The sequence below is a fragment of the Lynx rufus genome, unplaced genomic scaffold, assembly GCF_022079265.1.
Source record: "Lynx rufus isolate CCGP_SWC_20201006 ecotype Redwood Valley unplaced genomic scaffold, mLynRuf1.p SCAF_6, whole genome shotgun sequence".
In the NCBI taxonomy this organism is placed as follows: domain Eukaryota; kingdom Metazoa; phylum Chordata; class Mammalia; order Carnivora; family Felidae; genus Lynx; species Lynx rufus.
The window spans coordinates 10,947,628-11,210,301 of NW_025814878.1; the positions used below are offsets into that span (position 1 = coordinate 10,947,628).

The window sequence follows — 262,674 nt, forward strand, 5'->3', positions numbered from 1 at the left end:
AGCAGACTGGAACTTTAAAAAATATTTTCACTGTCCTCTTTATACTGTTTAAAGGAATCACTTCTATTAAGAAACAATGGAATGCTAAAGTATTTTAGCGATTATGAATACTAAAGATTAAACATTTCTTATCTCTGGCACATACATAAACTCAGCTCTCTTAAAAAGAAAGCTCTTATACCTAGTTAAAATTCATTTTTGCTTTCTGCCCCTATCAATGCTCCCTTAAATTCCACTCCTGTTGGGGCACCTGGGGGGCTCACTCGGTTGAGTGTCCGCCTCTTGATTTCAGCTTGGGTCATGATCCCAGGGTTATGGGATCGAGCCCCACACTGGGCTCCGTGTTGAGCAGGAGCCTGCTTGTGCTTCTCTCTCTCTCTCTCTCTCTCTCCCTGTTCCTCTCCCACTTGTGCACGTGTGTGCATGCTCTCTCTCAAAATACATAAACACTTAAAAATTTTTTCACTCACAAAAGTATAAAATCCAACAGTAATGCTTGGCATGGCATTTGTCTATAGCAATCAGGTGGCACTTGGTCCTAGCGTATTTATAAACTGTCCCCTCAAGCCAGATTGCAAACTCCTTGAGAGTAAGGGCTTTTTTACATATGGTAGGAATTTACATATAATAAAATGTTGGCAATCGCTATGAAGGATACAGACTAGTGGTTAAGAATCAATCTAAAATCCGGGGCGCCTGGGTGGCGCAGTCGGTTAAGCGTCCGACTTCAGCCAGGTCACGATCTCGCGGTCCGTGAGTTCGAGCCCCGCGTCAGGCTCTGGGCTGATGGCTCGGAGCCTGGAGCCTGTTTCCGATTCTGTGTCTCCCTCTCTCTCTGCCCCTCCCCCGTTCATGCTCTGTCTCTCTCTGTCCCAAAAATAAATAAACGTTGAAAAAAAAAAAAAAGAATCAATCTAAAATCCTAAAAGGATACCGGACCTTTGAAACTACCTCAAACGACACGGAGTCCTGCCCCAAAAGGGCTCGTGGACTGGATCCAGAAGCGAGGCCAACACCAGCAAACCAGCAGGGAACTAAAACTCACAAGTTTTAACTGCCAACTAACGCTAGTTTCCTGTGTGGGATCTTACCCAAGAGACACTAGTGAAAAAACATGTATGTGTGTATATTTTTTTAAAACCACTTTTACACAAGTAAAGCTTAAGACTTTAAGAAGTGGGGGAGAGGTGCCACACACGCTAAGGATCAACTTGCCAGAATCAGACTCACTTGCACGCCGGGGGGGGGGGGGTGGCGGGCGGGGGGGGTTCTTTTGCTGAGAGTACTAGCTGTGCTAGATACACAGCTTGTATTTTCTCAAGTTCTAGAACTCCTGGAAAAACAAAGATCTTTTTATAAAAGGTATAAGATGACAATATGTAAACAAGATCCCAAAGCGCTACGGCCTTCTTAGAAACTCATTTTTACAGTCATCATATTAATACATATCTATTTCTTTTGAGAGAGCGAGAGTGAGTCGGGGAGGGGCAGAGAGGGAGAGGGAGACAGAATCCCAAGCAGGCTGCGCGCTGTCAGTGCAGAGCCCGATGGAGAGCTTGAACCCACGAAGCGTGAGATCACGACCTGAGCCGAAGTCAAGAGTCGGCTGCTTAACTGACGGAGCCACCCAGGTGCCCCAGGAAATGTTTACAGATGAGATGGGTTTTGTCACATTCATCCTTGACCTTCCTTCACGCACTCAGTCAGCATTTACTGTTCATCTGCAAGAGGGCAAGCCCCGTGTTAGGCAAAGAAGAATGATGAGGTGTGGTCCTGGTCCGCTGGAAACAGTCAGTCTAGCAACGTACCGCTGGAGGTAACTGTTCACCCACGCTACTCAGACGTCGTAAAGCGGAGCATCAGAGAAACCACTTTCTCTCCGTGATCTCTCTCAGTCAGCACTTTGTATCTGGTGGACATGTGGTTCTTTCCCGGGGATTCAAACACCACCAAGGCCTCTTTTACTTTTAACTTTATTTGGCAAAGCAGCTGCATAAACTGTTCAGTGACTAGGACCCAGCTTACACAGCATGTTAAATCCATATACGTTATCAGCAGCGAATCGGAAACAGAAAAAACAATACTGAGCTACAAGTCTCCTATAATTTTAAAGAGGGAAAGTACTATGTCAGTTATGTCCAATCCGAACAGCTAAGTGTTTTAAAGGACATCACCTGCCATCTTCGTAAGTTTTAATATTTACAAATGCTTAGTTTTAAGGTGACAAAGCAGCTGATTGTATCTACAACATGCTATTCTATGACACCACATCAAAAGCTTTAAAAAGGGAGCTCATCTCTATTTTCTTAGTGGCATCTAACAGACATCCAAAAACCAAGAATCCTAACTTGTGAATGGTGGTGTTATCTGATGTACAAAAGGAATCTGATAAATTAATATTGAAACAGAATTAAGTGTCTAAAAGAAAAACCACTCCTCAGAATCAATTCACAAACTAAGTTTTCCATTTGACAGAACCTCGTCTTTTAATATTTTAAAGGAAAGTGTGGGTGTGTTGAATTAATAAATCCACAAATTTATACTTTGCATCGCTCCTCTACCAATTCGGCTTCCGTGCCTCTTTGAAGAATTAGAAACCCTACAAAACCACACATTTTCATGCTGAAAATAATAGTGTAACAAAGTCCAAAACAAGCTGTGATGCTGTTGGTTTTCAAAAAGCTTTGAGAACTGAGATGAGCAATCCACTGTAATATTATATACTGGTCAAGCTGATGGCGCTTTTACAGTTCGTCCCTGGGGGTGAAAAAGAGAAATATGTCAGTAGGAGTTACGTACTATAACTTTCTGGTAGTTCAGATACAATTATTACATAAGTACAAATACACCAATCCCCAAGCATTAAAAAGGAAGGCAAAAAAAAAAAAAAGCAAAGCAAACAGTCCCAAAGCAAAGATGGGAGTCAGCCATCCACACATCCCTCATGCTGCTCTGCAATGAAACGTGAAACCTCAAGGCCCTGAATTCTTTATTTTTTACTTCTTAAAGATAACTTTCTTCCTTTAAGAGCAAAAATTCAGAGAAACTCTAACTTCTCCATCTAGGAGCTTGCTAACACTGTTGATTAGAAAATGATGATGAGTATTTAGAGTTCAAATCATTTTTTATAGTTACATTTACAAAACTGGGCAAGAATTTGGTCTTTTGTTTAGAGTATCTGTTAGCAAGTGCTGCGTAGGTCCATCTCAACCCAAACTCTTTGGAAGAAAAAGCATCATCTGGAGGTGTGCTGTCTCTGTCAGCTGATTTCAGAAGGCAGCTTCATCAGCTCCAAAAGAAACCAGTCGCTCAGCCAGGCACAGCACCTTCCCAGCAACTGCCAGCGACAGGAAGGAAGGAATACAAATGCAGCCTAAAATAAATGGTATGGTATATAAATTACGCCTCAATAGAGCTGTTAAAGGTGGAAAAATAAAGCTATCAAAAAAGCCAAAAAAACTTCAGAGTAGAGGGCAATCTGAGTGACAAAAACATCGCTAAATACACAAGAATTTTAGGGGTAAAGAAGTATGACGTTCGCAACTAAATCTCAAGTGATCTCAAGAAAAAATAGGATATATATGCATACATAAATAGAGAAGAGGGGGTGAGAAAGTGAATGTATAAAAACGTTAACCATTGGTAACTCTGGATGTAGAGATTCAGAAACTCTTCCTACTATTCTTACAATTAATCTGTAATAAAAATTAAAAAGTCTTTAAAAAGTTGTTAAAATCAATGTGAAGGGAAGGTAAGTAAAGAGCTAAAGTTTCCCAGGTATGTGGTGAATTAAGGGACTATCAGACAATATGCTTTCTTTTAAAACTAAATTTTGTAAATTGTGTGAGAAATTATTTTAAAAATTACATCTCCCATAAACTGCCTTTGTCATAGAGTACTGGATTATCTGTTAAATGATAAATGATCATTTCTGGTCCCTTTTAATATATTCTTCTAAATAATGTAAATACTAGAATTCTCATAGAACAGCTTTTACTTAAATTCATGCAAGCATTAAAATATTTAAACTGCAAAGATTTCATACTTGCAAAACGCTCTTTTCATAAATTCACTTAACTCTTTTTAAAATGTAAACTGAAGATACTACTGTCTTTGCAAAATAATTTACTGTATTTGATTTACCTGTTGCAAGGCATTAAGGACATTGTAAACATATATCCTTATTGCCAACAACATAGCACAACATTTCCAAATGTCCTCTTCAATTAAAAATTGTTTTAAAAAAGAAAAGGATAAAAACTCTCAACAAACTAGGTATAGAGGAAACGTACCTCAACATAATAAAGGCCATATATGACAAGCCCACAGCTAACATCATACTCAACGGTGAAAAGCTGAAAGCTTTTCCTCTAAGATCAGGAACAAGACAAGGATGCCCACTCTCGCCACTTTTATTCAACATAGCACTGGAAATCCTAGCCAGAGCAATTAGGCAAGAAAAAGAAATAAAAGGCATCAAAATCGGAAAGAAAGAAGTAAAACTGTCTTTTTGCAGACAACATATTATATATAGAACACCCTAAAACCACCACCAAAAAAAAAAAAAAATCAAAACTAATAAACCAATTCAATGAAGTTTCAGGAAACAAAATCAATATACAAAAATCAGTTGTGTTCCTATATACCAATAATGAACTATCAGAAAGAGAAATTAAAACAGTCCCATTTATAATTGTATCAAAAAGAATAAAATATCTAAAATAAATTTAAACATGGTGAAAGATCTGGACACTGAAAAGTATAAGACATTAATGAAAGACATCGAAGAAGACACAATGCTCGTGGATTGGAAGAATTAATACCGTTAAATATCCATACTACCAAAGCAGTCTACTGATTCAGTGCAATCCACATCAAAATCCCAACAGCATTTTTCACAGAAATAGAACAGCCCTAAAATTTGTATAGAACCACAAAAATCCCCAAATAGCCAAAGCAATCTTTAGAAAGAAGAACAAAGCTGGAGGTATTACACTTTCTGATTTCAAACTATATTACAAAGCTAGAGTAATCAAAACAGTATGATATTACCATAAAAGAGACACATGAGTCAATGGAACAGAACAGAGAACCCAGAAATAAACCCACACATATATGGTCAACTAATTAAGGAGCCAAGAAAATACAATGGGGAAAAGATAGTGTCTTTAGTAAATGGTGCTGGGAAAACCAGACAGCCACATGCAAAAGAATGAAACTGGCCCATCTTACACCACACACAAAAAAATCAACTCCAAACGGATTAAAGACTTGAATGTAAGACCTGAAACCATAAAACTAAACTTAATGTGGTAATCATTTTGTAGTATATACATATATCAGATCGCTATGTTGTACATGTAAAAGTAATGTAATGCTATGTCAATCATATCTCAATAAAACTGGGAAAAAAAATCGTATTGTAGAACAACTAACAATGTGGGACAATACTGATACCACTTTATTTAATAAAAAAGATTATAAAATTATACTATATGAACTCATAATTACAAAAGAGCTATATACAGAACTATGGATAAGAGTAAAAAAAATGTGTATATATATATGTACATATCTACCAAAATGTTGATAATGTTTATCTCTAGGTTCTGACACTGTGGGTAATTTTTATTTCATTCTTTGTACTTCTAAAAATTTTTACATGGCACATGCATTATACTTTGGTAGTCAGAAACAGTATTACTAAAAACAAATAGAAGGAACTGTATAGCACTAAAAAGAAAAAAAAGGAAAAGGAAAAGAAATTAAGTTTATAAACCTGAATTTTAACATTTAGGGCACCAAAGAAAACCAAAAATTTGCTGTCAGTGCATGTATAACCTTGTCACATCCTATTACTCCAAAATCTATATAAGTTTCAAGCTTTTATTTTTCCACTTAATGTTCCAAATTCTACATAAATATCTTTTTTTTTTTTTTTAATTTTTTTTTTTTCAACGTTTATTTATTTTTGGGACAGAGAGAGACAGAGCATGAACGGGGGAGGGGCAGAGAGAGAGGGAGACACAGAATCGGAAACAGGCTCCAGGCTCCGAGCCATCAGCCCAGAGCCTGATGCGGGGCTCGAACCCACGGACCGCGAGATCGTGACCTGGCTGAAGTCGGACGCTTAACCGACTGCACCACCCAGGCGCCCCCATAAATATCTTTCTTTAGCTGACTTACACATGTAGATCATTTATAATAAAAAGCATTATGTCCTGGGATGCCTAGTTGGCTCAGTTGGTTACGCATCCAACTCTTGATTTCAACTCAAGTCATGATCTCCCAGTTTGTGAAATCAAGCCCTACATCAGGTTCTGTGTTGACAGTGTGGAGCCACTTAGGATTCTCTCTCTCCCTCTCTCTCTGCCCCTCCCTCGCTCACTCTCTCTCAAAATAAATAAACTTTAAAAATAAAGTATTATGTCCTAATTTCTAGAAAGGCTCTTTAAAATGGTTATATATGTGCTAAACATGTTCATTAGGTTAATAATTATATATATTATTATGTAATATAGAACTATACTTAATTTATTAGGTTAATAACTCTAACCTACTAACATTTGGTATTGTATATTCTTTATTGTATATTGTATATTCTTTACATTTATCTAACAAATGTAAAGATGTACTACCAGGAAACAATAATCAAAATCCATGAGTGTTTTCTAATTAATGGGTTTTCTGAGGTAATACAGTAGATTGTACAAAGCTTTATGAGAGACGTAAAAAGAATTCCAAAAGCAACAAAACACATCCCTGCCTTTAAGGGTACAAAATACTGTATGTATTTTGTATGTACAGCATTAATGCTGTAATGTCTGTCAAGGAATTTAAAAGGGACAATATGGGACGATACGGAACACAGGGTCAACCGGATACCCTAGGAACTACACTGTCGGCCTTAGAAATGCCCAAACGACATTCTCGCGGTCCGTGAGTTCGAGCCCCGCGTCAGGCTCTGGGCTGATGGCTCAGAGCCTGGAGCCTGCTTCCGATTCTGTGTCTCCCTCTCTCTCTGCCCCTCCCCCGTTCATGCTCTGTCTCTCTCTGTCCCAAAAATAAATAAATAAAAAAAAAAAAAAAAAAAAAAAAAAGAAATGCCCAAACGATTCATAACATGTTTTTCACTTTACGATGACATGGATAAACAAAGTGCTGATAGAATGAGAATCCTGACACATTCCTCAGCGTCACAAACCAGAGATGAACTTATTCCATTGACTCCTGTGGCTCTTAAAAATAAAAATAAAACTTACCAGATGATTAACAAAATATTGATCTCTACATATATAAAATGAATACACTTATGTTAAAGGAACCCAAATTTAAAAAGTATGAAGAGCTCATGAAACAGCTGATACAACTATTACACATCCACGTCATGAACATACTACCACAGGTTCTAGGTCTATGGCCCCTACGTCTGGCATCGTCTCATCACTCCACCAAAACTAGAAATGACCTCCCTTCCAAGCATAAGGAAACAGAAGTCTACACGCAGGCTTGGGGCTTTATGTGGCATGAGAACGCAGCATGCCCACCACCACTGCTCTTGTTTTCCCACATAGTTTCTATCGAAGGTCCCCAGCAAAGACTGCACCTCACCCTCACAGAGCACTGCAATCGGCTCTGGATTCCTCAGGAAGAGGAGGACGGAAAGCTGGTGGGAAACAAGAGAAGGTTCGGAAGAAAGCATGGGGATGAGTTGTTAATCTGGAAGAAGATCCAAAAGAACAGAGATCACCTCACCTGGCAATAAAACGGAGGAGGAGCTTTTTAGATGGTAATTCCCAAATGTGGGATGAACACTCAGAAAATGGCAAGCGACTCTTTTTAGCCACATTCTGTCCTTACTACCACTGCCTTAATTCAGGCCACCAGCATTTCACCCCTAGCTTGCTACAACCACATTCTGTTTCAGACTCTAGCTCTGTCCCTTTCCAATCTACTCTCTACGCCACAGCCAGGGTCATCTTTCTGAAATGTAATTCTGATCACCTCACAGTCTGGCTTCAACACTTCAATTGCTCTCCTAAACACACTACACTCTAACTGGTTGTTTGTCTTCTTTAGATTTGTTTGGATCTCCCACATGACTAGAAGTCCCAAGAGAATGGTCGGTTTCACGTTCACAGCTGTGTATCCATGGCCCTAGTACAGTCCCTGGCAATGCTGTCCCTGCTCTCAGTGGGTTCCAGTCAAACTGCTTCCTCCCCCTATGGCCCAGCATGGTTAGGTCCCCGGTCCCTGGGTATGTCAAGACCCTTCACTATTCCCATAACCTTGCCTGTATTTCTTTGATTCGTCCTTTCACTAAAATCACTTTAAAATCCCTAGCTGAGCATACTTTCTGTTTTCTGCCTCGATCCTGCTGGAGAGTTTAAGAATACAAATAGAAACGGTGGATTGATGGTCTCTTTTGATTTTCAGTTAACTGTTGTTTTACCCTTTCAAACATCTTATTTTCTAGTAATCTGTTTCAGCACAAATTTTTTTCAATGTGGCAGTTGTTTTTTTTTCCAATGCTGTTTTCAGCATTCACCTTCACATTCTATAAACCTATACTCTTGAAAGATTTACAATTAAGTAACTGATTGTCTTTGTAAAACTACACCTTGGGGGGCACCTGGCTGGCTCAGTTGGTAGGGCATGCGACTCCTGATCTCAGGGTCAGGAGTTCAAGCCCCACATTGGGCACAGAACTTACTTAAAAACAAAAACAAAATCAAACTACATCTTTGGATGTAGGAAAAACGTGTCTGGACAAACAACATTTACAACAGAAAGAATTAAGAAGTCTTTCTAGTACAACTAGAGAAATGCCTCCAGTGATACATACATGTAAAATTGCTCAATCTTTTAAAAAGTTGAAGACCGAAAAGAAAAACAGACATATATATATATCTAAATATTTGGTAACTGACTAAATATTTGTCCATAAATTTAAAAGTTATTCTAACTTTAATATAAATAGTTTAGTTTTATAAAGGGTAAATATAGGTGTTGTGGAAACCTAGAGTTTATATGACCTGGGAAGCGGGAAGAACCTCTTCATGAAGGAAAAAATAAGAGGACTAAAAACAAGACTGCCCAGAAAACTGGGAGGACCAGGAGAGACCCTAAGCACGTGAAGGCCCTGAAGCTTAAGTGTCACGAGCTTCATGCTAAACCCACCTCCGCTTATTATAGAAACAAAATACCTTTTTGTAATTCCTTCATCATCAAATTGACAGTAGAATGTTCAATACTAACATTTATTGTGTGTAAAAGAAAAAATTTAAATTATTAATGAAAATCTGAACTCTTACTTGGTAGCAAATGTCAGTGAGCTCAGTGATATGTTTGCCCCTTGTGTATAGCAGCAAAATCATACTGTTATGTAACAAGATAACGATCCTAGAAGCAAAGTCGAGGAAGGCTGTAATTAGTTGTTAAAAACTGTATGATTTTAACTGGCAAGACTCATAGCTTTTTAATTTCTTTTTTTAAAGCAGTGGCCGTGCTCCAGGTTAAAATTCAAAGAAAAGAGCTATATCCATATTAAGTGAAGAATGAAATGCAATTCCTAGTAAGACATCCCAGAAATGGCCAGAGTTTAAAGAAAAACTCAGTTTTGAACAAACGGAGTTAGATGACCATTTTTGCAATCAAACGTTTATTCAAAAAGTGTCTTTCCACTTTCCATAAAACAAGATTGAGGTCTATTAAACTTACAATCACCATTTTACTCACTAAAAAAATAAAAATAATTCTCTAAAAATAAGTACCCCTGTCAAATAAAAAAAGAATCCTAAAACAAGGAAACTGTAAAGCCTTTCTTATTTAGACATTTAATTTTAAATAGTCTTAGCTAGTGTCACTCTTACTTATCGATTTCACTCCTTCCCACTGGAGGACGTGGGGAGGGGAAGGGAGAAGAAGGAGAGAGGAAGAAGAGAAACCTGGGCTTCAAACAAAATATTCAGATTATGCAGAGACACAAAACACAAGTAGGCATTATAAGGAGCCATGCTGTACTGAAGATGATGCCGCATGCTGTTGGCCCTTTGGGTGGGTTTGTGAGACCTGGGCACTCCCTTTGAGCTTAGAGAATCCCCCCACCTCCCCAGGAACTCAGAGTGGCTTTAAAATGCACTGGCCAGTTCTATAGACTGGGAGAAGTTTATCCCTTATAGTGGCTCTGAAACAGTAGCTGAATGTAAAACAGGCACAGGTTGTCAGACAGAATGTCAATGAACCTGACTGAAAGAGAGAAAGCAAGCTGAGAGGAACAATGTCCTCTCTGGGATTCTGACACCTTTGAAAACTGGGACAAGAGTATCTTTTCCCTTCTTTCTCTTTACGACTATGGTACAACAGGGGGGTGGAAGGGGCAGGAAATGATGGCCCCTTCTCTTCAGACCAAAGCCTTTGTTTCCATGATCATACAGCAGTTACAAAAACGATCTGTGAATATAGAAAATTAATGGCTGATAATAAATTATCCTTAGAAAGTTCTGAACAGTGGCTAAAAGCCTCTTTGGAAAAATAAAAAAATTAAAAAACCAAGAGAAAGGAAAAAAACCCACCTTCGTGCCAACCAAGTCTCACCCCCCTTTCCCAAAGATATGAGTTAAACCAAAAGAAGGGCACACTCATGCGCAGTTTGTCTAGACTTTTAATGTAGTGAATTTCTGATGTTAGAATGGAGAAGCATAAAGGTGACAACCAAAAAAGCAGCCTTGTGGTCTAATGTCTTAGAATCCACACCCTTCACCTTGCGTGTGTGGAAGAAGAAAGAGCAGAAGATAAAATCACTTCCACCTGGCCCACTGCTTCTCTTTATCTGTTAAAGGCACGTAGATCACTCCCATCAGGGGCTTCATCTTGACACTGCCGTCCTGCAGCTTGTCGTACTGCTCCAGCATCTGGTTGCCACCTGCGGGGCCGACCGGCAGTATCAACCTCCCACCAGGCTTTAACTGGTCTATCAGCTAAAAGAAAAAGACACGCCAAGTTACCGATTTTACGTTAAGACTCACTTTACTACACTATAAACAACTTCCCGCGTCCGTGGGCAGAAAGCAGAAATGTGCTTTATTTAGTACATACATACTTCGACTGTTAAACTTATTACTCAGTTACCCATCGACCTCCTCTACTAAACTACCAGTTCTCTGATGACAGGGACTGTGATCTTATCCATCTCTGTGCCCTTTGGCATCTAACATAGGACGCAGTACATCTGCAGGGCTCACAATGTTCAAGCTGAACCGCGTAAGCAGAACCATCCTCTCTTGGGAAGATCAAAGGCAAAGTAGGAAATTTCAGTGCCTGTTTTGAATCTTTGTGGTCTGGAGTGGGGAAGGAAGCGGGCAGTGCAGAAAATCAGCAAGGAATTCCTATTCTGACACTGCAGAATTTAGGGCATCATGGAGCTGAAAACAAGGAGACCTCGGTTTTACGACTGAATTTAGGGTTACTGGCACCATGACAAAGGAAGGTAGGGCTGGAGTTCCTGAAGCATTAGAATGAGGACACCTTGTCAATGAAAAACCAAGAGTACTCAGTGAAAGCCCTTTTGGTCAGAAAACATTTAAACCCTATGTTACCATTTGAATGTAGCCTTCAAATGACCAGTAATCAAACACGGTAAGGAAGAAACTTTACTTTGGATAGTATCATCTCTCTCCTGGACCAGATGTCCTACCTCTGAGATCTCGTGGCTTCCTCTTTTTGATTTTTCCTACTGTCTCTCTCTTCCCTCATTTTTTGATATTATTAAAGTGATTCCTCTAGAAGTATTCTGTGAAACAGTGCACAGAATATTTTAAGAGAGAGAATGAGATCTTCAAGTCCAAAACGACCTTTATTTTACATATTTGACAATACGTGAGTATAGAATTCAAGGCTGGAAGTCATTTTCAGTTTAGATTTGTGATGGTTTGTTCTTCTGACTTGTTGATTCTTTTAAGCTCATTTATTTATTTTGAGGGAGAGAGAGCGCAGCATGTGCCTGTGCATAGAGTAGGGGCAAAGAGGGAGACAGAATCCCAAGCAGGCTCCATGCTAGTGTAGAGCCTGACACGGGGCTTGGAGCCGACCTCAAGAGTCAGACACTCAATGGACTGAGCCACACAAGTGCCCCTGACTTGATTCTAATGCTGCTGTTCTGCAGTCTGATACCTTTCTGATTACCAATCGTTAACAGATTATGTTCTATCTGGAAGCTTTTAGAATATCCCTGATATTCTAGCATTTCACGGTGATATTACGGTTCCTTTTTTCCTCTCTTTTTTTTTAAAGTTTATTTTTTTTAAACTTCTTTTTTTATGTTTATTTTTGAGAATGAGAGACAGAGACAGAGCATGAGCAGTGGAGGGGCTGAGAGACAGGGAGACACAGAATCTGAAGCAAGCTCTAGGCTCTGAGCTGTCAGCACAGAGCCCAATGTGGGGCTTGAACTCACGAAGGGTGAGATCATTACCTGGGCCAAAGTCAGACACTTAACTGAGACCCCCAGGTTCCCCTAAAGTTTATTTTGAGAGAGACAGCAAGCAGGGGAGGGGCAGAGAGAGAGGGAGAAAGAGAGAATCCCAAGCAGGCTCTGCACTGTGAGAGCAGAGCCCGATGCGGGGTTCCAACCCACGAACCACAAGATCATGACCTGAGCCAAAACGAAGAGGTGGATGCTCAACCAACTGAGCCACTCAGGCACCCCTCCCTTTAAAAAAAAAAAAAATCATCATACTGGGCACTCAACAGATCTTTTCAAACTATAGAATACTGTCCTTCAATTCTCGGAAATTTTCTTACTTAAGGCTTCACACTAATTGTTCCTCATACAGAAATTTCAAGCAGCAGCCCCTTTTTTCAAACCCATGCTTCATCTGTGATTTCCAAGGTCCTGATGCCTCCAATTTCTAAGCCCTTGCAAAGTTCTGCAGAGTAGGGGCACCTGGGTGGCTGAGTCAGTTAAGTGTCCAACTTCGGCTCAGGTCATGATTTCACTGTGTGAGTTCGAGCCCCATGTCAGGCTTTACGCTGACAGTTTGGAGCCTGGAGCCTGCTTTGGATTCTCTGTGTGTGTGTATGTCTCTCTCTCTGCCCTTCCCCTGCTTGTGTGCTCTCTCTCTCTCTCAAAAATAAATAAAACTTAAAAAAAAAAGATAAAAAGCTCTGCAGAGCAAGCTGCTTCAGCAATGATTCCCTCTGCAGTCTCTTTAGTTCAACTTCCTCCGCCCTCCTGACTCAGTTATTACTCCATCTGCTTTCTATCTGCACATGCCACCGGGCTCAGGAGTGCAGGTGCAATCTCCTAGGTGATAACGAAATATGGACTTTGTGTTTCTGTTTCTTGTTTCTCCAGTTGTTTTGGGGTGATATACAAGAAAAGGCATAAACGTCTTTTCTGTTATCTTGAAACTGGAAAGCCCCTCCCTTCAGAATGTCTCTCTTTAATCTCATATATAAAAACCCCTATAACGCTTCCCAGTGCTACTGCAAACATTTAATTCCTATTGAGCTAAAGCCATAAACGCCCTTGGAGATCATCTCTGGGTCTTAGTGGGGAAGATAAGCCCTGTGTTTAAATACAGTTCTATTTCACATTTTAATTGTTCTTATTAGGCTGCCTTATAAATAAATAAATAAATACCTATGGATCATGTGTCCACATGTGACCATTCATTGAACTATTCATTTATGACATGTACATCTTTCTACAGCATATATATATTTTTAATTTTAAATAAACTCTATGCCACACATGGGGATCAAACTCATGACCCTGAGATCAAGATTCGCATGCTCTACTCACTGAGACAGTCAGGCATCTCCTCTACAGCATATTAGTCCTTCAACTAAAGTGTGTTAGGGGGCGCCCAGGGCCACCTGGGTGGCTCAGTCGGTTAAGCGTCCGACTTCAGCTCGGGTCATGATCTTACATTTCTTGACTTCAAGCCCCGTGTCGGGCTCTGCACTGACAGCTCAGAGCCAGGAGCCTGCTCTGGATTCTGTGTCTCCCCCTCTCTCTGCCTTTCCCTGTTCATGCTTTGTTTCTCTCACAAATAAATACACATTTTAAAAAAAAGTGTTAAGGGGTGCCTGGTGGCTCAGTTGGTTGGGCATCCAACTCTTGATTTCAGCTCAGGTCATGATCCCAGGGTTGTGGGATCAAGCCCTGCATCAGACTCCACGCTGAGCATGGAGCCTGCTTAAGATTATCTCTCTCTCCCTCTGCGCTTCTGCCCCTCTTCCGCACTCACGTTCTCCCTGTCTCTAAAATTAAAAAAAAGACAGGGGCGCCTGGGTGGCTCAGTCGGTTGGGCGTCCGACTTCGGCTCAGGTCATGATCTCACGGTTTGTAAGTTCGAGCCCCGCATCGGGCTCTGTGCTGACAGCTCGGAGCTCGGAGCCTGGAGCTTGCTTCCGATTCCGTGTCTCCTTCTATCTCTGCCCCTCCCCCACTTGTGCTCTGTCTCTCTCTGTCTCTCAAAAATAAATAAATGTAAATAATAAAAAAAATTTTTTTAATTAAAAAAAGGTAAAAAATTAAAAATACAATGTGTTAAAACGACTGGTTTAGTTGGTTTTTTTTTTTTAACAAGTAATACGGCCAGAGAAATTAAGTGATTTTCCCAAAGTCATTCAGCAGCCAATAAAGCAGCAAGTCAATGACCAGAACAAGTTCCTTAACTTTCAGCTTCTCATGAACTCCTCTACACATATAGAAAGGAACTTTTCCAGACTGGGGAGTGGCTGAGACTGGGCAGAAGAGGTAGTGTCACTCTCAGCCCCTAGTCATCTAGTCCAGACCTGTGGAAAACTCAGACTCCACAGAAGCCTAAGATCTCAGTGAACTTAATCAAGGATTATTAAGGGATGACATAAGTTTATCAGTCTTACTAAAATAAAAAAACAATTTTGTACTTAAATTATGTAGTATACAATACTGGAATACCCTTCCCTCTCGTCGCAACTATGCAAACCCTACTGTTCTTTAAGATTCAGTTGCAACTCCATTCATGCATGTAGTTTCATTGATAACTCCAGGCAAAAATGTTCTCCCTCCCTTGAACTCTTACAGTACAGATTTTCTTCTGGCATCAACATATATTACATGTTAATGATAATGCTATCATATCATTAATTTTCCTGTTATATGTAGGACACTTGTTTTCCAGAATATAAGTTTTGTGAGGTAAAATGTATGACAAATACTTCCTGGTCTCACCCATGCATCCAACAATCTTGCATATTCTGGTATTTAATAAAATACCAAGTGATTATCAGATTATGAACTCCAGATGGATTTTCCTAATTCTATTGGTATACTAGTTCTTAGATGGATAAAACACTGCTTCAAACAAGGTAGCTACAAACTGTGATTTAGTAATCTTCAAGTCATTTACACAACTCTTTGCATACGAAAAAAACCCTGCATACTAAGTATAATGAAAATGCATGACATAAAAGTCTAAATATGTTTTGAACATCATCTAGAAGTCATTTCTCTATAAATCTTTTATAGCTTTAGTTGACTGAAGCACAAAGACACAGGGGAAAAAACCCAACTCACTGCCTGGGGCACAACTGGGGCTGCAGCTCCTACATGAATAGCATCATAAGGGGCTTCTTCGGCATATCCCATTCTTCCATCTCCCACTGAAAGAAAAGAAATTATGCTTTAAAAATCTGTTTGGACAGAACTACCCAGTGGGAAGAATTATAGGAGGTTTAAAACAGAGCAAGAGAGATTTTTAATAAATGATGCTGGGACAACTGGATATTCATATGGAAAAAATATATACTTGAACCTCTACCTCTTACATACACAAAAATCAATGTCAGAAAGATCAAAGACCTAAATGTGAAAAGGTAAAATGATAATGCTTCTGAGAAATAACATAGGGGCATATCTTCATGATTTTAGAGTAGTCTTTTTTTTTTTCTTTTTTTTTTTTTTTATTTATTTTTGGGACAGAGAGAGACAGAGCATGAACGGGGGAGGGGCAGAGAGAGAGGGAGACACAGAATCGGAAACAGGCTCCAGGCTCCGAGCCATCAGCCCAGAGCCTGACGCGGGGCTCGAACTCACGGACCGCGAGATCGTGACCTGGCTGAAGTCGGACGCTTAACCGACTGTGCCACCCAGGCGCCCCTGTTTTAGAGTAGTCTTAAAGAGGACACAGAAGAAGCTGGTAAGTCTGATACATTAAAATTAAGTACTTCTATTAATCAAGAAAGTACCAATACAAGTGAAAAGGCATGCCATGGGAGAAGAGGTTTACAATATGAATAAATAGATAAAGGGCTAATCTATAGAAGTCCTACAAATCAAAGAGAAATATGAACAACTCAATATCTGAAAAAGACATTTCACAAAGGAGGAAATCCGAATGGTCAAACAAATGAAACAGTGTTCAACCTCACTGGTTAAGAGGAAAATACAAAATAAAACCACAAAGAGACACTGCTCTATACTAAGTGGGTAAAAAGAAAACTGACAGTATCAAGTGTTGGTAAGACACCGAGCACTAGCAACTCTGACACATTGCTGATGGGAATGTAAACTGGTTCAATCACTTTAAAAAAGTTTTGCAGTATCTATGGTTCCCTATGAACTTGCAGTAATACTCTACATAAATAAATGCTTGTATTATGAGTGCACATATACATTTGGAACTTTATACACATATGTTCACAGCAGCTTTCTAATTCCCCAAGTTAGAAACAACCCAAAATGTCCATCTATGGTAGAATAAACAAATTTTGATAATGGTCTTACAGTGGAATATTATACAGCAATAAAAATTAACTATATGATAAGATGGATGAATCTTACAAATATAACATTGAATGAAAGAAGTCACTCATCATAGACTATATACTATATGGTTCCGTTTATCTAAAGTTCAAAATTAAATTGAACATTGTCTATGGAGGTGCAATTAGGTAGTAAATGCATAAAAGTAATGATGCTGGTTACCATTAAGGAGAAAGGAAAGTCTTCCGTGGAGGGAAAAGCAAGCAGAGGACATGTAAGCCACCAATAATGTTCCCTTTCTTGATCACTGTGATTAATTACACAGGTATTTGCTAAGCTTCACATTTATGCTTTATGCGTGTTTTGATGTTAGTTATATCTCACAACAGTACAAAGTGTTCACATGGAAATATGTCCACTGTACACTGCTGAATGGAAAAGAGCAAACTACAGGACAGAATATATGAGTCAATTAAAAAAAAAAACATGTAGGGGCACCCGGGTGGCTCAGTCGGTTGAGCGTCCGACTTTGGCTCAGGTCATGATCTCACCGTTCGTGGGTTCGAGCCCCATGTCGGGCTCTGTGCTGACAGCTCAGAGACTGGAGCCTGCTTTGCATTCTGTGTCTCCCTCTCTCTATGCTCCTCCCCTGCTCACACCCTGTCTCTCTCTCAAGAATAAAGAAAGATTAGGGGTGCCTGGGTGGCTCAGTCGGTTGAGCGTCCGACTTCGGCTCAGGTCATGATCTCGCAGTCTGTGAGTTCAAGCCTCGCGTCGGGCTCTGTGCTGACAGCTCAGAGCCTGGAGCCTGCTTCGGATTCTGTGTCCCCCTCTCTCTCTGCCCCTCCCCCACTCATGCTCTGTCTCTCTCTGTCTCAGAAATAAATAAACATTTAAAAAAAAAAAGAATAAAGAAAGATTAAAAAAAAAGTGTGTATATGTATATTTATTCACACATATAGTTATGTCTAGAAAACTTAAGAGGGAAAAGGAGGGGGTTTCTTTTTTATCTTACACATTTCTGCACTTTAAATTTTTCATAATGGGCACTTGATACTTTGCTATTACTTCTTAAAAAGCAATGAAGAAAGAACTCATTTTCTGAAACAGCTGACAGTCATATCAGCATCACAATTAACAGTAACTGTTTTCCTTACTTAGTACTTTAAAGCGAATGTTAAAAAAAAAAGGCAAAAATTAGCTTGAATACTACTTAGCTTGCATGGGATCTTCTGAAAATAAAAATTCTCTGGAGAGGAAATTTCGACAGTTTTCTGATACTCACCAACCAGCTGCACTCTCCCTGAAGACAAAAGCATCGGATCATCCTTTCTGACATTATTTATTGAGTCGTCTACTAGCTCTTTAATGTGGTCAATTCCGATGACTTTTCCGGTAGATCCAACCTAGAAATGAGGGAGTAATTCAATAGCTCACTGGCCTAAATTTGTCTTTCTGAAGTGTCACTAAAGTGTTTCCTCAGCTAAAATCATATTCTGCAATGTGAAATGAAGACAAAAGGTTCAAGCCTCCAATTGTATGGTTATTCAGAATACTATAAAATATTTACGAAATACAACTTTCTCAGCTTTAACTCCCAAATGGATAAATGTATTTCAGTAGTTAAGCTAGAATAAATTACAAAAACTTGCAATACTAAAAACAAACAAACAAACAAAAAACCTTCTTTCTTCAATTTCTGATTTTTAAAGCCCAAACCCTGAAGACTTAACTGCCAATATTAAATGATAGTTGGTACAATCATTTTTAATTTAAATTTCATCTAAAAGTGTGGCTTTAGGGGTGCCTGGCTCAGTCAGTTAAGCATCTGACTCTTGATTTCAGCTCAGGTCATGATCCCAGGGTTGTGGGACTGAGACCCACATTGGGCTCCACTGAGCATGGAGCCTGCTTAAGATTTCCCCTCCCGCCCCTCTCCCCTGCTCGCGTGCTCTCTATAAATAAATACATACATAAATACATAAATAAACAAATACATACATAAATACACGAGGGCACCTATGTGGCTCAGTTGGTTAAACATCCAGCTCTTAGTTTTGACTCAGGTCATAAATCTCACAGATCATGAGTTTGAGCCCACCATCAGGCTCTGCATTGACAGCATGGAGCCTGCCTGGGATCCTTTCTCTCTCCCTCTCTCTGTCCCTTTCCTGCTGGTTCTTTCCCTCTCAAAATAAATTTAAAAATTAATAAATACATAAATAAATAAAAAAATAAAAAGTAAAGATGTCACTCTAAATATTAAAATGTTACATAAAAAATTCTATAGGGATTTCTGTACCTGATTCTACTGCCATATGTAGAAAATATAAAATACATAAAAATATTAAAGGCCCTAAATATAAATTATAAAATAACACAATAAAGACTCTGAAGTCAGAGTAACTGGGTTCACATGTAAGTTTCATCACTTATTTACAACTATACAATCTTGGCCAAGTTACTCTATGAATCAGGCTCCTCAGCTGTAAAATGAGGAAAAGGGGACATACCTCCTAAGTGATGTGAGAATTAAAAGCACTTAGAACACTAATTAGCACATAATAAATGTGTGAAAAACATTAAATTCACTTTAAAAAAAGATTATTCAGAAATCTAACGTTTTTTAAAAAGTGAATTTTTCTCTGAAACATAAATACGTCAAGTATCGAGAACACCACTAATTAAATACTAAGCTTTGAAAAAAAAAAAAATCCTGATATTCCGTTAGTGATGACTTAGCTTCTACAAAACAAGTGAAACAACTGGAAAAAAAAAAAAAACAAACCTGATTCCTTATTATGTAACAGGTACTATTATGGATGGATATGTCAGTGAAAAAAAAAATCAAATGAAATTCCCACCTCCCTGGAGCTCACATGCTAGTGGTCTGGTCTGCCAATTACATATTTACAACAAGTTAAGTAGATTCTGGTCCAAGACGCATCATCCATAAATCCCAACTTAACTAAACCAGAATCTTCCTATCTGGCCGCAAGGGACAAGACTTCATAATCAAATTGATTTGATTATCTGAGCACAGATAAACCTTTACTCAAGATGCCTGAATAGGCCTCCAGACTTATACTCTGGAGAGTATAACACACATTTTTCTAAGAGCACTTGCTCCACCCTCTTTCTAATAACCTTGTAGGAGTGTCTGGAAATCAGACTCTCTATTCTATTTTCTGCCAGCTGAGAATCCGGAAGAACACAGTTTGGGAGCTACTGGTTGCCATCTTGTGATCACAAGGGAGGAGCCTGACTGAAGCCAACATTTGGAGGAAAGCAAAGCCAAACCCAGAACCAGAGAGAAACCCACTGTCAATAACAACATCTGATCTTCTTTTGAATCCAGCCACACGAAGAGCCAGATACACTCTAGATGTTTCCATTATATAAACCAAGTAAATTCTTTTACCTCTGCCAGTGTGGACTGAATCTTGTTACTTCCAACAACAAGAAAATCCTAAGTGATACATGTTCCAACTGCTATTTTAATAGGATTTAAAAAAAAACCCTCAAAAACTGCTAGTAAAGAAATTTACAGCCAAATATATAATATGCTTCTGCTGGAGCCAGAATGAAAAATAAAGGTCTTACCATACGTGCAAAACATGCAGTAAGGATTCCACTTCCAGATCCTACATCAAGAGCTTTAGCTCCTTCATGTAATTGATCAAATAGAAGTTCTAGTGCATATGCATGCTGCCAAAAGAAAACAAAGCAAATATTCATCTGTTTTTCAAGACTCTATAAAGTATATATACCATGGCATATAAATAAAAGTTGCCAACTTCCTGCCGATTTTTCTAGTATTGTCGTCTACCAAGATAATGAAAACATGACATACTATATACTTTTATAGTGAAGTCTCCACCCCACCCCTGTCCCCAACCTTCCCCATCCTTGTCCAGTTTCACTCCCTAAAGGCAACCAATGATGTCAGTTTCTTGTGCTTCCTGCCAAACATATCCATTCTATGTATATACAAGCAAATATGTTATCTATATTTTTCATTTATTGTATCTTGAAGAACCTTTCTTATCAATACTTAAATAGCCTGTTCATTCTTTTTTATGGCTCAGGAGTCTATTCTTATATGAATGTATTATAATAACAAAAATCCTCCCCCAAAAATCCCTAATGAGAGATATTTAAGTTGGCTCCAATCTTCTATAACAAAAGAGACAGAATAATCTTAAAAGTTATATGTGTAGGAGCTCCTGGGTAGCTCAGTCTGTTGAGCGTCCAACTCTTGATTACAGCCCAGGTCATGATCCCAGGGTTGTGGAATCAAGCCCCATGTTGGGCTCTGCACTGAACGTGGAACCTGCTTAAGATTCTGTCTCTCTCCCGGGGTGCTTGGGTGGCTCAGTCGGTTAGGCGTCCGACCTCAGCTCAGGTCATGATCTTGCAGTTTGTGGGTTTGAGCCTCACATCAGGCTCTGTGCTGACAGCTCAGAGCCTGGAGCCTGCTTCAGATTCTGTGTCTCCCTCTTTTTCTGCCCTTCCCCTGATTGCACGCTCGCTCGCTCTCTCTCTCTCTCTCAAAAATAAACATTAAAAAAATTTTTTTTAAAAGAAAGATTCTCTCTCTCCCTCTGTCCCTCTCCCCTGCTTATGCACGGTCTCGCTCTAAAATAAAATTTTAAAACGGGTATATATGTAGGGTAATATAATCATCTTTATAAAAACCTTATAAAGTATATCTGTAGGATAAATTCTTAGAATTGAGGGGGTCAAAGGATATATATTTTTATGTTTATAGTATATATAAATTATTAATCAAATAAAGTCATATTGCTTATGCTTTGGGCCAAACCAAGAAATAAAGCCTTCCCTACTCCATCCTCTTTATAAACTTACATTTCAGTGCTTTTCTAAAATATGAAGTTAGAACTAATAAATGTTAAAAAAAAAACAATAAATGTTATTTCAAAAGCTGTCCTTAAATACCTACTTACGTTCATTATTAAAAATCATCAGGTTCAGTATCAATAAACATTACTAGATCTTGGTTGGTAAAAATACATATACATGAATCCATAGTGATAATAAGAAAATACATAACCTCTATATATATATAAATAGGAGATTAAGGGGAAATTGTTCCCAATCAATTCATATTGATGAAATGATGAACTTAGGAAATTGCCATTTGGCAACCACTTCAGTAATAACTGATTCAGCAAAAATAAATGGATGCTAAAACTTGTAGATTATCATTTGAGGAATAACAGAAGATTTACATAATCTCAAAGTGTTTACCCAAAACACTTACTAATTACAAAAATGAAAACTGTCACTTTACAGTGGAATTCAAGTTTCTCAGTGGAGAAACCTGGCTGACACTACCTTAGTCAGATGATCAAAATTAACATCACCAATAATGGGACACATTGACATCATATGGCATCTGTTAAAATACATCCCTTCTAGGATATTCCAGGCAAAAATGCATAACCCATATCTGATCATGAGGAAACAGGAGACAAACCCAAATTGAGGAACAATCTAGAAAAAACTGGCCTATATTCACAAAATTTTCAAGACCATAAAAGAAGACTGAGGTACTGTTCCAGATTAAAGAAAACTAAGAAGACATGACAACTGAATGAAACTCCAGCTCTGTAATTGTATTTTCCTGTAAAGGACATAACCAGAACAACTGATAAAATTTAAGTAAGGTCTGTCAACTGGCTAAAAGTGTTGTATTAATGTTTATTTCCTGATTTTGATACTGTGATTATTGAGAATGTCCTATTTTTTGAAGGTAAAGAGCATTCTATCCCCAAATTATTCCCAAAGAGTTCATTAAAAAGAAAATACATATGGGGTGCCTGGGTGGCGCAGTCGGTTAAGCGTCCGACTTCAGCCAGGTCACGATCTCGCGGTCCGGGAGTTCGAGCCCCGCGTCAGGCTCTGGGCTGATGGCTCAGAGCCTGGAGCCTGTTTCCGATTCTGTGTCTCCCTCTCTCTCTGCCCCTCCCCCGTTCATGCTCTGTCTCTCTCTCTGTCCCAAAAATAAATAAACGTTGAAAAAAAATAAAAAAAAAAAATTAAAAAAAATAAAAAATAAAAAAAAATACATATATTTCATGTATATACATATATATGAGAAAGACAAAGAGAAAGAATAAATGATAAAGAAAATGTAGTAAAAGGTTAACATTAGGGGAAGATGGGTAAAAAGTACATGGGAATTACTTGACTATTCTTACAACTTTTCTGTAAGTCTGAAATTCTGTTAAAAGCTAAAAATTTTTTAAGCATCAGAAACAGGTAATGTTCAAAATGGAACAGACTGGAAACTCCCTATTTAGAAAACTAATTTACATGACCAAAGCCAGAATACTGGTTACACCAAGGTTAGAAGCTAAGGAACTGGCATGAGGGAACCTGCTAGGACATAGGAAACGTACTGATCTTCATCTGGGTGCTGGTTACACATACACATATGTGAACACTCATCAAGCTACACACAAGATTTGTGTACTTTAGTCGATGTGTGTAATAGCTCAACAAAAAGTTCCTGAAAAGACTATTCCAGTCACTAAAAGTGAATGATCAGACATCATGTCCCTCCTAATGTGATGCAATGGAAAGAACCATTAGGCAGTGTTCTTGAAAAGACAAAAAAAAAAAAAAAAAAAAAAAGGCTGGGGTAGGGGGGACAAGTTAAGTATTACCAGGAAACAATCTTAACCAAGTTTAGAATATGGGAAATTCTACAGGACAAATAGATGAGTTTTTGTCAGTAAATAAGTGGGATTTAAAAAAAGAAAGGAGACTTTTAAAATTAAAAGAGACTAAGAAGACTGAAAAAGACTAAAAAGATGTAACGTCTGGACCTTGTTTGGATCCTGATTTAAGCAAATCAACCATAAAAGAACTTCTTGGAAACACCTGGTAAAGTTTGAACATGGACTGGTTTTAAGACAACATAACATACTAAGTAAGGAACAACATGATATATAATATTGTAGTTAATTTTTTTTTTAATGTTTACTTTTTGAGAGAGAGAGAGGGGGGCAGACTGCAAGCGGGGGAGGGGCAGACAGACAGGGAGAGACAGAATCGGAAGCAGACTCCAGGCTTTGAACTGTCAGCACAGAGCCCAACGTGGGGCACAAGCCCACGGACTGTGAGATCATGACCTGAGCCCAAGTCGGATGCTTAACCAACTGAGCCACCCAGGCGCCCCTGTAGTTGTGTTTTCAAAGTCATCAGATTTACATTTAAGTACTAATGAGGGGTGAACAATATTATGTTTGAGATTTGTTTTTAAATAGTTCAGCAAGAGGAAGACAAAATAAAAATAAAACAAGATTAACAAATTTGGGGTAATTATTAAAGGTGATTATGGCTACATGAGGGTTCATTATAGTATTCTATTTATTTATGTGGTGTTGGAAACTTTCCATATTAAAAAGTTAAAAACGAAAAAGTTAAGGCTACTATTCCACAACTAACATAAAATGGGGAAAAGGCCTTTAACAGATACAGCCACACACAATCCAATGGTTTTCAAACAGTGTTCCAGAAAGTCATTAATATTCCACAGAACCCCTTGAGAGGTAACACACAAATGTACACTGAGGGAGGGGTGTGTTTTGGGAAAAGAGTGATAGAGAACTAACTTTACCAATCTTTCATATAGATTGCTTCGCAAAAGAGGCTCTTGTCTAAAGAGTGAAAAACATTGGTACCATGAAAAAGGTCTGGACTAAACATCGGAAGTAGCTTTCATAATATTCATATAACAATCAGTTATGAGGTTTAATAATTTCTATTAATAATACGATAACAAGTATCACACTATAGGAACTTGGAAGTAACCAAAGAAACAAAATAACTTCCCTAATACTTGTCTTTCTGGATCCAGAAATCAACGGACAAGAAGGGACTTCTTTAAGGTGTCAATTCCCAGTTTATATGCAGTACTGTGGTATCTTAATTCCAAAACAAACCCAGGAATATTTTTTCAGCAGTATGTCTATACAAGATTTGCTTTCATAAAAGGGGAGCATGCTGAGTTATTGTCAAGGCCTTCAATCACAATTATTAGCATTTTTCATGCTTTTATCACCCTAGCTAGTATTTTTCTGGATAACCCATGTTTATCACTAAATCCAAAATTAACAGTTTTTTAAAAGCTTTTTTTTTTTTAATTTTTTTTTTCAACATTTATTTATTTTTGGGACAGAGAGAGACAGAGCATGAACGGGGGAGGGGCAGAGAGAGAGGGAGACACAGAATCGGAAACAGGCTCCAGGCTCTGACCCATCAGCCCAGAGCCCGACGCGGGGCTCGAACTCCCGGACCGCGAGATCGTGACCTGGCTGAAGTCGGACGCTTAACCGACTGCACCACCCAGGCGCCCCTTAAAAGCTTTTTTAATTTAAGTGTCTGACTTCGGCTCAGGTTATGATCTCACAGTGGGTGAGTTCAAGCCTTGTGTCTGGCTCTGTGATGACAGCTTGGGGCCTGGAGCCTGCTTCAGATTCTGTGTCTCCTTCTCTCTCTGCCCCTCCCCAATTCATGCTGTCTCTTTCTCAAAAATAAATAAACACAGAGGCGCTTGGGTGGCTCAGTCGGTTAAGCATCCGACTTTTGGCTCAGGTCATGATCTCACTGTTCGGGAGTTTGAGCCCCACGTCGGGCTCTGTGCTCACAGCTAAGAGTCTGGAGCCTGTTTCAGATTCTGTGTCTTCCTCTCTCTCTGCCCTTCCCCTGTTTGTGCTCTGTCTCGCTCTCTCTCAAACATTAAAAAACAAATAAGTAAACATTAAAAATTTTAAGTTTTTTTAGAATTATGGAAAATTTCAAACCCACAAATACAATGAATACACATTTTCCCTCATATGCAGTCACCAACTGTTTATGTATTGTGCCATACTGTTTTACCATACCATCTGAAAATAGGCTGTACACATTATGATACTTCACAGCAAAATACTTCAGCACGCATATGCCAAAAAAAACTAAGACATCTCCCTTTGCAACCACATCACCATTACCACACTCGTGAAAATCATCAATTTAGTATCATCATCCAACATACACACTGTACTTAAATTTCCTCAACTGTCCCCAAAATGTCCTTTATAGCTGTTTTTACCCCAATCCATTCAAGGATTATGCATTGTATTTGTCAATATAAAATATTCTCCCTTCAGTTCTCCTCCACCTACCACTTTTCTGTTCTTCAGAATACTGACTACTGGGGCACCTGGGTGGCTCAGTCAGTTAAGGGTCCTACCCTTGATCCGGGCTCAAGTTCTGATCTCACAGTTCATGAGTTCGAGCCCCATGTTGGGCTCTGTGCTGACAGCATGGAGCCTGTTGGGGATTCTCTCTCCCTTTCTCTTTGCCCCTCCCCTGCTCTCTGTCTCTCTCTCAAAATAAATAAATAAGCTTAAAAAAAAAACAAAACTGAGCCACCCAGGCACCCCCTCTAAATTGTTTTAGATTAACTGACAATCTCTGCCCAATTTAATTGTTATATTGATGATTACAATATAGTGATTTATTTACTTATTTTTTAAATATATATTTTTTAACATTTATTTATTTTGAGAGACTGACAGTGCATGCAAGCAGGGGAGGGGCAGAGAGAGAGGGGGAGAGAGAATCCCAAACAGGCCCCACACTGTTAGTGCAGGCCTGACGTGGGGCTCAAACTCACGAACCATGAGATCATGGCCTGAGCTGAAATCAAGAGTCAGATGCTTAGCCAACTAAGCCACCCAGATGCCCCCAAAATAGTGATTTTTTTTTAATTTTATTATTCCCTCCATATGTATTAATTGGCATTCTTCTGTTTTTCATTTTGTCTTACTTTTTTGTTTTTAATCTCTATGAACTCATGGATTTTTGTTTCTGATTTACTATGTTAAAATACATTATCTTCATTATGTATCATTTTCCAATTCTCAAATTATCTCCAATTGGCCTCTGGGAGTCTCTTCAAACCTGCTCCTATGTCCTTTCAACATCACCCATCAACCTGTGAGTACTTCCTTATTTCCCAATATTCAGTCACTTCTCCAGGGAACTCTAGTCTCATTTAGTGAGAAATGATATTTAGGATTCAATATCTGCATGCTAAGTGTGCTCACTGCTACTGGGATGCCATTTTAACAGGTTGCTTTTAATCTCTTGCCCAATGCATATATTACATTTTCAATTACGCCTTTAGAAAATATTCTAGGGTTGTAGTTACTTCCAAGTCTGTGATTTTAAAGTTCATTAAATAGAGATGTCAACAGAGAGCAAAGAGTTGCTCCTCGCTTTCCGTTTCTCTTTCAATACTTCTGAGATCTATACAATAAATGATATAAGATCACAAATGTTTGTTCATATTACAATGTTTGTTCATATGTATAATTAATATTATTTTATTCTACTCACATCCTGGTTCCACAAGCATCAAAGGACACTGTATTATTACTGCTTGCACACACATACATACATAGAGAGCTACTGCGTGACTATACACATACACATGAATACACACATTTTCCTTACTAAGAGACATAGGTAAGGAAATGTAAGTGATTAAAAATGAATCCTTTTTTTTAATACAAGCTATGACATGGATGAACCTTGAGGACATTACACTAAGTGAAATAAACCAGTCATAAAAAAACAAATATTTTATGATTCCACTTATGAGGTATCTAGACTAGTCAAATTCTTAGAGATAGATAATAGAATGGTGGTCGCCCGGGGCTGGGGAGACCAGGAAATGGGAAATTACTGTTGAATGGTATAGAGTTTTAGTTTTGCAAGATGAAAAGAGTTCTAGAGATTAGTTACACGACAGTATCAATGTATTTAACACTGCTGAACTATATGCTTAAAAAATGGTTAAGGGGCACCTGAGTGGCTCAGTTGGTTGAGCATCTCACTCCTGACTTTGATTCAGGTCATGATCTCACAGTCGTGAGGTCAAGCCCTACCTCAGCCCCTGTGCTAAGTATGGAGGCCTGCTTGGGATTCTCTCCTTCTCTCGCTCTGCCTCTCCACTGGTCATGCGTGCATGTGCTCTCTCTCTCTCAAAAAATAAACATTAAAAAAAAAATGATTAAGATGTTAAGTTTTATGTTATACGCATTATACCACAATAAATATTATTTTAAATGCAGCCTTTTCTTAAAAGACAGCTCAACTAAGAAATGGAAAAGGATATGAATAGACATTTCTGCAAAGACCTACAAATGGTCAATAAGCACATGAAAAGATGCTCAACATCATTATCATTAGGGTTAATGCAACTCAAAACCACAATGACATACCACTTCACAGCTACTAGGATGGATAAAAGAAAGAAAGCACACAATAGCAAGTGTTGACAAGAAAGTGCAGAAACTGAAACCCCCATTTGTACGTTGCTGGTAGCAATGTAAGACAGTGCAGCCATTTGGAAAACAGTTGACCATTCTTCAAAATGTTAAATCTAGAATCACCATATGATCTACCAATTCCACTCCTAAGAATTGAAAATACATGCACACACAAAAACTTGTACATTAATGTTCATAGTAGCATTAATCACAGTAGCTAGAAAGTGGGAACAACCCAAATGTCTATCAACTGACAAAAAAGCAAAGTGTGGTATATTCATACAATGGAATATTATTCAGCAATAAAAAGAAATGAAGTAGTGATTCATGCTACAATACAAACCTTGAAAATGCAAATATAAAAAGCCAGTTGTGAAATGCTATATATCGTATTATTCCATTTATGCAAAATGTCCGGGAGAGACAGAAATAAAAAGCACATTAGTAGTTACCAGGACTTTGGCAGATGAGGGATGGGAATTGACTGTGAATGGGTACAGCATTACTTTTTGAGCTGCGGAAAATGTTCTGAAATTAGATAGTGGTGATGTTTGAACAACTCTGAATAGACTAAAATCCATAACTTTAAAGGGGTGAATTTTACAGTAGGTGAATTGTAGCTTACTAAAGTTGTTATTTTTTTTGTCGAAAAATGCATCCTTCGCCATGGAGTTTCTGCCATGTTTTCTTTGGCAGTGAACTGGATACTCAGCACCAAGCTTCAGGGGAAAAGAAAAATTCATGCAGTATTTCCTTTGATATAGGAAGACACACCCCTCCAGTCAATTTCCCAGACATGCAGGATACCAATTCTCCAAAATAACTTTGAGAATTAAATGAATGCTTCTACATAAATCTTTTGCTGTAAGTAGTACTTCAAACTGCCTGCAGGAATCTTAGGACTACACTTGCTTTAAATCATTCATTTCTTTGAATAGTTAATGCATAAAAAAACCCATTCCTATTCCATGAAGGGAAAAAAACCAAACAAACAAAAAAAACAAAGAAGGGGGAGCCTGGCTGGCTGTCAGAGAAGCGACTCTTAATCCTGGGGTTGGGAGTATGAGCTTTGGGTATAGAGACAACTTAAGTAAATAAATAAACTTTAAAAAAAAGGGAAGAAGAAAACAAAAAGAAACTGATAATATACAGAGTGCAGAGTGAAAAGTAGATCTCCCTTTCACCCTCCAATCATCTAATTCTGACCTTAGAAGAACTCATTTTTAGTTTTCATGCCTATAGGAAGACATATGTATATATGTATAGGTGCAGACTTGATTTTTGCGTATTACAAAATACTGTAAACACTCTTACATACTCTTCTTTTATACTTAATGTTTGCTGAACATCTTGCCATACTGGTCCTACAGAGACTCCTCATTTAACAGCTTCACAATATTTCACTGTATAATTATTAACCACTGACTATTAATGGGCTATTCGTGATCACTGTTATTTTTTTTTTGCTATTATAAATAATGCAGAATGAACATTGTTAGTAACTTTGTACCTATAAAAATATACTGTATTATTCAAGGATAAATATCTTGAAATAAAACTGAAGAGTGTAGGCCACCTGGGTAGCTCAGTCAGTTAAGTGGTCAACTTCGGCTCAGGTCATGATCTCACCGTTCATGAGTTAGAACCCCGTGTCAGGCCCTGTACTGATGGCTCAGAGCCTGGAACCTACTTCAGATTCTGTATGTCCCTCTCTCTCGGTCCCTCCCCTGCTCACACTCTGCCTCTCTCTCTCTCTCTCTCAAAAATAAATAAACATTAAAAAAATTTTTTTTTTAAAACTGAAGAGTGTAAGGTACATTTATTTCACATTTTATAGATTTGCCAAATTGCTTTCCAACACTACCAATGTACTCTCTCAACAAAAAAGTATATTGTATATTAACTGTCAGTTTCCCCTTTCCAGTACAAAGTATTAAGCTCTTTGATCTCTGACAATCTGTTCATGAAAAATGGTACTTTACTACAACACTAATGTGTAATTTATTAAGTAATATAAATGAAAATGACATCTTTTCATTGGTTTAAGTGCTAATGTCATCTGTATTTCTTCTATGAACTATCATTCTTGTACTTTACCTATTGAATACTTCCCTCAGTTTTTCTTTTAATTTTGCTTGTAACATTTTTTTCTCTGCAGAAATCCCAATTTTTAAAAAAAATTTTTTTAATGTTTTTTTGGAGAGAGAACGTGAGTGGGAGAGGGGCAGAGAGAGAGAGAGAGAGAGAGAGAGAGAGAGAGACAGACAGAATCCGAAGCAGGTTCCAGGCTCTGAGCTGTCAGCACAGAGCCCAACACGGGGCTCGAACTCAGACTGCAAGATTGTGACCCGAGCCGAAGTTGGATGCTTAGCCGACTGAACCACCCAGGCACCCTAGAAATCCCAATTTTTTATGTTGCAAAATATATCAGGCCTCTTTGTCTTTTGTCATGCTTTATTTTTGTTTTACTTTATTATTATTATTTTTTAATTTATATCCAAGTTAGTTAGCATATAGTGCAACAATGATTTCAGGAGTAGATTCCTTAATGCCCCTTACCCATTTAGCCCATTCCCCCTCCCACAACCCCTCCAGCAACCCTCTGTTTGTTCTCCATATTTAAGAGTCTCTTATGTTTTGTCCCCCTCCCTGTTTTTCTATTATTTTTGCTTCCCTTCCCTTGAATTCATCTGTTATGTGTCTTAAAGTCCTCATACGAGTGAAGTCATATGGTATTTGTCTTTCTCTGACTAATTTCACTTAGCATAATACCCTCTGGTTCCATCCACATAGTTGCAATTATTTTTATTTTTTAATGTTTATTTATTTTTGAGACAGGGAGGGAGAGAGAGACAGAGCATGAGTAGGGAAGGGGCAGAGAAAGGGAGACAGAATCTGAAGCAGGCTCCAGGCTCTAAGCTGTCAGCACAGAGCCCAACACGGGGGTCGAACCCATGAACCATGAGATCATGCCCTCAGCCAAAGTTGGACACAATCGAGCCACCCAGGTGCCCCTTGTAATGTTTTAAAAAGTCATTTGTATTTAATGCTTATAAGTAATAATTTTCCTATATTTTCTTCTAGTATAATTACCAATTCATCATATATATGACTTTATTTTGGTACAAAGAGGTCTTTACATTTAAATAAGAGTTTCTGCAACCCCAAATACTTTCAGAGAATCAGAAAAGCTATTGTTTTTCTCTCCAAAAACCAATAGAGGACTCATTCAAATAACTGACATTTAAAACCCAAGAAAATTCCCAACAGATTGAAAGTGCTAGATAACTTAAGATAGGTCTTTCTCAAAGTTACAAATTTTCATAGCTGCTATGCTTGACCAACCCCTAATGGATTTTCCAAATAAAATATTTCAAATAATATTCAACTTGAGATTTTATGATATGTCCATTATATCATTTAAAATACTCTCTCCCTAATTCACTCATCACTAAATAACCTTTTATATCCAATTTTTACATGATTAGATACCAATGACAACCAACAAAAACTTTAATGACAGTTTCTACCAAGAAGGCTTCCTTCTATAGATCATGGATTAATAAAAGAGGCTCATTACCAACCGACATAACTCATAGATGATAAAATTTAACTTTCCTTAAACCTTTTTTACTGAAAAAAACCCATCTTAGTGGAAAACTGTGATCCATTTGTGCCCGAATGACCAAAGTTAACTTACCATATGTGGAGCACTGATTGTTGCTTGGAAACCTGCAAAAGAAGAAGAGAACTACTGACACATTCGATGCAAAAACATACCAGATACTCCATGTAACTCCTTTCCTCACATCCACAAATTCTTTGTCATAAAATATTTTTTGTTTTTACGATCTCAAGAAAATAAAACTTTTATTTTGCATTTTAGAGTAGTGTCAAGCAGCAGTTAAAATAGAAAATACAATCATGCCAAAGGCTGATGTGCTCTTCTAGTACAACACTCCCACTATTTCTGAACATTTCTTCTCCCATATAGTTAGCTGAAAAAGTAAGTTGAGTTGGTAACTTTATGGCTTGTTTTCCTCTCCAGATTTATGAAAAGAAAACAAACTTCCATATACAATAGGTATGCAAAATCTTTGCAAAATTAAGTGGCTTCATACTTCTGACAATTTATTGAACTAACTGGCACTCCAAGTAGATTAAGAGACTAACACCTACTTCAATTGCTCTATATACTAACACCTGATGGTAATTCACAATCTTTTCGTAGTGTTTAGCTTTCAAGTTTTTTCTTCTGGTGCTGCTTTCTCAAAACTTATTTACCTGCTTCTGCATCTGAAGCAATTTTCACTGAGCGGTGGTAGCAGGTGCCTTCGGGGTTCAGAAGCTCCCCAGGATCTTCTCTGCTGACTGTTATAGTGCTTTGAAAGAAGAAAGTATGGCGGCTGGCCGACAGGATCCCGAGGCACTTCTAAGCCTCAAAGGCGCCCACTGCCAAGGCTCAGCAGTTCAGCAAAAACTGCTTCAGGAGAAGGAGTTAAATAAAGACCTTTCTGAAATCAAGCACAAACCAAAAGATTCAGGGCAAGTGAAGCAGAGAAATCAATAACTACTTTATTACACTTACTTCCTTTAATATTGATTTAAAAAACTGATACTAATGTGAAAAACCACCTCAGTCAACATTGAGGCCCTAAAGAGCACTCAGCTTAAACTTAAATTTTCATTAAAAGTATGTTTTATGAAGAATGTTTAAAATATTGTTTATATATATTATATACAGTTTGAGAAGACAGAAAACATACTTCATATACATAACATCATCTTATTGAAATGGTTATGTTTGGGATTATGAAACTTCCTGAGGCATAAAATTCAAATTAGCAAGGTAATAATATCTGTGTCTCAAACTAGTTTTACTTAACAAAAATTATACAGTTAATGAGTAAAAATGTGACAATTTCAGAAATCCAGAAGCTCACCTATTGATTGTGGAGAATCCATATAAGGGTTACATTTTGCATAGTGGGAGCGGTCTGTGGCCAGCATTACTTCAAACACTTTATCTGTTTTGATGATTCCATTTTCTGAAACGAATGAGGCAAACATTTTAAGCTGGGAGTGAGATGATGAGATGATTAGCTATATTTTAGAATAATTACTCTGGTTGCACTGTAGAGACTGGATTGGAAGAGAGCAAGAATGGCAGTTGTTGCAATGACCCAGGTAAACACAACCTGGTCCTCAGTGAGGACAGTTAGGATGAAGAAAAGTAGGATTTGAGTTATATTTAATAGGTAATGTATACTTAACTAACTAGCTTTGAAGGAAGAACGGGGATAATGGCTGAAATGCTGATGTCATACACTGACTTGAGAAATCCTACAGAAGGAGCAGAGTTAAGGAGAAAAGGGTAACTTACTTATTCAGTTAATGGCTAAAGAGCATACAGGTGGAGATACGCAGCAGTCCACGGAACACGTGGATCTGGAGTTCAGGAAAGAGATCTAGGGCGGTGATAAAGATTTCTAGTTATACAGATGGTAACTAAAGCAATGGAAGTGAAATAAGTGGCCAGGAAAGAATACACAGGAAGAAAAAAGCGAACACTGAAGAGATGTGCAAAGGAAGCAGAACCTTCAGAGATTATGACAAAGAGCAGTCACAAGGGTGGATGAAAATCAAGTAGATAAACTGTTACAAAGCCCAAGCGAAAAGAAATTTTTCAAGAAGGAAAGCAGGGTGAGTAATGATTATATATGGGTCCCCCAACTACTCATTCTTTGAGATTAAATATAATACGTTAACTTTGAATAACCTTCATGGTACCATGTTGTTATTCAGTAAAGCCCTTATTAACTCACTCAATAAGTTTATTGACTAATACATACCAGACAAAATGGTATATGCTTAGGATTATACAAATAAACAAGATAGCATATTCCTGTCCTCACAGATCTAAAAACTGTAAGATTAAATGTATGAACTTGACTTTAACATTCAAGAAATAAAATTTTTTAACCAAAATATGCTTTGCTGAATTTGGCTACGTTATGAATGACTATTTTAAAATGAGACTTTAGTGGCACCTGGGTGGCACAGTCGGTTAAGCTTCCAACTTCAGCTCAGGTCAGGACCTCATGGTTCATGAGTTCAAGTCCTGCGTTTTGGGCTCTGTGCTGACAGCTCAGAGCCTGGAGCCTGCTTCAGATTTTGTGTCTCCCTCTCTCGCTGCCCCTCCCTTGCTCGTGCTCTGTCTCTCTCTGTCTCAAAAATAAACAAACATTTAAAAATTTTCTTTGAAAAATGAGACTTTAGTGGGGTGCCTGGCTGGCTCAGTTGAGAGAGGATGTGACTTGGGGCACCTGGGTGGCTCAGTCGGTTGAGCCTCTGACTCTTGATTTCGGCTCAGGTCATGATCTCACAGTTTGTGAGATCGAGCCCCACATCACGCTCCACGCTGATAGTGCAACCCCTGCTTGGGATTCTCTCTCTTCCTCTTTCTGCCCCTCCCCTGAAAGCGTGTGTGTGTGTGTGCACACTCTCACTCTTTCTCTCTCTCAAAATAAATGAATAAACTTTAAAAAAAAGGAAAAACATGTGACTCTTGATCTCAGGGTTGTGAGTTCAAGCCCCACGCTGGGTGTGGAGATTACTTATATAAATAAACTTAAAAAAAATAAGACTTCAGTAAAAGCATCATGAGAAGTTTCAAATATTTATGCAAACTTATTTAATTTATTCATTAACTGTGGAGTGTCCAGGTTCTAGAGGGTAATGGCAGTTACCAGAACCTGAATCTCTTCACATAGTCACTCAAAAAATCCTCAACCTAAGATCATGAAGGGGCATATATAAAACCACACATGACCCATGCCTTCATATTACTAGAAGGCAGAGAATATTCAGACTTCGAATTACCTATAAAATAAACACTAAATTCCAACAAAGTTCCTCCCATTGCTGTAAGCCTGTGGGTACAGAAAACCAGGGTAGGGATGGGATGAGGTTAAAAGACTCCAAGAGAAAAAGGAGAAGCAGGGGATACAGATGAAGCACACACAAAATCATTCCCCTCAAAAGGAGTAACAGCACTAAGTACTAAAATACGGAACATAGGCTGGGACTTGGATCTTCACAGCACTGGCTATAAGAAAGGAACTTAAAAGACGGTGAGATGACAAAGATGCCAAGACCATTCAATGATGAAAGATCAGTCATTTTCAACAAACAGTGCTGGGACAACTGGATAACCACATGTAAAAGAATGAAACTCAAACTTTACTTCATATCATATATAAAAATTAACTCAAAATGGATCAAAGACCTAAATATATGAGCTAATACCATAAAACTCATAGAAGATAATATTGAGGTAAATCTTCATGACCTTGGATTTGGCAATGGATTCACAGATAGAATACCAAAAGCACAAGCAACAAGAGAAAACAATAGAAATTGGATTTCATCAAAATTAAAAGTTTCTGTGCCTTAAGGATGCTATCAAGAAAGTGAAAGGGGCGCCTGGGTGGCGCAGTCGGTTAAGCGTCCGACTTCAGCCAGGTCACGATCTCGCGGTCCGTGAGTTCGAGCCCCGTGTCAGGCTCTGGGCTGATGGCTCAGAGCCTGGAGCCTGGTTCCGATTCTGTGTCTCCCTCTCTCTCTGCCCCTCCCCCGTTCATGCTCTGTCTCTCTCTGTCCCAAAATAAATAAAAAAAAAAAAAAAAAAAAGAAAGTGAAAAATAACTCATAGAATGGGAGAAAATATTTGCAAATCATGTATCTGGGAAGGGACTTATATTTAGAATATATAAAGAACTCTTACAATTCAATGTAAAGAGACAAAATGTGCAAAGAATCTGAATAGACATTTCTCCAAAGGTATACAAGTGGCCAATAGGTACATGAAAAGATGCTGCTCAGGGACATGCAAATTAAAACCACAATGAGACACCACTTCATAGCCCCTACAATGGCTACAATCAAAAAGGCAGATGATAAATACTGGCAAGGACTTATGCACGGCAGGTGGAAATGTAAAACGGTGCTGCCACCTCAGAAAATGGCAGTTCCCCAAATGGTTAAAGGTAAGAGTTACCACAGGACCCAGCAATTCTATTCCTATATGTATACCCAAGAGAAATGAAAATATATGTTCACATGGAAACTTGTACACAAATGTGCATAGGAGCATTATTCATAATAGCCCAATGTGGTAATAACCCATATGTCCACCAATGAATGAGTACACAAAATGTGGTATATCCATACAATAAAGTATTATTAAACCATAAAAGTACTGACTCCTGCTACCACATAATACGAACCTTGAAAACACTGTGCTAAGTGAAAGAAACCAGTAGCAAAACACCAGATACTGTATGGTTCTATTTAAGGGGCGCCTGGGTGGCTCAGTCGGTTAAGCGTCCGACTTCAGCTCAGGTCACGATCTCACGGTCCATGAGTTCGAGCCCCGCGTCGGGCTCTGGGCTGATGGCCCAGAGCCTGGAGCCTGGTTCCGATTCTGTGTCTCCCTCTCTCTCTGCTCCTCCCCCGTTCATGCTCTGTCTCTCTCTGTCTCAAAAATAAATAAACGTTAAAAAAAATTAAATGGGACTAGAGGTGGCAACCATGAGAAGTTCTACTTCTGGGGGAGAATCAAATAAAAAGGGAAAGGATGGTGCCTCTTAGTGCAGCAAAAAGGGAAAAGATAATTAAGGATATTACAGAAACAAAAGAGCAACAAGATGTGCTGACTCCTCCCCTTTTCCCAACACTACTCCCAACACATCATCGTCCATTAAAGAAACTGCAAGTCAGAGGCACCTGGGTGGCTCAGTTGGTGAAGTGTCCGACTTCGGCTCAGGTCATGATCTTATAGTTCGTGGGTTCGAGCCCCATGTCCAGCTCTGTGCTGACAGCCCAGATCCTGGAGCCTGCTTCAAATTCTGTGTCTCCCTCACTCTCTGCCCTTCCCCTGCTCTCACTCACTCTGTCTGTCTCTCAAAAGTAAACATTAAAAAAATTTAAAAAAAAAGAAACTGCAAGTCACAATACTGAAAAGAGGCGCTGTTGAATTGTGTCCACAAAATGTTTAAAAATAGGAAAACGAAAAAACTCAACTCCATCCAAAGATACTGTAAAAAGAAAACAAAATACAAATAAAAACATTCCGGCTGATTAAACAGAAACAATAATTTTAAAACTACATTCAAAGAAAACCTAGCAGAAAGTAAGTAAAAATATTACCAGGCCAATTTCATGACATTTACTAATAAAACTATCAGACTTTATTTGAAGAATTTTTTAAATGTCTATTTATTTATTTATTTACTTACTTACTTAACTTACTTACTTACTTACTTTGGTGTAGCTTTTTCTTTCTTTTTTTTTTTTTTTACAATTATTTATTTTTGAGAGACAGAGCACAAGTTGGGGAGGGGCTGAGAGAGGAAGGAGACACAGAATCCGAAGCAGGCTCCAGGCTCTAAGCCATCAGCAGAGCCCGATGCAGGGCTCGAACCCACAAACCGCGAGATCATGACCTGAGCCGAAGTTGGACGCTCAACCAACTGAGCCACCCAGGCGCCCCTCTTTCTTTTTTATACATACGTAATTTGTTGTCAAATTGGCTTCCATACAACACCCAGTGCTCATCCCAACAGGTGCCTCCCTCAATGCCCACCACCCACTTTCCCTTCTCCCCCACTCCTCATCAACCTTCAGTTTGTTCTCTGTATTTAAGAGTCTCTTATGGTTTGCCTCCCTCCCTCTCTGTCTGTAACTTCTCCCCCACTTCCCCTTTCCCCCCGTGGTCTTCTGTTACATTTCTCAAGATTCACATATGAGTGAAAATATATGGTATCTGTCTTTCTCTGACTCATTTCACTTAGCATAATACCCCCCAGTTCCATCCACGTTGTTGCAAATGGCCAGATTTCATTCTTTCTCATTGCCAAGTAGTATCCCATTGTATATATAAACCACATCTTCTTTACCCATTCATCAGCTGATGGACATTTAGGCTCTTTCCATAATTTGGTTATTGTTGAAAGCACTGCTATAAACATTGGGGTACATGTGCCTCTATGCATCAGCACTCCTATATCCCTTGGGTAAATTCCTAGCAATGCTATTGCTGGGTCATAGGGTAATTCTATTTTTAATTTTTTGAGGAACCTCCACACTGTTTCCCAGGGCGGCTGCACCAGTTTGCATTCCCACCAACGGTGCAAGAGGGTCCTGCTTCTCCACATCCTCACCAGCATCTATAGTCTCCTGATTTGCTCATTTTAGCCACTCTGACTGGTGTGAGGTGGTATCTCAGTGTGGCTTTGATTTGTATTTCCCTGATGATGAGTGACGGTGAGCATCGTTTCATGTGTCTGTTGGTAATCTGGATGTCTTCTTTGGAAAAGTATCTATTCATGTCTTCTGCCCATTTCTTCACTGGATTATTTGTTTTTCAGGTGTGGAGTTTGGTGAGTTATTTATAGATTTTGGGTACTAGCCCTTTATCCGATATGTCATTTGGAAATATCTCTTCCCATTCCATTGGTTGCCTTTTAGTTTTGTTGATTGTTTCCTTTGCAGTGCAGAAGCTTTTTATCTTGATGAGGTCCCAATAATTCATTTTTACTTTTAATTCCCTTGCCTTTGGAGATATGTCAAGTAAGAAATTCCTGTGGCTGAGGTCAAAGAGGTTGTTGCAAACTATCAGAGTTTAAAGGCAAGGAAAAAAAACCCTCAGAGCCTCAAGGCAAAAAAATCAAGTTATGTAATAAGGATAAAAAAAAAAAAATTGGGCAACCGTCAGATTTCCTAAGAGCAAAATTCAGAGCAAAAAAGGAATAAAGCAACATTTTCAAGAAATTCAAGAAAAGAAAGTACAAATCAACAATTTAAAAAAGCAAATTACTGGGTACCTGGCTGGCTCAGTCCATACAGCATGCGACTCTGGGTCATGAGTTTGAGAGTTCAAGCCCCACATAGTGGGTAGAGTTTATGTAAAAAAAAATTTTTTAAACCCACAAAACAACAAGAACAGCAAACTACTGATACATTCAACAACATAAAGTTCAAAAGCATTAATGTCAGTGAAAGAAGCCATATATACTGTATGACTGTACAGTATACAGTATACTGTATAGATTGTACACTATATGACAATTTATATCAAATTCTAGAAAAGTCAAAATCATGGTGGCACAAGGCTGATCTGTGAGTGCTAGAGGTTAGGGGTAAAGGAGATTGATTGCTAGGCAACATGAGAAACTCTGTGGGTAAAAGAAATGTTCTAGATTGTAGATCAGCAAATTTACATAAAGGTCAAAATAGTAAATATTTGAGGCTCTGCAGGCCGAATAGTCTCTGCTGCAACAACTCAGCTCTGTCAATGTAGTGTGGGAACAACACAAACAATACCAAATACAGGGAATGGCTGTGTTAAGTAATATAAGTCTTTATTTCTAAAAACAGACACCAGACCAGATTGGGCTTCTGAGCTGTGGTTTGCTAATCCCTATTCTACATCATTAGGGTGTTGGTTACACAATTATATTTGTCAAACTTTTCAAACTGTATTTTTTTTTTTAGGATTTTATTTAAGTATGCTCCATGCCCAACATGGGGCTCAAACTCACAACCTCGAGATCAAGTGTTGCATGCTCCACCCACAGGGCAAGCCAGGTGCCCGTCAGATTGTAATCTTAAAATTAGTTGATTTATACCTCAATAAAGATGTTTTTTTAAGTGTAAACCAAAGATTTTATACCCAAATTGTCCTTCAAATATCAAGTTTAAAGAAAAGATGTTTTGAATGTGCCAGAATTCTGGGAATGTCAGACAAGCCCTTCTGAGATATCTTCCAGAGGATATGCTTCGTCTAACCAAGAGATAACCAGGGATACCTCATCAAAGGACACATAACCAACTGTAAAGCAAAGACTAAAACAGGGGTAGAGACATGGGTGGAATAATACATAAATGTCATATGGTTCTGACAAAGTAAAAAAAAAAATGCATCTGTAAACAATGAGAGGAGAAAAAAGGGGTAAAGTAGAATTAGATCATTGACTGTTATGTAGGTAATAGGGGGAATCAAAGGATACCATTTAATACTGACTGACCAGATAGCAAATAGAAAAGGTAGTTTAAAGACACTGCAAAAGGTATAAACACAAACCTTCCAAATAACAAAAGAATATACTTAAAAATTAGCAAACAAAGCACATGAAATAGAAAAACATTGTAAAGGGGTGCCCAGGTGGCTCAGTCAGTTAAGCATCTGACTTTGACTCAGGTCATGATCTCACAGTTTGTGAGTTTGAGCCCCACGTCGGGCTCTGTTCTGACAGCTCAGAGCCTGGAGCCTGGTTCGGATTCTGTGTTTCATTCTCTCTCTGCCCCTACCCCACTTGTGCTCTGTCTCTCTCTGTCTCTCAAAAATAAATAAATGTAAAAAAATTAAAAAAAAAAAAAAAAGAAAAACATTGCAAATAGTCCTAGACTGGCAAAGACAAACTTATTTGGTCTTTTCATTTTAAAATATAATAAATTTTGGATATGGGTGCCTGGGTGGCTCAGTTGATTAAGTCCGACTTTGGCTTGGGTCATGATCTCATGGCTTGAGGGTTCAATCCCTAGTCGGGCTCTGTGCTGACAGCTCAGAGCCTGGAGCCTGCTTCAGATTCTGTGTCTCCCTCTCTCTCTGCTCCTCCCCCTCCCTTGCACCCTGTCTCTCTCACTCTCTCAAATATAAATAAAACATTAAAAACATTTTTAAATAAAATAAAGTATTATAAATTTTGAGTAAATTAACCCCCATGGGAAATATTATTTCTACACAAATAACTTTAAGCAAGCTACCTGTGAAATTTATTAAAATAAAATAGTGAAATAAATAAAACAGTGAAAGCATTTTCAAAACAATTTTAAATCACAATAAGACTTATTATTTACTAAACATAACCCTGTGCCAGACAAAATCCTACCCATATTATATACACTACCCCTGTTAAGGTATGAACTTGTGAACTACAAATAGTCTTATGCCATCTCTAACAATCTTATAAAGTAAGCACTATTGGGGTGCCTGGGTGGCTCAGTAAGTTGAGTGTCTGACTTTGGCTCAGGTCATGGTCTTACAGCTAGTGAGTTCAAGCCCTGCATCAGACTCTGTACTGACAGCTCGGAGCCTGGAGCCTGCTTTGGATTCTGTGTCTCCCTCTCTCTCTGCCCCTCCCCTGCTTGTGCTCTGTCTCTCTCTCTCTCTCTCTCTCAAAAATAAATAAATATTTTTTTAAAAAGTAAGCACTATTATTACTCCATTTTACAGATGATAAAATTGAGTTTAGAGACTAAGTTGTCTAAGACCTCAGAGCAAATCAGATGTAGGGCCATTCAAATTGAGATGTTACATTCCTACTAACCACTTGACTTCCACTAACATATTCAAATAGCTTAATGACTTCTAATTCATTTCCCAAAATGATTCTTTTTTTTTAATGTTATTTATTTATTTTGAGAGAGCGAGAGAGGCAGAGAAAGAGGGACAGGGAGAGGGAGAGAGAGAACCCAAAGCAGGCTCCATGCTCAGCGCAGAGCCTGATGTGGGGCTCGATCCCATGACCATGAGATCATGACATGAGCTGAAATCAAGAGTCAGACACTTAACTGACTGAGCCACCCAGGCGCCCCCCAAAATAACTGAGTGGTTCTTTTGTCTTGAACTCAATTCAAATTCTAGAGAGACGATTCACAGACTCTCAAGGTTACATGGGGTCTTAGGATCCCTAAAGTCTAACTTCTTCATAAATTGGCATCATGATTACTATTTGAAGATTTCCACATTCAAATCACTCTATTATATTTCCCTGTATTAATATGAAATCTCCCTCTTTATAACTTACTTACAGGAACCCTTAGTACTGCTCTCTTAAGCCACAAAAGAAATACTGAATTTTCTATCCAGCCAACATTTTTCATTCATCTGAAGACATATGACCACTTATCATATCTTTAAGATACAAGCCTTATCTTTCTCAGATTTAGCAGCTTCATTCAATGTCTCCAATATTCATCAGTTTTTAAAACCATCATCATATTCACTTATTCATTCTTTGGATGGATACTTAAAAGTGTGATATCTAAAATCAAACATATTGTTCCAGGCACATTCTAAAAACCAAAGTGAACAGACTACTTCCCTTAAGCTAGGTAATACACTTCTATCAAACTCACATGAGTTTCTTTGGCTACTTTCTTACTCTATGTAGGCATATGGAATTTACTAAAAACTCTAAATGGTCTTTGTTGTTGTTGTTAAAATGTTTATGTATTTATTTTTGAAACAGAGAGAGAGAAAGATGGAGACAGAGGCAGAGATAGAATACCAAGCAGGCTCCACTCTGTCAGTGCAGAACCCAATGCAGGGCTTGATCTCAAGAACTGTGAGACCATGGCCTAAGCCGAAATGGAGAGTCAGATGCTTAACCAGCTAAGCCACCCAGGTGCCCCTCTAAATGGTTTCTTATTTTTTTTTAATTTTTTTAAGTTTATTTATTTGAGAGAGACAGAGTCAGTATGAGAAGGGGAAGGACAGAGAGAGAGGGAGAGTGAATCCCAAGCAGGCTCCACACCATCAGCACAGAGCCTGACGTGGGGCCCCAAGCCCATGAACCTGGAGATCATGACCTGGGCTGAAACTGAGAGTTGGACGCTTAACCAACTGAGCCACCCAGGTACCCCTCTAAATGGTTTTTAAAAGCATGTCACTATTTATTAAAAAGATGAACACATCAAGTCTCAGTATCAATCCTTATTATGCCATTATTGGGTAGTTTCCAAAATTTTCACAATATTCTTTTTATTTTTGCCCCAAATTCCATATTTTGAAAGATGCCTAAACCAAGCTACATTTACTAAGTTATTAAGTCATTTTACCATTTTTGGTAATCTGACATGTATAACTGCCAGCACCCTGAACTGTTTTTAGCAAACAGTAAAATAATTTAATGTTTCACTTTTCGTGGATAGCCCAATTATGAGTAAATGTGTAATTACCATCAGGCTTGCTGAAATAGTGAACAGCTCTATAACCACCCATACCCAATCTTCCTGCACCCTAGGGACCAAGAACCTTAATTAAATAATTATAATAATGGCTAGTGTTGGTCCAAATACGCAATTGATCCAAATAAGAAGGTTCAAAACGGAGAATGTAGTAGAATCCAAGCCATAAACCAAGTAATAAAAAAACTTAAAGAGATTAGAGCCATGTTGAGAAGGTATCTGTTTCTCTTTTTTTTTTTCTTAAAAACATCTTTTTTTTTAATGTTTATTTATTTATTTTTGAGAGAGAGAGAGAGAGCAAGCAGGAGAGGGTCAGGCAGAGAGGGAGACAGAATTCCAAGCAGGCCCACGTGGTCAGCACAGAGCCCAACATGGGGCTTGAGCTCAGGAACTGTGAGATCATGACCTGAGCTGAAATCAAGGGTCAGATGCTTAACTGACTGAGATACCCATGCGCCCCTCTGTTTCTCTTCTTAACTTCAGGGGTGGAGAAGGGTGCAGAGGGAAATAAGTTCCGGGAAAAAAAAAAAAAAAGATATGAAAGAAAACTAAAATGTGACAGGATTTAAAGCAATTGATGTAATACAAAACAAGGAAAAATATCTGACTATTCCTCTACAATAGTAGGAGGGATCTGTGATACTGAAACAGAAGGCAGCGAATAAACGCACAGCAGACTACATAACTCAGCCATGAGTTATCATCACTGGTGACTACTGATTTTCAACACTTAAAAATCAACAAAATACAGGAGTACCTGAGTGGCTCAGTCGGTTGAGTGTCTGACTTTGGCTCAGGTCATGATCTTGCAGTTTGTGAGCTCAAGCCCCACGTTGGGCTCACTGCTGTCAGTGCAGAGCCTGTTTCGGATCCTCTGTCTCCCTCTCTCTCTGCCTCTCCCCCACTCACTCTCTCTCTCAAAAATAAATAAATTGAAAACATTAAAAAAACAACAATGTACAGAAAATTTATTTACTGCTCAGAACAAAATGCAAACTATCAATTTTGACAATGTAAAAGACCCACTAATAAGTTGTAAAATGAGAGGAAGAGCTCCCTGGTATTCTTTCTTACAAAGTTACCAGAGGTAGTGTTAGTTTATGAATTATTGAACAAGAAATTGAGGTTAAAGTATATTACTTAAAGTTACAAAGGTAACCACAAAAAAGGAAGCAAAAATTATGATGGGGGAGGAATAGGTGTAAATACTCATCCAACTTGGCAGGAGGTCAACAGATAATGTCCAAAATTGATAAATAAGAAATGACAGTTTAACCACATGATTTAAAGACATGAAGGTAACTAACAGAAGAACCAAAAAAACATAGTTAAAAGTGGTTCCCAGGGTGCCTGAATGGCTCACTCAGTTAAGCATCCCACTCTTGAACTCAGCTCAGGGCTTGATCTCTGGGTCATGAGTTCAAGCCCTGCGTTGGGCTTTACACTGTTCGTGGAGCCCACTAAAAACAAAACAACACAAGTGGTTCCGTCTAAGCAATGAGTCTAGGGGTGGGGAGGAATAGGGCCAAGCAATCGTTTTTTTTCACTAAAAGCCCTTCTGTATAATTTTATCTTTTAACCATGTACATATTACTTGACTAAAAATTAATCTTAATTCTCCCAACCCTTTATCACAGATGGTTTGTATTTATATACATACATATATATATATATATATATATATATACACACAATACACACACATACATAAATATACTCTCCAATTAGCAAGATCTAAGATGTAGTGAGAGAGTCCTTTTCCTTCACAGTGGTAGAATTTTAACGGAATGCATTACCTAGCTTCTCTATAGTTACCTATAATCTTACAATTAAGCTCTTGTCAATGGAACATACCAGAAATTATGTATGCAACTTCCAGATCATCCCCTTAAAAAGGAATGGGGGTTTTTCTCTTTCCTCAATCTTCACCCCACTGGCTGGAATATGGAAATGATGGAGGTAAATAAACTATCTTCAATCTTTCAGATGAGGGAAAGACTTTAGGAAGCACAAGAGAGATCCTTGTGCTCTACACTATGGAACCACCATATTAGCTCTGAATTACTTAGTTGTTACAGGATAGAGAAACTTTGATTATGTTAAGCCATTGTTATTTTGGTCTTTGTTATAGCAGCTGAACAGGTACCCTCAGGCACACAGTATATGAAGAGGAAAATGAAATCAGCCTGAAGAACAGAACTGGAGTTGGAGCATGGGAATAGTTAGTTGTATAAGGCCCTAAAGAGGCCGCAAAGCTAAGCAAAAGGTGTTTAATACATCAAGCAACAGGAGCCTGGGAAGGCAAGCAACTTAACAGAAATCGGTATATTAGGAAAATCAGTATAATGTGTAGAACAGAGCTGAGGGAAGGGAAAGGGAAAGTGTGACAACCTATCAGACACTTGGAGGTCTATCACTCCAAGCGTGAACTAAGGACCTAGATTGGGAAAGTATCAATGAAACTACAGTGGAAGCAAACCAAGAAAGGCATCTGGAAGAACTGTTCAGTTAATGTGGTAACGGTCTAAAAGAATCAATGACTACTTCAAGATTCGTGACCTGGGAGAATAGAAGAATGGAAGCAATCCTGGTAGAAATGAAAAAGAAGAGAGTCTGTGTTGATATGAAGCACTGAACACACCAGGAAGAATGCCCCGATGCAGAGCTCGAACTCACAAAGTGTGAGATCATGACCTGAGCCAAAGTCACACACTTAACCGACTGAGCCACCCGGGTGCACCTGTTTCCTACTGAGAATTAGACATGATATGAGATAAGCAGAGCTTGAGACACTCTGGGTATAGAAAGTCTGAAAGATATTAGTTTCTGTTTTTATTTTATTTTGTATTTTATTCTATTTTATTGTTTTATTTTATTTTATTTTTAGAGAGAGAGAATGCAAGAGAAGAAGCGGGGCAGAGGAAGAGGGAGAATCTTAAGCAGGCTCCATGCTCAACATGGAGCCCGACATTGGGCTGAATCTCATGTCCCTGGGATCATGACCTGAGCTGAAATCAAGAGTCAGATGCGCAACCGACTGAGCCACCCAGGTGCCCCTGAAAGAGATTAGTTTTAAATTCACACTATAATTAAAGAAGAATTTCATGTGACGTCAAGTTACAATAAAGCATATCATCTAAGTACCAGAGATTATTTCAAAATACATCTTTCTTGGTGTGCCTGGGTAGCTCAGTCAGTTAAGTGTCCAAGTTTGGCTCAGACAATGACCTCACGGTTAATGGGTTCAAGCCTGGAGTCAGGCTCTTTGTTGGCAGCTCAGAGCCTGAAGACTACTTTGGATTCTGTGTCTCCTCTCTCTGCCTCTCCCCTGCTTGCACTCTCTCTCTCTCAAAAGTAAATGAACGTTAAAAAAATTTTTTTTCTAAATACATCTTTCTCGCTAGAGTTGTCGAATCACTATGTTGTACAGTTGAAACTAATGTAGCACTCTGTCAGATAATTAATAAAGAAAAAATCATCTTGGGGTGCCTGGGTGGCTCAGTTGGTTGAGTGTTTGACTTCAGCTTAGGTTATGATCTCGTGGTTTTGAGTTCAAGCCCCATATCAGGTTCATTGTTATCAGTGCAGAGCCCACTTTGGAAACTCTGTCCCCCTCTCTCTTTGCCCTTCCTCCACTCGCTCACCCTCTCCCTCTCTCTCAAAAACAAATAAACATTAAAAAATTTTTAAAAACCCACATCTTAAAAAAAATTAATAAATACCCACATCTTTCCTTGAACTATCACTCCTAGTAGATATATAAAGCTAACTATTTGTCTTGACACTATTTCTTTTTCTTTTCTTAAAGTTTATTTGGAGAGTGAGAGAGAGAGGGTGCGAAACAGAGATAGAGGGAGAGAGAGAATCCCAAGCAGACTGCGCTGTCAGCACAGAGCCCAATGCGGGGCTCAATCTCACAACCATGAGATCAAGACCTGAGCCAAAATCAAGAGTTGGGTGCTCAACAGACTGAGCCATCCAGGCGACCCAGTTTTGACACTATTTCTTAAAGCAGCATGTTCCCTGGACTCCTCACATTTGACAAACTAAAATGTTATACACAACTCTAAAATACAGGTAACCAAATGTTAACTTCTGTGGCTCTCTCCTAACACACACATACACAAACCCCACAGTTGATTTTATGAAATCGATGACATGTTTAAAATTACAGAATCTTGGGGCACCTGGATGGCTCAGTTGGTTAAGCGTCTGACTCTTGATCTCAGCTCAGGTCATGATTTCATGGTTTGTGAGATCAAAACCCTCTTAGGGCTCTGCACTGACAACATGGAGTCTGTTTGGGATTCTCTCTCCCTCTCTCTCTGCCCCTCCCCTGTGTATTCTCTCTTTCTTGCTCTCTCTCTCCCTCTCCCCCCAAAATAAATAAACATTAAAAAATAAAATTACAGGGGCGCCTGGGTGGCTCAGTCAGTTGAGCGTCCAACTTCAGCTAAGGTCATGATCTCGTCATCCATGGGTTTGGGCCCTGCGTCGGGCTCTGTGCTGACAGCTCAGAGCCTGGAGCCTGTTTCGGATTCTGTGTCTCCCTCTCTCTCTGCCCCTTCCCCCGCTCACGCTCTGTCTCTGAAAAATGAATAAACCTTAAAAAAAAAATTAGAAATAAATAAATAAATACAATTACAGAATGCTGGATTTGGAAGGGTCCGTGGAAGTCTAGCACACAGTCAAAGCTGATGACATGTCTCTTCTACAACATCCCTTACAGAAAACGGTCATTCTTTGCTTCAACATATCCAGTGACAAAAAACATTATTTTTCAAAGCCAACTCTTCAATTGTTGGGATAGCATTGTGAATACTTCCTTATAATGAGCCAAAATCTGCCTCCCAGTTGTCCTGGTTTGACCCTCTACTACATGACATTTCCTCAAATATTTAAACACGATTGCTCTCTTAAGCTTTCTCATTGCTAAATCAAACAACCTCAATCCCATCGAATCACCATATAAAATGCCGACACTCTCATCATCTTGATCACCGTTGTCTGAATATCTTGTTTTTTAACTGCTACTCTTAAAGCATGAGGGTCAAAGCTAAACGTAATACTAATAAAAATATGTGGAACAGCACAATGGACCCAAGACCACATTAAATAGAATGTAATAGACAATACATCCAGATCTAGTGCTGCCCAACAGAACTTACAATGATGGAAATGTTCTGTCTGCACTAACAGGCAGCTTGTAACCTCATGTGGATATTTATTTAAGAGAGAGAGAGAGAGTGAGAGAGAGTGAGAGCATGCACACAAGTTGGGGAGGTGGCAGAGGGAGAGACAGAATCTCAAGCAGGCTCCACACTCAGTGTAGAGCCCGACACAGGGCTTGATCCCACGACCCTGGGATCATGACTTGAGCCAAATCAAGAGGCAGATGCTCAACCAACTAAGCCACCCAGGCACCTCTTCTTTCTTCTTTCTTTTCTTTCTTTCTTTCTTTCTTTCTTTCTTTCTTTCTTTCTTTCTTTCTTTCCTTCCTTCCTTCCTTCCTTCCTTCCTTCCTTCCTTCCTTCTAAAGTCTCATGTGGCTACTGAGTTCTTGAAATATGGTTAGTGTGACTAAGAAACTGAATTTTTAATTTCATTTAATTTTAAATGATTTAAATTTAAGTAGACACCATATTAAAGGCCCCCTCATCGTATAAATTAAATCTGATTCAATGTACTGTAAGTTTACTTCTTAGTATGTACCCATAAAACTGACCTGAAACAAGTCAAATAAGGAGGTATGTTCTGGATTCTAAACGAGGCCCCAATTTCTGAAAATAATCCCTGAGGATTTTATTAGCTGGTTATATTTGGCCCATGAACACACATGATAAAATTATTGGAATATTCTCTTTCCCACTAGTTATGCTACTAGTCCTAAGAACTGACACTCTAAATACAAAAAATAATTCCAATTTGTTTGCAGAAATAAATAAGGATACAAAAACCACAAATCATCATAATTTTTATTCAAATGCCTACTCAAAGTCTCCACTGAAATGTGTTATAAGCATCTCAAACACAACATCCCCCAAACTAAACTCCTGCTCTCCCCCACCTCCTTGCATGCCTCCTCCCCACCACTTCAAAGTCCCTGCTGCTCACTCGCTTATTATTTCCAACTCAGAAAATGGCAGATCATTCCAGCTGCTCAGGCCCAAAACCTTGCTATCATATCCTTGATTCAGTCTTTCTCCCACACCCCTAATCCAAATCTACCACATGCAATTTTCTCTGCCTGGAATGCCTGTCCCGCAGCTCTATCTACCTAGCTAGAATTTCTTCCCCTCCACCAACTCTTTGTTCAAATGACACCTTGGTGAGGCCTTCTCCCCTACGACTGCAAATCTAGCACCCCACACTCCTCAGCCTCCTTCCCTACTCTGTCATTTATAATGTGACATACCAGCTATTTCACTTGTCTGCTCCCATTACAAGTAATCTACAAGAGACAATATTTGTTGAGTGCTACATCCCTAGAGTTTGGCATACAGAAGAGAGTTAAATATCGGTTGGCTGAATGACAAATTCTATGTGGTATAGTATATGAGAAATGACACAAAGATGCAAAGTAAAAATAACTGATATATTAGGGCAGTGGATTGAAATTTTTTAACAAATAAAAATAGGTCAAAACAAAACAAAACACATTGTTTTAAGTGGCCATGACTTGAAATGTTCCCAATAAAAGTAGAAAATAAATTCTAATATAAACATTACTTAAATTGTCACATTTTCTGGATTAAGCAGGCTCACAGTTATTTTAATTTGTTTCAAGAGCACATTATTAGCCCATAATTATAAAATAGCTATATTCTTTATTTCCATAAACCAGCACTAACACGGCCGCCACTAGCCACATGTGGGCTATTTAAGTTAAATAACACAAAAATTTAGTTCCTCAGCTGTGTTAACCACATTTCAAATGCTGAATGCCACATGTGGCTGATGACTACCATATTAAATTGCACAGATACAGACATTACAGACAGCTCTTTGGGCAGGATTGCTATAGACTTCTTTTCTAAAACTTTATTCTAAAGTGTAAAACTGATTCAGCTGAAACATTGGCAGTGTTTAACCTCATAATTTCCAATTCTTTGTCAGTGATTTTTTTTAATTATAAGTTTTTTTTAATGTTTATTTAATTTTGAGATAGAGAGTGAGTGCAAGGTAGCAGAGGAGAGACAAAGAGAGAGGGAGACAGAGAACCTGAAGCAGGCTCCCCCCAACATGATTGCAAAGCCTGATGTGGGGCTTGAACTCCCGAACCATGAGAGATCATGACCTGAGCCAAAGTCAGACACTCAACCAACTGAGCCACCCAGGCGCCCCTCTGTGTCAGTGATTCTTAAAGTGTGGTCTCAGACCAGTAGCAGCATTACTTAGGAACTCGTTAAAAATACCAATTATTGGGGGTGCTTGGCTAGCTCAGTTGGTGGAGCATGTGACTCTTGATCTCAGAGTTGTGAGTCTGAACCCCACACTGGATATGGAGCCAGCCTAAAAAGAATAAAAAAAAAAAAAAAAGAAAAAGAAAAATTCTTGGACCACAGCAATCTGTGTTTCAACAAGCTCTCCAAGTGATCTAGGAGATTCTGAAGCATGCTCAAGTTTTAACCATTCTAAGTTACTCAGGAGTGGTTGTCTGGGTGCCTGCCTGGCTCAGTCGGTGGAGCATGCGATTCTTGATCTTGGGGGTTGTGAGTTCAAAGCCCCACGTTAGGTGTAGAGATTACTCAAAAAAAAATCTTGTTTGTTTTAATGTTTATTTTGAGAGAGAATGTGTGCATGAGTGGGGAGGGGCAGAGAGAGAGAGAGAGAGAGAGAGAGAGAGAGAAGGGGAATCCCAAGCAGGCTCCTCACTGTCGGCACAGAGTCCAACATGGGGCTCAATCCCACAAACTCTGAGATCATGACCTGAGCCAAAATCAAGAGTTGGATGCTTAAGCAACTGAGCTACCCAGGCACCCCAAAAATAAAATCTTAAAAAAAATAGTGATTTTCATCATAACATAAGCTATGAAATATAAAATATACCATTACATTCTACAATATTCTATAAATGATGTATCAACTATGAAATCATACACAATCATAGTTATAGTACGACATCTTATAAAAGGAAAACTAAGTAAATATTTTTAATAAACTATAATAATACTGAAATTTTTTTAAATGTTTTATATATTTTTGAGAGAGAGAATACAAGCAGGGGGAGGGACAGAGAAAGAGAGACAGAAGATCTGAAGCAGGCTCTGCACTGAGAGCAGCAAGCCCCATGCCCATCTTGAATTCACAAACTGTGACATCATGACCTGAGCCGAAGTCAGACGCTCAACCGATTGAAGTCATCCAGGCACCCCGATAAACTGTAATAATATTAAAACTAAAACAATCATGGGGCACCTGGGTGGCTCAGTCGTTTGAACATCCGACTCTTGATTTCTGCTCAGGTCATGATCTCACAGTTCACGAGATTGAGCCCTGAGTCAGGCTCTGAGCTCACAGGGCAGAGCCTACTTAGAATTTCTCTCTCCCTCTCTCTTTCTACACTCTCACTCTCTCTCTCTCAAAATAAACAAACATTAAAAAAAAAACCTAAAGCAATCGTGAACTTCATTGCTTTAAAAAGATACATAACTGTAATTTGCTTCCTCTTCCAATTTGAAGATCCTTTTTCACTTCAACATCAATATAATAATACTTTTCTTTAAGTTTTTAATTTTAATTCCAGTATAGTTAACAAATAGCGTTATATTACTTTCAAGTATATAATATAGTGATTCAACAACATAACCACACTTTAATCTTTTTCTAAAGATTCAAGTAGAAGCCTTTAAGTTATTAGAATAAACAGTGTAATAACCCAGAAAAGAAAGTTTTCAAATTTTGTGCTAATTGAAATTCTCACATAAGAAAATATTACTTTTATAATAAACTAACAAATAAAAATGAAACCAGGTATCTCGGTGGCTCAGTAGATTAAGTGTCCTATTCTCGATTTCAGCTCATGTCTTACATGTCTTACAGTTGTGAGACTGAACCCCAAGCCAGGCTCTGTCCTGACAACATGGAGCCTACTTGGCATTCTCTCTCCTTCTCTCTGCCCCTCCCCCGTGCACTCTCTCTCTCAAAGTAAATAAATGAACATTTAAATAAAAATGAAACCTATTAGCTAGAACTCTGCAAGTAGTTGAAACTGACATTGCACAAGTGTTACGGGAGGAAAAACAATTTGAGTACTCAAACTTCCTCTTATGAATCATAGATAGAAGACTAAATATCTGCAATATCAACATCCATGTATGTTAAATATTTTTTAAATGTTTCTTTATTTCTGAGAGAGAGAGAGAGAGAGAGAGCACGAGTCAGGGTAGGGCAGGGAGAGGGAGAGGGAGAGGGAGAGGGAGAGGGAGAGGGAGAGGGAGAGGGAGAGAGGGAGAGTGAGAATCCCTGGGGATTCTTCTGCGCTGTCAGCACAGAGCCTGAGGCAGGGCTCAGTCCCATGAACTGTGAAATGATGACCTGGGCAGAAACCAAGAGTCCAGTACTTAACTGACTGAGCCATCCAGGTGCTCCTTAAATATTTATTATTAAATTTTCTGATAGAAAAATATCCTTAGAAATTTCAGCTAGGAATAAGAGAATACAATAAAATGATTATAAAACCACTGGGGAAAGAGGTAGGCTTGACTTCCCACACATATGGCCCAAAAAGGAGAGACTTTAAGAGCCTGATTACCAATTTCTGCCACAGCTGAGTGTCTATTGTGCCAACCTACCAGTGGAACATTATTTAATCATAATTTGTGCATAGAATGTTTTGGGTGTGTGCACTGCAACGGCAGGCACTACCCCATTTCAAGAAATTTTATCTAAAAACTTGCAACGTATTGAGCTTATGTGTAATCCATAGGAACCTAAATCACACTTCAAAATACTGCCTCAGCATATAATGTCCACTCCAATAAAATATCCTTCCATAAAGTGAACGCTGGCGATGCTTGACAGAATTGGGAAATCTAAACATTCTTCGTTGCTAAATACAAAGGATATAATTTCAAAATGTTAAAATACTGTAAAAAACAAAAAGTCAAATGACTAATAGTAACCATGTGCCAGACAAGAATATTTATTTTTGTCACTCATCTTGGTATTCCAAGCACAGATCCAAGCATATAAGGTATATTTAATTGCATTTACGAAAAAAGGAAAGGGTATTGAGTTGAGAGAATTCGAAGATATTAAAAAAAAAAAAAAAAAAGTCCCAGCCCTCAAGGAAGTTACAAATCGAATTAGGAAACATGACAAACATTAAAAAAGCTAAATAACATAAGACAAAAATACCACGTGGCAGGATACGATTATTTGCAAAGTTGGTGGCAAATGGTGCTATAAATTCTGATCGCAGTGAGTATTATGGACTGCGGTCCTTCTGGTCTTCCAACCAGACAGCGACACTGTATTTCGATTTAAAAAAAGAAAGTGACACAGCACTCACATCCCACCCTAAAATCATCATAAGAGGAAGGCATACAATAACTAAAGAGAATGACATGAAAAAATTTCCACACAAAGCTTTTACAAAGCCTTGGTAGCCTTGAAAAACAAAGTCAGAACATTCCACACATACAATCCTTCGCTGGACCAGGACCTCTAATAGCTCCTGAAATACAAGTCTGTCAGGAACAGCATCCTCTGATTATTTCTTCCTCCGCCCCCCCCCCCCCCACGAAGATATCCACTGGACAGCCGCCCCAGAAATTTCTCCCAGCATCCGCAATGACAATACTCTCATCTTTCCCTCCCTCCCCTTGCCTGTATCAGAGGGTGGCATCTCCCTCCAGAGGAAAAAACGGAGGGCGGGGGAGTCAGTGTGGGAGAGAATGCTCGCAGCGAGGTCGATTATTGAGGAGGAGGAAGGCGAGAAGATGCGGGGGTCGAGGGTGGGGTCCCCTCAGATGCAGCCCTGCCTCCAGGCCCCGCCAACATCTCCCCACCCCAAGGGCACGCCCCTCGCCCTCCAGACCCGGACGAACAGGCGGCTGACTCGAGTGACAGCCCCACCACCTGTGCCGCGACCCCTCCCCCAGGCCCGCGGGGAGACGCCTGCTCCTGCCCCACCAAGAGCAGCCCGTGGCTTTCTTTTCCCTTCGCGTCCACGTCGCCGATGAGTGACAGGTCCTGAGGGAGGCGATCGCCAGCGCATGCCGTTCGAGGCTGCTGGTGCAACCCTGCGCCGAACCCTCCAGCCGGTACCGGGCTGGAGATGGGGGGGGGGGGCGGGGGGAGGACAAACAGAGCGTTCCGGACGGCCCGGGGGGACCCAGTCCAGGCCTAGCCTGGCCCAGTTGCCCCACATCGGGCGGGGGTGGCACTTACTGCGGAGATTGTGGATTAGCTCCGAGTGGCTGGCGCCGCCGGATTTCCAGGCCATCGCTAAGCACACCCGGAGCAGGTACAGAACCACCTTCAACGCGGCGACGGTGCCCAGCAGTTTCCCCAAGAGTGAGACCACCTCCCACACGGTCACCGCCCCGCTCGCGTCCCCGCTGTAGCCTCCGCTCTGACTGCTGTCGCCGCCGGTGCCGCCACTGCGCGCTCCCGGCATCCCCCGCGGCACGCATGCGCTCTGTGACGCCGCGCGGCCTCGGGTGCGGCGGGGTGGGGCCGGAGGCAAGGGTGGCCTCGTGCCCCGCCGCCTGTGCCGGTGGCTGCTGCGGCTGCTGCGGACGGGCTGGGAGCCCAGGCTGAGTCAGCACCGCCGCCGCCGCCGCCGCCGCCGCCGCTGCAGCTGCAGCTGCTGCTGCGTGCCCCCTTCCTGAGGCCTCGGCCAGCGCACAGGCAATTTGCTGAGTTCGCCTTGCGGTTAGGCGGGGTGGGCCCCGAAGCGGTTGGTCGCGTGCCTGGCTACGGTCCTGGTCACTCAGCGCCGCGGCACGACGGCGAGACTGATTCGTGCCGCCGCGTCTGCTCGATCTGGTTACGATCTGGTTACGATCTAGTTACGCCGCTGCCGGTAGCTCCGTAGTCGCAGCTGAGTCAGCTGTTGCGAGCGGCGGGTCTGCTCCTATAGCTGTCCAGATTGTTAGACGGTGGGCTTCCTTGGTCCTGTCTCACCCAACCCAGTTGTGTAATATTTAGGTCGGTTAGAACCCGAACTCCGTATCGTGGAGCCTGAATAATCTTAGTAGAACCAGAGGGCGAAGGCCCTCTCTCAACCGAGTACTCGAGCCTCTGGCTTTGTGACAAGTACATCAGTGTTCGTTTAGCAGAGACTTTGGGACCCTGGTTTGTTCTCAATTCTAAACCACAAAATCTGAGTGGGAGGAACACCAAGACTGGGGTGGGTGGAGCGTAGGGAGTGCTTTGCTCCTGAAAACAATGCAATCGGTTAAAAATACCACAGTATCTTATGGAGAATGTGTTATTCTCCCAACACAAGTGCATTTTCAGCTGATTAATCCCCACAGATTCCAACGTTAGACTGGACACCAGCTTTATCGCTATCAGCCCTGTAAGACAATGAGTGAGAAGCTGACAGGGAACATTGCCTATCACATCCAACTTGCTGACTCCTAATCAGAACTGAGACTGACAGAATCCAGTCATCATTTAGTCCGATAAACGTTTAAGAAAGGAAACGAAGTGATGTCAAGACCTCTACGCTACTGCATGAGCAGCAATTTTCAAATTCCAATTCTCACCAGATTTTGTTAAATGTAACACTCAGCCTACTCCTCCTCCTAAATATACTTGTACATTACCTGTTTTCTGGGACTCTGTGACCATAAATGAAACCACACTCAGAAAGGTGTTCTTTTTGAGTCGGACGCAGTGCCTACTGTGCTAAGGAGGTATCTTAGTGTTCTTTAATATTAGAAATAAAATTGTCAGTTTGGGACTTTAATAATTTTCTATGTCATCTCTCTGAAGTTTCCTAATGTTTTTCTACTTAAAAGAACAAAACCAGGGGCGCCTGGGTGGCTCCGTCGGTTAAGCGTCCCACTTCGTCTCAGGTCATGATCTCGCGGTCCATGGGTTCGAGCCCCGCGTCGGGCTCTGTGCTGACAGCTCAGAGCCTGGAGCCTGTTTCAGATTCTGTGTCTCCCTCTTTCTCTGACCCTCCCCTGTTCATGCTCACTCTCTCTCTCTCTCTCTGTCTCAAAAATAAATAAATGTTAAAAAAGAACAAAACCAGTCTACTCTCAACAAGAGCTTGATAACTCTCTCTAAAGCTGACCTAGACAGATTGCATCTACACGCGCTGCTTCCATAAGCTGTGGCTGTGAAATAGGATGACCAATATCAAAAACAAGATATCGTGGCCCCTTTTTAAGAAACAACTACCACAGTTATGGATGTAATATAAAGGAGATTTTTAAAAAATCAGTGATACCTCTTGTATGCAATATGATTTACATTCTAATTGGGGAGATCTACATTTAAAGAAAACAAGCAGCAGAGGGGAACCTATAAGTACTATTACCGGTCTAGATATCGAGTGCTATGTTTATTTAGACCCGTCGTGGGCTGGAGTAATCAGGATAAGATAGGGGAAGGAACTGGTTCTTGAAGGATGGCCAGGATTCCAAGAAGTAGAGAGAATAAAAGGATATTATAAGTAATCAGAAAGAAGCACGAAGGAACCTAAGAGACTGATTCCTAGGCTGTCGAGGGACAGATAAAACTTATTAATTACATAAGTGAATTGAGAAAGGTTACACAGCTAGGCAATGGGCATCAAAACTAGAATTGGAGTTTTTAGAATTCCAACTCTAGGCTCTGATAGTGGGTATTAACAACTTTGAAGCAGAGTATTTGAGGGACTACCAGTAAGTTTGTAGAGTAATGTACGTACTTCCAAGAGAATTGGGGGATTTTCAAGCTTTTCTATGGGTCCTGGAATGCAAACCATAATGCTTAGGTGTGGCTACTAGGTGGTTTCTCCTGCGTTGATTTTGTTTTGTTTTTGCTCTCAAATTTGCTTTTTAAAAAAATGTTTTAAAAATGTTTATTTTTGAGAGAGAGACACACACACAGCATGAGAGGGGAAGAGGCGGAGAAAGAGGGAGACACAGAATCTGAAGCAAGCTCCAGCCTCTGAGCTGTCAGCACAGAGCCTGATGCAGGATAGAACTCACAAACCCTGAGATCACGAGCTGAGCTGCAGTTGGACGCTTAACAGAGCCACCCAAGCGCCCCTTAAATTTGCTTTATATTGCACAGTTATTGCACAAGCGCACTGTTTTAGTGTTCCTATACTGACTGGACTCTGTTCAGAGCCATACTGATTAGATTCTGTTCAGAGCCATATTGGTGAGGAAGGGCGCCCCAATTTCCTTCCACTTTGGGTTTGGTGGTTACCACACTCCCATGGAAGAGAATTGGCTCTCCGCAGCCACCGTCCGTTTGGTAACGTCCGATCCAATCAGGACTCCGCGGGAAGGGGCGGGACTGAGAGGCGCGCGCGGTGCTTCTTGCTGTATCTGCTGTGGTTGCTTTTGGCATGGAGGAAATTTATGCTAAGTTTGTGTCTCAGAAAATCAGCAAAACCCGGTGGCGACCGGTACCTCCGGGGAGCCTGCAGACCGCCGAGACCTTCGCTACGGGCTCTTGGGACAATGAGGTACCTCCATTCCCGGGCAGGAAGTTCCTCCCTCCTCCGTCTCTCCTGGAACCGCGCCGTCCGCGTTCAGCGCGCGAACTCTCGCCTTCTAGCTTCTCTCCTCCCTCCCCCGAGTTCGTGTCTGAGGCTCGGTTGTCCGGTACCTCAGCCATCGATGGTGTGCTTGAGCCTCGAATCTCTTGTGTTTTAAAGTATCACCTTACCATTTGTCTGAGATGCTTTTAAAGCAAGGTTGCTTGAAAGCAATACAAATTTTAATTTTCGAGAGTTTGACGTTTATTTCATCTCAAGGGAAAACTTTATGCTTTACAGGAAAATTATGTTTCTCTGTGGTCTATTGGAGATTTTGGGAACGTTGACTCTGATGGAGGATTTGAAGGAGAACATCAGTTATTGTGTGATATCAAACACCACGGTGATGTCATGGATTTACAAGTAAGTCTTTGTAATATCGAAAAGCTAACTTTTAAAAAACTGAGAGTAATTAGATATCTAAAGGACCTTAAAGTTTGTCTAGTTTCATTCCGGCTTTACAGGAAACTGAGTTCTCTATAGGTTATGATTTGCCAACGTTGTATAGCCACTTAATAGCAGAATCAGAACTGGGGAAGGGGGTGCAGATTTCATCTCAGTTTTCGTTTTAATCTTGATTTGTTTAATTAGTTGTCCATCTATTTTGGGAACTTTACATAAGTAAAGTAATTTTCATCACATGTTTGTGAATCAAGTGTTCTTTGTCACTAAGTGACAAATACTGTGCAAGGCACTTTGTATGGTTTTGCTTTTTGAATTCTTATCACAACCCCCTAAGTGGAGATTACTTCTTCCATTTTAAAGGTGTACCAAGGCTTAGAGAACTTAACTTGGCCAGTGTCTCAAAGCCAGTAAAGTAGAGGGAATGGAATTAGTAAGTTTTCAAATCCTGATTTGTAGGACTTCAAACTCCCTGCATTTTCTTCTATAGAAAGCTACCTGACTCTGAGAATGATTATTTTCTAAACCTGTCTGGTAGCAGTCCAAAATTAAATCAGTTATAGGCAAAGGAGTTTAGGGGGAAAATTTGTTATTTATTCTTCATGAAAATCCTCTTGTTTGAATAGTGATTTTTACTTTCAGACCCATCATCACATTTTATTTGTTTAGCATTTATAGGCTCGTTGCATTTTAAAATTGTTATGCTAGTAATTGGGTTAACCAAATGGGCTTCCTCCTTATCAATATTTCTGAATCTATAACAAGCAGGAATTTTCTATTTAGTTTTTTGACCAGGAAAGAATTGTAGCTGCTTCATCAACAGGATGCGTAACAGTTTTCCTTCACCATCCTAATAACCAGGTAAAGAATTTTTGCTTGAAAACTGAATTTGTATTTTAATTATTTTTAGAAGGGCCTAAACAGGACTGTATTTAATAATGACACAAATAAGTTTCATACTCCCAAAATATGGAGTGGGGAGGTATCATATTACCTGTGTTTTAGTAGGCTAAGTCTAGAACCAGGTTTGTGTCAGCCTTTACTGAAATTGGTTATCTTTAAATTCTGTTAGTCCTGACCTATCAGTATATTATTCTGGCAAGTAATTTTCCTATATTTTTCTCTTTTAAGTTGCTATTCTGATCTGTCAAAGAAAGAAAGAGCACCTTCTAGCTCAGGTATCATGAGAACAGGAACAGCTACTTTGCTTCTGTGAATAGAACCTTGGTTTTAATTGGAGAGGATAGACTATAGGAAGACTTGACATTTTTTTCAATGCCTTGTATATTAAAAGTCTGAATACTGACCTTCAGAGCATAATGGTAGGGCAGTCCTTTAAAATAGTCCCATGTGGGGGCACCTGGGTGGCTCAGTTGGTTAAGCATCCGACTCTTGGTTTCATCTCAGATCATGATCTCATGGTTTGTGGATTTGAGGCCTGCATTGAGCTCTTCATTGACAGCGTGGAGCCTGCTTGGGATCCTCTCTCTCTCTCTCTCTCTCTCTCTCTCTCTCTCTCCCCTCCCCTCCCCTCCCCTCCCCTCCCCTCCCTCCCCCTCCCCCTCTGCCCTCCCTCACTTGCTCTTCTGTCTCTCTCTAAAAATAAATAAACTTTTAAATAAATACATAAATAAGATAAAATAGCCCCATATCTAGTAATGGTTTTAAGTTGCTGGAAGAGAGTGTTTAGATTTTCAGGTTAATAGAGGTCATTTTCCAAATAGGCACGCTTAGTAAATATAAGACCCAGATCTTTTTAAGTAGTTTTCTTAGTGAGGTCACTTAGAAAATGTTATAGAGGTTTATTTCTCAGATGTTGGCTAATTCCCTTAAGAATTTAGAGTTGCTTTTGAGCACATAACTCTCTGGGGTGTCTGTCTGACTCAGTAGAGCATGTGACTCTTGACCTTGGGAGTGTAGGTTCAAGCCCCACATTAGGTATAGAGATTACTTTAAAAAAATAAAATCTTTTAAAAAAATGACATAACTAAAACCATATATTTAATTTGAGATATTTGAGATACAGTAAAACTTTGGTTTGTGAGCGTAATTCGTTTTGGAAACATAGTTGTAGTCCAAAGCACTTGTGTATCAAAGCAGATTTCCCCATAAGAAATAATGGAAACTGAGATGATTCATTCCACAACCCAAAAATACATAAAAATGATTACAATACTGTAATATAATACAAAATAATAAAGTTAATACAAAATATAAAGAAAAATAAATGAACCTGCACTTACCTTTGAAAACCTTTGTGGCTGGTGTGAGGGAGACAAGAGAGAGGAGCGTTATTGTGTAGGATAACTTTCACTTTCACTAACAGAATCACTGCTATCTGTTGGCTCAATGAAATCTTTTTCTTTTTGTGCAACTTTAACAAGAAACCTATTCAATGATGTAGAATGAAGCAAAGCATTCCTAAGCTTACTCTTGTATGAAAAAGCAAAGGACTGTCCATAGATGCTTTGAAGTGACAAAAAATACCCTAGTGCCAGTTTGTGGGCACCTTCCAGCATTCTGAAAAATCACTGATTTTCTGCCAAACACCATGGCCTGAAACCAAGCATTTGAGCACAGAAGACAATCACCCACAATCCTGCCCCTCAGGCACGCGTGCAAGAGAGAAGAACCGTTGGCTTAGTTGTGATCATGGGACGTTTGGCGTCCTGTATTACTCGTATTGCAAGACAACACTCGTTTATCAAGTTAAAATTTATTAGAAATGTTTGTCATGTGGAACACTCACAGAACACAGAACAAGTTACTACTTACCCAAGGTTCTACTGTATTATTGAGTAGCATTCTTTTTTTTTTTTTTTTTTTTAATTTTTTTTCAACGTTTATTTATTTTTGGGACAGAGAGAGACAGAGCATGAACGGGGGAGGGGCAGAGAGAGAGGGAGACACAGAACCAGAAACAGGCTCCAGGCTCTGAGCCATCAGCCCAGAGCCCGACGCGGGGCTCGAACTCACGGACCGCGAGATCGTGACCTGGCTGAAGTCGGACGCTTAACCGACTGCGCCACCCAGGCGCCCCAGTAGCATTCTTTTTTAATCTAACCCAGTGTACACAGAGCTTTGATGAAAGTAGTTTCTAAGCTTTAGTACTCAGAAATACAAAGGAAAAAGGAGAAAATTACTTTTTCTAGAAGGGCGTGAGACAGAATTTTAAAATAGTCTTTATTCAGGGGAAAGTGCTAGTTTTTAGGGCTTTGCTTTGATTAATCATATTCCCACTTCTGACACCTAGACTCTGTCAGTCAGCCAGCAGTGGACCACAGCTCACTACCACACAGGTCCGGGCAGTCCTTCCCGTAGCAGTGCACCATGCACGGGTATTGTGTGCGACAACCCAGAAATTGTCACAGTTGGAGAAGATGGTCGAATAAATCTCTTCAGAGCTGATCACAAGGAGGCTGTAAGAACCATAGGTAAGAAAAATCCTATTTTGGGGTGCCTGGGTGGCTCAGTCAGTTAAGTGTCTGACTTCAGCTCAGGTCATGATCTCACAGTTTGTGAGTTGCCCTGTGTCGGGCTCTGTGCTGACAAGTCAGAGCCTGGAGCCTGCTTTGGATTCTGCGTTTCCCCCTCTCTTTACCCCTCCCGTGCTCATGCTCTGTCTCTCCCTGTCTCTCAATAATAAATAAACTTTTAAGTTTTTAATAAGTTATTATTAAAATGTATTTTAATATATTAATTGTTAATTATAGTATATTAAGCAACTACCATGTGCTAAGTAAACAATGCTGTGTTTGAAGGATGTAAAAATGTACAAAGATTTTTTTTTTTTTTTTACATTTTTGTTAATAACTTATTTGTTTTAATTTATATCCAAGTTAGCATATAGTGCAACAATGATTTCAGGAGTAGATTCCTTAATGCCCCACACCTGTTTAGCCTATCCACCCTCCCACACCCCTCCAGCAACCCTCTGTTTGTTCTATTATATTTAAGAGTCTCTTATGTTTTGTCCCCCTCCCTGTTTTTATATTATTTTTGCTTCCCTTCCCTATGTTCATCTGTTTTGTGTCTTAAAGTCCTCATATGAGTGAAGTCATATTATATTTGTCTTTCTCTAACTAAATTCACTTAGCATTATACTCTCTATTTGCATCCACGTTGTTACAGATGGCAAGATTTCATTCTTTTTGATTGGCGAGTAATACTTCATTGTATATACGGGCACCTGGGTGGCTCAGTCGGTTAAGCGTCCGACTTCAGCTCAGGTCACGATCTCGCAGTCCGTGGGGCTGAGCCCCGCTTCGGGCTCTGGGCTGATGGCTCAGAGCCTGGAGCCTGCTTCCAATTCTGTGTCTCCCTCTCTCTCTGCCCCTCCCCCGTTCATGCTCTGTCTCTCTCTGTCTCAAAAATAAATGAACATTTAAAAAAAAAAATTTTTTTTTTTTTTTTTAAATACTCCATTGTATATATATACCACATCTTCTTTATCCATTCATCCATAGATGGACATTTGGGCTCTTTCCATACTTTCGCTATTGTTGATAGTGCTGCTATAAACGTTGGGGTACATGTGCCCCTTTGAAACAGCACACCTGTATCCCTTGGATAAAAAAGTAAGATCTCTTTACAAGATGATAGGTCGATAAGGCACATATGAATGAGTGACTACAAAGGAAAAATAAACTTTTGGTTTTTTGTTTTGTTTGGTTTGGTTTGGCTGGAGGGGATTACCAAGTAAAGACTTGAGGAGCAAGTGGCAATTAATTTAAACTAGGTTCTAAGCCACAAATATTACTGAAAGATGGCACACCAGACAAAGGGAATAATGTGGGAACAGGATAAGTCCATTGAGAGAATGACAAAAAGTGTAGTTTAGCCCAACTTTAGATACAACTATAGGAGAGGTGACACATGAAAAAATGCTCCACATCACTCATCATCAGGGAAATACAAATCAAAACCACAGCGAGATACCACCTCACACCTGAATTCACAAGAAACGTGAATTGGGACCGGGTTGTGAAGTCTAATGTGCAGCTGCAGAGGTTACATTTTGTTAGGTGGACACCTAGAGAGCCATTGAAACTTTTTGAGCAAGGGGATGTTATCCTCCCTGTCATGCTTTAGAAGGATTATTCTAGTACAGTAATTCTCAACTATGCTTCACGTAGACTTGCCTGATGAGAGTTTCAACAACCCACCACCCGAGACCTGAATCAGAACTTCCGTGGACTGAACCCATGAATCAGTTGTGTTGCTTATTATTCTTTTGAGTTCTGAGGTATACTCATTTAACTGTTAAGGACGATTGCCTGGAGTTTGGAGGAGTATCACAAAAGTGTATGCTACATTATGTGATATAAACTTAAACACTCTGGGAAAAGGAAAAGGACCGGTATACCAGTCTGGAAGGACTTCATGGAGAAGAGAGTTGATGAAACAAAAGATGAATTTATTTATTTTTTTTTTTTAAGATTCTATCTCTACACCCAGCATGGGGCTTAAACTTATAACCTTGAGATCAAGAGTTGCACGCTCTACCAAGTGAGCCAGCCAGGTGCCCCTAAAGATGAACAGATTTGAGATGAGTCAGCCAGATGACACAAGTTCAGAATGAGCTCTATAGGAAGCCCTGAGGTTTGGAGTTGCTGGCTTAGCCACTAGTGGAAGGTATAAAATTGGATAGAGAGGAACTTGAAATTTTTCTCAGCAATGGAGGGTAATAATAATCTAAAGTGGAATAGAGAAATATGTCAAAATTCAGCCCTTTATGCAGAAAACAGATGTTTTATGAGTGATACCATTTTTCTATCAAAGGAGAGTCTATTTTAATGTATATATTACTGTTTCTTTTTACTATAGAAATTAAACTGATTCATTTAAAAGTTCACTTGTAATAGTTCAATTAATAGAAGGAATGTGATTTAAGATTTTCCTGGAAAAAAAGGACTTCTTAACAGGCACTACTGTTTTCTTAATTTGTAGACAACGCAGATAGCAGTACGCTCCATGCTGTAACCTTCCTTCGAACTCCTGAGATTCTTACAGTAAATTCAATTGGGCAGTTAAAAATATGGGATTTCAGAAAACAAGGAAATGAGCCTTCTCAGATACTATCACTGTAAGTTTTCATTTGTAATTTCAGTAGTGTAATACATAGTTAACGTTTGATTGTTTATAGCAACTGACTTTAAGTTTTTTTAGTGTTTATTTTTGAGAGAGAGAGAGACAGAGAGAGAGAGCGAGCATGATCCGGCGAGGGGCAGAGAGAGGAAGACACAAAATCCCAAGCAGGCTCCAGGCTCTGAGCTTTCAGCACAGAACCTGACATGGGGTCCAAAATCACACACTGTGAGATCATGTCCTGAGCTGAAGTCAGATGCTTAACCGACTGAGCACCCAGGTGCCCCATAGCAACTGATTTTAAACAATATTGTATTTAATTGCATTTGAAGAGAGAATGATCACTAATTAAATTTGATAAAGCAAGTATAATTTGATGGGCTTGGGATTCCTGTGCTGCATTTAGTAAATGTTTTTGTATTGATTCAGAGCCTTTATCTCTTTGAAGTTTGTATCATTTAATGGGGAATTTATTTTTGCTCAATAATTGATGCTACTGATAGTAACTATAAAAAAAAATACAATCCAAGATATTTTTTTCTGAGCAAAAATCCCTTATGTGTGCTATTTTCTCTAAGAATATAGAATGTGTTGGGGCACCTGGGTAGCTCAGTCGGTTCCGGTCATGATCTTGCAGTTCATGAGTTTGAGCCCCGCATGGGGCTCTCTGCTGACCGCTCAGAGCCTGGAGCCTCTTTCAGATTCTGCCTGTCCCTCTCTCTCTGCCCCTCTCCCACTCATGCTCTGTCTCTCTCTCAAAAATAAATAAACATTAAAAAAAAAAAGAATAGTCAAACCATAAGAGACTCTTAGATACAGAGTACAAACTGAGGATTGATGGGGGGCAGGGGGAGAGAGGAAAATGGGTGATGGGCATTGAGGAGGGCACTTGTTGGGATGAGCACTGGTTGTTGTATATAAGCGATGAACCATAGGAATCCACCCCCCAAACCAAGAGCACCCTGTACACACTGTATGTTAGTCAATTTGACAATAGATTATATTTAAAAAATAAATAAAAATGTCTGAAAAAATAAAATGCACTTTTCATTTTAAAAAATTAGAAAAGAGGAATATAGAATGTGTCAAACTGAAAAAGTAATTGTATAAACAAAATATTAAATAAGGTAGAAGTAAACACTGTGCTGTTTAGTTGACACATAATGTTTCTAAAATGCCAAGAAATGGAAATATGTTTGCACATCTTACCATCAGATGATCTTGCTCCTTATGTCTCCAAATTGTAGAGAGAATAAATTACTTTGGCCTTTAATTCCCTCCCAGAGTTCTAGTATTTGGAAACATATTTAATGCACTCAATTTTTGGACACAATTTAAGTTCAACCAGTGGCTCAGGCCACAGAGGCCATCATTTAGTTACTAGAGGGAAACATGTTTTCATGGATTGTGCAAAGATAAATTCTACTTGACAGCATGTTTGATGTCATTGTATCTCCCACAAAAGGACTGGTGACCGAGTGCCCCTCCACTGTGTTGATAGACATCCCAACCAGCAGCATGTGGTAGCCACCGGTGGCCAGGATGGAATGCTGAGTATTTGGGATGTTAGACAAGGTACTATGCCTGTGTCTCTGCTGAAAGCTCACGAAGCTGAAAGTAAGTGCTATGGAGATGCACAAGTTTTTGTTGGTACTAATGTAGGCAGCTTTCTGTAACGATACATATGGATCATTTTACGTTGTAGCTTTTGGCTGCATTGTATAAATGTAATAATTAATCACTTTTCATTTGACGTTTAGGTACTTCAACATATGTTTTCAATATTATATCCAAAACCACAGTGATTATTCTTACATGTTCATCTTTATGCCCTTATTTTCTTTGGATAATTCTTTAGAAGTAGAATCAATGACCCAAAATGTTTGCATAATTTTAAAGTTGCAATACATGTTATCAAACTGTTATACATAAAGGTAATACCAGTTTATATTGCCATACTCATACAGTTTATATTACCTGTGAGAGGATGCCCTTTTCCCATGCAAATGTAGGCCATCATTATTAATATTTGCTAATCTGTGTGTTCTTCAATTTTTTGTTGTACCTGTTTTGTTTTTTAAAAAGAGCGGTAGATAGAGGATCTTGTCTTTTTTTTGTTGTTCATCTTTTGATTTTGGTGGGGAGTTGACTGCATAGAAATTTTTTGTTTTATCACCATCTTTGATACCATGACTGGGTTATAGTTTTAAATTCTGACTTGAGAGGTTTATATTAAGCCCTACTTGAGTAAAAGTACAAAAGAACAAACACACCAATATTGCAACTTCTCAGTTTAAGTATCACATTATTACCTTGGAAAGATAAATGACTTTTAAGTTTATATTCAAGAAGCAAATAAAAGGATAGAATTATTTTGCCTCTTCTAATTATAACCATGCCCAGGAAAGAAAAAAGAAATAAAAAGAAATAGGTTATGTCCTCACAGAATCTGATGTTGACTAAGCCAGTGGTAGTAAAATTACAGACTTTCAGATCTCTTCTTCGAGCCCCTTTTTAACTGCCAGACTGCATTGCTGAGCAATATACAGAAATGTAGTAGATTGTGATGTATTCTTTTGATTCACCCTGACTCTTGGCTAGAAATGAAATATGATGTTAGTATAGAGGTTTGTTTTCTATTTTGAAAATAAATATTTAAGAATCTAGGTTTGTACATTCTGCTTCTGGCTCTACAGGCTGTTTCGTTTCACTATGTCTTAATGAAACAGTATCAATGTATTTTACATAGGAATTTGCCCAGAACATGCTCTCCTGAAGAAGGTGAGCTTTTTATGTTCTGTGGCATGATGCTTAATTGTGGTAATGGTCAGAATGAGAATTGCTAGGTTGCAAGTATGTGCCTTATAATAACTTTATATGCTATGCCCTGGGCACCTTCTATGCTGTCTCTTTAAGCTTCTAATCCAGAATCCCTGAACTCTTGTTCACACTACCCATTTTATCTGCACACTGCAGATAATTTCCTAAGGCGTCCTGGCCAGTCATTGGCTCCCATTTGTCTTTTGACACGGGAAGTTCTCTTAAAGTTTTAGAACTTGAGGGGTCCTAAATCCCAAATTGGCTTCTTAATAGCCCTCCATCTGAAACTGAGTCCAGATTCTGGGAATATTGCTAGGTTTTAGTTTGCTAGGAGCTAGTTGCTATTTCTGTGATATATACCAGAATTATCCGGAATCCTGACATGAAGCAAAGTTGAAATTCATTTGCATATTGCTTTTATGGTCTTCTCTCAGTCTTCCCAGTAATAGAACCTTCATATGTTAATGACACAAGCATTAAAAATAAGAGAACTTACAATTAAAATACTTTTAGAATTCTCCCATTGTCATACTTTTCCATAAAAAGATGTAATAGGTTGGGGCACCTGGGTGACTCTGTTAAGTGTCCAACTCATGATTTCAGTTCAGGTCATGATCTGGAGGTCTGTGGGATCAAAGACCCACATTGGGCTCTGCGCTGACAGTGAGAAGCCTGCTTGGGATTCTCTCTCTTCCTTGCTCTCTGCTGCTCCCTGAGATGTGTGTGCTCACTCTCTCTCTCTCTCAAGATAAATAAACGTTAAAAAAATGTAATAGGTCAAATGGTTAGCCTTTATTTTCATTCATTTGCTGGCCCAATACACAAGTAGATTTACTTGGCTTCTTTATCCTATCTACATGTTATAGCCATTTGGAGAATTATATTGTGTCTTTTCTTTAATTCTCAAGCCTTTGATTTTTATCACACACTTGGGGGTTGAAGGTATGTGGTGGAGTTAATGGAAGATGATGCATAGAGACCGGGTTTTAAAGTTTGTTCAACCAATCTGCACAGGAATTAGCTTCTTGGTTCTTATCTTTTAGTGTGGGAAGTTCACTTTCACCCATCCAACCCAGATCATCTATTTACTTGTTCTGAGGATGGATCCCTCTGGCATTGGGATGCCTCCACAGATGTACCTGAAAAATCATCACTGTTTAACCAAGGTAAAGGGTTTAATGAAGATTCTTGTGTGTAATTTTGTTATAGTTTCAAATACCATATTAGAAGTTCTCAGATTTTTGACGTTAAAGGATGACAGAATGTTTCCATTCTTCTGCTTCAGGGTAAATTCTAGTATCAGGGCTTGAAATCTGTCAGCTGCTTACTGCTGTACTGCTGATGACCACAAATGCCAGAAACTGGCTAACTTCGCACAGCCAGAGGTTTTCATGCTACATTTCTGAGACTGTCCATTAAATAATCAACAGAAAGACAGTCAAAATCTGCCTTGCCTAACGACTTCAAATCTGATATCCATATTGTCCCATGGAAATGCAAGCAGTTAATATCACTGAATGTGCATTTGGTCAAAAATGGTGATGTGTAATAATGGATTTATCACTCTGTTATTCTGAGAATAAAGTTTAAATCCTAGCCTTTTAACAATATCCGTAGAATTTCAGATGTTTACTAATACAAAATTGGTCTTGAAAGTTGTTTTCCCCTTCTCTTTTCTTTTCTCACAGGAGGAAGAAGTAGCACTTTTTTGTCTCACAGCATTAGTAACCAGGCTAATGTTCACCAGTCTCTTATAAGCTCCTGGCTCAGCACTGATCCTGCAAAAGACCGTATTGAAATCACAAGCTTGCTTCCCAGCAGGACTTTGTCTGTAAACAGTTTGGATGTTTTAGGTCCTTGTCTTGTTTGTGGAACTGATGCAGAAGCAATTTATGTTACTAGACAACTTTTTTCATGAAAATACTGTAGTTACATGATTTCAGGTAAAGCATATAGTTAGCCTTTTGAATTACCACTTCTATGCATATTTTTATGATTGGAAAATGTGAAATTGGCAGAGGAAGCTTCAGTCACCTATTGTTGATGTTGATGACCAGCGTTGGTTTTTGTCAGTTGAATGTTCCCCTCATAGTCGTAGAGTCTGATAGATGACTGGTGAGAAGAGAATTGGAACATGTAGAAGAATATTAGAGGGATCCTTTTGCTGATGTAGACACTGCCTTCAAACAGGCCGTTCTGGACAGCTCGTGGACCCAGCTCTTCATCTTTGATGTTGTGAGACTTAATATTCTCAAACCACCAACAGGTTCCTGTCCTTTTTATTGACAGTGTGAGGGATATGCCCCTCCCTGGTGGCACTAGCCAATGTTGATGTTTATCCTTTATATTGTAGATATTTTCTTCAGCCCTTCCACATTTTCTTTCCTTAATAAGTTTAATAAACTTCTTCATAAAGAATTGAATAGAACAAAAATGACAATTTTTTTGTAGTGTTCACATTTTTTTAAAGGAAAGTGTTATGACAGGTTAGAGTAGGTTTGAACAGAACTATATCAACTGCTTGGACCCAGCTTCATTTTTCTTGAAAAAAGTACATTTTTCCTAAGGATTTTTACTTTTGTTTAGTTTTACAACGTTGTTCAAAATTGCCAAACCGGACATTGTGCAATAAAACAGAATTTGACATTGATAAGTGATCCAACTTCCAAACTGAAATTTGAAGATCACGTGTATAAGACTAGTATGATGATGTGATAAGAGTAAAGATGTCTTTACTCTTTTGATGTCTTTGTCCTTATCTACAGTGCTAACGATGACCTAACTTGTAGTGTTTTCTTTTGTTTGTTTTGAGTATAGTTGACAAAATGTTCCATTAGTTTCAGGTTAATATGTAGTGCCTAAAGACGATTTAGTAACTTTGTCTTTTCAAAGTTTGTTAAATTAAATGTGTTATTGAACATCAAGACCTTAATGACAAATCACTGCTATTAAGCTCTTGGAGCATGTATTCATTTCCTTTATTTATAATTCCAGTGGTAGTAATTATGGTAAAGTTTTGTTTTTCTGTCCTAATAAATATTTTCAATTTTTTAATGCCACCTTACCTCAGGGCTTTTGGTTTGGGGTTTTTTGTCAACATTTTTAAATGGAATACATAAATGTAATCCGCTTTTTTATATATATTTGTCTCAAAAATATTTGATATAATTAGTAACTTGAATTGCAAAGAATCAGAAGAAAATGTTGCCATAGGAATTTTTAATGTTTATAGTTTTATTTCTGAGACTAATTTTTAAGATTTTCTGTCATTACAGAAGTAATTCATTACAGGAAAAAAAGGCAAGAGAAAATTGTAAGTGCTTATAATGTTAAACAGAGACAATTCATAGTCTTTTCATTCCCTTTTCCATCCATCAATGTGTGTGTAATTTGTTAAAAATGAAATATATCATGTTATATTTATCGAAATACATTCCCCAGCAGTAATCACATGGTTTCCATAATAACAACAGAGCTATTAATTTTCTGTTGACTATTTCCCTTTATGTAAATATCTTGCTGCAGCGCAGATCTCAGTGTCCCTTTCTTTACCCTCCGGGCATTCTCCCATCCAGCAGGCTACCACCCGTGCTCTGAGTGGGCCCTGAGTTGATATCCCTCTTGGAGGACTAGCTCCTGGGCCCACATTTTTCATGCACAGTGAGTGGTAAGCTTGCTGTGCCTTTGCTTTCCTCTGCATTATAGGCTGCTAAAAAGTTGAAAGGATTCATGTATGTTGCTAGTACCATTCTCTTGTTTCCAGCAGCAATATATGCAATTTCCCTAGATTGTTATAGTAAATAATTGATGGAGGGAGCCAGATGTGTAGGCTTAGAACACTAGCTTGGGCTGGAAACAAGTTTCAAGGTTGAATCTTTGCTTTGTTTTAAGAGTATTTGTAACCATGAGTAAAAGAAAGTATATTTGAACAGTGATACATTTCCTATCAACTGAGGGGTTCTCAGATTTAATAAGAAACATAAGCTTTATGTAGTATAAATAAAAACCCTAATTTATAAATTTGTTCATTGTCACTGCCTGTATTCACGAAACTATCAAATAGTTTCTTTTGAAGGCTGCAGGATCTCAGAGGTGGAAGGTACCTTGGAGAGCATCTCTAACCTAAATTTAACTGTCACTTTCAGAGCATTCGTAACAAATTATCATCCAGCCTGCCCTTGACAATATACTGTGATAAAGTTTCCTATTTCCCAATGCAGTCTCTCCTCACTTGGACAGCTCTTATTGATGTAGCCTTATGGCAGGGTTTTAGTGTATGGATGGAATAGAAAACAATCCTGTAAAAAAAACAAGGTAAGAGTCATGTTATTGTGGGTTAATGAAACAATCATGTGATCCTACTGTGAGATAGCCAATCACCAATCAATTTACTGAATTTGCATCATGTTGGGGTGCTTTAGTATAAGGTTTCACTAAATAAATTCATTTTCATATACTTAACTGAAACTTGGCTTTCGTTTGTCTTCCTGGGAGCCACAAAAAAATGTAATCTTTCATCAGATATGCAGGTATTCAGAACTACGTACCCTAGCTTGTTGGGGTAAACTTTTTTAATCTCTTCAATGGTTTCTAATGGGCAAAGCATTTCTTCCCAGTATTTCTTGTCCTTGGCTAAATCCTAACCCTTCCAAACTCCTTTTTGATGTCATATTCTCAAGAAAGCCTTCCCTGGCCTCAGACAAAAATCATACTCTGCTTTAAGAGCCTGTGCTGTGTTTGCAGCTGTATTAGCAGCCAGTGTCTATTGGACCACGTGCTCGAGAACAGGGCATGTTGTATTAACAGCGTTTAATACAATGTCTGATCCATGGCAAACACGGAATCGGTGCAGAGTGAGCTGAACTAACCTCACGATCGTGTTTTCCTTTGGAAAAAATACTTCCATTTGCCAAAGACCATCATTAAAGTGTCACTTGCAAAATGAATACTTTCCCGGGTGGTGTCTCCCTTGCTCAGAGTCCGACAGAAATCTTAACCATCCTGGTTCTTGGTACAGTATTCCTTTGTAATGCTGTCTTGGCTTATTTTCACTATTCTGACGTTTGTTCAGTTAGACTGCTGACTAGTTGAACTTAAACCGTTAGCCTTTTTTTAAAATTTTTTTTTTTTCAACGTTTATTTTTTTGGGACAGAGAGAGACGGAGCATGAACGGGGGAAGGGCAGAGAGAGAGGGAGACACAGAATCGGAAACAGGCTCCAGGCTCTGAGCCATCAGCCCAGAGCCTGACGTGGGGCTCAAACTCGCGGACCGCGAGATCGTGACCTGGCTGAAGTCGGACGCTTAACCGACTGCGCCACCCAGGCGCCCCCCCGTTAGCCTTTTTTACATGTCTATTATACTATGCTTCCCCTATTCTTGAATTAATGTCGATGACTTTGATCCTTACTAGAGGTCAATCCCTGTTCTACAAAGACAAATCTTATTTCCATAGAGGAAAGAACTAACAATCTCTTTTGAATGTTTTCAGCAGAAGCTGATGATTTCCAGAGTTGCTTGTAATGTTCTACAGTCTCCCCCATTGGTTAGGAGATAGGATAAATGTACTGAAGTGCATAGGCCTACTCCTTGAGTCCTCCCAATTATCAGTGACACGTGAATCATTGCTATTTGGCTACAGTTACTGAAATCTTTATAAGCCAACCTAATTTACTGACATTCAGCCCCATTTATTTATCTTGTTTCACAAAGTTGCTGTGGAGAAACATAGCTATCCCATCAAAAATGCTGCAAAGTTGAAAAATTCCTTTTCCTTTGTAACACTGCTATTTCATAGTATTGTGGAAACATCCTTTTAGTAATCCGTTCTAGAATCTTGTCCATGAAGAATACCAAGTTCATTAGCGTATAGTTCATATCAAGGCTTCATTTAAGCTTATGGTAACAATATGATACCTAGCCCAGACTAGTTATAGCAATGCTCTAGTTTTACAGATAAGAAACCTGGGGATGTCTGAAGCAAGTATCCAAACTATTGACAAGCAAGTATTCAAACTATTTCATCAGTATCTTCTGAACCACCATGTTAAGTGGCAGTGTACAAAACTACCAGCTACACTATCTTAGCATCAAAACAATTCCAACATTTTGCTGTATTAGGTGTACAAGGAGTGAAAAAACCACAGGGTGGGGGTGAGCAGGGAGAAGTAGAATGACTAAACTACAGCTGATTAGGTAAAAATTTTTAATTAAAAGTAAACTTATGTTCGGGGCTCCTGGGTGGCTCAATCAGTTAAGCATCCGACTTGAGCTCAGGTCATGATCTCATGGTTTGTGGGTTCAAGCCCTGCATAAGGCTCTCTGCTGTCCGTGCAGAGCCCACTTCAGATCCTCTCATCCTCTCTCTCTGCCCCTCCCCTGCTTGCACTCTCAAAAATAAACATTTAAAAAATTATTTAAATAAAGTAAAAAAGATAAACTAATGTTCAGTTCTAAACTGTCATAACTAGACTTTGGGGGTCAGTAGCTGACAACAGACTAGCCTAACACAGACATCAGAAATGCATCAGCTGTTCAAGCCCCATGTGGGACTCTGTGCTGACAGCTCAGAGCCTGGAGCCTGCTTCAGATTCTGTCTCCCTCTTTCTCCCCCTCCCCCACTTGTGCTCTGTCTCTCTCCCTCTCTCAAAAATGAATACACGTGGAAAAAAGTAGAAATGCATTAGCTGTCAAAAAATTTTTGTGCAGGCCACGGACATAAGAAGCTAAACTGTAATTAATACTAAACTGGTGGGGCGCTTGGGTGGCTCAGTTGGTTAAGCGTCCCACTTCAGCTCAGGTCGTGAACTCACAGTTCATGGGTTTGAGCCCCAGGTCGGGCTCTGTGCTGACAGCTCAGAGCCTGGAGCCTGCTTCGGATTCTGTGCCTCCCTCTCTCTCTACCCCTCCCCTACTCATGCTCTGTCCCTCTCAAAAATAAATAAACACAAAAATTTTTTTAACTGTAAAATAATAGCTGCAATTCGTAAAAACACAGATTTTACACCTTCATAGTACAGAATGAATGAACTTAAATTTTAAAATTTCTTAGCAAGAGATGTCCTACAAGCAATGATACTCCAGCAGCAATAAGCACACAGAGAACCCAGATTTGGTTTCTAATACCATTCTCCAGGTGTAGGAGCAAGGACTCCTTGGAGGGACAGGAATCTATAAGGTAGCTTAAAACATCTTGTACTGTCAGAAAGTAAGGAAATTCTGGGGCACCTGTTGGCTCAGTCAGTTGAGCATCAAATTCTTGATTTCCACCCAGTCATGATCCCACAGCTGTGGGATCTGGCCTTGAGTCAAGCTCCGTGCTGAGCATGGAGCCCGCTTAGGATTCTCTCTCTTCTCTCTACCCCTCCCCAGCTCATGCTCTCTCTGTCTCTCTCAAAATAAATAAACTTTTTTCTTTTTAAGTAAGGAAGTTCTTTTAAGAAACACTTGTAAAAGCCTGTAATGATGGCAGAAGGAGGGTATGTCAAAGGGACATAGAAGCCAATTCAACCGGAAGAGCTCCCAATAGCCAAAGCTGGAACAATTTGATCAACAAAATAAATAAAATACTCAAACCATAAAATAAGTATTCATGACTCCATATTGACATGAATGTTTTAAAAAAATGAGTGAAGAGACCAATCTTCTCAGACTTCAAACTAATTTATGTGGATTCTCTGCTGGGAAAGAAGTAGAATGCAATTCTCCATCTCTTGAGTGTGGGCAGCTCATAGCCTAGAGCCTTCCCCTAAGACTGAGTTTCGGGAGGGCTTATGCCCTCAGGGCCACATTGCTCTTTAGACTTCTTCCTTGTTTGCTGCCCCTGATCCTGCAATCACCCGAGCATGAAAATTGGCCCCTACCTCTGTTGATGAAAACAAAATGAAACCCCAAATCCTCATTTCCATGAAGCATTGAGAAGTCCAGTAGGCTGTAGCTGGACCAAGGGTTTTTCATCACAATACAAAGCCCTTCAAATGAATGGTAGGTATTGCCATTTAGAGACTTGCCACAACCTTAGTATTTCCCTGCTTTTTCACCTCCACCCCCACCTTTCAGCCGTTTTTTTCATCTTGTGGATTGCTTCTTCTTTCCTAATCATCTCTCCTTTCCCTCCTCTTCTCTCCCCACTACTTCACTGGAATTAAATCTCCTAGTCCAGATAGAGCACTTCACTGAGCCCCTTGAATTATCTAGGAAACTTCCCCAAAACAGTAGTTTATGGAGATACTCGCCTTTAGGCTTACAACTGAAGAGCTTTTGGGCACCTGGGTGGACCAGTCAGTTAAACCTCCGACTTCAGCTCAGGTCACGATCCACAGTTTGTGGGGTCAGGCCCTGTGTTGCACTCTGTGCTGATAGCTCAGAGCTTGGAACCTGCTTTGGATTCTGTCTGTCCCTCTCTCGGCCTCTCCCTCGCTTGTGCACATGCTGTCTCTCTCTCAAAAATAAATAAGCTTTTTTTTTTTTTTTTTTTTAAATTGAAGAGCTTAAGTGAAGAAGTTCCCTGGATGAGTGACAAAGGTGACAAGACTTGGGAGGCAGTATGCTTTTTCAGATATATAATCCTGAAAAGGACAAGAAGTCCTGTGAACATATCAGATTCATTTAAATTTTTTTTAACGTTTACTTTTTGAGAGACAGAGCATGAGCAGGGGAGGAGCAGGCAGAGAGGGAGACAGAATCCAAAGCAGGCTCCAGGCTCCGAGCTGTCAGCATAGAGCCCAAGTGGGGCTCAAACTCACAACTATGAGATCATGACCTGAGACAAAGTCAGACACTTAACTGACTGAGCCCCGCCCCCCAGGTACCCCAACATTCATGGAAGTTTGAGGTTGAAAGGATCCCCAAAGCTTACTTAGTCTTGCAGGTGAAGAAAGTAAGACCTGGGGCTATTATGTGACCCACTTTGGGTCATGCCCTGTATCTTTTACAAACTCTGTGCTTGTAGATTTTTTTTTTTTTAAGATTATTTATTTTGAAAGAAAGAGCATGTGCATGCAAGCAGGGGAGGGGCAGAGAGAGAGAGAGAGAATCCCAAACTCAGGCATGTGGGGCTCAAACCACAGACCATGAGATCATAGCCTGAGCTGAAATCAAGAGTTGGATGCTTAATCCAGGTGCCCCAAGTGCTTGTAGATTTTCAACAAAGTGCTCTTGGAATGGAATCTTTTCCTTTTTTTTTTTTTTTTTTTTTTAGTTTATTTATTTTGAGAGAAAGAGAGAGAGCACGAGTGTGAGCAGAGGAGGGGCAGAGTGAGAATCCCAAGTCAGCTCGGAGCTGTCAGCACAGTCTGATGCCGGGCTGGATCCACCAACCCCTGAGTCTGACACTTAACCAACTGAGTCACCAAGTTGCCCTGGAATCTTTCCTTTTTTTTTTTTTTTTTAATTAATGTTTCTATTTATTTTTGAAGCTCTCGAGAGAGAGAGAGACAGAGTATGAGTGTGGGAGGAACAGAGAGAGAGAGGGAGACACAGAATCCGAAGCAGGCTCCAGGCTCTAAGCTGTCAGCACAGAGCCTGATGTGGGGCTCGAACCCACGAACTGTGATTTCATGACCTGAGCGGAAGTCAGACGCCTAACCGACTGAGCCACCAGGCGCCCCTGGAATCCTTTCTTTTAACATTAGTTTTCACATTTGAACTTTAGGATACAGTGGCCAGTAACTAATTTAACATCAGAAAAATAAGTCTTTAATCCTAAGACAATTTTAATAGTCTCTAGTAGAAAAATGAAAGATGTTGAGGGATGCCTGGCGGGATCAGTCAGTGGAGTCTGCAACTCTTCCAGGGTTGTGAGTTTCAGGCCCATATTGGGTGTAGAGATTACTTCAAAAATAAAATCTTAGATGTTTGCAAATATTAACCATATATTTTCTAGAGGCAGATTTGACAAAAGCACTCTTTACAAAGGGTAGATCGTACCTTGAGACATCACAGACCCAATGATCTCATCCCAAATTTCCAATTCAACAAGAAATAAAAACCTCTTCTCGCAGTCACGTTATCCCAATCCTAACAATAATGACTTTTCTCATCCCCTGATTCGGTTGACAGGTTAAAAATCTCCAAACTCTATTACTCTGCGTGGGTTCAACAATATATTAATCTGATTCAGCAAATACTTAAACACGGATTGACTCGGGGAAAGAGTGCTAAGCAAAAATCAATCTATTTCAAAGCCTCTAGAAATCCCAATCTCTAGTGCCCACCCACAGCGAGGTTTCAGGGCAACTCATTGCTGCTTCCTTCTGAGAATTAAACTTCTGGAGATGCGCGTCTTGATTCTGGATCCGTGCACAGCAAGAGCTCAACTGGAAAAGAGAGACTGAAATAAATGAGCGGACTTCGGAGAGGACAAGCCTGATCCCACGAGCCAGGGAGAGTCACCGGGCCAGCGCCAGGCGGGGGCGACGCGGGGAGACGCTCGCCAGCACGCTGAAGAGAGGACGACCGGCGGAGGGCGGGAGGCCGCAGGCGGCGCGCTGGCTGCTGGCGGCGGGGCGGACTGAAGCCCCCAGTCCTCGGCCCCCGCGCAAGCGACGCCGGGAAATGCCCACATCCGGGAAACCTGCGGCGGAGTGCGGCGGCGGCGACACCACCGAGTGGAAGGCAAAATGGCGGCGGCGGCGGTGGACTGGTGCTGAGGGGAGAGCCAGGTCCCCGCGACCCCCGCGACGGGCCGCGCTGGCCCGAGGCAGCCCCCCGGCGTCTGTCCCCGCCCTGCACCACCAGGGATATTTGGGGTCCCTGGGACGGGCTCCGGCCGCCTGGGCGCCAGCCCTCGGGCCCGTGGCCGCTGTCCAGGAGCCTCGCTTTCCCCTGCAGGTAGGTCTGGGGCTGGCGTAGCGGGTGGGGCGCACTCCTTCCTCCCGAGCCCGAGTTGGCGGGGCGGTGGCCGCCGGGGCCCACGCCCAGTCCTGCTGGCGGGGGTCCAGGGGCCGCTGCGGACGAGCGGGCCGGCCCGGCCCGGTGCGGGCCTGACTTGGCTGGTTGCATGGACCCGAGCTGAGCCCTGCCCTGGGGAAGCGAGGGTTGGCCGCGCCCGGGGCTGGCGGAAGAGCCGCAGGCACTGCGGCCTTGGAAGTGCAGGTTAGGTTGGGGAGAGCCTGATTTGCTGGAGGCCTTAGGCGGACTGTCTCCCACTTCCCCCCCTATCCCCAGCACGGACTGGTCAGTGTTTAGGAAGGAAGGAAAGTGAAAGGTGGTTCTGAAACAAAATTGCAGTGGAAGAGCTGCGGTTCTTTGCATCCCAGAGGGACTCGATCCTGGATATACCTTGAAGAAAGCCCGGGAATTTCTGTCTCCAGTCCACTGTAATGTTAGTTTGCTGTTCGTAGTTGGAAGGGGTAGGAGGGATGGAGAGATCTTTATGGAGTAGGAATGTGTGCATAAATAAAATGAAGGAAAGAAAATACAAGGAACGCTATTTGTTGTAACTTCAAAAAGAACTTGGAGCGCGAAGAATGGCTCTCAGGTGATTTGAATTAACCCCTTTCTCTGACTTTGCCGGTTGAAAGTTTTCCAGGGGGTCAGAGTTTAATGTTTGTCGACCCATATGGTAATATGACTAAAAATATATATTATTTTGTAGATGTTATTCCTAAAGCTGGTGAGACATAAGTAAACAAATATAGTCTCACACACAACTATGGTGTCATTCACCCGGAATCATGAAGCTTGTCAGGCCTTTATGGATTATTTATTTAAGAGTAAAATTCTTTATCAGATTTCCTTCAGGAGGAAGAAAAGGCAGGGCATTATAATTGGAATGAATGTTCTCTGCTAAGATAGTTACATTTGTGATTTAAGTAAGGTTATTTCTTTCCTTTAATAAGCTGATAGGTAAAATGAGCTAGTTGATTCCCTTAAGGCAGTGGAGGAATTTGACTGATTTCACACTAAAAGAAGTAGCATTGTGTTCCTCTGATCAGCTGCTACTGCAAGAAACTAGATCAAGGCCCTAGCTGGGGAAGGCGCATTCTTTCTATGCCTGACTATTCATTGACTACCCCCTGCCACTTTCCAAAAGCAAATAAAACATGCTTTTACTTTTTTTTTTTTTTTGTATGATCTGTGTTTTCTTCTGTAGGTTGCGTTTTTGTTTTTAATGCTAGTCCTTGTTATTCTATATAAATATAGCCTTGGAACAGATCCAACTATGGTTATTTAGTTTTCATTCTAGATGTTGTATTTAGATTAGTGGCTTTTTGTAGACCATAAAGTTATGTAGTCATTGAACAACACTTTTATCAAGTAGAAATGGCAGTCATTTTTCAGCATAAGATAAAATATAGTGATAGTTTTCACTTTTGATCAGCTAATTTATAGAATGCAAAGTGAAGAAAATGTCTTCAGTATAAGAGAATCTTAAGTATTGCTGTCTAAACAACTGAGACTATATGCTGCTAAGAAAGAAAGAGTACATATTACTGTTGCTATTGTCAGAACTGACTCTGTCAAAGCATTGAGACAGGCCATCTTTTTTATAAACCTAATTCAACCCAAGGTAACACTTTGAAATCTTATTATGTAATGGTACCTGGTTTTTCCCTAAGTTGGACAAAATATCAACAATATTTGTTTGGGTTTGCTGACATTTAGATGAAGATCTAAAGTTTCAAAGAAATGGAGGTTTTGTCTGTTCACTCTAGCTGATTTAAATGTTCCTTAAAAGAATGAGTGAGTCATGATCCCTGCCCTTAGGAAACTCAAGATGCAGGTTCTGATGAAAAGAGCTCTGAGACAGTTCAGGATGTGTGGATTCCATTTCTAGCGTGACCTCCAGCTGGCTGCATGAACTTAGGCCAGTTTATCTCTCTGGATGCATTTCCTTACCTGGAGTATATATGTTGAGATATATATTTTTATATATATTGTATTCTATTCTGTGTGATATTCTCTGTGAATCTGTGATCTAATAGGAAAAATAAGACAAGTACAGGACTAGGACAAAAACATGTTTTATTTGACCATGCAAAGTTCAGAGAAGGATAAGAAATGGGCAGTTTAATGAAATCTTTGTGAAGAAGTCATTTGGTACCTTAAAGGTTGGGTATAATTTCAACAAGAAGAAATATGGCAGGGGCTCTCCCAAGAAGAATAAACAGTGTAAGTAAGGACATGAAAGTAGGAAAGCACAGGGGACAAATTACCTGCTCTCAGGTAATTTGGCTTGTTTAGAGTATGATATGCTGGGGAGAGTCTAGGTAAGACAGTGGAAAGAGAGAAGATAACCGACATTTATTGAGTTGGGAATTTATTCTAAACATTTAACATGCACAGTTGACCTTTGAACAATACAGATTTGAAGTATGTGGGTCCACTTACACACAGATTTTTTTTCAACAAATTATATTGGAAAACTTTTTGGAGATTTGCAACAATTTGAAAAAACTCACAGATGAACTTTATAACCTAGAAATACTGAAAAAAACTAAGAAAAAGCTAGGTAAGAATACAGAGTATAATACTTATACAAAATAAGTGTTAATTGTGTTTACATTATTAGGCATCTGGTCAACAGTAGGCTATTAGTAGTTAAGTCTGGGGGGAGTCAAAAGTTATATTCAGATTTTAGACTGCATAGGGGGTTGCTGCACCTAACCCCCTGTGTTGTTCAAGGGTCAACTGTATTAAACTGTATTTTGAGCATTACATAGTGCTCAAAATAATTCTATTAGGACCATTATTGCCCACATTTGAAGATGCAGAAACTGAGACATGGCTTGCCAAGATCACACAGTTCGTGGTAGAACTGGGATTTGTACCCTGCGGTTTGACTCCAATTGTCTTTTTTTTCCTTTCCTTTTTTTTTTTTTTTTTTTTTTTTTTAGAAAGAGAGTAGTAGAGTGGGAGTGGGGAGGGGCTGAGGGGGGCAGCGAGGGAGGGAGGGAGGGAGGGAGGGAGGGAGGTAGAGAGAGAGAGAGAGAGAGAGAGAGAGAGAGAGAGAGAGAATCCCAAGCAGGCTCCACACTCAGCACCAAGCTTGATGTAGAGCTTGATCCCAGGACTGTGGGATCACGACATGAGCTGAACTCGAGTCTGACACTCAACCCACTAAGCCTCCCAGGCACCCCTCCATTGCTTTTTAATCACTAAGTTAAAGGAATCATTGAAGTTCTGGGGTAAGGAATTGACATGATCAGAACTATTTATTAGAGAGATTAATCTGGCACCAGTGTAACATGAGTTAGTGGTAAGCTATTTTGCCTTGAAGAGTTCTTTTAAAAGTTCTCTTTACCAGGGCACCTGGGTAGCTCAGTCAGTTAAGTGTCCAACTCTTGATTTCAGCTCAGGTCATGATCTCACAGTGTGTGAGTTTGAGCTCCTCATTGGGCTTTGCACTATCAGAACTTGGGATTCTCGCTCTCTCCCTCTCTCTCTGCCCCTCCCTCACTCACACTTTTTCTCTCTCTCAAAATAAATAAACTTAAAAAAATTCTCTTTACCAGGGGCGCTTGGGTGGCTCAGTCGGTTAAGCGTCCGACTTCGACTCAGGTCCTGATCTCACGGTTTGTGAGTTTGAGCCCTACATCAGGCTCTGTGCTGACGGCTCAGAGCCTGGAGCCTGCTTCGGTTTCTGTGTCTCCTTCTCTCTCTGCCCCTCCCCCAACTTGTGCTCTGTCTCTCTCTGTCTCTCAAAAATAAATAAATGTAAAAAAAATTTTTTTTTTAAATTCTCTTTACCGATTATTAATCTGAATTTTCACATTTGCTATTAGCAAAGATTACTAAGATTTGTTAATGCCAGTGTTGACCATACCTTGTTTGGAAGAATTGTAAATTAATATACCTTTGTGGAAGACAATTTGACACTGTCAGGATTTTATTTTATTTTTTGGCATATCTTTTCCTTTATTTTTTTTCCTTTTTAAAAAATTTTATTTCAGGGGCGCCTGGGTGGCTCATTCGGTTAAGCGTCCAACTCTGGATTTTGGCTCAGGTCATGATTTCATGGTTAGTGGGTTCAAGCCCCTGCATCCAGCTCTGTGCTGACAGTGCAGAGGCTGCTTGGGATTCTCTCTCTTCCTCTCTGCCCTTCCTCTACTCATGTGCGCGTGCATACGTGCTCTCTCTCCCTCTCTCAAATAAACTTAAAAAAATTTTAATTTTCAACTCCAGTATCATTAACATACGGTGTTATGTTATAGATATACAATATAGTGATTCAACAATGCCATACATCACCCAGTGCTCATCACAGCAAGTGCACTCCTTAATCCCCGTTGCTTGTTTTACCCACCTCCCCTCTGGTAACTATCAGTTTGTTTTCTCTGGTTAAGAGTCTGTTTCTTGGTTTGTCTCACCCTTTTTTTGTTCCTTTTGCTTGTTTGTTTTAGTTTCTTAAATTCCACATATAAGTGAAATATGGTATTTGTCTTTCTCTGGTGGACTTATTTCACTTAGCATTATACTGTCTAGCTACATTCATGTCCTTTTAAATTCAAGATTTCATTCTTTTTTATGGCTGTATAATATTCCTGTGTGTGTGTATGTGTATGTGTGTATACACACACATACACATACACACACACATATGAACCACATCTTTATCGATGCATCTATTGATGGACAGTTGATGGACACTTGGGGCTGCTTCCAATTTGGCTATTGTAAATAATACTACTATAAACATAGGAGTGCATGTATCCCTTTGAATTAGTGTTTTTATATTTCTGAGGTAAATACCCAGTGGTGCATTTACTTGATCTAAGGGTAGTTCTATTTTTAACTTTTTGAGGAACTGTTCTCTAGAGTAGCTGCACCAGTTTGCATTCCCACCAACAGTGCAGGAGGGTTCCTTTTTCTCCACATCCTTGCCAACACTTGTTGTTAATTATATTTTTGGTTTTAGTATGTATGTATGTATGTATGTATTTATTTATGAGAGTGTGTGTGGAGGAAGGACAGAGGGAGGAGAAAATCTTAAGCAGGCTCCATGCCCAGTGCAGAGCCCAACTTGGGGCTTGATCTCACAAATGTGAGATCGTGACCTGAGCTGAAAGCAAGAGTCGGACACTTAGCCAACTGAGGCACCCAGGCACCCCCAAATGTCAGGACTTTAAATACCTGCATCCCTTGAAGATATGTGGGTTTAGTTCCCAAACCACTGCAATAAAACAAATATTACAGTAAAATGAGCCACATGAACTTTTTGGTTTTCCAGTACATATAAATCATGTTTATGTTATATTGTAGCCTACTGATAATGCAGTAGCATTATGTCTGCAAAGACAATGTACATACCTTAATTTAAAAATACATTATTGCAATGGGGGGTGGGAGGGAGGGGAGGGTGGGTGATGAGTATTGAGGAGGGCACCTGTTGGGATGAGCACTGGGTGTTGTATGGAAACCAATTTGACAATAAATTTCATATATTAAAAAAAAATACATTATTGCTAAAAAGTGCTGACCATCATCTGAGCTTTTAGCAAGTCCTCATCTTTCTGCTGGTGGAAGGTCTTACCTTGATGTTGATGGCTGCTGACCAGGGTGGCAGTTGCTGAAGGCTGGGGTGGCTGCGGCAATTTCTTACAATAAGAAAATAGTGAAGTTTGCTGTACCAATTGACTCCTCCTTTCATAAACAATTTCTCTGTAGCATGTGAAGCTGTTTGATAGCACTTTATCCATTGTAGAACTTCTTTCAGTAGTGGAGCCAATCCTCAAAGCTTGCCACTGCTTTCTCAACTAAGAAACTCAGTTTCTAAATCCTTTCTTGTTATTTCAATAATCTTCCTAGCATTTTTACCAGCAGTAGATTCCATCTCAAGAAACTATTTTCCTTGCTTATCCATAAGAAGCCACCCCTTATCCATTAAAGTTTTATCATGAGATTGTAGCCATTCAGTCACATCTTCAGGCTTCACTTTTTTTTTTTTTTAAGTTTATTTGGGGGCAGGGGGCGGAGAGAGAACACGGGGGAGGGGCAGAGAGAGAATCCCAAGCAGGCTCTAGCACTGCCCACGCAGAGCCCAACCCAACATGGGGCTCAAACCCATGAACCGTGAGCTCATGACCTGAGTTGAAACCAGGAGTCAGATGCTCAACCGACTGAGCCACCCTTGTGCCCCTTCAGGCTCCTCTTCTAATTCTAGTTCTCTTGATATTTCCACCACATCTATAGTTAACTTCCTCCACCGAAGTCTTGAACCTCTCACAATCATCCCTAAGTGTTGGAATCAACTTCTTCCATACTCCTGTTAAGGTTGTTATTTTGAGCTCTTTACATGCATTATGAATGTTCTTAATGACATCTAGAACGGTAAATCATTTCCAGAAGGTTTTCAATGTATTTTGTCTGGATCTGTCAGAGGAATCACTGTTTGTGGCAGCTATAGCCTTACTTGAAAGTTGAAATGACTCCTTGACCACGGGCTGCAGAATGGATGTTGTGTTAGCAGGCACAAAAATAAGATAAATCTCATTGTACGTCTCCATCGGAGCTCTTGGGTGACCAGATACATTGTCAGTGTACAGTAATATTTTGAAAGGAATCTTTTTTTCTGAGCAGTAGGTCTCAGCAATGGGCTTAAAACATTCAGTAAACCATATTGTGAACAGATGTTCTGTCATCAGGGCTTTGTTTTTCCATTTATAGAGCAGGGGCAGAGTAGATTTAGCATAATTAAGGGCCCTAGGACTTTTGGAATAGTAAATGAACATTGGCCTCACCTTAAAGTCACCAGCTGCATTGGCCTCTAACAAGACAGTCAGCCTGTTTTTTGAACTTTGAAGCCAGGCATTGACTTCTCTCTAGCTATGAAAGGCCTAGATGGCATCTTCTTCCAATAGAAAGTTGTTTCATCTCCAGTGCAAATCTGTTGTTCGGTGTAGCCACTTTGATTATCTTAGCTAGATTCTCTGGATCACTTGATGCGCTTTCTACATCAGTACTTGCTGCCTTACCTTGCACTTTGATGTTATGGAGATGGCTTCTTTCCTTAAACGTCATGAACCTACCTCTGCTAGCTTCAAACTTGTCTTCTGCACCTTCCTTACCTCTCAGCCTTCACAGAATTGAAGACACTTCGGGCCTCGCTCTGGATTAGGCTTTGGCTTAAAATATTGTGACTGGTTTGGTCTGCTGTACAGACCACCAAAACTTTTCTACATATTCAGCAATAAGGGTATTTCGCTTTCTTATCATTCATGCAGTCACTGCAGTAGCACTTTTATTTATTTTTTAAATTTATTTTAAAGATTTTTATTTTTAAGTAATCTCTATACCCGATGTGGGGCTTGAGCTTACAACCCTGAGATCAAGAGTCACATGCTTCTACCAACTGAGCCAGCCAGCTGCCCTTGGAGTAGCACTTTTCATTTCCTTTAAAAACTTTTTTTTTGCGTTCACAACTTAGCTAACTGTTTGGTGCAAGAGGCCTGGCTTTTGGCCTGTCAGCTTTTGACATGACTACCTCACTAAGCTTAATCATTTTTAGCTTTTTTTTTTTTTTTAAGTTTATTTATTTATTTGGGGAGAGAGCACAAGCAGGGGAGGGGCGGAGAGAGATAGAGAGGGAGAGCGAAAATTCCAAGAAGGCTCCAGGCTGTCAGCACAGAGCACAGTGTGGGGCTCAGGCTCACAAACCGTGAGATCATGACCTGAGCTGACGTTGGATGCTTAACCAACTGATCCATCCAGGCACCCTAGTCATTTTTAGCTTATGATTTAAAGCTAAATCCTTTCACTTGAACACTTAGAAGCCATTATAGGGTTATTAACTCACCTGATATCAATATTTTTGTGTCTCAGGCAACAGGGATGCCTGAGGAGATGGGGGAATGGCTGGTCGGTGGAGCTGTCAGAACCCCTGCAACATTTGTCAAGTTTGCTGTCTTCTATGGGTGTGGTTCATGGTGCACTGAATCAGTTACAGTAATAACATCAGAGATCACTGATCACAGATCACCATAACAAGTATAATAATAACGAAAGGTTTTAAAATATTGTAAGAATTACCAAAGTATAGCACAGAGACATGAAGTGAGCAAATGCTGTTGGAAAAATGGTGACAATAGACTTGTTCAAGGCAAGGTTGCCAGAAACCTTCAATTTGTTAAAAAAAAAAAAAAAAAATGAAGCATCTGTGAAGCACAGTAAAGTGAAGCCAAATAAAACTAGATATGCCTGTATGCATTCTCTTTGATGCAGTAACTCCAGTTCTGGGAATTTATCTCAAGGGAAATGCTTAACTGGGGCATTAACTGGGGCTTAACTGGGGAAATGCTTAACTAGGTGGCTCAGTCAGTTAAGCATCCACCTTCAGCTCAGGTCATGATCTCAAGGTTGGTGGGTTCCAGCCCTGCATGAGGCTCTGTGCTGACAGCAAAGAGCCTGGAACCTGCTTCAGATTCTGTGTCTCCCTCTCTGTCTTCACCCCTCCCTGCTTGTGCTCACTCTCTCTCAAAAATAAACGTTTTTTTAAAAAATGGAAATGCTTACTAGTGTTTGCACAACAGTTTTTATTGTCACATTTTTATGAACTAATTTAATATTTACAAGGAATATGTTATATACATGTAAGCTATGATCATAAAAGAGGAACATTCATGAACTCCCCACCAATCCTCAGAAGTAGAATTTTACCAATAATACTCAAGTTATCATTGTTTGAAATGTTATAATAGAAAAAATTGGAAAGAACCTAAATGCCCATGAGTAGGGGATAGATAAATTATAGTACATCTACATGAAGTAATTCAATATATAATTATGAAAAAGGATGAGGTTGAATTGTCATATTTTTTGTTTCAAGAAATTCTAAACAGTAAGTCAAAAGTCATCTGTTTAGTAACAGTATTTCAGGGAAAGGAAAATAAACATAGGGGTTTTTGTTTGTTTGTTTGTTTTTTGGGGGAGGGAGGGACAGGGAAAGAGGGAGAACCCCAAGCGGGCTCTTCACTGCCAACACAGAGCTCAAACAGAGCCCACTCAGAGCCCACATGGGGCCCGAACTCATGAAACCATGAGATCATGACCTGAACCAAAATCAAGAGTTGGTCACTCAGCTGACTGAGCCACCCAGGTGCCCTACGTAGTTTTTGTTTTTGTAATTAATTTTTTCAATAGTATTTCTTAAAAAAATTTTTTTTTTCATAAGTAATCTCTGTGCCCATTGTGGTGCTCAAACTTACAACCCCAAGATAAAAGTCACATGTTCCACCGACTGAGGCAGCTAGGTGCCCTTAAACATAGTTTTTATTAACCTTCAGCAGCATACATTTATCCTGTCAATTGTATACCCTTTTTTTTTTTTTTTTTTTTTTGGTCATGATGAAGTTTGAATCTCAGCCTTCTTCACATTCAGAATCTAGGATTCTTCTGAATTTCTTGGGGCTTGGGGATAGTTAACACATAACATGGTGACATGCTGCTTTTATTGTTTTTATGATTTTGTGGCATGTTGACAAATTCTGAGGTTTTGTCTTTTCTTTTTGCTTAAACTATTTTTTTTTCTTAGTTGAGTGAGTTACTGCTGGAAATAAAACATCTTCTGATAACTCAAAAGGCTTTGAAAGTTCATGTTTGAGTGTTTGTACTTGAATCTCTTTGACAATTTTGTGATCTCATCTAAATTTGACAATTGTTTATATCTTTAATTGCATTGCCTGTTGGGTAACAATTCCTGAATACATAATGCTACGTCATAGTGGAATCTTTTTGAAGACATTTTGACCATTAATTAAGGGTACAGATTCAACCATATGTGGTGCTGCCAATGAAAATAACACAGTGGAAGTGACGAGGAAATTTCACCTTTTATTTATGATCAGGTTAGCTATGTGGACTGTCTGCTGTTCTAGAACTTCTCTGCTTTGGAGCTGACAGAATTTCTTTAAATATATATATATTTAATGTTTATTTATTTTTGAGAGAGACAGAGCTCCAGTAGGGGAGGGGCAGAGAGAGAGGGAGACAAAGAACTCGAAGCAAGCTCCAGGCTCTGCACTGTCAGCACAGCCTGATGTGGGGCTCAGACTCACAAACTGTGACATCATGACCTGAGCCGGAGTTGGATGGTTAACCGATGGAGCCACCCAGGTGAGCCCCAGAATTTCTTTAAATATTGACTTTAAGGAGTGCCTGGCTGGCTCAGTCAGTAGAGTGTGCAACTCTTGATCTTAGGGTTGTAAGTTTGAGCCCCATGTTGAGTGTAGAGATTACTTTAAAATCTTATAAAGAAATATAGAAAGACTGTAAGATATATTCAACTTCAGAAATATCAGAATATGGAAAAGCATGTCTTTTAGAATCAAGAAAATATTGTACTTACTGTAAGATGTTCGTTGTATTACGTAATTCTTTTGCTAGTATATTGTGTCCTAAGCACCAGTAGCTAGATTCATAGACCCTGTGGTCGGTATGTCCAGTAATGTCCTCTTTGGGTCCAAATATGGTTTCTTTTGCTCCAGAGACCTGTTCAGTTACCTTTGCTTTCACTCTTTGCCCTTCTCTCCGTCCCTCTCTCACTGATTTACTCACCACAGTACACAGTAGTATGACACGGAGCCGTAATAAACGCTACTGTTAGAAAAGGAGAAGAATAGGAAATAGCAATTGCTGATCTATAATAATTTTGAAATCTCTGTAGGCGGGTCTTGTGAAAGCAACCTGCCTTGGAAGTAGGGGAGATTCCTTGATTGGGCCTTAATTCAATTATATGGAAAGAACTCCCTCATTCATTGTTCTCTATGACTCTTGGCCATTGTACTCCAAGAACCTCCTTGGAATTCTTTTTTCATTATTATCCTTGGCCTCATGAAGTGTGAGCTTTGGGGGAATGAATAGTCCCTCTTTGGAAAGTGCAAATCTTTCTCATCTAGTTTCCGGTTTGTGGGAATTGGGAACCCAAGGGGTTTAAATTGTGAATAGTGAAAGACTATTTTTAGTCTGAGCCTGAGTGGTTTATATAAAAACAAAAACAAACTTTAACAAAAACAGTTTCCTCAAAGTTATAAGCCTCTGATGTGTTTAGTTCCAGTCAATTCCATGTGTCCGTAACCAAAGTTCACATGTGTTAGTAACCTCATTCAAAGATTTGAGAGCTCCCATTTCTCTTCTCAGTTGGTTAAAGGGGAGGCCATCCCGTTCATGTGATTTTATTTTTTATTTTTTATTTTTATTTTTTTATTTTATTTTATTTTTTTACCACTGAAGTACTTTAGTCAGCTGAGAGATTCCAGTGGGCCTCTGTACTCAGCCTTTTAGTCCCATCTCTTCTTGTTTGGGGCCTAGAAGCAAGCTGCTTTCCAGCCCTGCAAGACTTTAGTTTCTAAACTCTTTCTATTCCTTCCTATTTCTGCTTGCAAATCAGCTGCTTCTTTTCTCATTTATAATACTTTGCCAAATAGCCAGTAGCAGCCAAAGTGCACTTCTAAGATTCTCTTTTTCAGACTCTGTATGGAACTGTAAATTTAGTAGACTCTGTCACCTTACACGTTATAACAGCAACAACTTTATCAAATATTTTGCCGCTGTAAAACATGGTTCTTCATTTTTCCAGCCTCCAGTATCACTTTCTTTGAAGCCCTCAGCCTGACTACTAAGTCAGTACTCTATTAGGTATTTGTTATAATAGCACCTCACTTATAGGTACCAATTTCTCTATTAGGAGAATGAGAGACTAAATATACAGATAGACAATGGCCAGATCATATATGAAAATAGAACTGTGACCCAGAGCCTCAGTAGCAGTAGGCCCAAACAGCCAGGTCTCGGTCAGTAACTGCCACCTTCTGACGCAGAACTTACCAGAGAAAGACATATATCCACCAACCGATTACATAGGATGTCCTGCTTCAGGTTAGCTGGCCTCCAGCTTCCTTGTGGCAACAGCCGACAACCAGAGCATACCTGAAGTCTTCCTTTTTATTCAGTTTAAAGCTTTTCTACTCCCCTGCCTGCCTTTGAGTCTCTGCCAAAGAGACTGTGGCTGACTCCCTTGCTATGGCAAGCTCTTAATAGACTCTGGTTGCTTTAGGTGGTCTTTATTTCCACAATAATCTTAGGTGGTTTTGTGGTAAAATCGCAAAATATCAATGAGGTAACACAACAGATTCCTATTTTGCTCACACAGACCCCAGTGGAGTTCAGTAGGAAGCTTAAGTGGTGGCTTAGGGACCCACATTCACTGCATATTGTGAAGCTGCCATCTCAAAAAGTGACCAGTATCGTCACTGAAGTGGAAAGAGAGAGATGGAGAAGAACTGGCTTTTAACTGCCTCAGCCCGGAATTGACACATTAGTTACATCCACTCACAGGGCTTTGACCAGAACTAATTTGGGAAGTAGAGGGCAGTATGTGAAAATAGACTCTGGCACAAAGATTTGTCAACAGCAGTTGGATAAAGATCTGCCACATTTCCTCCTTTCCATCATTAGGGAAAATCAGATGGTATGGATTACCTGACTTCCGACTTAATGAATGTTTAAATGTAATGTTTGTGTTATTTTTTCCCTGAAAAGAAAATGTTGAAATGATGATGTTAAAAAAAAAAACAAAGAAGAAAAGAAATGATGTTGTTGCATGGTATTAATGGCTTCTTTTTTTTTTTTTTCTTTTTCTTTTTTTTTTTTAAAGAGAGAGCGCTCTAGGGGCGGACAGGGCAGGGGGAGAGGGAGAGAAAGAGAGAATCTTAAGCAGCCTCCACACTCAGCATGGAGCCTGACGCAGGGCTTATCCCATGACCTGGGATCATGACCTGAGCCAAAATCAAGAGTCAGACACTCAACCAGCAGAGCCACCCAAGTGCCCCAAATGGTTCCTTTAAAGAAATCCTTTGTGTTCTTGGTGTGGTTTGTATATGAGTAAGAGTAATTTGCAGCAGAACCATTGCAAGATCCAGAGCATTTCTGTTTCAGAAAATTTCAAGCATACACAAAAGTAAGGAGGATAGTATAACTCTCATGTGCCCCTCAGCCAGCTACAACAGTTACCCGGTGCTTTGTCTCATCCGTGTTTCCATGCAGTTCACCACAAAACCGAATTATATTGAAATAAATTGCAGACATCATATTTTATTCGTAAGTATTACAACATGTAGATGAAAGAGATAAAGCATAAACCAATTTTTTATTTATTTTAACTTAAAAACACATTATTACACATATACCAGAACTCAGTTATTTCTGTGACCATTGTATACTCAGATGTTAGCAGTGTTACAAATTACATTATTCAAGTACAGAGATACAGAATATAGGATTAGAATGATTCTGGTCCAGCATTTTCTTTCTTTCTTTCTTTTTTTCTTAACGTTTATTCATTTTTGAGAGACAGAGTGTGAGCAGGGGAGGGGCAGAGAGAGAGGGAGACACAGAATCCAAAGCAGGCTCCAGGCTCTGAGCTGTCAGCACGGAGTCCGATGTGGGGCTCGAGCTCACAGACTGGGTGATCATGACCTGAGCTAAAGTTGGATGCTGAACCAACTTAGCCACCCAAGTGCCCCTGGCCCAGCATATTCTAAAATGTATTCCATAGGAATGAATCTCATGAAATGCTCTGAGGGAAAAAACGTGCTTTGGTCAGATAAGTTTGGACAACACCTTCTCTTATAAATTAACATATTATGTAAAAGAATGATGTCATGTTTTGTGATCCCATTTGACTAATAGTAGTATTATGTTATATGCAGTATTTTAATTTTTTTAAACATTTATTCACTATTGAGAGACAGAGAGAGCATGAGCATGGGAGGGGCAGAGAGAGGGGGAGACACAGAATCTGAAGCAGGCTCCAGGCTCCAAGCTGTCAGCACAGAGCCCGATGTGGGGCTCAAACCTACAGACCGTGAGATCATGACCTGAGCCGAAGTTGGACACCCAACCGACTGAGCCACCCAGGTGCCCCAAGTATATGCAGTATTTAAGAACACTTTTTTTAAAGATTTTAAAGTAATCTTTAGCCCCAACATGAGGTTCAAACCCACAACCCTGAGATCAAGAGTGGACGTTCCACTGACTGAGCCAGCCAGTCACCCTTAAAAAAATGTTTTTAATTGAAGTAGAGTTGATGCTCTGCTACATTAGTTTCAGGTATACAGTTTGGACAACTAGATGTTATGCTTTGCTTACCACTGTGTAGCTACCATCTGTCACCATACAATAACACTGACTATATTCTCTATACTGTACCTTTCATCTTCGTGGCTGACATATTCTATAACTGAAAGCCTATACCTCCCAGCCTATGTCTCCTTCATCCATTTTGCCCATTCTCCACCCCCACCCCTCTGACAACTGTTAGTTTGTTCTCTGTATTTATGAGGGTTTTGGGGGGTTTTGTTCACTTGTTTTTTTCAGATTCTACATACTGTCTTTCTCTGACTTATTTCACTTAGCATAATACTCTTCAGGTCCATCCATGTTGTCACAGATGGCAAGTTTTCATTTTTTTTTTTTTTAATGGCTGAGTAATATTACATTGTGTATATAGACTACATCGTCCTTATCCATTCATCTGTCATTGAACATCTAGGTTGTTTCCATATCTTGGCTACTATAAATAATGCAATAAACATAGGGGTACATATATCTTTTTGAGTTAGTGTTTTCATTTTCTTTGGGTAAATACTCAGTAATGAAATTACTGGATTATATGGTATTTGCATTCCATATTGTTTTCCACTGTGGCTGCACCAATTTACATTCTCACCAGCATGCACAAGGACTCCTCTTTTCCAACATACTCATCGATATTTGTTATTTCTTGTCTTTTGATTCTAGCCATTCTGACAGGTATGACTTGATATCTTACTGTGGTTTTGATTTGCATTTCCCTAATTATGAAGGATGTTGAACATCTTTTCATGTATCTTTTGGCCCCATGTAGTATTAATAGTGGTTGTATTAGTTTCCTGAGGCTTATAGCAAATTACTACAACGTTGATGGCTTAAAAACACACACACACACACACACACACACACACACACACACACACATTTATTCTCTCACAGTTCTAGAGGCTAGAAATCCAAAATCAGTATCACTGGCCCAAAATCAAGGTGTTGACAAGGCTGTTCTCCTTCCAGAGGCTCTAGGAGAAAAGCCGTTCCTTGCCACTTTGACTGCCAACATTCCTTGGCTTCTGGCCATACCAATCCACCTCTGTCCCCATGGTCACATTACCTCTTTCCCTTCTGTTTGTATCAGATCTCCCCTTCCCTTTCAGAACACTTATAATTGTGCATACTGCTTACCTGAATAATCTATAATAATCTTTCCATCTCAGAATCCTTAATGACATCTGCAAAGTCCCTTTTTCCAAATAAGATAACATTTAAAGATTCTAGGGATTAGGAACTAGATATCTTTTAGGGTGCCATTATTCAGCCTACTATAGTGATTCTTATATTGAGAGAGGTGAATTATGAGGGACTTCTACTTTACACAATTCTATAATATTTAAATTTTTCAGTAAGGATGCATCTTTGTATAATTAGAAAAAAACTGATTATAGATTTTTAAGAGTAAAAGGAAAGGATAAGTCACTGGCGTTTATTAGCTCAACAGGTATTTTTGCAGTGCCGCTATCGTTTACCAAGTTTTGTGTTAGCAATGGAAGCAAATACTGTATATTGACAGGAGCAAATTATGGTTGTTTTTGTTTTTTGGGTTTTTTGTTTTTTGTTTTTGTTTTTTTTTTCTTTATCAAGGAGAATGATTTTGGAAAGAGTTGAAACCCAAAATAAGTGAGGTATTAAAGGAATGCTTAGATGCTATGAATGAAATGTAACCCAATTATTGAGCGAAGTGACACATGACATTGCGCAACTGCTATTGTTTTTTTTTTTGAAGTTTTAAAAAATCTTTACTTATTTTTGAAAAGAGAGAGAGCACGTGAGTGGGAGAGGAACAGAGAGGGAGACACAGAATCTGAAGCAGGCTCTAGGCTCTGGAGCTGTCAGCACAGAGCCCAACGTGGGGCTTGAACTCACAATCCGTGAGATCACGACCTGAGCCGAAGTCAGACGCTTAACTGACTGAGCCACCCAGGCGCCCCTGCACAACTGCCATTGTTAATCCTTGATTGCGGAGAAATGATGGGTTCCGGAACTAGGAGTGGAAAATACGTTCGCTTTCAGAAAGGGTGAAAAGGGGAATTCCGCAGATTTTAGACTGGTGAGCTAAATGTGAAACCTAGAAAAATTTCATTAGTAAGCTATTAATATTTTGGGAATGCTTAGGAAAAAAAAGTACACATTAGGGACCAGCTTTCTTCATAAGAGCACAAGATGTGTCAGTCTTTCATTTATGAAGTAATTATCAGTAGATTGGGTTACGTTGTAGAGAATATGTGTAATTTTCAGCAACAAAATGACAGGTTTTGTTTTTACAAAATGGAGAAATGTGGGCTGCTTGTCAAGTAGAATTGGATCGATCATAACTAATTAAGAACTGTATCACAAAAGTACTGATTGTTGAGGTGAAGTCATCAGGAAACTGTGCTTTGATGGTCTACTTCAGGACTTCATCTTTTTTCAGGCCTGCTGCAAACATTCGTGCATGGGCATATATAATGAATATACGTAAGTGTAATTTTTAAAAATAAAGTGTTTAACAGCTCTAAGATATAATTTATATACCATAAAATTTACTCATTTAAAGTATACAATTCAGTGGTTGTATATTTACAGAGCAATACAACTATCATCGTCTTATTTTTTTATTTGATTTGATTTTTATTTTTTAACGCTTATTTATTTTTGAGAGAGAGAACGAGAGCGAGCGAGCACGAGTGGGGAAAAGGCAGAGAGAGCGGAAGACACAGAATCAGAATCCAAAGCAGACTGCAGCTCTGAGTTGTCAGCACAGAGCCCGACATGGGGCTTGAACCCACGGACTGTGAGATCATGACCTGAGTCGAAGTCCGACACTTAACCGACTGAGCCACCGAGGTGCCCCTAAAGTTGATTTTTTTTAATGTGTATTTATTTATTTTTGGGAGAGGGAGTGCGGGGAGAGAGGGAGACAGAGAATCTGAAGCAGACTCCACACTGTCAGTGCAGAGCCCAATGCAGGGCTCCAACTCATAAACCATGAGATCATGACCGGAGCTAAAGTCAGAAGCTTAATCGATCAAGCCGCCCAGGCACCCCCATAATCTAATTTTAAAATGGCTTTGTTTTATGTATAGTTTTGAAACTTGCCCTTTTTGCTTAAGAATATATTATGGGTGTCTGTTCTTGTCAGTACATTTAGACAGAATTGCATCATTCTTTTTACCAGATACCCCGTCACATATCGATGTGCTATGACTTGCTCCAGCAGTTGCTGATGAGCATCGGGATTGATAGCATGTTTTGCCGTTATAGATGGTGTTGCAAGGAACACGCTTCATCTTCGAACACTTGTGTTCCTTTAGTTGTATTGCATTTTTCCTAATCCTTATTCAAGCCTTAACTTAAACCATGTTACTCCAACCATTTTATGCCTCAGGAGACAGTTTTTGAGAGAAGTAAATGCATGAGTTCACGTTGCCAAAGTTAACAGAACAGGTGCTTGAATAATTTTTTTTGTTTTTCCATTACTCTTCTCACCTCTGGGATTTTGACAAGCTAGAGTATATCCAGAAGAACATGGCTAGAATTAGAGAACATTTAAAGGAATTGGGGATGTTTAGAAGACACCTGTTTATTGCTCATTTGTCAATGTGTACATTCATTGTATGTCACTCGCTGTGTGTCAGGCAGGCTCTGATTATCAGTGGTGAACAGACTGGTTATGAGGCAAATAAGGTCTTCTATTCTCAGGAGATAAACAATTAACTAAACAAGTAAAACAATTTTAGATAGTAATAAGTACTATTAAGAAAATAGGATAATTAGGTTACCAGAAAAAGGGTGGGTGAAAAGGTGACATAGGGTTGAGCCCTAAATGACTAGAAGGATGTGTCTGTATCTGTCTGTAGAGCTTTTTGTGTAACGTGAATGGTGATTACATTTATAAGAATGGAAATGGGGTACCCAGCTGGCTTGGTGTAGCATGTGACTCTTGATCTTGGGATTGTAAATTCGAGCCCCATTTTGGGTGTAGAGATTACTTAAAAATATATAAGAATAGAAATAGGCTCCTAATATGTGATAATCAGCAATGTTTCACATCCCAGTGGTACCACTTACAAACTGTTTTAGCCAAACTCTCTGAACCTCAGTTTCCTCATATACAAAGTAAAGATGGTAAACCTGCTTCAGAGGGTGTTAGGATGATGGTTAAGTAAGGATGTAGGCAGAGGTGTTTAGCACCACCAGCCCATTACAGGCTCTAGTATGCGCTGAGTGGGATTTCATGATGTTCCACAAAAGAAAATATCTCTAACACTTGATGCACGTCACAAGTGGAATGGCTTTCTTGCATTAGTGATTTCCCTCTCAGTGAGGACATTTAAGTAGACTTTAGATGACTGTTCTTCCAGTGTGTTTTAGAAGACATTCAGCCTTAAGTGAGGAATAAGACAAATTGTCCATGGAGGTCCTTTCCCCTATCCTATCGCTAATAATCTTACTGTCTCTAGAGTCCCAGTCCACAGTTTGGGAAATACACCTAAGTATCTGTTTTTGAAGTGTAAAGGTATCTTTTGGACTACTGGCTTAAAACCTTTTTTAAAGCAACAATAGTACCCTTTCTTCTAAAGAAATCTTATACTTGAAGTCTAATTTGTAAAATCTAGAATCATAGCTGCAAGGTGAAGTTGATGAGAGGTTGTCCATTGTATTATTCTCTTAGTAATCCCTTATATCTGTATATACTTTTTTTTAATGTTGATTTTTGAGAGAGAGAGAGAGAGAGAGACTGAGGCAGAGCATGAGCGGGAGAGGGGCAGTGAGAGAGGGAGACACAGAATCCAAAAAGCAGGCTCCAGGCTCTGAGCTATCAGCATAGAGCCCAATGTGCGGCTCGAACTCGTGAATCATGAGATCATGAGCTGAAGGTGGCCACTTAATTGACTGAGCCACCGAGATGCCCCATTTGTATATACTTTATATGCTTACTAAGCACACTTTTTTTTTTTTAAGTTTTTAATTTATTTAAGTACTCTCTACACCAAACATGGGGCTCAAATTCAGTGACCCTGAGATCAACAGTCACATGCTCTTCCAACTGAGCCAGCCAGGCACCCCAGCTAAGCACTCTTAAAATTACATTTTATCACCACAACCAGTACTTGAGGTGATTTTATAGATTAAGAAATAGGCACAAAGGTTAACTAACTTGTTGCATCCGTCCTTAATGGAGCCAGAATTATAACACAGGTCTCTAACTACTAAATCAGTGTTTTCCCCCCAAATACATGGTACTGCTTTATTAATCATTTTATACCTTTTATTTATTTTTCTTTTATAGGGTTAATTATTTCGATTGTAAAGAATTTCATCATTCCTGGCGACTTCTGCTAAGGATCTTTTTCAGTTTTGCTCAAGAGAAAGCTCTGAATCTATCAAGTAGCTCTTAAAGAAGTCCTTTGTGTGGGTTATAAATATAGATGTTTTCATGAAGAGGAGTGAAAAGCCAGAAGGATATAGACAAATGAGGCCTAAGACCTTTCCTGCCAGTAACTACTCTGGCAGTAGCCGGCAAATGTTGCAAGAAATTCGGGAATCCCTTAGGAATTTATCCAAACCATCAGATGCTGCTAAAGCTGAGCATAACATAAGTAAAATGTCAACTGAAGATCCTCGACAAGTTAGAAATCCACCCAAATTTGGGACCCATCATAAAGCCTTACTGGAAATTCGAAACTCTCTACAACCGTTTGCAAATGAAACAAGTCGGAGTACTTCAGAAGTTAATCCACAAATGCTTCAAGATTTGCAAGCTGCTGGATTTGATGAGGTAGGAATTTTTAAAAAGAAAAGAAAGAATTTTTCTTATCTTACACTACTACCTAACACTTTTTAGGTGATCTTCTGGCAAAATAATTCCTTTGAGACAATTTAACCATGTATACGAATTTGTATACTCTGTCAGCAAAGAATGTTGTTTACAATTCCATTAATTAGCAAAACAAAATCAAATAACTATTTCTTTAGTTTTCTCTGTGGTTTCTGGGACTTAAAAGGTCAAGTCATGAAGTCAGAATGTAAGTGCTGTTGAAGAAAGCCACAGGGGAAGACAGAGTAGGTAGGGACTTCTCTGCCTGCAGTAGGAGCTTTGGGGAGCTGTGTAGAAATGACAGCTCGAAACATTTGAAGTTAAAGTTTGTACTACAGAGGAAGAAGTATAATAGGGTTTCATTAAGCAGCGATGTTCACATCACATTCAGGCCCACATTCACAAAACTAAAAATTTACATGTTGCTCAATCTGCTGGAATTTAGAAGTTTTATTTTGTTTTGTTCTATTTCATTTTTTATTTTTTAATTTACATCCAAGTTAGTTAGCATATAGTGCAATAATGATTTCCGGAGTAGATTCCAGGGTTTAATCCCCTATGTATAATACCCAGTGCTCATCCCAACAAGTGTCTCCCTCAGTGCCCCTTACCCATTCAGTCATGCCTCTACCCTCAACCCCTCCAGCAACCCTCAGTTTGATATTTATATTTAAGAGTCTTTTATGTTTTGTCCCCCTCCCTGTTTTTATATTATTTTTGATTTCCCTTCCCTTATGTTCATCTGTTTTGTATCTTAAATTCCACATATGAATGAAGTCATACGATATTTGTCTTTCTCTGACTAATTTCACTTAGCATAATACCCTCTAGTTCTATCCACGTTGTTGCAAATGGCAAGATTCCGTTCTTTTTGATTGCCGAGTAATGCTCTATTGTATATCTACGTGCCACATCTTCTCTATCCACTCATCTGTTGATGGACATTTGGGCTCTTTCCATACTTTGGCTATTATCGATGGTGCTGCTATAAACATTGGGGTGCATGTGCGCTTTCAAAACAGCACACTTGTATCCCTTGGATAAATAGTAGTGCAATTGCTGGGTCATAGGGTAGTTCTATTTTTAGCTTTTTTTTTTTTTTTTATATGAAGTTTATTGACAAATTGGTTTCCATACAACACCCAGTGCTCATCCCAAAAGGTGCCCTCCTCAATACCCATCACCCACCCGCCCCTCCCTCCCACCCCCCATCAACCCTCAGTTTGTTCTCAGTTTTTAACAGTCTCTTATGCTTTGGCTCTCTCCCACTCTAACGTCCTTTTTTTTTTTTTTTTTCCTTCCCCTCCCCCATGGGTTCCTGTTAAGTTTCTCAGGATCCACATAAGAGTGAAACCATATGGTATCTGTCTTTCTCTGTATGGCTTATTTCACTTAGCATCACACTCTCCAGTTCCATCCACGTTGCTACAAAAGGCCATATTTCATTTTTTCTCATTGCCACGTAGTATTCCATTGTGTATATAAACCACAATTTCTTTATCCATTCATCAGTTGATGGACATTTAGGCTCTTTCCATAATTTGGCTATTGTTGAGAGTGCTGCTATGAACATTGGGGTACAAGTGCCCCTATGCATCAGTACTCCTGTATCCCTTGGGTAGATTCCTAGCAGTGCTATTGCTGGGTCATAGGGTAGGTCTATTTTTAATTTTCTGAGGAACCTCCACACTGCTTTCCAGAGCGGCTGCACCAATTTGCATTCCCACCAACAGTGCAAGAGGGTTCCCGTTTCTCCACATCCTCGCCAGCATCTATAGTCTCCTGATTTGTTCATTTTGGCCACTCTGACTGGCGTGAGGTGATACCTGAGTGTGGTTTTGATTTGTATTTCCCTGATAAGGAGCGACGCTGAACATCTTTTCATGTGCCTGTTGGCCATCTGGATGTCTTCTTTAGAGAAGTGTCTATTCATGTTTTCTGCCCATTTCTTCACTGGGTTATTTGTTTTTCGGGTGTGGAGTTTGGTGAGCTCTTTATAGATTTTAGATACTAGCCCTTTGTCCGATATGTCATTTGCAAATATCTTTTCCCATTCCGTTGGTTGCCTTTTAGTTTTGTTGGTTGTTTCCTTTGCTGTGCAGAAGCTTTTTATCTTCATAAGGTCCCAGTAATTCACTTTTGCTTTTAATTCCCTTGCCTTTGGGGATGTGTCGAGTAAGAGATTGCTACGGCTGAGGTCAGAGAGGTCTTTTCCTGCTTTCTCCTCTAAGGTTCTGATGGTTTCCTGTCTCACATTTAGGTCCTTTATCCATTTTGAGTTTATTTTTGTAAATGGTGTGAGAAAGTGGTCTAGTTTCAACCTTCTGCATGTTGCTGTCCAGTTCTCCCAGCACCATTTGTTAAAGAGGCTGTCTTTTTTCCATTGGATGTTCTTTCCTGCTTTGTCAAAGATGAGTTGGCCATATGTTTGTGGGTCTAGTTCTGGGGTTTCTATTCTATTCCATTGGTCTGTGTGTCTGTTTTTGTGCCATATTTTTAGCTTTTTGAGGAATATTCATACTGTTTTCCAGAGTGGCTGCACCAGTTTGCATTCCCACCAGCAGTGCAAAAGAGATCCTCTTCCTCTGCATCCTTGCCAGCATCTGGTGTTTCTTGTGTTGTTAATTTATTTTTATTATTTCTAAAAAAGTTTTTAATGTTTATTTATTTTTGAGAGAGACAGAGTGTGAGTGGGGGAGGGGCAGAGAGAGAGAGAGAGAGAGAGAGAGAGACAGACAGACAGACAGACAGAATCCAAAGCAGGCTCCAGGCTCTGAGCTGTCAGCACAGAGCCCGACAGGAAACTCCAACCTGTGGACTGTGAGATCATGACCTGAGTCGAAGTTGGATGCTTAACCAACTGAGCCACCCAGGTGCCCCTCTTGTGTTTTTTTGTTTTTTTTTAATTTTTTTTAATGTTTATTTATTTTTGAGACAGAGACAGAGCATGATCGGGGGGAGGGTCAGAGAGAGAGGGAGACACAGAATGGGAAGCAGGCTCCAGGCTCTGAGCTGTCAGCACAGAGACCAACATGGGGCTTGAACTCACAAACTGTGGGATCATGACCTGAGCCAAAGTCGGAAGCTCAACCAACTGAGCCACCCAGGCGCCCCAGAATTGTGTGTTGTCAATTTTAGCCATTCTGACTGGTGTGAGGTTGTATCTCATTGTGGTTTTGATTTGTATTTCCCTGATGATGAGTGATGTTGAGCATTTTTTTTATGTATCTGTTAGCCATCTGGATGGCTTCTTTGGAAAAGTGTCTATTCATGTCTCTTGCCCATTTCTTCACGAGATTATTTGTTTTTTTGGGTGTTGAGTTTCATAAGTTCTTTATAGATTTTGGATACTAACGCTTTATCTGATACGTCATTTGCAAATACCTTTCCCATTGCATCCGTTGCCTTTTACTTTTGTTGATTGTTTCCTTTGCTGTGCAGAAACTTTTTATCTTGATGAGGTCCCAAGAGTTCATTTTTGCTTTTGTTTCCCTTGCCTCTGGAGACGTGTTAAGAAGTTGCTACAGCTGATGTCAGAAAGGTTTTTGTCTGCTTTCTACTCTAGGATTTTGATGGCTTCCTGTCTTACATTTAGGTCTTTCATCCATTTTGAGTTTATTTTTGTGTATGGTGTAAGAAAGTGGTCCAGGTTCGTTTTCTGCATGTCGCTGTCCAATTTTCCCAACACCACTTGCTGAAGAGACTGTCTTTATTCCATTGAATATTCTTTGTTGCTTTGTCAAAGATTAGTTGGCCATACGTTTGTGGGTCCATTTCTGGGTTCTCTATTCTGTTCCATTGATCTAAGTGTCTGTTTTTGTGCCAGTACCATACTGTCTTGATGATTACAGCTTTGTAATACGTCTTAAAGTCCGGGATTGTGATGCCTGCAGCTTTGGTTTTCTTTTTCAGGATTGCTTTGGGTATTCAGGGTCTTTTGTGGTTCCATACAAATTTTTGGATTGTTTGTTCTGGCTCTGTGAAGAATGCTGGTGTTACTTTGATAGGGATAGCATCGAATATACAGATTGCTTTGGGTAATGTTGATATTTTAATAATATTTGTTTTTCCTATCCAGGAGCATGGAATATTTTTCTTTTTTTGTGTGTGTCTTCAGTTTCTTTCATAAGCTTTCTATAGTTTTCAATGTATAGATTTTTCACCCCTTTGGTTAGGTTTATCCGTAGAAATTGTATAGTTTTTGGTGCAATTGTAAAGGGATCGATTCCTTGATTTCTCTTTCTGCTTCTTCATTATTGGTGTATAGAAATGCAACCAATTTCTGTACGTTGATTTTATATTCTGTGACTTTGCTGAATTCACAGATCAGTTCTAGCAGTTTTTTGGTGGAATCTTTTGGGTTTCCCATATAGAGTATCATGTCGTCTGTGAAGAGTGAAAGTTTGACTTCCTTTTTGCCTATTTGGATGCCTTTTATTCCTTTTTGTTGTCTGATTGCTGAGGTGAGCACTTCCCAATACTATGTTGAATAACAGTTGCAAGAGTGGACATCCCTGTCGTGTTCCTGATCTTAGGGGGAAAGCTCTCATTTTTTCCCCATTGAGGATGATATTAATGGTGGGTCTTTCATATATGGCTTTTATGATCTCGAGGTATGATCCTTCCATCCCTACTTTCTTGAGGATTTTTATCAAGAAAGGATGCTGTATTTTGTCAGATGGTTTCTCTGCATCTGTTGAGAGGATCATGTGGTTCTTGTCCTTTCTTTTATTGATGTGATATATCACATTGATTGTTTTGTGGATATTGAACCAGCCCTGCATCCCAGGTATATATCCCACTTGGTTGTGGTGAATAATTTTTTTAATGTATTGTTGGATCCCATTAGCTAGTATCTTGTCAAGGATTTTGCATACATGTTCATCAGGGAAACTGGTGTGTGGTTCTCCTTTTTAGTGTGTCTTTGTCTGGTTTTGGAATCAAGGTAATGCTAGCTTCATAGACAGTTTGGAAGTTTTCCTTCCATTTCTATTTTTTGGAACAGCTTAAGAGAATAGGTGTTAAACTCTTCTTTAAATGTTTGGTAGGATTTCCCTGGAAAGCCATCTGGCTTTGAATTCTTATTTTTTGGGAAAGTTTTGATTACTAATTCTATTTCTTAATGGGTTATGGGTCTGTTCAAATTTTCTATTTCTTCCTGTTTCGGTTTTGGTAGTTTATATGTTTCTAGGAATTTGTCCATTTCTTCCAGATTGCCCATTTTATTGGCATATACTTGCTCATAATATTCTCTTACTATTGTTTGTATTTCTGCAGTGTTGGTTGTGATCTCTCCTCTTTTATTCTTGATTTTATTTATTTGGGTCCTTTCCCTTTTTGATCAAACTGGCTGGGGGAGTTATCAATTTTGTTAATTCTTTCAAAGAACCAGCTCCTGTTTCATTGATTTGTTCTATTTTTTTGATTTAGATAGCATTGATTTCTGCTCTAATCTTTATTATTTCCTGTCTTCTGCTGGTTTGGGGTTTTATTTGCTGTTCTTTTTCTAGCTCTTTAAGGTATAAGGTTAGGTTGTGTATCTGAGACCTTTCTTCTTATTTAGGAAGGGTTGGATTGCTATATACTTCCCTCTTGTGACCACCTTTGCTGTGTCTCAGAGCTTTGGGCTGTGGTATTATCATTTTCATTGGCTTCCATATACTTTTTTATTTCCTCTTTAACTTCTTGGTTAACCCATTCATTCTTCAGTAGGATGTTCTTTAGTCTCCAAGTATTTGTGTCTTTCCAAATTTTTTCTTGTAGTTGATTTCGAGTTTCATAGCGTTGTGGTCTGAAAATATGCACAGTATGAACACTTGGGGCGCCTGGGTGGCTCAGTCGGTTGAGCGTCTGGCTTCAGCTCGGGTCATGATCTCCCGGTCTGTGAGTTCGAGCCCTGCATTGGGCTGTGTGCTGACAGCTCAGAGCCTGGAGCCTGCTTCGGATTCTGTGTCCCCCCTCTCTCTCTCTGCCCCTCCCCCCACTCATGCTCTGTCTCTATCTCAGTAATAAACATTGAAAATATGCACGGTATGATATCGATCTTTTTGTACTAGTTGAGGGCTGATTTGTGTCCCAGTATGTGATCTAATCTGGAGAATGATCCATGTGCACTTGAGAAGAATGTGTATTCTACTGCTTTAGGATGAAATGTTCTGAATATATCTGTTAAGACCATCCGGTCCAGTGTGTCCTTCAAAGCCGTTGTTTCCTTCTCGATGTTCTGCTTAGATGATCTTGTCCACCGTAAGTGGGATGTTGAAGTTCCCTACTGTTACGGTATTATTGTCAATGAGTTTCTTTATGTTTGTGATTAATTGATTTATGTATTTGTGTGCTTCCAGCTGGGGACATAAATGTTTACAATTGCTAGGTCATCTTGGGGGATAGACCCCTTAATTATGATAAAATACCCTTCATCTCTTGTTACAGTCTTTATTTTTTTTTTTATTTTTTTAAATTTTGTTTTTAATGTTTATTTATTTTTGAAGGTGAGAGAGAGAGTGTGAGCGTGGGAGGAGCAGAGAGAGAGGGAGACACAGAATCTGAAGCAGGCCCCAGGCTCTGAGCTGTCAGCACAAAGCCTGACGTGGGGCTTGAACTCACAAACCGTGAGATCATGACCTGAACCGAAGTCGGACACTCAATCGACTGAGCCAGCCAGGCGCCCCACGGAATTTATTTTAAAATCTAGATTGTCTCATAGAAGTATGGCTACTCTGGCTTTCTTTTGGCAACCATTAGCATGATAGATGGTTCTCTATCCCTTTACTTTCAATCTGATGGTGTCTTTAGGTCTAAAATGGGTCTCTTGTAAATAGCATATAGATGGATCTTGTTTTCTCCTCCATTCTGTTGCCCTATGTCTTTTGATTGGAGCATTTAGTCCATTGACATTTAGGGTGAGTACTGAAAGATACGCATTTATTGCCATTGTGTTGCCTATATAGTTGGGAGTTTCTGGTGATGTTCTCTGGTCCTTTCTAGTCTTTGTTGCTTTTGGTTTTGTTTTGTTTCATCTTTTCTCCCCTTCAGGGAGTCCCCCCCTTAAAATTTCTTGCAGGGCTGGTTTGGTGGTCAGGAACTCCTTTAGTTTTTGTTTGTCTGGGAAACTCTTTATCTCTCCTTCTATTTTGTTTTTGTTTTTTTTTTTTTTTTAATTTTTTTTTAACATTTATTTCTGAGAGAGAGAGACAGACAGAGCATGAATGAAGGAGGGTCAGAGAGAGAGGGAGACACAGAATCCGAAACAGGCTCCAGGCTCTGAGTGGTCAGCACAGAGCCCGACGCGGGGCTCGAACTCATGGACCGCGAGATCATGACCTGAGCCGAAGTCGGAGGCCTAACCGACTGAGCCACCCAGGCGCCCCTCTCTCCTTCTATTTTGAATGATAGCCTTGCTGGATAAAGAATTCTTGGCTGCATATTTTTCTAATTCAGCACAATGTATCCTGCCACTCCTTTCTGTGGACAGGTCTGCTGTGATAGATCTGTCTTCCCCTGTAGGTTAAGGACTTTTTGCCTCTTTCATGATTCGTTACTTGTCTGTCTGTTTTGTGAATTTGACTACGATATGTCTTGTTGATGGTCAGTTTTTATTGAATCTAATGGGAGTTCTCTGTGCTTCCTAGATTTTGATGTCTGTCTCTTTCCCCAGGTTAGGAAAGTTTTCTGCTATGATTTGCTCACATAAACCTTCTACCCCTTTTTCTCTCTCTTCATCTTCTGGGACCCCTGTGATTGGGATGCTGTTCCTTTTTAATGAATCACTGAGTTCTCTTCTAAGTTTTACTTTAATGAAATTTCAGTTCATGTAAATTAGGCCAAGTCTTTAATATTTACCTTTAGAATTCATATGTGTATATATATATATATATATGCTATGAAAAACATACATATATGTATATATATACACACACACATACATACATATACATATACATATATATTTTGTTTCGGTTATTAACAAAATTTATTTTGCATGATTACATACTTTCTGTGAATATTTTAGGTGGCAGAAATCATTTTGGATACAAATTGCCCGTGGAAAATGTAAATGTGAATGAGCAAGTATTATGTTTTCCTTAAAGTTACAGTAACTTTTTTTACTGATTATAAAAGTACCTATTCCTGTCAAAAATTTAAAAATGTAAAGAAGAAACAAAAATTATTTTTAGCTCCACTACATAAAGATAATTACCTTTCAAATTCTTTCTATTGTTAATATTGGTAACATTTTCAGATATCTCTAATGTTCAGAACTTAAGTATGCATTATAGTAAAGAATTTTAAAAGGGAGATTCCACTTAAACCATGGAGAAAAAAGATGAATCTTTCTGGCCTATTCTGTTCATCCATTTGTTAATATTATTTACTATCATTTTTATGCTTACGGGTTCTAAAAATACTAAATTTGTACCTGAAAATAGAGAGAGAGGAGGAGAGGACCTGTGATGTTTTCCTGGTTAGTAGTTGGAGAATTAAGGAAATGGCTCACATGGAGTTTCTCCAGAGTACTCTTTCCCTAATCCCTTAGCCAGAAGGCAATCGTTGACCTTATTCTTTCCCTTTATATATTGCTAGGAAAGGAGCATTTAGAAAGTCACATGGCTATAAAGACTCTTAAGTAGTAATGAGTTATGTCAGAGAAGTCACCTTAGTAGCTATGTATTTCTTACTGTGTGTGAACTATTCAGTCAGCAGAATGAGTCATATCGAACATGGTCTATTCCTTTAAGGAACTTAAAAATTCTTTCTGTAATGTAAACTGTTTTCAGAAATCTAAAGCATTAGTTAATGCTCTATTTTTTTTTTTTAGTGTAATTGGCATATAGTGTTAATAGTTTCAAGTACGTAACATGTTGATTTGACAATTCTATACATTATGCATTGCGTACTGTGGTAAGTGTAGTCACCATCTGTCTTCATACGATGTTATTAGAATATTATTGAGTATATTCCTATGCTGTACTTTTCCTCTTCATGATTTACTTATTTTATAACTGGAAGTGTGTACCTCTTGTACCTCTTTATCTATTTTGCTCATCCCCTTACCCACCTCCTCTCCAGCAACCACCAATTCTCTGTATTTAAGAGTCTGTTGTTTTTTTTTTTTCTTTATTCATTTGTTTCTTAGATTCCACATATAAGTGAAATCATATGGTATTAAGTCTTTCTTTGACTTAACTTCATTTAGGTCAATAGCCTATTCTTTGTTGGCAATAATAACAATCATTACTTTACATTAACAAAGATATGTTAGCTTTATTACCACCACACGCTTCAAAATGGTCACCTTATTGACATTAATAATCCCTTAAGCAAAGTTGCTTTACTAAAAGCATTTAGGCATTTGTCAATCCTCATTTGTCCAAATAATGAAGTTAGAGTAGTATTTATCTCCATGGTGATATAGAGAATATGGTATGGCAATTTTTTTCTGCTGCCTCCTTGAAATCACTCATTCTGATAGCTTCTCTTTATATTGAAGAATTTGTTTAAGTTTCTAACTTGGTGCTTTAAAATTTTTGTCCAGTTTTCACCTCACTATTTTATCATTTCATAAATCCTATCTGTTCCTTTACACCAGGTTCAAAGCTGTTGCAATTTTTTGAGAGTATGTTTCTAGTGGTCTTTAAGATTAAAACCTCAGGGTCGCCTGAGTGGCTCAGTCAGTAAAGGTCCGACCGGCTCAGGTCAAGATCTCACGGTTTGTGAGTTCAAGTCTGCTGTCAGCACAGAGCCTGTTTCGGATGCCCTGTCTCCCTCTCTCTCAGCCCCTTCCCCACTCTTTCTCATATAATTAAAATTTTTTAAAAATCTCAAATATTTTGAGATTAAGTTCTTTGTAGGAATAAATGTTAAACAGGATTGATGCATTCTTGGAGCACGTAAATCTATAATTAATGGGGTGTATTTTTGCTTCTAAGCATGAAAAAAACCATAGTAATGTGGACACAATGTTTCCTATCACATGAAACTTCTATTCCAAAGTTACTGATATGAGAGTGCTGTTTTTCACACTGGTACTAACACTCCACTTTTGGAACTTTGGTCAATACTGTTAACAGATGTAAAAAATATTTTGACATATAGCAATAACTTTTCAAAAGTAAAAGCCAGCATAATAATCACCAGCTAAAATTCTAGTGTAATTAACAAGAATATGGTTCCCACAATATTGAAAAAGGATGTTGGGTGCCAGTTTTTCTTACCAAGTGAGATGACACTGCTGTGGGAGAGTAGCATGAATATAGTTCATTTGGCCTAACCAGTTTTATTTATTTATCTTTCTTTTCTTGTATTTATTTATATTTTTAAAAATATAATTTATTGTCAAATTGGGTCCCATACAACACCCAGTGCTCATCCCAACAAGTGCCCTCCTCAGTGCCCATCACCCACTTTCCCCTCTCCCCCACCCCCCATCAACCCTCAGTTTGTTCTCAGTATTTAAGAGTCTTATGGTTTGCCTCCCTCCCTCTCTTTTTTTTTCCCTCTTCTCCTCCCCCATGGTCTTCTGTTAAGTTTCTCAGGATCCACATAAGAGTGAAAACATATGGTATCTGTCTTTCTCTGCCTGACTTATTTCACTTAGCATAACACTCTCCAGTTCCATCCCCATTGCTACAAATGGCCAGATTTCATTCTTTCTCATTGCCAAGTAGTATTCCAATGTATATATAAACCACAACTTCTTTATCCATTCATCAGTTGGTGGATTTATTTTTCTTTGCAAATTTTTATTTAAACTCTAATTAGTTAACATACAGTGCAATGTTGTTGGTTTCAGGGGTAGAATTCAGGGATTCATTACTTAAATGCAACACCCAGTGCTCATCCTAACAAGTGCCCTCCTTCATCACCCATCTAGTCTATGCCCCACCCATCTCCCTCCATCAATCCTCGGGTTTGTTCTCTGTCTTTAAGAGTCTCTTATGGGGGGGGGGGAGAGTCTCTTATGGTTTGTTTCCTTCTCTCTCTCTTTTTTTCTCCCCTCCCATATGTTTATCTGTTTTGTTTCTAAAATTCTATGTATGAGTGAAATCATATGGTATTTGTCTTTCTCTGACTGACTTATTTTGCCTGGCATAATATACTCTAGTTCCATCCATGTGCTTGCAAATGGCAAGATTTCATTCTTTTTGGTGGCTGAGTAATATTCTGTTGTATACATATACCACATCTTCTTTATCCATTCATCAGTTGGTGGACATTTGGGCCCTCTCCATAGTTTGACTGTTGTTGATAATTCTGCTATAAACATTGGGGTGCATTTTGAATCTGTATTTTTGTATCCTTTGTGTAAATATCTAGTAGTGCAATTCCTGGATCATAAGGTAATTCTATTTTTAACTTAAACTTTCATACTGTTTTTCTTCCTTTTTTTTTTTTTAATTTTTTTTTTTCTTTAACGTTTTATTTATTTTTGAGACAGAGAGAGACAGAGCATGAACAGGGGAGGGGCAGAGAGAGAGGGAGACACAGAATTGGAAGCAGGCTCCAGGCTCTGAGCCATCAGCCCAGAGCCCGACGCGGGGCTCTAACTCAGGGACCGTGAGATCATGACCTGAGCCGAAGTCGGCCGCTTAACCGACTGAGCCACCCAGGCGCCCCTCTTCCTTTCTTTTTAATGTTTATTTATTTTGAGAGCGAGTGAGCAGGGGAGGGGCAGAGAGAGAGGGAGACAGAATCTGAAGCAGGCTTCAGGCTTTGAGCTGTCAGCACACAGCCCAATGTGGGGCTCAAACTTATGGACTGCAAGATCATGACCTGAGCCAAAGTCCGACGCTTAACCGACTGAGCCACCCAGGCGTCCCTAAGAATTCCCATACTGTTCTCTAGAGTAACTGCCCCAGTTGCATTGCCGCTAACAATGCAAGAGGGTTCCTCTTTCTCCACATCCATACCAACACCTGTTGTTTCTTGTGTTGTTAATATTAGCCATTGTGATAGGTGTGAGGTGGTATCTCATTGTGGTTTTGATTTGTATTTCCCTGATGATGAACTATTGAGCATTGTTTCATGTTTCTGTTAGCTATCTGGATGTCTTCTTTGGAAAAGTGGCTATTCATGTCTTTTGCCCATTTCTTCACTGGATTATTTGTGTTTTTTTTGGGCGTTGAGTTGATCTAGATTGTGGATACTAACCCTTTATCAGATACGTCATTTGTAAATATCTTCTCCCCTTCTGTGGGCTGCCTTTTAGTTTTGTTGATTGTTTCCTTTGCTGTGCAGAAACCTTTTATCTTGATGAAGTCCCTATAGTTCATATTGACTTTTATATCCCTTGCCTCTGGCAATGGCAACATGTCTAGTAAGAAGTCGCTCCAGCAGAGGTCAAAGAGGTTGCTGCCTGTGCTAAGATTTTTATGGTTTCCTGGCTCACATTTAGGTCTTTCATCCATTTTGAATCTATTTTTGTGTATGGCTTAGCTAGAAGTTAAGCACTCCCTGCTGATTTTTAATTTGGGGTGATTTGTATTAAAGTTGTACACAAAGTGAAACTTATTAATTCTTTTGTGTCTCACTACAAAATTGCAGAAGTCTGTTTGGCATAAAATGTGATCACACTGTAACTTTTGTATCAGTTAAGGATTGAGTTTGGTTGCTTTTAACAAAAATCCAAATAGTAATGATTTAAACAAAATAGTGACTCAGTTTATATAGCTAGTATTGGTTCAGTCTCTTGAAGATGTCAGAACATAGGATTCTTAAGAGTTTCTTGAATTTTCCTTGTTGGTGGCATCATGCTCTAGCACAGATGTCGTATCTATTATCTACAAAACAGGATACAGGAAGTACCATTACCTAAAATCAGGGATAGCAACACTCTTCCACAAATCCTTGTTTTTGTTTCATTGTCAGAATTGTCACGTGGCCACTGTAGCTATAAGGAAGACTTCGTCCAACAAAATCAGTAACTTTTTCCAAGAAAGGGAAAATGGATCTTGAGTAGGCAGCAAGTCTCTGCCACAACCTTTTTTTTGGTTGGTCTCACCCTAGTCGTTTCATTAGGAGGGTTGTCTGTCAGCAGTCTGTTCACCCATTAGCCTTACTAAGCCATTTCTCACTTTAAAATATTGTTTGAAATACTAGCTCCTCTATGACAAGTAAATATGTGCCTCCCTCTTGAAAAAAGCCTGTCCATATATTTTCTGCATGTTAGTGTATAATTTAGGTTTACATACAAAGGGCAAGGAGCAGGGCAGGAGGACAACCCATATCTGATCTCCAGTCCCTGTGCTTATGTGCTTTTACAGGTTTTCTTCTTTTTTTTTTTTTTTAAATTTCTTTTTTTAACATTTATTTATTTTTGAGACAGCATGAACGGGGGAGGGGGAGAGAGAGAGGGAGACAGAATCGGAAGCAGGCTCCAGGCTCTGGGCCATCAGCCCAGAGCCTGACGTGGGGCTCGAACTCACGGACCGCAAGATCGTGACCTGAGCTGAAGTCGGACGCCAACCGACTGAGCCACCTAGGCGCCCCTTCTTTTTTTTTTTAAATGTTATATTTTTAATGTTTATTCATTTTTGAAAGACAGAGACCGAGCACAGTGGGGGTGGGGCAGAGAGAGAGGGGGACACAGAATCTGAAACAGGCTCCAGGCTCTGAGCTGTCAGCACAGAGCCTGATGTGGGGCTCGAACCCACAATATCATGACCTGAGCTGAAGTCGGATGCTTTAACTGACTGAACCACCCCCCTAGGTGCCCTTCTTTTTTTTTTTTTTTTTTTTTAATGTTTAGTTATCTTTGAGAGAGAAAGAGCACGAGCAAGGGAGGGGTAGAGAATCCAAAGCAGGCTCTGCGCTGACAGCAGCTAGCCTGATGTGGGGCTCGAACTCACCAACTGTGAGTTTATGACCTGAACCAAAGTTGGATGTTCAACAACTGAGCTACCCAGGCACCCTACGTGTTTTCTTATTTAGTCCTCCCATCAACACTGTGAGTGTATTGCAGATGAAGAAATTGAGCTTTGAAATGTTTAATAATTTTCCAAAGTTGATACAGTTCTAAAGTGGGCCACGCAATCACTGGAATGTATTTTTGCTTCTAATCATAAAAAACAAAAGCATAGTAATGTGAGGCTGCTGGAACGCAAACTCACTTGTTTAGTTCCAAACTCTCTGCTTTTTCATCATACCATACAGCTTCCTAAAGTCTTCATCACATAATTATATGCAGTCTAAGTGTTTTTCCTACCATTTGTTCTAGATATATGTCCTTGTAAATAAGGTTTGCTAAAAATGGAAGCTCTAAGGATAGAAGCAAAAACTATATAGCTCTTTTACTAGTAAAGACAGTGACAGAAGTGATTACTAAAATACTTTAATGATACAAAAGAGTGGCTTCCAGTATTTTGTTTGATACATTTTTAACAATCTGACAGTCTTCTTTGTGTAAGGATGAAATTAAGAATGGGAAATAATCAGTTATGTTACTGTGATTGCCCCAGAAATTTTAATATGTTACATAAAGGTGAAAATATTAAACATGTGAAAGATTTGAATATTTATTTTCTTTTTTACTTTGAGATTGTATGGGTGTTTGTAGTAGTTTTACAAACAGGACATTCATATGGTTTGGGGCCCTGTTATTCCTAATTATGAATTTCTCTGGTGGAGTTCATAGTGCTCTTTGCCTCTTAATTAATTATCAGATTCAAACGTTGTGTCTTTTTTTTTAAACTTCATACCAGGATATGGTTATACAAGCTCTTCAGAAAACTAACAACAGAAGTATAGAGGCAGCAATTGAATTCATTAGTAAAATGAGTTACCAAGATCCTCGCCGGGAACAGATGGCTGCAGCAGCTGCCAGACCTCTCAATGCCAGCTTGAAACCAGGTGATTAATCAGACATTCTTTTTCTCATTTCTTAATAGTATTATTTTAGAATCATTTCAGTGTATCAACTCTCGGGGCACCTGGGTGGCTCATTTGGTTGATTGTCCAGCTTTGGCTCAGGTCATGATCTTGCAGTTGGTGAGCTCAACCCCACATCAGGCTTGCTGCTGTCAGTGCAGAGCCCACTTCACATCCTCTGTCCCCCTCTCTCACTGCCCCTCCCCAGATTGTTAGCATATTACAGAGGAAGAGAAACAACCATTTTGCTTTAATGAGAACAAACAGGCTTAGGTGATGTAGGGAAGATAAGGAGTTCCTTTCTGATGCCTTCAGCTTTCTCTGAAGTATAAAATCAGGTCATTTGTCTGGAGTGGTGTGTGAGGAATGGGACAGGTGATTTGAGGAGACTCAGAACAGGGGAGAGTTGTAGTGGAGACCAAAAGAATCAGTAGAATTTCCTGACAGTGCTAAAGCCATTTGATGATGCTGATTGTTGAATTTATCGTGGAATCAATCTGCACTTTGCTCCACCTTTTCTGGCAGGTGTGAGAAAAAAGTGGGTAACTGGAATCATCTGTGAGTAGAGTTCTAAACAGGTACAAATAAGATCGATAAAGGGAGTTCAGAATGTTGATAAAAGTGTAATTTATAATTTAAATTCTTAATCAGAGCATATTCCTCCTCTACCTTTAGTGGCGTTTCATTCCTTCCAGACACCTCTTGATGGCCTTGATGTTCTCAGACTTTATCCAGTACCCCACTTCCCTTCATTTGCTTCTCTCCAGTCATACTGGGTTTCTTTTTGTTCTTGGAAAATACCAACCTCCCAGTTTAGGACTTTTGCCTACTCTTAATTCATCTGCTTGGTGGAGCCTTTTCTGTTCTGAATGTCATCCCTTTCTGTCCTGTTACTCTCTATCATTTGACACCATTTATGGTTCCTTCATTGGATTTATCAATACACAGATATTACCTTGTTCATTTATTTTTTGTTTATTTATTTATTTTGAGAGAGACAGAGACAGTGTGAGTGGGGAAGGGGCAGAGGGAGACACTGCCAGCTCAGAGCCTGTTGTGGGGCTTGAACTCACAAAACTGTGAGATCATGACCTGAGCTGAAACCAAGAGTCAGAAGCTTAACTGACTCAGCCACCCAGGCACCCCTACTTTGTTTATTTATTTGTTTGTTATCATTGTCAGTCTTCTCCCCCGAGAATGGAAGTTCCATGGGGCCAGGGATATTATTTGTTCACCACTGTACTTAGATTAATTAGATGCTCAATAAAAATTTAATGAATGAATAGAAATGAGAAGAGAAAAGGGAATACAGAGGAAAGTAAGAAGTAGTGGGCCATGGATTTAAATTAGATAAAGTGGGGGTGCCTGGGTGGCTCATTCAGTTAAGTGTCCAACTTTGGCTCAGGTCATGATCTCACAGTTCATAGGTTTGAGCCCTGGATAGGGCTCTCTGATGTCAGCACAGAGCCCACTTCAGATCCTGTCTTTCAACTCTCACATGCACAAAAATAAATAAACTTAAAAAAATAATAAAAACAAAATAGCTAAAGTGTATCACAAAGAAAGCAGACGATTAATGAAGTAGGGATTAATATGGAGGTCTTAATGGGGTTGAAGAATGCTTGTAGTAGTAGTTAAATAGGAAAGGAGAGTTGTGGTCCAAGAGTATAAACCTCAAAGAAGTGATTTTAAAAAAAGCAGATATGGATGATATCAAAATTAGAAATGTTATCTTAGGAATGATAGTTGAGGTAGAGTCGAGGGGAGGAGACCAAGGAACTGAGAGGTGAGGGTGATGGATGGTCCGTCCTTGTGGATGCTGAAGTTACAGAATGATGGCAGGGCTTAGGGTAGACCAGGTGTCAAAACTGTGGGTGAATGAGGATGAACAAGTAGGAGTTCGTTAAGTGAGAGGAATGAACATGGCCGCCCAGATAGCATGAGCGTCCAAAGAGTGTGAAGGAATAATAAGAGGTAGAATCCCATCTTTAGCTCAGTTCATTTTTTAAAGAAAACCTGTTAATTGCAAAGGACCGAAAAGAAAGTAATGTCAGCAGAAGATAACCAACTTTAAGGAGGTGGTGGGAAAGCTTGGGGCAGAGGTTATGATATAGGAGCATTTGTTGGAGGGCAATAGTGGGAGGGTTTGGGAAGTGGGAGAACACAGAGAGCTTTATGGGAGGTGCAGAACAGAGATGGCAGTGTACTTGAAGGTTGCGGAGACTTCTGATTTAACTGGTAAAAGCCGGTGGAGTGAATACATGTTGTCTTTAGCCTCAGCTGACTCTCTGAGGAAGGTGTGACTGAGCTTGGAGGCCAGAGGACTTGCCTAGGTTGCCCAGAGTGATGATTTTCCTCAAGTCATAGACCCAGTATGCTGCCCAGTCTAGCTGAAATAGACCGTTACACTGTACATTTTTTTTAATGTTTATTTTGAGAAAGAGAGAGAGTGGGGGAGGGGAAAAGAGAGAGGGAGAGAGAGAATCACAAACAGGCTCCTTGCTGTCAGCATGGAACCTGATGTGGGGTTTGATCCCACGAACTGTGAGATCATGACCTGAGCCCAAATCCAGAGCCAGAGGCTTAACCCACTGAGCCACCAGGTGCCCCTAAACTGTACATTCTGAACATTTACCTTATTTTTCTCATATGTGTTATTAAATATATTTTCTCCTTGGGGCGCCTGGGTGGCACAGTCGGTTAAGCGTCCGACTTCAGCCAGGTCACGATCTCGCGGTCCGGGAGTTCGAGCCCCGCGTCGGGCTCTGGGCTGATGGCTCAGAGCCTGGAGCCCGTTTCCGATTCTGTGTCTCCCTCTCTCTCTGCCCCTCCCCCGTTCATGCTCTGTCTCTCTCTGTCCCAAAAAAAATAAATAAACGTTGAAAAAAAAAGCCAAATATATTTTCTCCCAAGATGATATTGACCTTTCAGATTTGTAGATGTTTCTTATTTTGTTTTGAATGTTGTTAAATGTTTTATGTATTTAGATCTGTCAGTCTTTACTGTATGTTCTCTATCCTTGTCCTACCTGGGAAGACCTTCCCAAGAGGTACAAAAGAGGTACCCCAATATTACTGGATGTTCACTTGTTTTTTTCTTAGTGCTTGTATGGTTTCATCTTTACACTGAAATACTTAATCTTTCTGTAATGTATTATTTCTATATATTGAATTTTATACAAATGTATTTTATATATTTTTAAATGTATTAAAGATCTTTTCCAAGTATCCAGACTATTTTAAAAACTTCATTTGGGGGCCGGGTATGAGTATCATATATTTTCTTGCCTATTTCATTTATTTGGAAATTTTAGTAAAGAGAAACTCTGTAAAATCTATATTTAGTGTTCAGCTAGTTACCCCCTGGTGTCTTAGAAATATATTAAAAGTAGTTGTATCTATTAAAATTTTAAATGGACAAAACTTTGGCTCAATAATGCCACTTCTGATAATTTATCTACCTAACATATATATGAAATGATATCTGCACAAAATTTTTCGATGCTTTTTTTTTTTTTTTTTTTTTTTGTATAGCAAAAGACTAGAAACAACCTTCATATTCTTCAGTAGGAAAACTGATTAAATACATTTGGGTATATCCATACAGTGAAACACTGTGGTGACATTTTTTAAAAGTAAGAAAACATTTTATATACAGAATCTTCAACATTTTAAGAAGAAGAGTAGGCATAATAATATAAATAGGAAGTATGCTATTTACTTGTGTATCCCTAAAATATCTTACTAATGATAATGGTTACCTTCAAGAAAGGAAGCTGGTTGGCTAAGGGACAGACGTGGGTATTCTTTTGTACTTCTAGAATTTTTAGCCATGAAAATGTATTACCTAGTCAAAATAAGTAAAATTTGAAAGGTAAAATAATACTACTGTACTAAACTTTGATTTTTATAATTCTTGAAAGAGAGTTACCATTTAGCTGGTCAGAATTCCAAACTTAATTTTTTAAAAATAAGATGTTAAAAACCTGCTTTTTTTTCTCTCTCTGTTTTATGACCATAGGGAGTGTGCAACAACCAGTTAACCGCAAACAAAGCTGGAAAGGTTCCAAAGAATCCTTAGTTCCTCAGAGACATGGCCCACCACTAGGAGAAAGCGTGGCCTATCGTTCTGAAAGTCCCAACTCGCAGACAGATGTAGGAAGACCTTTGTCAGGATCTGGTATAACAGCATTTGCTCAAGCCCACCCAAGCAACGGACAGAGGGTGAACCCCCCACCACCTCCTCAAGTAAGGAGTGTCACTCCTCCCCCACCTCCCAGAGGCCAGACTCCCCCTCCAAGAGGTACAACTCCACCTCCTCCCTCGTGGGAACCAAACTCTCAAACAAAGCGCTATTCCGGAAACATGGAATATGTAATCTCCCGAATCTCTCCAGTTCCACCTGGAGCCTGGCAGGAGGGCTATCCTCCACCGCCTCTGAACACGTCCCCAATGAATCCTCCTAATCAGGGACAGAGAGGCATTAGTTCTGTTCCTGTTGGCAGACAACCTATCATCATGCAGAGTTCCAACAAATTTAACTTTCCACCAGGAAGACCTGGAATTCAGAATGGTAGCGGTCAGACTGATTTTATGATACACCAAAATGTCCCTGCTGGCACTGTGAATCGGCAGCCGCCCCCTCCGTATCCTCTGACCCCAACTAATGGACAGAGCTCTTCTGCTTTACAAACAGGGGGATCTGCTGCCCCTTCATCATATACAAATGGAAATATTCCCCAATCTATGATGGTGCCAAACAGAAACAGTCATAACATGGAACTTTATAACATTAATGCACCTGGACTGCAAACAACGTGGCCTCAGTCATCTTCTGCTCCAGCCCAGTCATCCCCAAGCAGTGGGCATGAAATCCCCACATGGCAACCTAACATACCAGTGAGGTCAAATTCCTTTAATAACCCATTAGGAAATAGAACAAGTCATTCTGCTAATTCTCAGCCCTCAGCTACAACAGTCACTGCAATTACACCAGCTCCTATTCAACAGCCTGTGAAAAGTATACGTGTATTAAAACCAGAGCTACAGACTGCGTTAGCACCTACACACCCTTCTTGGATACCCCAGCCAATTCAAACGGTTCAACCTAGTCCTTTTTCTGAGGGTACCACTTCAAATATGACTGTTATGCCTCCTGTTGCTGAGGCTCCAAATTATCAAGGCCCACCTCCACCTTACCCAAAACATCTGCTACACCAAAACCCATCTGTTCCCCCATATGAATCAATCAGTAAATCTAGCAAAGAGGATCAGCCCAGCTTGCCCAAGGAAGATGAGAGTGAAAAAAGTTACGAAAATGTGGATGGTGGGGATAAAGAAAAGAAACAGATTACAACTTCACCCATCACTGTTAGGAAAAACAAGAAAGATGAAGAGCGAAGGGAATCTCGTATTCAAAGTTACTCTCCTCAGGCGTTTAAATTCTTTATGGAGCAACATGTAGAAAATGTACTCAAATCTCATCAGCAACGGCTACATCGGAAAAAACAGTTAGAGAATGAAATGATGCGGGTAAAACCTTTTAAAATGCAGATTTTTATACTTGATCATCTGTTTGCTTAGTGTTTATTTTTAAATATCAGTCCAGTGTTTTTTCCTTCTTTTTATAGCTAAGTACATTATCAATTATTTAAAGTCAGTAAACGTTAACGTACTTTTGATTATACCATTTTATTTTAGTATTTCAAAATTTACTCCATTTCCTGTAATAAAGTTCTAATAAATTAAGAAAAATATACTTTATGGAGTGCTATTTAGGTGTACATAATCCCTTTTTATGGAAATAGCAAAGGTTCTTTTCTTTTCTTTCTTTCTTTTTTTTTTTTTTTTTGCAAAGGTTATTTTCTAAGTTGTATACATTTTCTTACAACTGTTTAAACTAGCTAGAAATATCTGGGTACATCTCTTGATATGAAACTTTTTTTTTTTTTTTTTTTTTTACTTATAGTAGTTTTGGGACCTTATTCGTCAGGTTTATTCATTTGGTTGGTCTTATTAAAAAGTATCAAAGACTTATCTCTTCAGTTATTTCCTCATCTAATTTCATTTTTTTTATAATGTACTAGAAAAATATGCTGAAATTATTAAACCACTAAAAGGGAGATCAAGAATAAGTGCTCACTCATTTTAAATTAGTCTGTTGTGATTCTACGTACATATCTTCACTGGATATTATGGTGATACTATCATTGTTACTATTTTTGTCACATTTTACAGTTCAAACAAATTTAACTTTCACTCAGAATCCAAGAGGCTTAAATTTGTGATGAAACTTCCTCACATAATTTGAGGGCCATTCTTTTAAATTTAATTTTTTTTAATGTTTTATTTATTTTTGAGAGAGAGACAGAGTGCGAGTAGAGAAGGGGCAGAGAGAGAGGGAGACACAGAATCCCAAGCAGGCTCCAGGCTCTGAGCTGTTAGCACAGAGCCTGACGCCCGCACTCAAACCCACAAACCGTGAGATCATGACTTGAGCCAGTCAGACGCTTAACCAACTGAGCCACCCAGGCGTCACGAGAGCCATTCTTTTAAAATGATTTGTCCAAATCTGATTTCACAGTATTGTTATTCCTGCTATAAATTGAATTTTCTTAGATGAGAAACACCATGATAATCTGTATGACCCATCCATATTTTAGCTCTTAGGATTTCTTACTAAAGTCTGTCTGTATGTATTTTCTTAGTTTATTTTTCCTTTTTCCTCTTCACTTTCACTAATAGCTGATTTAAACTTTTATGGTGTTGGAAGCTTTGCTGACTTCTGTAGCCTCCATTACTGTGTAGGCAAGTAAGATTTTAAGAGAAACAGTTCTACACTAAGTCTGGCATGCCACCCTTCTTAAAAGATACTGCATGCAAATGTGCACACCCTAACAGAAGCATGAGGTTGCTATATTCTAATTAGGCTTGCATTTCTAGAATTAGACTCTACTTCTTACATTCCTATTCTATTTTAACCCTTAAATTAGTTTCTTATTAAACTAGCCAAAAATAAACTTCCTTCTAAATCCAGGTAGTCCATGTCTACTCAGAAGTTGGCTTTTGTTTTTAATCTGTTTTTTGGTGTCTTCATAAGTCACATTGACTGTTCTTTGAAATGTTCCAAAATACCGAAAGGATACCTTGTAATCAAACAAGTTGTCCTTTTTAAATATGGTAGGAGAAACCTTTTGCATTTTGTGTTAGTGGTGGCTGTGCACCCTACCTACCCTTCCTCTAGTGCCTGAGAAAAATAAAAGAAAGATGGGCTGTGAATGAGTGGTTAAGTTAGAGAAGACATTCTTTTGTTCTTAATACATCAGTTTTTTAGAATAAATGAATCTGGAGGGAAGAATTTCTTTTCATGAAAGAAAAGAGGAAGAATATTTTAATTGTAGGCATTCCACAAGAGAAGCATATATAATAAAGGTAGTCTGATCACATAATTTGGGGTGAATATGCATGGGGAGATGGATGAGGATGCATGTTAACAGATGTTTGGTTGTTGCACATTGGGAACTTTGTTGGGGTGCATTAGAAAACAGTAGGAAGCTGACCGTTGGTATCATCTTGCTCTCCACGGCAGAATCTGCATAAAAACTCACCTTTGTATATCCTGTTAACTATCCCTTAAGCTGCACTTGTGTTAATTAATTTTCTCTGAAGTATATTCTAGATTTCTAACATGCTTCGTTAAAAATTATTATGCATTTAACCTTTAAATATATGCCTGAATTTTTCCAAACTATTTTTTAATATTTGGTATAGAAGCTAATTCCTCATTTAACCTTTAGTTTATTTGCCTAGGTTGGACTATCTCAAGATGCCCAGGATCAAATGAGAAAGATGCTTTGCCAAAAGGAGTCTAATTATATCCGTCTTAAGAGGGCTAAAATGGACAAGTCTATGTTTGTGAAGATAAAGACACTAGGAATAGGAGCATTTGGTGAAGTCTGTCTAGCAAGAAAAGTAGATACTAAGGCTTTGTACGCAACAAAAACTCTTCGAAAGAAAGATGTTCTGCTTCGAAATCAAGTCGCTCATGTTAAAGCTGAGAGAGATATCCTGGCCGAAGCTGACAATGAATGGGTAGTTCGTCTATATTATTCATTCCAAGATAAGGACAATTTATACTTTGTAATGGACTATATTCCTGGGGGTGATATGATGAGCCTATTAATTAGAATGGGCATCTTTCCAGAAAATCTGGCACGATTCTACATAGCAGAACTTACCTGTGCCGTTGAAAGTGTTCATAAAATGGGTTTTATTCATAGAGATATTAAACCTGATAATATTTTGATTGATCGTGATGGTCATATTAAATTGACTGACTTCGGCCTCTGCACTGGCTTCAGATGGACACATGATTCTAAGTACTATCAGAGTGGTGAGTAAAACCATAAAATTTGTACATATTAATATGACTTGTAAATGTAATAAGATATAAGGTATTCTCACTGGATGGAAGCCATAAGTCCTGGTTTCAGTCTTGACTATTGGATAAATGTGAGTGAATCCTTTAGACACCAAGACTTATAAAATGAAAGAATGTGTTAGATTATTTCTAAATATCATTATTTAGAAATAAATAATGAGAAAAATCCCAAGCAGGTTCCATGCTCAGTGGGACCTCACAATTGAGCTGAAATCAAGAGTCAGACACTTAACCAACTGAGCCACCCAGGCGTCCCCCAAAATTTTTAAATGAAGCCCATACCCACCATTCAGCTTAAAAACTAGATTGTCAGTGCTTCTGAAGCCCTTAAAGGATTGCTTCCCCTTTTTCTTCCACAGAAGTAACCGTTATTTCAGAACTTCGTAATCACTGTTCTTTACTTTTCTCTATACTTTTCCCAATGTTTATAACCCTAAACAATGTTATTTTATTTTGCCTACTCTTGAACTTTATTCAGTGTAATCATTCTATATGTATTCTTCTATGTTCACTTCTTTTATGTATTTGAGGTTGATCTGTGTTATTGCATATGACATGTATTTTCACTACTATTTAGGATTCCGTGGTATGACTATTATACAACTTACTTAACCTTAAACACTCTATGTACATGATTTTGTTCAATCTCACATCACTGTGAGGCAGGATAAAGAAACTGAGGCTTAGTTAGATGAAGCAATTTGCCCAAGGTCAGACAGAAAAGAAGTGTAGGGGCTAGGCTTTGAACCCAGGTTTGTCTGATTACAGGGCCCATGTTATTTCTACTACACCACACTGCTCACCAAGATCTCTTCAAAGCGCTAATGGAAGTGTAAGTCGATCTAACAATTCTTGAATACTTATTGTGACCAGGTTCTTTACATATATTCTAATTTAAGGGTCACAGCAATCTTTTCAGGTAAGTATTAGCCTCCTGTGTTTCTGTGAAGCCAAGTAGATTGACAGTAAGTGGATAGAACTGAGACACTTGAACCTGTCTCCTCAGAGTCACCCTAAATATTTGGGGTTCTTCTTAAAAATATGATTCGTGGGCTCTATTCCAGTCTTCTGATTTAAAATCTTCACTGGAGGGGAGAAATTGTACTTTATTTTTTTAAAGTTTGCTTTTTATTTTTTTACTTTTTTGAGTAGGCTCCACGCCCAGTGTGGGGCTTGAATTCGTGACCCTGAGATCAAGAGTTGTATGCTCTACTGACTGAGCCAGCCAGGCACCCTGCCTAGATGATTATTACAGTCAGTTTAAATATGAGCTGTATTTTTCTAGGTGATTTCATCCAGTCATGGCTTTAAATGCCATTTCATTCCAGTGACTTCAAAATCTCTCTCTCTAGAAATTGCCCCTCCCGTTCACGTGTGTGTCTAATAGGCCTTTTAAACTTCACATTGCCAATAAACAACTCTCAATTTCTCCCCCTCCAGTCTTCCCCATGTTAGTAAATTGCACTACCACCACCCACTTAGTTATCCTTGATTCTTTTTTCCCCGCGCCGTCTACATCTAATCCATCAATAAATCCTGTTTATTCCACCTCTAAAAGTACCCTTGATCTGTTCACTTTTCTACATCTCCACTGTTACTGTCAGGGTAGCCTCTGAACTGGTCACTCCTCACGCTTGTCCTCCCTACAGTTGGTGCTCTACATGGCAGTTAGTGTTTTCTTTTTGAAACATAGATCTTGTCGTTCTCTTCAAACTCTCTGGTATCTTCCCACTGCATTTGCAGTAAAAGGCAAACCACTTCTTTTACTTATTAAATCCAGGTGCACCAGCTCCCACTCCTATTGTCCACCATTCTCTCCTAATTTACCAGCCCCACTGGTCTTCTCTCTTGTTACTGTTGTTTCTCTGTGGAATGTCTTGCCCTTGTTTTCAAATGGTTGAGTCCCTCTGGTTTTTACAAATGTCACCTCAGTTCGTCTTCCTGAGCCACCCTAGTGGCTATATATATATATCGATATATCTATCTATCTATCTATCTATATATCTATATATCTGTTTGTTGTGTTTGTCCAATACAGAGAAGCTACCCGAAAGAAGATCCCTGTCTTATTTGTCGTTGTCATTTATTGAATGAACAAACACTGATCTCATTTGTTTGAAACTTTGTTCAGAATAGTAAGGGGAAGCAGTCTGCATAACAAATTCCTGATCCTATGAACTCATGACTTTAATTATCATCATTTAGCATTGAGTAAATTACTGAAACTTACACTAATTTTTCTTAGAGTAACACTTGTCCTATTAGTATCTCGGAGCACAGGCTGTAGTTAGTAATAAACACCATCAGTGATATGGCATACATTGTGTCTTATTTTGTCTCAAGGGAAGAGTACTGTTAACTCTAAACCATGATGTCAAAAGATTAAACAGTCTTTAGGCTCACTCTTGTTCTTGTTGCTTTTATTTATTTATTTATTATTTACGTACTTACTACATAGGTGACCATCCACGGCAAGATAGTATGGATTTCAGTAATGAATGGGGTGACCCTTCTAACTGTCGATGTGGAGATAGATTGAAGCCATTGGAGCGGAGAGCTGCACGCCAACACCAGCGGTGTCTTGCACATTCGTTGGTTGGGACACCCAATTATATTGCACCTGAAGTGTTGTTACGAACAGGTAAAAACATTAGTTTTGTGATAATCTCAGTAGGCCTTTAGACGAGCTGAAATTTACATTAATTAACATGTGGCTTATTTTTCAGGTTTATAATAAAAATATTAATTATATAGCATTTTGGTGATTTAATATTTTGATTGTATTCTGAGCACTTTTTAAAAAGTTTCTGAATAACTATAACTTTGGTATCTTATTTTAGGCTATACACAGTTATGTGATTGGTGGAGTGTTGGTGTAATTCTTTTTGAAATGTTGGTGGGTCAACCTCCTTTCTTGGCACAAACACCATTAGAAACACAAATGAAGGTAAGAGATAGCATCTATACCAAAGACTTGTCAAGAGTCCCTGTATCATAGACTTTTAGCAATCCTTTATTTAGAACATCTTATTCTGGAATTTAAGAATGAATTTGTAAGGTGGGGCACGTGGGTGCTTAGTTGGTTGAGCATCTGACTCTTGATTTTGGCCCAGGTCATGATCCCAGGGTCATTAGATCGAGCCCTGCATCAGGCTCCGCACTGAGCATGGAGCTTGCTTGAGATTCTCTCTCTCCCCTTCCCTCTCTCTTTCTCAAACAACAACAACAAAACCTGATTAAAAAAAAAAAAAAAGAATGAACTTGTAAGGAGGCGCCTGGCTGGCTCAGTCAGTAGAGTGACTCTTGATCTTGGGGTCATGAGTTCGAGCCCCACCTTGGGGGTAGAGTTTACTTTAAAAAAAAAAAAAAAGAATGAATTGGTAAGGTTAGAGGAAGTCACTGAAATTCCAGGAGTGAACTCTAGTGTCTGTCAGCCAACTGTCATCACACTGTTAGATCCTCTGTCACTCATGTGCTTATATACTCATTCCATTCTCGTGGAAGTCTTTAGTACTATGTGCAGATTTATTCTAATTTACTTTTTGTCACCTTCTGGCTCCTGGCTTTGTTTCCTTCCATGCATAGTCTACCCTCAAACAACAAACAAATATCTGTATCTCCTCTTGAAATTATCTCTGGCACTTAAATGAGAAGCTGCCCACAATTTTGGTCATAAACAGTCCCATTAAAAACCCTTCAGTGGTTCCCATGTCCATGGATTAAAGTCCAAATTTATACTCCCTTCCCTGTTCATACCATTCCCTCTGTCTGGAATGTTCTTCTTTCTTTCTTTCCCATCTTCCACAACTCTCCCTACTTTCTTAAACCTGCTTAACTCCTGAACTAACTCATTCTTAATCATTCTTAAGATATCTCTTCTATGATGTTCCCCCTGAGTTGTAACTACTTCTTTAGTTGCATTTAATATATTTAAAACTTCTTGGGGTGCCTGGGTGGCTCAGTCAGTTAAGCGTCCGACTTGAGCTCAGGTCATGATCTCGTGGTTTGTGAGTTTGAGCCCCAGGTCAGGCTCTGTGCTGACAGCTCATATTCTGTGTTTCTGTCTCTCTCTGCCCCTCCCCTGCTTACTCTCTTTCTCTGTTTCTCTCTTTCTCTCAAATATAAATAAACATTAAAGGGCGCCTGGGTGGCTCAGTCGGTTGGGCGGCTGACTTCGGCTCAGGTCAAGATCTCACGGTCCGTGAGTTCGAGCCCCGCGTCGGGCTCTGTGCTGGAGCCTATTTCAGATTCTGTGTCTCCCTCTCTCTGACCCTCCCCCGTTCATGCTCTGTCTCTCTCTGTCTCAAAAATAAATGAACGTTAAATAAACATTAAAATTTTTTTTTTAATATATTTAAAACTTCCTTTAAAATTTCTTTTAAGTATAGGTGTGTTGATAATGCATTCTCTTAGGTTTGATTCAAATTAGTTTGTCTGAAAGTGTCTTTATTTCCTCTTCATTTTAATATATATGTATATGAAAGTATATGCATATATATATATAGATGTGTGTGTGTGCGCGCGCGTGTGTGCAGGCGCGTGTGAAAAACTGAATGCTTTCTCCTCAAAATCAAGAACATAGCAAAGATGTGTGTTTTTACCAGTCTTATTAGACATAGTTCTAGAAATCTTAGCCAGGGTAATACAACGACAAAAGAAATAAAAGGCATACAGATTAGAAAGAAATAAAAACTTAGCCTATTCAGAGATGACAACATAACTTTCTATATAGAAAATCCAGGGAATTTATGAAAAAACTCATAGAAATAATAAGTGAGTTTAGCAAGGTTGTAGACTTATAAGGGTAATACATAAAAATCTATTGTATTTCTATATTTAAGCAATAAATGACCAGAAACTGAAATTTAAAAGCAGTCCCATTCAGGGGTGCGTGGGTGGCTTGGTCAGTTAAGCATCTGACTTCAGCTGAAGTCATGATCTCATGGTTCATGGATTTGAGCCCTGTGTCGGGCTCTGTGCTGACAGTTCAGAGCCTGGAGCCTACTTCAGATTCTGTATCTCTCGCTCTCTCTCTGCCCCTTCCCTGCTTGTGCTTGCTCTCATTCTCCCCACCTCTCTCAAAAATAAATAAACATTAAAAAAATAAAAGCAGTACCATTCATAGAAGTTTCCTCCAATTGAAATATACAGGGGGGTGGTGCCTGGGTGGCTCAGTCAGTTAAGCGTCTGACTTCGGCTCAGGTCACGATTTCATGACTTGTAAGTTCAAGCCCCACATTGGGGCTCTGTGCTGACAGCTTGGATCCTGGAGCCTGCTTGGGATTCTGTCTCTGTCTCTCTGCCCTTCCTCTACTCATACACTGTCTGTCTCTCTCAAATATAAATAAACATTAAAAAAAAAGAAATACGCAGGTATAAATCTAATAAAACATGAAGATCTCTATGCCGAAAGCTACAAACTCTGATGAAAGAAATCAAGAAAGATCTTCATAAATGGAGACATGTACCATATCCCATGTCGATAGATTGGAGGACTCAACATAGCAAAGCTATCACTTATCTCCAAATTAATCTATAGATTTGATTCCATCCTAATTTTTGTAGGTACAGATGAGCCAATTCTAAAATGTATATGGGTAGGGCGCCTGGGTGGCTCAGTTGGTTAAGCATCTGTCTCTTGGTTTCGGCTCAGGTCATGATCTCATGGTTTGTGAGTTCGAGCACTGCATTGGCCTCTGCACTGGTGGTATGGAGCCTGCTTGGGATTTTCTGTCTCCCTCTCTCTACCACTCCCCTGCTTTCTCGCATGCACATGTGTGCACGCTCTCACTATAAACAAACAAACAAACATTTAAAAGTAAATAAGTAAAATGTATATGGGTGAACAGAGGAACTAGAATAATGAAAACAATGTTTTAAAAGAAGAACAGAGAGGAATCAACCACTTTTAAGAATTACTGTGAAGTTACAGTAATCTAGACGGGGTGATATTGGCAAAAGGACACAAACATAGATCAATGGAACAAGATACAGAATAGAGAAATAGAACCACACAAATATGTCCATTTGATCTTTGACAAAGGTGCAAATGGACAAAAAATAGTATTTCAACAAATGTAGGATAATTGGTCGGCCATATTCAGAAAGTACTGAAACTTAATGTAAACTTCATCCCTACACAAAGATTAACTCAAAATGGTTCATCGATCCAGAGATAAAATATAAATACTATACTACTATAATACTTTTATAATACTATAAAATCTTTATGGCCTAGGGTTAGGGGAAGAGTTCTTAGAAATGATACCAAAATCATGATCTATAAAAGAAAAAGTTGAGAAACTGGAATTCATCAAAACTTAACACTTTCAGTATACAAAAGACACAGTTAAGACAATGAAGACAAGATTCAGCTTGGGGGGAGACATTTGCAGACACATTTCCCACAAAGGGCTTGTATCTAGACCATAAAAAGAACTTTTGAAACTCAATAGTAAAAAATATTTCTTGATTACCTACTACATTTCTTCCGTTCTTCCCTCTCTTCCCTTCCTCCCTCCCTCTCTCCCTCTCTCCCTCATTCTGGTTTATTCAAAGTCAGAATAAATATTTATTGAACGTCTATTAACGATGTGCCAGGCAACTTGCCAAGCACTAAGCAATACAAAGACAAAACATGATCTATAGCCTTATGGAATTTTATCTGTGGTAGAAGGACATAGACAGAACAGGTTCCACGAAGTCTGTACTATGATACCAGTAAACACATGGAACGGGACAGCGCAATGGAAATTGTCATTTCTGCCATAGGTAGAAGAGCTTAACAGGGGAGCTAAAACTTACAGTGAGTCTTAAAGTATGAGTATAAGTTGCCTGGGGCGGAGGGAATGGGAGGAAAGGTTATTTCCCATCAGCGATTCATTCATTATTAAAGGTAAGGAAGGCAGAATACTGTGCAATTTATTTTTAAAGATAAAAATAGGTAAGACTTTGGTATAAAACTTGGAGGACATTTTTTTCTTATTTACCTCTTCCCTCCTAATTTCTAAAAAATCCTCTTTAAAGGTTATCAACTGGCAAACATCTCTTCACATTCCACCTCAAGCTAAACTGAGTCCTGAAGCCTCTGATCTTATTATTAAACTTTGCCGAGGACCAGAAGATCGCTTAGGCAAGAATGGAGCTGATGAAATAAAAGCTCATCCATTTTTTAAAACAATTGATTTCTCCAGTGACCTGAGACAGCAATCTGCTTCATACATTCCTAAAATCACACACCCAACAGATACATCAAATTTTGATCCTGTTGATCCTGATAAGTTATGGAGTGATGATAATGAGGAAGAAAATGTAAACGACACTCTCAACGGATGGTATAAAAATGGAAAGCACCCTGAACATGCTTTCTATGAATTTACCTTTCGGAGGTTCTTTGATGACAATGGCTACCCATATAATTATCCAAAGCCTATTGAATATGAATATATTAATTCACAAGGCTCAGAGCAACAGTCAGATGAAGATGATCAACACACAGGCTCAGAGATCAAAAATCGTGATCTAGTGTATGTTTAACACACTAGGAAATGTAATGAGGATTTGCAAAAAGACCTGAAACGCAGAGTTTTTTGAGGCTCCGAGAGTAAAATTATGCAAATGTGACAGAGCTATGTATGAGTGCTCTGTGTACAATATTTTATGTTCCTAAATTATGGAAAATCTTTTTTAAATGTTAATTTATTCCAGCCTTTTTAATCAGTAATTTAGAAAAAAAAATTGTTATAAAGAAAATAAATTATGAACTGAATATTATAGTCAGTTCTTGGTACTTAAAGTACTTAAAAATAAAAAAAAATAGTGCTTTGTTTAAAGGAGAAACCTGGTATCTATTTGTACATACACTAAATAATTTTAAAAGACAAGAATATTTGAAATTTTTTTGAAAGACAGTTTTAGTTTTATCTTGCTTTAACCAAATATGAAATGTACCCCACATTTACAGATTTTTTTTTTTTTTTTTTTTTTTTTACCCCATATCCTGGTTTTTGGTACAAAATAAGCTATAGAAATTAAGCCATTATGGTGATGAGTGTTCTTAGGCTAATCTGATAATTTACATCTTGTAATTAAGAAATACAGGGTTGAAACAGTATGCTCATCAGAAGAAAAAATACTGCATTTTCTCTTTCTTATTTTTCCCCTCTGTGGAATATTTACTCTTCTAGCATTTATTTCTCAAGAATTACTGACTTTAAAAGAAGCAAAGCACTACCATTTTTCTTTCTATACTGGTATTTTTAATGCTGCTTCTAGTTTTAAAAGGGAAAAAAGATGCCATAAGTCAAAATTTACAATACCGGATGCTAAGATCTTTCATATTTTTACTTCGATTTTTTTTTTTAAGTTTCTACCATCCTAAGCAGAAAGATTATTTTCAGTTTCATAAGAAACTTTAAGTAGAAAAATTATTTGTGGGTATTCACTAGAAAAGTACTTTTTCTGCATAGTGACAGTTTTGATTATGTCATCAGTAATGTTACATGTTTCCTCTTTCAGAACAGTGCTGTATATACAAGTTGTTATTGGCAAAGGAAATCTGGCTATTTGGCAGTATTTTACCTATGGGCAGAAAAAATTATTTAACTCTTAAGGTGTCTGTTAGTAATTAGAAAAAGTTATATAGTGGTCTTAGTAGAAAATTCAAATCCTCCTGACTTAATTTAAGGTTAAATAATACGTTTTTCAGCATGCCTATTATATATATATATACATATATATATATATAATGTTTAGGTTTTTTTTTTTTTTTTTTTTTTTTCAACGTTTATTTATTTTGGGGACAGAGAGAGACAGAGCATGAACGGGGGAGGGGCAGAGAGAGAGGGAGACACAGAATCGGAAACAGGCTCCAGGCTCTGAGCCATCAGCCCAGAGCCCGACGCGGGGCTCGAACTCACGGACCGCGAGATCGTGACCTGGCTGAAGTCGGACGCTTAACCGACTGCGCCACCCAGGCGCCCCTATAATGTTTAGGTTTTAAGGAACACTTGTGGTTTCATACCAAAATACATTTAGCTTATTTTTTAGGAAGGGGAAAAGGGCTCTATTCTGACATTAGTAAAATTTGTATTTTAGTTCCTTTCCTTTAAGCTCCTCTGATAGGGAATTGTTTTATCAAAATTGTATATGTGTAGATAAGAAGAGGCGTAATTTTAGTGATTTTCAAACCGATGGAAACAAGCTAGTGGAAATCCTATATGTAAGTGAAAGTAAAGGCAAAGCTGTTCCAGTTGAATTGGGGAGGGCAAAGAAGATTCATTAGTTCGCACTTGCACCTTTCCATAGGTGGCTGTCTCAGAGCTCAGCTTGTAAACCACTGCATACCCCACTGTGTGTAGTGGTGGGTCTTTGGGGTTCGTTGGGTTTTTTGAGAGTCTGATGAAAGTTGCGGACTCTTTTCCCAGAAAATTGCACATTAACACACACACATATAATGCTGCGTGCAGTCTTAGGGATTCTGGACATGTTGAAAACTGTCACAAACTTGGTTAAGGACCTCTGTCCTGTAAGAACACTGATACACTAAACTCAGAACTTTGCTTTAAATTTACTGGTTAGTACTCAGATTAGCATATCTTGTATAAACACTGATAATTTGTGATGGAAAAATTCTGTACATGTGATAACGTATCCCTAGGAATGCCTTTCTCTCGCTGGTACGGAACTAAGGCATTTTAAACATACACTTGAGGGCATTGAAATACATGTTTGGCTTGTTACAGGCTTGATATGGAAATATTTCTGAAGGACTTCTAATCATTAGAGAATTGTAAGAAAAGGCACTATACTGAGTTGGCAGTCTTCACTTCATGGAACATTTGATTAGTCGTATAAAATCCTGTGCAAAACAAAATAGTTCAAGAATTTTTAGCTCACTACTCAAATTTTAAGATATCCCTCTGGCTCTTTGGCTTTTCTCAGTCAGATTTATTGAAATTTCCACTTGGTTGTTTTACTTCTGGATTGTGGTACAATGCCGTAAGAACCAACTTTGTTACCTTCATGTTCTAGGAAAACTAGGGTGCTGTCTCCTCCCCATTTCTCCCCACAAAATCTGTGTTGACACTACAAATTGTGTGTTCTTTTAAAATTTCCTCTGACGATATGAGCTTTCTGTGTTTATCTAAAGCAAGCCTTTAGTGTCTGCAGTTCTAACAGTTTGGATATACTTATTAGCTCTCCTATTCCCAAACTATATCTGGTTCTTCTAGCATAGAATCTGGTGCTTCCTGACCAAAAATAGGAGAACAACATAAAAAATCTATATGCTTTCAATTGAAATAGAGTGAAAACATTGGTTATACGTGTTTTCTTTTTAAAATCATTTTCCCACTCATTTGAAAACTTGCTGTCTTTCTTATACTTACCCCCTTTTTATGTATATTAATAGTATTTATAAAATGTGTTCTATAATTATGTAACTGTAGATACTATTATGTATTGTCCAGTGACATCCTAAGGCAGGCCCTATTGCTGTATCTTTTCTACCTTATTTGTAATAGGAACCATAGAATGTATGACTAAGAAGTCACTTTGAGATTGACTTTTTAAAAAAGTTATTACCTTCTGCTGTTGCAAAGTGCAAAACTGTGAGTGGAAATGTTTTATTCTGACTTAATAATATGTTAGAAATTAGAGAATACAGTGGGAGGATTTTTAGATATTGCTGCTGCTGTTACCTAAGGTACTTTAGAAATTTTTTCTTTAATATACAAAAAATAAACAAAAATCCCTTTGGTATTTAAAGTGAAACATTTATTTAGCCTGTTTGTTTTAATCTAAAGCAAAAAGTAATTTGAGTCAACATATTGGTATGTTTGTAAAGCGCCTTAATATATCCCTTTGTGGAAGGCACTATACCACAGTTTACTTTTATATTGTATTGTGTATATAAGTATTTTGTATTAAAATTGAATCAATACAGTACTACAGTTTTATAAAATAATGCTTTGTTAGGAAAAGGAATTACAGCTTTGCAATATAACTAAATTGTTTTGCATACTTCTGAATGTAATAGATATGAATAATCAGCCTGTGTTTTTAATGACTGTATTTGTATTTTCCCAATCATTTTCTCTAGTGTAACATTTGCTGGGATAATAATAAAAAAAGAATTCAGATCTTTCAATTACGTGTGGAAAGCTGATTTTTAAGCCATCTATGTAGTTTGATTTTAATCTTTATTAGAGAAAATTTGTGGTTAAAACTTTGATGTTTTGGAATTAAAATATATATAATGATAATACCTAGTTAGGTTAAGGCAAACTGAATAAAGTAACCCAGTAAAATGTTTTCATTTTGCCCAACATAAGTACAATATATATTTCGTATTGAAGGCTTCCTTTAGATCAGCACAGATTTAAACTTTTCTAATTATTAAACTCCTCATTTAGTATCATTTGAGTCCACTTAAAAATTTTTTAAATATGTAGTTGACTAATGTCTTTTCCTTTATTTGCAGTCCTTTATCACATGATTGCCTACCAGAGAAAATACATATATTGATATTATAATTCTAATACATATATTGATATTATGTATAAATCAACTTTCTACAGATGAACACATTTTTAGTTTTATTTATCCTTTTTCAAGCATTACCATCACTCTTAGTGTCCTTTATCCTCATGTTTGCACTTCTTTATAAAATTGTATTTGGTCTACATGAGGCTGTTGTATAGTTGATGTAAGTTGCATTATTCCTATGATTCATTATACTACATTGTAGACCCTTGTTTGGTATGCTTGTGACTCTACTTTGTTATGCCAAAGCCAAACACACAAAAATTGTGTCTGTTTATGTGTGTGAAGGGTAGAGAAGAGATATCAAATTTATGTCTGAAATATATGCAGTTATTGTTCTCTTTAATATCTAATCTCTCCTTCTTCCTACTTAGAAGATCCAGAGATCTGAAACATACTGCTGGATTCAGAATCTGGGTGGAACTTTGAGTTGTTTCCCCTGGAGAGGGGTTAAATTTTTCTGTATTGGAGAAAGGGGTTCTCATGAGAACTTAGCTCTCACAGTGGTCGACTCATGACACATGCCGCTCTCGTTCCCCCACATCCATTCTGTCATGCTGTCTTTTACGAATAGAGCCCCCATCCCTGTCCAATTTTGACTGTCCTAAGCGACCACATGTTTTTCATATTCCCTTGTAATGAGGTGTGGCCACGTGATTGGCCCTTGGGATATGAGCATATGTGATACTTAAAGTTCATACACTTAAAGTTGATACTGCTTGCCCTCCACTTGCTTTTCCCCTTTTCCCACAGTATGGAACAGGGACAGACTGGTGACTGTTGATCATGAGAGCTAGGAAAACACCTTGGTGGTGGATCAACAAAATGAATAGAACCTGGTTACCTGAGACACTGTGTGATGTGGGGCTGTATGTCCATCCTGGACTGAGATGTTAGAGAAAAGGAATGACCAAGTAAGCTCCCACTGGATTGACTTCATCTCATATAATGACTTTAAACTCGGAGGAAAATCCAAAAACATCCACCTGAAGATACTGCGTGGAACCAAGAGCAGGCAGATTCTGGATCGAAGACAACCCTTGGCAGAGAGGAGTGGCACTCGAGGGGTATCTAATTTTCAAGATACATCGCTTGAGAAAGGCCCAAATCTCTAGCTGAATCATTAGCCACACATCTGTGAGGAAGAATCCAAGAACAAAAGGACTAAACTGGTATTTGAGGTGCTGCCCAACAGAAAGTGGATCAAATCTAATTTCCTGCTTAACAACCACCACCCAAACAAACACCACCTCCAGAGATACATCACAGATTTGAAACAGGGGATATATAACACAACATATCCAATATCCAGGATACACTTCAAAATTACCTGACCTACAAAGAAATACAAAAAAATATGACCTAGTCTCAAAAGAAAACAAACAGTGGAGGTCAACTCTAAGATCCTATTCTAACGTCTGGAAGTGGCAAAGACAGTACAATGGCTCTTATAACTATGCACAATAATCTAAAGAAAAGTACTCTCATAACAAATATAAAGATAGGAAATCCCAACAAGAAAATGGAAGCTATAAAATAACCAAAAGAGGGGCGCCTGTGTGGCTCAGTTGGTTAGGTGTCCGACTTTGGCTCAGGTCATGATCTCAGTTTGTGGATTCAGGCCCCACATCAGGCTCTGGGCTGACAGCTCAGAGCATGGAGCCTGCTTCGGATTCTGTGTCTTTCTCTCTCTCTGTCCCTCCCCCACTTGTGCTCGGTCTCTCTCTCAAAAATAAATATTAAAAAAAAAATAACAAAAAGAGACTGTCCTTTGATTGAAGACATAAACTAGCAGAATATGAGAAAGCTCATGAGAGGGCCAATAAATTGCATTATTTCATTGCATGTATGATAAAAAAAAGCTGTCTGGAAGGTAATTAATGAGTTGGATATTATTGATTGTCTCTGGGGATGAGACCTGGATTTCTAGGGTGGCAAGAATAGGAGGAAGACTTCTCATTATATAATCTTTTGTATTATTTTTGAGTTTTAACCGTATAAATACAAAGACATAAAGTGGAAATAAAAAAAATCTAAGTTCAAGTGAGGGACCTGGGCATAGACAAAGGAAGATTCACTTTCACCGAAATGAGAGGCAAAAAACAAAGGGCAGTGTGAAGTAGAGACATGTGTACATTGGAGGGTAAAAGTACTGGAATTGGGTTTAGCTGCATATAAAATGCAAACCATCACTGCTTACAAATACAACATCCGAGCTGGCAGTCCACACTTCGTGTGTTCAATTCCGCCACCTCCATCATAGGGCTTCTATCCTAAAGGTTACTTATGTCAGCACTTGGCTGCTTATACATACTGTCTCCCATCTTTCCCCTGTTCTAATCTGATAAAAAGAGGGGATGGTTACAGGGAATAAGGGGGAGTTTCAGGGCCCCTCCCTTTAAGGTGCCTTCCTCCAAGTTGTACATAACACTTGTACTGGCCAGAAGTTAGATCTGTGGCCACACCTAGCTGCGTAAGAGTCTGGAAATGTGGTTCTTATTCCAGATGGCCCAATTTCGTCAAGTTGGTTCTGTTACTAAGTAAGGAAAATGAGTATTTGGTGGCTGGATGGCATTCTCTGCCTCAGGGAGCAAGTTGAGGGAATTTCGACCTAATTAATAGCTTCTATCTTCTCTGAGGGTGGAGACGTAGTGATTTCCTGAGATGACAGAAATGGGTAGGTAGCTGGCTTGAGGAAAGTGGTGAAAGTTTGAAATAACTAATGTCAAGAGTAACAGAGAGAATGGAGGTGAAACATGAAGAAAAATATGCTTCAGGTGGGTTGGAAGTTACAAAGTTGTGCATCAATATTCATGGTGGTGTGATTTTCTTTTTTCCCCCTGTAGCATTCAGCAGTCTGGAGTAGCAGGACTGTGATGGAAGGGTGCATATAATAAAGTGGGTTTTTTTTTTTTAATGTTTTTAAGTTTATTTATTTATTTTGAGAGAGAGAGAGCACAAGCAGGGGAGGGGCAGAGAGAGGAAGAGACAGAATCCCAAGCAGTCTCTGCACCATTAGTGCAGAGCCCGATGCGGGGCCTGAACCCACGAACTGTGAGATCATGACCTGGGCCGCGATCAAGAGTCGGATGCTTAACCGACTGCACCACCCAGGCACCCCTATAATAAAATTAATGAACAACACTAGGGATCTGCCCCAGTTGGTTACTGCAAATATTTTAACAGAATATAGAAATTCAGTATTCTTACTCATGGGTAGAATTTTCTCTGGGGGCCTGGGTGGCTCAGTTGGTTGAGCATCTGACTTCAGCTCAGGTCACGATCTCATGGTTTGTGGGTTCAAGTCCTGCCTCGGGGTCTGAGCTGACATCTCAGAGCCTTGAGCCTGCTTTGGATTCTGTGTCTCCCTCCCCCCCCCCCCCGCCCATCCCCTGCTTTTATGCTCTCTCTGTCAAAAATAAACATTAAAAAAAAAGAGAATGTTCTCATATATATATATATATATATATACTCTGTATCCTAAGAGATGGCTCAAATTTTTGAAGTATGCGAAAAAGGACTGCCAGATGCAATCGACCAGGTGAGTACAATTAATAAAGTGGTCTGAAAAGTCCTTTTAGATTTCTCTGATGAAATGGAAATTGTTTTAAATTTAAATTTAAGAAATAAAACAGTAAGTAATAAAAATTTAAATTAAAAAATGATTTAATGTATTTATTTCTTCTAGAACTTTCTCTCTGTGTAATTCCACATGTCACCACACCTCTTGCAAGTCTCCCAATCTTCTTCCTCCCCTCCAAACCTTCCTACTCACAGCTGCCAAATTAATCTCCCTATTTGCTATATAACTTATGCCTTCATTTGAAAACTTGTATGGCTCCATTTTTCCTATTGAATATTTATTATTATCACTCATTATTATTATATGAGTGATAATAATAAATAATTTTCTGAGTCCCAGTTTGGACACAATCACTTTAGAAGGCTGGTGGTTGTAGGAGCCACCCTTGTAAAAGAAGAAATGTCTAGTGTAGTCATGACTGTGGAACACACATTCTCTTTTTCTTCTTCAGAGCACACTGCAGAGTTGCACAGTCCCATCCCTTTGAAGTCAGGCTTGGTCACATGACTTGCTCTGGCCAATGAGATGTGGGCAGAAGTAGCAGGTGTCATATCCAGACAAGTTGTGCAGATTATCTCATTTTTCCCCCCTACTGCCAAGGGTCCTAGTGCCTGCATCCACTCTGCTATGAACATAGAGAGTAAATGAGAAAAAAAAAAAAATCGTGTTAAAAGGAGCACAAGTTTATAGCCCCTTTGGTAAACTCAGAGTTCTATTATAACTCCAGGGAAACTTCAGGGGCACCTGGGTGGCTCAGTCGGTTAAGCATCTTACTTCGACTCGGGACATGATCTCACGGCTTGTGAGTTCGAGCCCCATGTTGGGCTCTCTGCTGACAGCTCGGAGCCTGGGGCCTACTTCGGATTCTGTCTCTGTCTCTCTGCCCCTCCTCTGCTCACACACTTGTCTTTCTCTCAAATATAAATAAACATTTAAAAATATTTTAAATTAAAAAAAATAACTCCAGGGAAACTTCAGAATTATTAATCTAGCCACATTTAGTGTCATCTGTTCTCAAATTGTTTTTTCCAAGCTATAACTAACTCCTCTTGTTGATTTCTCAATATAATTTTTGAGGCAGTTAATTTTTTTGACATTTTGCTGCCTGAAGGAGAGTGAGTCCTCAAAGGACGGTGCTTTCAAGCACATTTTTTTTTTTAATTTTTTCTTTCAACGTTTATTTATTTTTGGGACAGAGAGAGACAGAGCATGAACGGGGGATGGGCAGAGAGAGAGGGAGACACAGAATCAGAAACAGGCTCCAGGCTCTGAGCCATCAGCCCAGAGCCGACGCGGGGCTCGAACTCACGGACCGCGAGATCATGACCTGGCTGAAGTCAGACGCTTAACCGACTGCGCCACCCAGGCGCCCCCCCCCCCTTTTTTTTTTTTTTAACTTTCAGATTCTCCAGCCTTTTCGATCATCTAGATAGCCCAAAAAGCCAGTTTATCCTGGAATGAAACACTTTTTTTGGTGTAAGGGAAAATGTTTATACTACCATTTAAAAGAACAAATCCTGTCGTTTGAAACCTCTGATTTAGCGGCTACTACAGCTTAGCCTCGTCTTCCCTAACTAGTACAACTAGTGAAGAAATGGAACTAGTGAATGTAAGCCACTCTGGAGGTTTATTTATTTATTTTTTTACTTTAAAAATCAACTGAAGCGCCTGGGTAGCTCAGTTGATTAAGCGTCTGACCTTGGCTCAGGTCATGATCTCAAGGTTTGTTGAGTTTAAGCCCCATGTCAGGCTCTGCGCTGGCAATGTGGAGCCCGCTTCAGGTTCTCTGTCTCCCTCTCTCTCTGCCCCTCCCCTGCTTGCACGCTCTTTCTCTCTCTCTCAAAAAAAAAAATAAAATAAACATTAAAAAAAAATAACTTCATTGAGATATGATTTATGCACAATAAAATACATCCATTTTGGGGTGCTTGATTGGCTCAGTCGTTGGGGCATAAACTGATCCCAGGGGATCTTCCTGGGCATGGAGCTTACTTAAAAAATAAAATAAAACACATCCATTTTGTGTGTATTCTTTGATGAAGTTTAATAAATATATACATCTGTGTAACCAATACCCTAACATTTTCATCACCTCAAAACATTTCCTTATGCCTCCATGAAGTCTAATCCTTTTCCATCCCTCCTCCCAGCCTCAGGCAAACACTGATCAGCTTTTTATTACTATAGATTAGTCTTGCCTGTTCTAGAATTTCATATAAACAGAATCATATAATATGTATTCATTTTGTTTTGAGGGTTTTTAATTTTTTTTAATGTTTATTTATTTTGGAGACAGAGAGAGAGCAGAAGTGGGGCAGAGAGAGAGGGAGACACAGAATGGGAAGCAGGCTCCGGGCTCTGAGCTGTCAGCACAGAGCCCCGTGTGAAGCTTGAACTCACGAACCATGAGATCATGACCTGAGCCGAAGTGGGACGCTCAACGGACTGAGCCACCCAGGCGCCCCTGTTTTGAGAAGTTTTCAAAGTACAAATGGGCTTTCTAATTCACCATACATTTGCATACATAAAAGATGAAGGTTGATTCATCCTAACTAGGGTAATTAATATGTACCTCCCCTAATTTTTTTTTTTTTTCTTAAGATATACTAGTTATAGTTTCCGGTGCTTCATTACAATGGAGTTCCTAGCCACCATAGCAAAACTATTATTTTCTACTTAGGTAAGACTTTTAGCTCTAGTTTTTTTGTTTTGTTTTGTTTTGATCCATCAATGCCTACAACAATGTCAATAGCATAGTAGTTGCTCAATAAATATTTGTGGACTAAATGGACATATTTTCCTTGAATTGCCTTTATATAAATCTGTGTTAAATTACTGCAATGATTTAAGATTAGAATTTTAATTCCCATGCACTCCTACAGGAAAACGTTATCTAGGGCCTCATTCCACCTTAGGTGGAGGGAGAAGATGGCGATAAAGACTGGACGAAGCACGGCCAATAGCACTGTCGAGTACGTATCTATAAATTGTGAAACATTATAGTATTGTGTGTTGTCTGGTTGTATTAAAACGATGACCAAAAAAAAAAAATTGTTCTTCAAAGAAAATAAAATTCCACTAGCAGCAGGTCCGAATATCTTTCTTTACCGATTCCCTATTTTATTCATCTTATGCCGTGACAGGCGCCTCCAGTGGAATTCTGCGTATTTGGTTCTAAAACTGGCTTTGTCACAAACAAATCATTTGGCCCTTGACACTCACCTGTAAAATGACACTCTGACTTCCTATCCTCTGAGGAGTGTGAAGAAAACCAAATGGGAGGAAAAAGGAGGAAGAACTTCGAAAAAAATACCGAGGTAGGATACGTGCTACGGTTACAACCTTTCCAACCCTCACTTCCCTCCACCCTGACGGCCTCCACGAGGCGGCGCTCACTGCGCAGGCGCGCCCCCGCCTGCCCTGCCCAGGCCCCGGCCGGCGCCCGGCGCCCGGCGCGCGCACGCTGCCCGGCGTCCTCGCTCCCGGGGCGTCGCCCCGCGTGCGCCGGAGTTGACGAGGCCACCCCCAGCACCGGAAGTGACCCTGGCGGGTTTGCCTTCAAATTCTCGGCGAGGTGAAGCAGCGCCGGGGCTTGTGACGGTTGAACCCAGCAGTGCTGGGTCCGTGAACGGGGCAGAGGGGTTAGGACTGGGCTGGGCCCTGCTTCCTTGCCGCCTCGAGCCACGCACGGCCCTTCCCCTCCGCCTGGCGGTGGGCGGTTTCCCGAGGAGCCTCGGCAGGCACAGGTGAGTGTTCCCTCTCTTGGTGCCCTGGGATCCCCGACTCCCGTGGCCAGCTCGGCGAGGGATTAGGGGCGGACAATGGGAGCCCTCTGCGCATCCCGCTGTGAGCCTGCCCTTGCCTGCGCCGAGGTCTTTCTTAGGTCCTTGATGTTGTCGCTGACACCTGTGGCTCAGGTGACGGTTCCCCTGCCTGAGGAATCCTGTCCAGCCGAGGACTTTGGGGGGCTCTTGGCGATCGCATTTCTAGGCCTGTGTCATTAGAGACGTCTCTGGCCGGAAAAACACGTCTTTCTTTATTTCTTCGCTTTTTTGAGCGGATTTCTCCTGAATCCATCCACGCCCCCGTCCCCAAACCCTCACCCCTGAAAAACCTCGAAAGCCTTGACATTGGGATGCAGCTTCTTTTCTTACATTTTATTGGATTGGTGTGATAGCGTTGAGGATTTTCTTTCTTATTTATTCTGGAGCCAGGCGTGCTCTGGGAGGCTTTTGGCCCTTTTAGAGTTGGAACTTTAGAAAATGTATCCCTCTAAACATCGTTTCATATGGCATATTCTACGGTGACGGAGTTAGAGATAAACGTGGACCCTTAAGTGCCTTACAGTGAATAGTCTCAGCCCTTATTTAATAAAAAAATAACTTTTTCTTTTAACTGCCAAGTGCCATTTTTATATCAGTTACTAAATTCCAGCAGCACAATGTTGCATCTTTCTCTCTTCAAAGCATTCACTTATGTGTTGCTCTTTGAAATCAGACCTTTGGTTATTGCTGGAAACATTCCTTCTGTTTTAGAATGTGTGCGATAGATCTTTGCCACAATGATAGAACACCCCGGTGGCAAGAAAGATTCTTGTAAAGTTCAGAGGCCTAAATGTCTCATTGTGCAGCCCTATTGTCTTTTCCAAAGGAGATGATATCTGTAATCAGTAAATTCTCACACAGAAATAGTGGCAGAACTCTTTATTTTGTATTGCTATTAACTTGTGGCCTGTATCGTGCCTTAAAAAAAAAGGGGGGGGGGAGTGCTGATCAATTTCCGACATTCCTAGACTGTGGAAAGCTATGCACAGCCCTTCCATGGCATTGGTTATTGGAGAATCTTTTACATTTTACAGATTCAATAGTAGGCATATTATACAACAGATTCTGCATAATATTTTGATACTGGTGTCATTGTTCTGACAAATACTAAGAATTAGAGAATTTTGTAGAATTTACTGTACTAACATTGTTGAATTTCCCTTTACAACAGTGGTTTGGGTTCTTTTTAGCTACTGACTGGTTAAAAAGGTAGTGTATCAAATCAATATGGTCAGTGTTGATAACATGCTAAATAGATTTTGCTTGTGGTGTTTATTGGCACAATTTGAATATAGCTTTTAAATTACATTTTAATTGTTATATTCACTGATTTATTTTTGTTTTATTCAGGGGAAACTGAGAGAAAGTTTACCAAATATATATATGTGTATTATTTTTTCCTGAGCAGTTTTTTTTTTCTTTTGGCACTCTTTTGATAACTTTCTCATGCTTCTTGAGCATTAATCATATGATTATAAAGGTAAGAAAAATGCATGCCATGCTGTAATTGGTCATGGGTCACTCATTTATTGTATTTTTTCATAATCATTAATGACTGACTGTAAATCAGTATTATGGTTGTTTTTATATCCCAGAGATGAACATTCTGAACGTTGCTTAATAGTGTGTTGTCACTTTTAGAGTTACACACACTTGATTTATTGAAATGCCTTCAAGAAAATGTGTGATTGAGGTTCATTTGTTTTTATTTTAGGACATCAGTTTTACAGATAAATATTTTTAACATTGATGTTGATTTTTTTAGCCTGAGCTTAATAATATGTTATGCTTGTTTCTTTTTCGTAAGTAAAGAATAACACCTAGGATAGATCAAATGATGTCCCTTCTTCTAAACATCAAGGTTTTAAAAGTTTAATTCTTATTTTTTTAAGTTTATTTATTTTTGAGAGACAGAGCACAAGCGGGGGACAGGCAGAGAGAGAGCAGGAGAGAGAGAATCCCAAGCAGGCTCTGTGCTGTCAGTGCAGAGCCTGATGCAGGGCCTGAACCCACAAACCGTGAGATCATGGCCTGAGCTGAAAACAAGAGTTGGGCACTTAACTGACTGAGCCACCCAGGCGCCCAGGTTTAATTCTTATTTTTGTCTTCTGTGCGATTCCTTGCAATAGGGTAGGTGCTCTGTAAATATTTCTTGAATGACTGACCTATGCACATTACAGTAAAAACTGCACTTATTAGTGGAGCCCAGTCTAACTCCTTAAAATTGAGTTGATATGGTCTCGTTTTTTTAGGTGTGGAGTAGGGAGGTCCCCATGTTGTTGTTTTGGGAGAGAGTAGGAATCTTAGAACTCAGATGTTTGCATATGTTCCTATTCTTTGTGTGTGTGTGTGTGTGTGTGTGTGTGTGTGTGTATTATATTTTATTTTTTATTTTTTAAAATTTACATCCAAATTAACTAGCATATAACGCAACAATGATTTCAGGAGTAGATTCCTTAGTGCCCCTTACCCATTTAGCCCATCCCCCCTCCCATAACCCCTTCAGCAACCCTCAGTTTGTTCTCCATATTTGTGAGTCTCTTATGTTTTGTCCCCCTCCCTGTTTTTATATTATTTTTGTTTCCCTTCCCTTATGTTCACCTGTTTTGTCTCTTAAAGTCCTCATATGAATGAAGTCATATGATTTTTGCCTTTCTCTGACTAATTTCACTTAGCATAATAGCCTCCAGTTCCATCCACATAGTTGCAAATGGCAAGATTTCATTCTTCTTGATTGCCGAGTAATACTCCGTTGTATTTATATACCACATCTTCATTCATCCTTCGATGGACATTTGGGCTCTTTCCATACTTTGGCTATTGTCGATGGTGCTGCTATAAACATGGGGGTGCATGTGTCCCTTCGAAACAGCACACCTGTAATCCCATGGATAAATGCCTAGTAGTGCAATTGCTGGGTCATAGGGTAGCTCTGTTTTTAGTTTTTTGAGGAACCTCCACACTGTTTTCCAGAGTGGCTGCACCAGCTTGCATTCCCACCAACAATGCAAAAGAGATCCTCTTTCTCCGCATCCTCGCCAACATCTGTTGTTGCCTGAGTTATTAATGTTAACCATTCTGATAGGTGTAAGGTGGTATCTCATTGTGGTTTTGATTTGTATTTCCCTGATGATAAGTGATGTGGAGCATTTTTTCATGCGTCAGTTGGCCATCTGAATGTCTTCTTTGGTGAAGTGTCTATTCATGTCTTTTGCCCATTTCTTTTTTTTTTAATTTTTTTTAATGTTTTATTTATTTCTGAGACAGAGAGGGACAGAGCATGAGCAGGGGAGGGGCAGAGAGAGAGGGAGACACAGAATCCGAAACAGGCTGCAGGCTCTGAGCTGTCAGCACAGAGCCTGATGCGGGGCTTGAACTCACAGAGATCATTACCTGAGCTGAAGTCGGACGCTCTACCGACTGAGCCACCCAGGTGCCCCTGCCCATATCTTCACTGGATCTGTTGCCTATTCTTTTTCCGTCTCTTTGATAACTTCTTTCCCCTAATCCTGAAGGAGAAAATAATAGTCTAAGTCTCTTTGTGGAGATACCACCCCACAGCAAATATTAAGTTTGTTAGAAATTTTGCTGTAATATTTTTTTATTATTTAAAAGTTTTGACTCTGGGGGTGCCTAGGTGATTCAGTTGAGTGTCCGACTCTTGATCTTGGCTCAGGTCATGATCTCACAGTTCATGGGTTCAAGCTCCAAGTCGGGCTCTGTGCCAACAGTGTGGAGCCTGCTTGAGATTCTCTCTGTCTCCCTCTCTCTCTCAAAATAAAGAAATAAACTTTAAAAATAAAATAAAGTAAAAATTTTGACTCTGTTACTTGAATTAAAATTTCATGTTGCATCTTACTTCGTTTAGATAAATTGATTTAGTCATCAGCTAAAATAAATGCACAAGCCATGTAAGCAAAAGGTTGGTTCTTAACCAACCAAAAGGTTGATTGATGCCTAAAGTAGGCATCACCTATGGTTATTTTTCTCTTTGATAATGTCTCATCATGAATCTGACTTTCTGGAAAGTCTGATTATTTTTATTTAAGGAAATTTTTTTTTTAAGTTTATTTATTTATTCTGAGAGAGAAAGGAGCATGCAGGAGGAGCAGAGAGACAGGGAGAGAGAGAATCTCAAGCAGGCTCCACACTGTCAGCACAGAGTGAACGAACTGAGAGATCATGACCTGAGCCCAAAGTCAGAGTTGGATGCTTAACTGACTGAGCCACCCAGCTGCCCTGTAGACAATCTCATTTTTATAAGTGTTCTATTAATTGAACCAGTGGATAGTCTTTACTGTTCATGGTGGTTAAAATTTGGTCAATAGGCTTTTCTCCAAATATATTAATTTCTTCAAAAATTGCCAGATATTGGGGTGCCTGGGTGGCACAGTTGGTTAAGCATCCGACTTCAGCTCAGGTCTTGATCTCAAGGTCTGTGGATTAGAGCCCTACAGGCTGACAGCTCAGAGCCTGGAACCTGTGTCTCCCTCTCTCTCTGCCCCTTTCCTGCTCGTGCTCTGTCTCTCTCTCAACAATAAATAAACTTAAAAAAATATTTTTTAATTGCCAGATATTGTGCTAGGTAGACCTCATTTCTGTACTTCTGCAGGGTAGTTTTAGAAATGATAAGGTTATATTCTTGGACATTTGAGAATCTCATAAATTTGCAGTGTTGATATTCATTTGAGAAAGCTTTCTTAGAGACTACTGGACGAATAGGAAAATTTATTTTTGTCTCACATTTAATCAACTAAGGACATTTTTTTAATGTTTATTGATTTTTTTAAATATTTATTTTTGAGAGAGAAATAGAACACAAGTGGGGGCGGGGCAGAGAGAGAGAGGGAGACACAGAATCTGAAGCAGGCTCCAGGCTCCGAGCTGTCAGCACAGAGACTGATGTGGGGCTCAAACCCATGAACTGTGAGATCATGACCTGAGCTGAAGTCGGAAGCTTAACCTACTGAGCCACCCAGGTGCCCCTGTTTGTTTATTTTTAAGAGAGAGAGTGCAAGCGGGGGAAGGGCAGAGAGAGAGGGAGGGACAGAGGATCCAAACTGGACTGTGTGCGGATAGCATTACGAGTCTGATGCAGAGCTTGAACTCACAAACCGTGAGATCACCATCTGAGCCAAAGTCGGATGCTCAACCAATTGAGCCACACAGGCGCCCCTGATATTATTTTCAGTAAACACATTGTTTCTTTGATAATCAAGAATTTTTCAGGTCATTTTTAATATGGCCTTGGATTGACTTTTACATTTGTTTGTTAGAAAATGCCAATTCATTGGATGCTAAGGAATTTTATCTGACTGGAAGTACTCATAACACAGAACCTTCAATGAAGGCCTGGAGTGAATTCTACGAGGTTTGGGATTTTGAATCATGGCCCTCAAAACAAAAAGTAGGGGGAGGCACCTATGTATAAGTAACAACTTGATTTAGAATTTGTTTTTTAGTAGGAGGACATGAAGAAAGATGTGGAGGGGGTCAGTTAAGGAAAAGACATAGAGGCTTGGCACCCAACTCCTCTAGAGCCACTGTTGACTGCCAGCGCCTGGCCCCAGCTCTACTCTTCTAACATCGTTTCCCAGACTAGGTGTCACCGTAGGGCATTTATAGCTTCAGGGTAGGAGCCATCACACAGTTCTGGTCAGGAAGAGTTGAGGACCAAGGAATGTGAGAGTGCTGAGGGTCGGGAACTGGACAAAGATAAGAAATCTTAGTGGTTATAACAAAAACCTGGCAGTATGCGTTCCTTCAAAGATTGATTATCTGCTGTGTGCCAGACATGACTCTGGGTGCTGGGGATCGGTCAGTAAGTAACAGAGCCATGGTCTCTGGGCGTGGAGCTTTTATCAAGATGAAATATTTACAGTGGTCATGATTCCATGGAATCACTATTTAGGTCATGGAATTTTTTGTCTTTTGGACCTCAGATGCTCCGTCTTGAGTTAGTTCATAGCTGTATCTCTTCATAACAAATTACTCCAAAACTTAGTCCCTTGAAACAACAAACTTATCTCACAGTTTCTTTGGTTAGGCTGTGGGCATGGCTTAGCTGGGTGCTTGTGCTTCAGAGTCTTTCCCAGGCTGTAATGAAGGTAGCAGTCATGGCTGCAATCAGCTCAAGACTCAACTGAGGAAGGATTGGCTTCCAGGCTCCCTTACATGGTGATGGCAGGATTCAGCTCCTCACTGGCTGTTGGCCTGGGGTCCCCCTCAGTTCTTTGCCACGTGAGCCTCTGCACAGGACAGCTTAGAGCTGCCAGCAAGAGGCTGTGAGCAAGATGGAAGTCACAGTCAAATCTCAGAGGTGACATTCCATAATTTTTGCTTATTCTGTCTATTAACAAGCTCATATTCAAGGGAAGGTGATTACACAAGGGCAGGGATACCAGGGGGCATCTTAGAGGCTATATGTTCATACAAGGCTCTTCTTTTGTAGTGTGTATTATTTGTTTTTTCCTTAGCCTTCATCTTCTTTCTCCACTTATATTCTGTATCTTATCCTCCAAAGATACTCTAATATATTTAATATGTGTTTTTCGATGTGTATATATCCCTGACAAAAGAGTGTTTTATATAGTATATATATTTTGAATTTACAAAATGCTATTGTGATCTAAATCTTGTTCTGTGTCTGGGTTTTATTTCACCCAACCCTGTATTTCAATGATCTATGCATGTTGCTATTTTTAAATTTTGTCAATTGCTTCCTCTTCTACATGGTATTCCATAGTATGCATCCACCACATTTTCTTACCCATTTCTCTAGCAGGGAATAGGTTGATTGCCTCCAACTCCTTGATTTCTCAAATAATTCTGTCATTAACATCCTAAAACAAGTCTCTGGATCTGCGGGTGAGACTTCCTCTGGAATATTTAGAGAAGAGTGGGATTTCTGGGTTGTAGTATATTTGCATATGTAATTTCTCTAAGTACTGCCAGATTGCTCTCCAAAATGACTATACCAGTTTATGTCTACACATTATATGTGAGGGTTTCTTTTTTCCCAAATCCTTGCCAGTACTTAGTATTATTAGATTTACCATTTTGTTTTTAAATCTGGTGAATGTAAAAGGGGTTTCTGATTACTTTCATTTGCATTCATCTGTTAATAGTATCTGTACTTGTAGCCATTTGGATTTTCCCTTCCATGAATTGTCCTTTATTCTCTTTACTTTTTTCGTATGAAGTCCTTTTGTCCATTAGAATGAGGAATTATCAGAATGGATTTTCTTTTGTTGAGAGCAAGAGAAAGAGACAGGGAGAGAGAGCATGCATGGAGGAGGAGGAGGGGCAGAGGGAAAGGGAGAGAGAATCTTAAGCAGGCACCAGCCACTTCCAGTACAGAGTCCAACACAGGGCTTAGATCATGACCTGAGCCAAAATCAGTCAACATTAACTGACTTGAGCCACCCAATTGCCCCAAGGATGGATTTTCTGATCTTAAATTACCTTTGCTTTCCTGCGATAAATCTTTTTTTTTTTTTTTAAGGTTTATTTACTTAAGTAATCTCTACACCCAACAGGGGGCTCAAACTCACGACCCCAAGGTCAGGAGTTACATGCTCTTCCAGTTGAGCCAGCCAGGTGCCCCCTGGGATAATTCTTGATCAGAGATAGTGTGTGTTTTGAAACATTGTTAGCTCTTATTTTTGTTCATAAGCAAAATGGGCTTTATATTGTTCGTATTCAATTTTGAAATTGAGGTGAGCCCAGCCTCCTAAAAGAGTTGGTCAGTTTTTCCGTTGTTTTCTCAGTCAACTTTTATGTGATTAGAATTACCTTCTATTTAGAAGGTAGTTGTAAAACCCACCTATAAAAAATCCTCTGGGCCTGAAGCTTTTTAAAGGTAGAGGTCTCTCATTAAAACTTCATTTTTGGGGCGCCTGGGTGGCTCAGTCGGTTAAGCGTCCGACTTCGGCTCAGGTCATGATCTCACGGTTTGTGAGTTTGAGCCTCGCGTTGGGCTCTGTGCTGTCAGCTCGGAGCCTGGAGCCTGCTTTGGATTCTGTGTCTTCTTCTCTCTCTGCTCCTCCCCTACTTGTGTTCTGTCTCTGTCTGTCTCTCAAAAAATAAATAAATAAATAAATGTAAAAAAAATTTTTTTAATTTCATTTTCTAGTAAATAAGAGAAGAAACTTTTTTTTTTAATTTTTTTTCAATGTTTATTTATTTTTGGGACAGAGAGAGACAGAGCATGAACGGGGGAGGGGCAGAGAGAGAGAGGGAGACACAGAATCGGAAACAGGCTCCAGGCTCCGAGCCATCAGCCCAGAGCCCGGCGCGGGGCTCGAACTCACGGACCGCGAGATCGTGACCTGGCTGAAGTCGGACGCTTAACCGACTGCGCCACCCAGGCGCCCCGAGAAGAAACATTTTTAAAGGAGAAAAAAATTATTTTCTTTCAACTCAAGACTGTCTAGTTATTTCCTCTTTTTCATTTTGTATTTTATTTATTTGCATGTTCTTTTTTCTTTTCCTTTAATCAGACTTGCCAAGATTTGCTTCTCAGTTTTTTAATGACTCATATTTTGCTTTTTTTAAAAAGTCTTTTCCAGTGTTTTGGGATTTTCTTCCTCTCCTTTCCTCTCCCCTCCCCTCCCCTCTCCTCTCTTCCACTCTCCTCTCGTCTTTGTTTTTATTTAAATTTGGCCCTTTATCTTCTCCCTTCGTGTACTTTTTGTTCTGCTCTGTTAGTCTTTATCTAGCTTCTTGAATTGATGGCTTAGCCCAATTATGTTTACTTTCTTGGGGGGGGGGGCGGTGTTCTGAGTCTCTGCTGTCTTATTCAACCACCTTCATCATTTCCTGATGTCCCAGTTGTGTGCTGTCCCAGTCCTGCCAGTAGGGATTCTGAGCCTGGAAACTGATATTCCTAAGAACTGTCTTTCTTAGTTGTTACCATCTAACCTAAACTGAATGGAAGTGTGGCAGCAAGAGACCACTCACAGAGCTGTCATGTTGACCTCTGTTTTTATCAGTTCCCCAGTCTATCCAGGCCTAGGTTTGCCATGATGTCTCCATCCAGCTGCTCTTCTGACCTATAGCAGTAAGTGTGGGTAGGGTCAGCAAGGATGGCCCAGGAGAATAGACCTCAGAAAGGCACAGATAGAAAAATCTAACCTGGCCCTATTTCCCTCCAAGCTGCCTTGTACCTCCCCACACAGTGGGACCGAAATCACCATCTGGTATTTCAGTGTTTTTTCAGAATTTTGTATTCAGTTCTAGGATCCATCAACCTTCTACAAAGTAACTGTGGCTCTTCTAGAATTGGTTTTCAGGAAGGGGGCCAGTTGCTGTCTTGGCTTCTTAGTTTGCCCCCTACTTAGGAATTGAACCTCATACTGAGATTAAAGATGTTTGGGTTTGGGGCGCCTGGGTGGCGCAGTCGGTTAAGCGTCCGACTTCAGCCAGGTCACGATCTCGCGGTCCGGGAGTTCGAGCCCCGCGTCAGGCTCTGGGCTGATGGCTCAGAGCCTGGAGCCTGTTTCCGATTCTGTGTCTCCCTCTCTCTCTGCCCCTCCCCCGTTCATGCTCTGTCTCTCTCTGTCCCAAAAATAAATAAACGTTGAAAAAAAAAAATTAAAAAAAAAAAAAGATGTTTGGGTTTAAAGATCCTAATAAGGGGTGCCTGGATGGCTCAGTCGGTTAATGTCCTACTCTTGATTTCGGCTCAGGTTATAATCTCATGGTTTGGGAGTTTGAGCCCTGCATCCGGCTCTGCACTGACCGTTTGGAGCCTGCTTGGGATTCTCTTCTCCTCTCTCTGTCCCACCTTCTTTCTCTCTCTCTCTCTCTCTCTCTCACACACACACACACACACACACACACACACACACACACACAAAAAGTCTAGTGGCACCTGGGTGGCTCACTTAACCAACCAACTTCAGCTTAGGTCATGATCTCGCGGTTCATGAGTTTGAGCCCCGCATCGGGCTCTGGGCTGACAGCTGGAGCCTGGAACCTGCTTCGGATTCTGTGTGTCCCTCTCTCTGTGCCCTTTCCCTACTTGTGTTCTGTATCTCCTCTCTCTCTCTCTCAAAAATAAATAAACATTTAAAAAAACTTAAAATAAAAAAGTCTATAAAAAAGTAAAGATTCTAGTAAATAATACATGAGATGTATTAAGCCTAACTGGGTGGAGGTGCAGCAGCTGCGCCTTTATTTATTTATTTAACTTTTTTTTTTTTTTGAGAGTGCGTGCAGGCGCATGGGGGATGGGCAGAGAGAGAGGGAGACCGAGGATCCCACGCAGGCTCCGTACTGAGAGCAGAAAGCCCTGTGTGCGGCTCGAACTCACGAACTGTGAGATCATGACCTGAGCGGAAGTCAGATGCTTAACTGACTGAGCACCTGGGTGCCCCCGCAGTTGTGCCTTTTGCTGGTTAGAGAATGCGAACTGCCAAAGACTGGCCGAGAATGGAAGCCTGAGGCTCTTGGTGTGATTTTGACAACCCTGCGTCTCCACTGAGGTGATCCCATCTCCCTGTAATCTCTGTCCTAGGGAGCAAGTGTCCTCCCTTTTCTGCTCTGCTATAGATAGCAGTGCTGGTTTTTAACTTTTCTGTCTGGCAATATTTCCTGTTAATCTTGCTTTATACAGTCCTCTAATTCCGGCTGTGTGGGTTTGATTACCTTCTCTTGTCTATTTGGCAGGAAATCTTTCTAGTCCTGTGTGTAATGTAGTGTTTGTTAGATATTCCTGGTTGGTCTGCCATCATTCTCCTTGCTCTGCACACTAGCTAAACAGTCTGCACTAAATTAAACTCAAGAATTTTGCTTGGCATGCTTTTTCACAAAACCTCATCCCCGATTAGAGAATTTAAATAATAACACAAGAGCCATAGTGGTCTCTATCAGACTTAAGCTCTGTTGCGTCACTTGACCCATAGGTGGGGTGGGGTGGGGAAGGGAGGGGTCAAAACCACAATTTTAGGAAGCCTCTGGCTAGATTAGGCTAGCTAGAGAGGGCCCCACATTGAAGTCATCTCTGTTCATCTGTGAGACACAGCTGTTTGAGTAGCCCACTGACAAAAGGAGTCAGAAAAAAATCATCTCGTTTCCTTCACACATCTGTCTCTTTTCAGCTTTCCTGTATTTTCTAGTTCCACAGCCTTGGAACTTCATTCATTTGAACTCAGAGCAGTTCTTTCACCGTGCGTTTCAAATTTCTTTTTATTTTGAGAGTCACTACCCTAACTTACTTTGAACTACACCATGCTATGTATAGTTAGTAACAGCAATTATTGTCAACATCAATGAAGCTGACATTTACCGAGCGCCTACTTCTGATGCTTTATAGCCACATCCATATATCCATATCCTACTAATAGAGAGACTGTGATAGAGATAGTTTTAGGGAAGATGCAGGGAAGGTTGACATCCTATTATTTGCCAAGTAGTATGCTAGATACTTTAAATAGTCATTTATTCCTTATAGTGCACGTCTTGGGAAGTAGTACTATCTCAGTTGTACATATTGAAAAACTGAAGCTTAGAAACGTTAAAGGATTTGACCAAGGTGTCAGAATTAGAATTCTAACCAAGATTGTTCTAACTTCAAAACACATGTTTTCAAACCACCTTCCAAAACTGTCTGACATTGTGCACTTGCTCTGCACTTGTTCAGTAACACTTGCGTGTCGTGCACTGAGGATAGTCTCACATCTTTCAGATATAAATCCTGCTCTCCAAGTAAAGATAAGACATATATCAGTATCTGTAATTCAGAGTAGGCACATGTCTTGCTATGAAAGGTCCCAGTAAAGTGCCAGGGGGCATTAGAAGGCGGAGAGTTTATTGCAAACTGAGAAGTTCAGAGGGCAGACAGACTGGAAGAACTGCCCTCTGAGCTGGGCTTTGACACATCAGGGTTCGTTTCCCCAAGGGAACCTAGAAACTTCTTTGAAGGAGTGGAAATGGCACGAGCAAATACAGAGATGGACAGCGCAGTGTGCGTGATTGTGAGCATGTTGACAGAGCCCTGGAAAGTATACTTGAAAGAAACTCTGTGTTGCAACTTATTTTTCAGAGACCTGTGAAAATTTTTCTTTTCTTTTCTTTTTTTTAGCTTACAATTGAGCATGAGTCTTCTCATGATTAGTGAGAATGTAAAATTGGCTCGTGAATATGCATTGCTGGGGAACTATGACTCTGCCATGGTCTATTACCAGGGAGTTCTTGACCAGATGAACAAGTATCTGTATTCAGTCAAAGATACCTATCTCCAGCAGAAATGGCAACAGGTGAGAATCGTGGCTGCTGTATGTTTTAATGGTGTAAGTACTCAGAAGAGAAGACGTGGAGGTTGTCAGGGCTTTTTGCAGTTATACATGAAGAGTGATTTGTTACATGGATTTGTATACAATGTTACTTGAATTTTTTTTTTTTATATTAGTAATAGTCTACATTCACCATCATCGGTATTATGAGTTCTCAGTTATAGTTGTTGGAATCTAATAGATGAAAGAAATAATTTTGACCTTTTTTTCTAAATCACATTTTTTACCTTTTACGTGGTAAAATTAGAATGGACTTTATTAAGCCATTGTTGAAACTACAGATGGCACCCGCATCTCATGGGTACCGTACTTTCTGTAGACTGTTAGGAAGCAGACTATATTTGAATCCCATTTGAGGAATGTTAGTCACTGAGGACCAATAGAAATTTACAGGTGGAAAGTGTAGAAGTTATAAGTCCACTTGAAGGTGGCATTTCTAACAAGGTTCAACTTTATCACAGAGGAAAACAATATGACAGAATTTAATAGTCTTTTTGAGCTGGTCTTCTCGGTTGAATATTTCCCTCAGATTCTACTAAACTGCTTCTTTGATAGTATTCCATACTTGTCCTTAATTTCTTTAAAAGAGAGAAGTATCCTACCTCTTTGAACTTAAACCTTTTCCCCTAAATCTGTCTGCATGTCCCTTACATTACCAGAAGAGGGAAATAGTTTATTTCATAGAGTCTTAAGTTTGTCACTGAAAGATTTTTGTTCTGTAGGCTGGAGACTTTTATTTTAGAAGTCTGAGCCTTTTTTTTGTAAAGATACTAAATCATTTAGCTTTGTTTTTTAAAAGACTTTTTTATTTTTATGTAATCTCTACATCCAACATGGGCTCAAACTCACAGCCCTGAAATCGAGAGTCACACGCTCTACCAACTGAGCCAGCCTGGCACCCCTCGTTTAGTTTTAACACAAAACATCACCAACTTTATTTCAATATTTTGTGTATGTTGGTTTTAAATTGAGTCAGCAATGCTTAAAACAATCTTGGTTGTGTGTGAATTAGGCCATTTTCATCTGAAGCCATATTTTTCAAACTGTGGGTTGCAGTCCGTGAATGAGTTATGAAATTAGTGCATTCTCATCACCATTTTGAGAGTCAGTCACATACCATGAAAACCATTAGAGAATCAACTTAGAAAAGTATTATTCAAACTTTCCAAAAAGAAAGTTCTAGCTATCGTCAATTTGTTATGTAATTTGAATATGAATCATAAGTCAGGAACGTGGCTTAATTATTCAGAATATTTAATTCATTTTGTCTTGCAATTGAAAACAAAAACTTAATCGTTCTTAAAATTTTGACAGAATATTTGGGTGTGATTTACAGTATAGCTGATGTCAAAATGGAGGTTTGAATCTGTAATAAATGGCCCTAGTTTAATCTTGGCAGTGAATTATCAGTTACAGATATAAAGAGTCATATTCTCCGTTGAAACCAGGTTTGGCAGGAAATAAATGTGGAAGCTAAGCATGTTAAAGATATCATGAAGACACTGGAGAGCTTTAAACTAGACCACACTCCACTGAAAGCTGCCCAACACGAGCTTCCAGCATCCGAGGGGGAGGTCTGGTCCCTGCCTGTACCTGTTGAACGAAGGTAAGTAGACACCTTTTAAGAAACAAATTAGCATAGGAAACTGACAACATTGGTCACATCTAGGAGGACTAGGTGGCAGGGAGACAGGAACAGGAGAGCATTTTTTACTGAATGCCTTTTATAGCGCTTATACTATGGGTCATCTAACTATGACCTATATGACCTATATCAATAAATTGAACTTAGGTGGAAATAAGCCGAAAACATGCTTTTGTGAATGAGCTTATAATAGTGGAGACATTATCTGAGGGAAGGAGCATGGGGCTGAGAACTGAAATATCTGGGCTCTCATTCTATCTTTTCCACTTTCTGTAGTTTTGGGAAAAGCATGTAACCTTTTCTAGGCCTCTAATTTTTCTTATGTAAAGTGAGGAAGTTAGATTAAAACAGTGGTTCTCAAATAGGCTATCACAGAATACTTCTATTCATCAAAATTGCTAAAATGAGAAATGGGCTTTTTAAAAAAAATAGTTTAATAAATTTTTTAAAGTTTATTTATTTATTTTGAGAGAGAGAGAGAGAGAGAGAGAGAGAGAAAGAAAATCCCGAGCAAGCTCCACACTGTCAGTACAGAGCCTGACTCAGGGCTTGAGCTCGTGAACCGTGAGATCATGATCTGAGCCAAAATCAAGAGTCAGATGCTTCACCGACTGAGCCACCCCGAAAAATGAGTTGTTTTTTTTTAAGATTAATTTTGAGAGAGAGTGCAAGCGGGGAGGCGCAGAGAGAGAAGGGACAGAAGATCCAAAGGGGGCTCCGTGCTGACAACAGTGAGCCCAATGCAGGGCTCAAACTCACAAACCATGAGATCGTGACCTGAGCCGAAGTTGGACACTCAATCTACTGAGCCACCCAGGTGCCCCAAAATGGGCTTTTTGATTCACAGAAAATAAATAAATAAATAAATAAATAAATAAATAAATAAATAAATAAATAAATAAAATGTTCTCTATTTTAGGTTTCTCTTTGACATTTTCCCCCCAGGTTCCTATTACCTGTAGCTGGCCAATATCACTTTAGTGGTGATATTTCCGGAATGCTCTACACAGCCATTTGTGCTTAGTTTCACTGCACATTTTTTAATGGCTATCACTTGTCTGTTTCACTGACATAATAGATTTCCTAGTTTGTATTGTGGGTTTAAATATGCAAATATAGCATTCTGTGAAGAACACCAACTTGCAGATTCTTTGCCTCCTAATCAGTTTGAGAACCTTGCACTAAGACATTGCTCAGATGTTTTTCAGTTTCACGTTGTCATTGTAACTCTCAATTCTTGATTGTATTTTACAATAGGTGTTAGATATTGAGTGCTCACGTGTCCTAACCACTATTAGAGACTACACATGTTATTTCATTTATTCACAGTTAGCCTTTCAAATAAGCCATGTTCTTTTTTTTGTATTTTTTTTTTTTAATTTTTTTTTTTTTTCCAATGTTTATTTATTTTTGGGACAGAGAGAGACAGAGCATGAACGGGGGAGGGGCAGAGAGAGAGGGAGACACAGAATCGGAAACAGGCTCCAGGCTCTGAGCCATCAGCCCAGAGCCCGACGCGGGGCTCGAACTCACAGAGCGCGAGATCGTGACCTGGCTGAAGTCGGACGCTTAACCGACTGCGCCACCCAGGCGCCCCTTTTTTTTGTATTTTAGATAAGATAGCTTGAAGTACAGTGCAGTTAGATAACTTTTTCCCATTATCACAAAGCTAATAATTGGTGGAGCTAGAGTTTGAACCCAGATATATTTGATTACAAAGCTGGAATTCTCTGCCATACCACTTATTCTCAAACTCTAGTATACCTAAGATCTATTGGGAAACTCATTAAAATGTAGATGCTGGGTGTTCACTCCTGAGAGTCTGATAAAATACGGGCATACCTAGGAGATAGTTGTGAGTTCAACAAAGTCACATAAATATTTTGGTTTCCCAGTGCATATAAAAGTTATGTTTACTACTATACTGTAATCTGTTAAATGTGCAATAGCATTATGTCTTAAAAAAACAATGTACATACCTTAATTGAAAAATACTTTATTGCTGAGGTGCCTGGGTGGCTCAGTTGGTTAAGCATCTGACTCTTGGTTTTGGCTTAGGTCATGAACTCGCAGTTTGTGAGTTCAAGCCCCGCACGGGGCTCTGCAGAGCCTGCTTGGGATTCTCTCTCTCTCTCTCTCTCTCTCTCTCTCTCTCTCTCTCTTCTTGTGTCTCTCTCTCTCTGCCCATTCCACATGCTGTCCCTCTCTAAATAAATAAATACACTTAAAAAAATAGAATAAAAATATTCTGTTGCTAAAAAATGGTAACCGTTATCTGAGCTTTCAACAAGTTATAATCTCCGACCACAGATCACCATAACAAATCTAATAATAATGAGAAAGTTTAAAACATTACAAGAATCACCAAAATGTGACACAGAGACACAAAATGAGCAAATGCTGTAGGAAAAATGGCACCAACGGACTTGATAGGTTGCCACAAACTGCAGTTTGTAAAAACACGTCCAACATCTGTGAAGCACAATGAAGTGAAGCACAATACAACCAAGGAGGCCTGTGGATGACAGGTGGAGCTTCGGAGTCTGCCAGGGATTCTCATACTAGTGGTCCATGGGTCACACTGTGAGAAGCACATGCCACAATGCTCCCTTTCCACTTTATGATCAGCTAATGGGTACCGCCACTTTAATTTTCCTCTGCTCCAGGTAAAAGTACTAATATTGTGTTATTGACTCATAACTTTTTATTTAATTTTTTTTTTAATGTTTATTTATTTTTGACACAGAGAGAGACAGATCATGAACAGGGGAGGGTCAGAGAGAGGGAGACACAGAATCCAAAACAGGCTCCAGGTTCTGAGCTGTCAGCACAGAGCCCAACGCGGGGCTCGAACTCACGGACCACAAGATCATGACCTGAGCCGAAGTCGGCTGCTTAACCGACTGAGCCACCCAGGCGCCCCAACTCACTTTTTAATATTTACTAAATTTTTCCTTTGCTCATAAGCACTTATTTGTACTATTTTTTCTGTTATATTTTGGTTTTAAAGGGTTATGTATAATCTACATAGTTAACCATGTTCTTATTGGTTGTTTTCCCCTTTTTGTTATTATAAAGTCAGTATTTGTGGGTGAATCTTTTTCTACATTTATGATTACCTTTTTCTTAATTTCAGTAGAACAAATCATAGCTAAGTCAAGTTGCGTTTTTATTTTTTCTTGCCTAGAAATATGTTTTACTTCTATTTACTTTCTTTTTTCTTTCCTTTTTCTGGAGAATCATCATTTGGCCCATGTATTATTAGTCTGTTCGTGTTGCCATAACAAATTACCCCAGACTGGATGACTTAACAGAAATTTATTTCTTTATTTTTCACAGTTCTGAAGGCTAAAAAGTCCAAGATCAAAGTGCTAGCTAGTTTGGTTCCTGGTGAAGACTCTTCCTAAGCAGACAGCTGCTTTCTCTCTGTGCTTACATGGCAGAGGGAATGAGAAAACTCTGTGTCTCTTAGAAGGACACAGTCCTCACATCAAGGCTTTATTTAACTTTTTTTTTTTTAAAGTAGGCTTAACGCCCAGTGTGGGGCTTGAACTCACAACCCTGAGATCAAGAGTCAACATGCTTTACTGAATGAGCCAGCCAGGCACCCCCAACTGTAATTAATCCTGTACCCTAAATGGTTTCATTGGGAGTGAGGGATTTAACATAATGAAGTGGGGGAGGGCACATTCAGTCCATAACAGCCCTGTAACTCATCTCTCAGTCATTGGTAAGAACTTTCCAATGAATACATGTGCCCAGTGAAAATTTAGTTGATTTCAGTGTTTTGTTTTTTTTATTTTGAGAGAGAGCATGAGTTGGGGAGAGGGACAGAGAGAGAAAGAGAGAGAGAGAAAGAAGCAGGCTTCATGCGCAGTACGGAGCCCAATGTGGGGCTTGATCCCACAACCCTGGGATCACGACTTGAGCCAAAATCAAGAGTTGGACTCTCAACCAGCTAAGCAACTCAGACACACCCCCCTTTATTTATTTATTTTTAATTAAAAAAAAATTTTTTTTTAATGTTTATTTCTGAGACAGAGCATGAGTGGGGGAGGGGCAGAGAGAGAGGGAGACAGAATCCGAAGCAGGCTCCAGGCTCTGAGCCATCAGCCCAGAGCCTGATGTGGGGCTCGAACTCACAGACCGTGAGATCATGACCTGAGCCGAAGTCGGTTGCTCAACTGACTGAGCCACCCAGGTGCCCCATATTTTTAATTTTTTTTAATGTTTATTTTATTTTTGAGAGAGAGAGAACATGAGCAGGGGAGGAGCAGAGAGAGCACAGACAAATCATAGCAGGCTGAATCTGAAGCAGGCTCCAGGCTTTGAGCTGTCAGCACAGAGCCTGACGCGGGGCTCGAACTCATGAAGCGTGAGATCATGATCTGAGCCGAAGTCGGACGCTCAACCGACTGAGCCACCCAGGCGCCCTGTAAATTTCTCTTCTTTGACGTTATTTGCTGCATCTTTGTTTCTTCCTGTAGTTTATTTTATTTGCTCCCTCAACTGACTGTCCTTCAAACCTATTTTTTGTTAGCCTTCATTTGTACTTATGCTTAAGAGAGCTTGTTCTTTCTTGAACTCTGTTGGTGATTCTTGTCATCAGCTAGATTTTAGTCCATTTAAGAACAGATTCAGTTGATCCAGTTCTCTCTTCTATGGTTGTATGCAGAAATGTTGACACAAGGAGGTTCACTGAGCCTTTTATTTTTTTTTTATTTTTTATTTTTTTAATTTTTTTTTAACGTTTTATTTATTTTTGAGACAGAGAGAGACAGAGCATGAACGGGGGAGGGGCAGAGAGAGAGGGAGACACAGAATCGGAAGCAGGCTCCAGGCTCCGAGCCATCAGCCCAGAGCCCGACACGGGGCTCGAACCCACGGACCGCGAGATCGTGACCTGAGCCGAAGTCGGACGCTCAACTGACTGAGCCACCCAGGCGCCCCCACTGAGTCTTTTAGAGCAAAGATTAGAAATAGCTTCAAAGCTATAAATGTGATTTTGTTTTTAATATTTTTTAAAAGTCAGTTAATAGAGCCGCCTGGGTGGCTCAGTTGGTTGAGCATCCAGCTCTTGATTTTGGCTCAGGTCGTGATCCCATGGTTGTGGAATTGAGCTCCGTGTGGCGCCTGCATAAGATTTTCTCTCTCCCTCTACCCCTCTCCCTAACTCATGCACTCTTTCTTTCTAAAAAATAAAAAATAGGGGCACCTGGGTGGCTCAGTTGGTTAAGTGTCTGGCTCTTGATTTGGGCTCAGGTCACAATCTCACAGTTCGTGGGATTGAGCCCAGCATCGGTCTCTGTGCTGACAGCATGGGGCCTGCTTGGGATTCTCTGTCTCCCACTCTCTGTGCCTTTCCTTAGTCTCTCTCTCTCTCTCTCTCTCTCTCTCTCTCTGTCTCCCTCCCTCCCTCCCTCCAAATAAATACACTTTAAAAAATAAAATATAATTTAAAACCTTTTAAAGCTAGCTAGTATCCCTCAAATATCTTCTTATCTCACAATAAAACCCAAAGTCTTCATCATATCCTTCAATAGCACATGAGTCTTGTTTCCCTACCTCTAGGACCTCAGTTCTTACAAGTGTCTTTCTCTGCGAACAGGTCACACACACAGATGTTTCAGTTCTTTGCATTTGCCTTTTCTTCAGCTCAGATGTTTATGACTTGTTCTTCATTTCCTTCGGGTCTCGACTTAAATGTCACCTCAGGAAGGTCTCTGAGCAGATCTCCTACCTGAAATTCCACTGCACCCCAATCATAGCCCCTACCCTTCTTTATTTTTCTTGATAGCACTTAGCATCATCTGACGTACTGTTCATATCTTCATTGATGCCCCTTCTCCACACACATATACATACGTGTACGTAAGTCTATAAGAGTAAATGTTTTATTAAACTTATGTAAATGCTTTATCCCTAATGCATAGAGTAGTGCCTATCAATAGTAATAGTTCAGTAAATTGTATTTTGGATGAAAGAATAGCTAGCAGTAAGAAGTGGATAAAATGTGGTACACTTTATACGTAATTGCCATCTAGTCATTAAAAGCCATTTATGAGGTGATGATACAGGAAATGCCTTATGATATGAGGAGAGAAAATACGAGTGCATGTGTGTACATTGGTTCCTATTTTGTTTAAATGAAAGGCAACTATAAGAAGGTAAACTAATATGTTAAGTGGCTAACTTCGAATAATGGGGTTACAGGTGACCTTTATTCTTTATAGTTGATTATATCTCAGTTTTCTGTTTTATATTATTTTTCTAGTAAGGGAGAAATATATGTTTTAAAGAAATATCTCCACTTGGCCATCCAGGTGTCTAAATCCAAAATTGAACCCCCATCATTCCTTCCACATTGGTTTGGCTTTTTTATCCTGTCAAATCCTCATTCTCAATTTTCCGTGTCTAGGAGTATCCAAGTACATCTCTTGGACTCTTCTTGCTTACTGCCTTAAGCTAGGCCCTCGCCTCACGCCTCAATAACACTTGTAACCTGCCCATATCTCCCTGCTTTCTGTTTCGTTTATCAGCGTATCTTATACAGCACTAGACTTGTCATTCTAAAACCTTATCAGCAGCATTTAGCTAAGAGCCAAGCCTCTTGAACTGGTATTCAGATTTCCTACTTACTGAACCACCTTCTCTGTTCAGTATCATCTCTGAATGCTCACCATTGTTTTTATGGTTAGTGTCTTTAGAATCCTTTACCTAAATTATGCTCATTTAAAAAAAAATTTTTTTTAATGTTTTATTTATTTTTGAGACAGAGAGAGACAGAGCATGAGTAGGGGAGGGGTAGAGAGAGAGGGAGACACAGAATCCGAAACAGGCTCCAGGCTCTGAGCTGTCAGCACAGAGCCCGATGTGGGACTCGAACTCACAAACCGCAAGATCATGACCTGAGCCGAAGTCTGACGCTTTACTGTCTGAGCCACCCAGGCACCCCGCTTATGCTCATTTTGATATCTTTCCTTTTCTACACTGATTTTCTTATCTGCAGTTATACCCTTGTGTTTAGTTCATCTCCTGTGTTTCCAGGCCCAGTTTATTTTCGGTCTTCTTGAGGTCATTGATAGCACTAGATCTCTTTTACACTTTCTGGTATGCTTGCCTAGCTTTACGCATCTCTTACCTTTACTTGAGGTATTTGAGGATCGGCCTCTCTTACCTTTTCTATTGCTCATTTTAATGGCCCCAACCAAGTGTAGGACCCTGAGAAATATTTGAGAGGTATGAATCCTGCCTCAGAAATAAAGGTGACATAAGGCAACGTATGTGAATGTAAAACACTATACATCAGTTCTTGTAACTGTCCGTAGCAAAATGGTGAAATTTTATTAATTAAAATATAAGAACTATGATATATTCTAAATCAAATAGTGTCAACATAGGGCACACAGGTGGGTGGCTTGGTTGGTTAAGTGTACAACTCTTGATTTCGGCTCAGGTCATGATCTCACAGTTTGTGGGATGGAGCCCTCTATCGGGCTCTGCACTGTCAGCGCAGAGCCTGTTTGGGATTCTCTCTCTCTCTCTCTCTCTCTCTCTCTCTCTCTCTCTCTGCCCCTCCCCCAACTTGTACTTGTGCACACATGCACTTGCTCGTGCTCTATCTCAGGGAAAAAAATAGTGTCAACTTGCACATGTACCAGTGGATAAATGTGAATTCTGTACCTGCTGTGTTCGGTTCTTTTTATAAAACTCTTCCTTGATTGCTGTCTTGTCAGTTTCCAAAGAATCAGACTAATTTTTCATTAGTACATCAGTACTCGATGTACACTAGTTATTTCCTCTCAAAGGAGAGGTGATGATCACTTCTGTTATTTTTACCATATAACCATACTGCAGTCTGTTCTTCTCGTTAAATCTGTGCCAGATTTATACGTTAAATCTTAGATTTCAGTGACTTAAATTTATTCAGTCCTGTCTTGTATTCCGTTATTGCCTTGGTTTCGTTAGTTCATAAACTTTAACTTACACATGATAATGCGTCCATGTATATTTGGACTACCTCCAGGAGTTCATTATGATTTTCATGATCTTGCGTCTAATTAGGCCCTCGCCAGGACCTAGAAAACGCCAGTCTCCTCAGTACGGTGACCCTAAGCCACACAGTAATCGACCAAATACAACTGCCAGAGTTCACCGTTCATCTGCACACAGTCTGCACAACGACAGAGGGAAAGCTGTTCGTTGTCGGGAAAAGAAAGAGCAAAATAAAGGAAGAGAGGAAAAGGTAACTGTTACTGATTTTCATAAATTAAATATTTATTAACTTAAAAATGAAGACACTATAAATTTTGATAATTGTTAGTGGTTGAAACCACCAGACTGTATAACAAAACCTTAGTCATATTCCACCTAGGATTTTCCCCACTCACTATTAAACAGATATTTTGGGGTATTTGTTGTATCTTTATATCTTGATATAATTTAAGACTTGGAAACAAGTTGCAAGCATGGTGTAAGGAATTTCCATATATTCTTTACCCAATTTTAGCAAATATTTTGCCCCTTTTGCTTTATCATCTACTTTCTATATACTTTTTTTTTTTTCTGAAGCATTATGAGTAAGTTGTAGATATCATGCCCTTTTACCCTTAAATACTTTATAGTGTATTTCCTAAGTACTTGGACATTCTTTTCCATAAACACAATCTGTTGTCACAAGCCATATATTTTACATTGATCCATAGACCCTCATAAAATTCAGCCAGTTATCCCAGTAATGGCGTCAAGAGCTCATCTAGCCTCGTGCAGCAAGAGAGCACACACTGCATTTGGCTGTCCTGTTTCCTTAGTCTCGTTGCTGTGAAAATGTTCTCGGCTTGCTCTTTTTGTTCTTGCTGTTTTGGGCCTGGCATTTTTGAAGAGTGCAGGCCAGTTATTTTGTAGAGTGCCTCTCTGTTTGGGCTCTTCTGATGTTTCCTTGTGATTAGATTAAGGTTATACATTTTGGGCAGGAATACCATTGAAGGGAAGTTTTGTTCTTTGCAGTGTATTATGTAAAGAGGTACAGGATGTTTATTTGTCCTGTGACTTGAGATAAATTGGAGTGCTTTGTTAGGGTGGTGTCTGCCTGGGCTCTCCACTGCGAAGTTGTTCTTTCTCCCTTTATAATAATTTGGGGGGAGACACCTTGAGACTATGTCAATATCCTATTTCTCATCACCATTTCATTTACTTGTTTTAGCATCCAGTGATCCTTGCCTAAATCAGTTATTCCTATGACAGTTGAAAAATCATGGTTTTCTAATACAGCAAAACCTTGGTTTGCAAGCATAATTTGTTCTGGAAACATACTTGTAATCCAAAGCACTTACATATATCAAAGCAAATTTCCCCATAAGAAATAATGGAAACTCAGATGATTCGTTCCAAAACCCAAAAATATTCATATAAAAATGATTACAATACTCTCATATAATACAGAATAATAAAGAAAATACAATATATAAAGAAGAATAAGTAAATTAACCTGCACTTAGCTTTGAAAACTTTCGTGGCTGGTGTGAGGGAGATGAGACAGAGGAGGGTTATTGTGTAGGATGACTTTGACTATCACTAACGGAATCACTGCTGTCTATTAGCTCAATAGAATCTTTTTCTGCACGGAGGCCATTGTATATGCTTGCACAGATGTTGACTACAGTACTCTATTAATAAACTCTTGTCATATACTGTATTTAACATAACTGGAACTAAGGCAGGAGAAGAAAGGGTCTATATCTCAGGCAGCCTGACCTAGAAGGAAGCAAAACATTCCTAAGCTTACTCTCGTATGAAAAAGCAAAGACTGTCCATAGGTGCTTTGAAGTGACAAAAATATACTAGTGCCAGTTGTGGGCACCTTCCAGCGTTCTGAAAAATCACTGATTTCTGCCAAACACCACAGCCTGAGACCAGGGATCTGAGCATGGGAGACTATCACCCACAATTCCGCAGAGAGAGAGAGAGAGGGAGAGAGAGAGGAACCATTGGCTCACTTGTGATCTTGTGATGTTCAGCATCACATACTACTTGCAGTGCAAGACATAACTTGTGTATCAAGTTAAAATTTATTAGAAATGTTTGCTCATCTTGTGGCACTAGCAAAACAAGTTACTCGCAATCCAAGGGTTTACTGTAATTAGATGCTGAATGGTGGTAGTAACTAGTGACTAAAAAGAACAGACTTCTGGGCAGCTGCGTGCCTCAGTTGGTTGAGTGTCTGATTTCCGTTCTGGTCATGATCTCGGTTTTGTGAGTTCAAGCCCCATCTTGAGCTCTGCACTGGCCCTGCGGAGCCTGCTTGGGATTCTCTCTCTCTGCGTTTCCCCTGCTTGCAGTCTCTCTGTCTCAAAATAAATAAATAAACTTAAAAAAATAAATAGAAAGAACAGACTTCTTAGAAGAAGAGGATGATGGTAGTCAGAAAACTTCATGGAATAAAACCATTAAGCCATAAAAGGTGAATAGACTTTTATCCTATTTAAAATCTTTTATTACATATTCATTTTAGAAAATCAGAAAATAGAATAAGTAAAAACCCCTCAAACTCACATTCGTACTCTTCCTGAGATCTGTTAATCCCATGGAATATCCTTTTCCATATACATGACTTTTTTTTTTTTTTTTTTTTGCCAAAAGTGGAATCATAAAGTAAGCTGTTCTTTTCAGCAGCCAGTATATTCTGACAATCTTTCTATATTGAGCTGGTCTGTTCTAAATAGTAGCTGTACAGATGACTAGAGGAAAGGAAATAACAAGCACAGACACGTGCTCTTTAGTGCATTTTTTTTTTGATTTTTTAAAAAATGTTTATTTTTGAGAGGTGGGGGAGGGACAGAGAGAGAGGGAGACACAGAGTCCAAAGCAGGCTCTAGGCCCCCAGCTCTTAGCACAGAACCTGACTTGGGGCTTGAACCCATGGACTGTGAGTGAGCTCGTGACCTGAGCTGAAGTTGTACACTTAACCAACTGAGCCACCCAGGCGCCCCACAGTGTTTCTCTTCAGGTCTTTTGCCTGTTGTCAAAATGGGTTGTCCTTCTACCGTTGGGGTTTGAGAGTTCTTTATTATTATTTTATTATTATTTTTAATTTACATCCAAATTAGCATATAATGGTTTCAGGAGTAGAATCCAGTGGTTCATCCCCTACATAGAACACCCAGTGCTCATCCTAGCAGGTGCCCTCCTTAATGCCCTTTGCCCATTTAATCCATCCCCCACCCACACTCCCTCCAGCAACCCTGAGTTGTCTATTTTTAAGAGTCTCTTATGTTTTGTCCCCCCACCCCGTTTTTATATTATTTTTGCTTCCCTTCCCTTATGTTCATCTGTTTTGTGTCTTAAATTCCACATATGAGTGAAGTCCTATGATATTTGTCTTTCTCTGACTAATTTGGCTTAGGATAATATACTCTAATTTTATTCTCGGTGTTGCAAATGGCAGGTTTTCATTCTTTTTGATTGCTGACTAATACTCCATTGTATATATATACCACATCTTCTGTATCCATTCATCTGTCGCTGGACATTTGGGCTCTTTCCATACTCTGGCTGTTGTCGATAGCGCTGCTATAAACATGGGGTTGCATGTGCCCTTTCAAAACAGCACACCTGTATCCCTTGGATAAATACCTAGTAGTGCAATTGCTGGGTTGTAGAGTAGTTCTATTTTTAATTTTTTGAGGAACCTCCATACTGTTTTCTAGAGTGACTGCACCAGTTTGCATTCCCACCAGCAGTGCAAAAGAGATCCTCTTTCTCCGCATCCTCGCCAACATCTGTTGTTGCCTGAGTTGTTAATGTTCGCCATTCTGACAGGTGTGAGGTGGTATCTCGTTGTGGTTTTGATTTGTATTTCCTTGATGATGAGTGATGTTAAGCATTTTTTCATGTGTCAGTTGGCCATCTGGATGTCTTCTTTGGAAAAGTGTCATGTCTTTTGCCCATTTCTTCACTGGGTTATTTGTTTTTTGGATGTTTGTTAAGTTCTTTATAGATTTTGGATATTAACCCTTATCTAATATGTCATTTGCAAATATCTTCTCCCATATTGGTAGCCTTTTAGTTTTGCTGTGAGAGTCCCTTATATATTCTGGGTACTAGCCCTTTGTCAGATAGATACGTGTTCTGCAACTATTTTCTTTCATTGTGAAACTTGTCTGTTCGTTGTTTTAAATGGATCTTTTACAAGGCAAAATATTTTAATTTTGGTGAAGTCCAGTATTCCAATTTGTAAATTGTACTTCTGGTATTGAGTTTTTAACTCTTTGCCTAGCCCTAGATCCTAAATATTTTCTATATTTTTCCTAAAAGTTTTATAAATTTATGTTTTACATTTAAACTCATGATTGGGGCGCCTGGGTGGCGCAGTCGGTTAAGCGTCCGACTTCAGCCAGGTCACGATCTCACAGTCCGTGAGTTCGAGCCCCGCGTCAGGCTCTGGGCTGATGGCTCAGAGCCTGGAGCCTGTTTCCGATTCTGTGTCTCCCTCTCTTTCTGCCCCTCCCCCGTTCATGCTTTGTCTCTCTCTGTCCCAAAAATAAATAAACGTTGAAAAAAAAAAAATTAAAAAAAAAAAATAAACTCATGATCTGTTGTGAGTTGATTTTTGTGTAAGGCTTATGTTGAGGTTCAGTTATTATACATGTGCAATTTCTCCAGCACCATTTGTTGGAAAGGCTATATTTTACTGAATTGCTTTTATGCCTTTTTTTAAAAAATGAGTTGGGCATATTTGTGTGCCTTTAGTTCTGGGTTCTCTGTTGTGTTTCACTGATACATGTACCTGCCTCTCAACCAGTACTACCCAGTCTTGGTTACTAGAGCTGTCTAATAAGTCTTCAAATTGGGTAGACTGATTCATCCCATTTCATTCTTTCTTTTCAAAATTGTTTTAGCTATTCTCGTTCCTTTCTTTTTCCGTATAAATTTTAGAATCTTTTTTTTTTTAATTTTATTTTTTATTTTTAAAAATTTACATCCAAATTAGTTAGCATATAGTGAAACACTGATTTCAGGAGTGGATTCCTTAGTGCCCCTTACCCATTTAGCCCATCCCCCCTCCTACAATCCCTCCTGTAACCCCCAGTTCTCCATATTTATGAGTCTCTTCTGTTTTGTCCCCCTCCCTGTTTTTATATTATTTTTGTTTCCCTTCCCTTATGTTCATCTGTTTTGTCTCTTAAAGTCCTCATATGAATGAAGTCATATGATTTTTGTCTTTCTCTGACTGACTAATTTCACTTAGCATAATACCCTCCAGTTCCATCCACGTAGTTGCAAATGGCAAGATTTCATTCTCTTTGATTGCCGAGTAATACTCCATTGTATATATATATGTACCACATCTTCTTTATCCATTCATCCTTCGATGGACATGTGGGCTCTTTCCATACTTTGGCTATTGTTGATAGTGCTGCTATAAACATGGGGGTGCATGTGTCCCTTTGAAACAGCACACCTGTATCCCGTGGATAAACACCTAGTAGTGCACTTGCTGGGTCGTAGGGTAGTTCTATTAGTTTTTTGAGGAACCTCCATACTGTTTTCCAGAGTAGCTGCACCAGCTTGCATTCCCATAGAATCAGCTTTTCTACATCTACAAAGACTCTTGCTGAGGTTTTGATTCATGAGGTTTTGAATCATGTTAAATCTGTATATCAGTTTGTGGAAAGTTGACCTCTTTATTATATCAAGTCTTTCAGTCCATGAACATGTTATTTATCTACTTTTATTTAGAGTTTTTATTTCTTTCATCAGCATTGTATAGTTTTCAGAATACAAGTCTTGCAGATGTCCTGTTAGATTTTACATTTGTTTCACTTTTTTTAAGTGATTGTAAGTGGTATTGTATTTCTAATTTCAGTGTCTACCTATTCATTGCTAGTACTGTATATGGAAACAGAATTGACTTTCCAAAAAAATATATATTTTAATGGTGGTTTTAATATAATGTAACATAGGGGTGCCTGGGTGGCTCAGTTGGTTCATCATTTGTGGGTTCAAGCCCCCCATCAGGCTCTGTGCTGACAGCTCAGAGTCTGGAATCCACTTCAGATTCTGTGTCTCCCTCTCTTTCTGCCCCTCCCCTGCTTGCACTCTGTGTGTGTGTGTGTGTGTCTCAAAAATAAATCTAAACATTTAAAAAATTTTTTTAAAAATATGAAGTAACATAAAGTTTACCATTTTAGCATATATATACACATACACACACACACACTCACACACACACATATATATACATATATATATATATATATTTTTTTTTTTTTTTTTTTTTTTGAGAGAGAGAGAGAGAGAGCTGGGGAGGAGCAGAGGGAGAGAATCTTAAGCAGGCTCCACACTTAGCATGGAGCCTGACATGGGGCTCAATCTCACAACCCTGAGATCATGACCTGAGCCAAAATCAAGAGGCGGACCCTTAACTGACTAAGCCACCCAGGCTCCCCCCATTTTAACCATTTTTAAGTGTGCAGTTTAGTGAAGTTAAGTACTTTTATATTGTTGTACCATCACCACCATCCATCACGGAACATTTTCAATTTTGCAAAACTGAAACTCTACCCATTAAATAAATAAATAAATAGCTCCCTGAAAAGGAAAACCCTGTCTTCTGCCTACTCCCTGCTCACAGAACACTTCTGAATTCCAAGTGTGTAGGGTTCCCCACACCAACCAACTTGCCAACACCAGCTGCATATCCTGTAACTTAAGTTTGACACTTCTCTACCTGGAGTTAGCATCAGATCTCACAGGTGAGGGCTCAGTCCCACAAGATTGCTTCCACATCAGTACCACTTGCAAGTCAGGATGTCACCTGTGTTTCTGATCAACTGGTATAAATCAGAGGCTACCATGACTCCCTCCTTGGTTCAGTAATTTGCTAGAGCAGCTAACTGAACTCAGGAATAACAGTTTATACCGGGCTACCAGTTTATTACAAAGGATACAACTCAGGTACAGCCAGATGGAAGAGTAGCATAGGGCAAGGTATATGGGAGCTTCTGTGCCTTCTCCAGGCATGCCACGTTTCTAGCACCTTCACGTGTTCACAAACTGGAAGGTCTCCGAACCACATCCTTTTGGGTTATTATGGAGACTTCATTATGTGGTCCTGATTGATTAAATCATTGGCTATCGGTGATTAATTGAACCTTCAGCCCCCTCCCCTTGCCAGAGGTTGGTGGGGTGGGGCTGAAGTTCCAACACTTTAATCACCTGTTTGGTTCCCTTGGCAACAGCCCTATCCTGTGGTTATCTAGGGGCTTTCCAAAACGTAAGGTGTTAGCATAAGCGCATGCATGGTGCAAAGGGGCCTGTTAAGAATAACAAAGGACACCTCTTCATCTTTACTGCTCTGGAGCAATTTTAGGAGCTGGGAACAAACACTAAATATTATAGCAAAAGATCTTCCCATAGTTCTTACCACTTAAGAAACTACAAGCGTTGTAGGAACTGTGTGCCAGGAATGGGAGTTAGACTGAATATATACTTAATACAAATCATAGTATCACACTCCCTAATCCTCCCTTCCTCAGTCCCTGGCAACCATTATTTTACTTTCTGTCTCTATGAATTTGATTGCTTTAAGTACCACATATGAGTGGAATTGTACAGTATTTGCCTTTTCTGTTAGCTTATTCTACTTAGTATAAGGTCTGTCAGAATTTCACCAACTCCATTGGTGTTTATCCAATCATCCATCAATGGACACTGGGTTGCTTCCACCTTTTAGCTATTGTGAATAATGCTTCCATGTCATTGGTGTATAAAAATCTCTTTGAGACCCTGTTTTCAAGTCTTTTGGAGATATATGGATATATATATATATCCATCTAGAAGTGGAATTGAGTCATGTATAATTCTGTTTTTAATTTTTCAAGGCATCACCAAACTTCCACAGTGGTTGCACCATTTTTACATCTCCGTCAATAATGCACACAGGTTCCAATTTCTCCACATTTTTGCCAACACTTGTTATTTTCTGTGTTTTTTTGCTTTTACAAATTTTTATAATAGCCATCATGATGGTATGAACTGGTATCTCATTGAGGTTTTGATTTGCATTTCTCTAGTGATGAAATTGACTTGTGATGATATTTGTCTTGTGTCCTGCCACCTTGCTGAAGTCATTTATTAATTTTAGGAGAATTTTTGTAGCGTCCTTACCATTTTCTGAGTAGACATCATGTCATTTGCAAATAGAACATTTTTGTTTCTTTCTTTTGGATTTAGATGCTTTTATTCCTTTTCTTGCTCTGTTACTTTGGCTGAAACTTTTAGCGCTATGTTGAATAAGTGTGATGAAAGTGGACATTCTAGCTTGTTTTCAGTTTTAGGGGGAAGCCATTCAGTGTTTCTTTATTAAACAAAACATTAATGCTAGGTTTGTTGTGCATGCTCCTTACCATGTTGAAGAAGTTCCTCTTTAATCCTGTTTTTCTGAGAGTTTTTATTCTGGATGGATGTTGAGTTATGCCAGATGCTTTTTTAGCATCTATTGTATGATGCTATAGTTTTCCTTCTTTAGTGTGTTAATATATAGATTACGTATGTGTGTGTGTGTGTGTGTGTGTGTGTGTGTATTATGTATTGAACTAGCCTTGCATCTCTGGAATAAACATCAGTTGGTTATAGTATACAATTCTTTTTTCTTGCTGGATTCCTCCTTTTTTTTATTTTTTTAATGTTTTTATTTATTTTTGAGACAGAGAAAGACAGAGCATGAGCAGGGGAGGGGCAGAGAGAGAGGGAGACACAGAATCCAAAGCAGGCTCCAGGCTCTGAGTTGTCAGCACAGAGCCTGATGCGGGGCTCAAAGTCACCAACAGCGAGATCATGACTGAGCTGAAGTCAGACGCTTAACCGACTGAGCCACCTAGGCGCCCTTATTTTTTTTTTTAATTTAATTTTTTTAGTAATCTCTACGCCCAGTGTGGGGCTTAAACTCACAACCCTGAGATCAAGGGTTGCATGCTCTTCTGACCAAACCAGCCAGGTGCCCCGACCTTCTCCTCTTTTAAATGCACAATACCTTCCTTGAATTTTTTATGTTAGTATCAGATATTGAATATGTATATTGTGAGACATACTTTTTTATACCATCTAGTGTAAGACTTTTGAATATTATAAATATTGGCTAAGTGGATACATTAATACTTTTAGATCCCACCACTAAGAAATCATGTTACGGGCTAACCAATGTTAATGAGACAGGTTAGGAATTCTGGTACAAGGCCAAGTAAATATTTACCATAGTTCAGAGCTTCGTACATTTTCTTGCCTTATATAAAATTCATGAGTATCTCTAATTTTTTACAGCACCTCGTAGGACAAAGAGAATACCCATCCATTAGTGAAGAAGTTAGGTTCAGACCACTTTGCCATGTCCTAACAGCACATGTTGGACACAGCTCAGTTTCTCAGACTTTGGAGGCAGAGTAGACATTTCACTGTCATTCCTCTTTCACCTTGATTTTCCCACTATTCCTTTTATCACAGAAACTGCCAGAAACGCAGCTTCACAAAAATGTGACGTTATTGAAAGGAGTGTAGTAGTTTTAATGTAGAAACAGAACTACCTGGAACTGGTAGTTCAGCCAGTGTTCAACAGATTCTGCTGGGTTTCCCTCAAAAATGTAAAATATCCTGCAGTGCTCTTTGAGTTTGCCATTGTGCCCTGCAGTACTTTCGTACACGGCTTACGAGCTGTGACCCTAAGGACTGTGGGCACAGAGCACAGGAGGGGATCCCACCTAGGGATGGAGGCGTCTCTTGGAGTGGGGTGGGAACTGTGGAAAGGGATGTTTTAGGAGCATTGGTGGGGGCCGAGTAGGTGGTTAAGAGTGAGCTGTAATCTTAGCTACAGAAACTGTCTGCCTTTAACCTTATGTCCCCTAAAGCTTTGAGATAAATGTCACACATATCTGATATTCGCTAGTAACCACAGTTCATCTCAGTATTGATTTCTTGATTCTTGCCAGTTCGTATACATAATATTTTTGTTTCACTTGAGCACTTTTGTCATACTTTTTATGTAAAAGTAAAAGTTGAATATGAAACTCTGATAACTCTGATGTTGGTGTAGAAGGATGACTTAATAGTCTTTGATTCTCTCCTTATCACTTGTACTATTATATTAGCTCTTTAAAAAAATATCACTGGAGTCCAGTCTTTGTGTCTGACTCACAGAAACAAAATGTAATTGTTGAGGCAATCAGAAGCTCCTGTTTTTTTTTTTCTCCCAATGTAGAACAAATCACCTGCTGCAGTTACAGAACCAGAGACAAGTAAATTTGATAGTACTGGATATGATAAGGACTTAGTAGAAGCTTTGGAAAGAGATATAATTTCTCAGAATCCCAATGTTCGATGGTAAGTTATATCACAACAAGATAATGGGATAATGCTTTAGGAAAAGAAAACGGAACCAGTGTGGGCATGCGCTGAAGATTAGTCCTTGGGGATGGACCCAGAGTACATGTAGTGTGAACCCAGCACTTGGTTCAGGCTGTATCAAGTGTCTGTCTGAAACTATTTGATTTGATTTGATTATAACAAATGATAAATAAGTTTATATTAAATAAGAAAATCTTCCGTACAGAACGGGAAGAAGATCCCAGAAATTTCCATCTTCTTTTTGGGACATCCTCCAGTGGTGAAATGGCAATGACTCTTATTGCATGTGTGTTGCTTGTTTTGGTTTTTACACAAGCTCTGTGCCCAAGTAGGGCTTGAACTTAACGACCCCGAGATCAAGAGTCTCGTGTTCTACGGACTGAGCCTTCCAGGAGCCCCATGTTGCTTGTTACCTATAGGTTTATCCCATGGGTGTTTCTTTTATTTTCCCTGATTTCTAGTAATGGCTCTGAACTTGTTTAATATTACACTGAATCAAAGAAGTATCATTGTTGCACTGAGTTCTAAAAGCTCCCTTAATGATTTTTAGGGATGGCTTTGGGGATGTTTTACAAATGTTTTTTGGTATTTGAGATTTATACAGTGAGCATTTATTTTCATGGAAATGCCACGTGTAGCAGCAGTAGAGTTTTCTAGTGGTTGGAGATGACTTCGTGGCGGTCTGTCTGATACTCTTTATCTCTGGGGTCTACCTCTCAGGAGGGTTGGAGGCAAAGCGGCAATATTGCAGCCTGGCTCTGCTCTATGCCCTTTTTATTCTTTATGTTTGCTTGTTTGTTTTTAACGGGCTCGTTGTTTCTAAGTCACGGAGTTTATGGAATGAGCATCACAAGAGCAGGAATGTAAAATGAGACACCTGATCTAAGATCTAAGTGGGCCCACAGACCTGTGTTCTGCTTCACCGGGTGGACAGTCTTTCCTGCCAGGAACTCGAGAGTGAGCTTGTGCTGCACGTCCGCCGGTCGGTGTGGCGGGCCTCGTCACGGTGTGCTGCGGGAGGGTGGGCACTGTGTGGGCGCTGTGAGCCCGTGCGCCTCCAGCGGCTCTCGGGGACGACTACGTAGAGCTAAATGTGGAACATAAGAGCTTGTTGATAAAATCTCTCCTCTTTCAGGGACGATATTGCTGATTTAGTGGAAGCTAAAAAGTTGCTCAAGGAAGCTGTGGTGTTACCTATGTGGATGCCAGAATTCTTTAAGGGCATCAGGAGACCATGGAAAGTAAGTTTGTTATTGTTATGGCACTGACAGCGTGAAGGGCGTGTATTGCTGTGGAAAACTCGTATTTATCTTATTCAGGGAAGTGAGGCGAGAAAGAATAGGTAAGAAAAGCTTTCAATTAGAAGGTATGTCATTCAGAATTTTGTTTAGACCAAAGCTCTTGCAAGGTTCCCAGAATAAGAAATAGGTACAGTGTGACCTTTGGAAAGTTGATTTCGAGTGAGCGTGTATTAGCCTATGAACAAGTTGCCTAATGCAGAAACGCTGTTTTATGTAAGATGCTACACTTGTATCCTCTACTTCTTGCGTTTGTCTTTAAGAGATGGAGACATCTGTATCGAGTAGGTGCTTTTTTTAAAAAGTCATGCGCTCTCTGAAAAGACAGTGAAAAAACCTTTCTTGGATTTGGAAAATGTGCTGATGGCTAACTGCACTTATGAAGAATTCTTGAAATATGAAATGATAAGCAAGCTACAAAGTTCTAGACCTACTTTGAGTACAGCTGTGTAACAAAAAAACTAATTTGTTCAACCAAAAGACTAGGAGGAAATATGTCCAAATAATATTAGTATTTGTGTTAGAGTGTGATTATTATAGTATCAATAATATTGATTATATTTTTCTCATTTCTGAGTTCCAGATTTTTACTAATGTAGTTACCTTTTATAATGAGAAAAGTAAATTTGTGCTAAGGTATCCTTTTGTTTATGTTTTATTTGTCTTAATATTATGTATTAGTTGCAAATTCGTAGTAATGGAATTCTTATGAATTAGAACAGTGGCAGGTAAATCTCTCACTTATGTTCTTGTCTCCGCAACAGGGAGTGTTGATGGTTGGGCCACCCGGCACAGGAAAGACCCTCCTTGCTAAAGCAGTAGCTACGGAATGCAAGACAACATTCTTCAATGTGTCCTCATCCACTCTGACTTCCAAGTACAGAGGAGAGTCCGAGAAGCTTGTCCGTCTTCTGTTCGAAATGGTGAACGTTTGAGCCAACTCTAAAGATTCTTTACCTCTAAAAGGGGAGAAAGTGAGCCGTAACTATCTCCAGTGTGTAGAACAGTGAGGCAAGGTGATGTGCCCAGAGTGGGATTCCCGTGCCTTCGAAGCTAGAATCCTTTAATCACATGAGTAAATCGATTTTTTCCGTGTCTCCTTTCCTCTAGAGGAAGAGCCATCTCTGATGGCTTATGGGCATGCTCACATTATGGGATCTGCATTACTAACCTGCTATAAGAGTTTGAAATTACTCTGTTTTCTAAATCAGTAGGCTTAGGTATAATATGGTAAATGCACTGTCATAACAGTAATGCAGAATGGTGAAAATCAAGTAGTTATGGAACTTAGATCACCTCCAGTCTATTAACTAGATAGTAAATACCTTGCGTTTAATGCCCCAGTCTTTGGATTGTTACTTCTTTGCTTGTTACTTTGAGTTTCTTTTTTCCTTCTTCCACCCCCACTAATCTGAATATCAGAAGGAATATAATTCAACAAATTCTGGTAGAGTGTTTAGATTGAATTCAACAGCTTTTTAGACTTCAGACTCTAAGCTTCACTGATGATTTCAGTCTTGCCTCATTTAAGAAATTGTGTGGTTTAGGGGTGCCTGGCTGGCTCAGTTGGTTAAGTGTCCAACTTCGGCTCAGGGCATGATCTCGCAGTTCGTGAGTTTGAGCCCCGTGTTGGGCTCTGTGTTGACAGCTCAGAGCCTAGAGCCTGATTCGGATTCTGTGTCTCCCTCTCTCTCCACCCCACCCCTGCTTGTGCTCTTTCTGTCTGTCTGTCTCTCTCTCTCTCTCTCTCAAAAATAACGTTAAAAAAAAATCATGTAGTTACATGTATTAGAACAGAGTTACACTTATAGAGAATGGCTAGCATTCTTAACTCTAAAGACTCCATCATGGATGAAGTCTTAGATGGCTATGTTAATGACGCTAGATCTTACTTCCTTAGGCTCAGAATAAAAACAAGCAAACGAAAACCCTTATATAATTTCAGGTTATCCATGTCTTTTTAAAAAAAATGTTTTTAATGTTTATTTTTGAGAGAGCGAGTGAGCATGAGCAGGGGAGGGGTAGGGAGAGGGGGACACACAGAATCTGAAGCAGGCCCCAGGTTCCAAGCTGTCAGCACAAAGCCCGATGCGGGGCTTGAACTCATGGACCACGAGATCATGACCTGGGCCAAAGTCAGATACTCAACCAGCTGAGCCACCCAGGTGCCCCAGGTTATCCATTTTCTGTAAAGTCTTCTGTTTCAATTCCTATTTTGTCCTTCAGGTTCGATAACTTACAAGGCAGGATGCAAATTCTAACAGGTTCTTCTTAATAGCTTATCAATAATTTATGCCACTAGAGGAATCTAGTGGAGAACCTCTTAGATCATTTATTTGCTTCAGGGGAAAGAAAATTCTACTGTCAGGATTCCAGAATAACTAGGCTTTTTAAAAATGTTAGCTAAGTAGAGTGAATGGCGAAGTAGGGCGTCTTTAGAGCCAGGTGGCCTGGGTTCAGACCCCTCCTCTCTCGCTTTCCGAGCTGGTAACTGTGGGCAGAGTCCTTTCTTGATCCTCAGTTGCTTTATAAAAAGAGGACCATTCGACAGGAGTTACTTCTGTGAAACAAGCTAATGCATATAAATTGTCTAATACAGAGCCTGACTCACAAGGGCAAATAGAAATTAGCTGTTCTGTTTAAGAATTATTTGATATATTTTCTAATGGAGGGTTTATATTTGAGAAAACTGACCATTTTCTTCTGTGTGGAAGCCTGTTTCAAAGTATTAATTTACATTATTTTTTATAGTGAGGTTTATGAAGGTGTATCAAACAGCTTATTTTTTACTGGCTTCCCTGGTGTTTACCATCTCTAAGTAAATGCCTGCTTATCTGGAATGTGCCGCTTTGAGTTGCCTGCTTAGGTAGGGGCTTAATCACAAGCCAGTGCCTACAGTTTGGAGCTTCTGCCTTTGCGACTTTTGATTAGAGCTCAGATTTAAAACTAGCTTAGTTGTTTTGTTTGTTTGTTTTTTTTTCTGTTCACCATATGGGCTCTCTTATGGAGTAAAGTGATACTGCCTCTCATATCTTGTTTTGACTGCTCTATAGAGGACTTGCCTCTCCCTGAGGGCCCACCCCTGTCCCCCAGAAATCTCTCAAAGCAAACACGCCTCAAGGCTTGTATTTTAAATAATGTCACATAAATATAAGTGTATACAGGAGTTTTCTCATGACATGGTAACAAACACATACAAAAACTTAATGGTATAATTTTTGTTGCATTGTCAAGAACTTTCATTTTCAAGTGTCAGAAACTTACTCGAATGAGTTTAAAAGAATAATATACTGGGTCATGTAACTAGGAATTTTTGGAGGTTATGTTTTAGATTTTTAGACCTACCAAGATCTAGCAATTCAGATGTTTTTGGGAATGTCTCTCTGACCTTTGCCTCTATTTTCCTGTGGGTTGGCTTTGATTTGGGGCAGTCCTCAGTGGTGGTGAAGATAGCTATCAGAGCCTTAAGCCTTGTGTTTATTGTCTTTAAGGTAATCCCAGAGGAATTAGGCCTCGTCTCTCAGTTCTTCCAGCAGAATTCCAGGGATTAATGTTTGGCCTGTTTTGAGTCGCATGCCCGTGCTTCAATCCATCATTTTGGTTAGAGAATTGGGAGTGATCTGATTGGCCAGGCCTGAATGATGCCCCTGTAACTTCAAAAGAGTTGGCCTCTCTTGAAGTAGTGGAACAAGAACGTAAAAGGATGGTTAATGAATGAAAAGGTGGACTTCTGTTACCAGAAGGGACGCTGTGCAGGCCAAAACATTTGAATCTTTCTGTAATATTTTCCATGTCATCCAAAGCCAATTTACATGTGCCTTGTAGCCTCTGCTTTAAGTCAGACCATTCTGCAGACCCTGAATAGTTGGGAAGAATCTACTAGGTTTTTTCTTCGTATGGCAACAAGTAGGTTGAAATTTAATTTTTGTTAGTGTAGGCTCTGTTGACAGGTGGTTTCTTGATAGAATTTCAATTGAGAATATTTTTTGGGTGCTTTTTTTTTTTTCTTGTTTTCTCCTCTATTTTTTTTCCTATTATTTGAAAAGAGTACAAAAATTTTTGTACGTACTACCTAAAATCAAATCAGGACACCTTATTAAAAATTATACAGGGCGCCTGGGTGGCTCAGTCAGTGGAGCGTCTGACTCTTGATTTCGACTCAGGTCATGATCCCTGAGTTCCTGATTTGAGCCCCACATCAGGCTCTGTGCTGACAGCGTGGGGCCTGCTTGGAATTCTCTCTCCCTCTGCCTCTGCCCTTCCCCCACTCTTATTCTCTCTCCCTCTCTCTCGAAATAAATAAACTTAAAAAAAAATTAGATTGTTCCTGTGGAGGGAACTGATGACTTAGAATTCAGATTTTCAACTAAAAGAGAAAATGAGATTTAAAAATGTAAGGATTTTCCCGGTGGACAGACTAAAACTGAATCCATACTTTGGAGGCACAGTGCTTCCAAAACAGTGAATTGCCTCTTAGAGGATGCTAGATTATATATAATTCATGGTCCAAGAGAATTGTAGACCCAGTATAATTGCGTGTTCAAGTCCATAATGTTCACTTGCCATTGCAGACTTTTATTTTTCGAAAAACCTTTGAAAAGTGCTGTTGGTTCACTAAGCCGTGTTTTGAGAAATCTTTGCCATCATTTAGCTTCAAACCCTCCTGTCCATTGATTCTGTAAGTTTGGATACTTCATTTAAAAATGATTAATAATGAACTTCTTTAGTTACTGTAATAAATGTATTGTCAAATGAAAAATGGCAATTTAATGAGGATTTCTTAGAGGGAATCTATGTGATTTTATTTAAGGTAATGGTTGTCTGTAACCAGTTTTTTCTAGAACTTGAGAACACATACAAATATCTGTAAATGTTTTCCGGCCATTGTCGTCCTTATTGTTGCAGCATACAAGGTAATTCTGTATGTGTGTCACTCGTGAGTAAATATATATTGCCAGCTCAAGTACTTAGTGTCACGAAAAAAGCCATGTAAGATTTAAGTATATGGTAAGCTTATGTTAGACGCGATCTCTCAGCTGTTCCCGGTTATCCTCTCCCCCCAGAATTAGGACGAGACAGATGCGTTGTGGCTCTTCTCCTGATTGCTCTGGATTATTTTTAAATGAAATAAAAACCTGGTGTTACATGGTTTCTTTATTTAGGCTCGATTTTACTCCCCGGCTACCATATTTATCGATGAGATCGATTCCATTTGTAGTCGCAGAGGGACTTCAGAAGAGCACGAGGCAAGCAGGAGGGTGAAAGCAGAGCTGCTGGTTCAGATGGATGGTATGTGTGCGTCTGCGCACGGACTGAGCTCTGCTCCTGGCGCTAAGCCACGCGCTCCAGACGACCCGAGAGGGCTGGCAGTAGGTCCTGGAGGTTGACGGTATACTGGGTACACTGACTGTGGGGACATGCCAGAAATAACGGCGATTCACAGAGCCTCGTGGGATATGCTCGGATTTCTTATTGTTAGCAATGAAATTGAAATAAGTGCAAATAACTTTGCCTCAGGGATACGGATGCTTTGAAAAATTGTAGAAATTGGTATACAGTTAAGCTGAGCTGGTCTTTTGATTAAATCTATTTTGAGGTGTTTTTTTTTCTTTTTTGCACACTAAAACTTAAGTTTTCTTGGGCCCCAAATTCATCTATGTACCAATTAGCTTAAGAAGTCGTAGGGAGGCTTAACAATTACACTACCTTGTAATTGAGTACCAAATATGAGATGATCTTTAAGTAGTTGAGCTTTAGTTTGTATACTGACTTAGTGTCTTTTTACATTCTCCTCACCCTTTTTCGTAGGTGTTGGGGGTGCTTCTGAAAATGATGACCCTTCCAAGATGGTTATGGTTCTGGCAGCTACTAACTTTCCCTGGGATATTGATGAGGCATTAAGACGACGTCTTGAGAAAAGAATCTATATTCCATTACCATCAGGTATCCTCATTTGAATCTTGTCAGAAAGCTCATGTTAACTGTTAGGTAGTTTTGCTTAGAGATTTTAAAATCTGGAATTAATTGACTTTCCTTTAAGGAGACACTTGTAGGATGTCTTTGCTTGTATTAACTGGTTTGGCTCTATCTAGAACCTGAAAGCCTCGATGCCAGGAAATTTTAAATAGCAAGGAGTGTCTCTTAAATTTTTAAGCAAATGAGCTCTAAGAATTGGAAAACCAACTTCTTATACAAAGTAGACTTGATTATGTTTATGTTGAAGGCTTAACATTTAAAAATTTGTTTCCATCATTAGCAAAAGGCAGGGAGGAGCTGTTACGAATAAGTCTACGTGAGCTGGAATTGGCTGATGATGTTGACCTTGCAAGTATAGCAGAAAATATGGAAGGTTATTCGGGTGCGGACATTACCAACGTGTGCAGGTATGAATTATTTTCAAAGCATAGGTTTTTGTGGGTATTAACTTCTGTTAGGAAGCTTTTACGCTGAATTAATAAGATAGGTGAAGAATAAAGACCTATATTACAGTTTCTAGTCAGAGACACAAGTTTTGGTATTAAGTTCGTGGTAAGGTGCTGGTAAGAATTTGAGTGTTTTGCATGTCACTGAACAGTGTGGTGCATTTGAAAACGACAAGTTTGAGAATGTGGTATTAGAACAACTGGTGTAATATAGAAAATCAGCAATTCTCGGATTAAAAAAATGTTGCTGTGCCTTTTGCATGTACTTTTTTGTAAGAAATAGAACTGTGGAACTGATTGGGCATACTCAAGGAGAGTACGATCTCACTTTCAGGGCAAGTGTCCCGAATATGATAGGAACAGCAGTGAAAAAGAAACAAATCTCTAATCCAGTTGATTCAAGTAGGTTTTGTCCTGATCCAAGTATTGGTTCATATGTTTATCAGCAAGGTACTCATTGTAAAGTAAGCTCCCCACGCAGGTTGTTGTGAGGATTAGTGAAAACTAATGTGTGTCTGTGAAGCAGCTGTGTTTTATTTTACAGTGTACTTAAAAGGAAAAAATAAATATCTATATATACTTGTTTTTAATGTTTATTAAGGTTATTTACTTTTGAGAGAGAGAGCGTGTGAGAGGTTGGTAGGGGAGGGGCAGAGAGAGAGGAAGACGGAATCCCCAGCAGGCCTCTTGGCATAAATGGTGGCTGTTATCCAAGGTGAAACTTGGTGAAAGCAGAGGTCCTTAAATCTGAAGTTTCTTCTTTAAAAACAAAACCATAAAAACCCCAAAAACAAACAAAACTAATACAGAAAGGAAAAGAGAAACACCTTGATTTGATCATTTAGTTTTTCTTACCCAGGTAGAAAATATTTTTCAGCTAACAGGTTCTCTCTTCTCTGATGTTTATTTTATCGGCCACTTAGAAAGAAATTCAATTGCTAGCGTCATTGTTAATGCCCTTTTACTTTTCCTCGGGCTTCCTGCTCAGTATCATTCATTTAAACTAATATCCTTCTTTTCATCTTGGAAGATTTAACTGCTAAAAAACAACTCAGAACAAGCCTTGTATCTGATACAAGATTCTGTGCAATACTACATATGTCTAGTATGGATAATAACAGAGTGGTAACACATACTGAAAAAGTTTTCTTTCCCCAGGTTTATATTCAATCAAAATAACACTGTGTGTGTTTTAATTTAAAAACTAGGGATGCATCCTTGATGGCAATGAGAAGGCGTATTGAAGGTTTGACCCCAGAAGAAATCAGAAATCTTTCAAAAGAGGAAATGCACATGCCTACCACTATGGAGGATTTTGAAATGGCTTTAAAAAAAGTTTCTAAGTCAGTTTCTGCTGCAGATATTGAAAGATACGAGAAATGGATATTTGAGTTTGGATCATGCTAAATTCTCACATGTAAACTGTGAGAAACCTGCCTTAAGTGTTTGAATAATAATTAAATGTAGTATTTCATTGCACCGAGTGCTATATTTTTTTAAACTTTCATAATGGTAAGATTTTAAAAACGATTCTGAATAAAGGCAGTTTTTTAAAGCTGCAAGCAAATTTGTTTTATTTTAGTATTACCCCATTTCTCTTTCACTGAGCACGTATGTTGCAGCACAAATGTGATTCTTAGCTTGGAAAGCGTCTTTCTACGCACTTCTGTGCACAGCGTCTTCTCTTCCCCTGTGCGTCTGCCGTTCCTTCTAAGGAGTAAGACTGGCTGTAGCACCCTGGGTGCCAGCGGATAACTGGAAATTCCCTAACATTTTTACACAAGTGGCCAGTGACGCATGAACCACGCCTAGTGCGCCTTCCTGCTTGCCGTTCCAGTGGTTTCCCTCCTCTTCCTGGGAGAGTTTTAAAGCCCCTTCGTTTTACAATGCACTTAAAAGGAAAAAAATATGTATCTGTATATACTTGCTTTTAATGTATTTTTAAAATTTTTTTGTTTATTTATTTTGATAGAGACAGAGCACAAGTTGGGGAGGGGCAGAGAGAGAAGGAGACACAGAACCTGAAGCAGGCTCCAGGCTCTGCGCTGTCAGCACAGAGCCCAATGCGGGGCCCGAACTCACAAACCACGAGATCATGACTTGAGCCGAAGTCAGACGCCCAACTGACCGAGCCACCCTGGTGCCCCTTGCTTTTAATGTTTTTAAGTTTATTTACTTTTGAGAGAGACAGTGTGTGAGAGGGGGGTAGGGTAGGGGCAGAGAGAGAGGAAAACAGAATCCCCAGCAGGCTCCGCACTGTCACTGCAGGGCCCGACACAAGGCTCCATCCCACAAACCGTGAGACCATGACCTGAGCAGAAATCAAGAGTTGGACGCTTAACCACCTGAGCCACCCAGGCGCCCCGTGTACACTCTTGCTTGACTTTATTCTGCCTACCTATGAGCTGCCCTGTAGGCAAGTAAATTCTCGTAAGCTTACGCTGCTCACTGTACCCTAAAAAATGACTCATTAACCCATTCACTCATGGATACTGTGCATAATTAAAATAACAGTTAATGGGGGCACTTGGGTGGCTCAGTGGCTCTTGGTTTTGGCTCAGACCATGATGTCGCAGTTGGCAGGACTGAGCCCCGAGCTGGGCTCTGTGTTGGTGGCACGGAGCCTGCTTGGGATTGTCTCTCTCCCTCTCTCTCTCTTTCTTTCAAAATAAACGCTTTTTTTTTTTAAAGTAACAGTTAATGGTGCAACTATAAGTTAATAAATGAAACAAAAATTAATGGCATACAATCTTACCTAAGATACTCATTTAAGATTACTTTTTTAAAATGTTTATTTATTTTGAGAGAGACAGACAGACAGAAGGGGATGGGCAGAGAGAGAGAGAATCCCAAGCAGGCCCCTAGCTGCCAGTGCAGAGCCGGATGCAGGGCTTGAACTCACGAACCATGAGATCGTGACCTGAGCCAAAATCAGGAGTGGGACGCAAAACCAACTGAGCCACCCAGACACCCCAAGGATTACTCTGTAGAAGACAACTTATTGTATCATCTCAACCATAGAAAACAGAGCCTCAAAGAGACTGAGTGCTGCGGTGCCTGGGTGGATCATTCGGTTAGGGGTCCGACTTCAGCTCAGGTCATGATCTCGCAGTTTGTGAGTTCAAGCCCTGCATCGGGCTCTGTGCTGACAGCTCAGAGCCTGGAGCCTGCTTCGGATTCTGTGTCTCCCTCTCTCTCTCTGCCCCTTCCCCGCTTGTGCTCTCTCTCTCTCTCTCTCAAAAATAAATAAAAAAAAAAAAAGACTGTCACACCATGGTCCCAGGTGTCACTGGTAAGGAGGCAAGGCAGGAGAGGGCTCTGCTAACTGCAAAGCCTACACTCTCCAATTGGCCACATAGCCTCCTACATTGTTCTCCTTAACTAGAGTCTATAAGCATCATGCTTAATGGATGCACTGGAGGTAGAGCTGGTAATTTCTAGCAACTCTGAGGAAGGACATAAAGAGTTACTATAAGCTGGGTGACTTTAGGATCAAACTAAATTTAAATTGCATGCTATCACTTATTCTTCTATAACATGGAGAAAGTGTATTTCACAGGGCTGTTAGTCCTTATTAAAACCAGCTAGGCAAAAATGAAACCTCACTCCTTCACTCTGCCACCTGTCATCTTTCCCCCACACATACGTATCTATTTAGCCTAAATCTAAGGTGGTTTTATTTTTTACCCCCTCTTCCCTAAGGTGGTTTTAAAAGCCAGTCACTACTTTCTTGAACAAAGTGTTTAAAATCATGGGTTGCAATAAAAGATAATAAAACACAATAGAAAACATCGAGCACATGGAGTAAAGGTATTATATATATCCTAGACATTATAAAATAGATGTCAATATGAGAGAAGTTTTTTTAAAAAGAGACCAAACACTGTTGAAGGGTAAACGGCACTAAGGACGACAAGAGCAAGGGCTCTAATTCCAGGATACTGATGGACTCATTAATGGACTTGAGCCTTGGTCTCAGCCAGTGTGTGAAAGGAGCTCTTACAAAGAAGTAATTCTTGCCCGGGAGGTGTTTTTATACCAAAACTCTATACTGTTTTCCTCAAAAAAAAGTTTATTTTAGAGTGAGAACATGTCACTACGATTTTTAAATCCTTGTGCATTCAAGGTTTAAGTAGTCTTGGTACAGGATACAGTCAAATCATGATACACTTCAGTGATTTTATACTGAGTCACATACTTAATATAAAGGCACATTTTACTGAATAAAAAAATAAGTGTTAAATCTTGAGCTTTTAAATTAGAATTTCATAAAGTGCTTTTCATAAAGTCTCATATATTATAGTAATTAAGTGGATATAATTTCCTTTACAAAGGCACCTTGAAAAGTATTGGCACATGGCATTTCGTCTTGCTCCCTTTTTTTTTTTTGTAATTTGGAAGTTTCTTCACGTCTTCTCTTCCACTTCATTTAGGTTTTTCTTAACAATTCATCATCTGAATAGCCAGCCCTGTTATAGACTAAGGTGAACTTTAACTTGTCACTTTAAAGGTCAAGTTTTAGGCAGTTTTAGGAGTTCAGCAATTTCCCTGGTGTATAAACTGATTCTTAATGATTTAAAGAAAATTCTATTCAAGTGGCAAATTTAGAGCCAAAAGACTAATTCAGAGTCCGCGATTTGATTTAAACACATGTTTTATCTTCAGGGTTTTTTGCTCTTTTCTCAGTATCATCTGGAAATAAGTTGATAGCTGTCACAGGTATAACATTTGCTTTATCCAATTGAAGAATTCCTCTGAAATATAAAAATCAAAATTAAACATTTCCCCGTCTACAGTTTGGTAGTAAGAAAGGCCTACTTTAAGGTTATAATGAAATATATATCCTGGGGTTAAGTGCTTTTGCTTCATTTTACTTAGTTTATAATAGTAGGACAAGCTCTGAGTCCAAAGTTTGCTTTAACCAAACTGAGCGAACAGAAGGTGTAAGAGGAAGTTCCTTACTTACACTGTAAGTAGGGAAAGGACTGGGTAAGTACAGATCTCCAAGGCAGACAGAAGCCCAGATTTGCACAAGTTGGTCTAAAAGACCAGGCCCAAGCAGCTTTCTAACTGGTACTCACCACTGGGATGCAACCTTAGATAGATAGATAGATAGATAGATATTTATTTTTTACTGTTTATTTGTTTCTGAAGGAGAGACAGACAGAGTGTGAGTGGGGGAGGGGCAGAGAGAGAGGGAGACACAGAATCCGAAGCAGGCTCCAGGCTCCGAGGCGTCAGCACAGAGCCCAGCGCAGGGCTTGAACTCACAAACTGCAAGATCATGACCTGAGCCGAAGTCGGACGCTCAACTGACTGAGCCACCCAGGCGCCCTGCAACCTTAGATATTTAGACAGCATTTTCCCTTTTTTCCCCAAAGTACCTGACCAGGGAGGAGATCTCTGGATTGTATCCAAGACCTCTTTTGCAAGTTCAGTGTTATCCTAATTGAGATGGCAACTGAAGTTAGTTATTTATGGAACTCCTCAAGCTGATTCTAAAAGTTCACGAGGGAGAAACTGCAAGAATAGTTGTAACAATTTTTTTAAAAAGAACAATGGGGGGAAGAGACGGTTGCTGGTTTTATTTTTTTTTTATTTATTTATTTTTTAACATTTATTTATTCTTGAGACAGAGAGAGAGCATGAACGGGGGAGGGGCAGAGAGAGAGGGAGACACAGAATCGGAAGCAGGCTCCAGGCTCTGAGCCATCAGCCCAGAGCCTGACGCGGGGCTCGAACTCACAGACCGTGAGTTCGTGACCCGGGCTGAAGTCGGACGCTCAACCGACTGAGCCACCCAGGCGCCCCTGTTGCTGGTTTTATTAATGCAGTATAGGAATCAGAACTCTGCCGCTGGCACAGTGCTTGACAAAGCAGGAGAAATAAGGCTAATATGTGCAGGAATTTAGTTCATAATAAGGTAACATTCCGATTCAGTGGGCAAATTACAGCTGGAACAGTAGCCTCTCTGGAAAACAAAAAATCAGAATTCTGGCCTCATCTATACACAAGTGCTGGTAAAAAGAGTTTGAAGATGACACTTAAATAATTTTAAGAAGGGAAAAGGTCTACTTAAGAAAAATTTAAAACCCTTAAAAGCCACAAAGGACTTTGCTCTAACCCCAAACTTAAACTTTTTTCTTTTTCTTTTTTTTCTAAGGAGGCTTTACACCCAGGGCAGAGCCCGATCGGGCTTCAGCTCACGACCCCAAGATTAAGACCTGAGCTGAGATCAAGAATCAGACACTTAACTGACTGAGCCACCCAGGAGCCCCCAAATTTAAAATTCTTGTATGATACTAGAATTGAGAGCAAAATTGCAGTCTGGGATTAAAAAAAAAAAAAAATGGAAAAGATACTATGTGTGTATAACAAACAAAGGAGCTCCAATATACTAATGATTACAAAAGGCAACACAACTGAAAAATGGACAAAGGCTATGAACAGGCATGTCACAGGAGAAAGAGCCAGCCAGCTGTCACAGAGATGCTAGACTCGGCCAGACCTGGGCTCGCAAGGATGCTAGTAAGAAGAAAATGTGAATTAATTAAAATGAGATTATATTTTTGTCCCCAGTGGCAAAAACAAAACATTGCTGTCAAGTGTTGGCAAGATATTAAATACATACATTCTTTGACCCAGTAAATTCACTTTGAGGAATCTATTCTACATTCAATACACACGTGCAAAGAGATGTATGTACATTTAAGATGTACACTAGGGCGTTACTGGAAATAACATGAACTTGGAAGTTCCTGGAGGGTCTAGTGGAGGAATGGTTAAGTTATGGCATATCCACACTGTAAAACACTGTGCAGCCATAAGGAGAATCAAGAAGCATATCTAAGTGTGGACAGGAAAAGACCTTAAGCCCACGTTCCCAGATGCAAAGGGAATCCTGGGGCGGCACTGCAGGCTATTACAAAGTTTCACGATTTCATTTTGAGGGAGTTCACAGTTCCAACATTAGATTGTACTACACTGTCCTTTCAATGCTGTCAGATCTTTGCCCAGTTGGATTTTGGCAGTTATTATGATAAAAAACAAATACTGTACAAAAGCTAGTGTTGAACAGGAAATAGGGTGGCAGTGTCCAGTCTAAGAGTTTTGTGCAGCGTCCTATAGGCGCATACATCCCATTTGAAAATGTAAGTTAAGAATTACATACATGCACATGTGTGTATGTAAATTAAGAATTAAATAAAAATTTTTAGAGTTTTCTTCTGGCCTAGACAGGGGCACCGGGAAAAGTTACTGGCACACTAAGAGTGCTATGTAATAAGAAAGTTTAGGAACCTCTGTCTAGGAGAATAAACAATTATAATTACCTTAGCATATGTTTACATCAATACACAGAATTTGGATAAAAGATGCACAGTGATTCCCCCTAGTTACAAGAATTAAAGAACAGGGAAAAGCAGAGGTATTTTAACTGCTCTCTGTATTTCTGCATTGATGAAATCTTTTACTACTAGAAACTACCTTAGTACAACTGCCATTGATAAAAAGTCCACTTCAGGGGTGCCTGGGCGGCTCAGTCAGTTGAGTGTCTCCTTGGTTTTGGCTCAGGAAATGATCTCACATTGGTGAGTTCGAGCCCCATGTCAGGCTCTGTGATGACAGTGCAGAGTGTGCTTGGGATTCTCTCTCTCTCTCCAAATAAATAAACTTAAAAAAAAACCCAATATACTGCAAATCTGGTTTTTAATTTACATTTTGTCTTTCCCACAGAGAAGCCCATAACAAAACATTCGGTAAAAGAACAATAAAAAAAAACCCTGCAACACAGTTTTCTATGCAGGTTTGCGTAATAAAATTCAAAAAAAGTCCTGAGGTTCCTGGCAGTCAAAGGAAATAGAAAGAAACTACTAAGTTCCAGAATTTTCAGTTTTAGAAAGAAATGGGAAATGTGAATTCTTCAGGGGAAACCAAACGAAAAGGTGGGAGGGGTACTAATATTTCTTTACTCTGCAGGCACTTTGCTTGCAATACGGCCTTTTAGCAACCCTCTTAAGGGAGGCATTAGTTCAATGTTACACATAAAGAAATGGTAGCTTTGAAGACCTTAACGACAAGCAAGTGGAGAAGTGAATGTTTAAATTGGGTCTTTTTTTCTGTAAATCCTATGGGCTTTCCAACATAGTACAATATAATTTAAGCCAAAAATTGTGGTCATCTCTAGTCTACTGAGATTGACTTCCACTAAGACGACTAAAATGACTCTTTAACTTATTTTTCTTTCTTTCTTTTTTTTATTTAAGTAAACTCTCCCCCCCAACGTGGGGCTCCAACTCACCTCAAAATCAAGAGTTGCATGCTCCAACCGACTGAGCCAGCCAGGAGACCCTGACTGTTTAACTTGTAAAACTGCTAACAACAAATTCACTTTTAAATTTATAAAATAATTTCTTAAGGTTAAAAAAATCAAGCTGTACAGAAAGGGAAGAAGTGAAAGTCAGTCTCTCTGCCCCTGCTCTCATTCCCACTCACTAGAGATCACTTTGTCATCCCAGAAATGTTCTATGCACTTATATACATATAAACATAATACTTCTGTTTTACCCAAATGAAATCATACTGTTACGCAATGTTTTTCCCCACCTAATAGATTTTGGACTTTTCGCATCTCAGCTGCACAGAATCCCATTGTGCGTGTAAACCAGTAGTTAGTTTAGCCCCCGCAGGTAAACGGTTCGGAGCTTTCCTCTTCTGCTTTCTGTTGCAAGCAGTGCCGCACCAAATACCTTGCTAGTCTTCTAAAATCCACATCGTTTTAGATTGATACTTTGAGGTAGAAAGCACATAGTGAGGCCCGCATTTCATTTGTTCACCGAACACTGCATTTCCCATTAGGATACAGGTTTCCTTTCTCTCCCAGACTAAGTCCTTAGGGAGTAGCTGTCTTATTCACGTCTGAATCCCCAAGACCAGTGTCTTGTTCACAACAGATATCCAATAAGCGTCTTAATTTTGCTACAGTTGGAAGACGAGCTAAAAAAAGCCGACATTATTTTCCCTCCCACCTGTCTTATAGCCATCCATATATTTATATTTTCTACTTTAAAAAACAGTAAGTAATACAACTTGCTTTTTAATTAGTAAAAATACTAATGTTGTTTCAAAATAAGAAATACTTACTTGTATTCACAAACTGGGAAAAGCACCTTTAAGATGGTTATTACCACAGCTGCTCCTAGAATTCCAACCACCATGACGTTCAGAAACATAAAAAACACTGGAAAAACACTGCTCCAGAATCTACACAGATCTTTTCTGAACTTCTCCATCCACTGACACATCACCTAAAAAAGAAGTTTTGATTAGATAAGCCAAGTATCATCTGATCTCTATGAAACTTTAAAAATTATGTTCCAGTTTAGGGTGATGATAAAATTCTGTATTTTGATTGTGATGCTGGTTATATGGACATCTACTTTTATCAAAACTTATTTAACTGTATGTTTTTTTTTTTTTTAAATTTTTTTTTTTTTCAACGTTTATTTATTTTTGGGACAGAGAGAGACAGAGCATGAATGGGGGAGGGGCAGAGAGAGAGGGAGACACAGAATCGGAAACAGGCTCCAGGCTCCGAGCCATCAGCCCAGAGCCTGACGCGGGGCTCGAACTCACGGACCGCGAGATCGTGACCTGGCTGAAGTCGGACGCCTAACCGACTGCGCCACCCAGGCGCCCCTTTTCTTAATTTTTTTTAACATTTATTCATTTTTGAGACAGAGAGAGACAGAGCATGAATGGGGGAGGGTCAGAGAGAGGGAGACACAGAATCTGAAACAGGCTCCAGGCTCTGAGCTGTCAGCGCAGAGCCCGACGCGGGGCTCGAACTCACGGACCGTGAGATCATGACCTGAGCCAAAGTCAGCCGCTTAACCGACTGAGCCACCCAGGCGCCCCTAACTGTATGTTTTAAATGGGTGCATTTTATTTTAAAAAGTATCTTGGTAAAGTTGTTTACAGTTTTAAAAATTATGTTCTAGTAATATGGCACAGGAATGTTATTTTATTATTCTTTACAATTGTTTATACTATTGTATATAAATTCAGTGTAAGTAATTGCTAAATGGTAAGAGGTTTGGTTAGTCTATGCAAAACAGACCAGAGGCAAAGATGTGTTCCTAATACTTGGAGAACAAGAGCAGGAAGAAAGACAAACATGTCAGTAGTCTTTGGCCCACGTGGGGAGTTCACCGTGCACAAAAACACAGTGACTCTGCTTAGAGTCAGAGTCGACACCAACGTGTGCGTGGATGGTGCGGGCTGCCTCGCTCTGAGGAAGGCAGGTACACAGGGTCAGGGTGCTGGCATGCGGGCAGCAAAAAGTGACCTGACTTTCCCAGCAACCCCAAATAAGCAACCTCAACCTTCAGCGGAAACTTCAAAGAAGTCTCTGGAATCCTTTGAGACTAACAACAGACCTTGCTCACTTAAGTAGAAATTATTTTGACTAAGACACCTAGTTCACACATCTGGAGAAGTCCAGATACTCGGTCTGAACCGTGCGTACATTCCCAGGCAGTTGTATAATGTCATCGGTAATACAGGAATACTTAATAGGTACAAATACACACTTGTGTTTGTACCCAGTTTATCTAATCTTGGTTAACAACTGCATGGTTCTACAGATTAAAGGAGGTGCCCCATTGTACAGATACAGCGGGGTTAGAGAAACCAGGAACTTGTCCAAGATCACACAACTCGTCAGCAGCAGAACCAAGATTCAGACCTATGCCACCTGATTCCTGGAGGACACTCTGAACCAAGTGTGCTCGGTCACCGTTCAAGATCCTGAGGGCACCACGCGTGTGCGTGCGTACGTGCGCGTGAGGTGGCAGTCACAGAATAAATGAGAATATGGGAATGACTCTGGATGTGAAAACTCCCCCCCAAAGTGAAATCCAATGACTTCATAATCATGTAACTATATTGTTAAATGAAACTTAAAACAGGAATACCAAAAAATAAAATAACCATAAGCCCCTTATTAACAATGTTTCATACTTCCAATCCTCATGGTTTCCACCTCCTTTGCAAGGCTGTTTTCTTCCAAAAATGCTTGTAATATAAAGAGAACCCCAAATACCTACCTTATACGTAGACGGAGGCTCTGCCCTGAGAGGAGTTTCAGGTAACTTGCCCGGTAAAGCATCTTCATCTACGGTGGTTTCCACATTCCTGATAAGATACTGGCTGGTGGTCTGCAATGAACTAACACTTTCTACTGAGGAGGAAGAGCCAAGTTACCAAAACGCTAGGTGCATGCTGGTGTCTCTCCTACTAGTTCTAACATTACTATTTCAAAAATATGTAGGACACTAAGAGTATGTATTTTGCCTTGGGAGAAAAAAAAAATGACACTTGAATGTTCTGATTTAAATGCTGGACAGGAGCCATAAACTAAAACAGTTATAAGGAGCTATGCTAGTTACGATTCTATTATGCAGAAGGTCAAATCTCCAAAAAGTTCCATGTTTCAATGGGAAGAATGAATACTTCTTTCTCTAAATGAACCTAAACAGTATTCTTTTTTTAAAAAATGTTTATTTATTTTGAGAGAGTGAGAGTGAGCGCACAAGTGGAAGAGGGACAGAGAGAGAGAGAGAGGGAAAGAGAATCCCAAGCAGGCTCCATGCTGTCAATGCAGAGGTCAACATGGTGTTCGAACTCACAAACTGTGAGATCATGACCTGAGCCAAAACCAAGAGTCGGATGCTTAACCAACTGAGCCACCCAGGTGCCCCATAACCAATTTTCTTATTGTGTATTTTGTGATGACTGCCCAGAGTAGGAGTAGATAATTACCACAAAGTGTCGCTAAGCAGTCATCACTGATCACTTTTTTTTTTCATCACTTTCTATTAAGACCCAAGATAGATTCCAACGTTCTTAAAGGGACATAAAACATTTCTGAAAGAAGCCTCCTTCCAAACATATTAACTACAATTCAAAAGCTACCCACTAAAAAATTAATTTCCTTAATGCTTTAAGTAACAGTCTTTTAAAGTACCTTTTTTGGAGAGGTTAGGAAGGGTAAATAAAATGTCACTGTCTCGGGAAAGAGAATACAGCATGCTTTCCTCCAAAGGTAGCGTATAGCTTGAATGTCTGAGTATTCCCTGGTTCTTAACTAAAATATCAATTTCAGTAACATCCTTTTGTTGAGCCTATGAAAGAAAACATAAACAGTTACTCTTCATTTTAAATAATGGCACAACCCCGTAAGCATCTAAAGCTAACTTTTCCTCCTTGATCTCTTTAACTAAAAAGCTTACCCTGTTCACAATCCCTCTGTATTCCCCTCACTTTCAGGCATTTAATTAGCAGCTTTAATCTGAGCGAGCACTCAGAATTACAACCTTGCTCCCCATTGTGTTTCATTTACTTAGACTTAGCCAGAGGAAAAGGCAGCAGAGCCATGAACCAAATTCAATCTTTTCATTTACTTTTCTGTTTACTAATGTTTATAATATCTTAAAGTGACATAAATATGTACAAATATGTTCAGTTTGTTAAAAAAAATTAATACTTCAGATGCTGAACAAATGCTAAACCAAGTAAAAGAAACTTCTAAACGATTTGCTACAGGCAACATTAGGGTACTATTCTTCCTTCTCAAGTCAGATATAAGTAATAAAATAATGGAACACAGGTATAATACCTAGCACAAATCTTTACAATTTAATTCCCAATTAAGAATCGGACTGTCTTACTTGTTTTCCATCGATCTCTACTACCTCTTCTTGAATGACAATTAGTTGCAAACTGGAACCAGACGTCATAGGCCACTCATGAACTAAAATCCTTACACTGACAATTCCAAAATATTCTTTTTCCTCCAAATTTTCCAGATTTTCATTCTTCACTATATAAAAAAAAGTAGTCACAGCTTTGAACAAAAATGCCACCAAACCTGTTACTGAATTTGATTATTTTGATGACATTTACGGGGAACAGGACAGTTGGATAACCGTTTCTTTGCCTTTCTTCATCTCCGACTTCACTGATGTTATGGAATTTATGAAAACAAAGACAACTTGGCAAATCCTCACCATGTTTACAGTCATTGGAAAAGGGAAAAGTGCTTGGTGGTCTTTAGACCACTACACTAGCAACATCACTCCTATTCTTTTACAGAGTTTGTCAAGGAGGAATGAATAAGACGTAACTACTTACAAAGCAGGTCAGAAGACACAGCCAATCCCATGTTTTAGTAAGGGAAGTATATCCATTCATCCATTCACTCATTCACAAAACCCAGGGATATAAGGGGCCTAAAGCAGTAAAGACACTGAGTTTTTTTCTCAATTCTTTCTCCAGTAAGTGACCTGTTGCTACCGGAAAGGGCAGGAATTGGGAGGAGGATGGGAAAGCCCTGTAATTACTCTCCACCCGTGGACGATGGGGTAGGATTAGCTACTGGCTATACTCCCCTCTAGCTAAGAGCCCCCCAGCCCACACCAGTGGAGGGGTGGTGTGACCACTGCAGCTGGTCTACAGAACCAGCAGATATCCTATTAAGGCAGAAAACACTACAGAAAATGATAAATCCATATAAATCTATGAAACTAGTGCAAAAGGAGCACTGAGTTGTTCAACTGTCGGTCCCTCAAATGTTACTGTATGAGGACTGTTAGACAAAAAAGGAACCAAGATGGATATTCTACATGCAAACCCAGCTGTTTAAATTGATTCAGTGCCTGTACAGGGCTATTCCCTTTATCTGGAATGTTCTCTACTATTCCCTCTCTCCTCATCCGTTTTTAATAAACTCCTACTTAGGTAGTTCTAGCTACTATATCCCTACATTGCTGAGTTCGTGCCTGTTTTTTTCTTTTTACTTTTTTTAATGTTTATTTTTGAGAGAAAGAGTGCATGTACATGTGTGCACCTGCGGGGCGAGGGGCATAGAGAGAGGGAGACTGAGAATCCAAAGCAGGCTCTGCACCATCAGCACTGAGCCCGATGCGAGGCTCAGACTCACAAACCATGAGATCATGACCTGAGCCAAAGTCAGACGCTCAACCAACTGAGCCCCCCAAGTGCCCCTCATGCCTTTTTTTTCTTTTTTTTTTAAAGCACTAACTTTCTTGCAGTGTAGCTCTTAGCTTATCAGCCTGTCTCCTTGACTAGGCAACGTTCCTTGACAGAATGCATTAAGTTTATTGTTCTATGGCTTTTGTTCAGTAGTGATTCCATCCAGAGTTATAAATACATAATTTAAAATAAATATGCCATCATAAGTTATCAATACTGTTCAGACACCTGGTCAAGTGGTTCTAAATCCTAACTCTGCATCAGAATCAACTAGAAAACAGTACAGACGCCAGAGCCTCTCCCCAATCTCAACACATCAAAATCTCTGGAAGGCACAGACTAACATTTCTAACTTTTTAAATAGCTACAGACATTTCCATTGAGAACCAAGTGACCTAACCTTTTAGTTCAGCCCAAGTGTTCACAAAACTGGTCCTCCTAGACTTTGCTGTTTCTGTGAATAAACTCACCCTTCTCCAAACCAGCAAAGACAAAAGTTACCAGGTTACATTTGATTTCTTCACCCTCATTCCCTGCGTCCAGTTAGTTGCTTCTTTCAGGCCATTCCGGGTCCAGATTCTCTTATATTTGTCCTTTCCATCCCTCCCTCCCTACCCAACCAATATGTAGTTCATGAACTACTTACTGTTATAATAGTTACTGAACTACTTGCTTCTTTAATCTCTCCCCCCTTAAACCATTCACACAACGGTGCCAGATTAATCTGCTATAACAGAGTTTTGATTACGCAGCCTCCTTGCTCAAATGCCTTCAGTGGCAACCTGTGACTTTTTTGGTAGTTCTCTGAATGTCCTTCTTCAGGCTCCTTATGGGGGCACTCGCTGCTCCCCCTCTCTCTGGTCTGCCTATCCTCCCTCGTATCCTCTAAGGCTCCTAACTGTAAAACTTCCCCGCTCTTGTGGTCCGTCTCAGTGTTTTCCCTGTTTGCCCATCGGTCTTGCTCACAAAACAGTAGGCTCCCTGTCAGCGTATCTGTACATCCAAAGGCTGGCGCTCTAGGGCACAAGAGATTCAATGGATGAGAAAATGCGGTCTTATAAATACATCAGAGTGGTGATTCTTCAGTCCCCAGTCTGGTAACTCTGCTGCAGGATAAAATTAAATTAAAAACAACAAAAGCCCTTGATATTCTGACTTTCCCTACCGTGGTAGGCAGCTTCCAAAAACGGCTCTTACTGACCCTTGACCCTGATAATTCACGTCCTTGTGTAATTCCCTCTTGCTAAGTGTGGGCTGGACCTAGTGACCTGTTTCTAACAGACAGAACACAGTAAAAGTGATGGAATGGCACATCTATGGTTGGATTATAAAGGCTGGGACTTCTTTCTTGCTAGTACTCTCTTGCTGACAGTCTCCCTTGTCCTCTCACCGATAAAGCCAGCCGCCATGTTGCGAGATGCCCTACAGAGGTCCACGTGTCAAGGGAATGAGGGAGCCCTCCAGCCAACCTCTTGTGAGGAACTGAGGCCTCAGTGTGACAATTCACAAGAACTAAGTCCTGTCAACACCCGGGAGGAGCTAGCAAGCAGATCTTCCCCAGTGGAACCCTGAGAGGACTGCGTCTTTAGGACAAAGCCAGAGGTCCCAGCTAAGCCAGGCTCGGATTCCTGACTTACAGGAACCATGAGATGATACTGTCACTAGCTACTAAGTTGAGGATTAAATTGTTACACAGCGATAACCAATACACCTACCAAAGAAGAATTATTTTTAAAATTTAAGGAAAGAAGACTTTTGGTTGAGGCTGTATTTAATGTTTTGAAGATTCTTACAACTGATAAGATGGGCATTTACTGCAGCTATCAACAAAACTCAGTGCAATGACTGGATGACCAGGAAGGTGGCTACAACACAGACAGCAGCCAGGTCACACTCCATAGCAAATTCAGTAACGGATATAACATCAACAGAATGATTATATAAGCCAGCGATAGCACTTCTTTTCCTAGCTATGAGGAATTAGCTTGTTGTTCACCAACTTTCTCACTGAGAGCTACTAGAAAAGATGTAACAACAACCACAAAAAAGAACACAAGGGGCACCTGGGTGGCTCAGTCAACCGAGTGAGCGTCTGACTTTGGCTCAGATCATGACCTCATGATTCATGAGTTGGAGCCCCACATCGGGCTCACTGCTGTCAGCGTGGAGCACGCTTCGGGTCCTCTGTCCCCACCCTCCCTCCGCCTCTCCCCAACTCATGTGTGCGCACTCTCTCTCTCAAAAATAAAGAAACGTTAAAAAATAAAATAAAATAAACGCATACATCTACACTCAAAACCCAAATCTGTCCAGAGGCACCAGAGAGCTTTTAAAAAGACGGCCAGCACCCCCACAAGGCATTTGCTGATTGCCCAGCTGAACAGGTAGAGAAGCTGGAAAGCTCAGTAGAAAGCAATGACAGAGAAGTAAAGAGGCAGACGTCGGCAGTCTCACATAGAGGGGCATAAAATAAAGACTGTGGCTACAAAGGTATCCAGGACTTGTGACAAGATCTTAGAGAGAAGGGAGGCCCAGAAGTAAGCCAACATTCTGTGCAGTTTTCCCCACTGAAGCGTTTGCTGATTAGTAAGTCAGGCTTGGTTGAGAAACTGAGCACATACCTAAGACACTGAGAAGTTAAGCAGAACTTCTGACAGGCTCCTGACAGTAGGGAGTTTGGGACCCACAAAAGAAGGGCCCTCAGAAACACCCCAAGTTCTCACTTGGGACCTATGATGAGCTACATGTGAGGAGTAACAGTTAATGAGGAATAGACTAAGCCTTGCAAAGATGGGAATCCAGCCTTCAAACAGTCTAATCCTCGATTTAAAAATTAAGGTCCTCTGCCTCTTATTATCATGACTGCCAGGGGTTAAAGTAAATCCTCTTTGGAGTAAAATAATATTATCCAGAGCCTTTATAGCTTTTCCTACACAGTATCAAAAACAACAACACATATCGGAGAAGCAGCAAGAGGAAAAAAACTGGTATCTAGAGGGCTCAGTCAGTGAAGCATCCCACTCTCGATTTCAGCGCCAGTCATGGTCTCACAGTTTGTGAGATGGAGTCCTGTATTGCACGCAGCCCACTTGGGAGGATTCTCTGTCTCCCTCTCTCTCTGCCCTCCCCTGCTGGCGCACTCTCTCTCAAAATAAATAAATAAACCTTTAAAAGAAAAAGAGCGGGGGGGGGGGGCGGGGAATAAACAGATCCAGAGGGGCTCAAGAAGTTAGACTGAGCAGATGTGAACTTCAAAGTTACTGAAAGTAGGGGTGCCTGGCTGGCTCAGTCGGTAGAGCATGCAACACCTGATCCCGGGGTTGTGTTAGAGCCCCACACTGGGCGTAAGAGACTACTTAAAAAAAAATAATAAAGAAATAAAGTTACTGAAAGTAATAGGTTCAAGAAAAGCTATGGTAAAATGGAGAATTTCACCAGACCAGTCTAAGCTATTACAATAAAAATTAAAATTAAAATTAAAAAAAAGAGGTGGCCCCATATCCGGGGCCCACGTGGGAGATGCAGAAGAAGGAAGGAAGGAAGGATGGAAGGAAGGAAGAAGGTAGAAAGGAAGGAAGGAAATAAATGGAAATCCTAGAGGTAAAGTTTAGTAAACAAAATTAATTACACAGAGCTGACGAATTTGTGTGCGAGGAGGATGAAAAGAAAAAAACGAGAGAGAAAAAAAGTGTAAAATATATATGGAACCTTGTGAAAGTTTCACACATATGTGTAAATAAGAAGCAAGAAGAGAATAAAAAAGAGGATGCAGAAGTAGCACTCGTTGAAAAGATAACGGCCAAAAAATTTTCCCAAACTGACAAAAGATATCAAGTCACAGATTAAAGGTCTGCACACCTGGGCACATCACGGTAAGACTACTGAAAACCAAAGGCTCAGAAAAAAATACCAAGGACAACGACAGAAAAGACCCATATTATCCACAACAGAGCAATGAGCCGGACACGGACTCAACAGAAACTACAGAAGTAAGAAGACCATGAAATCAGTCTTTAAAACACTAACTTATGAAGAACTAACCTATATTTCCATATCCAGTAAAAAGATCCTCTTAAAATGAAGGCAAAGTAAAGATGTTTTCAAACAATAGCTCACATCATTCACTGCTAACAACTCTGTGTTAAGGGGATTTCCTAATCCCCTCCTGAGGGGAATTTTTTAGGCAAGAGGAAAGTGACCTCAGAGAGGAACACAGATAAGGAATGAAGAGCGATGGAAAAGGTAACCATTAAGGTAAAAATAAATGAGTACTGGACTCCACAAAATAATAAGAACAGTTATGCTGCATAATTATGGGTGTGCTGTATAATATTAGGGCTTAAGAACACAAAGAGTTGGAGCTCCTGGGTGGCTCAGTCAGTTGAGCATCTGACACTTGATTTTGGCTCAGGCCATGATCCCACGGTCACAGGATCAAGCCCCCGTGTCGGGCTCTTTGCTCAGCCTGGAGCCTGTTTAAGATTCTCTCTTTCTCTCCCTCTGCCCCTCTTCCCCACTTCTCTAAAATTAAAAAAAAAAAGAAAAGAAAAAAAAAGAAAAGAACACAAAGAGTTAAAATGTATGACAATAACAACACAAAATCAATCAGAAAGGGAATAAATGGAGTTTATGTGTGCTAAGGTTCTTGTATTGTTTGGGAAGTGATAAAAATACTAGTTAGTTGATTTCAAGGGTAACCATTAAAAGAATAGTAAAATAACATAAAAACCAATAAGAAAGAGGGAAATGATGAAACAAAAAATAAATAACCTGGAAGAGGACATAAGGAGAAGAAAAAGGAACAAAAAACAGGTAGGACACAAATAGGAAACAAGTAATTAAGATGAAAGATTTAAATCCAAATATATTCGTTATTACATTAATGTAAATAAAATCCCAATTAAAAGACAAATTGACAGACTGATTTAAAAAAAAAAACAATATATGCTGCTTATAAGAGATTCACCTTAATTACAAGGACCCAGAAAGACTGAAAGAAAATGGAAAGATACCACACAACAATCCACCTCCCTCCTACCCACCAGGCCAAAAAGCAATTGTTGTTAAAATAATAGAGGTACTGCTGATTTTAAAGCAAAAATGTCACTAGAGATAAAGAACATATTATAATGATAAAAAAGTCAATCTAAAGAAAGACATAACAGTTCTAAATCTGTATGAATTTAGTAATACTGTGCCAAAATATAGAAAAGCAATAATTAACAAAGCTGAGACAACAAAGCTACATAGTGGAGATTTAACATACCATTCTCAGTAAATGACAGAACAAGCGAACAAACAAAAAACTCAGCAATTCCACAACAGATTGAACAATATGAATAGCCAAATTTTACCTGACATATATAGATCACATCCAAGTAATTATGTACTGTACTTCCTTTTTTTTTTTTAATGTTGTAACGTTTATTTATTTTTGAGAGAGACAGAAAAGCGTGTGTGCAAGCAGGAGAGGTGCAGAGAGGGGGGACAGAGGATGTGAAGTGGGCTCCTGCAGTGAGCCTGACGGAGAGTTCAAACTCATGAACCATGAGATCACGACTGAGTCGAAGCTGGACGCTTAACCGACTGAGCCACCCCAGGTGCCCCGATGTACTTTCTTTTAAAGGACACATGGACATCACCATTTACTAACACTGACCATCTGCCGAGCCACAAAGCAAGTCTCTAATTTCAAAGGGTTAAAATTATACACAGCAGAGGGGTGCCTGGGTGGCTTAGTTGACTGAGGCTCTTGATTTTGGCTCAGATCATGATCTCAGGATTTGTGAGATCGACCCCACATTGGGCTCCATGCTGAGTGTGGAGCCTGCTTGGAGTTCTCGCTCTTCCTCTCCTTCTGCGCTGCTCGCACATACACACACACTCTCTTTCTCTCTCTAAAAATAAATAAATAAACATTAAAAAAAATTATACACAGTATGCCTCTAATGATAGAGGTGGAAACAGTAAAAACAAAAGTTCCAAAATGTTTGGAAATTAAGTACTATAACTTCTAAATGGACCACAGGACAAGGGGATATCACAACAAATAATTTGAAAACACTACGAATTGCACAAAGTACATGATAAATCAAGTGCAGAATACAATTGTTTAGAGAAAAATTTACTGCTCTAAATGCATATATTAAAACAGGTAGTAATGCTATCCATATTTCTCATATTCTTTATTTCCTTCAAACACTATGGTACAATGTGACATATTTGCTTGTCTTTGAACAACTCAAGATTTCAAAAGGTTAAAAAGAAAAATGTTATCTGGACTTAAGGGCAGAAGAAACAGAAAAGGAAAGCATCAGACCAACAACATTATTTTTCTCTTTACTTTTTATATCTGTGATAAGCACTCCTCCAAGATTTTGCCTCTTACTTGTAAATCTCCACTTATGAATTTCCTGCACATCCTTACATGGATATCAACCTACCAGAAATGCAGCTCCAATCAATGCCCACCTCACGAAAAAGAAATGTGAATATGCCAAGAATAACCAATATAAAGTAGGATTTGAATTTTAAACACATTAGTATTACTATATACTCCAATAATGACATATATTATTAATTTAAAATGGAAATACGTCAAAGAACTGTGTTTCACAAATCTAATATTACTAAAAGCAGAGCAATTATGGAAATAATTTAGTAGTACTCACCTATCCAAGTCTGACAGCTTATTCGGGTTACACCACTATTGACAGGCAAGTCATTTACATATACCTGTCCACTCTCGTAGGTTATGTTAAGAATAACCTTAAAATAAAGCAGCATATACATTAATTCCAATTGTTTATAAATGATGACAAAATCTTCATGTAAAAAATACATGATCTAACTGAACTAGATGTGTAGGCAAAAATAACATAGGCTGCCTAATACTTAGCTAAGTGACATATTAAAATCATAATCAAAAGGAGACAAACCTGTTCTGTAGATACAGCCCCATCATCTTTCAGGGTAGTTACATTAATTCTGAGGCTGTCCTGCAAAATATATATATATAAATTGGATAGGTGAAATTGCACTTCACAGAATGGGAATAACTCAGTTCTTTTTCTTTTCCCTTCAATTACATTTATTGTATGATCACTTATAACATCGACATTTTGTAAAACCCAGCATTTTTCACAGGACTTTTTGTGCCCTTATTCACAATTCCAACTTTTCATAATCTGTATTTATTCCACTTAACTATGAAATATATCACATTTAACAGCCTATAACATGCAAATGTAAAGTTTAAAAGATTAACACTCATATCCCTACCACCTAGGTTAAAAACTAGAATACTGTCCACACCTTAGAAGTCACCCCCTTTCTACCACGTTCCCTTATCCTCAGAAGGAATCCCTGGCTTGTCTTCCATATTAATCTCTCTCTCTCTCTCTCTTTTTTTTTTTTTTAGAGAGAGAATGAGAGGGAGAGTGAGCTCACGAGAGGTGGGGGAGGAGGGCAGAGGGGGACAGAGAATCTCCGCGCTGAACATGGTGCCTGACATAGGGCTCCATGACCTGAGCAGAAATCAAGAGTACTACTGAGCCACCCAGGTGCCTCTTTTGCTTTTCTTTATAGTTTTACTGTCTCTCTCTCTCTAAACAACATATTGTTTAGTTTCACCTGTTTCTGAGCTTTATGTAAGTGGAACAATTTTATATGTATTCTTCTGGAACTTCTCTTATTTACAACTGTTGATGCATGCAGCTGTGGACATTTATTTACAGTACTGCATAAAAAGCCCATCAAATGATTACCAATTTACTTATTTGTTCTACTATCAATGGACATTTGAATTGTTTCCAACTTTTTTATTTGCATAAACAAAACTGCTCTAACTCTTCTTAAATGTGTCCCCTAGTGCTCATGGACAAGTATGTACTGTGCAAAATCAGTTTTAGTACCTCTCAAGGCATGCTCAAAAGCAGTTATTCAAGTATTTGCTTCTTTACTTTCATTTTTTTAATATTTTAATTTTTTATGTTTTTACTTATTTCTGAGAGAGACAGAGTGCAAGCGGGGGAGGGGCAGAGAGAGAGGGAAACACAGAATCCAAAGCAGGCTCCAGGCCCCAAGCTGTCAGCACAGAGCCCAACATGGGGCTCGAACTCACGAACTGTGACATCATGACCTGAGTCTAAGACGCTTAACTGACTGAGCCACCCAAGTGCCCCAAGTTTATTTATTTTTTAAAGTTTATTTGTTTTGAGAGAGAGAGAGACAGAGAGAGAGAGAGAGAGAGCGCGCGCGAGCAGAGAGAGAGGGAGAGAGAATCCCAAGCAGGCTCTGCATCATCAGTGCAGAGCCTGATACGGGGCTTGAACTCACTAACTGCAAGATCACGACCTGAGCCGAAATCGAAAGTCAGATGCTCAACTGACTGAGCCACCCAGGTGCCCCAAATATTTAAGTTTATTAACGACATGCTTTCTATAGAGAAGAAAGCAGTATTTTAAGAAATATTCACCAATACTCAAAGGAATTGCAAGTTGTCATTTGTAAAACAAATCCTTCCCCTAATTTTTTTCACAGATAGATGCTGTTATTCTAGAATAAAAAATATTTTTCATGGGGTATTCTTAACTTTGAAAATTGTTCATAAACAAAATAATATACAAGTGAATCTCTTGGCACTGTGACTGCTTCCAATACTTTATATATCTCCAACAAATGAGAGAATAAAACTGAAATGACTGTATGAGGTTGAGGTGATTCGACTCAAAGAACAGGGTTCTAACATGTAAAGCCTATACCGTACATTTAGGCTCACTCTGGTATACCTGCCAACTTATATTGGGGCATATGAAACTTCAGAACGAGCCTGGCTTTCTCCTGGCCCACCCTTATCTAGAACTAAGCATGAGCTAGAACCAATACATTCATCTTTAGAACAAACCAACACTCAGTAAGTCATCAAACTGGTGGTATATTTTTTGGCGTCCTAATTCCAGCCAAGAATTCTTTTCAAAATAGAGGATCCGTTGATTATGGACTATTGTTTCTTCTAACAGCCCAGAGAAAACCCTCCAATGATGGTATTCTAAGAAACCTTTTTATAGCTTCTGCCTTTCAGCAGTGAACATACACTGTATTACTAGTAATTTACTGCACTTACATATATCACCTGCCTAGCAAAATCTGGGGTTTGTAAAAGACAACTAACAGATACTATCATGCTGTATGTTGCAGAGAACCAAAGTCAATTAAGCTTTTTGGTCTTCCTGAATGATCTCATTTCAGAAGAGATTCTAATCCCTTACTACCTCCTGGGCCCAAGTTTAGAGATAGGTCATATTTCTTGCTCTTCCTGAGAGCCTCTAACTGAACTGGAAGTTCAAGCTTGTGAATCAAGGTGGTGGATGCTTAAAAAGTGGGTGGCAGAACTGAAGTTTCTACCCACCCATTTTCAATTCTTCCTCTAATTCCTTCACTCACAACATGCCCAGCTGGTACACAATGGCATCCTAAGGACATCCTAAGGCTTAAAATAAATGAATTAATTCTGAGGGAAATACATGAAATAAATATTTACACATATAAGAAAATAAGTGCAGGGGCGCCTGGGTGGCTCAGGCAGTTGGGCGTCCAACTTTGGCTCAGCTCAGGTCATGATCTCACAGTTCATGAGTTTGAGCCCTGTGTCGGCTCTGACGCTAACAGCTTGGAGCCTGGAGCCTGCTTCGGATTCTGTCTTCCTCTCTCTCTGCCCCTTCCCCGCTCACACTTTCTCTGTCTCAAAAATAAACGTTAAAAAAAATTTTTTTTTTAAAAGTGTCCTCTGGATGCCTCTCTTTGGTGACTAAGTTATTTTAACATTAGAAGAACGTACTATAAAAATTTGTATTATTTTACAACCTGGGTAGCCTCAACTTCCAACAACTCACATGTAAACAAAACAGAACATGCTTATAATCCGGTAGATCTGAGCCACTGAAGGGCTATAGAGAGAATTTTCCTCACTTCAATCAGTTTTCTTACATTCAGATCAGGTTGGCTACAAAAATGAATAGATGAGCAGATATGTCATAAAGCAAATCGAGGGAGGCCTGGGTGGCTCAGTAGGTTAAGCACGGGACTCTTGATTTCAGCTCAGGTCATGATCTCACAGTTTGTGGGACTGAGACCCGCGACGGGCAGTGCCCTAACAGGGCAGATCCCGCTTGGGATTGTCTCCCTCTCTCTCTGCCTCTCCTCCGCACGCACATGCTCTTTCTCTTGCAAAATAAACAAACATTAAAAAAAATAATAAAGTAAGTATAGTGAAACATTAATAGCAGTCTAAGTTTGCACTATTCAATATGGTACCCACTAACCACATGTGGCTGTTTACATTTAAATTAACTAAAAGTTTTAAAACTCAGTTCCTCAATCATCCTGGTCAGCCACATTTCAAACGCTCATTAACAGTAGTCTTGTGACTACTGTAATGCAGAGAGCAGAGAAACGCCATCACTATACAGTGGTCTACGGGACTGCACTTATCTAACGTGGTGACCACTGTAAAATTCTTTCAAATGTTCTGTGCATTTGAAAATTTTCACAATGCAATGTTGAAGAAGTTAGATCAAGAGGCTTCAGCTTCCCATATAAACATTTCCAAGGAATGAGATTCTCCCTGTCGCTGCTCAGCATTCTTTCATCTGTGAAATTCTGAGTATAGATCTGGACTTTCCAAAAGTGGAAGGCGGGCATAAAAAGGAAGAACTGAAATGATGAATTCACTAAGCCCACAGTGCAGTGTACTTTCAGCTCGCAGTCAAAATGCATTTTTCTCGAACTATAGGGACTTAAATGTCTTTTGGGTTTACAAGTGATTATGATGAATCTTTAAAATTTGGAAAATAATGTATTACTGGCACTTTAGGAATCATTTCATTTGTACTTGGTCTCTTGGTGCTTGCCAATCACATTCACATTTTGACCAGCTGCAACTGTGGTCCACATACAATTTCAAATACAAGTGGTTCTTAGGGCTTGCATTGTTGTGGCTTCTTGAAAGGCCCCAGCAGAACTGAAACTGAGATATGCTCTTTATTTTTGTTCCCAGGGAGAGTAATGTCATTAAAAAAATTTTTTTAAAAAGTGACGTTTATGGTGTAAGTCACCCGTGGATGTGGAGTATTCAAGTCCCGACCAGTAAGAAAAGGCATACCTATATTCTTTCTTTTCATTTAGGGATAACTCGCATTTCAAAATCTTCAAACTTTTCCCAACCATACATGCAATCGATGAATGGCAAATACTGCTTTAATTCAGCAGGACTCCCCGGCAAAAACGGAAGAACCAGCCACCCTCTAGTACAAGGATGCCGCGGTTCTCCAACTTTTAGCTGGCCTCAGGTTCACCTGGAGGGCTTGCTGACTTAAACTGTTGGGCCTCACCCCCAGAGCATCGGATTAGTGCGTTTCCAGCAGTTTCCCAGGGGATGCTGGTGCGGCCGGTCCTGCCACGCTCAAAGATCCACTCCTCCTAACACCCACCAAAGGGACGACGTCAGGTTAAGAGTCGGGTCTTCAGCCCTTCTCCTCCCGCCCCGTCGAATCGGCGTAGGCGCACCCAGGGGCCCTGCCCGCCGGGGGAAGGCAGTCCTTCCCGCCGGGGCAGACAGGTGGCCTGGAATCGTTCCTGTTCCCTCACCGAGCCACTTCTACATTTCCCGTGCACATAAGGCAGAAACACCGCCTTGCACCAGTGCCCGCTCTACCCCAGGAAGGCGCCATTACAAAAGGCTGAGAGCACTTGTGATCGGGTACTTTCGATGGCAAAACCCCCTCAGGCTGGCAACAGTTGGGGCTGCTGTAGGAATCCCTAAGTTTCGCTGCACAAGGCTTAACCACACACTAAAGGGCCCTCTTCGCTCTCTCGCTTCCTCCCAGGCCGCCCCCATTTCCTTGGGGGCTTCTCCCCACTACTCTCTTGGGCGCCCGGACCCCCGCCCCTGGCCCGTCGGGCGGTGGTAAGAGGCATCGACGAGGACGCCGCAATCCCACGGCTCTGGCCCGCGCCTCGCCAGAGGGTCCGGGCGGAGGAGCGGCCGAGTCGCGCCCGCCCTGCCCTACCTTCGGGGCTCGGGGCGGCAGGGGCAGCTCATGGGTAACGGTCATCAGCCACCCGGCGGCCGGCAGCGCCGCGAGCAGGAGCAGCCGGAGGGCAAACGGCGCGGGCGGAGAGCCCTCCATCTTGGACAGGCCAGCTGCGGTGGACAGCCGGGAGCTGAGGGCCGAGCCAGCCCGAAGGGCGGGGACGGGGCAAGGCTATTGGGGGGCGGGACTCTGAGAGGCGGGGCGGGAGCGAGCCGGTCCGTGGAAGGAACCCGCGGCACCGGTGGGCGGGGACTCTGGAAAAAACGGGCTGCGCACGCGCACCGCCACGAAACGTCGAGGGGCGGAGTCAAGCGGGGGAAGGTCCGATTTCGTCATTAGAGTGGAGGTGTGGGTTGGAGGGAGCTACTAATCCAAACGGAGTGAAAAGATATTCGATGCTATTATTTTAAAATTAGTATATTCTAGCAAGACTAGTATATATGGGTATGCTCATAACTATAGCTGTGTGTATGTGTTTACATATATAAAATAAAAATAATGGTAATATAGGTGAAGACTGTTCTACATTATAAACAGAGTATGTCACGTTTAGAGGGGAAATTTTATTAAATCGGTAGTTCTCACCCTTGGCTGCACATGGGAATTGCCCGGAAAGTTTTAAAAATTACTGACTCTGGGGTCTTCCGGGGCACCCGAGTTTCTGATTTCATTAGTCAGGGCTGCTGCTCAGGCATTGGTAGTTAGGTTCCCCAAGTGATTTATTGTGACAGGGTTGAGGATCAACCACACATCAAATGTTCAACATTCGGCGTATCACTTTAGACCGCATGGGAACAACATTCTCAGCAGGAAACCAGTCTACCTGGGCTCTGGGGGCCTTTCTAGTCAGTTTCTTAATCTATAAAATAAAGATGATGTCTTCCCCCTTTCGTATTCTTAAAAAATATTTTATGAAACTCTCCAAAACAGAGAGTGCCAAGAAGGTCGGCATTTCAGATTAATAGGTTTGAATATTGAGAAGAACTTGGAGATATTACCATTCAAGGCAGAATAAGAAACATTTAGCCTTTTTTTTTTTTTTTAAGTAAAACGTTTGACTTGGAAAGAACCCAAGCCTCTTTCTCTCTTAGCCCTTCTTTTATCAAACCCTCTCCACATGCCTGCTTTTCTAGCTGGGGTAAATTTTAAAATCTTTGTGGTATACTACAAAATCATTCAACTAACTCCTTGCCTACTATGAGATATGCAACAACATTATTAACCTGCAAGTGCTTTCTGCAGTGAAGTCCCACCCACTCTTGGGGTCCAACTACAACCACTGGTTTTTCACTCTATTTCACACTGCCTGGATTAAAAAGGAATCTGAAGACTAGAACACATGACGTGTAGATTTGCATAACTTTAATTGGTAACATATGTATAAGATTCTAAAGTATCTTTATATGAAAAAGTAGATAGGGAAGATGAAGTAGTCTGTGTTTTCCAACAGAGCTCTCCCCCAGAGTCTTACCATCCATTATTCTTCCACTTGTTTGTCTCCACAGCTAGTTCTGAGCTCCAGGAAGGCTTTGACCAAAACACAGTAAAAAAGCCTGCTAGTTTAGGGGTTTGTTGGAGGTTTTGGCACACACCAATAAGTAATTCTCTGCCACACCACCTAAGTGTCCTACAATTTAATTTGATTCTGACACCATCTACTTAGAGATGGCATCAGATCCCACAGGATAAGGGCTCAGTCCCATGAGACAGCCCACACCTACCCTCACCCACACTTACTTCAGATGCCAGTTGCAAGCCCAGGTTATTACCTGTGCTTCTGACCAATCAGCTACAGAGCAGAGGTTCCAATGACTCCCTCCATGGACTAGATTAATTTGCTGGAGCAGAACTCAGGGAAACACATTTATCAGTTTATTAAAGGGTATAATAGAACGTACAGATGAACAGCCAGAGGGAAAGAGATGCATAGGATAAGGTATGTGGGAAGGGGCAGAGCTCCCATGCCTTCTCCAAGCATGCCATACTCCTAGCACCTCCCCCTGTTCACCAGCCTTGAAGCTCTCCAAACCCTGTACTTATAAGATTTTAATAGAGGCATCATCAATCATTAACTCCATTTTCAGCCCTTGTACCATCTGAAGAAAGTCAGGGGAAGGGCTGAAAATTCTAAGTGTCTAGTTACATCGTGGTCTTTCTGGTGACCAGACCTCAACCAGGAGCCAGCCAGAAGCCCACTAAGAGTTACTTCATTAGAACAAAAGACTCCAATCACCCAGGAAATCACAATGGCTTCAGAAGCTCTGTGTCAGTAACAGAGTCAAAGAACGATATTAGAGGTGCCTGGCTGGCTTAGTTGGAAGAGCATGTGACTCCTAATCTTGGGGTCATGAATTCAAGACCCACATTGGGCCTAGAGCTTACTTAAAAAAGAAAAAAAAAAAACCAATATTAGAACAAGAGATGTTCCTAGTATTCTTTTTTTTTTTTAAACATTTATTCATTTTTTGAGAGACAGTGTGAGTGGGGGGGAAGGACAGAGAGAGAGACGGAGACACAGAATCCAAAGTAGGCTCCAGGCTCCAAGCTGTCAGCACAGAGCCCGATGTAGAGCTCAAACTCACGAACCGTGAGATCATGACCTGAGCCAAAGTTGGATGCTTAACCAAGTGAGCCACCCAGGTGCCCCTCCTAGTAGTCTTATCACTTAGGAAATTACATGGTTTTTGGGAGCTCCATGCCAGGAACTGGGGGCAGAGACCAATATGCATTTTCTATTAATGCACAGCATGCCTTTTATATGCAAAACAATCAATCCAGAGTCCATATTCTGAATCCCCTCCTTTATCAGGCTCTTAAGGTTCAGGAGGCAATATTCCTCTGTCCTAATTATCCCAGAGCCAGGTACTGGACAATTAGATATAGCCTATATACCCCAGAGCCCACTGAAATTATTCAAACTAGCCAACAAAGCCTGTTTATCCTACCTTTTCTTACTTTTCCCATAGAGACCACAATAAGAACTCTTGCCTATGGTTTCCTCTTGGCTCCTTCCGCCTCCTGACCAACCCTGGTACTTTCTATTTGGCCCTGCATGGCATGGTGTGCTACTGCCTGTCTTGGGAACTGTGAGTAACAAACCACTTTTTTTTCTTTTGTGTTTATTTATTTATTCTGAGAGAGAGAGAGAGAGAGAGAGAGAGTGCAGTGGAAGAGCAGAGAGAGAGGGAGAGAAGAATCCCAAGCAGGCTCCTCACTGTCAGCACAGAGCTGAATGGGGGCTGGATATCACAAACTGCAAGCTCAGACCTGAGCTGAAACCAAGAGTCAGATGGAGCCACCCTGTGCCCCCAAAACTATTTTTTCAATGGCATTCATCTCCTGACCTGTTGGCTTCACCATACATGAATAATACTAAAACTTACATTTTATTTTTTTAAAGGTCCTTTTTTTTTTAAGTTTACTTCTTTATTTTGAGAGAAAGAAAGAGAGAGAGAGAGAGAGAGAGCGAGCAGGGAATGGGCAGAGAGAGAGGGAGAGAGAAAATCCCAAGCAGGCTCCATGCTGTCAGCACAGAGCCTAACCCAGAGCTCAATCTCACGAACTGTGAGATCATGACCTGAGCCAAAATTAAGAGTTGGATGCTTAACCAACTGAGCCACCCAGGTGCCCCCAAACCTACATTTTAAAACACCATACTAATATCGACTGAAAAGGTCAATGCTACAATAATCACAACAAAGAAAAGGCAGTTAAAGTTCTTGACAAAGAGGCAGATGAAGAAGCAGGCTTTTCAGCCAGCCAAAATTGTTCTGTAGCCCCTGGACTGCCACTGTCCCAGATACCTTACTGTAAATGTTATGACAAAAGTCACTAGGATGAATCTCAGTTCACCAAACTGAAATTTCTTAGGGTGGGAGGAGGAAAAGCAGGAAAAGGAACAAAAGTTGAATAAAGGAAATCATGCTGGACTTGTCAAACACGTGAATACTCTACAACAAATATGATCATAAATAGTGCGCTGTGTGTGCATGTGTGCGTGTGTGTGTGTATGTTTTAAGTAGGCTTTACACCCAGCATGGGGCCCAACATGGGGCTTAAATTCATGACCCTGAGATCAACACCTGAGCTGAGATCAAGAGTCAGATGTGCTGACAGCTCAGAGCCTGGAACCTGCTTCAGATTCCGTGTCTCCCTCTCTCTCTACCCCTCCCCTGCCTGTGCTTTGTCTATCCCTCAAAAATAAATAAACTTTAAAAAAACAAACAAACAGAGTCAGATGTTTAGCCAACCGAGGAACCCAGGTACTCCATGCGTTTTTGTTGTTCATATATTTAGTCATTTAATATCAGGATTTTACTTTTGGCTAGTATTTTAGTAAGGCTACAGACTTTTGAATGTGGTTGTTCAGATTAGGCATATGAAAAGATGTCAACAGAGAAATTAGTCACGATGGTTGGTGATATTGATACTTGGAAGGCAATACAAATTTATTAATCTTTTCTCTAAATTAAATCTACTTGAGTATTTATATTTGGTAGAACTGTGAAGGATATATCTCATTTCTTTTCACCTATGTATCTACTATATAAACCACTTAAATATTTATGCCATTAGAATTCCAAGTGTAATTAAGATGATGACAAGCATAAACTATATCATGTCATGAAATGGCATTTTTCCCACGAAGGTAGAATATTTGATATTTAATGATACGTCAGTATGTGTGTGTGTGTGTGTGTGTGTGTGTGTGTGTGTTCAGCACACCATAATTTAAAGATCTAGCAAATTACACACTGAGTAATAAATAAGGTATTCTATCTTGGGCATAAGATATACACACCTGGGCTTGGAGTCTGCAAAAGAGACTGGCAATTATCATTTCTGGTCATTAGTGAATCACTTTATATATGAAATGATTCCTCATATTTGTTATGTCAATTTCTAATTCTTTTTGTAATAGTCCAAACTTGTCATTAAAAATTACTTAATTTTTCCAAATCCTCTTTTTTTCTTCATCTATAATATTTCTTTTAAGCATATACAAAATTCTATCAAATATTACCCTGTAATCTGTACTCTTACTATATTGGGAAAAGATCAGATGAGTTCAATGCAGTGTCCAAAATAGCTGTACTATTTTACATTCCCATCAACAATTTCATTGTTATTTTAATTTGCATTTCTTTAATTAATTGCCAATATTCATTAATTCACTCAGCTAGTATTTATTCATCCATTAAGTGGCAAGCTGTCATAAGCACTAGGGATATAACAGTAAATAAGACAGGCAAAATTGGCTATAGCCTTCTAGAGCTTATATTTTATTATTATTGTTTTTAAATGTTTATTTTTCAAAAATTTTTTAACATTTATTTATTTTTGAAGGAGAGAGAGAGAGACAGAGCGTGAGCGGGGGAGGGGCAGAGAGAGAGGGAGACACAGAATCCCAAGCAGGCTCCAGACTCTGAGGTGTCAGCACAGAGCTCGACACCGGGCTTGAACTCACGGACTGTGAGATCATGACCTGAGCTGAAGTCGGAAGCTCAACAGACTGAGCCACCCAGGTGCCCCTTAAATGTTTATTTTTGAGAGAGAGAGGGAGTGCAAGCAGGGGAGGGGCAGAGGCAGGGACAAAGGATTTGAACCAGGCTCTGGGCTGAAGGCAGAGAGCCGGATGCAGGGCTCCAACTCAGGAACCGTGAGATCATGACCTGGGCCGAAATCCAGAGTTGGACGCTTAATGGACTGAACCACCTAGGTGCCCCTAGAGCTTATATTTTAATAATATAAAAATATAAACAAATTCATAAATAGCATGTTAGATAGTAAAAAGTGCCATGGAGAAAAGCTGTCTGGAAAAAAACCAAACATGTATGTATACGGGGTTAATTTTAATTATGGTGGTCAGGGAAGGGTTCATTGAGATGACCTATGACCAAGAGACCTATAGTAGGTGAAGGAGACCCATGCAAGTATCTAGACAAGAGGGTTCTTTTTTTTAAAATTTTTTTTTCAACGTTTTTATTTATTTTTGGGACAGAGAGAGACAGAGCATGAACGGGCGAGGGGCAGAGAGAGAGGGAGACACAGAATCGGAAACAGGCTCCAGGCTCTGAGCCATCAGCCCAGAGCCTGACGCGGGGCTCGAACTCCCGGACCGCGAGATCGTGACCTGGCTGAAGTCAGACGCTTAACCGACTGCGCCACCCAGGCGCCCCCTAGACAAGAGGGTTCTAATCTGAACGCGCAGCGAGCCCACAGGTCTGAGGCAGAAGAATGGCCAATAGTGTTCAAAGAATAGCAAGAGTCTTGTGTGGCTTCAGAATAAGAGAGAAGACAGGTAAGACCTGGCAGCAGAGTATTCGGTACGGCCTTGTAGACCGTTATAAAAACGTTGGCTTTTATTTAGATGTTAAGTAATTGGAAGCTAGAAGTATGTATAAAATGTTAAAAAAAAAAAAAAGGGAGTGATCTGCTTGGACAGATTTCGGGGAATAAACTTTGCATGGAAACCCTGAACGGAGACCAAATGTAGTTTTGTTAAGTCTTCAAAGTCAAAGATTATGGATAAAACCAGTAGAGGGTCGTGGCTGAGGCCTTTCAGCTTGTCGCACGAAGGACCAGCCACTCTCTGTTGCCGTAACAGGGCCTCTGCCCCAGGCACGATTAGCCAGGGAAGAACTCCCTGTGAACCACCTTTCTGGGTGACAAATTGTGCATTTAACGCCTAAAGATTTCGATTTAGGGAGACGAGAAGACACCGATTAGGAAACCCCGAGTAGTTCCCGCAAGAACACAGGCGAAGCTGGCGCCATTGTCGCCCTCGAGGCGGCGAGGAGCAGAGAAGCAACGGCTGCTGGAAGGTCCGCCTCGTTCTTGAAATGGACACAAAAGAGGCACAATACCCTTTACAGACGTCCTTTCGAGCGACAGGCTTCCGTGCCAGTCGCCCGGGGCGAACCAGGATTTTCAAAAGGACCGCGCCAGAGGCGGGACCCATCAGCACACCACCACGCGGACACAGCCAACGCGCGGACTGAGCCGCCCGCGAGGGGGGCGGAGTCGCCGGAAGAATGACGTAAAAAGGCGTCGCGCCGAGAGTGACGCGTGGCGTAGACCACGACGGGCTGCGCCTGTCACACCCGCGGCTTGTTGCGGAGGAGCAGCGGGCGCCATGGCGGTTCTGCTGGAGACCACTCTGGGCGACGTCGTCATCGATCTGTACACCGAGGAGCGGCCGCGCGGTGAGGCCCGGGCCCCGCTCGCGTTTCGCCGGGGCCGCGCTCTCCTTTCCCCACTGTCCCTTCGCTGCCCGGCCCCCTTGACCGGGTTCGAGCTTCTGGGCTCCTGGCGCCCACGACTGGGCTGTTTCACTAGCGGGCCGTGGTTGGAAAAGTTTTTGTGAGGAGCGGCCTCTCTCTCGAATGTGGTGCCGGCCAATCGGGTGGCGGGTGCTTGTGGCATTAAATGCCTGTGTGTGTGCGTGTGTGCGCGTGCAGGCTGCATATAACCAAGCCTGTAGGTTTTGTGGCTGTACTGCGCTTTACTTGTGAGAGGAACACAACCAGTGTTCCTTGGGGTGTAACCAGGGAGTCCTGATGGAAGTACGAAGGATGTGTTTGGAGCAGTGAGTGGGGGCATCCAGCGTGGGTGGAGGAAGGGCTGTCCGGAGGTGTGCACGGAGCCATAGCAAACGCTCATTGATCGCCTGCTGTGTAGACTGCCAAGCTCTGGGATAGGCGTCTTGTCCTTAAGGGTCTAACTTTCCACCGAGAGAAATAGGCGTGGGAGCCCCTTTAAGTGTTGTTAAGTCTTACAAACCCATTGTAAGTGTTGTGGTTGAAGAATGTGTAAGTTGCCATGGAAACCGGAGGGAGGAGTGATTCTTCCTGGCTGGGGGCGGGGAGAAGTGAAGCCAGCAAAGAAAGTAGAACACTTGAACTAGCTCGTTGAAAGATGAGTGGGAGTGAGGGTGTTTTTTTTTTTTTTTTTTTTTTAAGTTTGCTTAGAACTTTCTGGAAACAGCAAGTAGTTTGGCAGGGCTTGAAGGAATGATATGTGACACGGAATGGCAGACTGAGTGTCTGGTCGTATAGGTTATATTGGTTAGGTCAGATGTGAATAGTCTTGTGTGCTCTACTGACGACTGATGAGGGTCCTGGAAGTTTTAAAAGCAGGATTGAGGCATGGCCGACTTGTTTTAGGAAGATAAGGGACAACAGTGGAGGATGTTTCAGATCAGGGAGAAGCTGGAGGCCACAGAGATAAGTTACAATTAGCATCCTGTCCCCTTGGAACGCAGAGTCCATCAAAAGGATGAAACGAGGGGCGCCTGGGTGGTTCAGTCGGTTGAGCGTCCGACTTCGGCTCGGGTCATGATCTCACGGCTGGTGGGTTCGAGCCCCGCGTCGGGCTCTGTGCTGACAGCTCGGAGCCTGGAGCCTGCTTCGGATTCTGTGTCTCCCTCTCTCTCTGCCCCTCCCCTGCTCACGCTCTTTCTCTCTGTCTCTCAAAAATAAACATTCAAAAAAATTTTTTTTAAAAAGATGAAACAAGCCACAGTACCACGTGCAGTAATTGCTTTCCTGCTGTCACAGTATCCTACACTCAGTTGTACCCCCCCCCACCCCCACCCCACAACAGTACATGCTCAGTCATACATCCCGGCCTTTCTCGTACTGTTGCCTCTACCCCACAGTTCTCTCTACTGTTGTCCTGTTGGCCGACTTCCTGCTTATTATTCACACCTTGGATCAAGCATGATTTCTTCTGTGAGGCTCTCCCTTGTCCCTGAGCAGAGTTAGATCTGTTTCTTCTGCTCTAAGATCTTTTTAAAAAGCATGTAACACATTCTGTTACATCGTTTGCCTGTTATCCTGTAATTGTTTGCAGTTCTTGTCTCAAGATTGTAAACTCCACGAGAGCAGGGACCGTAGTGCCTTCCTTGTCTTTCTATCCTAAGCACCTAGTGCAACGCCTGCCACTTTTCACACACTAAAGGCTCATTATAGTGACTAATGTATATGTGTGTGTTTATTAGTTAGGATTCTCTGTGCAGATGATAGAAACTCAAATCAAATTGGCTTAAACAAAGAAAATAATTGATTGCCTCCTGCTACTGGGGTAAACTTGGCTTTAAGGATGGTGGGATCCAGGGGTTCAAATGATGTTATAGGGAATTGTATTTTTCATCTCTTGGTTTGCTTTTCTTTGAGTTGGTTTCTTCATGTGGGGCACCTGGCTGGGGCCTCTTTTCCCAGGGTTGTGAGGAATTCAAGAGGGAGTAGGGTTTGCCCACCTAGTGAACACAGGCAGAATAGACAAGTAGCAATTCTGCAACTGCAGTTTGGAACGCTAACAACTAAGCCCACCCCATTTGTATATATTTGCAAGCATGTGATTGGATACTTACTTACGTGTGTAACTGCTTATCAACTTATAGTAAACATATCCAGGCTTATTTTCCTTCCTCCCTCCCTCTCTCCCTTTCTTCTATTTCTTTCATTTTTTTACTTTTTAGTATAGAAAACTTGAAACATATACAGAAGTAGAAAGAGTCACGTAAATGAACCTTCATGCGCCAATGACCGGCTATAATGAAGAGCTGTCAACACATAACCAGTATTGTTTCATTTATACTGGATTTTTTGTAATAAGTCTATTACATGGGATTTATTTTATCTGTAATTACCTCATTTTGTATTTAAAAATTTTTTTTAATGTTTATTTTTGACAGAGAGAAACAGAGCGTGAACGGGGGAGGGGCAGAGAGAAAGAGGGACACAGAATCTGAAACAGGCTCCAAGTGGTCAGCACAGAGCTGGACGTGGGGCTCAACTCGGGGACCAGCGAGATCATGACCTGAACTGAAGTCAGACGTTTAACTGACTGAGCCACCCAGGCACCCCTCATTTTGAATTTCTAAAAAATTATTTAAAAAAAACATAACCCCAAATCATTATCATATCTTAAAAAATTAGCAATAATATTTTAATTTCATTCATATTTTATTATTGTCTCATAAATGTTTTAAAAATATTTGGTAATTTTGGGGCATCTGGGTGGCTCAGTTGGTTAAGTGTCTGACTTTGGCTCAGGTCGTGATCTCACTGCTTGTGGGTTCGAGCTCCCAGCTCATTGTCTGGAGCTGGCTTCCGATTCTGTCTCCATCTCTCTGCCCTTCCCCCTGCTCAAGTGCGTGCGCAAGTGCTCGCTCTCTCTGTCTCTTTCTGTGTCCCTCAAATATCAATAAAAAGTAAAAAAAAATTTTGATGTTTGTCTATTTTTGAGAGAGAGAGGCAGAGCGCGAGCAGGAGAGGGGCATAGAGAGAAGGAGACAGAATATGAAACAGGCTTCAGGCTGAGTTGTCAGCACAGAGCCCAACGTGGGGCTCGAACCCATGAACCATGAGATCATGACCTGAGCCGAAGTCTGACGGCCAACCGACTGAGCCATCCAGGTGCCCCAAACATTTAAAAAAATTTTTAAAAAATATTTGCTAATTTAAATGCAGATCCATACAGGGTCCATTATTGGTTGATAGATCTCTTAAATACCTTTTTAAAAAAATTTTTTTTAAAGATTTTATTTTTATTTATTTTTAATTATTTTTAATGTTTATTTTCGAGAGAGAGAGAGAGAGCAAGTGGGGGACGGGCAGAGAGAGAGGGAGACACAGAATCTGAAGCAGGCTCCAGGCTTTGAGCTGTCTGCACAGAGCCCAAAGCAGTCTCCAACTCATGAACCACGAGATCATGACCTGAGCCAAAGTTGGACGCTTAAGTGACTGAGGCACCCAGGTTCCCCTAAAGATTTTATTTTTAAGTAATCTTTACACCCAACATGGGGCTTGAACTCACAACCCTGAGATCGAGTCCCATAATCTACCGACTGAGCCAGCCAGGCACACCCCTTTCTTAAATATCTTTTAATCTATAGATTCTCCCCCTTGCCTTAAAAAAAATTTTTTTTTTTAAATTTGAGTTTAGTTGACACATAGCGTTACATTACTTTAGGTGCAGTATAGTGATTCCACTTCTCTATACATTATTCTGTGTTCACCACCCCCCTTGCCTATTTTAAACAACTTTATATTTTAAGAACAATTTAAGGTTCATAGTAAAATTGAGGGAAAGGTATTTAGAGAGATTTCCCATATACCCCCTATGCTCACATATGCACAACCTCTCCCATTTTCAGTATCCCCTACCAGAGTGGTACCTTTGTTGCACATTCGTACCATACGTACTTTGTAGCATTGTATTTAACAGTAATCCAGAAATCTGTTTTTTCCAGAAAAACTATCAAGAGCCTGGTGTTCAAGACCTTCCAATAGATTAGCCCCATCCTACCCCTTCAGTCTCTCTACCCTCTCTTACTCTAGTATTACCAGGGTGTTACAGAACATAAACTGGTCTTTCGGACCCTTCAGAAAACATTTAAATTTGCACTTCTAGACTTATTCATAGTGTCTTCTCAGCTTGAAATGCTTACTCGATCTACTTTTTGCCCGTCTAGTTCTTTTAATGCCCACCTTAAACCTCCATGAGGTCTTCTAATTTTCCTGGCCGGAAGCAATCTTTCTTTTGAACTCTTGCGGCTTTTTTAAAATCACTTTTTACTATTTTGCTATTTAAGTGGCACAAATGGTATTATCGGGTATATCCAGTATTGTAACTAGTTTGGTTTGGGTATAAGCTCTCTAGACAGCCTCATAGGTCTTTCTGTCTGGTTTCTGGCTTAATGTTCTGAGAACTTGTTAGTGTATCTCTCCACAATTAGACTGTGAACTTGTCAAGGACAGGGACTATGGTTTAATGGCATTTGTGACAGTGGTGCCAGGCACCTAAAAAGTACTCAGTAAATGTTTATTGAATAAGTGAGTGAATTTATATGAGAAAGCTGGTACATGATCAGCGTATGGATTTTTGTGAAGGGGTATTTAATCATCGTAAAAAAATTGGTCTCGGGTGCTTTGCTGGCTCACTTGGGCTTGGGGTTGTGAGTTCGAGTCCCATGTTGGGTATAGAGATTACTTAAAATAAAATCTCTAAAAAAAATTGGTCTCAGATATTTGATTTTCTCTAATTTATATAATTTGTATCCATTTACAGGTACTCTGCTGGATTCGTATAGTATACATCTAAGAGTATACTCTATATGTACCACACGTACATATATATACAGTATATACTATATTACATAATATATTACTGTATTATAATGTAGTATACTGTGTTATATAATTATACTATATTGTAGTATATTCTTTGTTCTTTTTTTTCTCTTGCAAAACTAATCCATTAATAAATGATTGCTTATCCCAAATGTCAGTTTCCTGCATTAGCTCGGATGATCAAGAAGTCCTAAAAAAAAAGAGAATACAAAGATGATTTAAAATATATTGATTTATATTGATTTATTTATTTGATTTGATTTATATTTATTTTATTTATTTTATTGATTTATATTGATATATATATATTATAAATATATATATGATTTAAAATATTCCTAGACTTACTTCCTTTTTTATGACTTTGGACATTTGAACATTGGGGGGAAGTGTTTATATGGTAATTTAGAAATTAAATTACACCAACTGTGCATATACTTGCTTAAAAATGTATTTGTGAACTACTGTGATAAGTTTAATATTTACTTTCTTTCAGCCTGCTTGAATTTCCTGAAGTTGTGCAAAATAAAATATTACAATTATTGTCTTATTCACAATGTACAGGTAAGTTGGTAGATAATAGTCATGTCTATTATTGGAACCACTTAGCAAACTCTGTGATTTAATAATGTATCCTACTTATTATAGAGGGATTTTATTATACAAACTGGTGATCCTACAGGGACTGGCCGTGGAGGAGAGTCTGTTTTTGGGTGAGTTCTTTTGTTTTTAAATGAGAAAAAATAGAATTGCCTCTTAACAGTGTTAACTAGCATATTTCAATCAGCTTTTTAAAATATCGTTCAAAGATAGGTTTTTCCCTTAAGTTCCCTAAATGTCTATAGCAAAAAAGAGTATTCTGAATCATAATGGTATTTCTACAAAGAAATGGCAGTTCTGTTTGGTACTAGAACTTCTGTATTTCATATTGAGGGTACTTATATTTTAAAGCTTTATTATGTATTTTTTCAGTCAACTGTATGGTGATCAAGCAAGCTTTTTCGAGGCTGAAAAAGTACCAAGAATTAAGCACAAGAAGAAAGGCACTGTGTCCATGGTGAACAATGGCAGTGATCAACATGGATCTCAGGTGAGGAAATGAGTGAGGAGATGAATTTTGTTTTAAAATGAAGGACTAGAAAGAGCCACAGAGTTATCTTTTCAAACTACCCAATAAGAAGAGAATTGCAAAGATAGTTGTTAGAAGAAAAATATTACACTATATTTTTTTCTATATAAAAAAATTTGGGGGGTGCCTGACTGGCTCAGTAGGTCGGGTGTGCGACTCTTAATGTCGGGGTTGTGAGTTTGAGCTTCATGTTGGGTGTAGAGATGACTTAAAAGTAAAATCTTTAAAAAAAGTTATTTTGTTCTTTTAAATGTAAGGTATGTCCATTATGAGGAGATCAGAAAACACAAAACAGTACATGGGAGAAAATAGCATCTACAATCCCACTATCCATGGATCATCACTGTTGACATTGTGGTCTGTTTCCTTTTGGTATTTTATTACTTCAAAACAGATCATGTTGAGAACCTTTCATTCATTGTCTCGTTTAATCCTTACAACAACCCATTTTGGGGTAGATGTTTTTTTTTCCTCACAGTTCACATGTGAAGAAACTGAGCTTTGGTTTGCCCAACTATTTTAAACAATCAGGGAATACTTTTTAAAAGTAGCAAGTGGGTAAGAATCCACACAGTTAATGTGAAGTACTACTTTTGTGTATTTTTTTTATCAGTCTGTCATTGATTTCAGTTAGAATTATAGATATATTTTTATATTTTGCTGTGTCTTTCTGTGCAGTTTCTTATTACTACAGGAGATAATCTAGATTACCTTGATGGTGTTCATACGGTGTTTGGTGAGGTGACAGAAGGCATGGACATAATTAAGAAAATTAATGAGACCTTTGTTGACAAGGACTTTGTACCATATCAGGATATCAGGTGTGTTTGCTGTCTCAATGTACTAGAATGTTTTAATACTGTAGTGTTTGACACGTAGTGGAGATATCAAGTGCAGGACTGGTTTTTGGATAATTCCAAAATGTGTATTAATACAAGACTATAAAACTCCATAAAGTAAACAAGATTTTTTTGTATTTTTATACTTGTACTAATTAATTATAGTTGCTTATGTTGGGAAGAATTATTAATCCTTTAATTTAGTTTTTAAAAAATGCATATTGAGAAATAATGGCAAAACTACTAAGATTTAGACATTTATGTTAATATTAGACATGTTATTTTAGAGCAATGCAGAGTAGTAAATCTAAGATAAATGATACTCTAGTAATATATCCTTGTGCATTAAAATTTAAGTGCCTATGGTTTTTTGTCATTAGAGATACTTAAGACATTTGTTATAACCTTTATAAAAAGTAAAACATGGATTCTGAAATAATGTAAATGTAACCTTTTGACTTGGATTTATTTTGTAAGGATAAATCACACAGTGATTTTAGATGATCCGTTTGATGACCCTCCAGATTTATTAATCCCTGATCGATCACCAGAACCTACAAGGGAACAGCTCGATGTAAGTAGAGCCTTCTTGTGATTGAATGTATGTGCATACTAATGCTTTGCATAGATTTTGCTTTTTAGTCCGTTAAAACTTATTTCTTCAGAATGTCTTGCTTGATCAGTTGTACTAGGACAAGTTTAGAATTATTTTTTCCTTTCCCTAATTTCTTTTCATTTCCCTGATTTTCTTTCTTCAATTTCTGTTCCACCAGTAGAGCCTTAGCTCTAGAAGTTTATGTTAATACCTTGTGAAAATGTTTTTCTTATCTCCTAACTCTGTGTAGGAGTATAGCTTTAAGGCTAAATTAAACATCATCTTGTAAGGGAGCTTTTCAACTGGGGACACTCTGGAGCTATACTAGAACCTCGATATTTTTGTGGCATAGTGCAGACTTTTTCCTCTTACGTTTTAAGGTATAAGTTTCTGTTTATCAAGCTTTGTCAAAGCTGAATTGATTTTTATAGTTGGGATTTGGTGCTTAACTTTTAAGATCATTTATCTTCTGCATTCAGCACTGAGTTGGATACTAGATAGTTTCTTTAAAAATGTTTATCTTGATTTAACAATAAATTAGAAGCTTAGTCTGGCCAATATTATCAAATTAATTTAAAATAATTTTCTGAGGCTTGTAAGTTTGTTTGAGTTTCTGTTCTAACATATTTGATGGAACTAAGGATAAAGTGTCATGTCTCCCATGTTTCTCAGATTTTTCAATTCTTTCAGTATATTTTTAAGTGGCTTCTGCCTTACAGAGTGGTCGAATAGGAGCAGATGAAGAAATTGATGATTTTAAAGGAAGATCAGCTGAAGAAGTAGAAGAAATAAAGGCAGAAAAAGAGGCCAAAACTCAAGCTATTCTGTTAGAAATGGTAAGATGATTATTTTTGGTCATATAGTTGTTCTGAAATTTATTTAATATATAACTCATTGCAAATTTATTTTTGGCTCTTTGATAATCAAAATATTAAAAACTTAGCTTTGAATTTTTTCTGGATTAAATTTTATAGGACACATGAAAGGTAAACAAATTTTGGTTCCATTATCAATATAGTGCTAAGTGCCTTTTTCAAAAATAGGCAGTGGATATACAACTTCGAATATGGGTTGAATTTCAATTATTTATATTCATCTCATTTATTTATTTTATTTTAGAGAGAGTGTGCGTGTGTGTGAGCTGGGGAGACGGGCAAAGGGAGAGGGAGAAAGAGGGAGAATCCCAAGCAGCTCCAAGCTCAGCACAGAGCCCAGTATGGGGCTTAATCCCATGACCTTGGGATCATGACCTGAGCCGAAACCAAGAGTTGGATGGCTTAACCAACTGAGCCACCCATGTACCCCTATTTATCTCATTTTTAAAGAGTGTTTATTGCACTGAATTTTATGTATATTAATAATTCTTTGTACAACTCAAGTATTGAGGTTAAGTAGTTACAGGATGAAGGAACCTGTGTAGAAATTGAGCACCCTAAAACATACTGCTTTGTATTATTAACAGTATGAAGTCCTTTGGGGAACAGTTCTTCAATAGTGATTAATTGACCTACCAGACATTTTTTCCATTTGTTAATTTTTTGTGGAATAGGCATACCTATCACACAGTAGATCATCAATAAATATTTGAATGAATAATTCAGTTTTTATTATTATCATTGTTTTACATAGTAGAGCTTGCAGATTCTTGTCCTGTTTCAAAATTCATTGTTCTCATCTCAAGCTGAAGGAACAAATATTAAAGATTACAATTCAAGAAAACTTTACTGAATTAAAAAAAAATTTGAAAATACACTTTTTAATGAGCACACTGTGTATCTGGAACTATTGACCCAGAACAACCAACAGAATAACAAGTTCTAAGAAAATTACTGCACTTAAAAGAAAAATCTTTTGAGCAACTGGGCAGGAAGAATATGTGACTTATAAGTGAAAGAACATTATATTAGCATCAGAATTTCAAAAGCAAAAGTACAGGCAATTTATGCCAGGAAGATGTTGGGTTAGCATAACAAAACCTTTTATTTTTCAGATAATTTCAAATTTATGAGAAAGTTAAAAAAGTAGTACAGAGAACTTCTCTATACCTTTTACTCAGATTCACCAATTTTTAACATTTTTGCCACATCTGCTTGATTATTCATTTTCCCTTTCTCTCTCCCGTCCTCCTCTCTCCAATTATACATGTATATACACATATTATTTTTTCTGGACCATTCAAAAGTGAGTCCTAAACATCATTCCTTTTTACCTCTTATATCAGTGTGCATTTCCTAAGAGCAACAATATTATTGTGCATATTCACAGTACAGTTATCAAAATCCGGAAATTTAAAATTGATAAAAATTTTACCCATGTTTCAATTTTGTCAGTTATTTCAGTAATATCCTTTATAACTTTCCCCATAAAGTCTAGAATCCAGCTCTTAACTGATCATCTGTTGCATTTAGTTATGTTTCTTCTAACCTTTGAAAGAATTCCTTAACCTGTCTATTTTTCATGCTGTTAACATTTTTGAGGAATACAAGCCATCTGTTTTATAGAATATTCAACAGTTGCCTTGTGATTAGATTCAGATTATGTGCACAGACAGAATACTACATAAGTGACCTTCTCAGATGTTACATTTGCAGTAACAGGTCCGCAATATCCATCTGCCCTTCATTGGAAAGTGTTCATTTTGATTACTTGATCAAGGTAATCCTCTGCCTGGTGTCTCCATTGCATACTTGGTTTTTCCCTTGCAGCTAGTAAACAATCTGTATCATTTGAGACCTTTCAAATATCTTGTCCCTTATCAAACTGTCTCTGTGGATTTCTCAGCTGTTCATGATTCTTGTCTCAACCAGCCTTTACTTTGATGAATGTAGAGTGGTGATTTTCTAATTCCCACTACTTCTACACTTGTCAGTCTGCCTTCTACTGTAAGGAATGGCCCTTCTTTTTTATCTTTTTATCTATATGTGCATTTTTACTAAGGACTCATGGATTCTTTTTTTTGCTTTGACTTTAATAAATTTGGAGTTTATATATTTTTTTAAGATTTTACTTTTTTTTAAATGTTTATTTATTTTTGAGACAGACAGAGAGACAGAGTGTGAGCAGGGGAGGGGCAGAGAGAGAGGGAGACAGAATCCGAAGCAGGCTCCAGACTCTGAGCTGTCAGCATAGAGCCTGATGCGGGGCTTGAACCCATGAACCATGAGATCATGACCTCAGCTGAAGTCAGATGCTCAACCGACTGAGCCACCCAGGTGCCCCAGAGATTTTACTTTTTTAAGTAATATTTACACCGAGCATGGTGCTTGGTGAGATCACAACCCCAAGATCAAGAGTCGCATGCTCTACCGACTGAGCCAGCCAGGTACCCCTAAGTAGATTTTATTTTTTAGGGCTGATTTAGGTTTATAGAAAGATTGAATAGAAAGTAACAGAGAATTCTCTGTGCACACTCATCCCTCTCCCCAACAGTTTCTCTTATTATTAACATCTTGCATTAGTGTGGTAGATATGTTACACTTGGTGAGTCAATATTTGATAAATTATTATTAACTAAAGTCCATAATTTACATTAGGTGTCACTCTGTGTTGTACATCTTGTGAGTTTTGAGAAATGTATAACAACATGTATCTGTCATTACAGTATCATACATAATAGTTGCACTGCCCTAAAAATCCTCTGTGCTCACATATTCATCTCTCCCTGCCCCCCTCCCCTGGCAGCCACTGGTCTTTTTTTACTGTCTGCATAGTTGCGTTTTCCAGAATGACATATAGTTGGAATCACATAGTATGTATCCTTTTAAGATTGCCTTCTTTCACTTAGCCATTTGCACTTAAGATTCCTCCGTGTATTTTTGTGGCTTGATAGCTCGTTTCTTTTGATCACGAAATAACATTCCATTGTATGGAATGCACCACAGTTTGTTTAAACATTCACCTATTAAAAAATGTCTTGGGGCAGCTGGGTGGCTCAGTCGGTTAAGTGTACAACTCTTGATTTCGGCTCAGGTCATGATCTCAAGGCTGTGAGATCAAGCGCCGGGCTCTGTGCCGGGCATGGAGCCTGCTTAGGATTCTCTCTCTCCCAGCTTGTGCATGTGTGTACTCTCTCTCAAAAAAAGTGTCTTGATTGCTCCCAAGTTTTGTCAAGTATGAACAAATCTGCTGTAAACGTTTGTGTACAGATTTTTGTGTGGACAGAAATTTTTAACTCATTTGGGCAAATACCTAAAGATGCAATTACTGGAATTTATGGTAAGATTATGTTTATCTCTAAAAAACTGCCAAACTGTCCTCCCAACTAGCTGTCCATTTTGCATTCCCACCAGTAATGATGGAGAGTTCCTATTGCTCTACATCCTTGTCAGCATTTGGTATTGTCAGTGTTTTGGATTTTAGCCATTCTAATATGTGGTTGTGTGTTGTTTTGATTCTCACTATTAACAGGTTTCATCTTCTATTTTTTTTTTTTTTTTTTTAAAGTAAGCTCTATGCCCAGTGTGGGCCTTGAACTCACAACCCTGAGATCAAGCATGTTCTATCAACTGAGCCAGCCAGGTGCTCCAGATTGTTGTCTTTTGTTAGGCTTCAGAAGCACTGTGCTCTGTTGCTTATTACTGTTTCTGATTAAAAAAAAAAAAATTTTTTTTTTAAAGTGTGTTTATCCAAGAGGAGATACTTCACATGATAATGTTATCAGAAATCATTACTGAGAGTTTTCAAATTTATGTATAAAGAAGTATTGTTTGCCCATCTAAAGGCCCATGGCAAATACAGTGTTCCCACAATGAAACCATTTCCATTATGTGTTCTCCCACAGTTACCCTCATTGGTCCTTCAGTAGAACTGGGATACCATACTCAGTGCAGTAGTTGGTTGTGAAGTCGAGTTCATTTTGGTTGAAGTAGATGATAGTGAGGGTGAGAGTAAAAAACAAGAAACACTCTCCCTGAATTATTGCTGTTCACATCAAACAACAATGCAGAAAGAATGGAGCATTACTAATGCAGAAAGCTAGTGTCAGTATGATCATGTTTTTCAAAGGTTTAAAAACAAGCAAAACTAAATTATATTGCTTGGGGATACATATTTATTTGGGAAAGCTCTGAAGATACAGGAGAATGGCCAAAAAGTAAAACCAAAAAGCAGGATATTTGTTACTCTGGTGAGACAGAGTAATGGAATCGGGACATTTTAGTTTTTGTTTTTTTTTTTAATGTTTATTTATTTTGAGAGAGAGAGAGAGAGAATGCAAGCAGGGGAAGGGCATAGCCAGGGAGAGAGAGAAGGAGAGAGAGAATCCCAGGTAGGTTTCAGGCTACCAGTTCAGAGCCCAACATAGAGCTCAATCCCATGAACTGCGAGATCATGATCTGAGCCGAAATCAAGAGTCAAACTCCCAATGGACTGAGCCACCAAAGTGCCCCAAGGGACATTTTAGTTCTTAAGCTAGTTGGCATCGTGGGTGTTTTTTATTTTCATGCTCCATTCCTTAGATATACTTTGCATAATTTTTTTTTTAATATATGAAGTACTTGAAAAAAGAAAAACAGGAGATAAAATTGGGACTTTGAAGCCAGATAGATCTGGGCTCAAATCCCAACTCTGTTGCTTATTACTGGGTGGCCTTCAGCTAATTATTTAACATTCTTGAATTTTATTTTACTCATTTTTAAAATGGAAACCACACAGTTGTTTTAAGAATTGGCAGTAGTGTGTGTGAAGTGTGAAGCATGGTATTCACACAAAGTCAGAGTCAGACAAGTATTAGCTATTAATATTACTACAAGGAACAGTATAGTTTCAGATTTTGCAATCTTATTTAGATTTCTTTTCCTGAGCCTGTAGTTTCTTTCTTTTTCTTTTTGTTTTTGTTTTTTAAGTTTATTTATTTTGAGAGAGAGAGAGAGCACACAAGTGGGGAAGGGGCAGAGAGAAAGGGAGAAAGAGAGAATTCTAAGCAGGCTCTGTATTGTCAGAACAGAGCCCAAAGCGGGGCTCAATCTCATGAGCCACACAGGTGCCCCTGAGCCTGTAATTTCAAATGTAAATTCAGTTGTTTAGGGAAATCAGCATTTTGGGCATACGTAGGGTAGTTAGAATAGAAACAACAAAGGAATTGATTTATATTTTTGTTTACTTACAATTTAGGTGGGAGACCTACCTGATGCAGATATTAAACCTCCAGAAAATGTGCTGTTTGTGTGTAAATTGAATCCAGTGACCACAGATGAAGATCTGGAGATAATATTCTCAAGATTTGGGCCAATAAGAAGGTAATCTCTAGAATTAGTGATTTTAGAAAAACTAGGTATTGGTGGTTTTCTAATGACATTTTTGCATGAATCTGTGAACTCTAGAATTTTGTACTGGTGAATTTTACAGATGACTCTTTTGCATAGCAGGGGAGAAAAAGGTGTATTTATATGTGTATGTGTATATATAGAAATATACACACACAAATACACACACACATATATAATTGAATGATTCTCCCACTTCCAACAGATATTTTCAGTCTAAGACAGGAAGTGAATGGAACAGTTTAAGTAGTTCTGTAGTATTCTCAGTAATCTTTAATATTTAAAATACTTATATAAGTTCTCCCTAGAATTACCAGCAATCTATGTCAAAATTAATTTTTTTCTTTTTTGAGTGGTCTCCACACCCACCATGGGTCTTGAACTCACAACCCTGAGGGCAGGAGTCGCACACTTTACTGACTGAGCCAGCCAGGCACCCCTATGTCAAAATAAATTTGAATCTAAATTTTCCCAAATTTTTTTCTTTTGCTAATAATGCTTTCTTCCTCTGCATTGTTAATGTAAAAGTCTATGAAGCTAGTATTTCTGTGAGAAAGGGAAATATTCTTGAGGAAGGTCAATTACACAGTTGACCTGCATGGTCAACTGCAGGTTTGAACTGCATGGGGCCACTTAGACACAGATTTCTTTTGATAAACACAGTATTGTACTGTAAATGTATATTCTCTTCCTTATTATTCTTAACATTTTCTTCTCTGTAGCTTACATTATTATAAGAATACAGTATATAATACATGTAACATACATAATATGTATTAATTGACTGTGTTATTAGTAGTTAAGTTCTGGGGGAGTCAAAAATTATATGCTTATTTTTTTACTGCAGGGGAGGGGGCTGGGACCCCTAACCACCATGTTGTTCAAGGGTCAACTGTAATTGATTAAAAAGTATTATTTTATGTTTAGAATTTCCTTTTAGGTTATGTTTTGGGGCTTTTTATTTGTTTTTTTGTTTTTGCCTATGAAATCGTTCTTTATTCTTCCTGTTGAAAGAAAAATCTTTCCATAAATGGCTACTCAACTTTATTCCTCCACGTACTTATGGTATATCATATTTACAAAAAATACTCCTATATTGCTACTTTTTATTTTTGAGTTTTAGATATTATATACTGACTTCCTGCTGAGGCATGTGAGGATTTACCTCTCTTCCTATCCTCTCCATCTTCATTCATACCTCCTACTACTTTGATTGTGTCATAGTTTTGGTTAGATCATTATTCCATATTTACATTTTAATATATGTAAATGTCATAACAGTTGATCCATATGGTATAATGTGATTACTTTTCCTTCGTCTCACAATGTTTTATTTCCCTATTCATTTCATTTCATGTTTTTAAAATGAGACTTATGGTATGTGAGTAAATGGGCAAGCCAGGTGATTTCAACTCCTCTTATTGGCCCTTTTACTTGATTGTTAAGATGGATTAGTTCTATTTAATAGCTATAGTTATGAAGTTTAATTTGAGCTTGGTTTGTATTAAAATTCAAGGGCACACCTGGGTGGCTCAGTCAGCTAAGTGTCTGAATCTTGATTTCAGCTCAGGTCATGATCTCATAGTCATGAGATCAAGCCCGCTGGGCTCCGTGCTGAGCATGGAGCCCACCTGGGATTCTCTGTCTCCCTTTGCCCTCCCTTGCACACACGCGCACTCCCTCTCCTTCTCAAGAAAATAAAAAAATAAAACCCTACAAAGTATAAACTTATTAAACACGTACATGTGTATGAATTTACATACAGTAACATTGTATACTACAGTGTACATTCTGCAGTATCATTGTATACTCTATAATTCATTTACATTTGGACTAGAAGTGAATAAAGACTTAAAGAGTTTTTTTAGCATTAGTTTGCTTTTGGCATGGTAAAGTAAATACTGTTATTCTTTCTTCAGTGCATTAGGAATTTAGGCCAAGATTGGGCATTTAGAGTAGAATTTAGATAATTTAGTTACTACACCGGTGAACTACTTTTTTTGAATTGTTATTGAAGAAACTGGGAGAAATATAGTTCCATGAGTTTAACTTTGACTTTTAATAAATGGCGTATTTTGTTCTTCACTTTTGAAGAGTAAGAGTAAATGCTTTTTTTTTAAAGTCACTTTTTCCAAACTTTCTTTCAGTTGTGAAGTTATCCGGGATTGGAAGACAGGAGAATCCCTTTGTTATGCTTTTATTGAATTTGAAAAGGTAGGTCATTATATAGATATATTAAGTTTATATTTATTTTGCTCTTATATAGTGTTAAAAAGTATGAAAAATTATAAAATTTTTCCAGTCTCTGAGATTAGAAAATTAATTTGCCCTTTAGGCACCCGAGAAAAATAATTTTATTATACCCTCTATTTAAATAAATACAACATCTGTTGGTGTTAATATATGTACCTTTAGTTTAGATTCAGGTACAGTCTGAGTGTATCTTTAAAACTTTAACGTTTTAGGTAATGTCTTCCATGTTGTAGAAATGATTTTTCAGCATTGTTTACATACATCTGTAATTGAATAATAGAGAACTAGACTGAGTATAAAGTTCTAGGTGTTAATCTGAGCTCTGTCACTATTATATTTGACAGTTTATCTGGAACTCTCATTTCTAGATATTACCCTCCTTATAAATAAAACCTGAATATTGGATTAGATGGTACCTTCTAGATCTATAATAATAATGATGAGAGCTTATGTTACTCAAATAGCTTTCTTTAAGCCAGGTGTTACACTACCTGATATGCATTTAATCCTTACAACTCTGTGAGAATAGGTACTGTCCTCCTTTTCCAAATAAGTAAGTGGAGACACATAGTGGTCATGTGACTTGATTAAAATTATGCCCCCAGTGATTGCCTACCATGTACCAGATGATGTTCTAAATGATATAGATACAAAGATGGCTAAAGCTTTGTATCCTCATGGAGTTTATGATCCGTTTAATTCTTGACATACATGGTAAATAAATATGATTGTAACTAGGTTTTATTTTTTTGTCTGCTTCTCTGAATTGCCTGTAGTAAGTTGTGAGCAGACCAAAGGATACATTTCCAGGAATATAGGAGATAATTGATCAGTGCTGGGTTGAAATGCATCATTCCTAGTGTTCAGATGTCCGAAATGGAAATACGGGGTTTCAAAGTTGCTGACGGGGAGAATCCTTACGTAAAAGGACCTTGGTATCTCAGGCCCACAGTCCATTATCCACACCATTGGGAATAGCTTTGTTTCTGATTTCAGGCTTTTCCAGAACTTAGGTAATTGGGTATGTGTGTGTGTACACACACCTGTGGACTGTGTCATACTCCTCTGGGTCAGCACTCCATAATCAATCACAATTTCTGGACAGAAATGAATGCATATTCATACCAAGTGGAATAAATTAAGTCCATAGTCTCCTGTTAGGGGACTGTTTTGTTGTCAAATGGATTTTAACACCAAATTTATAAAAACAACTTTGAACTTTCGGGATATTTTTGGGTTTTGAGTAAAAGGGGTTATGGACTTGGGGAACACAATTTGTAAGTATATGTATGTCCACTACAGTCAGACTGCCTCAGCTCACGTCCTGGCTCTCACCTTTGCCAGCTGACCTTTGGCAACTTCTATGCCTTTCTAAACTGATGTTTTCTCTTTGAGAAAATGGAGATGATAGCAGGTAGTAGTTCCTCATACACTTGTTACCAGAGTTACCTGGGGTCACAGGCACAAAACATTTAACGACATTTCGCGTGTAATAAGCTTGCAAATGTTAGTTTGGGTAAAAACAAACTTTTGTATTTTTAGTATTTGTTGAAGCTGCAGAAATCTTTTCCATAAAGATTTATGCTTGAGTTTTTATAATTACTCTCAGGAAGAAGATTGTGAGAAAGCATTCTTCAAAATGGACAATGTACTTATAGATGACAGAAGAATACATGTGGATTTTAGCCAGTCTGTTGCAAAGGTTAAATGGAAAGGAAAAGGTATGTTGGTTCATCTTCCTTTGTTTCTGTTCAGCGTGCCTGCTTGTGCGTGTGAGTGTGCTTGCGTGTATATCTCCTTTGACTTAGTGCTGCTCATTAGGAGAAATGTTCATTGATGTAACTTCTGCCATTTATGGTTTCATGTAGCTGCTATTGAGAATCTAAGATAAAGGGGAGTGTATGTATGTGTGTATGTGTATTTTAAGCTGATGATGAACATATTTACTGGCTTTGTATTATAAATTACTTTTAACCCATTTAAACCATTGCAGATATTTGCAAAATGATGGTTGTGGTGGCTTGGTTCTTTTAGATGCAAACAGTTTTTTTTTTGTTTTCGTTGTCATATGGTACAAAGTTGGAAAGGTCCATGAAAGGTGGTGTAAAAAACTCTCCCACTTCTGCACCTCATCTACCCCATTTCCCTTCCGAGAGGTAACCACTCTCACCTGTTTCTTTATTTTCCGCATACATTCTTTGAATAGACATGCATATGTATTTATTTTATGTTGAGAATTTTCTCTCAACGTGTTTTTTCCCCATATATATTTTATGTATATTTATAGGTTTCTCCTTTAAAAAAGGAAGCATATATATATATTTTATATGTATTATTTTCAACTTTGGAAAAGGATAAGACAAATGGATGCAGGCTATATATACTGCCTTCGTATCTTGCATTTTTCATTTAATAATACATCTAAGAGAGCAATTCATGTTAGTGTATAAAAGCGACATTCTCAGCGCTGCAGTTTTCTATTGAATGTATATATCATAATTTATTGGACTAGTTCTATTAATGGACAGTGAAGTTTCTAATCTTTTGTTCTTCTGTTTTACTGTCCCTGTGCATATGACATTGTCCACATATGCATATATATATGTCAACTGAATTTCTGGTAGTAGCATGTCAAACTTAAGGTTGAATGTCTGTATGCTAAAATAATGTAAGTTTTTGATTTTTGATGCAGTATTTTTAGAAGATTTTACTTTGACAGTTATTCACCACATCATGCTAAATTTTACTAGGAATTCCAGGATTACTTTCTTTTTCTATAAAACTTTTCTTTCTTTCCCATGATTTTTATGAATTCTTTTTTTTTTTTTTTTCCAAATAAGAAAGAACACTACTTGAGAGTGATGTGCTTGTTTGTTTGGTAGGTCATGGTACCTTGTGGGAGTTCAGAAAAAGAAATGATCAATGTCCAAAATAGGTGAGGAAGGCCCGCTGGAAGCTGTGTTCTCCGTGGTGGGAGATGGTGACGGGTCAGGGTTCCCTATAGTGTTGGTTTCTCCCATGAAACTGTTGTGCTGGATTGCATGACTAGATTTGCACACTGCTCTCTATTTTCAGTGACTGGCGAAAACTAAACGCACTAAGGTGGCGTGTTTTTCACAGGTAGTAATTGCAGCTTTGTAAACAAAAGAATCAAATAAGTGTATTCAAGAACTACAGAGGAGCTGTTGGCCTAATGCACTCTAGTTCTGGTCCAGAAGTAGCTCTTCTGTGGGGCTTTTTCCCCAAAGAGCTAATTTAATTTTAGCATTTGGGGTATGTGTGAAGCCAGTGTAATTACAGTTCCTCACCACAGAGAAAGAACTTGAAGCACAATCTTGTGAAGTGATTTATTGAGAGTCACATAAACTGATGATATAAATAGGATTTAATTTAGTTTTTGTTTTTTTTTCCTCTCGATTCTTTTCCTAACATATCCACCCACTGAAAAAATGACACTGCCTTCCTAAGTGGTTTCAATGTAGTTTATTTACAGAGGACTTTTTTTTTTTTTAACTTTATTTATTTATTTTGAGAGACAGAGACAGTGCAAGTGGGGGAAGGGCAGTGAGAGAGGGAGAGAGAGAGAATCTGAAGAAGGCTCTGTACTGCCAGCGCAGAGCCTGATGCGGAGTTTGAGCCCACGAAGGCGTGAGATCATGACCTGAGCTGAAACCCAAAGTCAGATGCTTAACCAGCTGAGCCACCCAGATGCCCTTCCTATGTAACATTTTTAGAAAAAAGTAAGTTCACTTTAAAGTCCTCTCTAAGGGGCGCCTGGGTGGCTCAGTCAGTTAAATGTCCCACTCTTGGTTTCGGCTCGGGTCATGATCTCCCGGTTTGTGAGTTCAACCCTGGCATCAAGCTCTGTGCTGACAGTGTAGAGCCTGCTTGGGTTTCTCTCTCTCTGCCCCTCCCCTGCTTGCTTGTCCTATCTCTCAAAGTAAATAAATAAACCTTAAAAACTTAAAATAAAATGAAATGAAATGAAATGAAATAAAAAAAATAAAATAAAATGTTATAGAGCAGGGCTCCTGGCTGGCTCATTGGTAGAACATACAACTCTTGATTTTGGGGTCAAGCCCCACATTGGGTGTACAGATTATTTAAAATAAAATCTTATTCTTTTTTAATATTTTCTTATTTTTGAGAGAGAGATAGAGAGAGTGCAAGCAGGGAGGTGCAGAGAGAGAGAGAGAGGGAGATACAGAATCTGAAGCAGGCTCCAGGCTCTGAGCTGTCGGCACAGAGCCTGATGCAGGGCTTGAACTTAAAACCCATGAGATCATGACCAGAGCCGAAGTCGGATGCTTAACTGACTGAGCCACCCAGGCACCCCTAAAATAAACTCTTTAAAAAAGAAAATAAAATGTCATATAGGAGACAGATGCTTTATTATTTTTTTTATTTTTTATTTTTTTTGTGGTTTATTTTTTGTAACTGTTTGTAACTTTTTTTCCCCTTCCCTTCCCCCATGGTCTTCTGTTAAGTTTCTCAAGATCCACATGTGAGTGAAAAGGGAGACAGATGCTTTAGCTTCACATGCCATCATAAACCTGTTTATTTGTTAACTGTAGTTAATTTTGAGATAGTTTTATGTATTATGGATTCGTATTTAATAAATTGAATATAAACTCTATACCATTCACAGTGCTAAGTACTTTGTCTTATAGCTCTGTGAAATGTAGGTATTATTTTCGGCTTACAAATGAAAGGAATATAAATGAGTTTCAAAGAAGTGGCTGACCTAGGACCTTCCACTAGAGTCAGGATTTCACCACAGAACTTTTCACTTTAATCCATTGCTCTTTCCGTTATACCGTAACTGCCTCATCCATAGTGAAACTCCTGACAAGCACAGAATCTTTTGTCAGTGATGAAATGGTACCTGTTCGTTATAGTTATCAGTGTTGTAATGTGTGCAGTTGTCTATTTCATGTTCACGTGAAATATTGTGAAATGTTGTTTACTGGCCATTTTTGTTTCAAGAGTCTCTGGAATTACCAGGTAGATTCATTTTGTTTTTGATGCTTACCTACTTCTTTTATTCCTATTTTCTCCTTTGTTTAAAGAACCTGATGATAGGTTGTATGTAGGATTCCCAATCAAAACACCTCTCTGTGTACCTGCAGTTTGCTTTACTTGTACGTTCAGTCTTGGCCCTTGTGTACGAAGCCCTCCCACTAGAAGCACTTCGTCATGGTAGTTGAGGGGATAGGAAAGGCAGGTTGGTCAGCAGGTCTAGGACTGAATCTCCATCTGGTAGGAGAGTAGGCTTGGGAGTCAAGGGGCTGCAGAGGAGGATGCTCTTTCCCTGCCCTGCCACTGAAGGCCAGTCAAGAAAGAACGATAGGTCCTATTTTTCTGAAGGGATTGTTGATTTCATTTTTGGCACTCGGGAGGAATAAAGGTGCTCTTAAGCAAGAACTTGAAAGCAGACACAGTTTGTCTTTGGTGTTCTTGCCAACCCTCCCCTCTCACACCCTTTAGTGAATTTCTTTGTGGGTCCTACTGTGCCCTATCTGCTTGGTGCTCTGTTGAGATTTTAGTCTGTCTCTTTTGACAGATCAGAGATCTTTAAAGCCTTACTTCTTCCAAGATAAGTCTCTCAGATCTCAGACTCCAGTCTCAAGCCATCAATTTCCTTTGGACCTAATTTTCTTATGGACTCAATGGTTCTCCTTAAACACTGCATTATTTCCCAGTGAAAGTATTCATTGTGTAATTTAGGATTGAAAGTTTGATGTTGTAATACTCTCATAAATTGTTAGGTGGCAGCATAGGGCTACCTAGCAAAATAGGTATCAGATTTCATTTAAAAACAGTAATGGAGAATGAATTACTAATCTTCAGTCGTTTTCTGTTCCTCAGTATATATGCTACTTATAAAATAGCTCATGTTATACCTCTTATAAAATAATTTTTGTTCTCTGATAAATTAGGTGAGTTTTCGTACTAAATTCTTTTTTTCTTTTTTTTTTTTTTTTAATAAATAGGTGGGAAGTACACCAAGAGTGATTTCAAGGAGTATGAAAAGGAACAGGATAAACCATCTAATTTAGTTTTGAAAGATAAAGTAAAGCCCAAGCAGGAGTATCCTTCACAAGAACCAATTGGTGGATTTAGACCATCCACTCTGTGTAGAGTACTATGTGATATAAGTCATAAAGTCTGTAGAAGACAAGGTTCCTGAATCCAGATGGTTTGTGAAGACATCATTTAGTTTATTGTTAATATTTTTTCACCGTCTTACATATACTTTTCTCTTTTTGGTATTTTCTCTATTTTATGGAGTTTACAGTTCAAAGAGATCTTTAGCCTAATTCTTTTCCCTCCTTACTCTTAGGTTAAGGTTAACACTTATTCTGAAATCTTCAGGTAAGATTTGTATTTTCTGTATATAATTGTAATGTTTTCAGTTCCCCATAGTCAGAAATTTTCTTCATATAGTTTAGCTAAATTCTTGGTGTTAACCTTCCTTGTAATGTTTAACTTCTTTGGAGATGGTAAATGTGTAGATTGACAAAATCCTTTTGTTATTTTATGTGATTAGGTTGCTTCTTTCTGCTTAGTACATTGTCAGTCTAGCAACAAATATTTATTTGGCTCATACTGTAAGCAAGAGTTGATTTTTATAGGATTAAAAAGAAATTCATTGACTTGACCATTTAATTTAAGTTTTTTGAGGTTTTAGGTTGAGAAAAAAATCAGAGACATACTGCTTACATTATGTCATTTCAATTTTTTCATTGATATTCTCATTATAAATCTATCACTCTACACATTGCAAAAGTTATTTCTTTTGTGATTCTTTCTGGTAAATGGTTTCTTTGTTTCCTAATTTCTGTTAGTAGTTTAGGGATTCTCTTTTCCCACACTGCCTTAGACATTTCCTTTCCAAGTATTCATCAAAGAATGATGAATATCAGGTTGACTTGTTATATACTCATGTAAAAAAATGTGTTGACTCTCTACAATACATGAAACATTGTAAGGTGTAACAGCTGGATAAAGCTGAAATACACTGACATAATCAACATGAGGAGAGGCTTTCACATGCATACACAGCAAACGGTAAGCTAAGTTCCAGTCTAAAAAGGTGAACATTAGAGGAGATATAATTGAAATATTAAAATCATAAAAGGTGTGGATGGAATACACTTGAGATTTATTTAACAAATCTTTGAAATTAAATTTAGACTTACTAGTAACTACAGCTGGAAGAAGGGAAGTGGGTAGGACAAATAAAAGGAAGTATAGGCATAGAGTATAAAGTACAGGGAGGTGTCTTTCCCTCACAGAGGTAAGTAGGTCAGGCTGCAAAGAAAGAATATGTAGTATTAAAATGTTTTAAATTTAAGATGATAGATTACTGAAAGTTAAGAAAGGAAACCAGGTATGTTTGAGAAGAAATCTGTAGCCCAGTGCTCTCCAGTAGAATTTTCTACATTTTGAGCATGTGAAATGGACTGAGGAACTGTAAAGTTTGTTGAATTTTAATTAATTTAAACAACCACATTTGACTAGTATTGAAAAATGCTTGCCTTCGGTCTTTTGAAATCGATGGAGAAGACAGACATGTCCTGATGTAAACCATTGTTAATCATTCTCAAACAGAATATTGAACAAGAAAAAGGAAATTCTTGAGTCTGACCAAATACGGTGGTCTTTATGTTGTTGGTAGTTGATAGATTTCATTTCAGCAAGGCATTTGTAGTCTCAGGTAAAATATTAGATTGGTAGAACATGTGTTTATAATATGTAAGAGATAAAAAACAAAAAGTATAACATGTAAGAGATATGTTGTCCTCATTCTATATTATATGTTACTTTGTTACTATGGCAAGGAAAGGAGATTTAGAGGACAATGTAATAATCTGGTAAGTTTTTTTTATAGTAAGTTTTAAGTTACAAAGTCATGGTGGAGATACACTTTAATGGATCTTGAGAAAAAAGAAATTGCTGTAAATTAGACTACTACTAAGAAGATTAAAAAATAGAACAAAAGGAAAGGCAAGTTTAACTTAGGGTAGATCTCGGGGAAGTAACTGTGGAAAAGAAGACGGGAGATCTCAAATTTGTGTTTAACTGGAAAGATTTGGCATCTACAAGTGTTGACTATAGTAGTGAGCAGAAGGTAGTAGCTAAGCAAGGGAAAAGAGATGTGACAAATGTCACATCTGGTGGTATAATAAATAATCTACAGATACTTATTTGGCATCTGATGTATACTAAGCAGTAAAACATAGCCCCTGCCCTTATAGAACCTTACGTTTTATTGTTGGAGAGGGGGATGAACAGACCTTAAATAATTACCGTGGATCAAATAGAAATATGTCTGTAGTGTTGCTAAGAAGTGCGTTTGTGGGATATGGGACTTGTAGAGGCAAGGAGTCAGGGAACACCCTCGGGTAACACTAAGAGAAATGACAAAAGCTGCAACTTGAATGTGAGGAGAGGAGGGCTGAGGTGGGATGCTGTTTTCTCTAACTTGATCCATCATTTCAGAAATACAGTTTATATCTGGACCCACCACAATCCAAGGATAGCCATTCACGCGCACACATAATTGAAACAGAAATGCAGTGGTATTTTTCCGAGGCTCCGTATACTCTTTTCTGTTCTACATTATTACAAAGTGCTGGCCGTGACCCACTAAGTGGATTTTGCTCCCCATTGACAGGTTACAGTCAGCAGTTTGAAAACCGCTGCTTAAAGCATTTTGGACAGAGGGAGCGGCATGTGTAAAGCAACACGGTGAGGTGAAATGCTGGGCAAGGGCTACCAAATTTGTACCTGAAAAAAGAGGGGCTCCAGAAGCTACTCCGGAAACTGTGACCTACCATAAAGGAGCAAGGAAGTTAGAGATGATGGAGTAACGTGGCGGATGGTGCAGGCTGATTAGCCATCGCAGCCATCTTGTGAAAGCCAGAGGGTGCGGCGTTTTCCTGTTGCATCTTCTGTAGAAGTGAGGCGTCCCTGAGGAAAGCGCAGAGCTGCGGCAGCGTGAGGCCAGACCTGGAACTCGAGTCCTGAGGGAAGTGTGTCTGCGATTTACTCTAGTCCCACCTGCCACTAAAATTGCTCTGCATGTGGGCCTTCTTCAGAAGAGTTTTTTTTTTTTAAACCACTATTCTGACACTTGTTAGCCTTCTTCAAATTCTATTAGAATTTGAGGTTATTTTCTTTTTTTTTATTTTTTATTTTTTTATATTTATTTTTTTTTTTCAACGTTTATTTATTTTTGGGACAGAGAGAGACAGAGCATGAACGGAGGAGGAGCAGAGAGATAGGGAGACAGAATCGGAAACAGGCTCCAGGCTCCGAGCCATCAGCCCAGAGCCTGACGCGGGGCTCGAACTCCTGGACCGCGAGATCGTGACCTGGCTGAAGTCGGACGCTTAACCGACTGCGCCACCCAGGCGCCCCAGGTTATTTTCAATAGAGGTTGTAATAGTTTTACGTGTTCTCTTATTCTAAGATGTAATAGTACATTAGAAAAAAATACTTATCTCTGTATTAAAATACATTATCATAATTTTTATAACACGTTTATGTGAAATTAAAACAAGATTCATTCATGTATATAAATATTGAATCACCATGTTGTACACCCGAAACTAATACAATATTGTATGTCAACCACACTTCAACTAAAAAAAAGAAAAAAAGATTCACTCACAGTTTGCCACCTAGAAAAATGATGCTTTTTCTCGTTCAAGTCTTCATCTTTTATGCTTTGTAAAGTTAACGATTACCATATGGTATAGACAGTATTTCAGTCTCTTTTCACTTTTAATTTTTCATAAACACCTTTCCAGGTTTTTTCATTGCATTCATTTATCATTGCTAGTATCTTTCTTTGCAATAATCCATCATGTTGAAGTTCTACAATATATTGAAGACTATCTTCATTACTATGCTTTATGTTGCTGTCAGTTTGTTATTAAAAATAATCATTATATATGTCTTTGTTCATTTAACTTATTTTAATTTTTTATAAATTCTTACTGTAATTTAAATATGGTAGTTGTGGGTGCCAGCGTGGTTCAGTCGGTGAAGCATCCGGTTAAGCTCCAGTTTGTGGAGCTTAACAGTTTGTGATCTCACAATGATCTCACAGTTTGTGGGTTTGAGCCCCGCATCGGGCTCTGTGCTGAGCGCTCAGAGCCTGGAGCCTGCTTCAGATTCTGTGTCTCCCTCTCTCTCTGCCCCTCCCCTGGTCATACCCTTTCTCTCTCTCTAAAATAAATAGACATTAAATAATAATAAAATAAAATAAAATAAAATAAAATAAAATAAAATAAAATAAAATAATAAAATATGGTAGTTGTTGCTCTGCATTGCTAAATTTCCTCCTATAGGGTTGAACTAATTAGTACTTCAAAGGAAGAGTCTCCTGAATGTGCCTTTTGTCTTATGTAGCTCCTCTGCCATTGGGGTTTGTAATACCTTCTTTTTTTTCCAGTGAAACATGTGCCTCCTTTTCTAAGTTTAAGTTTTTTCATTATTGACAAATAGGTTTCCTTATTTTTTGCTTCTTATATTTTCATTTGTGGATACATGTTTTTTGCCCACCTACTTGCCGATTGTTAATTGCTTATTTAAGGTCAGGGTTCTTTCCATTTTCCCTGACTATGTAATGAAAGAAAATAGGAGTTAGTTTTGTATTAGAAATACGCTCTATGCTTGTGAGATGCTTTTTGCTTTAGAAAGTTGCCTTTAGCCTCATGGCCTCCTTTGTTTACCAGATTCTTACGTTTTGATGTGTTATCAGTGTCAGTTCTCACATCTGTCCTTAACTAGCTGCTGCAGTGCGAAATACGATCTTGTACTAGATGAGCAAGCAGAGCATCCGAAATCAAGTCACTCCCACACAAGTAAGAAACACAAGAAGAAAACTCGTCACTGCTCTGAAGAAAAAGAAGATGAGGACTATATGCCGATCAAAAATACTAATCAGGTACTTCGAGTGTCCGGCCTTAGCTGCAGGGGGGTAGCCATTTTATCCCTCTGTACATTACATCTTAGCGGCATAAGTTAGGGACTAAGCATATAGATCTGGACAGGGTGCATATGTTCTAACCCCAATGGTTTCATTGGGGTTAATGAACTTTAATTGTCAAGAACATGTATCACAAATGATAAAAGGTTGTTTTCAAAGTAGCTTAGTACATCATTTAGTTCCATATTGCAAAACAAGTGTGATTTCCATGCATGTGGACACTAATTCCCATCAGTGTGGTTATGCTGAAAAGGTGCTCATTTACCATTTTCATTTATTACCAAGTGTTACGTATAGTACCGGTAGCTGTTGAGGTTTTCAGGCCTGTGGAACATTTATGCGTTTCTATATTGTGTATCTGAAATAAAAACAGCACTCATAATTAACCACGTGAGGACTTCTCAGCCAGGCCCTGGTTGATGCAGAGATTTTAGTAGGCAAAGGTGAGAAGGGAGAAAATTCAAGATGGTAAGAAGGTCAAGCAAAAATGCAGAGGAGAGATGTGTATGGTTGGCAAAGTAAGGGATTGGCTTCGGAAAAACTAGGTGTACATTTCGGCACGGCTGTTCGTTGATGTGGCCTCCACAAGTTAGTGAGCTCTCTGAGCTACAGTTTCCTCCTCTGTGAAGTTGAGATTATATTTACCTTATAGGTATGTTGTTGAGATTAAGTGAAGGAAAACGTGGGTGCACACATTTTCTACACTGGGTATTATTACTTTTACTGTTACAGTCAAATTAGTGGGTTTTAAATCACTTGGAATAGTTTCTGTGGTAAGGCCATTAACTAGGTTGATATTTCAGTTTGTTTCTTTTCGATGTTTAGGGATTGCTTAAATTTTGTTTGTTTGTTTTTTAGTTTTAAAAATCACTTGTATGGTTCCAAAGTAAAATCTATAAAGTGGTACAAACGGAGAACCTGTCCCCTTCCCTGTCCCCTGTCCCCTTCTGCCCCCAAGGTAACCATTTAGTGTGCTTCATGGGTTGTTCTTCATTTTTTAAAAATTTAGCAGACACGTATTTTACATATATTCTTAGTTTCCTGTATTCTAGATAGCATATATTCCTACTTCTTGCTATTATCTTGTGTATCTTTTTCCATAGCCTTTCTGCTGTTTAAAGATTGCCATCATTCATGACCTGCCCTCACTTTTCAAGTTACACCTTCACTCAGTTACTCAGTCCTCCAAATAATAGGCACATGAATCCGTAATAGCTAACATCTTGTGTGCTTACAGTGTGCGGTGGGTACGATTTTCCCCATCTCACAGCAGAGAAAGTGAAAACTGGAGAGGTTAAGCGGCTTGCCTGGTTTTGTACCACTGATGAGTAAGAGAAGCACAGTGTAAATCTGGACGTGTACTCCTAACCACTCTGCTGCTGCTCTTATCTAGAATATATTCCTGGCCGTTTCCTCTCCTAAATTCTATTGCTATGCTAATATAGTTTGTCCCCTAGTATAATAATCCAGTGTGACCTGATGGTACATCTCCGTCTTCTTATTAATGTCTCTACTCTATCAGTTTAGCCTAAGACCACCCCAATCTTTTAAAATGGTGGCTGCGTCCCGTTTCTGTGAATATTTAGCAGATTTGCCACTAAAACTCCTTGGTCTCTACCCCTGCTTCCTCCTACCACCACACTCACCATGTGTTCCTTTTAGCTGCAGTTTCTCATCTTGCACTTGTACATGGAATCTGGAATCAGTGAAATCAGGCCTGAGATATACTTTGGCGTATTTGAAATCATCAGAGGTCCAAAAAATCCAAAAGCTGGCCACATTTTAATTAAGTCTGTGATTCCCTCCTCTTTTTGCAAATCGTTTTTATCCTCTCTTTGATTACTTAAAACTTTATAACAGTAAATACTTTTGTTTTTTGGCAAGGAGTAAAAGGCATCAGGTAGTTTTGGGGGGAATGTTGTTAGTATCTTTCAAATAATTTTAAGTCCATTGGTAATTATAAAATTGTTAAATTCGGGGCGCCTGGGTGGCTCTGTCGGTTGAGCATCCGACTTCGGCTCAGGTCATGATCTCACAGTCTGTGAGTTCGAGCCCAACGTCGGGCTCTGTGCTGACAGTTCAGAGCCTGGAGCCTGTGTCTCCCTCTCTCTCTGACCCTCCCCCGTTCATGCTCTGTCTCTCTCTGTCTCAAAAATAAATAAACGTTAAAAAAAAAAAAAGTTAAAAAACATAAAATTGTTAAATTCTAAATAATAATCTCCTAACTTTATTTCTCCCCTCAAAGTATATTAAAGCAAATGTTTTTGTATTTTGTACTTGGTTTTTTTTTTTCAGTGTATTTATTTATTTAGAGACAGAGAGAGAGCGTGGGAGGGGCAGAGAAAGGGGGAAAGAGAACAGACTCCACACTGTCAGTGCAGAGCACAACACAAGGCTTTATCTCACGAATGTGAGACCATGACGCGAGCTGAAATCAAGGGTCAGACACTTAAGTGACTGAGCCACCCAGGCACCCCTGATTTTGTACTTGATTTAGTATACTAATCAAATTTTCTCTTATTTTTTCTTATACTAATTTTCTCTTATTTTTTTTCCAGTTAAATAGCATCTGTATTTAAGATTTTAGTGGGCCAGATTTTTTTTGTATTATTCTGATCTTTATCCTTTTGAGTTCAGTCTCAAAAATATAATCACTAAAGGGAATTTTCAGTGCTAGATTATTTTCAGGTATAGCTCAGATTTTCCTATTTATTGGTATTTTGCTTGGTAAGCCTAGTTCCCTAAGAATGTTTTAACTTATTTCTTGAAGTTCTTTGTTTTTTGTTGAGTGACAGACTTACTATTGAATTTGAAAACTTCTCTGTTTAATTTTTTCACCTCGTGTCTCTATTCCAAAGGTGGTTACTATGTTGTTGAGGTCTGGGCTTTACTGGGGTTCCAGGAAGTGAGTTCTCGGCTGTGGGTTTTGCCTTGCTGAGAAGTATTCATTCTGGCTGTCAGTCCTCTGTGGCTTTTAAGGTGTTTATTATTCTTATAATTTGGGACTCTATTTTTACTGTCATTTTAATCATTTAGTATTATTTTAGTGTTTTAGATTTAACTAAACCTTTGAGTCCTAAAGACCTGAGCAAGCATGGCTCTTAGTTTAGATTTTTTTTGGACTGCTTTACATGAAATCATTGGATAGGTTAAGGTTTAAATTGGCCACTTAAAAAAATAAATAAATAAATAGGACTTTTTAATGGTGTTTTTTCTTTCCTTTTTAGCCACATGCTAGTTTAATCATTTTGTCTTATGTCTTAAGTGTATAAATTGATAGAATGTTTTCTTAAGATTTTTTTTTTTGAATGTTTATGTATTTTTGGAGAGAGAGAGCAGGGGAGGGGCAGAGAGACAGGGGGCAGAGGATCCAAAGCAGGCTCTGCACTGACAGCAGAGAGCCCGATGCGGGGCTCGAACTCAGGAACCGTGAGATCATGACCTGAGCCAAAGTTGGGCGCTTAACTGATTGAGCCACCCAGGCACCCATAAAATGATATAATTTTTTATAGTCTGTACTGGAAAGACTTAGAGCTCATCGAATTAATTTCTCTCACTTTAGATATAAAGTTCCTGACCCCACAGGCCTGTGAGCCTTTTGAGTTTAATCAGAGAGCTAGAACTTTAACATTATTTTGATTCAGTCAGGTATGAGGTTTTTTTTTCATTATTCTGTACCACCCCCTTTTCAATTTTATATGTCAAGTTACTGATCAATTAAATAATAATCTCCAACCTGTATAGATCTCTTGAGTCTCAATTTCTTTATTTCTAGAATGAGGGTAATATTGTGCCCCCAAAGCACTTAGCACTGTGCTAGCACATACATACTCAAAGGATCTGTTCTAATATGACTTCATCCAGCCACCTGAAGTTTCTCTTTTATGCACACAGTGCTGATTTCTTCCTTGCTCTTTGGTTTTCACTTCCACTCTGTGCATTAGCCTTCCTGCAGCCAATCCACAGCCAAACCCACTCACTCTTTGAGGTTCATCTCCAGTCCTAACTTCTCTATGAAACCTCCCCTGATAAATCTAACCTCAAGATTATTTGTTTGACACATCTCCTAAATGGCAGAGACCATTTGAACCGAGAGCTGCCTGACTTCAAAGCTTGTGTAGCTTTGAACATACTCCATCCAAGTAGGAGAGGTTTTAAGGCTTCTGTCCATTTCACATTTTCAGCTTCCTCAATTTTTTCAAAAAATTAAGTACTGTGTAGTCTTTTATCTCTTTCTCTGTTATTTTAAACACTCAAAGCATTTAATTGCCTATTTGTATAATTGCTGAGGACTTTAAAGAGTTACCCATCAGCTAAGCAGTCTCTCCATCTTAAAAGTTGATTGTCTCAGCCAATACAAGAATTAAGTGTACAGACAGAATAGTACATAGATATTTACATTTTGTATATGTTACAGGAAGCACCAAAAAATTCTTTGATCTGGGGCTGTCATGTTTTGCTAGAAAACAGTTGGTAAAGGGTTAAACCACATAGTCATTCTACCTTGGGGACTCTTTTAGAATGACAAGACCTATTGGGATTGTGTGGGAAATTATGAATCAGTTTATAATGTTGTATTCCACAAACACTGATTATAACAATCATGTTAGATCTGTTTTCACATATGACAATCTCCATGCCGTGTGTCATGTACAGTATGTGGACAGTGTATGGAATAATTATGAATCTTTGCTTACAACCCAGTCCTTAACCATGGGTATTCATCACTCTAGATTTGAAACCTTGATATTTATCTTTACTATAATGTCTGTGGTGATAGAGTTGGGACCCTTGGGAGCTCAATCCTTAGGATTTTGCCTTTCCTCTGAGAGAAATCTGTTAAGGAAGTTGGATTTTATGAACTTACCTCTTGAAAGAGCATTGGCTCTGGTCTCTCTAGATTTCAGCTACTTGCTGAGATACTCACTTTAATTAGGGGTAGAACACAAGCAGAAAGAGAATTGTTTTAAGTAACCCTCTTCTGTATGTGGAAATTACTACTATTAATTACTAAGAATGGAATTTAATGTACCTACTCTATTGTCTGTCTTAAGGGCAGTGGAATTTTCCATTGTTTCTTAGCTCATTTTAAAGATATATATAAATAAATGATTCTTAATAAAAACATACATCAGTGTAGTGTAAACAAGGAAAATTTATTTGAAGATTTGGAGAGGAGCTGTTATAAAATAAACACTTGAAAAATAATGAGACCAAAGTATGCAGTATCTATTTTCCTTTTGGACTGACTGACTTGTCTAAAACCTCTCCTGGCTATCTCTTCTTTTAGGGGTAAAAGTTGGGCTTTTAGGGGAATTTTAGGAATTCCATTGCCGATCGCTTGGGAGTGAAGAAGGGGGAGGTAGAAAGGTTACCAGCCACAACCAGAGTTCTTGGTGTCGCGATTTTCTCTAAAGACTTGTTCTGTTTTCAGCTGGATGATTTCAATTCTTGGTTTTGGATCTGATCCTTTAGTTCAGCTGAAATAGTAGATACAAAGCAATGAGATCGATAAGAAAAATGGTTAAGTCTTTTTGTGAATTATTTTTGCTTTCTGATTCACAAGATTCTTGGCATTAGTGGTAGTGTTCCAGTCTGAGCTGGTATAGCTGCTCGCTGAGTTTTATTAATTGACAGTGACTACAAGATGATTCTTCTTCTCATTCACCTGTAACTGTCTCTCCATTCCTTTGACAGGATATCTACAGGGAAATGGGGTTTGGTCACTATGAAGAAGAGGAAAGCTGTTGGGAGAAACAAAAGAGTGAAAAGAGAGACCGACCTCAAAACCGAAGTCGTAGCCGATCTCGAGAAAGGGACGGCCACTACAGTAACAGTCACAAAGCCAAATACCAAACAGACCCCTACGAAAGAGAACGGAGTAAAAAGAGAGACCGAAGCAGGAGTCCCAGGAAATCCAAAGATAAAGAAAAATCCAAGTACAGATGAAAGACAGAGAATCAGACATGGGTGGCTAATGTATTTACTGTTGTCTAACTTGGAGCACCAGGTACTCAGATATTGTGTCAAAGCGTCAGAGACTCTGCTTGTTATTTTTTTTTCACACTAGGGTTATGGCCCTTTTCGATTAATACTGATTGTATAGGGCACAGAAAGACAATAAAAAGTTGAACATTTTCTTTGTATACTTTTGTACACTAATTTTATTGTTATACATAAATAGTGGTCTTCATTTTTCAAGTCTTTCACATTTTCCACTCTTCTCTTTTTTAAATGAAGTATTTCATACCTACAAAAATTCCCAGATGTGTATATATAAGGTATAAAGAATAGTAAATATTTGTGTACCCATGAGCCAGCTCAAGAAATAGAGTATCACCTGCATTTTAGAAACCCTCTGTGTGTTCTCTCCTCAAGTGATGATTATTCTGAATTTTCTATTTGTCATTCTCCTGCTTGTTATAGTTTTACAACATATGGATGTATTCGTAAATAAAGTGTTAAGTTTTGTATGTTTTTGAATTTTATATAAATAGCATAATGTATGTTTACTTCTGTGACTTGCTTTTTTCAGCTTAGTATATCTTGAGAGTCATTCATTTTTATTGCTTTATAGTGTTGTATCAATAGACCACAATTTACCCATTCTTCTGTTAGTGGACATTTGGGGTTGGTTTGTGTGTTTTTGTTTTTGCTATTGCAAACAATGCCGCTGTGACCATTCTGTATACAGGAGAGAGATCGCTTGCTCACGCAGTATGGAAATCCTCGTCTTTGCAAGATAATGCCAAGTTATATTCTACAGTGGCCGAACCAGCTTACACCCCGACGCGCGACGACTTACCTTTGTTTCGCATTCTCTCCAACACTTCTTAGTTTCCCACTTTTCAATTTTGTCAATTTAGTGGACGCTTAGTGGTATCTTCTTGTGCCTTCCAGCAAGAAGACTGCTGTTATTCTTATGTTTGTTCTAATATATGTAACTTGTTCTCTTTCTCTGGCTGCTTTTAAGGTTTTCTCACTGCTGTTAAGAAATTTGATTATGATGTGCTTGGTGTAGTTTTTTCATCATTCTTCTGCTTGGGCTGTTTACCTGTGGGTTTATGGTTTTCACCAGGTTGGAAAATTTGGGGCTATTATTTATTCAGTTACTTTTTGCTGTTTCCCCTCCTCTCAGCCCTCTCCTAAGACTCCCGATTACTTGTATGTTAGGCTGTTTGAAGTTGTCACACGTTACACTGATGCTCCATTTGGGTTAAGTCTTCTTCTCTGTTCCGTATTGAATAGTTTCCATTGTTATGTCCTCACGTTCATTAATCTTTTCTCCTGAACTATCTAATCTCTTAATCCCACCCAGTGTAGTATTCACCTCAGACATTATTTTTAATTTTAGAAGTTCCGTTTGGGTCTTTTTTATATCCCCCATGCCTCTCCTTAACATGCTTATGCTTTCCTCCTTTTTTTTTTTTAAACACCCAGAGTACATTAATAATAGCTGTTCTAATGTACTTGGCCATTCTATCATCTGTATCATTTCTGGTCTGTTTCTATTGATTTTTTTCCCCACCCATTATTGAGTTGTAATTTACTTTGTATCCCTGGTAATTTTTGGATTTTACGTTGTTGTGCACTAGAGTTTTTGTATTCCTTTAAATATGTTGAGCTTTTTCTGGAACATAATGAAGTTACTTGGAAACAGTCTGATCCTTTCATAGCTTGCTTTTAAGCTTAATGAGCCGCTAGGGCTAATTTGGCTCACCACGGGAGTAAACCCTTCTGAATACTCTCCACTATGCTTTGTCTTTTATGAGATTTCCCTTCTCTGGCTATGGGAACAAGAACTATTTTGAGCCCTATATGAACTCCCAAATTGTGCTGCCTGTTCTTTTCTGGTGGCTCTTTCCCACCTTTGGGTAGTTTCCTCATGTACATACACTGATTAGTATTCAGCTGAAGACTCAGGCAAACCCTCTGTAGATCTGGAACTCTCCCTTTGTAGTTTCCCCTCTTTCCAATTCTCTGCCCTACAAACTTCATCTTGGCTCTCCTGCATTCTCTGCCCATGGAGACTCCCTATCACCACGCTGTAGTGTGGACACTGTGCGGTAACCTCAGACAATTACTGGACTTGCCTTGTTCTTCTCTCAAGAGTCACTGTCTTGCACTGGCTGTTGTCCAGTGTCTGAAAAACTTTGTAGTATGTTTTCTGTACAGGCTTTTAGTTGTTTAACATGGGGAAGGTAAATTCTGCTCCTGTCACTGCTTTCTGGCCAGAGTAGAAATCTCAGTGTTTAAATTTGCATTTCCTAAATGCTGACAAGGTTGAGTATCTTTTCATATGTATTATAGTCATTCTTGATTGCTTTCTGTGAAAAGTTTCACATGTCTTTTGCCCATTTTATGTGAAGTTGTCTTTTTATTACTGATTTCTTTGAGGAGTTTTTCTTATGGATTGTGGATACTAATCCATTTTTACTATTTGATGTTGTAAACATTTTTTCTCAGTTTGTGGCGTATTTTCTCACCTTTGTATTGATATGCTTGGAAGAGCACAAGTTGTAAATGTCCCCTCAACTTTGTAATATAAAAAATTTCAGGAGTGCCTGGGTGGCTCAGTCGGTTAAGCGTCCGACTTTGGCTCAGGTCGTGATCTTGTGGTTTGTGAGTTCAGGCCCTGCATCAGGATCTCTGCTGTCAGCACAGAGCCTGCTTCGGATCCTCTGTCTCTCTCTCTATATATATACCCCTCCCCCACTAGCACACTGTCTCTCAAAAATGTTTAAAAGACTTAAAAATTTTTTTCATATAAACACAAAAACAATGAACATCTATAAACCTTCCATCCAGATTTAACAATTAATAACAACTTGTTGATCCAATTTGAAAGTAAATTGAAAACATGATGAACTTTAACCTTTCAGTATTTCACCATGCATTTCTTAAAAAGCAAGTGTCCTATATAACCACGATATTATTATCACATTTAAGAAAATTAACAAGGGAACTTGACTGACCCAGTCTATGGAGCGTGAGACTCTTGATTTTGGGGTCATGAGTTGGAGTCTCATGTTGTGTACAGAGAAAAGAAAAGTAACAATAATCCCAGAATAAATAATATATAGTCTACATTTGAATTTCCCTGAATATCTCAAGAATGTCATTTTTAGGTATTGATTTGTTTTTAATCCCAGACTCAACATTCATGCATCACATCTTGTTCTCGTCATTTTATTCTCTTAATCTAGAAGAGTTTCTTATCCATCCTTCCCACCTCAAATAACATTGACTTTTTGAAGAGTTCAGGCCAGAATATTTCTTAGAGTGTTTCAGATTCTGGGGTGTCTTCTAACTCTTCTCTATTTCCCGTAAACTAGAAGTTATGTCTAAATGTTTGATTAGAATTAGGTTATATATTTTGGGCAGAAATTTTTGAGTTGAATGTCAAATTTATTAGCCTTTCTCTGTGTGTTTTGTGTTTTTTATATTTTGTTCAAGAAGTCCTTAATAAAGATATTCTCCTATATTCTAAAAGTTGTAAATAAAGCTTTGTTTTTTATATTTAAATCTTTAATCCACATTGTATGTGTGTATGTGTATGGTGTGATATAGCAAAAAAAAATCTTTTTTTTTTTAACATATGGATGTAGCCAATTGTCCAAAACATTAGTGAATAGATCATGTATATTCTCTGTTGATCTTCTATCAGGTAAGTTTCCATATATGTGTGGATTTTGTTTCATGGGCTCTCTCTTCCATTGGTTTACTGTTTATCCCTCCACCAATACCACACATCGATATTTCTATGGCAATAGAAAGTATTTAAGCAAGCCCCCCCCCCCCGACCTGTTTTATTAAAAATGCCTCTGCCCTTTGTTTTGTGCAATTTTGGAATCAATTTGCCTGGTTTCCCAAAGAATTCTTTTAGGATTTTAATTGCATTTGCATTCGAACAATGGAAACTTTTGTGGAAAAAACCAACAATCATAATATTGAATTTTCCTATTCATAAAATAGCTTATCTCTTCAGTTAGTTCTTGAACCTCTTAGAATTTTCCTTACAAAGCTTTTGCACTCCTTTTGTTAGATTTACTCCTAGTTTCCATATATTTTGTAAGATTCTATTCTTTTATAAATTTGTTTCCTGACCTAAGAGGTCACATGTACCTTTCAACTTTTAATTTTGATATAATTTTAGACTTACAGTACAAAAAGGAAAATATGGAATACTGCTCATTTTCATGTCACCCTTGTGCAGGGGACGTGCTAATCTCTTTATAGTTCTAATTCCAGTATATGTGCTTCTGAAGTGAGCACACAAGTTATGTTTTAGATTACTGCCCTTCTATCCAGTCATTTTACTAAAGCCTTATATTTAAAACTTATCTCCAGGGTTTTTTTGTTTTGTTTTGTTTTGTTTTTGGTCTTTAATGTAGACAATAATGTTACCTGCAAATACATTGTATTTTCTTTCCCCGTTCCTATTTTTAAAATTATTTTTAAAAATATGTATACCGGAAAACCTTGGATTGCAAGTAATTTGTTCAGCGAGTGTTCTGCAAGACGAGCAAACATTTTTAATTCTAACTTGATAAACGAGCGATGTCTTGCAATACCAGCAGTATGTGATGCCTAATGTCACGTGATCACAACTGAACCAATGGTTCTTGAATTCTCTTTGGTAAACAAGTGCTTGGGATTATAAGCATGTTTCCAGAATGAATTATGCTTGCAAACCAAGGTTTTACTGTATACTTTTATTTTTTTTAATTTTTTTTTAATGTTTATTATTTGAGAGAGAGAGAGAGAGTAAGCAGGGGAGGGGCAGAGAGAGAGGGAGACAAAGAATCAGAAGCGGGCTCTAGGCTCAGCTACCAGCACAGAGCCCTACGTGGGGCTCCAACCCACAGACCGCAAGATATGACCTGAGCTGAAGTCAGCCGCCCAACCGACTGAGCCCCCCAGGCACCCCTGCTGTATACTTATTTGTAGTAGTGATGTTCTTTCAGTGTTTGCTGGCTAAAATTTCTAGTACGGGGGGCCCAGGAGGCTCAGTCAATTGAGTGACAGTCTCTTGATTTTGGTTCAGGTCATGATCTCATGCTTCATGAGTTCAAGCCCAGCAGTGGGCTCATGCTAACAGTGTGGAGCCTGCTTGGGATTCTCTCTCTCTCCCCCTCTCTCTACCCTCCTGCTCTCTCTTTCTGTCTCTCTCTCAAAATAAATAAATAAAAACGTAAAAAAAATAAAATTTCTAGTATAGTGATGAAGTTGGCCTCTAATTTTCTTTTTTTGTATTGCTCTTGTCTGACTTTGACATCCAGCTTATGGAATAAGTTAGTGAGTGTTCTCTCTCTCTTTTCTTATTGTCTTCAAAGAGAAGAAAAAGATTGAAATTATCCATTCCTTGAAAATTGGGTAGAGCTTGCCTATGATGTTATCTGAACTTTGTATTTCCTTTGTGGAAAAAGTCCTTCACTACTGATTGAGATTTCAATGATTATGGAATTACTAGCCTTTCGGTTTCTTGCAAGTGCTTATTTTTGTTACTACATTTTTCTAGGAATTTGTTATTTTCTTTGAAGTTTTCAATTTATTGACTTGAAGTTGTTCGTAATATATGGTAGAGTTTTTATTATCCTTTTGATTTTATCTTACACCTTATGTTTTAGTGTGTCTTTGAAACAACATGTAGTCAGATTATTTTATTTAAAAAATTTTTTTTTTATTTTAGAGAGAGAGTGAGCACGTGCGAGTACATGAGTGGACAAGGGGCAGAGGGAAACAGAGAAAGAATCTCAAGCAGGCTTCACACTCAGCATGGTGCTTGACACGGTGGTCGATCCCACGACCCTGAGATCAGGACCTGAGCCCAAATCAAGAGCCAGATCCTCAACCAACTGAACGACCCAGGTGCCCCAATTTTGGCCTTCTGATAGATGCATAGTGATATCTGATTGTGGGTTTCATTCTGTTACCCTGATTGCTAATGATGTTGGATATCTTTTCATGTACTCGTTTTTCTATCTTCATGTTCTTTGCCTATTTCTAATTGGATTTCCCTTTTTTTTTTTTTTTTTTTACTTTTGAGTTTTGAGAGTTCTTTATATATATGTAAAGAGAGAGAACAAGAACATGAGCAGGGGAGGAAGGGCAGAGGGAGAGGGAGAGAGAGAATCTTAAGCAGGCTCCATGCTCATTGCAGAGTCTGACATGAGGCTTGATCTCACAACCCTGAGATCATGACAGCTGAAATCCAAGAGTTGGTAACCTAACCAACTGAGCCACCCAGGTTCCCCGAGAATCCTTTATATATTCTAGATATTAGTTCTTTTTGGATATATTGTTTGCAAATAATCTCCCAGTGTGTAGCTTATGTGCTTGTCTCTTCATCCTGTTACAGGGTCTTTGCAGAGCAAAAGATTTTAATTTTATTTAAGTTTAGTGCATCAATTTTTTCTTTAATGGACTATGCTTTTGGCGTCAAGAGTAAGATTCTTTTTCTAGCCCAAGATCCTGAGGTTTTCCTCCTATTTTTTTCCTAAAAGTTTCAGAGTCTTACATTTAAGTCTGTGATCCATTTTGAGTTAATTTTGAGTAAGAAGTAATATGTAGGTTGAGTTTTTGGGGTTTTTTTTCTTAGGGACATCCACTTGCTCCAGCAGCAGTTCTTGAAAGTTCTCTGGCTGCTTTTAAGAGTTTTGTTTTTTCTTTGGTGTGATAGAGTTTCACTATGATATATCTAGGTACAGATGTATTTAGTTTTCTTAGTATATCATTTGTCTCATGGTTATTATGCCTTGTCTTGTATATTATGTCTGATGGCTTCAGATATTTTTCACTATTCTGGAAACTTCTCTGCCATTTTCTATTGCCTCTCCCCTGTTCATTCTGTTCTTTTGCCACCTCAGTCAGTTTTTTTTAGACCTCCTTATTCTGTTCTTTGTGTCTTAACTTTTATATTTTCCGTATGGTACGTTCTGAATAATTTCTTCAGATGTGTATTCCAGGGCACCCATTATTTCTTCATATAGGCCAAATCTGCTATTTAACCCATCCACTGAATTTTTTTCCATCCACTGAATTTTTAATTTCAGTGATTCATTTTTACAAGCTCTGTTTGATTCTTTTTCAAGTTCACATGGTTATTTTTTATTCCCTTTATTTCTTTGATCATTTATTTCCACTCTGTTTTATTTGCATGGTTACTTTAATTTTTTTTAATGTTATTTGTTTTTGAGAGAGAGAGAGAGAGATAGAGATAGAGAGAGACAGAGAGGGAGAGACACAGGAACTGAAGCAGGCTTTGGGCTCTGAGCTGTAAGCACAGAGCCCGATGGGGGGCTCAAACCCATGAACCGTGAGACCGTGACCTGAGCCAGAGTCAGACGCTTAAGTGACTGAGTCACCCAGGCGCCCCGACATGGTTACTTTATAATGTGTTTTTGACAATTCCAATATTTTAATTTCTTAAGAATTTGAATCTTCATGTTTTTTTTCCTGCTACCTCTTGGGCATAGTGGCTTCTTTCCTTGTATGTTTCCAATTATTATTTTTTTTTAATTGGGAATACATAATTTGGGACTCCTAAGGTACCTGAATCGAGAATACTTTTCTCCAAAGAGAATTTATATTTGCCTTTCAGGCAAGTCACATCACTTGGAGCCACTTTGAATTCTGCGCTTACAGTTTCCAAGTGCATGCATAGTGTAGACCATAATATTTGTAGAACAAGATACTGGGGGAAACAGTCTATATTAAGCTTGATTCCTATCTCCCATCATTACAGAGCTGGGAATATGCCTGCAGATATTCTTTTCTAGCCTAGATTTTCTCCCGTGGGGGGGCCTTTCTAGTCCTTGGCTTTAGGTGAAGATCTTAGACTCAGGTTCCCAACTCTCTTAGGGCCCAAAGCCTGGTCCTTGTTGGCACCCCTCATCCCTGTGGCCTGAGGCCTTTATTCCCCAAGCTCTACATGAAGGCTGGTGGTTTGCTTACCATCTTGTTAATACATTTTTAGGTCTTGAGGAAATCCCTCTTCCAATCTTATCAGTGTATTTAGAGTATGACTGCTACAATTTATCTGGCATATGGATGTTTTACAGAAGGCTGATGGGGGGGGGGGATGGTATAGGTGGTCATAATTCAGAGTATCAGTTTACCAAGCTGCTAAGAGTGGATGTCTCTCCACTATTGTTCATAATTCTTAGCCATCAATAGAAAAAATTGTAACGCCCTCACAGAAGAAACTTATCACCCTGAATATAGAAAACTAAATGTTTTCCATACAGAAGATTCTACAACGTCTGAAAGAATGAATGACCAAGAGAAAAATAATGGTTGAATATGAGAGGGATCATAAGAAGAAATAACCTAGAACCTAAAACTTGAATTCAGTAGGTTCAGTTCGAATTTCTGAACCTGGCATTTCAAGGAAAAACTGTCCTTACTTGTAAAAGCCGATATTTCAGGTGTGAAAAACTATAGTTCTAACAGAGATGTGTGTACCGAAACAAAGAGTTCTGTTAGTCAGAAAGTGGTTTTCATAGTGGCAATCTCTCCTGACAGTGGCCGTCGAGTATCCTTGACTAGATGTAGGGCAGTCGTGGTCCTATGTTACTACTACTAACATCTAGGGTAAAGTGACTGTGTTTCCTGTTTCTTCTGTTTTGCTTCTCTAGGTCTTAGGTGAACTCAAAACCAGGCTCCAGTTAGATGTCCTACCCGCTTTTGCCAAAACTAGAGGAAAAAAATTGAGCAAGATGTATAGTAGTCAGGTTGTTTTTTATTAGCGGGAAGAAAAAAAGTTATTTTGAGGCTAAAATTGCTCACTCAGTATGACTTTGCTGTCGAGTTTCAGGCTGATCTGTCTTACCTATTGAATTTTCAAATTGATGAGAACCATTAAAGGTTAAGAGTAAAGACACCTTAAGTGGGTACAGCAAGAGAGAAACTTGAAATAGGCTTAAACTTTCACAAGTGCCTTTCAATAAATTGGTTGTTTTTTAGTCACTGAAAGAGAGATTTCATATCTAGGTTTTCCACTCATCATAAAAAATTTCTAATCTCAAGTTTGACATTTCTTACCCATCTAGATTGAGTCACAAAGAATGAATAATAGATAAGTAAAATCGAAATCACAGAAGTCTTACCTTTCAGTGGCTGTTGCTATGAAATTGTTTTGCTGGGAAATTTTAGAGAAGCTTGTGCTTCCTGTTGTTAAGTGATAGAATATGGAGATCCCCTTAATTTTCAAAATTGTCTTTTTTTTTTTTTTTAAAGCAAGTTATCTCAGTTATTCTTGCTAATGGAACTGTCTTCATTCTTACGTTATCTTACCCACACGGGACTGCTTACTAGGTTTAATTTTGTGTTTGCCTCCTCTCCTATGCCCTGTGCATCAAATGGGCAGATGGGCAGGGTTTTTCAGAGGCGTTTCGTGTGCAGTTAAAAGTGTGTATCACTATTAATTATTTTCCAAGGACACTAGGAAGATCGAGACACACACGGGACTATTTTATATGAGAGAGCTTGTATGAAAAGGAAAGTGAGACAAGTTGTGCTTTGTTGCGAACTGGGAACAAGACCACGGAGACCTCTGGCTCCTGAAAAAGAGAAAAGTTTTGTTCTGTTTCCTCCAAAGGCAGTTTGGTCTGTTGGAGAGAGCCTGGGATTCCGAGGCAGAAAACTTGAGAGCAGAGGCAAGCCGGGAGGGGACAGCAACGTGATGGTGTGACTGAAGCAGATGGGCCCTGAAGGGTACCGAGCGAGTGTGGAAAGGGAGGAGGAACCAGGAAAGGGAGGGCACTGAATGTAAAACTGAGAAGCTAGGCTATGATTTGCCAGGCGGTGGAAAATTAGACCTTATTTCTGAGAAAGGCAGTGGCGCTGGGGTCTTGGAGGAAAGTCACTCTAGGAGCTCTGGATAGGATCTTCCACACGGGTTGGCACCAGATTCCTACGAGTCAACATCTGTTGAACACATAGTCCCTCATCCAGAGCCACATCAGAGTGGGCTCCCAGAGGAAGCGAGGTATAAGCCAGAACCTGCATCTGATACCCGCTTGGTGTGGCACTAGAACGTGGAATGGGCATCCCAACTATAAACATTTTTTTTAAGTCACACCATCCTTGCTACGTAGCCACTCATTTGGCCTTATGGGAAGTAACTCCGGTATCCTCAGGATGGTCAGGGCCGAACGGGCTTAAGGAAAACTTTGGTATGGTGCAGGGTCGGCATGGAGACCGCCCGGCTGACGGGGGCTCACCTCGTGCTGTGTTGGTGGCATGCGCGGAGCCGTCCTGAGCTCGGGCACCCTGTCTGATTCATCTTGGCACATCTGGTGAGCAGGAGAGTGCCTCACGTCGAGTGGGAAACCAGCCTCACGAATTCTGCACTCTCAGCATATGGCAGGAATTATTTTTAACTTTATCGTAAGTGTCGTTTCATTATTCTGTTGATAATTATCTACTACTCATTCTCTGAGAACAACCCAAAGGCACACATCTGTGGCCCTTCCCCCTGGCATATGCTTGTGGGAAATAACGTGAAGGGCCTCACGGTAGAGCCTCGGGTCTGCCCTAGGTGTGCAGGCACAGGAGATGCTGTACCGGGGAGGACAGGTGGACTTCGGCCAGCCAGCCAACCCCCGGGCACAAGGATTCGACCTGTGGCTCCCCTGCCCATCTTCCCATTATGGAGATGTGTGCTTAGCTGAGTAAATGGTTGCCACAGCCAAGAGCTCTGAAGGAAGGCGGTTTGGGGACTGAGGAGCGTATCCGTTTCCTAGAGCTGCCATTACCAGCAACTGGGCGGCTTAAAACAACAGAAGTGTGTTCTCACAGTTCTGGAGGCCAGAAGCCCAAAACCGCGGTGTTGGTAGGGCCATGCTCCCTCTGAAGGCTCTAGGGAGCCTTCCTTGCCTCCTCCTAGCTTCTGCTGGTGTTCCCTGGCTCACAGCTGCGTCACTCCAGTCTCTGCCTCTCTACATCCGGCCTTCACCGTGGCTGCTCTGTGTCTCATCCAACTCGCCCTCTCCTTTCTCTTATAAAGACTTTGGATTTGGGGCCCACCCTAACCTGGTATAACAACTCACCTCGGCTACATCTGTGAAGGCCCTGTTTCAAATAAAGTCACATTCACAGATATTGGAGGTCAGGACTTGAGCTTAGCTTTTGGGGAGCACCATTCAACCCTCTGTGAGGGGTGTGGTGTTTGCAAAGTTCAAGAAAAGCGTGGCCAGAGACCAGCAACGATGCTGTTGAGACAAAACCAAGCTGAGCCTTAGGGCCTGAATTTCCGGACGCAGAGAATTGCAAGTGTTCGAATGTGACCACTTAAACAATCCGTGAGCATTAGCCCAGGAGAAGGTGCCTCAATTTACCATATGTCTCATCACTCATTCTTTGTCCTCAGCCTATGTTCCTCCACCTGGTTCTCATAAACCTCACCTTTTGGTTCATAGTCTCTCTTTCTGGCAATGGAGAGAGGAGTAGACCATCTCACATCTCCCTCAGGGCTTTTGTGAGAGAACCAAAGACGTCAGAAAGGCTGGGCGCCCCACAGTCAACGCACACCCATGGTGGCTATGGGCTGCAGCGACTTCAGGGAGATTTCCCAGCATGCCAATGCATTTAGGTTATATAGAGACAATCTCGCTGTCTAATGTCTCCAGGACCAAACACAGAAGCACCTGAGCCCTGGGTTAGCAAACCAGGCACTCAACGACAGGGCAATGAATTCAGCAGCCAAGGCTGGAGAAAGAATAAAGGAAGTCTGAGAGTGCCTTGGCAGATCAGTACTCTTCTTACCGTTGGTTGATAAGAAGGTCTGAGATCCCTCAGAGCTTAGACAACCTTTGGAAGGCTAGGCCCTTGATGATGGCACTTGTATTTCAACCTTGAGCGCTCTGAGACTGTTGGTTTTCCTGAGCCGGTAGCTTCACGATGACCCAGAAATGAAAATCATTTTGCTCAAAGCAAAACAACAAAATAACAAAACAGCCTGTGTGAGAACATATTAATTAATGATTCAGTTACTTTTTTTTTTTACAATGAAAATGCTACTTAAAAAAGTTTTTAAAGTTTTTCCTGAGCTAAGTTATTTCACCCTGAGGCTAAGTGCCAAACAGATGGATCTTGTCAAGTTTCCTTGTGCCTCTGAGCATAGGCCTAGATTTTTCCTCCACCTGGAATGTCCCAGAGAATCCAGACTTCTCCTGGAAACTCCAGCCTGTCCTTTACTTATTATTATTTTAAAGATTTTTTTTTATTTTTTATTCCCCCCCCCCTTAAAGATTTTATTTTTAAGTAATCTCTACACCCAACGTGGGGCTTGAACTCACAACCCCAAGACTGAGAGGTGCATGCTCTACTGACTGAACCAGCCAGACGCCCCAGCCTGTCCTTTAAAGTCAGCTGAGCCATTGTTTCCTCTATAAAGCCTCCTCCACCTCCTCACTCAGAGTGGGGATTCCCTCTTTGATGGAAACTGTAGTCCCGTGGTTCTCAGTCTGGGGTGATTTTGCCCCCAGGGGAATACTTGACAATGTCTGGGAATGTTTTTAGTTGTCACGATGTGATGGGGCGTGCTGCTGCTGTCTAGTGAGTAGAGGCCAGAGAAGCTGCTGACCATCCACCCGACTGTGCACAGGACAGTCCCCACGACAAAGAATCTGCCAGTCCCAAAGTCAGTAGTGCCAAGATGGAGAAACCCTGCTCTACGCTGACATTGACATGTGCCTGTAACTCTTTGTTTACAGTCATCCATTCACTCGGGGGCAGAAAGTTCATTCATTCAGCTGGTGCTTTATATTCTCAGCCCAGTGCATGGTATGAAATGAAATTGGAATGTACTTAAGAGTTTTAATTGCCTCGATCCCTGTAGTTAAGATAACATCTCAAGTGGAACTCAGAGGAGTGATTCATAGAGATAATTTAATAAACTCGAATTGTCTTATGTATTTATTTAGAGAGAGCACATGCGTGCAAGTGGGGGGAGGGGCAGAGAGAGAGAGAGAGAGAGGGAGAGAGAGAATCCCAAGCAGGCTCCAAGCCCAGCGCAGAGCCTGACGTGGGGCTTGATCCTTTGACCGTGAGATCATGACCTGAGCAGAAATCAAGAGTCAGATGTTTAACCAACTGAGCCACTGAGGCACACCTTAACTAAAATTATTTTTTTTTGTTTTTGCTTTTGTTTTTTGAGAGAGAGAGAAAGAAAGAAAGAAAAAGCCAGGGAGGGGCAGAGAGCTAGGGGGACAGAGGATCCAAAGCGGGCTCCATGCTGTCAGCACAGAGCCTGATGTGGGGCTCAACCTCACGAATCTTGAGATCGTGACCTGAGCCGAAGTGGGACGCTTAACCGACTGAGCCATCCAGGTGCCCTAAATTAAAATTGTTTTAAATACACAGTTGTTTTAAATTAGATTATTGGCTAAGCCAGAATGACAATGACAACTTCTTGTCCACTTGCTTCTGTGTGTATTGTGGGTGCACTCATTCCTATTGGGGACCGGAAGGTTGTTTCCCTGGTCTCTGTAGCTCTCTGATGGTAGCTCAGTGTTTCCTGGGTGCTAGACTTTGCCATAATAACTTCTAGTAATCGCATTTTTATTGGAGTTTGTGCTCAAAATAATAACAGCCATCTGTCAGCAATTAATACCTGCCAAGCGCTGTTCTAAGCATTTTTCATGCATGGACTAATTTAATTCTCATAATGTTCCGTGAGATAGATATGATAATTATCCCCATTTTACATGGGAAGAAACTGAGGCACAGAGAGATTAAATAATGTGTTCACGTTTATTTATACAGCAGATAAGTGACAGGGCAGTCTGACTCTGAGTTTATGACACCAAACTATGATATAAGCTTAGATATCAGAACAAATGCCAGATCACGATTCAAGACCTGATTAGAAAAAGCAAAATGCTACAACTTTAGAGAAGATATAGGAAAATCTATTTACAGTTTCAGGGTAAGGAAGGATTTCTTTCTTTCTTTTTTTCTTTTCCTTTCTTTTCCCTTTTCTTTTCCTTTTTTCTCTTAGGATAGGGAAGGATTTCTTAAACAAGATTCAGAGAGTGCAAATGATGAAGGAAAAGCCCATAATTTTGACCACCCCCAAATCAAAACATTTTCAGGCCCCAACACGTCATAAACGAAGCTCAAAGACACGTGCTAGACTAGCAGCAATTACGGCATACACAAAAGATGAAAGGTTAACAGGAAGAACAGGTGAAGGTTAATGGCAATCAGTAAGAAAAAGGCCACACGAGAGGACACCGGGCAGTGGAGGGAAAAAAGCAAACTCGCGTGGCCAGTAAACATGAAGAGATCCCCAAGTTCCCTAGTAATTGGGGAAACGAAAGTCAAAACAACCATGGGAAGTGATATATACCATTTCTCACACATCAGACTGGCAAAAAGCACAATGTCTCGCCCTCCCAAGTGCTGGCGAGGAGACAGAGGAACAGAACTCCCACTGCTGCTGGTGGAGAGTGGCAGCGGCCTGGGCGGGGGCGGGAGCGGGGGGGGGGTGCGGGGGGGGGTATCTAACAGGGCTGAGCCCTCGCCTGTCGGTACCCCTGCGGCAACTACCTAGGCGCCGCGTCAGCTCACTGAGAAAACATGCAAAGCAAGATAGTTCTTGGTGCTCACAGATGCCTTAGATAGAGGGGAGGTGGCTGACCCAGGGCTCCAGGGACCACCGAAACAGTGGCACATCTAGCTACACGTTTGTGCACCCCTCCCTGGGGAGGGTCTGTGTCCACACACTTAGGAGCCACTGTCTCAACACCTCCAGGCCACTTCCTGAAAGCACAGACTTCTGTCTCATCATCACCAGGGCCAGACGGGACAGAAATAGCCTCGCGGCAGAGTCCACGCCGATTGTAAGCCGGGGAGAAGAGGGAAGAATGCTGGGCCTGCTACCCAGTTTCTCAGTGCTCTAACGGCTTTATTTAAAAAAAATTTTTTTTTAATGTTTATCTATTTTTGAGAGAGAGACAGAGAGACAGAGAACGACTAGGGGAGGAACAGAGAGAGGGGGAGACACACAGAATCCGAATCAGGCTCCAGGCTCCGAGCTGTCAGCACAGGGCCTGACGTGGGCTTGAACCCAACAAACTGTAGATCATGAGCTGAGCTGACGTGGGACGCTCAACCGACTGAGCCACCCAGGCGCCCCTCTAACGGCTTTAAAGAGATGTAGACACACGCCCGGTCACCCCTGCAAGTGGAAAGCCGATGCCTTCTCTTACAGCTCTTGTGGGTAGAGTCTAGTTTTGGGTCAGTGATATCGCAGCTAAAATTGTTACCTCTGGCAGGCCTTACTTCTCATTCAGTTGGGAATAAATAGCCTAAATTGTGGCTTAAGTCTTTTGACTCTTCCAAGTCATGGCAACTAAGCCGTTTTAATAATTTTTTAAGTTTATTTATTTATTTTGAGAGAGCGAGCGAGGGAGGGAGGGAGGGAGGGGCAGAGCGAGACGGAGACAGAGAATCCCAAGCAGGCTCTGCACTAGCAGTGTGCAGGGCTCGAACCCACGAAACCGTGAGATCATGACCTGAGCAGAAACCAACAGTCAGACGCTTAACCGACTGAGCCACCTGGGTGCCCCTAAGTCATTTTAGCTGTGGAGGAATCAGCTGGGGTTTCTCTAGATCGGATACTAGAATGGCCCCGTACGATGGTCCTTGTCTTACAGAGACATCTGAGTCACAATTTTTGTGGCTTCAATAATGTCTCTAAGTCTCCAGACACAGAACTCTGGGGCCTCTGCCAAGTATTCACCTGTCTGATAGGTGAGCACATTCAAGTGTCTTTCCTGTGGAACTGGTTGGTGCTGGCCACTGTGGTCCCTCCTGTGCGCAGAGGTGCCCTTTGCCTGGGGTCGGACACAAACCAGGATTCTTACGTTTCATTGTCCAGGCCCCTGTTGTGTGAAGCAGGGTGGCAGTGGACAATATCCTCAGAGAATTCCCTTCTTGGCTCGTTGCTACCC

General features: G+C 39.5%; 6 protein-coding genes and 1 non-coding gene across 11 annotated transcripts; 4 read left to right on the forward strand and 3 right to left on the reverse strand.

Moving 5' to 3' along the window:
* Positions 1–1,956: 1,956 nt before the first annotated feature.
* Positions 1,957–54,775, reverse strand: PCMT1 (protein-L-isoaspartate (D-aspartate) O-methyltransferase). Of its 2 annotated transcripts, none has more exons than XM_047101922.1 (8): positions 54,532–54,775; positions 33,048–33,152; positions 31,805–31,836; positions 20,357–20,461; positions 18,039–18,159; positions 15,566–15,651; positions 10,810–10,979; positions 1,957–2,757 (listed from the first exon to the last, which is right to left on the reverse strand). In XM_047101922.1, the coding sequence occupies exons 1-8, from the start codon at positions 54,758–54,760 to the stop codon at positions 2,745–2,747; spliced, it is 861 nt and encodes a 286-aa protein (XP_046957878.1). In that variant the 5' UTR covers positions 54,761–54,775; the 3' UTR covers positions 1,957–2,744. The 2 variants fall into 2 exon arrangements, with proteins under 2 accessions (XP_046957878.1, XP_046957879.1); XM_047101923.1 differs by having other exon boundaries at positions 10,763–10,979.
* Positions 54,776–57,653: 2,878 nt separating this feature from the next.
* On the forward strand, positions 57,654–70,218 carry NUP43 (nucleoporin 43). Its single transcript, XM_047102193.1, has 8 exons — positions 57,654–57,778; positions 58,091–58,213; positions 59,036–59,113; positions 61,506–61,686; positions 64,202–64,337; positions 65,805–65,956; positions 68,203–68,325; positions 68,848–70,218. The coding sequence occupies exons 1-8, from the start codon at positions 57,659–57,661 to the stop codon at positions 69,075–69,077; spliced, it is 1,143 nt and encodes a 380-aa protein (XP_046958149.1). The 5' UTR covers positions 57,654–57,658; the 3' UTR covers positions 69,078–70,218.
* Positions 70,219–77,802: 7,584 nt separating this feature from the next.
* LATS1 (large tumor suppressor kinase 1) lies at positions 77,803–132,491 on the forward strand. 2 transcript variants are annotated; one of them, XM_047102305.1, is made up of 9 exons: positions 77,803–77,988; positions 97,511–97,999; positions 112,738–112,885; positions 116,924–118,434; positions 120,712–121,294; positions 123,801–123,983; positions 124,183–124,289; positions 128,369–130,096; positions 130,337–132,491. In XM_047102305.1, exons 2-8 carry the CDS (start codon positions 97,658–97,660, stop codon positions 128,876–128,878), a joined length of 3,384 nt encoding a protein of 1,127 aa, XP_046958261.1. In that variant the 5' UTR covers positions 77,803–77,988; positions 97,511–97,657; the 3' UTR covers positions 128,879–130,096; positions 130,337–132,491. The 2 variants fall into 2 exon arrangements, with proteins under 2 accessions (XP_046958261.1, XP_046958262.1); XM_047102306.1 differs by lacking the exon at positions 77,803–77,988 and adding an exon at positions 95,037–95,064.
* A 7,493-nt stretch (positions 132,492–139,984) lies between these two features.
* KATNA1 (katanin catalytic subunit A1) lies at positions 139,985–181,912 on the forward strand. Its single transcript, XM_047102401.1, has 11 exons — positions 139,985–140,215; positions 152,379–152,553; positions 154,038–154,195; positions 162,299–162,479; positions 172,485–172,606; positions 173,766–173,871; positions 174,693–174,851; positions 179,091–179,217; positions 179,737–179,871; positions 180,185–180,311; positions 181,559–181,912. Exons 2-11 carry the CDS (start codon positions 152,392–152,394, stop codon positions 181,755–181,757), a joined length of 1,476 nt encoding a protein of 491 aa, XP_046958357.1. The 5' UTR covers positions 139,985–140,215; positions 152,379–152,391; the 3' UTR covers positions 181,758–181,912.
* Positions 181,913–184,404: 2,492 nt separating this feature from the next.
* On the reverse strand, positions 184,405–206,631 carry GINM1 (glycosylated integral membrane protein 1). 3 transcript variants are annotated; one of them, XM_047102354.1, is made up of 8 exons: positions 206,471–206,629; positions 201,341–201,400; positions 201,074–201,170; positions 193,079–193,230; positions 192,376–192,532; positions 191,456–191,586; positions 189,492–189,655; positions 184,405–185,104 (listed from the first exon to the last, which is right to left on the reverse strand). In XM_047102354.1, exons 1-8 carry the CDS (start codon positions 206,588–206,590, stop codon positions 184,993–184,995), a joined length of 993 nt encoding a protein of 330 aa, XP_046958310.1. In that variant the 5' UTR covers positions 206,591–206,629; the 3' UTR covers positions 184,405–184,992. The 3 variants fall into 3 exon arrangements, with proteins under 3 accessions (XP_046958310.1, XP_046958308.1, XP_046958311.1); XM_047102352.1 differs by having other exon boundaries at positions 191,456–191,589; XM_047102355.1 differs by lacking the exon at positions 184,405–185,104 and adding an exon at positions 186,111–186,321 and having other exon boundaries at positions 191,456–191,589; positions 206,471–206,631.
* Positions 206,632–213,603: 6,972 nt separating this feature from the next.
* Positions 213,604–247,304, forward strand: PPIL4 (peptidylprolyl isomerase like 4). Its single transcript, XM_047101950.1, has 13 exons — positions 213,604–213,699; positions 219,128–219,195; positions 219,280–219,344; positions 219,604–219,721; positions 220,439–220,581; positions 221,077–221,173; positions 221,914–222,030; positions 227,306–227,430; positions 229,605–229,671; positions 231,320–231,431; positions 235,704–235,800; positions 240,523–240,670; positions 246,410–247,304. The coding sequence occupies exons 1-13, from the start codon at positions 213,630–213,632 to the stop codon at positions 246,659–246,661; spliced, it is 1,479 nt and encodes a 492-aa protein (XP_046957906.1). The 5' UTR covers positions 213,604–213,629; the 3' UTR covers positions 246,662–247,304.
* Positions 247,305–250,885: 3,581 nt separating this feature from the next.
* Positions 250,886–250,987, reverse strand: LOC124529482 (U6 spliceosomal RNA). Its single transcript, XR_006966374.1, has one exon. It is a non-coding gene; the product is annotated as a U6 spliceosomal RNA (small nuclear RNA).
* Between the last annotated feature and the right edge of the window lie 11,687 nt (positions 250,988–262,674).

Bases quoted from the DNA above. Each gene is read 5' to 3' on its own strand.
- NUP43 (XM_047102193.1), top strand. From the start codon at position 57,659: ATGGAGGAAATTTATGCTAAGTTTGTGTCTCAGAAAATCAGCAAAACC. The intron at 64,338-65,804 runs GTAAGTTTTCAT...CTCCCACAAAAG, and splicing joins CCTTCTCAGATACTATCACT to GACTGGTGACCGAGTGCCCC. The intron at 65,957-68,202 runs GTAAGTGCTATG...CTTATCTTTTAG, and splicing joins GAAAGCTCACGAAGCTGAAA to TGTGGGAAGTTCACTTTCAC.
- GINM1 (XM_047102352.1), bottom strand. From the start codon at position 206,590: ATGGAGGGCTCTCCGCCCGCGCCGTTTGCCCTCCGGCTGCTCCTGCTC. The intron at 193,231-201,073 runs GTGAGTACTACT...TTTTTTATATAG, and splicing joins AAGCTGTCAGACTTGGATAG to TGAAGAATGAAAATCTGGAA. The intron at 191,590-192,375 runs GTACTTTAAAAG...CTTCCTCCTCAG, and splicing joins TCCTAACCTCTCCAAAAAAG to TAGAAAGTGTTAGTTCATTG.
- PCMT1 (XM_047101922.1), bottom strand. From the start codon at position 54,760: ATGCCGGGAGCGCGCAGTGGCGGCACCGGCGGCGACAGCAGTCAGAGC. The intron at 33,153-54,531 runs GTAAGTGCCACC...CATTCGTTTCAG, and splicing joins GCTAATCCACAATCTCCGCA to AAAATGGAATCATCAAAACA. The intron at 18,160-20,356 runs GTAAGACCTTTA...CCTCATTTCTAG, and splicing joins CTGCATGTTTTGCACGTATG to GTTGGATCTACCGGAAAAGT.
- KATNA1 (XM_047102401.1), top strand. From the start codon at position 152,392: ATGAGTCTTCTCATGATTAGTGAGAATGTAAAATTGGCTCGTGAATAT. The intron at 173,872-174,692 runs GTAAGTTTGTTA...TCTCCGCAACAG, and splicing joins GCATCAGGAGACCATGGAAA to GGAGTGTTGATGGTTGGGCC. The intron at 180,312-181,558 runs GTATGAATTATT...TTTAAAAACTAG, and splicing joins GACATTACCAACGTGTGCAG to GGATGCATCCTTGATGGCAA.
- PPIL4 (XM_047101950.1), top strand. From the start codon at position 213,630: ATGGCGGTTCTGCTGGAGACCACTCTGGGCGACGTCGTCATCGATCTG. The intron at 219,196-219,279 runs GTAAGTTGGTAG...TACTTATTATAG, and splicing joins GTCTTATTCACAATGTACAG to AGGGATTTTATTATACAAAC. The intron at 235,801-240,522 runs GTATCCTTCACA...TAGCTGCTGCAG, and splicing joins AAAGTAAAGCCCAAGCAGGA to TGCGAAATACGATCTTGTAC.
- LATS1 (XM_047102305.1), top strand. From the start codon at position 97,658: ATGAAGAGGAGTGAAAAGCCAGAAGGATATAGACAAATGAGGCCTAAG. The intron at 112,886-116,923 runs GTGATTAATCAG...TTATGACCATAG, and splicing joins CAATGCCAGCTTGAAACCAG to GGAGTGTGCAACAACCAGTT. The intron at 118,435-120,711 runs GTAAAACCTTTT...TTATTTGCCTAG, and splicing joins TAGAGAATGAAATGATGCGG to GTTGGACTATCTCAAGATGC.